Source organism: Bufo bufo, chromosome 1 (assembly GCF_905171765.1).
Source record: "Bufo bufo chromosome 1, aBufBuf1.1, whole genome shotgun sequence".
Lineage (NCBI taxonomy): Eukaryota > Metazoa > Chordata > Amphibia > Anura > Bufonidae > Bufo > Bufo bufo.
In genome coordinates this window covers 547891100-548179457 of record NC_053389.1, presented here as the reverse complement: position 1 = coordinate 548179457, position 288358 = coordinate 547891100, and the positions used below count along the sequence as shown (strand labels likewise).

At 45.6% G+C, this 288358-nt stretch overlaps 1 protein-coding gene across 1 annotated transcript; it reads left to right on the top strand.

The window, feature by feature from the left end:
* Nucleotides 1-82288: 82288 nt before the first annotated feature.
* ABCD2 (ATP binding cassette subfamily D member 2) lies at nucleotides 82289-220371 on the top strand. Its single transcript, XM_040412408.1, has 10 exons — nucleotides 82289-83298; nucleotides 130633-130813; nucleotides 135988-136109; nucleotides 138786-138942; nucleotides 144873-144967; nucleotides 152868-153013; nucleotides 192062-192207; nucleotides 196351-196435; nucleotides 214213-214338; nucleotides 219758-220371. The coding sequence occupies exons 1-10, from the start codon at nucleotides 82402-82404 to the stop codon at nucleotides 219966-219968; spliced, it is 2166 nt and encodes a 721-aa protein (XP_040268342.1). The 5' UTR covers nucleotides 82289-82401; the 3' UTR covers nucleotides 219969-220371.
* Nucleotides 220372-288358: the final 67987 nt, after the last annotated feature.

The window sequence follows — 288358 nt, the reverse complement described above, 5'->3', positions numbered from 1 at the left end:
TCAGAACAGTATCATTTCAATGGTAGGTTTATTGTAACAGTGGCAGATAGCACATCAAAAGGAAAATCGAAAAAATAACTTTAAATAAAAGATAGCAACTGATTTGCATTTCATTGAGTGAAATAAGTATTTGAACCCTCTAACAAAAAAAGACTTAATACTTGGTGGAAAAACCCTTGTTTGCAAGCACAGAGGTCAAACGTTTCTTGTAATTGATGACCAAGTTTGCGCACATTTTAGGAGGAATGTTGGTCCACTCCTCTTTGCAGATCATCTCTAAATCCCTAAGGTTTCGAGGCTGTCTCTGTGCAACTCTGAGCTTGAGCTCCCTCCATAGGTTTTCGATTGGATTAAGGTCCGGAGACTGACTAGGCCACTCCATGACCTTAATGTGCTTCTTCTTGAGCCACTCCTTTGTTGCCTTTGCTGTATGTTTTGGGTCATTGTCGTGCTGGAACACCCATCCACGACCCATTTTCAGTTTCCTGGCAGAGGGAAGGAGGTTGTCGCTCAGGATTTCACGATACATGGCTCCGTCCATTTTCCCGTTTATGCGAATAAGTTGTCCTGTGCCCTTAGCAGAAAAACACCCCCAAAGCAAAATGTTTCCACCCCCATGCTTGACGGTGGGGACGGTGTTTTGGGGGTCATAGGCAGCATTTTTCTTCCTCCAAACACAGCGAGTTGAGTTAATGCCAAAGAGCTCTATTTTGGTCTCATCAGACCACAGCACCTTCTCCCAGTCACTCTCTGAATCATTCAGGTGTTCATTGGCAAACTTCAGACGGGCCTGCACATGTGCCTTCCTGAGCAGGGGGACCTTGCGAGCCCTGCAGGATTTTAATCCATTGCGGTGTAATGTGTTTCCAATGGTTTTCTTGGTGACTGTGGTCCCTGCTAATTTGAGGTCATTAACTAACTCCTCCCGTGTAGTTCTAGGATGCTTTTTCACCTTTCTCAGAACCATTGACACCCCACGAGGTGAGATCTTGCGTGGAGCCCCAGAGCGATGTCGATTGATGGTCATTTTGTGCTCCTTCCATTTTCGAACAATCGCACCAACAGTTGTCACCTTCTCTCCCAGCTTCTTGCTAATGGTTTTGTAGCCCATTCCAGCCTTGTGCAGGTCTACAATTTTGTCTCTGACATCCTTGGACAGCTCTTTGGTCTTTCCCATGTTGGAGAGTTTGGAGTCTGCTTGATTGATTGATTCTGTGGACAGGTGTCTTTTATACAGGTGACTAGTTAAGACAGGTGTCCTTAATGAGGGTGACTAATTGAGTAGAAGTGTCTAACCACTCTGTGGGAGCCAGAACTCTTAATGGTTGGTAGGGGTTCAAATACTTATTTCACTCAATGAAATGCAAATCAGTTGCTATCTTTTATTTAAAGTTATTTTTTCGATTTTCCTTTTGATGTGCTATCTGCCACTGTTACAATAAACCTACCATTGAAATGATACTGTTCTGAGACTTTTCATTTCTTTGTCATTGGACAAACTTACAAAATCAGTGAGGGGTCAAATAATTATTTCCCCCACTGTAAGTGAATGGAGCTTGCGTGAAAAACTGAAGGCATCCGGATGCAATGCGTTTTTCACTGATGGCTGCTAGGAGATGTAGATTGTTATTCTTTAGGTTTTTTTCACATGCAGGAAAAACGCATCAAAACTGATAGCATCCATACTGAAAAAACTGAAACACTGAATGCAATTGCAGACAAAACTGATTTAACTTGCGTGCAAAACCATCAGTTTTTCCCTGAGCAGATCCTGACACAATCCGTATTGCTCCTGTTCCATACAGCAGACACCTGCAGCTAATGTCCGTGATCGGCGGTAGGAACGCCTCCCCTGGTAGGAGATTAGGGAATACGTTCCATGTAAGTAATGAGCCTGAGCCTATACTAGGCTTCCAGGCTCATTACTTGTATATTACAATACAGGCCAGCAGGTGGCAGCACTGAATTGTAAAATATAGAGATTTCTGTATAGGATAATGGAGAAAATTACTTTACTCTATACAAATTGAAATCAGATGCATGTTGTGGTCCACTTGGAGACCAAAAAAAAGTTAAAGAAAAAAGTTTTAAAAAATTTAAAAAATAATTAGAAAAATTTAAATCACCCGTCCTTTCCCCAAAATTAAAATACTTAAACAATGAAAATAAAAAATCAAGATCATGGGCATTGCCGCATGCGAAAACACTTGTGCTGTTAAAATATTTAAAAAAACATCTGTGTATGGCGTAACAGGAAAAAAAAATGTCTGATTCGCCTTTTTTTTTATAAGTTTAACCAAAAAAATGTAATTAAAAGTATGTAAAAAGTCATATGCATCCCAAAATGCTATTCCAAAAAAACTAGCCCTCACACATTTCCGTAGATATAACTATAAAAATGTTATGGGGGGCAGAATATGGTGATGAAAAGGAAAAAAAATATTTTTTTTCAAAAGTTTTTAGATTTTTTTTTCAGTTTTAAAATGCAAGAAAAACTATACATACAGGTGAAACTCGAAAAATTTGAATATCGTGCAAAAGTCCATTTATTTCAGTAATGCAAACTAAAAGGAATTGCATTAATGAAGCTTAAAATTAAAATTTTGTAAAAAGGTTCAATATTCTAGGCTCAAAGTGTCACACTCTAGTCAGCTAATTAATCTATACCCCCTGAGCTAAGGGTACCTCAAAATTGCTGTAAGCCATAATCATCCAAATTATAACAAATAAAGGCTTGAAATATCTCGCTTTGCATGTACTGAGTCTATCTCATATATTAGTTTCACCTTTTAAGTTGCATTACTGAAATAAATAAACTTTGCACGATATTCTAATTTTTCGAGTTTCACCTGTATGTGGTATTGCCATAATTGCACTGACCTGGAGAATGAAGAGCATAACTCAGTTTTACCCCATAGTGAACGCTGTAAAAACAAGCTTCCCATTACATTCTGTGCAATATTAAATGGTACCAATAGAAAGTACAATCCGTTTGTATTATCTTTAATATAGCCAAGACGGATCCGTCTTGAACAACACTGAAAGTCAATGGAGGACGGATCCGTTTTCTATTGTGCCAGATTGTGTCAGTGAAAACGGTTTTGGTGTCCGTCTCCAAAGCAGGAATTGAGACTGAACTGATGCAAACTGATGCATTCTGAGCGGATCCTTTTGCATTCAGAATGCATTAGAATGCAAACTGATCAGTTTTTGACTGCTTGTGAGAGCCCTGAACGGATCTCACAAACGGAAAGCCAAAACACGAGTGTGAAAGTAGACTTATAGTTCAAATGCTAACGACCAACTCCATTATGGAAGCGGTCATCAGCAATCAAGAGCCACGGGGAGGGAAGTGTTGTGCAGTACTTACCCTCCCTGGTCTTCTTCCAGGCTCTGTACTGTGTCCTGACAGCATACAGCGTCATGACGTAGTGCACATAGGTGCGCACAATGACCCGGCGCTATGCGACGTCAGGCCACAGTGCAGCACGGCTAAGAAGAAGAGCAGGCAGCAGTGAGTGTGTGGCAGCGCCGTCCAGAGCAAGCAAGGTAAGTTTATTTTATTTATTTTTTTAAAGTATGATCTGAGGTCTGATGAGTTTCCGATCTGAGGCTGATGAGGTGTCTTCTGGGGCTGATCTGAGGCTGATGGGGTCTGATTTGAGGCTGATGGGGGTCTTATCTGAGGCTGATGGGGGACTGATCTAAGACTGATTGAGGTTAGGCTACTTTCACACTTGCGGCAGAGAGATCCGGCAAGCAGTTCCGTCGCCGGAACTGCCTGCCGGATCAGGCAAAATGTATGCTAACTGATGGCATTAGTAAGACTGATCAGGATCCTGATCAGTCTTAAAAATGCCTGATCAGTCGAAAAAATGCATTGAAATGCCGGATCCGTCTTTCCGGTGTCATCCGGCAAAAACGGATCCGGCATTTATTTTTTCACCTTTTTTTCAGTCTTCGCATGCGCATACCGGAAGGACAGATCCGGCATTCCGGTATTCTGAATGCCGGATCCGGCACTAATACATTCCTATGGGAAAAAATGCCTGATCCGGCATTCAGGCAAGTCTTCAGTTTTTTTAGCCGGAGATAAAACCGTAGCATGCTACGGTTTTCTCTTTTGCCTGATCAGTCAAAACGACTGAACTGAAGACATCCTGATGCAAACTGAACGGATTACTCTCCATTCAGAATGCATGGGGATATGCCTGATCAGTTCTTTTCCGGTATAGAGCCCCTGTGACGGAACTCTATGCCGGAAAAGAACAACGCAAGTGTGAAAGTAGCCTTAGGGTGTCTGATCTGAGGCTGATACAGCTTGGGGGTCTCATTTTGAGGTCTCATCTAAGGTCTGATGAAAAATATTTTTTTTCATATTTTTCCTCATCCAAATCCTAGGTGTGTCTTATAGTCCGAAAAATGCGGTACTTCTAAAAACTTTTCAGGGGGCTTTGAATGGTCTCTTCAGAGATTTAACGTGGAAATGTAATAGACCTATATATATATAGGTATATATACAGTACAGACCAAAAGTTTGGACACACCTTCTCATTCAAAGAGTTTTCTTTATTTTCATGACTATGAAAATTGTAGATTCCCACTGAAGGCATCAAAACTATGAATTAACACATGTGGAATTATATACATAACAAACAAGTGTGAAACAACTGAAAATATGTCATATTCTAGGTTCTTCAAAGTAGCCACCTTTTGCTTTGATTACTGCTTTGCACACTCTTGGCATTCTCTTGATGAGCTTCAAGAGGTAGTCCCCTGAAATGGTTTTCACTTCACAGGTGTGCCCTGTCAGGTTTAATAAGTAGGATTTCTTGCCTTATAAATGGGGTTGGGACCATCAGTTGCGTTGAGGAGAAGTCAGGTGGATACACAGCTGATAGTCCTACTGAATAGACTGTTAGAATTTGTATTATGGCAAGAAAAAAGCAGCTAAGTAAAGAAAAAGGAGTGGCCATCATTACTTTAAGAAATGAAGGTCAGTCAGTCAGCCGAAAAATTGGGAAAACTTTGAAAGTAAGGGCTATTTGACCATGAAGGAGAGTGATGGGGTGCTGCGCCAGATGACCTGGCCTCCACAGTCACCGGACCTGAACCCAATCGAGATGGTTTGGGGTGAGCTGGACCGAAGAGTGAAGGCAAAAGGGCCAACAAGTTATAAGCATCTCTGGGAACTCCTTCAAGACTTTTGGAAGACCATTTCAGGTGACTACCTCTTGAAGCTCATCAAGAGAATGCCAAGAGTGTGCAAAGCAGTAATCAAAGCAAAAGGTGGCTACTTTGAAGAACCTAGAATATGACATATTTTCAGTTGTTTCACACGTTTGTTATGTATATAATTCCACATGTGTTAATTCATAGTTTTGATGCCTTCATAGTCATGAAAATAAAGAAAACTCTTTGAATGAGAAGGTGTGTCCAAACTTTTGGTCTGTACTGTATATATATATAGACTGAACAAAAATATAAACGCAACACTTTCGGTTTTGCTCCCATTTTGCATAAGCTGAACTCAAAGATCTAAAACATTTTCTACATACACAAAAGACCCATTACTCTCAAATATTGTTCACAAATATGTCTAAATCTGTTAGTAAGCACTTCTCATTTGCCGAGATAATCCATCCCACCTCACAGGTGTGGCATATCAAGGTGCTGATTAGACAGCATGAATATTGCACAGGTGTGCCTTAGACTGCCCACAATAAAAGTCTACTCTGAAATGTGCACAGTTTTATTGGGGCGGGCAGAAAACCAGTCAGTATCTGGTATGGCCACCATTTGCCTCCCGCAGTGCAACATCTCCGTCGCATAGAGTAGATCAGGTTGTTGATTGTGGCCTGTGGAATGTTGGTCCATTCCTCTTCAATATACTGTGCAAAGTTGCAGAATATTGGCAGGAACTGGAACACGCTGTCGTATACGCCGAACCAGAGTATCCCAAACATGCTCAATGGGTGACATGTCCGGTGAGTATGCTGGCCATGCAAGAATTGGGATGTTTTCAGCTTCCAGGAATTGTGTACAGATCCTTGCAATATGGGGCCGTGCATTATCATGCTGCAACATGAGGTGAATGTTATGGATGAATGGCACAACAATGGGCCTCAGGATCTCATTACGGTATCTCTGTGCATTCAAAATGCCATCAATAAAATGCACCTGTGCTCGTTGTCCATAAAACATACGCCTGCCCAAGGGTGTACATAGAAATCACTGGGCCCCATAGCAAGAATCTAAATTGGGCCCCCATTTCCCTTTTATAGCCCCTCCCACTACCCATTCCAGGCCTCTCTCTTTGTTCCATGAACTATGTTTGCTGCTGCGTTTTATAATTTATGCCATCAGGGCCGGATTGGGATTACAAAACAGGCCTGGCACACAAAAGAGGTATAATAGATGCAGTGTGTACAGATGTATAGTGTATACAGCAGTGTACTGATATGTGAGGAACGTGGTATAATATATGCAGTGTGTACAGGTATATAGTATATACAGCAGTGTATTGATATGTGAGTTACTAGGTATAATAGATGCAGTGTGTACAGATATATTGTATATATAGCAGTGTACTGATATGCAGGGGCGTACCTAGAGCATTTGGCACCCGGGGCGAACCCTTTGTTTGGCCCCCCCCCCCCTTTTCTTCAAGCCAAACCCGAACAGAAGGGAGGGAGGGCCCCCTTCCAGGCCCCACCTCCAGTCACGCCCATGTCCCGCCTCCAACCATGTCCCGTCTCCACCCCTGGTCGCTGTCGCACCGCGATCGTTATGCCCCTGATCCCACGCCTGCGCCGTCCCTTTAGTATTCGGCGCAGGCGCGGGATTTACGGGACGAAGAGGAGAACTCGGACGTCAATCAACTGCACATGGGCGTGCCACTGCCAAAGGGTGAATAGACGGAGCCTCTAGGTGCTGCATTATGTCAGGCTGATTGGGTTAAAATGGCCGACTTGACATGTTAAAAGGAGGGTGATGCTTGATATCATTGTTCTTCCATTGTTAACCATGGTGACCTGCAAAGAAACGCGTGCAGCCATCATTGCGCTGCATAAAAATGGCTTCACAGGCAAGAATATTGTGGCTACTAAGATTGCACCTCAATCAACAATTTATAGGATCATCAAGAACTTCAAGGAAAGAGGTTCAATTCTTGTTAAGAAGGCTTCAGGGCGTCCAAGAAAGTCCAGCAAGCGCCAGGATCGTCTCCTAAAGAGGATTCAGCTGCGGGATCGGAGTGCCACCAGTGCAGAGCTTGCTCAGGAATGGCAGCAGTCAGGTGTGAGCGCATCTGCACGCACAGTGAGGCGAAGACTTTTGGAAGATGGCCTGGTGTCAAGAAGGCCAGCAAAGAAGCCACTTCTCTCCAAAAAAAAAAATCAGGGACAGATTGATCTTCTGCAGAAAGTATGGTGAATGGACTGCTGAGGACTGGGGCAAAGTCATATTCTCCGATGAAGCCTCTTTCCGATTGTTTGGGGCATCTGGAAAAAGGCTTGTCCGGAGAAGAAAAGGTGAGCACTACCATCAGTCCTGTGTCATGCCAACAGTAAAGCATCCTGAGACCATTCATGTGTGGGGTTGCTTCTCATCCAAGGGAGTGGGCTCACTCACAATTTTGCCTAAAAACACAGCCATGAATAAAGAATGGTACCAAAACACCCTCCAACAGCAACTTCTTCCAAAAATCCAACAACGGTTTGGTGAAGAACAATGCATTTTCCAGCACGATGGAGCCCCGTGCCATAAGGCAAAAGTGATAACTAAGTAGCTCGGGGACCAAAACTTTGACATTTGGGGTCCATGGCCTGGAAACTCCCCAGATCTTAATCCCATTGAGAACTTGTGGTCAATCCTCAAGAGGCTGGTGGACAAACAAAAACCCACTAATTCTGACAAACTCCAAAAAGTGATTATGAAAGAATGGGTTGCTATCAGTCAGGAATTGGCCCAGAAGTTGATTGAGAGCATGCCCAGTCGAATTGCAGAGGTCCTGAAAAAGAAGGGCCAACACTGCAAATACTGACTCTTTGCATAAATGTCATGTAATTGTCGATAAAAGCCTTCGAAACGTATGAAGTGCGTGTAATTATATTTCACTACATCACAGAAACAACTGAAACAAAGATCTAAAAGCAGTTTAGCAGCAAATTTTGTGAAAACTAATATTTGTGTCATTCTCAAGACTTTTGGCCACGACTGTAGATGTGAGGCATACAAGGTATAATACTGTAGATGCATTGTTTATAGAAATATGTGGTCAGTTATGCAATGCATTATGGTCACTGTGTGGGAGGTACATGAGGTTGTGGTCACTGTACCTGTCTGAAGTATTATACATGAGCAATCAGTAAAAACAGGGCATTGGGGAAGGGGGGGGGTAAATGATGAGAAGTGGAGGACCTCCTCTTACCACTCCATTCCAGTCTGTATGGATCAATGCAGAGCTGATTGTGAACTTCTAATACTTGCTGTTAGGGGTTGAATCGTTCTCTGCTGGCCCTGCCTGTTTTCATTCAATATCTGGCGCCTGCGCCGCGGCCGTACCTATCTTCAATCTGCGCAGGCGCACTGAGAGGCGGCCGCTCGCTCCTCAATGCGCCTGCGCCGGGTGTAGATGTGACGTCATTGGCGCAGGCGCATTGAGGATGGAGCGGCCGAGTGAGTGGCCGCCTCTCAGTGCGCCTGCGCAGATTGAAGATAGGTACGGCCGCGGCGCAGGCGCCAGATATTGAATGAAAACAGGCAGGGCCAGCAGAGAACGATTCCGTTCCCTGGCCCTGTCAATCACAATGCGGAGGGGGCGTCATTAGGGTCGGAGGATGCGGCTGCTACCAGCAAGTAGCCGCCCTACTTGCTGGTAGCAAGGTAATTTACATATTATAAAAATAGCGTTTTATCAAATTCTACTGAACGAAAATTATTATTTTACTTATGTATGCAGAGCTCGCAGTATAGGGATTATTATTAAACAAAAAAAAAAAACGGTTTAGTGGGCTGACAGAAGCCCTTTAATAAAGGTTTTGGTATTTATTCTGTATGTTATTAGTTTTTTGTGTAGGTTGTAATTGATAGTGGTCCCTCCAGTTATAATCATATAGGCATCCGAGTTTATTATTTGGTGTTATATCAGCACCTTGATATGCCACACCTGTGAGGTGGGATGGATTACCTCGGCAAAGGAGAAGTGCTCACTAACACAGATTTATGAACAATATTTGAGAGTAATGGGTCTTTTGTGTATGTAGAAAATGTTTCAGATCTTTGAGTTCAGCTCATGCAAAATGGGAGCAAAACCGAAAATGGTTATATTTTTGTTCAGTGTATATACAGTCAGGTCCATAAATATTGGGACATTGACACAATTCTAACATTTTTGGCTCTATACACCACCACAATGAATTTGAAATGAAACTAACAAGATGTGCATTAACTGCAGACTGTCAGCTTTAATTTGAGGGTATTTACATTCAAATCAGGTGAACGGTGTAGGAATTACAACAGTTTGCATATGTGCCTCCCACGTGTTAAGGGACCAAAAGTAATGGGAGAGAATAATAATCATAACTCAAACTTTCACTTTTTAATACTTGGTTGCAAATCCTTTGCAGTCAATTACAGCCTGAAGTCTGGAACTCATAGACATCACCAGACACTGTGTTTCATACCTGGTGATGCTCTGCCAGGCCTCTACTGCAACTGTCTTCAGTTCCTGCTTCTTCTTGGGGCATTTTCCCTTCAGTTTTGTCTTCAGCAATTGAAATGCATGCTCAATCATATTCAGGTCAGGTGATTGACTTGGCCATTGCATAACATTCCACTTCTTTCCCTTAAAAAACTCTTTTGTTGCTTTTGCAGTATGCTTTGGGTCATTGTCCATCTGCACTGTGAAGCGCCGTCCAATGAGTTCTGAAGCATTTGGTTGAATATGAGCAGATAATATTGCCGGAAACACTTCAGAATTCATCCTGCTGCTTTTGTCAGCAGTCACATCATTAATAAATACAAGAGAACCAGTTCCATTGCCAGCCATACATTCCCACGCCATGACACTACCACCACTATGCTTCACTGATGAGGTGGTATGCTTAGGATCATGAGCAGTTCCTTTCCTTCTCCATACACTTCTCTTCCCATCACTCTGGTACAAGTTGATATTAGTCTCATCTGTCCATAGGATGTTGTTCCAGAACTATGAAGGCTTGTTTAGATGTCGTTTGGCAAACTCTAATCTGGCCTTCCTGTTTTTGAGGCTCACCAATGGTTTACATCTTGTGGTGAACCCTCTGTATTCACTCTGGTGAAGTCTTCTCTTGATTGTTGACTTCGACACACATACACCTACCTCCTGGAGAGTGTTCTTGATCTGGCCAACTGTTGTGAAGGGTGTTTTCTTCACCAGGGAAAGAATTCTTCAGTCATCTACCACAATTGTTTTCCATGGTCTTCCGGGTCTTTTGGTGTTGCTGAGCTCACCGGTGCGTTCCTTCTTTTTAAGAATGTTCCAAACAGTTGTGGTGTATAGAGACAAAAATGTTAGAATTGTGTCGATGTCCCAATATTTATGGACCTGATTGTATACAGTACAGACCAAAAGTTTGGACACACCTCATTCAAAGAGTTTTCTTTATTTTCATGACTATGAAAATTGTAGATTCACACCGAAGGCATCAAAACTATGAATTAACACATGTGGAATTATATACATAACAAACAAGTGTGAAACAACTGAAAATATGTCATATTCTAGGTTCTTCAAAGTAGCCACCATTTGCTTTGATTACTGCTTTGCACACTCTTGGCATTCTCTTGATGAGCTTCAAGAGGTAGTCCCCTGAAATGGTTTTCACTTCACAGGTGTGCCCTGTCAGGTTTAATAAGTGGGATTTCTTGCCTTATAAATGGGGTTGGGACCATCAGTTGCGTTGAGGAGAAGTCAGGTGGATACACAGCTGATAGTCCTACTGAATAGACTGTTATAATTTGTATTATGGCAAGAAAAAAGCAGCTAAGTAAAGACAAACGAGTGGCCATCATTACTTTAAGAAATGAAGGTCAGTCAGTCAGCCGAAAAATTGGGAAAACTTTGAAAGTAAGGGCTATTTGACCATGAAGGAGAGTGATGGGGTGCTGCGCCAGATGACCTGGCCTCCACAGTCACCGGACCTGAACCCAATCGAGATGGTTTGGGGTGAGCTGGACCGCAGAGTGAAGGCAAAAGGGCCAACAAGTGCTAAGCATCTCTGGGAACTCCTTCAAGACTGTTGGAAGACCATTTCAGGGGACTACCTCTTGAAGCTCATCAAGAGAATGCCAAGAGTGTGCAAAGCAGTAATCAAAGCAAAAGGTGGCTACTTTGAAGAACCTAGAATATGACATATTTTCAGTTGTTTCACACTTGTTTGTTATGTATATAATTCCACATGTGTTAATTCATAGTTTTGATGCCTTCATAGTCATGAAAATAAAGAAAACTCTTTGAATGAGAAGGTGTGTCCAAACTTTTGGTCTGTACTGTGTGTATATATATATATATATATATATATATATACACACACACACATTCGGAAAGTCTTCAGACCTCTTCACTTTTTCACATTTTAAGTTGCAAAAAAATAATCAAGTTTTTTCCCATCATTCTGCACTCTAACCGGATAATCGCAAAGTGAAAGTAAAAACTAAAATGCTGCATTGATGTAAGTATTCAGACCCTTTCCTTAGTACTTACAGTAGTTGAAGTACATTTGGCAGCGATTACAACCTCCAATCTTTTTGGGTATGATGCCACAAGGTTTGCACACTTGGATTTGAGGATTTTCTGCCATTCTTTTCTGCAGATCAAGCTATGTCAGGTTGGATGGGGACCATTGGTGGACAGCCATTTTTTGATCTTTCCAGAGATTTTCAATTGATTTCTGACTGGGCCACTCAAGGACATTCACAGACTTGTCCCTAAGCCACTCCTATGATTTTTTGGCTATGTGCTTAAGGTAATTGTCTTGTTGAAAGGTAAACCTTTGGCCCAGTCTGAGGTCCAGAGCACTCTGTATCAGCTTTTCATTTACTTTGCTCAATTCAGCTTTCCTTCAACCCTGACCAATGTCTTTGTCCCAGCCGCTGAAGAACACCCCTACAGCATGATGCTGCCACCACCATGCATCACTGTATGAATTGTATTGGGTAGGTGAGGAGCAGTGCCTGGATTTCTCCAGACATGAAAAATATTTCTTTTTTACTTCTAAGCCTTTTAATTTCCTGAACGGAAGCACGGAACGGAACACCACAGAAGCACTCCGTAGTGCCTCTGTGGGGTTCCGTTCCGTGCGCACCACATCTCTAGATTTACGGACCCATTCAAGTGAATGGGTCTGCATCCGTGATGCAGAATGCACACAGCCAGTGCCCCGTGTATTGCAGCCCGCAGCACGGGCACGGAGCCCTTAAGTTCATGTGAAAGAGGCCTTACAAAATGATGCACACATAAAGTAGACATATGGGGAATGTAAAGTAATAACTATTGTAATGGATCGTCTCTTTTCAGGGGGTCACACTCACAGATATCTTCGCAGACACGATTATAATGTCCAAACTCTTGCTTTATTTCAGACACTTTAGCAAAGCACAGGTTAAGAAGTCGCAGCTTCAACTTATCACGTGTGACATCCACACAAAATAACAAATGCTTGCCTGGCTAGACTCTAACTAAACACAAGTGTATCCCTGACTCACCTAGAGAGCCCTGTTCACACATGGAACACAAATGCGGCTTTTCTCAGCTATTCAGTCCAGCAACCTCCAGGCTGTGACACTTCAATACCTTTTGGGGGATTGTGGCCCAGTAGTCCTCCCGACTCTGGCCTCGTGATCTTTGTTTCACAGGCGTCACCGCATCCCCCAAAGTTCAGGCTATCGCCTAGCCTCGTGGCCCCTCAGCCCAACCGGCTGATACCACTAACACAGAGCCTCACCAGGAAGGACTCTGCTTCACAAGACACTCCAGAGTGAGACACACCCAAGATCCAGTAGCAGGATTAAATAGGATCCCTGGACATAAGCATGCCTCAAGTCCCGGACTGGAACCTGGGGAAACAACACCTCAATGTTCACATTGCCACACTATTTTATGAAGTATCACTATCTGTCTTAAAAGCAGAGAAATTCTAATTTTGAAAATATATTTTTTTTTAACATTTTCTGCAAATGTTGGGTTTTTTATGCATAAAGGTAAAACGTATCAACTCAAATTCACCACTAACATGAAGTACAATTTGTCACGAGAAAACAATCTCAGAATGGCTTGGATAAGAAAAATCATTCCAACGTTATTACCACATAAACTGACATGTCAGATTTGAAAAATGAGGCTTTTGGTCCAAACTGGCTATCGCTTGAACGGGTGAAAGCTGAACAAGGCAGAAGATGCGCAGCTCTGTGAGGGGGACTAGCAGGGCCAGTCTCAGCCACGGAGAAAGCAGCAGCAGTACAGAATGGAACATGATGGGCAGACAGAAAGCGGCAGTGGCATCACTGAGCCAATGATAACTAACCACTGTCAGATTTATTCATTGGCATCAGCTGGAGGTGTGTGAAAATACTCACAGATCCTGATTCATTTTCACAAATGTGATTTTCTCTACTTGTGGAGGGCAATTTTGTCCACTTCGGTGTGATGATACCACCTGCTGCGCTAAATAGCCTCTCTGATAGTATACTGAGTCTGGACAAGACAGTACATCGATGGCAAACTGGGCCAGTTCTGCCCAGTGCTCCAATCTGCTGACCTGGGCGCCATGCTCAGCGATGATTCTTCTGTCCACCGCTGCAGTCCTGGACTCCGTCGCCTGTACGTGCTGTGGTGCTGAGGATTCCGCTCCATGGGTTCTATTCAGCCCTGGCCACAGCATGCTTGTTGCTGGTGTCTGGTTTTACTTCGCTGACCAACCCTGGCTCTCCTGCAGGTATTTAAGTGGCTCAGCCCTCTTCCTGGATGCCTCAGAGTCGAGGTCAGTGGCGTAACTACCGGGGAAGCAGCTGCTGCAGGGCCCGGGCTGCCAAGGGGGCCCGGCGCCCCGGAAGCGTGTGTGACAGTTTATTTTCAAGTTAGCTAAATATCAATTCTTAATGTTCAGGGCCCCTTCACAGCAGCGGCGGCTGACCAGGATTCCTCGCTAATGTGATCTAATCTTACTGTCTCCTAAAGTCTCCTGATGTGTCTGGGATTCGAACCCACAACCTCCAATGTATCAGTGTATCAGAGGCAAAGCATTTACCCACACAAACATAAAGGCTGTAAGGCAACTGATTGAAAAAATATGAGACTTCTACTGTTATAGCTGGCTAAGTGTACATCTATACACATGACAGCTACCCCAACACACCCAGCACTGCTATATCTCTATATGACAGCTGTCCCAGCACACTCAGCTCTGCTATATCTCTATATATGAGCAGCTGTCATGTGTATAGATGTACACTTTGCCAGCTATAACAGTAGAAGTCTCATATTGTTTCAGTCAGCAGCAAGGCAGCTCTTATGGTCTTGTGGTTAACTGCTTTGCCTCTGATACAGAAGGTTGTGGGTTCGAATTCCAGCATAAACTTTTCTGAAATACAAGCACTGACTCCATATATGGACATACAGGGCGGGACACAGGAAGGGGCTGCATCGCATCGCTGACATGGAGGTAAGTAGAAGTGTTTATTATTATTTTTTAATACCCGACTGTTACTGCCATGGAGGGAGCGGGAGGCACTTGATACTGGCACATGGGGGGAGGGGGGTTGTCACCTGATACTGGCACCTGATACTGGGTAAGGGGGAGGGGGGGGGTTGGCACCTGATACTGGCACATGAGGGGGGGGGGAGAGGCACCTGATACTGGCACATGGGGGGGAGAGGGGTTGGCACCTGATACTGGCACCTGGGGGGAGGGGGGTTGGCACCTGATACTGGCACATGGGGGGGAGAGAGGCAGCTGATACTGGCACATGGGGGGGGAGAGGCACTTGATACTGCCACTTTTTTTGTGGGGGGGGGAGATGGCACTATGATACTGGGACATGGGGGGGAGGAGAGAGGCACTTGATACTGACACCTGGGGGGGGGGGGGGGTTGGCACCTGATACTGGCACATGGGGGGGAGAGAGGCACCTGATACTGGCACCTGGGGGGGAGGGGGGTTGGCACCTGATACTGGCACATGGGGGGGGAGAGGGGTTGGCACCTAATACTAGCACATGGGGGAGGGAGAGAGGCACTTGATACTGGCACTTTTTCTGTGGGGGGGAGATGGCACTATGATACTGGGACATGGGGGGAGGAGAGAGGCACTTGATACTGGCATGTGGGGGGGGGGGTTGGCACTTGATACTGGCGCATGGGTGGGTTTGGCACTATGATACTGCCACATGGGGGGGAGAGAGGCACTTGATACTGGCACTTTTTTGGGGGGGAGATGGCACTATGATACTGGGACATGGGGGGAAGAGAGAGGCACTTGATACTGGCACATGTGGGGGTTTGGCACTATGATACTGGCACATGGGGGTGGGAAGGAGAGAGGCACTTGATACTGGCACATTGGGGGGGAGATGGCACTATGATACTGGGACATAGGGGGGGAGGAGAGAGGCACTTGATACTGGCATGTGGGGGGGGTTGGCACTTGATACTGGCACATGGGTGGGTTTGGCAGTATGATACTGGCACATGGGGGGGGAGAGGCACTTGATACTGCCAGTTTTTTTTGGGGGGGAGATGGCACTATGATACTGGGACATGGGGGGAGAGAGAGGCACTTGATACTAGCACATGGGGGGGTTTGGCACTATGATACTGGCACATGGGGGGTGGGAAGGAGAGAGGCACTTGATACTGGCACATTGGGGGGGGAGATGGCACTATGATACTGGGACATGTGGGGGGGGAGGAGAGAGGCACTTGATACTGGCACATGATGGGGGGGCATCTATGGGGACACTTACTGGCACATTATTGGGGGCATTATGGGGGACACTAGGCCGGCAGCCTATCAGAGGCCGGACACTGAGGGGCATCTACTGGGGCACTATATATGGGGCATTTTATACTGGTACATTATGGGGGGCACTAGCAGGGAGGTGGAAGAGGAGCACTATGGGGGAATTTACTGGGGGCACTATATAGGGGTATTTTATACTGGGACATTATGGGGCACTATGGGGACATTAGCTCAACTAGGGGCATTACAAGGGGGTATTTTTGCACTGTCACATTATAAGAAGAATTATTACTACTGGGGGGGGGGCATTATAGTGGGCTTTATTACTCCCCTATGGTATGACCCCCTAGTAGCAGCACCAGCCTCTCCCTGCTCTGCTATCCCTCTGCCCCTTCTCCAAATCCTTATTATGAAATCTTTCTCATTAGGATAAAGCACAACATCAGCTCCGCCGAGCCCCCGGCCAAAGTGTTGAAGTGGTGTCCGAGATCCCCAAGGGTCAAGTAACTGTAAGCTTTCGTATGAAATATGTTTATGTTATACAAATATAGCATCCACTGTGCCACACAATATAAAGTATACCGCTACACTGTGCCAAAGGAGTGGGGTTTACACAGGAGGAGGGAGGTGCGAAGCGCGCTGGCAGGGCCCTTACAAATATTTGCTGTGGGGCCCAGTCACTTCTAGTTACGCCCCTGGTCGAGGTCCTAGCCTATTGCTAAAGAGCTTGATAACCACTTGTGTTCCTGACCTGTACTTAGTTCCTGGACTCTGGCTTTTCGTCTGATCCCTGCCTGCTTGCTTTGTCTCTCCCGTTCCCGACCCGGATTGTCTGAACTTGCTCCTGTGCCGCCTGCCCTGACCCTTTGCTCATCCTGACTACATCTCTGCCTCATCCTCTGGTTCCTGTCTTGTTGCTCCTGGTTGTGACCCTGCCTGGCTTACTACGTCTATACTGTTGGTACCTTCGCAGGTACCTCCTGGTCTGCCTGGACCAGCTTTCACTGTCTGGTTTACGCCCCAGAGTAGCCCCTGGCAACTACCGACGGTCAAGCCTATCCTCACCATCTGAGACTCTAGTGAAATCCGGGTAGTTGCTTAGTCACGCCCCTCTGGAGTATTGCTAGTCAGTGGCATAGTGAGTTTACATCCACTGATCCGTCACGGCAATAGATGATACCTCTATAATTCCAGCAAATCGTTCTTTTTATTGGGGTGCAAGTGCTGTGTGATACAGCCATTAACAGGTTGTATTACTAGGAAACATTTCTATGTCTTATTAGCCCTTGTGCGGTGCAGCTATATGTTCTAAAGCCTTTTTTGGGGTGTATTAGTGCAAAAAAAGGGCTTATTAGCTGTTGTGCGGTGAAGTGAGAAAATTGCAGCCTTTTTTGGCATGTATTAGTGGAAAACAAAAAGTATTATTTGCCGTTCAGCGGTACAGTTATATGTTCTAAAGCCTTGTTTAGGTTGTATTAGTGGGAAAAATGGCTTATTATCCGTTCAGCGGTGCAGTTATATGTTCTAAAGCCTTTTTTGGGGTATATTAGTGCAAAGAAAAGGGCCTATTAGCCGTTGTGTGGTGAAGTGAGAAAATGACAGCCTTTTGTGGCGTGTATTAGTGGAAAAAAATAAGGGCTTATTTGCCGTTCAGCGGTGCAGTTATATGTTCTAAAGTCTTTTTTGGCGTGTATTAGTGGGAAAAGAAGGGGCTTATTAGCTGTTGTGTGGTGAAGTGAGAAAATTACAGCCTTTTTTGGGGTGTATTAATTTTCTTTTTATTTATTTATTTGATCTAACAGTATGTCAGACAAAGAAGTGACAGGCCCTGCACAGGGGAGGAGCATAGGCCTAAATGTTTCTGGAGCAGGCACAAGTCGCAGAAGAGTAAGGGGGCGTGGCAGCAGGGGTCACTTCGAGAGGCCTGAGCTCCCAGTGTCATCTAGCGGTCGTGTCTTGACCAGCAACCCAGCAGTTGTTGAATGGTTGACTCGGTCATCCACTTCATCCCAAGTGACATCAGACACCCCCAGCCAAGAGTCGTTGGGTTCGTCAGAAACAACCCTTAGTTAGCATGGCCTGGGAGCAGGCCCTGTGCCCTCCCCTGTCCCAAACCTGCCTCTGTCCTTTTCTGTTCCCTTAGCCAGAGAAGTATTATATGCTGTGGGCTCAGCTCTACTTTACAGAAAGGACGAGCTACTAGAGGACAGTCAGCAGCTACTGCCCAGCCAAGATCTGGAGGAAACATCCACCGCTTCCTCTGGTAGGTGGGCAAGTAGTAATGAGGAGAGTGGTGTGGGAGCTGCTGTTGAGAGAGTGGTCAGGCTCCTGGCTCAGAGAACATTGAGGAGGACATTAGTGATGAGCAGACAGTACTCGATGATGATATAGCCGATCGCAATTGGAAGGGGCTTCATCATCATCATGAGAAGAGGGTGGCAGCTTGCGCATGAGGCAGCGGCAGAGTCAGAAAGGCGGTAGCATGGCTAGGAGTCAGCAGGGTGGCAGCAGTGGGAGGTCGAGAGCCAAACATGCCAGGGGTAGACCACCCACTTCGCAGGAGCCTACCTGCCCGGCAAGTGATAGTGCAGGGGTTCACGGAGGTAGCAGTCAGTCAGTGCAGAGTGTTAGGGGTAAAATCACCTACTCAGAGGTGAACATGGCCATTTACCGAATCTGTGGGCAGAAGGTGAAGCGTGGCTAGGGTGCCAATGTTAGCACCACGGCCCTGCGTCAACATATGCAGCGTCACCATAAAGTGGCCTGGGAGAACCGTGGCTCCAATGTGGTGGTCCAGCCTGCTGCAGCAACCGCTGCATCACCCAGTGGCATGCACCCGATTTCAGGCAGTCAAGGCTCCACCACCTCCGCCAAAGGGAGCTGTCTGTCCTTCCCATCATCTACCAGTCCTGATGTTCCTGCTCCTCATCCTCCTACTCCTCGTCAGTCATTCCGTCAGCAATTGATCACCGAAGAGATTGCCAAGAGACAGTATGCGTGCACTCATCCAACGGCCCAGAAGCTGAACGTGCTCCTGGCCAAGTTGCACATGCTGCAGTCTTTTCCTTTCCAAGTGGTGGACTTTTCAGAGAAGTGGCACCTTTCAGAGAACTGATGGCTTGTGCCGAGCCAAGGTGGAAAGTCCCAAAAAGGCAGTACCAGCCCTGCAAAAATATGTAGAACAGAAGGTGGGCCAGTCCTTGAGCCTGTCGGTGTCTACCAAAGTGCACAGCAGTACCGACGTGTGGAGCTGTAATTACGGTCAAGGACAATATATGTCTAGAGTTGACACCTGGATGTTCGGGTTCGGCAGGTTCGGCCGAACTTGAAAAAAAAATTCGGGTTCGGGACCCGAGTTTCACCCCAAACCCCATTGAAGTCAATGGGGACCCGAACTTTTGAGCACTAAAATGGCTGTAAAAATGTCATGGAAAGAGCTAGAGGGCTGCAAAAGGCAGCAAAATGTGCTTAAGAGCATGGCAAATGCTCTGCAAACAACTTTGGATAGGGAAATGAATTAAAAAAACATAAAAGACCTTAAAAAAATAAAAATTAGGAATGATGTAGGAGGAAGAGGTTGAGGAGGCGGTGAATGGGTGGATGTGGCCGTGTAGGCTCACGTGGCGGTCTAGGTGGAAGCGGCGGCGAAGGAGGAATAGGTAGCCAACACAGATGTGTGTTATTTTGCATTTTTACATAAGGGTATCCCCCAAAATATTGGGACATATAAAAAAAAAAAGGAATAAGTGCACTTGAGTACAAGGATGGATGGTTGAGGCTGTTAGAACTGTCTATTCTGCACAAGGTACAGACAAGTCCTGAGGGATCCAAGCCTGGTTCATTTTAATGAACGTGAGCTTGTCCACGTTGGCTGTGGACAGGCGGCTGCGTCTGTCTGTTATGACGCCTCCTGCCGTGCTAAATACACGTTCAGAGAGTATACTGGCTGCAGGGCAGGCCAGCACCTCCAAGGCATACAGGGCAAGCTCTGGCCATGTGGACAATTTGGAGACCCAGAAGTTGAATGGGGCAGAACCATCAGTCAGTACGTGTAGGCATGTGCACAGGTACTGTTCCACCATGTTGTTCAAATGCTGCCTCCTGCTAACACGCTCCATATCAGCAGTTGGGGCCGGTTGTTGCGGCGAGGTGACAAAGCTTTTCCACATGTCGGCCATGCTAACCCTGCCTTTTGAGGTGCTGGCGCTGACACAGCTGCGTTGGTGACCTCTTCCTCCTCCCCTGCCTTCGCTTTGTGCTTCCAATTGTCCCCCGGCGTCAGTCAGGAATGCTCTCAGAAGCGCGTCTACCAGCGTACGCCTGTAGTCGTGCATCTTCCGATCACGCTCCAGTGAGGGAATTAAGGACGGCACATTGTCTTTGTAACGGGGATCCAGCAGGGTGGCCACCCAGTAGTCAGCACACGTTAAAATGTGGGCAACTCTGCTGTCGTTGCGCAGGCACTGCAGCATGTAGTTGCTCATGTGTGCCAGGCTGCCCAGAGGTAAGGACAAGCTGTCCTCTGTGGGAGGCGTATCGTCTGCGTCCTCCGTATCCCCCCAGCCACACACCAGTGATGGGCCCGAGCTGCGTTGGATGCCACCCCGCTGTAAACATGCTTCATCCCCATCCTCCTCCTCCTCCTCCAGTAGTGGGCCCTGGCTGGCCAAATTTGTACCTGGCCTCTGCTGTTGCAAAAATCCTCTTTCTGAGCCACTTCTAAAAGACTGGCCTGAAAGTGTTAGAGATTACCCCTCTTCCTTCTCCTCGTACTGGGCCACATCCTCTTCCATCATCACCCTAAGTGTTTTCTCAAGGAGACATAGAAGTGGTATTGTAACGCTGATAACGGCGTCATCTCCACTGGCCATGTTGGTGGAGTACTCGAAACAGCGCCACACAGGTCTCGCATGGAGGCCCAGTCATTGGTGGTGAAGTGGTGCTGTTCCGCAGTGCGACTCACCCGTGCGTGCTGCAGCTGAAACTCCACTATGGCCTGCTGCTGCTCGCACAGTCTCTCCAGCATGTGCAAGGTGGAGTTCCACCTCGTGGGCACGGCGCATATGAGGCGGTGAGCGGGAAGGCCGAAGTTACGCTGTAGAGCAGACAGCCGAGCGGTGGCAGGATGAGAACGCCCGAAGCGCGCACAGACGGCCCGCACTTTACGCAGCAGCTCTGACATGTCGGGGTAGTTGTGAATGAATTTCTGCACCACCAAATTCAGCACATGCGCCAAGCAAGGGATGTGCGTCAAACCGGCTAGTCCCAGAGCTGCAACGAGATTTCGCCCATTATCGCACACCACCAGGCCGGGCTTGAGGCTCACTGGCAGCAACCACTCGTCGGTCTGTTGTTCTATACCCCGCCACAACTCCTGAGCGGTGTGGGGCCTGTCCCCCAAACACATCAGTTTCAGAACGGCCTGCTGATGTTTACCCCTGGCTGTGCTGAAGTTGGTGGTGAAGGTCTGTCGCTGACCGGATGAGGAGGTGGTAGAAGAGGAGGAGGAAGCCGAGTAGGAAGAGAAGGCAACAGGAGGCAAAGAATGATGCCCTGCGATCTTTGGCGGCGGAAGGACGTGCGCCAAACAGCTCTCCGCCTGGGGCCCAGCCGCCACTACATTTACCCAGTGTGCAGTTAGGGAGATATAGCGTCCCTGGCCGTGCTTACTGGTCCACGTATCTGTGGCAGTGCACACTTGATTTTATCTGTTTATCTGTTTCCCCTTGCTTGCAGCTTGGCCAGTGAGACTCCTGTTCCTCCGTATCCAGAAGGAACAGGATGTCTTACTCTGACTCCTAGCGCAGGGACCGATCGGAGGGTAAGTTAGGGCTCCGAGGTTCCTGCGCATGGGCCCTCCTACCTTCAAGGTCGGCCCATGCAGGTAGCAGTTAGGGTCAGGTTAGGGACGCTGTAGGAGGTGACCTGCTCCCTAATCCTGTTTGTCCTGGTCAAGCAGCGACCATCATCTTTCGGCACACGGCTGAGGGTTTCCCCCATCCTCAGCCGTGACAGTATGACCAGAAAGGCTCCTCACCTGGTCCATCCCTCGAAAGAGGGTAAAGCATGCATCGCCATATGCTTATGGGGTGCATGCGCGTTCTTCGGAGGGAGAGCGTTATGGGGGTTTCGCCGCTGACGGCGCGGTGAGTGGCTTTTTCCTCGCCACTTCCTCACCGTGTTCGTTTGGCGTCCCCTGATATTTTTATTGCACCGTTTGTGTTTGTTTGGTATGCGGGTGCATACCTTCGAAAGAGGGTGCTGCATGCAGTGCCATCCCCTTGTGGCCTGCATGCGCGTTCTCCGGAGGGAGAGCGTTCCGGGGGGATCTCCGTTAACGGCACGGTTGGTGGCTTATTCCCCGCCACCTTACCTTCCGTGTCCGTGTTGGGGATCCCTCGTCCCTCTCCATGTTCTCATCTCTGGTCGTTTGCTGGCAGCACTCCGTAAGTGGTCCGGCTGCGTGCTGGTTAGGAGTGTCTGCTGGCAGCGACTGGAGAGGGGACGTGTGTGGAGAGTCCCCTCGTCCATCTCTCAGTGGTTCTCTTCCCTGTGTCGCTGGTGCGGGCTGCAGGCCTCGTCGGACTGGCTGTGTTGTGTGCTGGGAGAGGATGCAGCTGACAGCGACTTTTTGGGAACCGTGTCTGAGAGTGGACGTCCCCTTCTCCCATCCCCTTGTGTGAGTCCCTCACGTGTTTTTTTTTTTTGGTGGGGGGGGGCTTTGAGGGGTGGGAGTGTCACGGCCACGGTTTTGGGCCGTGACTCCTTGGGAGCCGCATACTGTTGCCCGCGGTTTTGGGTTGTAGTTTCAACCGCAGCTTGAGGCATAAGGTTGTTAGCTTCAGGTGCGGTTGCCGCGGACAACAGCTATGTGTGCGGTTCCCTCGGAGTTGTGTGCACGTTTGTAAGCACTTTTGTATGTCTGTGTGCACTTTGTTTATGTTTGGTGTGCACTGACATTTTCCCTGCACTGTGGCCGTCCGTGGCAACGTTTGGTGGTATTATGTACATCCTCTTCCATCATCACCCTAAGTGTTTTCTCAAGGAGACATAGAAGTGGTATTGTAACGCTGATAACGGCGTCATCTCCACTGGCCATGTTGGTGGAGTACTCGAAACAGCGCCACACAGGTCTCGCATGGAGGCCCAGTCATTGGTGGTGAAGTGGTGCTGTTCCGCAGTGCGACTCACCCGTGCGTGCTGCAGCTGAAACTCCACTATGGCCTGCTGCTGCTCGCACAGTCTCTCCAGCATGTGCAAGGTGGAGTTCCACCTCGTGGGCACGGCGCATATGAGGCGGTGAGCGGGAAGGCCGAAGTTACGCTGTAGAGCAGACAGCCGAGCGGTGGCAGGATGAGAACGCCCGAAGCGCGCACAGACGGCCCGCACTTTACGCAGCAGCTCTGACATGTCGGGGTAGTTGTGAATGAATTTCTGCACCACCAAATTCAGCACATGCGCCAAGCAAGGGATGTGCGTCAAACCGGCTAGTCCCAGAGCTGCAACGAGATTTCGCCCATTATCGCACACCACCAGGCCGGGCTTGAGGCTCACTGGCAGCAACCACTCGTCGGTCTGTTGTTCTATACCCCGCCACAACTCCTGAGCGGTGTGGGGCCTGTCCCCCAAACACATCAGTTTCAGAACGGCCTGCTGATGTTTACCCCTGGCTGTGCTGAAGTTGGTGGTGAAGGTCTGTCGCTGACCGGATGAGGAGGTGGTAGAAGAGGAGGAGGAAGCCGAGTAGGAAGAGAAGGCAACAGGAGGCAAAGAATGATGCCCTGCGATCTTTGGCGGCGGAAGGACGTGCGCCAAACAGCTCTCCGCCTGGGGCCCAGCCGCCACTACATTTACCCAGTGTGCAGTTAGGGAGATATAGCGTCCCTGGCCGTGCTTACTGGTCCACGTATCTGTGGCAGTGCACACTTGATTTTATCTGTTTATCTGTTTCCCCTTGCTTGCAGCTTGGCCAGTGAGACTCCTGTTCCTCCGTATCCAGAAGGAACAGGATGTCTTACTCTGACTCCTAGCGCAGGGACCGATCGGAGGGTAAGTTAGGGCTCCGAGGTTCCTGCGCATGGGCCCTCCTACCTTCAAGGTCGGCCCATGCAGGTAGCAGTTAGGGTCAGGTTAGGGACGCTGTAGGAGGTGACCTGCTCCCTAATCCTGTTTGTCCTGGTCAAGCAGCGACCATCATCTTTCGGCACACGGCTGAGGGTTTCCCCCATCCTCAGCCGTGACAGTATGACCAGAAAGGCTCCTCACCTGGTCCATCCCTCGAAAGAGGGTAAAGCATGCATCGCCATATGCTTATGGGGTGCATGCGCGTTCTTCGGAGGGAGAGCGTTATGGGGGTTTCGCCGCTGACGGCGCGGTGAGTGGCTTTTTCCTCGCCACTTCCTCACCGTGTTCGTTTGGCGTCCCCTGATATTTTTATTGCACCGTTTGTGTTTGTTTGGTATGCGGGTGCATACCTTCGAAAGAGGGTGCTGCATGCAGTGCCATCCCCTTGTGGCCTGCATGCGCGTTCTCCGGAGGGAGAGCGTTCCGGGGGGATCTCCGTTAACGGCACGGTTGGTGGCTTATTCCCCGCCACCTTACCTTCCGTGTCCGTGTTGGGGATCCCTCGTCCCTCTCCATGTTCTCATCTCTGGTCGTTTGCTGGCAGCACTCCGTAAGTGGTCCGGCTGCGTGCTGGTTAGGAGTGTCTGCTGGCAGCGACTGGAGAGGGGACGTGTGTGGAGAGTCCCCTCGTCCATCTCTCAGTGGTTCTCTTCCCTGTGTCGCTGGTGCGGGCTGCAGGCCTCGTCGGACTGGCTGTGTTGTGTGCTGGGAGAGGATGCAGCTGACAGCGACTTTTTGGGAACCGTGTCTGAGAGTGGACGTCCCCTTCTCCCATCCCCTTGTGTGAGTCCCTCACGTGTTTTTTTTTTTTGGTGGGGGGGGGCTTTGAGGGGTGGGAGTGTCACGGCCACGGTTTTGGGCCGTGACTCCTTGGGAGCCGCATACTGTTGCCCGCGGTTTTGGGTTGTAGTTTCAACCGCAGCTTGAGGCATAAGGTTGTTAGCTTCAGGTGCGGTTGCCGCGGACAACAGCTATGTGTGCGGTTCCCTCGGAGTTGTGTGCACGTTTGTAAGCACTTTTGTATGTCTGTGTGCACTTTGTTTATGTTTGGTGTGCACTGACATTTTCCCTGCACTGTGGCCGTCCGTGGCAACGTTTGGTGGTATTATGTACATGTGGTGGCAGTGTCCCGGCCTTCGGGCTGACTCCCAGGACACGCTTGCCACCCATGTCGTTGCCTGCGGCAACAGCCACAGTGTGTTTGTTGTTTGGACACTTCCCCTTTGAGTTATGTTTTCCCTTCTGTGGTTTTGGAAGGGTTAACTCCCTTTCAGTGTGTGTGAGTCACGGGGTGTGTCTAATTGTTGGGTGTGGCCTCTTGGCCCTATAAAGCCTCAGTTGTAGGCAGTAGCCAGAGAGGATGTTTCAGCCATGCTGGCTGTAGACATCCTCCTGGTTACTTAACAACTGCCAGTGGGGGCCAACCTTCTGGTCATAAGCAAATATATATGTCCTTTGGTGTCTGGAAGATGTGTTTGGTTTTATGTTTCTTTATTGCACCTGTGGTCCTGGGTTCCCGTGTGTTGGGTGTTTGTGTGCTGAGTCCTGCTGTCTGTGGGCAGTACATCCACATGGGTTCCAGGCTTGGTTGTCTGTGGTAGGTCTCTGCTATGTTTGTGGCAAGTACCTGCCATTGCCATAGGTTGCATCTGTTTCCCCTTGCTTGCAGCTTGGCCAGTGAGACTCCTGTTCCTCCGTATCCAGAAGGAACAGGATGTCTTACTCTGACTCCTAGCGCAGGGACCGATCGGAGGGTAAGTTAGGGCTCCGAGGTTCCTGCGCATGGGCCCTCCTACCTTCAAGGTCGGCCCATGCAGGTAGGAGTTAGGGTCAGGTTAGGGACGCTGTAGGAGGTGACCTGCTCACTAATCCTGTTTGTCCTGGTCAAGCAGCGACCATCATCTTTCGGCACACGGCTGAGGGTTTCCCCCATCCTCAGCCGTGACACCTTATTAGCGTTCACAAAGCAAAGTAAAAAGTGGTTAAGTCTGTTAAAAAGAATTAACCGCCAATAAAAACCCTGATGTAGGGTATTGCACTAAAAAAAAAAAATTCAACTCTATATGACAGCGGAATTGGTGGCCTAATTTTCACAGTAATTTATGCACGTCTAATCCCAGATGTGCAGTATATCAGAGAGTTTTTTCACCCCAGTAAGCACAAAGCCGTATTTCTGGCCTAAATGTGACGCTCACTTATGCACGTCTAATCCCAGATGTGCAGTATATCAGAGGGTTTTTTCACCCCAGTAAGCACAAAGCCGTATTTCTGGCCAAAATGTGACAGTCACTTATGCACGTCTAATCCCAGATGTGTAGTATATTAGAGGGTTTTTTCACCCCAGTAAGCACAAAGCCGTATTTCTGGCCTAAATGTGACACTCACTTATGCACGTCTAATCCTAGATGTGCACTATATGAAACAGATTTTTTTTTCCACCCCAGTAAGCAAAAAGCTGTATTTCTGGCCTAAATGTGACACTCACTTATGCACGTCTAATCCTAGATGTGCACTATATGAAACAGATGTTTATTTTTTCACCCCAGTATGAGAAAGCCATATTTGTGGCCTAAATTTCACAGTCACTTATGCACGTCTAATCCCAGATGTGCAGTATATTAGAGGGTTTTTCACCCCAGTAACCAAAAAGCCGTATTTCTGGCCTAAATGTGACACTCACTTATGCACGTCTAATCCCAGATGTGCAGTATATCAGAGGGTTTTTTCACCCCAGTAAGCAAAAAGCCGTATTTCTGGCCTAAATGTGACAGTCACTTATGCACGTCTAATCCTAGATGTGCACTATATGAAACAGATGTTTTTTTTTTTACCCCAGTATGCCCCAGTATGAGAGAGCCATATTTGTGGCCTAAATTTCACAGTCACTTATGCACGTCTAATCCCAGATGTGCAGTATATCAGAGGGTTTTTTCACCCTAGTAAGCAAAAAGCCGTATTTCTGGCATAAATGTGACACTCACTTATGCACGTCTAATCCTAAATGTGCACTATATGAAACAGATGTTTTTTTTTCACCCCAGTATGAGAAAGCCGTATTTTTGGCCTAAATTTCACAGTCACTTATGCATGTCTAATCCCAGATGTGCAGTATATCAGAGGGTTTTTTCACCCTAGTAAGCAAAAAGCCGTATTTCTGGCATAAATGTGACACTCACTTATGCACGTCTCATCCCAGATGTGCAGTATATCAGAGGGTTTTTATAACTCTAGTAATCAAAAAGCCGTATTTCTGGCCTAAATGTGACAGTCACTTATGCACATCTAATCCCAGATGTGCATTATATCAGAGGGTTTTTTCACCCCAGTAAGCAAAAAGCTGTATTTCTGGCCTAAATGTGACACTCACTTAATGCACGTCTAATCCTAGATGTGCAAAAACCCTCTGATATGCACGTCTAATCCCAGATGTGCACTATATGAAACAGATGTCTTTTTTTCACCCCACTAAACAAAAAGCTGTATTTCTGGCCTAAATGTGACAATCACTTATGCACGTCTAATCCCAGATGTGCACTATATGAAACAGATGTATTTTTTTCACCCCAGTAAGCTGTGTTTCTGGACTTGCAGATAGCCTGTGCTGGTGCACTATCGTTGCATAAAATGGCTGCCGATTATGTATTGATATTGACTAACTGAAGGAAAAAAGTTTGTTTTCAGTAGTAGTTGGCTCAGGGCAGGCTTAAAAAAATTGTGCACTGCACCCACAAAACACATTTGCTGTAGATCGCTGAGTAAAGAAGCAGTTCTGAATCTTCATAAGATTTCTCCCTCACAGCAGCTGCAGCCTCTCCCTTCACTAATCCGAGCAGAGTGACGGGCGGTGCTACGTGACTCCAGCTTAAATAGAGGCTGGGTCACATGCTGCAGTTGGCCAATCACAGCCATGCCAATAGTAGGCATGGCTGTGATGGCCTTTTGGGGCAAGTAGTATGACGATTGTTGATTGGCTGCTTTGCAGCCTTTCAAAAAGCGCCATAAAAATCGCCGAACACCGAACCCAAACTTTTACGTAAATGTTCGGGTCTGGGTGCCGAAAACCCTAAAGTTCAGTACGAACCCGAACTTTACAGTTCGGGTTCGCTCAACTCTATATATGTCCTTTACGGCCCACTGGGTAAATATGGTTCCTGCCTAGCCAAACCAGCAACTTGGCCAGGTGACGCCACTTCCGCCTCCACATTCTCACGCCGTTGGTCCTGTGACAATGTACGCCTCTGCCTCCTCATCCACCACTGTGTCCTCAGCCTCCACTACAGGGACAATTCACAGTGCTCTTCCAGCACACCACATGTGCATGGCACGGCGGTGTCACGCTGTTCTACACCTCGTTTGCTTGGGCAAACTGAGTCACACAGTGGAGGAACTCCTCCATGTCCTTCATCAAGAAATCGAATTCTGTCTTTCTCCGCGACAACTCAAAATTGGAACCATGGTGACCGACAACGGGAAGAACAAGGTGTCTGTACTGCATCAAGGAGAGCTGAGCCATGCGCCCCTGCATGGCGCATGTGTTTTATCTGGTTGTTAAGTGGTTCCTGAAGTCTTCCACCCATCTGCAAGACATCCTAAAAATGGCCAGGAAACTTTGCATGCACTTCAGCCACTCGTACACTGCCAAGCACACCCTCCTTGAGCTGCAGCGGCAGAACGGCGTCCCCCAACATATATGATTTGATATGCGATGTTTCCACCCATTGCTATTCCACCCTCCCTATGTTGAACCGACTATATGAACAGAGAAAGGCCATAAACAATTTCTTGATGATCCAAGCGGACAGGAGTGTAACTTCGATGTCAGCCAGTGGCAGCTTATGAGTGACACCTGCCGTTTGCTCAGGCCCCTTGAGGATGCCACGTTTTTTGTCAGTCGTCAGGACTACGGGATAAACAACGTCATTTTACTGCTTTATCCTGGAACAGATTCTGATGAATCTGGCTGGTCAGGGGACTGGAGAAGTGGCACCTACATTTCACGGCCACATGAGCCCTGTTGGGGCTGAACTGGAGCAGGAGGAGGATGACATTGGAGCACAAGCAATGTGTAGCAAAATAGGTGGCTTTTCTACACAGGTGACAGGAGAGGAGGAGCAGGAGTAGCCGGAGGAGCAAGAGGGAGACGAGGCAGATGACCCAGGCACACTGTGGCAGTATGCAGTGGAGATGGAGGCAGGGAGTCCCTCCGAGTCACTTGTGCAAATGGCCCGATGCATGCTCAACTGCTTGGGTAGTGACAGCCGAATTGTCATCATTCAGCAGAGGGATGACTTCTGGTTCTCCACCTTGTTGGACCCTCGCTACTGGTCCAAAATGGGGGCCTTTTTTACACCCACTGAAAGGGAGGACAAACTGAACTACATTGTCTATCTGTGACATTGTCCATCCTCTCGCAGGTCTGACCGGGGGGGCCCTCTGCACTCTCGTTCCACTGCCATGGCTGCTGGTGTGGGGGGGTGGGAGCAGTACCAGCTCCATCAGCAGCAGCTTGATTCTAAAGTGGATGATGAGCAGCTTTTTTAACCTGCCTAGTGAAGAAACTACTCACCAGCAGCAACAGCTAGACCTGGAGAACCTGAACCAGCAGGTGGTGGCATACTTGGACAGCACTCTGCCAACCCACATAGAAGATCCGCTGAACTACTGGGCAGCAAAACTGGATTTGTGGCCGCAACTGGCCGAGTTTGCACTGGAAAAGCCGTCCTGCCTGGCCAGTAGTGTGGCATCAGAGCGGGTGTTTAGTGCGACGAGGGCCATAGTTACCCCAAGGAGAACTCGCCTGTTCACCCAAAATGTGGAGAGACTGACCTTTGTCAAGATGAATCAGGTGTGGATCAGCTAGGATTTCCACCCACCAATGCCTGATACATCTTATTAGATCATCCATGCTGCCTCACCCAAACCTTCACAAAAGAGACTAGTTTCTTCTGGCTACCTGCCTCGGCTACTATTCTGATGCTGCCACCCGCCTGATGCCACACATCTGATGCCAAGTGCTCCTTCTTACACCCACCATTGTCAGCGGGTACTGTTATTGCCACCCATCTCCCCACTCTGTGACTGGGTCACTTTGTAGTCTCCTGATGCTGCTGCCACCTCACCACTCAGGTCTCCTCATGCTGCTGCTGCCAGCTCCACACTCTGTCATTGTGCCACTGTGTGGCCTCCTCATGCTGCTGCCACCTCCACACTATGACACCTTGCCACTCTGTGGCCTCCTCATGCTGCTGCTGCCACTTCCACACTATGTCACCTTGCCACTCTGTGGTCTCCTCATGCTGCTGCTAACTCAACACTACTGTATGTCACTGGGCCACTCTGTGGCCTCCTCATGCTGCTGCTAACTCAAAACCATGTCACTGGGCCACTCTGTAGCCTCCACATGCTGCTACTGCTGCCACCTTCACACTATGTCACCTTGCCAGTCTGTGGCCTCCTCATGCTGCTGCTAACTCAACACTATGTCACTGGGCCACTCTGTGGCTTCCTCATGCTGCTGCCACCTCAACACTATGTACTTTTGCCACTCTGTGGTCTCCTCATGCTGCTACTACTGCAACACTATGTCATTGGGCCAAGCTGGGCCAAGGACTTCTCAAGCTGTTCTCCCACCCTCCCCACTCCATGACTGGGCCACTATTCTGCCTTTTTGGCCTGGTTGACATCATCATCATTTATTTGACCCTTCTTCTGATCTGTCAGAAGGAAGGAAAAATGAGACGCACAACGGATCCTGTCTGTGTAGCAGCTGTAAGGCCTGTATGGTCTCATCAGAATTGGCTTATGATTTGGTAGCCAAAAGCAGGAGTGAGTAGAAAACACAGAAGACATGCAAATATTCCATTCACGTGTCATCTCTGTTTTGGATCCACTCCAGTAATTTTTTTGGCTTTAGCAATACTGATGGATTACTGAGCAAATGTTGACCGAGTGAAGGCGGATGCTCAACAGACAGGATCCATTTTTGGGGGGTTTATTGTTCTGATGGATCAGAGGAAGGGCAAAATAATCAGTGACATCAACACAAACTTACTGCTGACACCCTCTTCACCTAGTCAGAGGGGTTCTACTTGTATAAGCGTTTAATAGAACAGGTTCTATAGACATGTATGTGGAATCAGCTGGTGTAAAAGGAGCGCACTCTTTCACGCTACAGTAGGATCTTGGGCCTCTGCACGGTTCTTTATACCTGGCGCTAACATCGACCTGTAAGGCTGAGTTCACACTTGAGTTATTTGGTCAGTTTTGGCCCCATAACTGCCCAAGTAAGTGAAGTGTGCAGTGATTCTAAGAGCAACGCCTGTCATGTGCGTGTCATACTGACCCACAGTATTGTTTTACTACCACAGCAGACTCCCTATGTGTGTTACTGCAAGGCACAGTGTTCTACACCACTATACAGGCTCTCTGCAGACAGGAAATAGTTGTTTTTTAACGCGATTCTCCGCAAATAAATTCGGATCGAATCTTTTTGGAAAATTTGGTGAACCGGTCAAATCGAATTTTTGAGAAATTCGCTCATCTCTAATTGTGAGCCCCATTGGTGACAGTTTGATGCTAATGTTGGAATACAGCATTTGCTCCAGTACAATATTAGAGGGAAGACATTGTTGATTCTGCTGTTGTCCGTACTCACAAATCTGGTTACCTCTTCGAGGGGCTTGAGTATGCGGCATGCATCCCTGATGAGCTGCCACTGCCTGAGCACAAAATAACACATGCTATAGTAATCTAGTGCATTATGTAATCTAACACCAACTGTGCTTTGCTGCTCGTACAGACAGTCCTGCATATGATATGTGGAATTCCAGAAAGTTGGAATGTTGCAGATTATGGAGTCTAAAGGCAGCCTGTTCTGTCACTGCAAGTCTAGGAAGGCTTCTTAGACACATAAGAAAGGCTGAAATGCTCTGACACTCTCCTGGACATGGCACTTTCTGCGAGACACAATACATTTTCAAAAAGCGCAAACTAATTACGTGCACTATGCAGGGAGCATATGTTATATCTCCCAATTGCAGAGCAGCCACAATGTTCTTGCTATTGTAGCTGACCACACTGTCCAGTTGTTTTTGGTGGGTAGATATCCAGCAGGAAATTTAATGCTTGATGCACAGTACTAACTGATTGGCTCTGTGGCTCCTCTGGTCCACTGCTAACTAGTTGTAAGACAACAAGGCAACGCTTCAGTTTATGCATGGTAGCAACATTCTTCTCTGTTTCTTTTGAGGATGGATGTCCATTGAGGAGGACGTGAAGGTGTTGAATAAGCACTTGTCATGGGATCCAGACAGGCACAACCGCGGAGCTGTTAATAGCACCTGTCCTCCTTGCTGTGGTGCAGCGACACCACAGCTGAGCAAAATTGAGGCTGAGTGCATGCTTTTATTTGCCTAAAGGCAGTATAACCCACTAAGTGATATGGCAGCAACTGCACCGCCAGCAATTTGGCTAGGTGGGAGTTCAGTTCACATAAAAGCAAATTACTGGGTGCGTACTGTTGTTTTCTTCCCACACATTCCATTATGGATGACTGATAATGGCATGGATAAGGAAGAGGAGCAGGAGAAGCAGTAGCCAATGATGCTGACAACAAAGACATTGTACTGCTTGTGGATATGCCTGTACCCATGTACCATGCCAGGATTAGCTGAGTGGAGAGGGTCCTGCTTCTGCAGGCTCCTCTAAGCTAAGAGAACTGCATGTCAGCACTTAGCTTAGTGGAGCAGGCAAGTCATGAGTCAGACTACAAGTCATGAGTAAGACTGAGTAACAGTAGAAACGCGTTGACGGATTATGGCAAAGCGGTATTCCCTGGAATGTTTTTAACATGTATCCTCAATAAAGCTGGAAATACATTTTAACCCTTCAGTGCTGGATAAACTGTTTACCCTATTACTGTCCGCATTACGGACAATAGGGCCGGAATGCACACGGACGGTATCCACGAATTTGCAGACTGAAAAAACGGAAAAGCCAGTTATTTTTATGGAATTCAACACTTCCATTGCCTTCTCTTGTGTTGTATTAGCTTTCTCAGCAATTGGCGCAACGGACTATTAGGAATACTGTATATAGATACATTGTAGCACAAAACATAGCATATTGGGTCCTGCAGCACTTTATTATGTTGCAGATGTAAGTAACGTACACACATTGGTGCTGATACAATCTGCCCTAGAGTGTAAAAGAATATGCTATGTATGAGCGGCAGCAAAAGTTTGCAGAAATGAAAACACTTACATGGTTTCAGAATCATCCAAACATATTTTGGATGGGACAGTTATAGGTGACATCGGTAGCTGTGCAATCCTTCCCACATCTGAAAATGTTTTCTTTCTTTTACACATATCAGCATGCTGAGGGGGGTTGCCTATTAAGAAACATGTTTTGGCTTAAACCTGGTTTTATTGTAATATTGCATTAAAGGGTTTCTACCACCAGAAATACTGTTATGTAGCTGACTGACATTAGCGATGCGCTAATGTCAGCACTACATAACAGTATGTTTTTTACATTTCTCTCTGCAGCCGTTCTGATAAAATAAGCACTTTTATAATATGCTAATGAGCCTCTAGGTGCTATGTGGGCGTAGAATCAGCACCTAGAGGCTCCGTCTACTCACCCTTTATCCCGCCCAGGTCCCCTGTTCTGCCCGCCCAGCTCCTCTTGATTGATGCCACTGTTCCCTGCATCGTTGGTGAAATCCCGCGCCTGCACCTTTCACTTCTGTCTTCGGTGCAGGCGCAGTGAGTGAAGGCCGCTCTCCTGATACCGGCTTCCTCACTGTGACGTAGTCGGCGCAGGCGCAGTGAGGAATCCGGCACCAGGAGCGCATCATTCACTCACTGCGCCTGCGCCGAAGACAGAAGTGAACGGCGCATGCGCGGGATTTCATCAGCGATGCTGCGAACCGTGACATCAATCAAGAGGAGCGGGGTGGGCAGAACAGGGGACCTGGGCAGGATAAAGGGTGAGTAGACGGAGCCTCTAGGTGCTGATTTTACGCCCACATAGCACCGAGAGGCTCATTAGCATATAATAAAAGTATGTATTTTATCAGAACGGCTGCAGGGAGAAATGTCAGAAACATACTGTTTTGTAGTGCTGACATTAGCGCATCGCTGACAGCTCAGTGGTGTGCGTCGTACTCATTTTATGAATGGGCAGCAGCAGCGCAGGGAGTACGGGCAGGAGCGCACATTTCGGGTCCTGCCCCTGCTCCCCAGACAATTACTAACTCTTGGCATAGTACATGGGTACCCTGTACCCATGTACTATGCCAGGATTAGCTGAGCGGAGCGGGCTCCTGCCTGTACCTGCTCCCCTAAACTAAGAGAACTGTTATGCAGCTTAGTGGAGCAGGCACAGGCAGGAGCCCGCTCCGCTCAGCTAATCCTGGCATAGTACAGGGGTACAGGAGTTAGTAATTGTCCGGGGAGCAGGGGCAGGAGCAGCAATGTGCGCTCCTGCCCGTACTCCCTGCGCTGCTGCTGCCCATTCATAAAATGAGTACTCCGTACTCCGTACACCGCTGAGCTGAGTTTTAAGCCCACACTAAATGGTGCGTTTTAGGGATGTAAAAGTACAGTAAAATAGAAAATTTATAAATAAAGTATATTAGAAAAAATTTATTTAGGGGATTAGGGACAACATATTAAAAATTATTATAAAAGTTACTCTTTAATTAAATTGTTGATTTGCTGCCTAAATGCAAAATGAAGCAATCATCTAAAGATGTCCATACACCTTTAATGGAATGCTTGTTCAGCTGTCACTCCTCCTGCTTCCGCTAAGTTTGGCAGAGCATGTATTTTAAACAGCTAGAGAGGAAAGAGCCACCTCTCCTAAAAGAACAAAAGGATCGGGTTTTGAAATTTAACTTGCCCAATTTTCTTTGCCCCAACATCATATGGCAGGCTTGGCTAACATGAATTGAATGTTAATGGGGGGTAATTGGGGCTTTAAATAGTCTTCCTTGAAAAATTGTTAAGAGGGTCTGTTCACATAGCTGATTGTCCTGCTGCTTCTGACATACTGTAGAGCAGGCATCCTCAAACTGCGGCCCTCCAGCTGTTGCAAAACTACAACTCCCAGCATGCCCGAACAGCCTACAGGTATCAGCCTACAGCAGGGCATTGTGGGAGTTGTAGTTTTACAACAGCTGGAGGGCCGCAGTTTGAGGATGCCTGCTGTAGAGGCTCTCTATCTCCCTCCCTTCTCTCTGTGTAACGAGTAGCATCAGGGAGGCAGAGGGGTTTTAACCGACACAGCAAAGTGTAGAGGGGGGGAGCTTCCAACTTTTCCAGGACAGCAAATCACAATTGTTTTAGGACGGAAAGCCATCTGACAGGGGGAGTAAATCAAATAGACTGTGTATCAGTGTTTAGAGAGGAGGACACCCATGGAAGATTCTGCAGGGGGAAGAGGTGGAAGTCACACACTCCTCATGGGCTGTAGAATGGTAAATTAGTACAGGAATGAAGCTGTGCTGATACATGAGAGCTAGTGAAGGCAGCAACATCATAGATGTACAGAATGCACATTCACCTGGAGGGACAAAACCACATGAGAAAAGTCTGAAACCAATAGGTTCCAAACTACATAAGAGGGGGCTCTGAATATGAATGAAGATTGCAGCCTAAAACTTAGTGCAACTTTTAAAATAAGGTATCTAACAAAAAAGAGTTAACGAGATAATTACAAGTCATTCTGGGAGATGCAGTGCTTGACTGCCTTAGGGCTCGCGTACACGACCGTATGTATTTTGCGGTCCACAAAAAACGGATCCGCAAAAAATACAGGTGACGTCCGTGTGCATTCCGTATTTTGCGGAACAGAACAGCTGGCCCCTAATTGAACAGTCCTATCCTTGTCCGTAATGCAGACAATAATATGACATGTTCTATTTTTTGGCGGAATGGAAATACGGACATATGGAAACGGAATGCACATGGAGTAACTTCCGTTTTTTTTGCGGACCCATTGAAATGAATGGTTCGGTATATGGTCCACAAAAAAAACGGAACGGACACTGAAAGAAAGAAAATACGTTCGTGTGCATGAGCCCTAATGGTGTTTTTACAGAGGTCAAGGAGTAGCCAATTATGGGGAAGGAAGTGTTCCTTCCCAACAGTAGGCTGCTCGTTCAGTGGGATACTGGCATTCAGAAGAAATAAAAATATCTGTTCTTCACTGTATGAATATAGTCCATAGGTTTCATTTTGCAGTGAGGAACTGTGCAAGCAAGGATTAACTGGATACCAAACGGCAGATGGTAAAACTGTATATGGAAGTATAGAGTTGAACCATCTGCTTTAGTCTACTGAAAAGCCAGTTTTTTTTTTATGGAATTCAACGCTTCCATTGCCTTCTTTTGTGTTGCATTCGCTTTCTCAGCAATTGGCGCAACGCACTATTAGGAATACTGTACATGGATACATTGTGGCACAAAACATATTGTCACAGTTGAGCATTTTGAGTTTTGCAACACGTTAATATGCTGCAGATGTAAGTAAAGTACGAGCAGTGATCACCTCCATAGTACGAGGACGAGGGATTGCTATTGCAATCACTTGTCCTCATACAGAATCATTGGGGGTCATTTATTAAGACCGGCATTTTAGACCGCAATCTATGCCAGAAATACGGCTATTATAGATGTATCTCTGTTAATAAATAACCCCCATTGTTTCTGGGCTGCAGATTACTGTTCAGACCACAATATCTGCTGTTCAGAAACAATAATTTGGGTGCCTGCACGAACGACAGTTTTACCCGATGAAAGAGTGTTTAGTTCGTTCATAGGGTGGTTGGATGCACCATAGATGGGCAGATTGTCAGGAACAGGCATTCACAGGAACTTTTGTCCCCGAGAATCTGCCCAACATTTGGTCTGTGTAAATCCGCCATTATGTAAGCTACTCCCGACCCACAGAAAGGGATGAAAGTCGTCCAGATAAGCAGAGTACAAAGGTGTTTCAAATGTGTGGAATAACCCCTTTAAATATAAGATAACCACTAACATAATCATTTTTTCCATGTCTGAAAGGTGGCATTTGTACACATAAAGACATGTGCTGTTTTTGTTTACAGATCTGGAAATTCACGTCAACTTACTTCCTTCTTTCTTTTTGGATATTTGATTTATAACATGTAGGTTAAGTAGATCTAAGCTAAGTGATGCTTTTCCTGGATGCGATGACTCCAACAGCTTTAATTGGGATTTCATTTTCTTCTTTTGAAAGAATTCCTGGAAAAATAAAATGCTCATAATGCTTATTTTCTTGAATACATTTTGAAAGGGGTCATCTCATTATATTGTCTCAACCCCTTTTTGAGATGAAGCCGGCCTGGAAGTCAGCTGTTATATACAAGGACAATTCCAACCAGCCTTGCATAGCCCCACCATCAACCCCTGCTTGGTAAATGTGGTATACCCTGGGGGCCATTCACATAAACGTCTTCCCATGTAATACAGTGACAAACTAGGACTACCAGAGTGGACTGACTCAGATAGGGGGTCTCGAGTGCATGGACCACCTCTATGACATCTATAAGCAGCACTCTACCATAAATCTATCCAGGTACAAGGCTCATTAACCAGTTCAAGACCATATTCCAATGTTCATGACCAGCCACATTTAATATTTTTTTAGTGCATGTGAATTTGAAAGCAATAATTATGTTTTCATTTGGTCATTTAAATCATTTTTGCATCTTTTTCTGATGCGCAGGGCTCTAATTTTAAATCATTTTTATTAAAGTTTTTTTTATAGCTGAAAAATGAAAAGGAAAAAGGTGTCTGATTTTTACATTTTTTTTCTCTTAGTAGCAACAAGTGGAAATTTAAAATGGTGTCCCTTTCCATCACTTTTTTTTATACAGATGATATACCTTTTGCGGCTGCCAGGGATGAGGCTGGAGACTGCACTGGAGCTTGTAGTACCTTCCTTTTTTTTTGTCTTTATTTTTTGTATTTTGTATTTTTTTTATTTTATACATTATATCCTTCATATGGATATAAGTGCAAGATAATGCACCTGGGGCGTAAAAACCTAAGGGCAGAATATAGAATATTTGACACAGTCCTGACCTCAGTATCTGAGGAAAGGGATTTAGGAGTAATTATTTCAGAAGACTTAAAGGTGGGAAGACAATGTAATAGAGCAGCACGAAATGCCAGCAGAATGCTTGGATGTATAGGGAGAGGTATAAGCAGTAGAAAGAGTGAAGTGCTTATGCCGCTGTACAGAACACTGGTAAGACCTCACTTGGAGTATTGTGCGCAGTACTGGAGGCCATATCTCCAGAAGGATATAGATACTCTAGAGAGAGTTCAGAGAAGAGCTACTAAACTAGTACATGGATTGCAGGATAAAACTTACCAGGAAAGGTTAAAGGACCTTAATATGTATAGCTTGGAAGAAAGAAGAGACAGAGGGGATATGATAGAAACTTTTAAATACATAAAGGGAATCAACTCGGTAAAGGAAGAGAGCATATTTAAAAGAAGAAAAACTACCACAAGAGGACACAGTTTTAAATTAGAGGGGCAAAGGTTTAAAAGTAATATAAGGAAGTATTACTTTACTGAGAGAGTAGTGGATGCATGGAATAGCCTTCCTGCAGAAGTGGTAGCTGCAAATACAGTGAAGGGGTTTAAGCATATATGGGATAGGCACAAGGCCATCCTTCATATAAGATAGGGCCAGGGGCTATCCATAGTATTCAGTATATTGGGCAGACTAGATGGGCCAAATGGTTCTTATCTGCCGACACATTCTATGTTTCTATGGTCATACAAGATATATAATGCCCTTTGCGAAGCATAATAGCATTACATTATTGTTTTTATCTTTGATTGGGCTGATCTATTACCCCAGGTTCATGCACTGTAGAGCTGGCCTGGGTGTGCTACCCAACACAAAGTGATCACATGATTTCTGGAATAGGAGCAGTAAGCATCTTAGGCGCTTCCTAAACTATACACACAGCGCTCTCTAAGCACCGTTTATGCATCGATCAGGAAAGCAAGGCCAGTGATAAACCATCTCTGCCTTCTCTATGGGGAGTACAGCTGTCACTGACAACCATGCAGCTGCAGATGTCACAATGTAGGGGAAGGGGAGGAACACCAGAATGACAACAGAAGGAAAAATGACCAGGAACTAGGCCTCAAGGCTAGGGAAAGGGAAACTGTTACCACCTAGGAAACCCTAAATAAACCTAGCCCTGACTCCTGTCATTATGAATAGACCCTGAAGGTGGGAATATTCATACACCATAAAACTAGGCCCTAGTAACCCTGAATATCCCTAGGAGTAGTGACAGAGTCTGAGACTACTGGTTCTTTCCCAGATGAACAAACCAGCGTCTCCCTGAGGCCTAGTAAACAACGAGCAAATGGGAACAACAAAATACAAAGAAAAGTAAACTTATCTTCAATAGAAAATGGATGAGCAGGAACTCAGATGAGGACCACACACCAGCTCTTCCAACTCCAGCCAGAGAATTAAACCGCATGGTATGAAGTGTGAGTCCAGACTAAATAGAGAAGCAGTAATGACCACAAGCTACACCTGAGACACGAGGTGTGGTCATTACCAACAACAACACTGCAAGAAGTGAAAACCGAGAGGCTGTCAGATGACCTCACGTGCAGCCAGTCTCTCAGATCTAATCTAATCTATGTCAAGAGAGGGATCGTGACAGCAGACTTGGCAAGGAAGTTCATTGCATTGCACAACTACATGCCAACCTGTGGTCTGTCAGACCACTCGTGTTTAAAAGACAGAGGGGGTCATTTAAAAACAGATATATACCTTATTGCAGCAGAATCTTCAAATTCTTCCCCGCTCATCCCAGATCCAAAATTGTGGGCGTGGTGTGGGGCGGAGAAGGGAACGGGCTGATAGGAAGCTGTCTTACATTTAGAACCGGTGGTGGATACGCTGAAGTTATGTAGAGGCAGGGGTTTTTTAAGACCGGCCTCTAAACCACAATGACTCTATGAGGATGGTAGTGGCTATCACTCATCCCCACACACCGGAGGTGATAGCAGCATGTAAATGAAGCTCTTTACCATCACTGATGAGCAAACAATTTTTGGGAAATACACCTTTACTAGTCACCACATTTTAATGCTAGCGTCCCATCAAATGGCACAATTCCCTGTGCCACCTCTGCTAAATGTGCAATTGTATCAATCACTTTTATACTTACTCTCTGCTTCTGTCTTTCTTGTTTGAAAATCATTCTGCTCCTATGGAAAAAGAAATAAACTTTTTTCCAACTCAAAATGTACTGTAAAATATCAAGAAATTAAGCATCCACAGGTCTGGACCATAATTACAGGTGTAACAAACAGTTTATAGTTGTGTGCAGCTTTATAAAATCTACTGTAAATGTTTCATACGTTAATGTGTGTGTTTAAAAGTGGGTTACAATAGTAAGGCTACTTTCACACCACTAGTGTTTTTGTTGGATCCGGCAAGGATCAGCAAAACGCTTCCGTTACTGATAATACAACCATCTGCATCCGTTATGAACGGATCTGGTTGTATTATCTTTAACATAGCCAAAATGGATACGTCATGAACTCCATTGAAAGTCAATTGGGGACGGATCCGTTTTGCTCCGCATCCCATGACGGAAAGAAAACGGCAGCTCGCTGCGGTTTGCTCTCCGGTATGGGAACGCAATCAAAGGGAACAGAATGCATTTTGGAGCATTCGGTTCTGTTCAGTTGCGTTTTGTCCTCATTGACAATGAATGGGGACAAAACTGAAGTGTTTTTTTCCGGTATTGAGACCCTATAATGGATCTCAATACCGGAAAATAGAACCGCTAGTGTGAAAGTAGCCTAACCACAAGCAAAAATATTTATTTTGTATACAGATCTATTCAAACTATATTTCAGGGCAGCCTGGACCTCACTTTCTGATAATTTGATATAAAAGACAGTAAACTCTTTTATTTAAAGTGTAGTTCATTCTTTTTTCTTTGTAATATGTAGGAGCAGTGATACTGACCATTTGTGAAATATAAATAAATAAATATAAATCAATATATATATAATATCTATCTATCTATGTGAAGTGAAAAGTAGATGAGCAGCACACAATTTTTCAATAGGTGCAATTCCTTGAAGAGGGCCACGGACTTGGTCCTAATTGGATATGTGTAGAAAAAGAATCAAAGGCAGCACACAAATCTCCGTAAAAAGCAAAAGGGTATTTTATTCACCCATATGTGGATAGCAACGTTTCAGCTCTCTCTATGGAGCCTTTGTCAAGCCATAGTGCTTATAAAGCATGCAAATTTACAACAATCTAGTTACATAATTATAATCCAATTAATACATAGATATAGAAAAATTCAAGTGAATCTCAATTATACATAGTGAAAATATATACAATGTAGTCAGACACTACAATTTATACAGAACAGTGTCACAAGTGATAGTTAAAATCAACCGTACAAATAGTTATGGTGCATACATGTGGTTAATTAGTCATCACTTACAGGTGCCCATACTTGTGTTGATTAAAGAAATGTATAAAACATAATCATTTACTTGTGGATATCCCATGTACATCAGAAGATCGCAGGACTCACGCGGCGTCCGGAACTCGGCACTGCGCATGCGCGGGATGAGTTTCATCCCGCGAGGTTATCTAAGTGAGCAGAGACCAGCGGCCCACAACCAAAATGGCCGCACGGCAACACAAGCGGACTGGGCATGCTCATTCCCCAAAGTGGGCGGGTATCGGGCAGCAGGCACGACAATCATGTGAACAATCACCTGACACTCACACTTGGCAACGGACCTGTCATAATTTGTTTACTCAGTTACACAACCAATCGGAGGCAGCAAAGTACAGAGGGTCCGGTACACATAGATGTCCCCGTGAGGTGACTCCATGTCCCAGCTACCTCATAGGGAGAACCAAGCACTTGTGATCACTCAATACATGTAGTCACCGTCCCCCCTGTATGTATTATAGGGAAACTCGCTGCCACAGACCGCATGCGTCATTCCGCCCTATAAGATGCACCTAGGTTTCAAACGAGGAAAATAAGAAAAAAAATATTTTTCATCAGACCTCAGATCCGATCCCCAAGCAGACCCCCAATGTTAATTAGACCTCAGAACATTACCCCAATGTTAATTAGACCCCCAATCAGACATCAGATCAGACCCTTAATGTTAATAAGAAAAAAAATAAACCAACTTACCGTTCCTGCTCTGGACGCTGACGCTGCCCCTAACATCTAATGCTCTTCCTGTTGTGACCCGATGCCGCACAGCGCGAGGTCACAGTGCGCCAATGTCCTCACACTGCGCAGTCACAGCACAGCGAGCTGTCCTCCTGTACTGATGAGCGCCGCCATAATATGAGAAATTATTTGTATTCGCCTCATAAGACGCAGTTACATTTCCCCCCCACTTTTGGGGGAAAAAGTGTGTCTTAAGCCTCATGCACACGACCGTTGTTCTGGTCCGCATGCGAGCTGCAGTTTTTGCGGCTTGAGTGCGGACCAATTCACTTCACTTCACTTCCGTAGCCCTGCAAAAAAAATATAACATGTCCTATTCTTGTCCGTTTTGTAGGCATTTCTACAATGGGCCGCCTGTTCCGTTCCACAAATTGTGGAAGGCACACGGGCAGCTTCCGTGTTTTGCGGATCCGCAATTTGCGGAACGCAAAAAACGGAACGGTCGTGTGCATGAGGCCTTATAGGGTGAAAGTTGCAAATTATGGGGCCCTCCAAATTTGTGTCATAATTTGAGTTTTCATTTCTCCCACATTGTTTCAAAAGTGTCAAGAAAAGTGGGCGTGGCTTAGCAGGGGCACATGGCATCCCATGTCCCGAAAGGTATACTATCAATTACGCTAGAAACTGTTGTAAAGGACAGTTGTACGCTACATGAGCTTAAAGAGAACCTGTCTCCACAAAATGCAGTGTAATCTGCAGACAGCATGTTATAGAGCAGGAGAAGCGGAGCTGAGTGACATAGAGTGATATAGGGTTGTGGGAAACTATTCAGTATAATTTATCCACGATGGCCATCTTATTGGTGATTAATAGCAGTCTCTGTAAATCTGTGTAAGTGTGTATACATAGGTAGCTGTCAGTCACTCATAGTTGTACAAGAGGTTTAAAGGGGTTATGCCATGATTGATAGAAACATGATAATCATATAGTACGAGACAATACCTTTCTAACAAAGCTAGAACTAGCCCTGTACCTTACATGGATTTGGAGATCTCCACATTCATTGCTCCAACTGTTCTGCTAGATTTTTTTCAAGCTGGCAGCTTAGGGGGCGTGCACTTTCTCAGTGGGTGTGTCATTGTGCTGCAGCTCTTTCCTGTAACTGCCACAACTTCTAACAAAAGATATGGCTGGTGACCAGGGCTTTTTTTCTCAGAGAAAAGGTGGTGGAACTCACCCCCCTCCCCTGGCCACGCCCCTACCCACCCCTAGGACCTCCCCCTAAAACTGCCCCTTTAGAGAACAGGGATGCAAGTAAAATTTGAGGGGACTATAAAAGTCCAACCCAGCAAAGAAAACCCCCAGATGGGGATGGCACTGTTATTGGGGGATCTTGGGATGGCACTGTTAATGGGGGATCTGGGGATGGCATCCGCAGATCCCCCATCCTATAACAGTGCCATCCACAGACCCCCCCCATCCTATAACAGTGCAATCCACAGACCCCCCACCCCATAACAGTGCCATCCACAGACCCCCCATCATATAACAGTGCAATCCACAGACCCCTCACCCCATAACAGTGCCATCTACAGACCCCCCCACCCCATAACAGTGCCATCCACAGACCCCCCCATCCTATAACAATGCAATCCACAGACCCCCCACCCCATAACAGTGCCATCCACAGACCCCCCCACCCCATAACAGTGCCATTCACATACCCACCCTTAACAGTGCCATCCACAGACCCCCCCCCCTTAACAGTGCTATCCACAGACCCCCCCACCCCATAACAGTGCTATCCACAGACCCCCCCACCCCATAACAGTGCCATCCACAGACCCCCCCACCCCATAACAGTGCCATCCACAGACACCCACCCACCCCATAACAGTGCCATCCACAGACCCCCACCCCATAACAGTGCCATCCACAGACCCCCCCTTAACAGTGCCATCCACAGACCCCCCATCCTATAACAGTGCAATCCACAGACCCCCACCCCATAACAGTGCCATCCACAGACCCCTCCCCACCCCTTAACAGTGCCATCCACAGACCCCCCCACCCCATAACAGTGCCATCCACAGACACCCCCACCCCATAACAGTGCCATCCACAGACCCCCCCTTAACAGTGCCATCCACAGCCCCACACCCCATAACAGTGCCATCCACAGACCCCCCCCACCCCATAACAGTGCCATCCACAGACCCCCCACCCCATAACAGTGCCATCCACAGACCCCCCCCCCCCACCCCATAACAGTGCCATCCACAGACCCACCCTTAACAGTGCCATCCACAGACCCCCCCCTTAACAGTGCTATCCACAGACCCCCCCCACCCCATAACAGTGCCATCCACAGACCCCCCCACCCCATAACAGTGCCATCCACAGACACCCACCCCATAACAGTGCCATCCACAGACCCCCACCCCATAACAGTGCCATCCACAGACCCCCCCCTTAACAGTGCCATCCTCAGACCCCCCCATCCTATAACAGTGCAATCCACAGACCCCCCACCCCATAACAGTGCCATCCACAGACCCCCCCCCACCCCATAACAGTGCCATTCACAGACCCCCCCACCCCTTAACAGTGCCATCCACAGATCCCCTCACCCCATAACAGTGCCATCCACAGACACCCCCCACCCCATAACAGTGCCATCCACAGACCCCCCATTAACAGTGCCATCCACAGCCCCCCACCCCATAACAGTGCCATCCACAGACCCCCCCCCCCCCCCTTAACAGTGCCATCCACAGACCCCCCCACCCCATAACAGTGCCATCCACAGACCCCCCCCACCCCATAACAGTGCCATCCACAGACACCCCCCCACCCCATAACAGTGCCATCCACAGACACCCCCCACCCCATAACAGTGCCATCCACAGACCCCCCCCCCCTTAACAGTGCCATCCACAGCCCCCCCACCCCATAACAGTGCCATCCACAGACACACCCCCACCCCATAACAGTGCCATCCACAGACCCCCCCCCCTTAACAGTGCCATCCACAGACCCCCCATCCTATAACAGTGCCATCCACAGACCCCCACCCCATAACAGTGCCATCCACAGACCCCTCCCCACCCCTTAACAGTGCCATCCACAGACCCCCCCACCCCATAACAGTGCCATCCACAGACACCCCCACCCCATAACAGTGCCATCCACAGCCCCACACCCCATAACAGTGCCATCCACAGACCCCCCCCCACCCCATAACAGTGCCATCCACAGACCCCCCACCCCATAACAGTGCCATCCACAGACCCCCCCCACCCCATAACAGTGCCATCCACAGACCCACCCTTAACAGTGCCATCCACAGACCCCCCCCCCCTTAACAGTGCTATCCACAGACCCCCCCACCCCATAACAGTGCCATCCACAGACCCCCCCACCCCATAACAGTGCCATCCACAGACACCCACCCCATAACAGTGCCATCCACAGACCCCCACCCCATAACAGTGCCATCCACAGACCCCCCCCTTAACAGTGCCATCCACAGACCCCCCCATCCTATAACAGTGCAATCCACAGACCCCCCACCCCATAACAGTGCCATCCACAGACCCCCCCCCACCCCATAACAGTGCCATTCACAGACCCCCCCCACCCCTTAACAGTGCCATCCACAGATCCCCTCACCCCATAACAGTGCCATCCACAGACACCCCCCACCCCATAACAGTGCCATCCACAGACCCCCCCTTAACAGTGCCATCCACAGCCCCCCACCCCATAACAGTGCCATCCACAGACCCCCCCCCCACCCCTTAACAGTGCCATCCACAGACCCCCCCACCCCATAACAGTGCCATCCACAGACCCCCCCCACCCCATAACAGTGCCATCCACAGACACCCCCCCACCCCATAACAGTGCCATCCACAGACACCCCCCACCCCATAACAGTGCCATCCACAGACCCCCCCCCCTTAACAGTGCCATCCACAGCCCCCCCACCCCATAACAGTGCCATCCACAGACACACCCCCACCCCATAACAGTGCCATCCACAGACCCCCCCACCCCATAACAGTGCCATCCACAGACCCCCCCTTAACAGTGCCATCCACAGACCCCCCCCATAACACTGCCATCCACAGACACCCCCCCACCCCATAACAGTGCCATCCACAGACCCCCCCCTTAACAGTGCCATCCACAGCCCCCCACCCTATAACAGTGCCATCCACAGCCCCCCACCCCATAACAGTGCCATCCACAGACCCCCCCTTAACAGTGCCATCCACAGACCCTCCCCCATAACACTGCCATCCACAGACTTCCCCCCATTGCCGCTCCAGTACAGTTATAAAATGTGTAAAATGAATAATGATTCTATTCATGAGGCCCCCTCTGTAGTAGAACATTCAATATATCCATCCTACTCACAGGGCTGTTATCGTAATCCAGGCCGGCCGGGCAGACGAGCGGCAGCGTCACTGACTGACGTCACGTGCCTGCGCCGCCTGCTTCATTCGTCTGCCCGGCCGGCCTGGATTACGATAACAGCCCTGTGAGTAGGATGGATATATTGAATGTTCTACTACAGAGGGGGCCTCATGAATAGAATCATTATTCATTTTACACATTCTATAACTGTACTGGAGCTGGGGTCCGGAGCACAGTTAACGCACCGGCCCCCAGCTCCTCCTCCCAGTCCCTCCCCGCTGATACATCGCAGCCTGCGATGCTGGAGCATGGCAGGCTGCGATGTCAAAAGGTGGCGGAACGCCGTTCCGGTGCGTTCCGCCAGAAAAAAAGCCCTGCTGGTGACACTTGAAGATTTAAACTTATGAGGGCACCATAATGTATGGGAGCATTAAGGGGCATCATATCTGCGAGGGGCGCCTATGGGAGCATCTTACTGTGTGGGAGGCACACTAAAGGGTGCATCATACTGTATGAGAGCATTTAAAGGGGTTGTCTTATCTTAAACATTGGTGGCATATCACTATCGCAGTCCCATAAAGGTGAATGGAGCACGGTGGCTGCTCTTCTGCAGTGTACACTCCATTCATTTCTATAGAACTTCCAAAAATACCTGAGCGCACTCGCTCAACTATTTTTGGAATTCTCACAGAAATGAATGGAGCGCACGCTGCGCATACGCAAAACGCTCACCTTCGGGGGCCCGTTCTAGAGATAGGTGCAGGTCATAGAGGTGGGACCCGCATCTATTTGACTCTGATGGCATTTCCTAGTGATATGCCATGAAAGTCAAGTCTAAGATGATACAACCTCTTTAAGGGGCATCATACTCTGCGGAGGGCACCTTTAGGGAGCATCAGACTGTGTAGAAGCACTTAAGGGGGCATCATGTTCTGTGAAGTCACTAGGGGGGCTTCACTTGGGGCACTATGGCACTAAGAGAGCTTCTTTACTGTGCAGGGGTACCCTAAGTGTGAACAGGGACTTTACTAAGAGGGGGCAGTAAGGGGCATCATTACCATGAGGACACTCATCATTACTGGAAGCATATGGACAGGGACTGGGTGAGTTAGGGTGGGCTCACATCACATTTTTGCTATCTGTTTAACGCATGCAAAAAACATATATACGTTAACGGATGCCTCAGACGTTTACCATAGAGTTCCATTGTAAACAAAAAAAACATATACATTAACGTATACGCTTTTTTTATCAGACTCTGCAGGATACAAATGTGTTGCTTTTTTTTTCTTCAATGTCTATGTTAAACTGATTGCAAAAATGTGATGTGAACACAGCCTTACAGACTGCAGGAGTTGTCATGCTATTGTGTGCAGCCAGCCCAAGGAGCACATGAAAAAACACATTTACTAAGGGACTTGCGACTATTTTAGTTGAAAAATAGTTGACAGTCCTTTTTTTAACCAGCCCTACAACCATATTTGGTTGCACGGGCAGTTTTACGCTGTGTTCGCCAGTGGGGCGGGATGGGGGCGTGACAGGGACGTGTCAGGACTCTAGTCCCAGCGAATTTACTAACATATACGCCTGGAAACAAGTGAAAATGTTAGCAAAAAAACTATGCAAGCCCCGGGCACAAGGACTGCCATAGATGCACCTAATTTATGATTTGGCGCGCCGCTCGTCTTAAATTAGACGAGTCTTAGATAAGCACAAGGGCGAAACTAATACGGACCCTGTTGTGTTCAGTAAGGTGACAGTGAGCTTCTAAAATATGATGTAACCCCACTTAGTACTTACTGTGGTACACATATATTTTTCTTTTATAAACTGTACTAGCAGAAGGACCCGGCTTCGCACAGGTATATTTCATCTATTTCATTTAACCCTTTAAGGACCCATGACGTAGCTGTACGTCATGGGTCCAATCCCTAAACATGGCACCCGCTCGCACATGCGCCTTAGCCACGGGGTTTCTGCTATTTTAAATAGCAGAAACCCGCAGCACATGTATGCGATCAGCTATAAGGCTGATCGCATACATCTTAACCTTAAGATTCCATGGTCAAATGTGACCACGGCATCTGCGCAGACCGGAACCGGAAGTCGCGCGCTTCCGGTCCAGTAACAGCGTTCCCCAGTAGAGATCGGGGAACCTGTTACCTTGCGCTAATTGACCGAAGCCTCAAGCAGTCAATTAGATGTATATATCAATACAGGCCACTAGGTGGCAGCCTTGTATTGATATAGTGCAAATGAAGTCTTCAATGATGGCTATTTAGCCATCACAGAATACTATGAGCAATCGAATGATTGCTAGTTATTGTCACCCAAGGTGACTTAAAAAAAGGGGGGAAAAAGGGGGGAAAAAAAGGAAAAAAAAGTTTTTACAAATATAAAAAAATAAAAAAAATAAAAAAGTTCAAATCACCCCCTTTCCTTAAAATAAAAATACTTAACCAATAAAAAAAATAAACATCATGGGCATCGCCGTGTCCGAAAATGTCCATACTATTAAAATATAACAATATTAATGGCATATGGCAAATGGCGTGCCATTTTTTGTCACTTCAACTACCCATTTTTTTAAATAAAAAGTGATCAAAAAGTCGCACACACTTAAAATTAGTATCCCTAAAAAGAACAGATCGTCCCGCAAAAAATGAGCCCTCAGACAGCCCCGTACACATAGATGCAAAAAAGTTATAAATTCCTCAAAGGTTTTCATTTTTTTAATTAAAAAGCAAGAACAATTATACAAGTGTGGTATCGTTGGAACGGTACTGACCTGGAGAATGAACATAACAGGTCAATTTTACTGCATAGCGTACAGTGTAAAAAATAAATAAAAAAAAACCTTTATGAGAATTGCATTTTCCAATTCTACCCCATTTGGATTTTTTTTCCTGCTTCCTACTATATGGTATGCAACTGTAAATGGTGCCATTAGAAAGTACAACTCGTCCCGCAAAAAATAAGCCCTAAGGCTATGTGAATGAAAAAAAAAAAAGTAAAGACTATGGGAAGGCGGAGAAGTTAAAAAACGAAAACGCAAAAATGGAAAATCCCAGGGTCCTTAAGGGGTTAATGTTTGTGTGTGTCATTAAAATATATCTACAGTATCCCCAATAACAGTGACCTCTACCGCACCCCGCCCCTTTAACAGTGAACTCCACAGTCCGCCACCCCTTAACACTGACCCCCCCACAGTGCCCCGCCACTTTAAAATGGGACCTCCACATCAGCCCATCCTCTTAACTTTGACCTTTACAGCAGCCCGCCCCCTTTAACAGTGAGTTTTACAGCACCCCACTCCCTTGACAGCGATCTCCTCAGGGCCCCCCCCCCCTTAACAGTGACCTCCACAGTACCTCGCTGCCTTAACAGTGACCTTGCAGTACCCTGCTGCCTTAACAGTGACCTCCACTGCAGTTGCCCCTTTAATAGTGGCCCCTGCCCCCCTAACAGTGACCTCCACAGTGTCCGCCCCTTTAACAGTGACCTCCAAAGCGGCCTGCCCCCTTAACAGTAACATCCCTAGTAAACACCACTTTAACAGTGACCTCCACAGTTCCCGCCCTTTAACAGTGACTTCCACAGCGCCCTGCCCCTTTAATGCTAGGGTCACACAACGACATGTGTCGCGCAACATTTTGTCTCAACAATTTTTATAATGATAGTCCATGGTGTCGCACTGCGACATTTCACATGCTGCGACTGCGACATGACAGTTGCAAAATATCCATCCAAGAAGGATTTCTCTGCGACTGTCGCGTCGCAGTCGCTGCATGTCACATGTCGCAGTGCAACACCATAGACTATCATTATAAAAATTGTCGCGTGACATTGGTGCGACATATGTTGTCGTGTAGCCCTAGCCTAAAGCTAACCTACACCAGTGAAGAAAAATGGCTGGGTTGTTATGGAAACCTGGAGTAAAACTGTGTGTATGTGGAGACTAAGGGCCTGCGAGCTTCTATTGGCTGATAAGGGACATGTGACCGTGTGTATGGCAGTTGGGATATGAAGAGAAAGACTTGCAGGCTTCTATTAGCTAATGCAGGTCATTTTTTGGGAATATCTCAGGAACGGTACGTCCTAGAGAGCCGAGAAAGATTTCTTTCCAGATAGCATGGGATGTGTATACCAAGTTTTGCTGAAATCGATGGTTGCGTTTTTGAGTGATCGCGGAACATACATAGATATATACATACATACACACATATATACGTCCTTCTTCATATATATACAGATTAACATGAAATTAATCTGTGGGAATTCTATATGACTTAATGACTAGAGTCTGAGGTGTGGGCTCCGCTCCCCACAAAATGTCCACCGGCATTCAGTTTACTTCAGAGCCGCCATGTATTACACCAGAAACTCCCATAAACGGCTGTGTGTTACTTTGGCAGTAAAACGCGTGACATTAACACCTACCTTTTACGCTGTAAGTACCTACCGTGAGCCGCCCACCCAGTTCATTGTGTCAGAGGAATTCCCCCGAATTGAGAAGGGTAGATGCTATTTCCTAGCCAGCTAAAGGACCTCTGATGATGTCATGGCCATGTGACCCGACTCCTGTGTGGGCGGGGCCAGTCTGGAGACTTATGAGTGGTAGTGATGGGCATTTTTGACTCTTTTTAGTGACACTGATCACTTTTATTACTCTGAGAAATTTAGCAGTATTTTTTTATTGGCATGCTGTATATTGGGCCATATAACAAATACAAAAGAAATAACAATGTGAAAAGAGAAGCAGTAAAGGGATATTCCCATCTCAGACATTAGGGGCACATCTCTAGGCTATGCCTCTAAAGTCTGATAGTTTTGGGATCCCCCTCTGGGTCCCACAACTATCCTTTGAACGGAGCCTGCAAAGTCCCTGAGTCCACTCGGCTATTTTTGGCACTCCCATTGAAATGAATGGGAAGCGCATCGTGCAAGCACAGCCATTGCTCCATTCACTTCTATGGGGCTGACGGAAATCACTGAGCCAGCGCTCCACTCTTAGGATAACTGCGGATCCCAGAGGTGAGACATGCACCTATCAGTGGGAGTGATATGCCCCCAATGTCTGAGGTGATACAACCCCTTTAATCATGAGACTAGTAGGGCTGGACCACAGATGCCTTCCCCAAAACCGCACTTTTCCTTCTCATTTATTCTCTGCAGACTGAGACTGTGCCTGCCCTCTGCCCTGTCTGTGTTTTCGGCTCAGTCTCACTTGGGAGCCAGCTCCCATCATTCAGGTAAAAAAGCCAGCTCTTTGTACGGAATCAGTCGCGGACGACCCATCACTAATGAGAGGTTTGCTGGTGGGCACAAGCGAAGACTACAGAAATGGCGCCTCTGCTGAGTGAGGACAGCTCTCCACGTCTTGTGAGCCGAGCAAGCGGCTCCCCAGCCAAGGATATAGCAATCTCCTTACAAGCTGCCTCTTGTCCTCCTGCAGTTTAAAAGGGGAACTCTGGCTTTAAAGAGGACCTTTCATCTGAATCAAGTAAGTAAACTGAATATACATACATGGAGAGCGGCGCCCAGGGATCCCCCTGCACTTACTGTTATCCCCGGGCGCCGCTCCGTTCTCCGGTTATAGGCACTGGTAAAGTCACAGTTAGGCTCCACCCATTTGAGCCTGCCGGCGTCTCTTTCTCCTATGTTGTAGCGCTGGCCAATCGCAGCGCTCAGCTCATAGCATGGCTAAGAGCTGAGCGCTGCGATTGGCCAGCGCTACAGCATAGGAGAAGGAGACCGCGGCAGGCTCCAATGGGTGGAGCCTAACTGTGACTTTACCGGAGCCTATAACCGGAGAACGGAGCGGCGCCCGGGGATAACAGTAAGTGCAGGGGGATCCCTGGGCGCCGCTCTCCATGTATGTATATTCAGTTTACTTACTTGATTCAGATGAAAGGTCCTCTTTAACATATGTATACATGAGCAAAGTATAAAGCTTGTGCTTGACCCTTCCACCTCTGATGACAATGAAGTATAAATAAGATGTCCACATCTGTTACGCAATTTTGCAAAATGGGTGCGGACCCATTCATTTCAATGGGGCCTCAAAAGATGCGGACAGCATACCGTGTACTGTCCCCATCCCATAAAAGATAGAGCATGTCCTATTATCAGCAGTTGTGGACAAGAATAGGCTTTTTTTTATATTAGTGGTGGTCGTGTGCGGCACGCAACCTGCAGAACGCACATGAGCCGGTATCCATGTTTTCCGGATCCGCAATTTGCGGACCACAAATCACTACATCGTGTGAATGTAGTCTAAAGATTAAATTAAAGACCGAATCCATGATTGTGAGGGTCAGTCACAAGGCTGCACTCTACTACATTCGCATTGCGTTTCAAAATGTGCACTGAATGTAAGCTTGTACAATTGTACATCACACACGAGCCATCACCGTAGGCTTCCATGTTAAAAAAAAAAACTGTCCCTCTGTTCTACTTTACTATGAAATAAAGACTAATAAAAATTAAGGGGGTCATTTATTAAGAACAGCGTTTTAGACACTGTTTTTAATACCCCTTTAGCTGGCGGTGGATGCATCAAATTTATGTAGAGGTACCGGCCTCTACATAACTTCAGTGTATCCACCGCCTGTCTAAATCTATCACAGCTTCCTTGCTGACATAGAGTTAGACCATTTTCTATGCCTAAAACAGGCGTAGAAAATGACGAATGAGACGGTCTGCGGCCCGCCGCTTTCCCACCCACACCACACACCCTTTTTTAGACCGGTGTTCTATAAAATTTCCCTACCCAAAAAGTCGCAGATTGCGGCACAAATAACCAAAAAGTGGCGTATATCATTTTGTAAGTGACCCCCAAAGACAATGCTTTTCATTACTATGCCAGCACATACCCCTTAAAAGTTAGCATACATCGAATTGATGGGACCCTATAAACAGACTGCCAATGGACAGAAGCATTAAAGGGAACCTGTCACCTAAAAAATGCCTCCCAAACCGCCAGCATTACCTTAAAGCAGCCAGCAGTATGTTCCTAAAGATCCTTTTCTTTAGAGGTGGGACGAATCCAATTTTTTTCGAATCCGAATCCGAAAAGGTTCTCGAATATATCGAATCTTTCAAATCTCGAATCCTACGAATCCTGTACATAATTGTGTGAACGCACTGTGTAAGAAACAAAGTCAGACCGCGTCAGTTTGTCTGAACCTCCACCTCCCAGTCACGGTCGCACGCTATATGACCGCGATGACCCCTGCTATGACCCCTGCTCCTATAACTACAGAACATACAGGGTAATACAGCCCCATACCTCTTACATCCAGTGACGTCTCCTTTGATGTAGATGTTCTCTTTCCTCATCTTCTCCTTTCAGACCTTCAGACCATACACCATTTTTCGGCCATTTTTCGTCTCTGCAGTTTGGCAAAAAAAAATCTTAGTTTACTACTTTTCCATCATCCTCCCATCTTCTGGACAAATCATCCTAACACCCCCACCCTGTTCCACTGTGCCCCCTAATACTATACTGCAGAAACAGATAATACCCCTGATAATACTAGTACCACACAGAGCCCCCCATATAAAATACCCCTTCTTTGTGGCCTCAGTAGATGCCCCCATAGTGCCCCCAAATAATGTGCCAATAAGAAGTGGCCCCACAGTGCCACCCAATAATGTGCCAGTAAGTGTCCCCATAGATGCCCCCCTAATCATGTGCCAGTATCAAGTGCGGAGTGCCTCTCTCCTCCCCCCCATGTGCCGGTATCATAGTGCCATCTCCCCCAATAATGTGGCAGTATCATAGTGCCACCTCCCCCCATAATGTGCCAGTATCATAGTGCCATCTCCCCCCATAATGTGAGAGTATCATAGTGCCATCTCCCCCCATAATGTGCTAGTATCATAGTGCCATCTCCCCCATAATGTGCCAGTATTATAGTGCCATCTCCCCCCATAATGTGAGAGTATCATAGTGCCATCTCCCCCCATAATGTGCCAGTATCATAGTGCCATCTCCCCTCATAATGTGCCAGTATCATAGTGCCTCCCCCCCCCCCCAATGTGCCAGTATCATAGTGCCTCTCACCTCTCCCCCTGGCATCCACAGACCCCCCATCCTATAACCGTGCCATCCACAGACCCCCCATCCTATAACAGTGCATCCACAGACCCCCCCCCCCACCCCATAACAGTGCCATCCACAGACCCCCCCACCCCATAACAGTGCCATCCACAGACCCCCCCACCCCATAACAGTGCCATCCACAGACCCCCCCACCCAATAACAGTGCCATCCACAGACCCCCCCACCCCATAACAGTGCCATCCACAGACCCCCCACCCCATAACAGTGCCATCCACAGACCCCCCCACCCCATAACAGTGCCATCTACAGACCCCCCCACCCCATAACAGTGCCATCCACAGACCCCCCCCACCCCATAACAGTGCCATCCACAGACCCCCCCACCCCATAACAGTGCCATCCACAGACCCCCCCCACTCCATAACAGTACCATCCACAGACCTCCCCCCCACCCCTTAACAGTGTAATCCACAGACCCCCCCCCCATTGCCGCACCTGTACAGTTATAAAATGTGTAATTTAATTAAAAATGAATGATTCATGCTGCCCCCTCTGTAGTATAACATTCAATATATCCTACTCACAGGGCTACTGTTATATCATAATGCAGGCCGGCCGGGCAGACGAGCGGCAGAGTGACTGACTGATGTCACGTGTCTGCGCCGCCTGCTTTATGAATGAAGCAGGCGGCACAGGCAGGTGACGTCAGTCAGTCACTCTGCCGCTCGTCTGCCCGGCCGGCCTGCATTACGATATCAGTAGCCCTGTAAGTAGGATGTATTGAATGTACTACAGACAGAGGGGGCAGCATGAAATATTATTAATAGAATTACACATTTTATAACTGTACTGGAGCGGAGGGGCCGGAGCACAGTGAACACACCGGCCCCCAGCTCCTCCTCCCAGTCCCTCCCACCGGGATTCGTCGAATTCGTTTCAGGTAAATTAGGTCGGGATTTGAGTCCACGAATCCCACGAATCCAGCAAGATTCAAGGGATTCATGGATTCGACGAATCCCCCGTCCCATCTCTACTTTTCTTCCTCTGGCCAGATGCACCAAAATCTTGAAAAACTAACTTTAATCCCCTGCACGCGCTATGTAACAGCAGAGTTTGAAGTCAAGGGGGCAGAGGCCTCCTCGCTTCAAGTCAAGCTAAGCCCGCCCCTTACCCGTCCTCCCTTCACTGTGATTGACATCCTGCTGTGAGGCTGGGATCGTGGAAGTCTCGCGCATGCGCAGTGCGCTCCCTGTCACTGTGCGATCCCGGCTTTTCCATCGTGCGCGCGCGCCTGTCGCATGTGCAGAGCGAGAAAAGCGGCCGGCTGAGTCTGGGAGCCGCTGCCCCCTTGACTTCAAACTCTGCTGTTATATAGCTGGTGCAGGGGATTAAAGTATGTTTTTCAAGATTTTGGTGCATCTGGCCGGAGGAAGAAAAGGATCTTTAGGAACATACTGCTGGCTACTTTAAGGTAATGCTGGTGGTTTGGGAGGCGTTTTTCAGGTGACAGGTTCCCTTTCATATATGCCGAACATAAAACAACAACACTAATTCATCTCATTTATCAAAACAGTGTAACAGAAAAACTGGCCCATAGCAGCCAATGAGAGGCCAGTACACAATTCTTAAAGGGGTTTTCTGAGATTTTTAAACTGATGATTTGGGATGAGGAAAGCGAGCTCCAGATGCAAGATCCGAAGTCGCTTCTCTCCAAAATTAGTTTTAATGCTGTATGGTGATCTGTCTCCGCAAAGTTTTATTAAATAAAAAAATTCAGAGTAAAAAAAAAAACATATTTTTTCCATTGAAAAAAGTTTTTCAATTTCAACAATTGCAAAATATAAACTCCTTTCCACATACTTGGTATCGCAGTGTTCATAACGTCCTGCACTTCATAATTATTATGTAATTTAACCCGTACAAAATAAAAAGCTATCAAAAAGTGCTATGTACCCCAGAATAATACCAATGAAAAGTGCAAGTTGTCACTCATAAAATCAAGCCCTCACATAGCTCCGTAGAAAGAAAATTAAAAAAAGTTATGGCCAATGTAAAAACTTTTTAAATTTTTTTATTGTTAAAACAAGGGTTTTATTTGTGCAAAAGTAGTAAAACGTTAAAAAGTATGTATTTATTATAGCTGTAATCGAGTTATTATTTTATTTATGCTGAAAAATGAGCCTCACAAAATTGATAATGTAAAAACTGAGTGGCAGTATTGCTGTTTTCTGATAGAGTTAATAAAGATTAATCAGTAAGTTATGTGTACCCCAAAATGGTGCCATTAAAAACTATAAATTGTCCCTTAAATAAAAGCCCCCATACAGCTAGACGGAAAGATTAAAAAGTTATAGCTCTTGGAAGATGACACAAAAAATAAATAAATAAATATGCTTGGTTATTAAGGCCCACTACAAGGGGAAAGGGTTAAACTGCTGCAAGAATGCAACGCGCCGGACTGCAGGGGCGATATGTGAGTGTAACGGTGTGTCGAATGGGTGTAGTAGTTATACTAACTTTTGCCGTAGCTCCCTGGTCCGGCCTGCAGTGGAGCGGAAGACAACACTAAATCCTCCGGGGCACTCTCTGTTGCAGGGAACACTAGCCAGATAGAAGTGGAGGTGCCCTTGATGGTAGTGGGTATGCTTAGGGTGCTTTGGTGGCTGGGCCCCTGTTTGGATCCTCTGTAAGTTCTATTCTGCAATTCAGCAATATTCAGTGATTCAGTAATTCAGCAACCCAAAGCCGGTCTCCCTCATGGCAGGCAAACTCTCTGCTCCATTCTTTGAAAAGGTTGCACAAGATACAGCAATTATTCTCTTAATCCCCGGAAGGGTCCCTGGAAGGTGTATTACAGTAAAGGATCAATAAGTCCTAGTCTTGGACTACAAAAGTTGCAGTAGTATGGTCCCCTGGGCTAGGCCCAGGAGAACAGAGCCAAGTCTGGCTCCTCTCCTAACTTCTCACTAACTTCCTGTGGCTGACCTATATAAATGGTGTTACAGAGACCTCTAGTGTTGTATGTATGTAATGCATTCACAAGCCTGAAATAAGAATTTATCAGCTGTGACAAAGGAAATGCATAAAATGGCATGAAATGACATATAGTAATTTAGAGTGTTCCCATCCAACTGGAGTGGGACACTACAACAAAATTAAAGCTTTGCTGTGATAGGTTGCTATAATTTTGTAAAGGGGTTGTACAGGTAGTATATATTGATGACCTATCCTCAGGATAGGTAATCAATATCTGATCTGCAGGGGTCCGACATACAGCACCCACGCTGATCAGCTGTTTGAAGAGGAAGCAGCGCTCGTATGAGCACTGCTTCCTCTTCAAGATTACACTGCTGTCATCTCACTTGCAGCGCAGTGTAATTACAAGTGTTTGTCCCATTCAAGTGAATGGAACAAATTACACTACACCACCGAAACTTCCTATACAACGTGCAGTGTAATCTTGAAGAGGAAGTAGCGCTTGTATAAGCGTCGCCTCCTCTTTAAACAGCTGATAGGCGAAGGTGCTGTAACGGTCCCTTCCACACACACACAGGGGAAAGGATAGTGACCACTGCGCTCCACCCTCACCCCTGGCCCTGCCTACTTTCCTCACGAGTCCTGATGACAGGGGACAACTGGACGACAGTCCCTTACTTAGGATATGTGCAGGGAAGACAGACAAGACAAAATACGGAACGTGAACAGACCAGGTCAGAACCAAGAGAGCTACGCAGTACAAAGGGTTAGGCAAAGAATGGTCAGGAGAAGCCGGGGTCAAATACCAGGAGAGTAGAGAAGTACCAGAGGAGTCCCCAAAGAGTAGTCAGGTGGGAGCCGAGGTCACAATACCAGGAGGGATGCGCAGTACAGGAGGAGCAGGCAAAGGATCGTCAGGGAACAGGATCAGGTGAGTATTCAGTAGTCCAACAAATAGCCAGGAACCTAGAATTAACAGGCAACCTGTGGCCAGCAGGCTGCCTGTATTTATAGTGGGGTCTGATGGTCATGTGACGTGGCCAGCGTCACATGACCGACAGATAGACAATTCGAGCACCTAGTGATCAGCTCGGCGCTCAAGGCAGACCTAAGAGTAGGGAGCCTCCCAGCTAGCAAAGCCGCCCTGGGAACGAGGCCAAAGACAGATCCTCGCTCCCGAAGCTAAGCAGCAGGTCTGCAGCTGATGGGAGACCAAGTGCGCCTTTGGCGCCCCGTGACAGTACCCCCCCTTTTACGAGGGGCCATCGTACCCAAGACTTCAGGCGATGGCTTTTCAGGGTGTTCTATATGACATTTTCAAACAAGTCTAGGAGCATGAACCTCCCTGGCGGGTACCCAAGATCTCTCTTCGGGTCCATACCCCTTCCAGTGAATCAGGTACTGTAAGGAATTACGCACTCTCCTGACATCCACTATCTTAGACACCACATACTCGATAGCATCACTAACAAGAACCGGCGGAGGCGAGGCTTTCAACGGTACAACAGGTTCAAAATACTTTTTAAGTAGAGATTTATGAAATACATTATGAATGTGAAACGACTCAGGCAGCTCGAACCTGAAAGTTCATCCCCCTTGAACGTCTCCTATCGGCCTTGAGTTTTTGAGAACTTTGAGCCTTTTCTAGGTTCGATTGAACCCAGGCCCAAACTGTGCACAGTTCGGAGGAGAGTTTATCCGCTTCAGGGTTAGAGGAGGAGACGGACGACCCAGAATGAAAACGGGGATGAAAACCATGGTTACAAAAGAAAGGGGAGACCCCAGCAGAAGAATTGGCATGGTTATTCAAAGCAAATTCAGCCAACGGAAGGAATTTGACCCATAATTGCTGGTCATCAGCAACATACAACCTCAAGAATTGTTCCACAGACTGATTAAGGCGTTCAGTCTGCCCATTACTCTCAGGATGGTAGGTGGAAGAAAAAGACAATGAAATTTTACATCTTTGACAGAAGGCCCTCCAGAATTTGGACACAAACTACACACCCCTGTCAGAAACAATATTTTCCGGGATGCCATGTAAACAAACAATCTCTCTCACAAAAATAGACGCCAGGGTTTTTGCATTCGGAAGTTTAGACAGGGGAATTAAATGAACTATCTTGCTAAACCTATCGACCACTACCCAAACCACAGTCTTACCCTCCGCCAGCGGTAGGTCAGTTATAAAGTCCATCGAGATATGGGACCAGGGTCTACTGGGAATGGGTAGGGGTCGTAGGTTACCAGCAGGGCGAGTCCTAGGTGTCTTAGACCTGGCACAAACCTCACAGGCTGACACGTAGGACTTGACATCCCTGGTCAGAGTGGGCCACCAATAAGATCTAGAAACCAGATCCTTAGTGCCCTCAAAACCCGGATGTCCACAAAAGGCAGAATCGTGACACTCCCCCAACAGCTGAAGACGAAATTGTATGGGAACAAACAACTTATCTGTTGGGGTGGATGCCGGTGCCAGATGTTGTTCAGCCTTAATGCGAGCCGAGATATCCTGGGATAGAGCCGCTAAGAAGATGTTTGCTGGTAGGATGGATTCAGGCGGTGCCTCAGTGGGTTAAAAAGCATGGAAGCTCCGAGATAATGCGTCTGCCTTCACATTTTTACTTCCCGGCCTGAACGTAATGGAGAAATCAAAACGGGTAAAAAACAGAGCCCATTGGGCTTGCCGGGGATTCAACCTCTTAGCAGACTCGAGAAACATTAGGTTTTTATGGTCAGTGACAACAGTTACCCGATGCCTTGCCCCCTCCAAAAAATGCCTCCACTCCTCAAATGCCCATTTAATAGCCAGCAGCTCCCTATTCCCTATGTCGTAGTTTCTCTCCGTGGGAGAGAATTTCCTGGAGAAGAAGGCACACGGTCTCAGGTTAGTGAGGCTAGCAGGACCTTGTGAAAGGACTGCTCCTGCGACGTCCTCGGACGCATCCACCTCCACAATAAAGGGTCTGTCCTGATCAGACTGGATCAGAATGGGAGTGCTACTAAATGCCTTTTTTAATGTTTCAAATGAAGAAATGGCCTTGGTAGACCAATTCTCCAAATCTGCCCCTTTCTTAGTAAGGTCGGTCAATGGCTTAGCAATTACAGAAAAATTCATGATAAATTTACGATAGTAATTAGCGAAACCCAAAAACCGTTGTAAGGCCTTTAAGGATGAAGGCCTTACCCATTCCTTAATTGCTAAAACCTTACCAGGATCCATCTTAAAGGCGTGAGGAGTCAGAACATGCCCTAGAAACAGTATCTCCTGTACACCAAAGACACATTTCTCTTGCTTAGCGGATAGCTGGTTCTCCCTCAACACCTCTAATACTTGTTTGACATGAGACACATGAGATTCGAAATCAGGAGAGAATATCAAAATGTCGTCAAGATAGACAATAATAAATTTACCTAAGAACTCCCTAAGAATATCGTTCATTAAGTTTTGGAACACAGCTGGGGCATTGCTGAGTCCAAAAGGCATCACCTGATATTCAAAGTGTCCTATCAGAGTATTGAACGCTGTCTTCCATTCGTCTCCCTCCTTGATTTGGATTAGATTGTATGCCCCTTCAGGTCAATCTTGGAAAACCAGGTTGCCCCCAGAACCTGGTTAAATAAATCCGGAATCAATGGGAGAGAGTATCTCATTTGGACAGTGATTTTATTTAATCTCCGGTAATCAATACAAGGCCTAAGACCACCATCCTTCTTCTTAACAAAGAAAAACCCTGCTCCCATATGAGAGACTGAAGGTCTAATATGCCCTTTAGCAAGGCTCTCCTTAATATATTCTTCCATAGCCTTGTGTTCGGGCTTAGAAAGATTATAAATTCACCCTTTAGGAAATTTGGCACCCTCTATTAGCTCTATGGCGCAATCATAAGGTCTATGGGGGGGTAGAACCTCTGGAGTAGGGGATGAGAATACATCAGAATATTCCTTAATAACTGAGGGTAATGTATTAGACCTTACTGAAACCCCAGCCTGGACCACGGACAAGCATGAGTCACACTTAGGTCCCCATTTCACCAACTCTCCTTTGGACCAATCTATTGTGGGGTTATGTAAACGGATAAGAACAATTATATATACCACTTTCACTAGTGTATGTACGTGGTATGCAATTACACCCAAATATAGCAGAAAAATATTGTAAACTGGGATTCAATAAAACGTAACCTTTACTAGGTCATTTAAAATAATATGTCACACTGGGTGAGAGACGACATAGACAACACTTACAACATTAAATTCCTCCACTGCATCAGTTCATATATTTTCAAGGAAAAAATGAATAAAGGGTGGATCTCACCTCGTCTGGGCGGGGTCCACCTGTGGAGGGCAGTCCTGGCGATGGCATAGCCTTAGACCTGTGTGACCAGGTGCTGGTGTGATGCTTGGCACGGTATTAACCCCTACAAGGCCCTATTATGGCTTTCCTACCTGTCTATGGGAAAGGGGCTCAGTTATAGCCTGCCTACCACAATGGAGCACCCGCCCCGACAGGGGAGACCCCACACCGAGCCTTTCCTGCAGTATGGGTCTCAAGTTCTATCAAGCCCTAACTACAATGGCTCACCCAAATCACTGTTATTTGTGGTGAGACATGGACTGACAAGAGACACTTCCCCTGCATCAGTGAGGACAAGAGCTACTCATCATTTTGTCCACGGATACGAGGCTAAAATCACCTTGATCTCCATTGCCCTGGAATATACATGTGAAGTCCCTTGATGATGTCCGGATGTGACAGAAACATGGCATGTAGGGCGTTGTAGTTAGGGCTTGATAGAACTTGAGACCCATACTGAGGGAAAGGCTCGGTGTGGGGTCGCCCCTGTCGGGGCGGGTGCTCCATTGTGGTAGGCAGGCTATAGCTGAGCCCCTTTCCCCTAGACAGGTAGGAAAGCCATAATAGGGCCTTGTAGGGGTTAATACCGTGCCAAGCATCACACCAGCACCTGGTCACACAGGTCTAAGGCTATACCATCGCCAGGACCGCCCTCCACAGGTGGACCCCGCCCAGACGAGGTGAGATCCACCCTTTATTCATTTTTTCCTTGAAAATATATGAACTGATGCAGTGGAGGAATTTAATGTTGTAAGTGTTGTCTATGTCGTCTCTCACCCAGTGTGACATATTATTTTAAATGACCTAGTAAAGGTTACGTATTATTGAATCCCAGTTTACAATATTTTTCTGTTATGTAAACGGAGCCAAGGCAACCCTAGTACCACCTCAACCGGTAGGTTCTCCAGGACTAAAAGAGAACATCTCTCGGAGTGGCACACACCCACGGTTAGAGAAATTTCAGCGGTACTTGACCTCACCGTACCACCAATCAGGGGAGTAGCATCAATAGCCATGACATGGATAGGTGTAGGTAAAGCAAACATTGGAATACCCAATTTACTAGCATATTCAAAGTCAATAAAGCTGGCCGCTGAACCGGAATCAATAAAGGCCTTACCCGGCCACTTATTAACCCCTAGAGAAATTGTTGTGTGTACCAAAAGCTTACATTTTGAAAAATCAGGGTGTACCTGGTCTTTGGGTAGTCTTGCCTTAGGAGACTTGTCAGAGAGGACCCTCTTAGGACACTTGTTGATCCAATAGCCAGGATCTCTACAGTAGAAGCACTCTTTGTGTCTGCGACAAAGATTACCCCGGGTCATGCCAACCTGCATGGGTTCCTCGGTGGAGACCTCAGTGTTGTCCCTGGAAAAGGCCTCTGGCTGGACCACCATCTGAGAACAAAACTGTCGTTCTTGTCGTCTCTCTCTAACTCGTCGGTCAAGTCGGACAACTAGGGTCATCATCTCCTCTAAGGTCTCTGGAATTTGATAACTGACTAATAGATCTTTTAAATTATCAGACAGACCTGACCTAAACTGACTCTTCAGGGCTGGTTCATTCCATCCTGAGGGGACACACCACCGTCTGAATTGGGTGCAATACTCCTCCGCAGGGAGATGGCCCTGAACCAGTGCCCTAAGAGCCGTCTCGGCTACCAGGGCCCTGTCTGGTTCGTCATAGAGGGTACCCAGGGCCTGAAAAAAAAACTCCACAGAAGTTAGACAACTGGCCCCAGGAGGTAACGAGAATGCCCAGTCCTGGGGATCACCTTGTAGTAGAGAAATGATAATACCCACGTGTTGGCTCTCGGGACCGGAGGACACAGGGCGCAAGCGGAAGTAGAGTTTGCAACTCTCCTTAACGGAGAGAAACCTCTTCCGGTCTCCAGAAAAGGGTTCTGGGAGCTTGATCTGGGGCTCAAAATGTGGACTGGAGGGCTAAAGAGTGGAAGAACCTTGCCCTAACTCAAAAGAACGGAGTTTCTCTCCTAGCTCCTGCACCATCTGTGTCAGGTTAGAGACATGGTCAGTCAGGGTCACAAGAGGATTCATGATACAGTGGTTATTGGGCCTGTTAATCTGTAACGGTCATGTACACTACACACAGGGGAAAGAATAGTGACCACTGCGCTCCACCCTCACCCCTGGCCCTGCCTACTTGCCTCACGAGTCCTGTTTACAGGGGACAACTGGACGACAGTCCCTTACTTAGGATATGTGCAGGGAAGACAGACAAGACAAAATACGGAACGTGAACGGACCGGGTCAGAACCAAGAGAGCTACGCAGTACAAAGGGTTAAGCAAAAAATAGTCAGGAGAAGCCGGGGTCAAATACCAGGAGAGTAGAGAAGTACCAGAGGAGTCCGCAAAGAGTAGTCAGGTGGGAGCCGAGGTCACAATACCAGGAGGGATGCGCAGTAAAGGAGGAGCAGGCAAAGGATCGTCAGGGAACAGGATCAAGTGAGTATTCAGTAGTCCAACAAATAGCCAGGAACCTAGAATTAACAGGCAACCTGTGGCCAGCAGGCTGCCTGTATTTATAGTGGGGTCTGAGGGTCATGTGACGTGGCCAGCATCACGTGACCGACAGACAGATAAGTCGAGCACCGAGTGATCAGCTTGGCGCTCAAGGCAGACCTAGGAGCAGGGAGCCTCCTAGCTAGCAAAGCCGCCCTGGGAACGAGGCCAAAGACAGATCCTCGCTCCCAAAGCTAAGCAGCAGGTCTGCAGCTGATGGGAGACCAAGTGCGCCTTTGGCGCCCCGTGACAGGTGCCAGGTGTCAGACCCCCACAGATCAGATATCTATGACCTATCCTGAGGATAGGCTATCAGTATTACTGGTTGCACAACCCCTTTGATAAATGAGGCCTTTGAGTTCCATGCATTGTTCCTGTAAAGCTTTGGGAAAGGATCTTCGTGGCCACATGCTCTCACGGCAGACATGGCACACCATTTTACAGGAAAATCATGCTGCCATTCATTGGATGCTGTGGGTAAGCATAGATTTGCTACATGTGGCCAGCTACAGTGTGAGGTGGTACCCCAAGGGTATGGCTACATGGTGACACCGGTCGCGGGCAGGATCGCTGAGTAGTGGTGATCCCATAGAAATGAATGGGATCGCCTCACCCATCGCAAGAAATCCAGCAGGGCAAGTGCATTTTAGGTGTGCAAAGCAGAACTATATAGTACGTCACAATATATTACAGTCAGTATTGTTTTATTCACACCATAGATATATAGAATCAGAGGGAGAATGCTGTATTTTTTTTATACGCAAATTATGCATTAATAAAAAAAATTGCTGCGTGCATGCTTGTGTTGAATGGCCTTAAATGCTTGTGTACCTGAACCCTAACAGCATGCTAGGCTAGTCTCATCCTATAAACCAGCAGTACCCAGCATTACCAGCATTTAAAAAGTTACTAAACCTTTATAACAAATTTTAATATGATGTCCCTAATGCCCCAATAAAACTTTTTCTAAAATACTTGGAGGCTTGGGCAGGTAAGTGGCAGATGAGGTTTAAATGTAAAGTTATGCACATGGGAAGGAATAATGCAAGTCACCCGTACATACTAAATGGTAAAACACTCAGTAACACTGACATGGAAAAGGATCTAGGAATTTTAATAAACAGCAAACTAAGCTTCAAAAACCAGTGTCAGGCAGCTGCTGCCAAGGCCAATAAAATAATGGGTTGCATCAAAAGGGGCATAGATGCCCGTGATAAGAACATAGTCTTACCACTTTACAAATCATTAGTCAGACCACACATGGAGTACTGTGTACAGTTCTGGGCTCCTGTGAACAAGGCAGACATAGCAGAGCTAGAGAGGGTCCAGAGGAGGGCAACTAAAGTAATAACTGGAATGGGGCAACTACAGTACCCTGAAAGATTATCAAAATTAGGGTTATTCACTTTAGAAAAAAGACGATTGAGGGGAGATCTAATTATTATGTATAAATATATCAGGGGGTCAATACAGAGATCTATCCCATCATCTATTTATCCCCAGGACACAAACATAGAAAAGGATTCTTTACGGTAAGAGCAGTGAGACTACGGAACTCTCTGCCTGAGGAGGTGGTGATGGTGAGTACAATAAAGGAATTCAAGAGGGGCCTGGATGTATTTCTGGAGGGTAATAATATTACAGGCTACAGCTACTAGAGAGGGGTCGTTGATCCAGGGAGTTATTCTGATTGCATGATTGGAGTCGGGAAGGAATTTTTTATTCCCCTAAAGTGGGGAAAATTGTCTTCTACCTCACAGTTTTTTTTTTTGCCTTCCTCTGGATCAACTTGCAGGATGACAGGCCGAACTGGATGGACAAATGTCTTTTTTCGGCCTTATGTACTATGTTACTATGTTACTTTATTTATTAATTTTGTATTTTTATTATACTTTTACTTCTCTAAAGTGCACCATTCACTGTGCGCTTAAAACTCAGTTCTCTGTACACTGCTGACGGAATACGGAGTGTAAAATGTTTGAATGGGCAGCTGCAGCGCTGTGAGTACGGGCAGGAGCGCATATTGCTGCTCCTGCCCATGCCCCCCGGAGGTTCACTAACTCTACCCTGTACCCATGTGCTATGCCAGGATTAGCTGAGCGGAGCGGACTCCTGCTTCTGCCTGCTTCACTAAGCTAAGAGAACTGCATGTCAGCTCTTAGCTTAGCAAAGCAGGCAGAAGAAGGAGCCCGCTCCACTCAGCTAATCCTGGCATAGCACATGGGTACAAGGTACCCATGTACTATGCCAAGTGTTAGTAATTCTCCGGAGAGCATGGGCAGGAGCAGCAGTATGCACTCCTGCCCGTACTCACAGCGCTCCTGCGGCCCATTAATAAATTTCACACTCTGTACTCTGTACACCGCTGAGCGGTGTACGGAGAACTGAGTTTTAAGCACACACTTTAGGTAGGAAAAACACAAAACAAATTTACAAAATGAATAAATAAAGTATATTAGAAAAAGTTTTATTTAGGGACAACATATTAAAACGTGTTGTAAAGGTTTAGTAATCCTTTAAACTAAGACCAGCTGTCATAACTGATGTACAAAGGGCCTCACTCATTAAAGGTCCTGGAGAGTGACAGGGGGAACTTTACCTTGTGGGTAATATTTCACATCCATTTTGCTTGTGTTGGAGTACTTTACACCAAAGTTATCAAATGTCACACATTGATAAATCTGATGTATCTTTAAACCTAAAAACGTTTGGCTACTTCAGTTCTTTACAGCACCCCCTTACTGGAGTGGGGTTTGTTTGTGTCTTTAAATAAATCTGGAGTAAAGCTTATTAACATAGCTAACCACATCCAAAAGTCCCAAAATTTTGTGCAAAGTAAACCCTCAAAAAGTTGCAAAAGACCTATTTTGTAACTTTTTAAAGTCAGAATTCTGGAGGGCTGGTCGTGATACATTCCCCCCATAATGTCTAATACACCATTAATAGACCAAAGTTTTGCCAGTTTTTCTCACTTTTATCCCTCATACCCTTTCAGCCAACATTTTTCCTATATTCATAGATGAGGATCAACACTCATTTTCTGCTTATATGCCACTTTCTGCCTCTGGAAGAAATGCACCTAATTTATTAAGAGACATCTACCCATACGTGCATCTCACTCCGTCACACAGGTTATCAAGACTTCATCGGGCTGTTCTTGGAACTGCCTGCTCCCGGTGACCGCATGTGTTTCAGAGCGGCTCGCGGCGCAGGCACAGGTAAGGACTTAACTCTGCATCGCCGGACTTGGGAGTAAAGATGGCAGATCGCATGTGTTCGTCGGCGAACACTGCGAACTGGCCATCACTGTATATGAGCACTGGCTGGGCAGGGAATTATAAGGACATGATCAAAAAATTGGAGAGTCTCTGAAATAAAATGGTCAACATAATAATAGCGTAAGAGGATAGCTATATAGCAATTGCATCAACCAAGGAAAGCAGGCCGCCTAAATAGTGATGTGAAGATGGATAGGATGTATTTTCAAAGCAAAACAATGATGCCGCCCGTGTGCCTTCCCCATTTTGCGGAACGGAATTGATGGCCCTTTATAGAAATGCCTATTCTTGTCCGCAAAACGGACAAGAATAGGACATGGTCAATAATTATTGCAAGGCCACGGAATGGAGCAATGGCTGCAGACAGCACACGGAGTGCTATCCGCATCTTTTGCGGCTCCATTGCAGTGAATAGGTCTGCACCCGAGCCGCAAAAAATGCAGCTCGGATGCGGAACCAAACCACGGTCGTGTGAATGAGCCCTTATTGTCTGCATTACAGATGCCAGATGAATGGCTGTCCATGTGATACAAGGAAGGTTTGGGTCCACCAGAACACGAGCTGCTGATACAGAGTTGCTCTTCATTCATGCTCAACTTCTGAGTCATGCGACCCCATTCAGTTTGCTGGTTGCTGTACTACACAGCGGTCTACAGCCAAGATTGCCCTGTAGCCCCAGTATAAATGTTTTTAAATTCATGTGATGAGTGTGTCTATTCAATGAAATTTAGCATACCAAAACATGGTTATTTAAAGGGAGCCTGTCACCTGCAAAACGCATATTAAACCGACCACAGTACCTTACAGTATCCCCCAGTGTGTTGTTAATCATATTTTTCTTTGCTCTTTGCGTTTCTTCATACTTGTTAAAAACATTGTTTTAATGTCGGTTGGCGCTGTCTCCGAGTCAGGCTTGAAGTCAAGGGGGCAGCGGCCTCTTTGCTTCAAGTAAAGCTAAGCCCGCCCCTTACCCCTCCTTTACAATTAGATGGATATGCTGCCGGGATCGCGCTCTTCTAGCGCATGCGCGGTACGCTGCCTATTACAGCGTGACGGCCGGGCGCGCGTGCAATCAAACTGTCCGGAGCATCTGCAGTCAGCAAAATGTAGGCGGGTGAGTGAGGATCACGCTGTAACAGGCAGCGTACCGCACATGCGCTAGAAGAGCGCAATCCTGGCAGCATGTCCATCTAATTGTAGAGGAGGGGTAAGGGGCGAGCTTAGCTTTACTTGAAGCAAGGAGGCCGCTGCCCCACACTGGGGGATACTGTAAGGTACTGTGGTCGGTTTAATATGCGTTTTGCAGGTGACAGGTTCCCTTTAAGAAAATTTGGAAAATTAACAGTTATCTACATTTGAATTTCTCTACTTTTAAGACAGATATTGATATCTCACAAAATAGATATTTACATTCCCCATATGTCTACTTTATGTTGACATCATTTTATAAATGTCATTTTTTATTTTTTTAGTACGTTAGAAGGCTTAGAATTTTCAAATCAATTTTAAAAATTTTCAATTTCCAAAACCAACTTTTTTTTAAAAACAAATCAGTTCTGAAGTGACTTTGAAGGCCTTGCCTAATAAAAAACCACCCATACATGATACCATTTTAGAAACTACATCCTTCAAATTATTCCAAACTAATTTTAGAAAATGTGTTAATCCTCAGAGACACTTGGCTGTGAAAATGAAAATTTATTTTTTTTCCAATAAAATTTAGCCTTAGCCCCACAACTTATATTTTCACAAAGTATAACAAGAGAAAAAGCACTCCAAAATTGGTTACCCATTTACTCCTGAATACAACACCCAATATGTGGTCATAAACTGCTGTATGGTTACACCATAGAGCTCAGAGGGGAAGGAGTGCCATTTGGCATTTGGAAGGCAGATTTTTCTGGAATGCTTTTTGGATGCCATGTCAAATTTGCAGAGCCCCAGTACAGTGTAAAATCCCCTTCAGGGAACTCACCTAGGAATATGATTGGCTTGATCCCAAAGACGATTCATGGAATATTTTAAAATTGGGACATGAAATTAAAAATTATATTGTATATTAATTAAATGTAATGTTAGCCTCAAATGTTTCATTTTCACAAGTGGTAATAGAAGAAAAAGCAGCCCTCAGAAAAGATGTGGCAGCTAATTCTATTTTACATGTGTCCTCCTGCCATCCCAGACATGTTGTTCCATATGCAGAATTGATTAGAATGCATTGGAACCATCCAGATGATGTGATTTTCCAAAACAGTTAGTAGAAAAGACAGCTATATCGAGATCTTGGCTGAGAACAGTAGACTCCTATAGATATGGTCACCGGAAATGTAATGTTTGTCCTCATGTCAACGAATTGACCATTTTGAGTCATATGGAACACGTTGAGTCTTTGAGATGAAATCTTAGTTGTAGTTGTAATATGACACATTTATTTGGCCAACTGAAAAATTTACAAATTACAGTAACCACTGTGTTCAAAAAGCGTAGGTAAGATATGAGGTCTTTTGCTACAGGGTGTATTGTATACAGTGATTTGATTTTATCGAGACGCCTCAGTACTGGATTTCACCACATTGTGCATTTGCTTGCCCTGCTTCGGGATGTCCTCGCACAAGCTTGTGTACGTGTGAAGAAGGGGTAAGTTGACACTACTTTTGAACCTTCCCAAATTTTGTTACATATTTTTTCCCCCCCGAGTATGACAATACCCCCTATGTGGTCATAAACTGCTGTTTGCACACACTACATTTGAGACTTAGTTTGGGGATTTAAACAGCACTGGCCGACAACGGCAGAGGCTCTGAGGTGAAATAAAAAAAGAAATCCTCCAAGAAGTGACCCTATTTTATAAACCACACCCCTCAGAGAAATTACCAAGGGGTGTAGTGAGCACTTTGACCCAAAGGTGTTTTGCACAAATGAATGCACAACTGATGGTACAAAGTGAAAATTGCAAGCTATCCACTGATAGGCCATTTCAGTGCCCAATACAGTATGTTGTGCCCAGGTATGCCAGTGTAAACAGCAAGCCCTCTTATTATTATGCTGTGCTTCCTGGTTTTAGAAACACCCTACATGTCGCCCTGTTCTTTTGGCTGATCGTATGAGAGGGCTCAGGAGTAAATGAGCACTATGTGCATTTTAAAGCCCAAATGTGATGATTTACACTGCTTGTGCTGACAACTGTAGAGCCTCTGGGGTGAAATAGTAAATGGAACTCCTGAGAAAAGACCTTATCTTGGAAAATCAGATCTCTGTAAACCGCTGATAGCTCAGCAGTGTACGGAGTACGGACTGTGAAATGTATGAATGGGGCTGCAGCAGCGCATGGAGTACGGGTGCAGCACGCCAGACCTGCAGGGTACAGCGACAGTGAGGTCACGGTATGGGCAATCGAGGGTTACTCACTTTTCTGAGGAGAACCCTGGGCAGGCATGCAATAGTGAAAGGAGAGGCAGACACTAGTTCCTCTGGGGCACACTCTGTAGATAGGGACCAGGCCTGATGTTGGGTGAGGTGCCCTGGATGTTGTAGGTGTTTTGAGTGCCTTAGGTAAGGTCCCTTTAAGGATCGTGACGCCAGTGCCTGTAACGGTGGCACACCGATTTGTAGGAGGATTAATAGAGTACGCAGTTGGTAAACCAAACGTTGCTTTACTTCAGGAAACAGTCCAACTTTATACACACAGTTGCAGTAGATGATAATGCAGTCCTTTACAATACTAAATGCACAGCAGGTTTACTTCACAGCAGGTTTCAATCTTGCAAGATGCTTGGAGGGCAAACAGTTAATGCTTTGCAGTGCTATGCTGCTCTATCCCCACAGCTATTCTAGCTGGCTGGATCCCAAGGCCCGGATGCCTAAGTGCTTGCTTGAATCCTTGGTATAAAAATCCTTCCTCCAGTATTGGCACTTGCTTAAGGTTACAATACCTTCTTTTCCTAGCTGTCTTCACTGCTGGATTTGAAAGGTGGCTGCAGGTTTCTCCCAGGAGGTGCTGTCCTACTACTGGGGTATCTCATCTGTGTTGGCTGAATGACTGGTCTCCAGGCAGGCTGTACTCTCCTTAGATCCTAGCGCAACTAGAAACCAGGACTATCTAGCTGCATGTCAGGAGGAGGCTCTCAGCATATCTCGGACTGGTGCCTTCTCACTTCTGTCTCCACAGACTCCTGACTATGACCTACCTCCTCCCTGTCTGGGCCTGAACATTTATACTAGGGGTTCCCTATCTCCCTCTAGTGTCTAGGATGCCTAACTTCACCCTAATAGGCCTGCTATGCATGACACAGGGGAAACATTGCATGTAGAAATACATAGAAAAATACATTAAAGTACACAGTTAAATGTAAGATTACTGTCCCTTGTGAGCAGGAGTAACACGTCACCCAATTGACCCTTGTGTAGTGCCCACACCTACCTAGTGGGACACTACATACGCCCATGCTACAACGTTGCCCGTCCTCGGCGCAACATGAAGGGGCCCTGCCCAGCTGGATACTGCACCTGAAAGACAAAAATAATGCAAAGCAGGAAAATACATCTACATTTGCAAAACACATTATATGTACACATCAGGCAGTTCTGCTGGCTTAGGAACAAGTTCGGTGAAAAGGGGTGTCGTTCTCTTCTCTCAGGATAATGTAAGGGAACAGGGGCGCTGACCTGGCGCAGCGTATCAATAATACCAGGATAGTCCATAATAATATTTTAAGTGCAAATTGTCCATAATAGAACAGTAGAAAAATGCAAAACAATTAAAAGTTCTTGGAGGCTCAAAGAACAAACATGAGTCCGTACCCAGGTTACTTTCTTAATTATTCATTGAAAGTATCCCAATCCAGCAAGGTACAAGATCTCAGAGGCTCACATGTAGTGGAGCCCATCTCTGGGCACATTTCTTTAACCACCTCCGGACCGCTGTACGCACAGACGCGTCCTGGAGGTGGTTGATTCATTCCTCCTGGACGCGCCGGCGCGTCCTCTCGCGAGACGCGAGATTTCCTGTGAACGCGCGCACACAGGCGCGCGCGCTCACAGGAACGGAAGGTAAGAGAGTTGATCTCCAGCCTGCCAGCGGCGATCGTTCGCTGGCAGGCTGGAGATGTGTTTTTTTTAACCCCTAACAGGTATATTAGACGCTGTTTTGATAACAGCGTCTAATATACCTGCTACCTGGTCCTCTGGTGGTCCCATTTGTTTGGATCGACCACCAGAGGACACAGGTAGCTCAGTAAAGTCCCACCAAGCACCACTACACTACACTACACCCCCCCCCGTCACTTATTAACCCCTTATTAGCCCCTGATCACCCCTAATCACCCCTGATCACCCCATATAGACTCCCTGATCACCCCCCTGTCATTGATTACCCCCCTGTCATTGATCAACCCCCTGTAAAGCTCCATTCAGATGTCCGCATGATTTTTACGGATCCACTGATAGATGGATCGGATCCGCAAAACGCATCCGGACGTCTGAATGAAGCCTTACAGGGGCATGATCAATGACTGTGGTTATCACCCCATATAGACTCCCTGATCACCCCCCTGTCATTGATCACCCCCCTGTCATTGATTACCCCCCTGTAAAGCTCCATTCAGACGTCCGCATGATTTTTACGGATCCACTGATAGATGGATCGGATCCGCAAAACGCATCCGGACGTCTGAATGAAGCCTTACAGGGGCATGATCAATGACTGCGGTGATCACCCCATATAGACTCCCTGATCACCCCCCTGTAAAGCTCCATTCAGATGTCCGCATGATTTTTACGGATCCACTGATAGATGGATCGGATCCGCAAAACGCATCCGGACGTCTGAATGAAGCCTTACAGGGGCATGATCAATGACTGTGGTTATCACCCCATATAGACTCCCTGATCACCCCCCTGTCATTGATCACCCCCCTGTCATTGATTACCCCCCTGTAAAGCTCCATTCAGACGTCCGCATGATTTTTACGGATCCACTGATAGATGGATCGGATCCGCAAAACGCATCCGGACGTCTGAATGAAGCCTTACAGGGGCATGATCAATGACTGTGGTGATCACCCCATATAGACTCCCTGATCACCCCCCTGTCATTGATTACCCCCCTGTCATTGATCACCCCCCTGTAAAGCTCCATTCAGACGTCCGCATGATTTTTACGGATCCACTGATAGATGGATCGGATCCGCAAAACGCATCCGGACGTCTGAATGAAGCCTTACAGGGGCATGATCAATGACTGTGGTTATCACCCCATATAGACTCCCTGATCACCCCCCTGTCATTGATTACCCCCCTGTAAAGCTCCATTCAGACGTCCGCATGATTTTTACGGATCCACTGATAGATGGATCGGATCCGCAAAACGCATCCGGACGTCTGAATGAAGCCTTACAGGGGCATGATCAATGACTGTGGTGATCACCCCATATAGACTCCCTGATCACCCCCCTGTCATTGATTACCCCCCTGTCATTGATCACCCCCCTGTAAAGCTCCATTCAGACGTCCGCATGATTTTTACAGATCCACTGATGGATGGATCGGATCCGCAAAACGCATCCGGACGTCTGAATGAAGCCTTACACGGGCGTGATAAATGACTGTGGTTATCACCCCATATAGACTCCCTGATCACCCCCCTGTCATTGATCACCACCCCTGTCATTGATCACCCCCCCTGTCATTGATCACCCCCCCTGTCATTGATCACCCCCCCTGTCATTGATCACCCCCCCTGTCATTGATCACCCCCCTGTTATTGATCAACCCCCTGTCATTGATCAACCCCCCTGTCATTGATCACCCCCCTGTCATTGATCACCCCCCTGTAAGGCTCCATTCAGACATTTTTTTGGCCCAAGTTAGCGGAATTATTATTTTTTTTTCTTACAAAGTCTCATATTCCACTAACTTGTGACAAAAAATAAAATCTCACATGAACTCACCATACCCCTCACGGAATCCAAATGCGTAAAAATTTTTAGACATTTATATTCCAGACTTCTTCTCACGCTTTAGGGCCCCTAGAATGCCAGGGCAGTATAAATACCCCACATGTGACCCCATTTCGGAAAGAAGACACCCCCAGGTATTCCGTGAGGGGCATATTGAGTCCATGAAAGATTGAAATTTTTGTCCCAAGTTAGCGGAACGGGAGACTTTGTGAGAAAAAAATAAAAAATATCAATTTCCGCTAACTTGTGCCAAAAAAAAAAAATTTCTATGAACTCGCCATGCCCCTCATTGAATACCTTGGGGTGTCTTCTTTCCAAAATGGGGTCACATGTGGGGTATTTATACTGCCCTGGCATTCTAGGGGCCCCAAAGCGTGAGAAGAAGTCTGGTATCCAAATGTCTAAAAATGCCCTCCTAAAAGGAATTTGGGCCCCTTTGCGCATCTAGGCTGCAAAAAAGTGTCACACATCTGGTATCGCCGTACTCAGGAGAAGTTGGGGAATGTGTTTTGGGGTGTCTTTTTACATATACCCATGCTGGGTGAGATAAATATCTTGGTCAAATGCCAACTTTGTATAAAAAAATGGGAAAAGTTGTCTTTTGCCAAGATATTTCTCTCACCCAGCATGGGTATATGTAAAATGACACCCCAAAACACATTCCCCAACTTCTCCCGAGTACGGAGATACCAGATGTGTGACACTTTTTTGCAGCCTAGGTGGGCAAAGGGGCCCATATTCCAAAGAGCACCTTTCGGATTTCACTGGTCATTTACCTACTTACCACACATTAGGGCCCCTGGAAAATGCCAGGGCAGTATAACTACCCCACAAGTGACCCCATTTTGGAAAGAAGACACCCCAAGGTATTCCGTGAGGGGCATGGCGAGTTCCTAGAATTTTTTATTTTTTGTCACAAGTTAGTGGAAAATGATGATTTTTTTTTTTTTTTTTTTTTCATACAAAGTCTCATATTCCACTAACTTGTGACAAAAAATAAAAACTTCCATGAACTCACTATGCCCATCAGCGAATACCTTGGGGTCTATTCTTTCCAAAATGGGGTCACTTGTGGGGTAGGTATAATGCCCTGGTATTTTTGGGGCCCAAATGTGTGGTAAGGAGTTTGAAATCAAATTCTGTAAAAAATGACCAGTGAAATCCGAAAGGTGCTCTTTGGAATATGGGCCCCTTTGCCCACCTAGGCTGCAAAAAAGTGTCACACATCTGGTATCTCCGTACTCAGGAGAAGGTGGGGAATGTGTTTTGGGGTGTCATTTTACATATACCCATGCTGGGTGAGATAAATATCTTGGTCAAATGCCAACTTTGTATAAAAAAATGGGAAAAGTTGTCTTTTGCCAAGATATTTCTCTCACCCAGCATGGGTATATGTAAAAAGACACCCCAAAACACATTCCCCAACTTCTCCTGAGTACGGAGATACCACATGTGTGGCACTTTTTTGCAGCCTAGGTGGGCAAAGGGGCCCATATTCCAAAGAGCACCTTTTGGATTTCACTGGTCATTTACCTACTTACCACACATTAGGGCCCCTAGAATGCCAGGGCAGTATAACTACCCCACAAGTGACCCCATTTTGGAAAGAAGAGACCCCAAGGTATTTCGTGATGGGCATAGTGAGTTCATGGAAGTTTTTATTTTTTGTCACAAGTTAGTGGAATATGAGACTTTGTAAGAAAAAAAAAAAAAAAAAAAAAATCATCATTTTCCGCTAACTTGTGACAAAAAATAAAAAGTTCTATGAACTCACTATGCCCATCAGCGAATACCTTAGGGTGTGTACTTTCCGAAATGGGGTCATTTGTGGGGTGTTTGTACTGTCTGGGCATTGTAGAACCTCAGGAAACATGACAGGTGTTCAGAAAGTCAGAGCTGCTTCAAAAAGCGGAAATTCACATTTTTGTACCATAGTTTGTAAACGCTATAACTTTTACCCAAACCATTTTTTTTTTTACCCAAACATTTTTTTTTTTATCAAAGACATGTAGAACAATAAATTTAGAGCAAAATTTATATATGGATGTCATTTTTTTTGCAAAATTTTACAACTGAAAGTGAAAAATGTCATTTTTTTGCAAAAAAAATCGTTAAATTTCGATTAATAACAAAAAAAGTAAAAATGTCAGCAGCAATGAAATACCACCAAATGAAAGCTCTATTAGTGAGAAGAAAAGGAGGTAAAATTCATTTGGGTGGTAAGTTGCATGACCGAGCAATAAATGGTGAAAGTAGTGTAGGTCAGAAGTGTAAAAAGTGGCCTGGTCTTTCAGGGTGTTTAAGCACTGGGGGCTGAGGTGGTTAAAATAGCAAAAATCTCAGAGGCTCATTTGCATTAGTGTCTATCCCTGGGCGCATATCCTTGGAAGTTAAGTTGCATAATAACAATGACAGCACATAAAAGTAGTCCACATTATTTAAAATGGCATATAAAAATAAGTGCTGCAATATCCCTTAATCAACCTGAAAAGGGGGTTAAAAAGGGTTAACGGTGCAAACAAAAATGAGCACAACTTGGCTTTTTAGTTCTGGAAGCAAAAGCAGGCAGGAGGTCCTGTAAACAAATATGGCCTTGGTGCGTTTGGTATTTCAGTGGACGACCACTACCACTGAGCCGTGGGTAACTGGCAGCAGCAACAAAGGACCAAAACAAAGGACTCCTGTCCTGGAAGGGTTAAATCCTCAGCAATAAGGTCCCTTGGCAAAAGTAAACAAATCAATGGCCTAGCAGGCCAATTCACATGGGCGTATCAGATCCACTGGACATCACAGTGGTGCTCCCTGACTCTGCTTGCAGATGGGGCCTGTAGTGAGTGTCAACAGGCGGATGTGCCCACAACACAGTATTGGGGGCAACTGTAGCATGAAAGGACCCCTAATAGGTATTGGCCCCATAGGCCTAGGGGAGATCACGGTTGCTGACCGCACCGGTGCAGGCATGACAATTGTGGGCTGCTGCACTGGCCTGGGTACCGCTGCTGCAAGCGGTCCGGTGGGTTCCGGGACAACTGGCTCTGCACAGCGGGATACAGTGTAAGAGGGCCTCCTTGGGGGCCTCAACGCAGCTGCAGGTATTAAGGGTGGCCGAACGGCAGGGACAGGTACCCTTACCTCAGACCCAGCGATGTCCAAGTATTGGAGTCGACTTTCCTCCTTCTTAGGCGGAGTCTGGATTCTGGCGGTGGCAAGCCGGCGCAGTCCACGCAGCTGTTCCTCCAGGCGGCCGATTTGGTCATCCAGACTCTTGGTTTCGGGATCGCTGTCTTCCGGAGCTTCCACTGGTACAGGTAGGGGAATCGCATCCTGCGCAGCCGCTGCAGGTTCAGGTGACGCATCTGGTCTTTTCCCTTTGTGAATGTTGTCCAGGGTCGCATGAAATCGCTCCAGGTTTTCCAACTCCTTTATGGTTTTCTCCCGGCGAGGCAGCTCAGGGGACGGATATGGGCTCACCCACTTCTCCACTACTGTTGGTTGCCAAAATACGTTCGGGCCAATGAAAGAGCCCCGCTCTTGAAAGGCATGATGGGCCGGTTCTGGAGAGCGCGCTGGTTCACGCTCGCAGCCAGTGTATTCCTCATCAGTTTCCCAGTCCCCCGGTTCTTTTCTGGGACGGGTCACAGCAGTGGCATATGGGCCTCGCAGGCCCTCAGCAGGGGTGAACTCCACTTCCTCTCCCTTCCGGAGGTTATGCATGTACTCCGAGAGGTAACTCGGCTTGACGGACCTCCGATTCACGTACAAGTCTCTGCCGGTGGTATAATCTTGGATAAAACCGTAGCCACGGTCCTTGTCAAATGCCACAACCAACCCCATTCTCCTTTCCAGGCGGGGTTGGGTGTCAGTGTGGCGCTCATGAACGGTCTTTGCCAGTTCCTCATAGTAGATTTTGGTCTTGGTAGTTTTCTTTATGGCGGCCTCCCGTATCTCTGCCATCAGCGCCGACCATTTAAACGAGGGCTGGAAGAAGTCTCTCCAGGAGCCATAATAGTTCTCCGGTTGCGTCCTCGGTGGCGGGCAGGTGGGTCTCTCCGGTCCCGGAGAGTAGGCCGGTGGAGCGTCCTCTTGCTCTACACCAGTACAGACCATTTTTAATCCAGTGGGTGCCGACATACTATTAGAGCAGTCCTCACTTTTCAACATGCTCGATCCTTCTCTGGAGAGCGACAGGGCGGCACCAATAATTGTAGTCAGATCCTCCCATTGCTCTGGGAGGCCGCCCCCCAGGTACTCCAGTATGGGGGAGGCGGAGTCCATCATTGCAGACATGCAAATGTCCAGACAGGGCGGTGGCGCAGACATATAGCCTTTCCCGCACATTTCAGCAGAAGGCGCCAACTTTTCCCGCCAAACAAAGTATGAAGATGATGCAGCAGTAAATCCAAGCAAGCTAAGCGGCCATCTTTGAGCAAAATCGCTGTCGATTCACTGACAGCAAGCGGTGGCTTTACAAGCAGCAACAGTCCATACAATATTATCTTCACACCGCAAATTATTACAGTTCTTTGGCCCAGCAATTTTTAATAAAGCAATTAGGGCTTGGTCACTTTAAGGCAAATAACGGCACACAGTTTTTGTATCCGCAATGGCGCAGGAATGATCGTAATCCTGTTCGTGACGCCAATTTATGCAGCACGCTAGACCTGCAGGGTACAGCGACAGTGACCCTATTTTATAAACCACACCCCTCAGAGAAATTACCAAGGGGTGTAGTGAGCACTTTGACCCAAAGGTGTTTTGCACAAATGAATGCACAACTGATGGTACAAAGTGAAAATTGCAAGCTATCCACTGATAGGCCATTTCAGTGCCCAATACAGTATGTTGTGCCCAGGTATGCCAGTGTAAACAGCAAGCCTTCTTATTATTATGCTGTGCTTCCTGGTTTTAGAAACACCCTACATGTCGCCCTGTTCTTTTGGCTGATCGTATGAGAGGGCTCAGGAGTAAATGAGCACTATGTGCATTTTAAAGTCCAAATGGGATGATTTACACTGCTTGTGCTGACAACTGTAGAGCCTCTGGGGTGAAATAGTAAATGGAACTCCTGAGAAAAGACCTTATCTTGGAAAATCAGATCTCTGTAAACCGCTGATAGCTCAGCAGTGTACGGAGTACGGACTGTGAAATGTATGAATGGGGCTGCAGCAGCGCATGGAGTACGGGTGCAGCACGCCAGACCTGCAGGGTACAGAGACAGTGAGGTCACGGTATGGGCAATCGAGGGTTACTCACTTTTCTGAGGAGAACCCTGGGCAGGCATGCAACAGTGAAAGGAGAGGCAGACACTAATTCCTCTGGGGCACACTCTGTAGATAGGGACCAGGCCTGATGTTGGGTGAGGTGCCCTGGATGTTGTAGGTGTTTTGAGTGCCTTAGGTAAGGTCCCTTTAAGGATCGTGACGCCAGTGCCTGTAACGGTGGCACACCGATTTGTAGGAGGATTAATAGAGTACGCAGTTGGTAAACCAAATGTTGCTTTACTTCAGGAAACAGTCCAACTTTATACACACAGTTGCAGTAGATGATAATGCAGTCCTTTACAATACTAAATGCACAGCAGGTTTACTTCACAGCAGGTTTCAATCTTGCAAGATACTTGAAGGGCAAACAGTTAATGCTTTGCAGTGCAATGCTGCTCTATCCCCACAGCTATTCTAGCTGGCTGGATCCCAAGGCCCGGATGCCTAAGTGCTGGCTTAAATCCTTGGTATAAAAATCCTTCCTCCAGTATTGGCACTTGCTTTAAGGTTACAATACCTTCTTTTCCTAGCTGTCTTCACTGCTGGATTTGAAAGGTGGTTGCAGGTTTCTCCCAGGAGGTGCTGTCCTAGCACTGGGGTATCTCATCTGTGTTAGTTGGATTACTGGTCTCCAGGCAGGCTGTACTCATCCTAGCCTCCTAGTGCAGCTAGAAACCAGGACTATCTAGCTGCATGTCAGGAGGAGGCCCTCAGCATATCTCGGGCTGGTGCCTTCTCACTTCTGTCTCCACAGACTCCTGACTATGACCTAACTCCTCCCTGTCTGGGCCTGAACATTTATACTAGGGGCTCCCTATCTCCCTCTAGTGTCTAGGATGCCTAACTTCACCCTAATAGGCCTGCTATGCATGACACAGGGGAAACATTGCATGTAGAAATACATAGAAAAATACATTAAAGTGCACAGTTAAATGTAAGATTACTGTCCCTTGTGAGCAGGAGTAACACGTCACCCAATTGACCCTTGTGTAGTGCCCACGCCTACCTAGTGGGACACTACACGGGCAGGAGCGCATATTGCTGCTCCTGCCCGTGCTCCCCGGAGGATTACTAACTCCTGGAGTTAGTAAACCTCCACGGGGCACGGGCAGGAACAGCAATATGCGCTCCTGCCCGTACTCACTGCTGCTGCAGCCCTAGTCATAAATTTCACACTCCATACTCCGTACACTGCTGAGCTGTCAGCGGTGTACAGAGAACTGAGTTTTAAGTGCACAGTGAATGGTGCGCTTTAGGGAGGGAAAAGACTAAGAAAAATACAAAATTGATAAATAAAGTATATTAGAAAAAGTTTTTTTTAGGGCATTAGGGACATCATATTAAAAGTTAATGCAAAGCTTTAGTTACTCTTTAAAATAGGGGCTTGTGTTTTAATTGATACAGATGGTGGCAGTTGAAGGATGGAACTGAGCATGTGTGACCAAGATGGACAGAGAAATAAGGAAAAGAACACACAGCAGGTGGCGCTCTACATTTTAGTGAATAACTCAGTGCCTACCACATTTTTAATTACATGCAAAAACAAAAGTATTACAGAACCTGGTGCTGGTTTGAAAAATGTTGAATATTTTTTGTAGAACAACCCCTTTAATGGGTGGTCTGTGGCTGGCAGTTTTAAGGGGCATGTGGCTGGTACTAGGGGTAAAGTATGTGGCTCACACTATTATGGGGCCATGTGTATTGATATGAAGCACTGTATCTGGATCTTTTTTGGGTGATTTTAATGAGGGCAGTGTCAGACTGGGGTTCTTTGGGCCCAATTCTTATCCAATTATACAATGTCTTCTAGGTTTTGGCTCCTGGACCTTTGGGTGGTATCAGGGCCTGGGCCTCTGGTGGTACTAAGTGCCTGTATATAACACGGCCAGTCTGACAGCAGCAGGCTCAGCTATGGGGAGGGGGAGGCACTCAGCAGCAGGCTGCACCGTCAGGCTCCCCACACTGCAGCATCTGCCTTCAGCCAGAGCGGATCGCCTTCTGGACGAGGCTTTAGCCCTCTGCAGCCAATCAGACACCGGCGGGGGCGGGGCCAGCCAGCTGATTAGCGCCGGAGGTATGTGGACGGATGCTGGAGCTGTCATTATTCTGCATCTGCCCGCATGATGCGGCTGCCGTGTAGACCGGAGGCATAGGGACAATCTCTGGAAACCATCGTGTTATCCAAGTGCAGGGAAGACATGTCACATATGCTGCAAGCCACGGAGCGGATGAAATGGGGGAGCAAGGAGATCGCCTTTAAGAGGGCCGCCTTCCTGCTGGCTGCTGCCTACGGACTGAAGACCCTGTGCCCCATCATCAGCAGGCAGCTCCGGCGGAAAGAGCGCAGCCCCTGCAAGCACGGCAGCCAGGACGGCCCCCTCCCCTCCCCGGGGGTCAATGCGGAGTTCTACCGGCAGCTGCTGGAGCTCAGGAAGGTGCTGTTCCCCAGGCTGCTGAGCAAGGAGCTGGGGCTGCTGTCCGTGCACTCGCTGGCTCTTATCTCCAGGACCTTCCTGTCCGTCTATGTGGCCGGGCTGGACGGGAAGATAGTGAAGAGCATCGTGGAGAAGAAGCCCAGGAGCTTCCTGCTGCAGCTGATCAAATGGCTCCTGATCGCCATCCCGGCCACCTTCGTCAACAGTGCGATCCGCTACCTGGAGTGTAAGCTGGCGCTGGCGCTGCGCACCCGGCTGGTGGACCATGCCTACCAGACCTACTTCACCGATCAGACCTACTACAAGATCATCAACATGGACAGCAGGCTGGCCAACCCCGACCAGTCCCTCACTGAGGACATCATGATGTTCTCCCAGTCTATTGCACACCTGTATTCCAACCTGACCAAACCCATCCTGGACGTGGTGCTGACCTCCTACACCCTCATCCAGACTGCCAGGTCCAGAGGAGCCGATCCCCTGGGGCCCACACTGCTGGCCGGCCTGGTGGTGTATGCCACTGCCAAAGTGCTGAAAGCATGCTCCCCCAAATTTGGCAAACTGGTGGCAGAAGAGGCCCACAGGAAGGGTTACCTGCGCTATGTGCACTCCAGGATTATAGCCAATGTAGAGGAGATCGCCTTCTACAGAGGCCATAAGGTAAGCCTGGCATGATGGTCAATGAGTGAAACCCGAGAGGCCCTGGGAAGAAGATGCTGCTATTGTCATGCTGATCTGCCCTGCCCCCACCCCCATTATGCGCTTCAGTTTCCTGGCGAAATTTAAAACTGTCTAGGAAACAGTACATGGCATCCCAGTAGATCAGCCAGGGCCTTGAGAGGTGTAAAACCCATATAGCCACGCTGTAGTAGCTCGCAGATTGACCATATGCATTGTGATGTGTCTAACAGTTCTATATGATGATTTATAGCATTGTAGTTGTCACCGCAACCTCATCGTTTACACTTAGGCCTCTTACACACGTCCTTGGTCTCCACAGACAGCATACATACCCATTGACTTTAAAGGGGTTATCCAATCCCTGAAATGCCCCCCCCCCCCCCCCCCCCCCCCCCCCCCCCATATGCCCGGGCCCCTCACACACAATGTACTTACCTTGCTCCCTGGCACCTGTGTCTCTTCTGAAGCCCACAGAGCCGCCGCTGCATCAACCCGTCGCACGGATGAAAACATCTGGCGTCTGGGGAGGGGGGTTGGGGCAGCCACTATCAGGCAGTGATGGGGACAAGCCTCCCTAGCATCTCGGGTGACGCTAAGGAGGCTCGTTCCCGTTGCGGCCTGCTATTGGCAACGGGGAGATGCAGCGGTGGCTGTGCGGGCTTCAGAAGTGACGTGGGTGCCAGGGAGCGAGGTAAGTACATTGTGTGTGAGGGACATCCCAGAGGTTTTCACACATCATTGGTTTTACAAAGACCATCGATCAGTGGTGACACCATGGAAGTACGCCTTATTTCGAGAATGCACATTATAGTCTATGGGTTTGTGAAATCCACAGACACAACATGGATTCTTCCCAGACATCTTCATGGATGAACCAGTCTTGTCACGGATGTCATCAAGGACAAGTGAAAGAGGCCTTAAAGAAAAATTCTCTTCTGTTAACTTTTACTTTTGGGTTACAATCCTGTTCACACTACTTTAGATGCATGTCAGCAGGTTCTTCTGATTTCCACAGGATTTGGCAATACTGTATGTGTATGATGGACACCACTGCTGTTTTCCAAAATTACCTTTCAGTGGAAAGAAGGCTTGATTCAATCAGTTGTGTTATCCAGAGATAAGCAGCGTCAGAAGTGTAAAGCAGCTCTGTATAAATTGGCAGAAGATATATTGCCACACAAATATACAGACTGACCATTTGAACCTGTCACCATGAAAAAGGAGTGTAATCTGCAGGCAGCAGGTTATAGAGCAGGAGAAGCTGAGCAGATTGACATATAGTTTTGTGGAAAAATAATATCATTTATACATTTAAAGGGCTTGTCCCCCTTTAAATGTAGCATAATACCCGCCTCCAAAAAAGGCTAGGGCAACATTATACACCGCCCATTTGTGCAGGTGAAGACATCGGGCTTACTGCTAAGCTCGCAATTAAGCAAGGCAAAGGGGAGCATCGGAGCAAGGAAATGCGCTGATGCTCCTCTCATACATAGTAAGGAAATACAGAATAGGTGATATCTGGGTTCAGCCCTAAACCCAGACAACCCCTTTGAGTCTCTGACTTTAGTTGTACACAGGGGAGGTTTTATCAGTGATTAATAGCATTCTCTGTGTAAGTGTGTATACATAGATAGTTGTCAATCACTGACACATTCTCTGTGTAAGTGTCGTGACACAGTGAGAGGTTTGGTCTGGGAAAACAGGTATTTTCCTCCCAGGATGTGCTGCTGGGCTGATTTACAGCCAGGTGAGGTCAAATATCGGACCGGATTTTAAATGCCGGTCCGGGTTTTGGCAGCACCGGGCTGTCCTTAAATAGGCAGCTGGGCTCGGAAGCCATGTCTCTGTGTTGCGATCTGGGAGCCTTGTGTCTGGAGGAAGGCTTGCTACCTGTTTGGCATGAAAACCTGTTTGTGAATAAAACACTGAACTGTTTGATCCAAACAACTTGTTGTTGCTGCTATACTGCTCCTGCTAATCCTCTCTACCAGAGTGAGTCCCCACAGTGTGTATACATAGATAGCTGTCAGTTGCTGATAGTTGTACATGGGGGTGATGTTATCAGTGATTGATAGAATTCTCTGTGTAAGTGTGTATACAGAGATAGCTGTCAGTCACTGATAGTTGTACACAGGAGACGTGTTATCAGTGATTGATAGTATTCTCTGTGTAAAGGTGTATACCTAGATAGCTATCAGTCACTGACAGCTGTGCATGAGTGAGATGTTATCAGTGATTGATAGCATTCTGTGTGTAAGTGTGCACATATAGATAGCTGTCAGTCACTGATAGCTGTACACAGGGGAGGGCTTACCAGTTATTGATAGCATTCTCTGTGTAAGTGTATATACACAGATAGCTGTCAGTCACTGATAGTTGTATACAGGGGAGGTGTTATCAGTGATTGATAGCATTCTCTGTGTAGGGCCTCATGCACACAACCGTACCGTTTTTTGCGGTTCGCAAACCGCGGATCCGCAAAAAACGGAAGCCGCCCGTGTGCCTTCCGCCATTTGCGGAACGGAACGGTCGGCCCATTGTAGACATGCCTATTCTTGTCCGCAAAACGGACAAGAATAAGACATGCTATATTTTTTTTTGCGGGGCCACGGAACGGTGTCCGCATCTTTTGTGGCCCCATTGAAGTGAATGGGTCCGCACCCGAGCTGCAACAACTGCGGCTCGGATGCAGAGCCGAAAAAACGGTTGTGTGCATGAGGCCTAAGTATGTATACAGAGATAGCTGTCAGTCACTGATAATTGTACATGGGGGTGGTGTTACCAGTGATTGATAGCTGTGTATACATAGATAGCTGCCAGTCACTGATAGTTTTACACGGGAAGGTGTTATCAGTAATTGATAGCATTCTCTGTGTAAGTGTGTATACATACATAGTTGTCAGTCGCTGATAGTTGTACACGGGCAGATGTTATCAGTATTTGATAGAATTCTCTGTCTAAGTTTTATATGCATAGATAGCTGTCAGTCACTGATAGCTGTACACGGGGAGGTGTTATCAGTAATTGATTAAATTCTCTGTGTAATTGTATATACATAGATAGTTGTCAGTCACTGATAGCTGTACACGGGGGAGGTGTTATCAGTGATTGATAACATTCTCTGTGTAAGTGTTTATACAGAGATAGTGTCACGGTCATATTATTGTTTGACCGTTACGTGGTTGCCGTGCAGACTGGTTGCCGGTGGCAGCATGTTGTTGTCGGTTTGCACGTGCATTTCCCCTTTAAGGTGTGTCTGCCTGCGGTTTGGTGAGCGAGGGTTTATTCCTCTAGCTATTGGGGATTTAGGTGTTTCTGTTACGGAACCATGAACCAGACGTACAACAAGAGATAAATGAAAATAAGAAGGCTTTATTGAAAATAAAGCTGTAAAGCAAAAGTCCAAACGGATGGTGAAACCGAGCAGAGTCTTTGCGAAGCCAGAGGTCAGGAACCAGAAGGGTAGTCAGACGAAGCCAGGATCAGGAACCAGCAGGGTAGTCAGACGAAGCCAGGATCAGGAACCAGCAGGGTAGTCAGACGAAGCCAGGATCAGGAACCAGCAGGGTAGTCAGACGAAGCCAGGATCAGGAACCAGAAGCAGCAGCAGTCTTAGAAGCATGTGAACACAAGAGGACCAAGCAAGGAACTAAAGCCACAGACCTCCTATATATATGAGCTAGGCATCCAGCTCCTCCCAGGGGAAGGAGGAGCCGCAGGGTGGAAGGCTACAAGAAACCCAGGACCCAAGATGGCCGCCAGCACATGTCAAACGAAGGAGAGCAGCAAGCAGGTAAGACCATGACAGTACCTCCCCCTCAAGGGCCCCTCCTCCGCGGAGCACAAAACGGTTTCTGAGGGAAGCGTGCGTGGAAGGCTCGGAGCAAGGCAGGAGCATGGACATCTGCGGAGGGAACCCAGGAACGCTCCTCTGGACCATAACCACGCCAATGGACCAAAAACTGCAACCGACCGCGGACCAGGCGTGAGTCCAGGATATTGCTCACCTCATATTCCTCACGATTGCCCACTTGGACCGGACGAGGCCGAGGAACCGAGGAAGTGAAACGATTACACACCAGTGGCTTCAACAGGGAGACATGAAACACGTTGGAGATCCGCATGCCAGGAGGAAGCGCAAGGGCATAGGCTACCGGGTTTACCCTGCGAAGCACTCGGAAGGGACCAACAAAGCGAGGCGCCAGCTTGGGAGTGGGCACTCGAAGGTTGAGGTTGCGGGTGGACAACCATACACGGTCTCCGACCTGGTAGGAAGGAGCAGGCGCTCGTCTGTGATCAGCCTGGAATCTCTGGCGCTGCGCAGAGACCTCAAGGGACTTCTGGATCTGTACCCAAGAAGCACGTAGGACGGAAAGGTGATCCTCCACAGCCGGAATATCCTGGCGAGAGAATACCTCCGGTAACACGGCAGGTTGGAACCCATAATTGGCCATGAAGGGAGACGTCCCAGAGGAAGAGTTCACCGCCGTGTTCCTGGCAAACTCAGCCCAAGGCAGGAGGTCAACCCAATTGTCTTGGTGATCGGAGACATAGCAACGAAGGAATTGCTCCAAGGCCTGATTGGATCGTTCTGCGGCCCCATTGGACTGAGGGTGGTAGGCCGAGGAGAAGGAGAGATGAATCCCCAACTGGGAGCAAAAGGCGCGCCAGAACCTGGACACAAACTGACTCCCCCGATCCGACACAATCTCCTTAGGCAAACCGTGCAACCGGAAGACCTCCCTGGCAAAAATCGTGGCCAACTCTTGTGCAGAGGGTAACTTCTTGAGAGGAACACAGTGGCACATTTTGGAAAACCGATCCACAATCATGAGAATGACCGTATGGCCTCGGGATGCAGGGAGGTCCACAATGAAATCCATCCCCAGGTGTGACCATGGGCGCTCCCCGGTGGCTATGGGTTGCAGAAGGCCCAACGGAAGGTGCCGAGGGGACTTACTCTGGGCACAAACGGAGCATGCCGCTACATATGCGGCGATGTCGGAACGTAGGGAAGGCCACCAGAACAGACGTGAAACAGCCCAGGACAGCTGATTCTTTCCAGGATGCCCCGCGGTCTTGGAGTTATGGTAGGTTCGCAACAACCGAGTGCGCAACTCCTCAGGCACAAAACATCTGCCGTTGGGTCTCCCAGAGGGAGCACCAGATTGAGCCGCCAAAATCTGCTCACCCAGGGGAGAGGTCAGGCTGGTGCGAATGGCGGCCAGGATCTGATTCGGAGGTATGACCGAAGTCGGAATCGACTCCTCCCTGGACAGCTCGGAGTACTGCCGTGATAAGGCATCCGCCCTGATGTTCTTGGAACCGGGTAGGTAGGAGACCACGTAATTAAAACGTGACAAGAACAGAGCCCATCTGGCCTGACGTGGTGTCAATCTCTTGGCCTCAGAAAGGTAGGTCAGATTCTTGTGGTCCGTCAGGATGAGAACCGGAACCACCGAACCCTCGAGCAAGTGCCTCCATTCTTTAAGGGCCTGCACGATGGCCAATAACTCCCTGTCACCAATCTGATAGTTGCACTCCGCGGAAGACAGTTTCCGGGAGTAAAACCCACAAGGAAGCAGAGGACCCTCTGGTGTTCTACGCTGAGACAGAAGGGCGCCTACTCCCGTCTCAGACGCGTCCACCTCGAGGACAAAGGGCAACCCAGGGTTGGGATGCGACAGAATCGGAGCCGACACAAAGGCGGACTTTAGGGCCTCAAAAGCTCGGATGGCCTCGAGCGGCCAGACCTGGGAATTACTGCCCTTCCTGGTCAGATCCGTGAGAGGCTTGGCCAGCATGGAAAAGTCCCTGATGAACTTCCGATAATAATTGGCGAAGCCCAAAAAGCGCTGCAGGGAACGAAGACCACTGGGCTGGGGCCACTGTAAGACAGCCGAAACCTTCTCAGGATCCATGGAGAACCCCTCAGCGGAAATGATGTAACCTAAGAAGGTTACCTGGGATCGGTGAAATTCGCATTTCTCAAGCTTCCCGAACAGCTTGTTCTCTCGTAACCGTTGCAACACTCGTCTGACATCCAGAATGTGGGCCTCCATGGATTCAGAATATACCAAGATGTCATCCAAATAGACTACCACACACTGCTGCAACAGGTCACGGAAAACATCGTTGATGAATTCCTGAAAGACTGCGGGCGCATTGCACAACCCAAAGGGCATAACCAAGGATTCGTAATGACCGGTCCTGGTGTTAAACGCGGTCTTCCACTCATCGCCCGCCTTGATCCTTACCAGGTTATATGCCGCCCTCAGGTCGAGTTTGGTAAAGACCGTGCCCCTTTAAGGCGATCGAACAGCTCGGAAATCAAGGGTATCGGGTAAGCGTTCTTGATCGTGATGCGATTGAGACCCCTGTAATCGATGCAAGGCCTCAACTCACCGCCCTTCTTTTTCACAAAGAAAAATCCAGCCCCTGCCGGGGACGAAGATTTGCGAATGTGTCCGCGTGAAAGCGCCTCCCTCACGTACTCCTCCATGGCCTCATTCTCCGCTACCGACAGTGGATAGACTTTGCCACGAGGAGGAACGGCACCAGATTGTAACTCTATGGCACAATCGTATGGGCGGTGCGGAGGTAGGGCAACCGCGCGCACCTTATCGAATACATCCCGGTACTCCTCGTATTCAGGAGGCAACAGAGAGTCCGAGGAAGTACACAGCAACTTGACAGACCCATGGATGCAACTAGCCCCACACTGCGGTGACCACGAGAGGATCTCGACCGATCTCCAATCGAAAGTCGGATTATGCTTCTGGAGCCAGGGGTACCCCAAGACCACCGAGTAGTGTGGAGACGAAATAACCTGGAGGCAGACCGACTCTCTGTGAACGGCACCAATGGCTATCCCCACTGGAAGGGTCTCATGAGTCACGTGTGGCGGCAGAAGGGGTCTGCCGTCTATCGCCTCAAGAGCCAGTGGGGAACCTCGAGCCTGCAGAGGAATGGAATTGGCGGCAGCAAACACACTATCAATGAACAAACCACCAGCACCAGAGTCCACCAACGCCTGGGTCGTCACCGAGCCCCCGACCCAGGAGAGGACAACAGTGATCAGTGGTTTGTCAACACGGGAAACCGGGGACGAGGAGACTCCACCCAAGATCTGCCCCCGACAGGATCTCAGGGTACGAGCGTTTCCCGGACGGTTCGGACATGCCAACCGAAAATGCCCACCGAGACCACAGTACATGCATCGGCCCTCGCGTCTCCGGAGTGCCCTCTCCCCCTCTGACAGGCGAGCAAACCCCAGCTGCATGGGTTCACCCCCAGACAAGTCATCCCCAGGAGGCGTGGGAGGAGAGGGAGGCACGGGTGGGACAGCAAACGTAGGCACCAATCTGTTAGAAGACCTCCGCAGGTTCTCCTTAAAGGAAGGTCTCTCCCTGAGTCTGGTGTCAATCAAAATCAGGAAAGAAATAAGAGACTCGAGCTCAACTGGTAGGTCCTTAGCTGCAACCTCATCCTTCAAGGCATCCGAGAGACCATGAGAGAAAGCAGCGACCAGAGCCTCATTATTCCAGCCCACCTCTGCTGCCAGGGTACGAAACTCAATGGCGTATTCAGCTACGGATCGTGAACCCTGTCTGATGGACATAAGGAGCTTCGCAGCAGAGGCAGCACGAGCCGGCACATCGAATACCTTCCGAAGAGAAGCAACAAAACCGGAAAACTCGGCAACCACCGGATTGTTGTTCTCCCATAAAGGGCTGGCCCAGGCCAAGGCCTTGTCCGAGAGCAGCGAGATCAAGAAGCCCACCTTTGATCTCTCAGTAGGAAAGGCATGTGGCAGCAACTCGAAATAAATGCCCACCTGGTTAAGGAAACCTCGGCACTGAGTTGGCTCTCCCCCAAAGCGCTGTGGAAGAGGGGCAGAACCGGTCATACCCCGAAACACCGCAGGCGCAACAACAGGTGTCGGGGTAGACTCTGGCGCAACAACCGGAGCGGCAGTAGGAGCGAGCCCAGGAGCGACAACCGACCCATCGGCAACGGGAGCGAAATGAGCCGTGCGTTCAAGCAGGGTTTGCAACGCCACAGCGAACCGACCCAACAGGTGATCCTGCTGATCAAGTCTGGCAACCAGCGTGGGTAGCGAGGATGGTCCTGTACCGTCAGAATTCATGGCTTGGTCCTAGTGTTACGGAACCATGAACCAGACGTACAACAAGAGATAAATGAAAATAAGAAGGCTTTATTGAAAATAAAGCTGTAAAGCAAAAGTCCAAACGGATGGTGAAACCGAGCAGAGTCTTTGCGAAGCCAGAGGTCAGGAACCAGAAGGGTAGTCAGACGAAGCCAGGATCAGGAACCAGCAGGGTAGTCAGACGAAGCCAGGATCAGGAACCAGCAGGGTAGTCAGACGAAGCCAGGATCAGGAACCAGCAGGGTAGTCAGACGAAGCCAGGATCAGGAACCAGAAGCAGCAGCAGTCTTAGAAGCATGTGAACACAAGAGGACCAAGCAAGGAACTGAAGCCACAGACCTCCTATATATATGAGCTAGGCATCCAGCTCCTCCCAGGGGAAGGAGGAGCCGCAGGGTGGAAGGCTACAAGAAACCCAGGACCCAAGATGGCCGCCATCACATGTCAAACGAAGGAGAGCAGCAAGCAGGTAAGACCATGACAGTTTCCTGGGTGTGGTCACTAGCTTGACTTTATCTGTGGCTTCCTGGCTGGGGGTACTCCAGCCATGTTTGGTGTTGGAGCTCTGCTCCTTTCCTGGGTGAACTTGTCCAGTCCTTGAGGGCCACCTTGTTGGACATAAATTGTCTTCCTTTTGTATGCTCCTTATAACTTCCTCACTTGTTGTATGTTAGTCTTGATTGTTGTTACATGTATGGGCTGTTGTTGGTGTTTGTCCCTGCATGTATTTAATACGTTTTCCCTGTGTGTTGTGTCCTCCGGAAGGGGGTTGGTTTCCTGGAGGGGTGAACCACAAGCCTGTATGCAGCGCTGCCTGGGGCTGCCATGCACCTTGCGGTATGGGGGTCCTGGCGGAGTCTGGTGTGCTGGATACCTGTGTGAGTTGCTGGTTTGGTGTCCTGTTTGGTGTTAGGACTTCTGTACGTATGCATCGGTTCCAGTCGTGGAGACTTCGGCAGGTAAGTGTGTTGTCTTGTGTTCTTACCTGCCGATTCTCTTGCTGTGTATGGTCTCTCCTTTTCCCTGCTTCTTGGACTTTTGAGATTCCTGTTCTTCCGTGTCCTGGAAGATCAGGGCGCCTCTCCTTAGCGAGGGATTCTCAGGGCGACTCAGGGCCTCAGGTATCCAGGGTATGAGCCGTCCTACCAACCAGGTCCTCTCATACAGTGAGGAGTTAGGGAGAGGATTAGGGACGCTATAGGAGGTGACCTGCTTCCCTTTTCCTGGCTTCTTGGCCTAGCAGCTATCCCATATTCCTTGTACATTGTACTGTGGGGGGTTTCCCCCACTCCCCACCATGACAGATAGTTGTCAGTCACTGATAGTAGTACACAGCGAGGTGTTATCAGTGATTGATAGCATTCTCTGTGTAAGGCCTATTGCACACGACCGTATGGCTTTTTCAGTGTTTTGCGATCCGTTTTTCACGGATCCGTTGTTCCGTTTTTTTGTTTCCGTTGTGTTTCCGTTTCTGTTCCGTTTTTCCGTTCCGTTTTTCCGTATGGCATATACAGTATACAGTAATTACATAGATAAAATTGGGCTGGGCATAACATTTTCAATAGATGGTTCAGCAAAAAACGGAACGGAAACGGAAGACATACGGATGCATTTCCGTATGTGTTCCGTTTTTTTTGCGGACCCATTGACTTGAATGGAGCCACGGACTGTGATTTGCGGGCAATATTAGGACATGTTCTATGTTGAAACGGAACGGAAAAACGGAAATACGGAAACGGAATGCATACGGAGTACATTCCGTTTTTTTTTGCGGAACCATTGAAATGAATGGTTCCGTATACGGACCGTATACGGAACGCAAAAAACGGCCAGTAAACGGGAAAAAAAAAACGTCCGTGTGCAATAGGCCTAAGTGTGTATAAATAGTTAGCTGTCAGTCACTGATAGCTGCACACAGGGGAGGTGATATCAGTGATTGATTGCATTCCATTTATAGGTGTGTATACTAGGGCTGCTGTAAACGATTATTTTAGAAATCGAGTTTTCTATTGATTATTTTTTACGATTAATCGAGTATTCTAATAAGAAATTTTTTATTAGTAGACTGTTTTTCTTTATAAAAACTCATAAGACCCCTTGCCATCAGTCCCCAACACCCTTGGTTCCCCCTGTGCGATTAGTCCAAGTGCATCAGTTCCCCCTAGGGCCATCGGCTCTGTTCCCCCCAGTGCTATCAGCTCCACCATTCCCCAGTACCATAAGCTTCCACCCTGTGCCATCAGCTCCGTTCCCCCAGTGCCTTCAGCTAAACTTCAGCGCTCCCCACTCAGTGCCATCAGCTCTCCCCCACCCCAGTGTATTCAGCTCTCCCCACCCAGTGCCATCAGCTCCACTCCCCCTTGTGCCATCGTCTCTCCCCTCTTGTGCCATCAGCTCTCCCCCCTTGTGCCATCATCTCTCCCCCTTGTTTCATAGTCTCTACCACTGGCACTATTGATGAGGGCACTGTGTCTGGCACTATTGATGCGGGCACTGTGGCTGGCACTATTGATGAGGTTACTGTGGGGGCACTGTTCCTGGTGGCCTTTTGACTGGAACTATTCATGGTGATACTCTGGTTGGAGCCATTCATGGGAGCACTCTGGTTGGCACTATACAGAAGGGTGCTCTATCTGCCATCATATATGGTGACACAAATTGGCACTAGTCATAGAAGCACTCTGACACCCTTTTCTTTTATTGTGGGCACCCTGGCTGGCACTATTTATGGGCACCTTTACTTCCTTTCTTGTATTATCATGGGATCTCGAGGACACACCCACTGCAAGCTGGAGCTGCAGCTACCACACAGAGCTTCTGTCCCAGCACACAGAGCTGTACCTGTCCATGCAGCTTGCCCTCCTCCTGACCCCCCCCCCCCCCCCTCCTTCGCTGTCACCAACTCACCTTTCCAGCAGGGGCGCCGCCGACACTCCATCGTTCCGTGCTGCTCTGGGCCTGAGAGCGTCAGTTCACGGCGTGTGTACGTCATGAAGTCAGTGCGGGACCATGGACGTGCTGTGGAGTATTGCGGGCCAGCGGGAGACCACGGAGCGGGAGTAATAGCAAGCTCTTCACTCCCGCTCCATGGTCATGTGACACAAACGAATCCGCTGTGCCCCATTACTGTCTCCTGCTCCATATGCTAATTACAATTTGAGCAATGGGGAGGAGATATCACCTTCTCTAGTGGGCGTTCCTTCTCCCTGGCTATAGCGCTGTCCAATCGCAGCGCAGGGAGAAGGAAAGCCAACTAGAGAAGCAGCAGCGCAGCCCAGTATCAAAAAAATGGAAATCCCGGTATCGTATCGATACCGGGACAAAAGTATTGATTGGGGATCGAAATTTCGATACCCGCAACAACCCTAGTTCACAGCACAGCAGACGGAGGAGGAGGAAGACCGAGTGTGGGTGGTGAGGAGCTGCGGCGTCCAGGAGCGGTAAGGTTTTTTTTATTTGAAGTTTTCTGTGACATGGGAAATGGGGGCACATATGGGGGCTGATGACGGACACATATAGTGGCTGATGACAGACACATACGGTGGTTGATGACAGGCACATATGGGGGCTGATGACAGGCACATATGGGGGCTGATGATAGGCACAAATGGGGGCTGATGACAGGCAATGAGGGCTGATGACAGGAAATAGTGTCTGATATGAGTCATATGGGGGCTGATGATAGGCATATGGGGGCTGATGAGAGGCATGGGGCTCTTATCTGAAGTCTGATTGTGGTCTTATCTGAGGTCTTAACATTGGGGATCTGATAGGGGCTGTGAGCTGAGGTCTGATTAACATTGGGGTTCTGACTGCTGGTCTGACCTGAGATCTAATGAAAAATATATTTTTCTTATTATTCTCCTCTAAAACCTAGGTGCGTCTTATGGGCCGGTGCGTCTTATGTGACGGAAAATACGGTAGATAGCTGTTATTGATAGATGTACACGGGGGACGTGTTATCAGTGATTGATAACATTCTCTGTGTAAGTGTGTATACATAGATAGCTGTCAGTTACTGATAGCTGTACACGGTAGAGGTGTTATCAGTGATTGATAGCGTTCTCTGTGTAATTGTGTATACGTAGATAGCTGTCAGTCACTGATATTTGTACATGAGGGAGCGGTTATCAGTGATTGATTGCATTCCCTTTATAGGTGTGTATACATAGATAGCTGTCAGTCACTGATAGCTGTACTCTGGGGATGTGTTATAAGTGATTGATAGCATTCTCTGAGTAAGTGTGTATATATAGTCAGCTGTCAGTCACTGATAGCTGTACACAGGGAGGTGTTCTCAGTGATGGATAGCATTTCCTTTATAGGTTTTTTTATACATAGTGTTCTGTCCCCACATGAAGGCGAATGAAGGTGTAACTGATAATGGCTTTGTGACTGGCCTACCTTCGTATCCAAGCAGTGGAGCAGACCGGACCGGCAGATGCTCAGGTTAGATGGATCCAGACGTAGACATGAGGATGCAATCAAACGTGGGTTTATTTGATCCAGAGCAGTGACATACAGTGATGCAATACAGGAATGCAGTAGATGCTGTGATGTGGATGTCTTTTCTGAGGCTAACTGCTGAGGCTAACTGCTGAGGCTAACTGCTGAGGCTAACTGCTGAGGCAACTGCTGAGGCAACAACTGATGCCTTCACAAGCCAAGGTGTGTGTCTCCAGTCACAAAGGAAGCAGCACTGAAAAAGGCTACAGGAAGTGACTAGGCCCAAGGCTGCTAAAACCACGCCCAGAGATAAAACTTTATTTAACAAGAACGAAGGCGTGCAGCATAAAAATTCCGGCCAGCCGATGGCAGCAGAGAACAATAGACTTAAACAACATAGGTAAAACAAGAAATAATACAGTGCAGAAATTCAATATGAAAGGAACAGCACACATAGATAGCTGTCAGCCACTGATAGCTGTACACGGGAAGTGTTATGAATGATTGATAGCATTCTCTGTGTAAGTGTGTATACATAGATAGCTGTCAGTCACTGATCGCTGTACACGGGGAGGTGTTATCAGTGATTGATAGCATTTCCTTTATAGGTTTTTTATACAAAGAGATCTGTCAGCCACTGATAGCTGTACACAGGGGAGGTGATATCAGTGATTGATAGTATTCCCTGTGTTTGTGTGTATACATACATAGCTGTCAGTCACTGATAGTTGTATACAGGGGAGGTGTTATCAGTGATTGATGGTATTCTCTGTGTAAGTGTGTATACATACATATCTGTCAGTCGCTTATAGTTGTACACAGGGAGGTGTTATCAGTGATTGATAGCATTCCGTTTATAGGTGTGTATACATAGATAGCTGTGAGTCACTGACACGAACACTGTACACATACATACACACACTGTATACAAACATAGCATACATACATGTACACTGTATACATACATATTTGTCAGTCACTGTACACGGGGGACGTGTTATCAGTGATTGATAGTATTCTTTGTGGTGGAGGTGATATCAGTGATTGATAGTATTCTCTGTGTAAGTTGTACACAGGGAGGTGTTATCAGTGATTGATAGCATTCCCTTTATAGATGTGTATACATAGATAGCTGTGAGTCACTGACACGTACACTGTACACATACATATACACACTGTATACATACATAGCTTACATGTATACATACATGTACACTGTATACATACATATTTGTCAGTCACTGTACACGGGGGACGTGTTATCAGTGATTGATAGTATTCTCTGTGTAATTGTGTATACATAGATAGCTGTCAGTCATTCATAGTTGTACACAGGGGAGGTGTTATCAGTAATTGATAGAATTCTATTTGTAAGTGTATATACATAGATAGCTGTCAGTCACTGATAGCTGTACACAGGGGAGATGATATCAGTGATTGATAGCATTCTCTGTGTAATTGTGTATACATAGATAGCTGTCAGTCATTCATAGTTGTACACAGGGGAGGTGTTATCAGTAATTGATAGAATTCTATTTGTAAGTGTATATACATAGATAGTTGTCAGTCACTAATAGCTGTACACAGGGGAGGTGATATCAGTGATTGATAGTATTCTCTGTGTAAGTTTGTATACTTACATAGCTGTCAGTCGCTGATAGTTGTACACAGGAAGGTGTTATCAGTGATTGATAGCATTCTCTGTGTAAGTGTGTATACTGAGATAGCTGTCAGTCACTGATAGTTGTACACAGGGGAAGTGATATCAGTGATTGATAGCATTCTTGAGTAAGTGTGTATACATAGATAGCTGTCAGTCACTGATAGATGTACACAGGGGAGGTGTTATCAGTGATTGATAGCATTCCCTGTGTAAGTGTGTATACGTAGATAGCTGTCAGTCATCGATAGCTGTAAACAGGGGAGGTGTTATCAGTGATTGATAGCATTCCCTGTGTAAGTGTGTATACATACATAGCTGTCAGTCACTGATAGTTGTACGCAGGGGAGGTGTTATCTGTGATTGATAGTATTCTCTTTGTAAGTGTGTATACATACATAGCTGTCAGTCACTGATAGTTGTACACAGGGGAGGTGTTATCAGTGATTGATAGCATTTTCTTTATAGGTGTGTAATATACATAGATAGCTGTCAGTCACTGATAGCTGTACATGGGGAGGTGTTATCAGTGATTGATAGCATTCTCTGTGTAAGTGTGTATACATAGATTGCTGTCAGTCACTGATTGCTGTACACAGGGGAGGTGATATCAGGGATTGATAGCATTCCCTGTGTAAGTGTTGTAAGGCATTACCTACCTTCAGGGAGATCACACTCCCAGACTTCACGTCAGACAACTTTTAGCTTTACTTTCCAAAATGGTGCTTTATTTTCAGTCACTTCCGCTCACTACAGGGTATCCCAGTTATAAGGCACTGGATCAGTTGCGGTTCCCCCATACACTAACAAAAAATAAACACCTGCCTGGCTGGGCTCTAACTAATACATATAATGGTTTCCCTGTCTCACCTATAATCACAGCTTTATGCACAGGGTCTCAGGCTCCAAGTTTTAGTCGGTCTGCTCACCAACCCACAGTCCACACCGGGAAGAGATCAGGATTCACCTAGCCTCGTGGCCCCTCAGCCCTCCTTGGCTGATACCACCCAGAGCCCCTTCAGGTCTCTGCTTCACAATCACTCTCTTCCTCTCCCTCCCCAGACTGACACTCTCGGTGAAAGGAAAACATGCCCTTGAATGAAGGGGTGGATTGGGAGGTCCCACTGCCAAACCTACCATCCCAATTCAATAAAATCCAGCCCTGAATAAATAAAGAAAATAGCTTCATCAACTAGGTTTGCTGAATCCAGCGCCATCTTCCTGGACTTTACTTATCTCACCTAGGTGAGATATACACCCCTTCCAGGGCTTCACCGTACACATCACTATTCACATTGCCACAGTGTGTATACATACATAGCTGTCAGTCACTGATAGTTGTACACAGGGGAGGTGTTATCAGTGATTGTATTCTCTGTGTAAGTGTGTATACATACATTGCTGTCAGTGACTGATAGCTGTACATGGGGAGGTGTTATTAGTGATTGATAGCATTCTCTGTGTAAGTGTGTATACAGAGATAGCTGTCAGTCACTGATAGCTGTACATGGTGGAATTGTTATCAGTGATTAATAGCATTCTCTGCGTAAGTGTGTACATAGATAACTGTCAGTCACTGATAGTTGTATACAGGGGAGGTGTTTTCAGTGATTGATAGCGTTCTCTGTGTAAATGTGTATACATACATAGCTGTGAGTCACTGATAGCTGTACATGGGGGAGGTGTTATCAGTGATTGATGTTTCGGTTTTGCTAAGGAGAATGCTTTTTTTAGCAGAGATAAAAGTCCTGCATAAAAGACTTCTCTCATAGTAGAGGCCCCGAACAGATGCTCTAACGCACATGTGAACATGCCCTTTTTCAATATCAGATGTTAGTCTAATGCACTTTGTGCTAGGGTATTTTGCTGTACATAATGTAACATTAATATGGAAATATTTTTCAGTTCAAAGATCCTTAGTCAGTTTCTCCCATAATTTAAGAAACTCCAGTGGAGCAGTTCTTCTTTGTCATGATGCATGGCATAGACTCTCAGACCCCTAATGAATAATTGTTTGGCCCTGTTGCTAAGCAACGTAAGGCTAGACCATGCAACGAAAAATCCTGATCTCTGCAATCCTGTGGAGATAGTTGAATGTCATTCACTTAAGATGCTTGCAGCACTAGTGTAGCTGCTCCTCACGATACTTTATAAAAAATGTCTCTTTAAATGGCTTGTTCATCTTTGGGGGGCCTTTTCTGCCCTCCCCCCCCCCCGTCCCCACACACACACACGTGGCTGGACCTGCGGAGGGAAGCATACTTACCTGCTCTGTGCCTCTGGGTTCTGGCTCCTTTGGTGGCCTGACGCCACTGCCTCACTCGGGTCTCTAGATGTCATACATCTTGTTTGACCGAGGTCACATGGCTGCAGTGATGTGTCCCCCATGTGTCACTCCACCACTGCGGCCAATCATTGGCTGCAGCAGCCTCATGACCTGCGTCAAACAAGTTATTGGCACTCAGAGAGAGGTAGTGGTGGCGGGAGACCAAATGATGAATCCCAGCAGTGGGGATCAGGAAAGTATTCCTCCACATTGGGGATCTGGCAGAAAGGACCTCCGAAGATGAACAACCCCTTTAAACCCTGTAGTTGTAGGTATTGTTTCTGAAGACCAAGTATTTTTCAGTGAAATGACTGATTATGGAGGCGAATGTTTGTCAGTCTCAGTCTTTTCAACTTTACAGGGGTATTCTGGTGACCTAACCTATTTTTAAAAAATCCAGCTATATGCTGACTGTACTGACTGTACCTAACCTGATGTATTTGACCTTCCAATGAATCCTCTGTACCTTTTTGTTCACCTCGTTATCTCTCACTGCCATCTTATTCCATTCTAGACTGTGATGGCCATGTCCCACGTGACCAGAAACAAGGTCCTAAAACTACAACTCTCACAGTCCTTTGCTGCACTGCTGTGTTTGTGCGTATTGACAAGTGCCTCTTTTCCTTCATTGGCTGCTAGGAGAGTTGTGTGACACACACATCGCAGTACCAAATTTTTCGCTTTATAAGACGCACCTGATGATAAGATGCACCTCAGGTTTAAGAGGAGGAAAATAAGAAAAAAATACTTTTCATCAGGCCTGATATCAGATCCTCAGATCAGACCCCCATAAATATCAGGACATCAGATCAGACCCCCATAAATATTAGGACATCAGATCAGGCCCCCATATCAGGACATCACATCTGATCCCCTTATCAGGACATCACATCAGACCTTATATCAGCCAACATAGTGAGACCCTATCAGACCTTATAGCAGCCCACATAGTGAGACCCCCATCAGACCTCAGATCAGCCCACATTGTCAGACCCCCATCAGACCTTATGTCAGCCCACATAGTGAGATCCCCATCAGACCTTATATCAGCCCACATAGTGAGACCCCCATCGGACCTCAGATCAGCCCACATTGTCAGACCCCCATCAGAACTTATAGCAGCCCACATAGTGAGACCCCCATCAGACCTCAGATCAGCCCACATTGTCAGACCCCCATCAGACCTTATATCAGCCCACATAGTGAGACCCCCATCGGACCTCAGATCAGCCCACATTGTCAGACCCCCATCAGACCTTATAGCAGCCCACATAGTTAGACCCCCATCAGACCTCAGATCAACTTTTTAATCCCTTCTACCCCGGAGGTTTTTTAATTTTTACATTTAGTTTTGTGCTCCCTGCCTTCCCAGAGCCATAACTTTTTATTTTTCCATTCACATAGGGGTTGTTTTTTTGTGAGACAAGTTGTACTTTCCAAGGCCACCATTTAATTTTGCATATGATGTAGTGGGAAGCAGGAAAAAAAATTCCAAATGGGGGGGAATTGGAAAAAAAAAGCTATTCCGCCATAGTATTAAGTTTTTTTTATTTGCGATGTTCTATATGCGATAAAACTGACCAGTTACTTTTATTCTCCACGTCAGTATGAATCCAGCGATTGAATAATAAAAATCTTGAGAAAGGGGGCGTGGCCAACTGCCGACATGAGCGCACGCACTTGAGCTCTGCTCCGTACCCCGATCTAAATCCTTCAGCATCCTGACACCCTGGCTACACAGAAAGACGAGTGGCAAGTGCAGAGGAGGAAGAGGAAACCTGGGAAGACAGACATGGGCCCCAGTAAGGCACAATCTGCGGCTGAAAAGCTTAAAGAGTATGTTCGGCAGGAGGCCCAAAATGGCGCCGGCGGCTCTGCTACGCCACGGGCGGCGGTGACAAGAGGCCAAGCAGCGCTGCAGACAGAGGCGGAAGGAGCGGAAGAACCGGAGGTAACGCTCAAAGATGTTTCTCATCAGCTCCTCACTGCAATCTCCACCTGCCAGACGTCCCTTACCTGTAAAATCGAGGAGGTGAAGGTGGATTTGGGCCTACTCAGACAGGATGTGCAGCAGCTCAGAGAGCGTGTACGTCACACGGAGGACAGGGTCTCTGCCCTGGAGGACTTCACAAGGCCCCTGACAGGCAGAATACAGGCTGTGGAGAGGTCTGTGGGCCTATGGCAGCAAAAATGCGACGACCTTGAGAACAGGGCCAGGCGCAACAACGTCAGGATCCTGGGGTTACCTGAGAGAGCGGAGGGCTCGGACCCAGCTACTTTCCTGGAACTCTGGTTCAAGGCACAGTTCCCTGATGCGCCATTTTCTGGTGCCTATGCAGTTGAGCGAGCCCACCGGGTCCCCGCCAGACCTCCCCCTCCTGGAGCTCCCCCAAGGCCCTTGCTGGCGAGGCTGCTTAATTGGAAGGACAGAGATCTAATCCTGGGACAAGCGAGAAACAAGAGAGAAATCAAACATGATGGAGTGAATATATCACTGTTTCCTGACTTCTCAGCTGAGCTCCAAAAAAAGAGGGCCACTTTCATCTTTATTAAGCGGCGTCTTCGTGATATGAATCTGCAGTATTCCATGGCTTACCCAGCGCGCCTTAGAGTGGTAGATGGAGAGAAGACGGTCTTCTTTGTGGATCCTAAGGAGGCGGAGGAATGGGTCTCCAAAAGGCCAAGTCGTCCTGAACCGCGCTGAGGACCATACATCTAGGACAGCTGCAGGCCCCCTGAGCGGTAATTTAGGGCTTCCACAGGCATCTAAGACTTTGACTCCCTAGCGTGGTTTATGGAGTGGCTCTGAGATGCTTATAATTGCGGAAATGTTATCTGAGATCCGCTCCTATACATATGTCGATATTACTGTGGTTGCCCCCTCCATTTTGTTTTTTCTCCCTGTCCTTGATACCTGATCCCCCCCCCTCCACCTCCCCTTCCCCCCTCTTCATGCTCCCCTTTTCCTCCTAGTCTTTTGACTTTACAAATTGCTATGATCAGTGGTGTCTCATTGATATGGGGTTGGGCGGATACCTGCATAGGTTTGTCACCTTAATGTACTATGCAGGTCCCCGTGACAACAGCCACGATACGTGATGACAGAGATGTCGTCGACTATGGAGTTATCCACTCATTTGTTATCATGTTATTATGTTATAGAAGGTTCATACTGTTAAAGGCATGGTATGTAAAGCATGGTGGGATATCAAGGCGAATATGCATGAGAAGGTCCGATGTCTGCAGACAAGGTTTAAATGTTGGAGGATGGCTTAAGTGCAAGGAGAGTGAATCATTAAGTCGAGATGGCTGATTTTAAGGTTATGTCATGGAATGTGAGGGGTCTGGGTAGTCCGAGAAAAAGGATCTCTGTATTCTCTCATATCAGACAGTATGGCCCTCACATTCTGGGCCTGCAAGAAACCCATTTGATTCCAGAGACAGGGAACAGGATTAAGAAACCCTGGGTTCAATGGTCAATAAATGCGTATGGGTCTACACACTCTAGAGGGGTTGCCCTGCTTGTCCACAGGAACATCAGGTGGGAGGTCCAACATTTGGTTGTGGATCCTGAAGGTCAATATATTTTGGTATATGCTTTTATCAACTGCGCTCCATATGTGGTAGTAAATATCTACAACCCCCCCCCAGCTACTATAACTATACTTCAGGTGGTGATGGGATTTATGGCACAATATCCCAATGCCAAATTTCTTTGCATGGGAGACTTCAACCTAGTGATGCATGAGGATTTGGACAGGTTTCGTCCAGAAGGGAGAGTGGGTAGTCACACTCAGAGTGACACTAATATAGCTAGAGTTGCGTCTGAACTTGGGTGGCTAGATATGTGGAGGCTACGTTACCCCCTACGGAGGGAATATTCCTGCTTCACCCCGGCCAGGGGCGCCCTGTCCAGAATAGATTATATATTTGGAAATGCGGCTGTGTATACGGATCTTGGCAACATTGAATATGGATCACAGGGCCCCTCGGATCATGCTCCGGTCATGGCCCAGTTTGCTCTGTATAGTGGCGTCAAGCAGAGTGTCAAGATGCGCGTGCACCCTTTCTGGTTGTCTCTGATGTCCTCTCATGACAGAGTCCATGATCAACTCCAGGTATTCCTTGCAATGCAGGATGAGATGACGGATGGACTGCTTCTCTGGGAGACGTTAAAGGCCTATCTGAGGGGGTGTCTTAAGTCATCCATATCATATATTAAAAGGGAATCTGCGCGCAAGGAATTAGAGCTGCACTCCAGCTGTAAGGTAGCTGAGAACTCCTTCAGGTCAGACCCCTCTGAAGTGAATAGGCAGGAATGGATGTTAAAAGGCAGGTTGTACATGACGCACCTCAGGGAAAAGAGTGAACGCAAGCTGTTCTTTCTAAAGCAACAGAACTTTGAGCTGGGCAGCCAGGCAGGTAAACTATTGGCCCACGTTGTGCGCAACAATAATATGTCTCCCCCGGTCATTAGAATAAAGGACACAGCTGGGGTGGTAGTCGAATCAGTGGGTGACATACTGAATAGATTCAAAGGTTTTTATCAGGATCTATACAGATCGGCGGCTCAATACTCTGATCAAGAATTGGAAGCTTATCTGGGGCAGGTCACACATCCGCAGCTTGGCGAGGAGGATAGAATTTTGCTGGAGGCTGATATTACGCTAGAGGAAATTCAGATGGCAATGGCGGAGCTGCCTACTGGCAAAGCACCTGGCCCAGACGGGATCCCAGTAGAAGTTTACAAAAAATATGCAGAAGAGCTAGGACCCGAGCTTCTTAAAATTTATCAGGCGGCACAGCAGAGGGGTAGACTCCCGGATTCGATGTACGACGCCACCATAGTGGTTATTTTGAAGCCAGACAAGGATCCTTTGGAATGCGGGTCATATAGGCCGATATCACTCCTAAACCTTGATTATAAAATACTCACGAGATTGCTTGCCTCCAGGCTAAATAAGGTCATTGCCACAGTCATACACAAAGACCAGTCTGGGTTCATACCAGGACGATCGACGTCTGACAACATCAGAAGGGCGCAGGTCATGGCACAGGTGGGAGTGGCAGGGGATAAGCATTGGGCCTTGGCATCTCTGGATACTGCCAAGGCCTTTGACTCTGTGGAATGGGTGTACCTACTGGAAGTACTACGCTGTTTTGGCTTTGGCCCTAAATTTATTGAGTGGGTGGAGATTTTGTATCGCCTCCCCAAGGCTAATGTACTTGTAAATGGATCAATATCTGACTCCTTTACTCTTCACAGAGGAACCAGGCAAGGCTGCCCTCTGTCACCACTCTTGTTTGCCATTGCCATAGAGCACCTTGCTTTAAGGATTCGACAAGATCAGATCTTCAAGGGAATATCCATGGGCGAGAGAATGGACAAAGTTGGATTATATGCGGATGATCTCCTTCTCTTTATGGACGAACCTGAGACAACACTCCCTAGAGCAATTGACATAATTAGCAAGTTCGGAGAGTTCTCGGGTTTACACATAAATTGGACGAAATCAGCACTTATGCCTCTGTGGATACACACGTGGCCACCTCAGTATTGCAATCTGCCAGTAGTAGATTTCTTCAAATATTTAGGGGTTGTTATCACTAGGGACCCCCAGTTAGCGTACTCCCTGAATATTGCACCCCTGGAGTCCATGTTCATGGATAAATTCAGGACATGGAGGACCTTGCCACTCTCTATTATGGGAAGATTAAATCTGGTCAAGATGACTCTCTTGCCGAAAGGGTTGTATTTGCTGGCGCATGCGTCTACCCCGATATCGCAGGGATTCTTTGCTCGCATTCATTCGTTAGTGACTAAATTTGTGTGGGGGGAATCCAGGCGAAAGCTGTCCCTTCAGGTCCTACAGAGGCCCAAGCTAGAAGGCGGCGCTTCTTTACCTGATTTTTTCCTTTATTATCTAGCTGGACAGCTGAAACTTCTGACCCCCTGGGTCCAGGCAACTGATCTACCTAACGCAGAATACTACCTTAGGGAATATCTAGGATTATCCTCTCTATGGCCTGTGTTGGAGGGGCCGAGGTTTATTTCCATGCGCCTGCTCCCTATTCATAGAATGGCCCATCAGGTATGGAATGCTGCGAAAATGAGGTCGTTTAAAGACATCCCAGATGACATCCCGTTATGGGATAATCCCATGTTTGCTCACTTAAAAGATTTAGAGGGTGCTAGATGGTGGCAGGCGCAGGGAATCCGCAAACTGAACGACTTATATGCTGAGAGTAATCTACGCTCCTCCTCTCAGCTGCAGGAGAGGTTTGAACTACCTCGCTCATTCTTCTTTAGATACCTGCAGCTGAGACATGCGCTAACGGCACAGTTCGCAGCAGGTGGCCGGAAAATTTCTAATTACCCTCTGATAGGAGTTCTCAGATCACAGGGTCCGAAGGGTATTATCTCTGCACTCTATACACATTTGCTTAATAATCGCACGCTGATGAATCCCCTTGCTGTTGAGGAGAAATGGAGAAATTCCATCCCTTCCCTATCAGCTGACGATTGGAATGAAGCGCTGCTGTCTCCAGGGAGGGTCTCCCCGTCAGTAACTAATAGGCTGATTCAGTTGTTTATCCTGCATAGGAGTTACCTTACACCTGTTCGCCTGCAGAAAATGGGGAGACTGACACACAATAGGTGTCATAGGTGCCATCAGGAGGGAGCGGATTTCTGGCATCTCATGTGGGACTGCTCATATTTGAAGAGCTTTTGGGCAGCAGTGATAGGAGTGCTGTCTGCTATAGTTCCAAATGCGGTGCCGCTGTGCCCAAAGAGCTGTATACTTGGTATCCTGGATGAGGAGGATTGGGGCCATCATCACAGAATCTTCTTGAGCGAAACCTTATTCTTTGCCAGAAAAGCTGTTGCCCTGAGATGGATGGATGATAGAGTGCCTACGGTGGGTCAATGGAAGTTGCTGGTTAATCAGGCTGTTAGTATGGAAAAGGTTATCTTTATCCATAGGAAGTGCCCGCAAAAGTTTGATAAAGTGTGGGGCGATTGGTGTGCATCACCTCTGACTGTGCATAATGCTTGTATGTACTCTGTAACCGATGTATAATGCCATGCTAACATGCATATTGAGGCTAGATCTCCTCCATAGTTCTCCCTCCAGAAGTCATTTGATTATGTAAAAATTTTTATGCTGTATCGGATTTAAATGCAGAACTGTTAAGCACTGCAGTGTTTGCACTGTATCTCCTGCGTGAGATATTCCCTAAATGTATTAATCCTTGTCTACTCTAAAAATGTAACATGCCTTTCTTGTTAAATTTCAATAAAACGAGTTTAAAAAAAAAAAATCTTGAGAAAAATCTGTTTTATTTTTTTGTCGCCATATTCTGCCCCCTATAACTTTGTAGTTACCGTACGTGTATGGAGCTGTGTGAGGGCTAATTTTTTTGTGGGGTGATCTGTACTTTTCATTGATGCCATTGTGGGATGTGTACGACTTTTTGATCACTTTTTATTTAAGGTTTTGTGGGAAATGAAGCGAATTGGCCATTTTGACTTTTTTTTCCCATTTCACTGTTTGCCGTGTGGGGAAAATATTTTTATACTTTTATAGTATGGGTGATTTTGCATGTAGCAATGCCCATGATGTGTATTATTTAAAAAAATTTATTTTTAAAAAGTTCATTTATTTATTTTTTACACTTTTTTATGGTTCCCACAGGAAACTATAACAGGCAATTATTAGATTGCTGTTCTCATGGACTGTAAAGAAATTTACTAGTGCTACAGGCAGGGGCTCCATAGGAAACACTATGCAGCAGCCTCCTCTCATTCTCAATGACAGGGGCTGCTGCAGACACACTTCGGCTCCTCCGATCGCCGCCAGAGGTAGCCGGAGCGTACCTGGAAGAGCGCGCATCTGGAGTGTTAAATGTCCTCGACTGGCGATAATGCGTGAGCCGTGGGTGTCTGCTGTATGAAACAGTGGGCTCCATCTTTAAAGACCCGGCCAGCGACATACTAGTATGGCACTGGTCGGTAAGGGCTTGAAGAGAATCGGTCACCAGGATGGTGGACCATTATCTACAGTAATACCTGAGTAGTATTGCACATACAGTTGCAAGAAAAAGTATGTGAGCCCTTTGGAATGATATGGATTTCTGCACAAATTGGCCATAAAATGTGATCTGATCTTCATCTAAGTCACAATAGACAATCACAGTCTGCTTAAACTTATAACACACAAAGAATTAAATGTTACCATGTTTTTATTGCACACACCATGTAAACGTTCACAGTGCAAGTGGAAAAAGTATGTGAACCCCTAGACTAATGACATCTCCAAGAGCTAATTGGAGTGAGGTGTCAGCCAACTAGAGTCCAATCAACGAGATGAGATTGGAGGTGTTGGTTACAGCTGCCCTGCCCTATAAAAAACACACACCAGTTCTGGGTTTGCTTTATACAAGAAGCATTGCCTGATGTGAATGATGCCTCGCACAAAAGAGCTCTAAGAAGGCCTACAATTAAGAATTGTTGACTTCCATAAAGCTGGAAAGGGTTATAAAAGTATCTCCAAAAGCCTAGCTGTTCATCAGTCCACGGTAAGACAAATTGTCTATAAATGGAGAAAGTTCAGCACTGCTGCTACTCTCCCTAGAGAGTGGCCGTCCTGTAAAGATGACTGCAAGAGCACAGCGCAGACTGCTCAATGAGGTGAAGAAGAATCGTAGAGTGTCAGCTAAAGACTTACAAAAGTCTCTGGCATATGCTAACATCCCTGTTAGCGAATCTACGATACGTAAAATACTAAACAATAATGGATTTCATGGGAGGATACCACAGAGGAAGCCACTGCTGTCCAAAAAAACATTGCTGCATGTTTACAGTTTGCACAAGAGCACCTGGATGTTCCACAGCAGTACTGGCAAAATATTCTGTGGACAGATGAAACCAAAGTTGAGTTGTTTGGAAGAAACACACAACACTATGTGTGGAGAAAAAGAGGCACAGCACACCAACATCAAAACCTCATCCCAACTGTGAAGTATGGTGGTGGGGGCCTCATGGTTTGGGCCTGCTTTGCTGGGTCAGGGCCTGGATGGATTGCTATCATCAAAGGATAAATTAATTCCCAAGTTTATCAAGACATTTTGCAGGAGAACTTAAGGCCATCTGTCCACCAGCTGAAGCTCAACAGAAGATTGGTGTTGCAACAGGACAACGACCCAAAGCATAGAAGTAAATAAACAACAGAATGGCTTAAAAAGAAGAAAATACACCTTCTGGAGTGGCCCAGTCAGAGTCCTGACCTCAACCCGATTGAGATGCTGTGGCATGACCTCAAGAAAGCGATTCACACCAGACATCCCAAGAATATTGCTGAACTGAAACAGTTCTGTAAAGAGGAATGGTCAAGAATTACTCCTGACCGTTGTGCACGTCTGATCTGCAACTACAGGAAATGTTTGGTTGAAGTTATTGCTGCCAAAGGAGGTTCAACCAGTTATTAAATCCAAGGGATCACATACTTTTTTCACCTGCACTGTGAATGTTTACATGGTGTGTTCAATAAAAACATGGTAACATTAAATTGTTTGTGTGTTATTAGTTTAAGCAGACTGTGATTGTCTATTGTTGTGACTTAGATGAAGATCAGATCACATTTTATGACCAATTTGTGCAGAAATCCATATCATTCCAAAGGGTTCACATACTTTTTATTGCAACTGTATACAGTCCAGATCACTATTTTTCTTATTTTCCTACTGCTCCCTGTTACCCGCTGTCAGCGCTCAAAACTGCACTGAAATACATTGTCAGGACTGCTATGCATGTGCACAGGAGTCCTCTCCTTTATGGTAGCATGACACAGACGTCCGGACTGTGTATTTCAGCACAGTTTTGAGCGCTGACAGTAGGAAAATAAAAAAAAAGACATCTGGGCCATGCAGATAACAGTCCAGAATCATGGTAACACATTCCTTTTAAGCAGAGGACTTTATTGTATTGATAAAAACTAAAACATTAGTTTGAGTAACCGGAATACCCCTTTAATGTAGTACTAAACAGATTATACAATTGTCATTTAGACCTAGTAAATGACGTGTATGTGTTAATAACAGCGACCTTGGTTTATTTATCTCTCCTTTATATAAATTTACAGTGTGTGAAATATAGCAAGCTGTGGGGAATTGCTATTTCCATAAGCCTTCTCCAGAAGATCAATAATTAATGCCCAGTAATGTGATAACAGAATGATAGTGTAAGATACTATAGTAGAAAGTATTTAAATCCATCAGATGCAGCATGTGTTTATACTGGTATCACATTCATCTGAGCACAATTTATTTATACAGAAAAATAAATCCTAAGAGAATAAGTGTAGTGCTACTTCAGAGATATTTCTGCAGCACACTTGTCACGGAACCATGAACCAGACGTACAACAAGGGATAAGTGAAAATAAGAAGGCTTTATTGAAAATAAAGCTGTAAAGCAAAAGTCCAAACGGATGGCGAAACCGAAGCAGAGTCTTGCGAAGCCAGAGGTCAGGAACCAGAAGGGTAGTCGGACGAAACCAGGATCAGGAACCAGAAGCAGCAGCAGTCTAGAAGCATGTGAACACAGGAGGACCAAGCAAGGAACTGAAGCCACAGACCTCCTATATATATGAGCTGGGCATCCAGCTCCTCCCAGTGGGAAGGAGGAGCCGCAGGGTGGGAGGCTACAAGAAACCCAGAAACCAAGATGGCCGCCAGCACATGTCAAACGAAGGAGAACAGCAAGAAGGTAAGACCATGACAGTACCTCCCCCTCAAGGGCCCCTCCTCCGCGGAGTAAAGAACGGTTTCTGAGGGAAGCGTGCGTGGAAGGCACGGAGGAAGGCAGGAGCATGGACATCTGCGGAGGGAACCCAGGAACGCTCCTCTGGACCATAACCACGCCAATGGACCAAAAACTGCACCCGACCGCGGACCAGGCGTGAGTCCAGGATATTGCTCACCTCATACTCCTCACGATTACCCACTAGGACCGGACGAGGCCGAGGAACCGAGGAAGTGAAACGATTACACACCAGTGGCTTCAACAGGGAGACATGAAACACGTTGGAGATCCGCATGCCAGGAGGAAGCGCAAGGGCATAGGCTACCGGGTTTACCCTGCAAAGCACTCGGAAGGGACCAACAAAGCGAGGCGCCAGCTTGGGAGTGGGCACTCGAAGGTTGAGGTTGCGGGTGGACAACCATACACGGTCTCCGACCTGGTAGGAAGGAGCAGGCGCTCGTCTGCGATCAGCCTGGAGTCTCTGGCGCTGCGCAGAGACCTCAAGGGACTTCTGGATCTGTACCCAAGAAGCACGTAGGACGGAAAGGTGATCCTCCACAGCCGGAATATCCTGGGGAGAGAATACCTCCGGTAACACGGCAGGTTGGAACCCATAATTGGCCATGAAGGGAGACGTCCCAGAGGAAGAGTTCACCGCCGTGTTCCTGGCAAACTCAGCCCAAGGCAGGAGGTCAACCCAATTGTCTTGGTGATCGGAGACATAGCAACGAAGGAATTGCTCCAAGGCCTGATTGGATCGTTCTGCGGCCCCATTGGACTGAGGGTGGTAGGCCGAGGAGAAGGAGAGATGAATCCCCAACTGGGAGCAAAAGGCGCGCCAGAACCTGGACACAAACTGACTCCCCCGATCCGACACAATCTCCTTGGGCAAACCGTGCAACTGGAAGACCTCCCTGGCAAAAATCGTGGCCAACTCTTGTGCAGAGGGTAACTTCTTGAGAGGAACACAGTGGCACATTTTGGAAAACCGATCCACAATCATGAGAATGACCGTATGGCCTCGGGGTGCAGGGAGGTCCACAATGAAATCCATCCCCAGGTGTGACCATGGGCGCTCCCCGGTGGCTATGGGTTGCAGAAGGCCCAACGGAAGGTGCCGAGGGGACTTACTCTGGGCACAAACGGAGCATGCCGCTACATATGCGGCGATGTCGGAACGTAGGGAAGGCCACCAGAACAGACGTGAAACAGCCCAGGACAGCTGATTCTTTCCAGGATGCCCCGCGGTCTTGGAGTTATGGTAGGTTCGCAACAACCGAGTGCGCAACTCCTCAGGCACAAAACATCTGCCGTTGGGTCTCCCAGAGGGAGCACCAGATTGAGCCGCCAAAATCTGCTCACCCAGGGGAGAGGTCAGGCTGGTGCGAATGGCGGCCAAGATCTGATTCGGAGGTATGACCGAAGTCGGAATCGACTCCTCCCTGGACAGCTCGGAGTACTGCCGTGATAAGGCATCCGCCCTGATGTTCTTGGAACCGGGTAGGTAGGAGACCACGTAATTAAAACGTGACAAGAACAGAGCCCATCTGGCCTGACGTGGTGTCAATCTCTTGGCCTCAGAAAGGTAGGTCAGATTCTTGTGGTCCGTCAGGATGAGGACCGGAACCACCGAACCCTCGAGCAAGTGCCTCCATTCTTTAAGGGCCTGCACGATGGCCAATAACTCCCTGTCACCAATCTGATAGTTGCACTCCGCGGAAGACAGTTTCCGGGAGTAAAACCCACAAGGAAGCAGAGGACCCTCTGGTGTTCTACGCTGAGACAGAAGGGCGCCTACTCCCGTCTCAGACGCATCCACCTCGAGGACAAAGGGCAACCCAGGGTTGGGATGCGACAGAATCGGAGCCGACACAAAGGCGGACTTTAGAGCCTCAAAAGCTCGGATGGCCTCGAGCGGCCAGACCTGGGAATTACTGCCCTTCCTGGTCAGATCCGTGAGAGGCTTGGCTAGCATGGAAAAGTCCCTGATGAACTTCCGATAATAATTGGCGAAGCCCAAAAAGCGCTGCAGGGAACGAAGACCACTGGGCTGGGGCCACTGTAAGACAGCCGAAACCTTCTCAGGATCCATGGAGAACCCCTCAGCGGAAATGATGTAACCTAAGAAGGTTACCTGGGATCGGTGAAATTCGCATTTCTCAAGCTTACCGAACAGCTTGTTCTCTCGTAACCGTTGCAACACTCGTCTGACATCCAGAATGTGGGCCTCCATGGATTCAGAATATACCAAGATGTCATCCAAATAGACCACCACACACTGCTGCAACAGGTCACGGAAAACATCGTTGATGAATTCCTGAAAGACTGCGGGCGCATTGCACAACCCAAAGGGCATAGCCAAGGATTCATAATGACCGGTCCTGGTGTTAAACGCGGTCTTCCACTCATCGCCCGCCTTGATCCTTACCAGGTTATATGCCGCCCTCAGGTCGAGTTTGGTAAAGACCGTGGCCCCTTTAAGGCGATCGAACAGCTCGGAAATCAAGGGTATCGGGTAAGCGTTCTTGATCGTGATGCGATTGAGACCCCTGTAATCGATGCAAGGCCTCAACTCACCGCCCTTCTTTTTCACAAAGAAAAATCCAGCCCCTGCCGGGGACGAGGATTTGCGAATGTGTCCGCGTGAAAGCGCCTCCCTCACGTACTCCTCCATGGCCTCATTCTCCGCTACCGACAGTGGATAGACTTTGCCACGAGGAGGAACGGCACCAGATTGTAACTCTATGGCACAATCGTATGGGCGGTGCGGAGGTAGGGCAACCGCGCGCACCTTATCGAATACATCCCGGTACTCCTCGTATTCAGGAGGCAACAGAGAGTCCGAGGAAGTACACAGCAACTTGACAGACCCATGGATGCAACTAGCCCCACACTGCGGTGACCACGAGAGGATCTCGGCCGATCTCCAATCGAAATTCGGATTATGCTTCCGGAGCCAGGGGTACCCCAAGACCACCGAGTAGTGTGGAGACGAAATAACCTGGAGGCAGACCGACTCTCTGTGAACGGCACCAATGGCTATACCCACTGGAAGGGTCTCATGAGTCACGTGTGGCGGCAGAAGGGGTCTGCCGTCTATCGCCTCAAGAGCCAGTGGGGAACCTCGAGCCTGCAGAGGAATGGAATTGGCGGCAGCGAACACATTATCAATGAACAAACCACCAGCACCAGAATCCACCAACGCCTGGGTCGTCACCGAGCCCCCGACCCAGGAGAGGACAACAGTGATCAGTGGTTTGTCAACACGGGAAACCGGGGACGAGGAGACTCCACCCAAGATCTGCCCCCGACAGGATCTCAGGTGCGAGCGTTTCCCGGACGGTTCGGACATGCCAACCGAAAATGCCCACCGAGACCACAGTACATGCATCGGCCCTCGCGTCTCCGGAGTACCCTCTCCCCCTCGGACAGGCGAGCAAACCCCAGCTGCATGGGTTCACCCCCAGACAAGTCATCCCCAGGAGGCGTGGGAGGAGAGGGAGGCACGGGTGGGACAGCAAACGTAGGCGCCAATCTGTTAGAAAACCTCTGCAGGCTCTCCTTAAAGGAAGGTCTCTCCCTGAGTCTGGTGTCAATCAAAATCAGGAAAGAAATAAGAGACTCGAGCTCCACTGGTAGGTCCTTAGCTGCAACCTCATCCTTCAAGGCATCCGAGAGACCATGAGAGAAAGCAGCGACCAGAGCCTCATTATTCCAGCCCACCTCTGCTGCCAGGGTACGAAACTCAATGGCGTATTCAGCTACGGATCGTGAACCCTGTCTGATGGACATAAGGAGCTTCGCAGCAGAGGCAGCACGAGCCGGCACATCGAATACCTTCCGAAGAGAAGCAACAAAACCGGAAAACTCGGCAACCACCGGATTGTTGTTCTCCCATAAAGGGCTGGCCCAGGCCAAGGCCTTGTCCGAGAGCAGCGAGATCAAGAAGCCCACCTTTGATCTCTCAGTGGGAAAGGCATGTGGCAGCAACTCGAAATAAATGCCCACCTGGTTAAGGAAACCTCGGCACTGAGTTGGCTCTCCCCCAAAGCGCTGTGGAAGAGGGGCAGAACCGGTCATACCCCGAAACACCGCAGGTGCAACAACAGGTGTCGGGGTAGACTCTGGCGCAACAACCGGAGCGGCAGTAGGAGCGGGCCCAGGAGCGACAACCGACCCATCGGCAACGGGAGCGAAATGAGCCGTGCGTTCAAGCAGGGTTTGCAACGCCACAGCGAACCGACCCAACAGGTGATCCTGCTGATCAAGTCTGGCAACCAGCGTGGGTAGCGAGGATGGCCCTGTACCGTCAGAATTCATGGCTTGGTCCTAATGTCACGGAACCATGAACCAGACGTACAACAAGGGATAAGTGAAAATAAGAAGGCTTTATTGAAAATAAAGCTGTAAAGCAAAAGTCCAAACGGATGGCGAAACCGAAGCAGAGTCTTGCGAAGCCAGAGGTCAGGAACCAGAAGGGTAGTCGGACGAAACCAGGATCAGGAACCAGAAGCAGCAGCAGTCTAGAAGCATGTGAACACAGGAGGACCAAGCAAGGAACTGAAGCCACAGACCTCCTATATATATGAGCTGGGCATCCAGCTCCTCCCAGTGGGAAGGAGGAGCCGCAGGGTGGGAGGCTACAAGAAACCCAGAAACCAAGATGGCCGCCAGCACATGTCAAACGAAGGAGAACAGCAAGAAGGTAAGACCATGACAACACTACTGGGTGCGACATCAACCAGGGGGTCCCTTTAAGATGTTATAGATGTGGATTAAAAGTTTATTGTGACCCAGTTGCATTTCAGCCATGAGGGACTAGGTCCCCCTAAGTAGATAGTAGTGGTGGAATCCAGTGTAGGAATGCCAGAGGGGTGTAAGGGTTGCCTATAGTGTCCCTTAGGTGTGGCTTTATCACTTGTCACGGTGCTCCTACCTGGATATCCTAGAACCCCAGGCGTAGTCGTCCGCAGCGGTGCAATTGAAATGGATATGTGATAAGGATGAGGATGAAATAACTCCATACTGGTATTGGAGTAGTTAACAGCTTTATTTGGCATCAACTTCCATCAGGGAACAATCTTCCAACTTTATCTTGGTTACCAGCAAGCTTTGGCATGAGGTTCTGGCAGGAAAACACTCTCAGCTCTGCTACATAAGAACTCTTTCAGCTCTGCTATGTTGGCTGGATTCAATAGGAACTTTTTCTAGACTGCTTTCAGCTGTAACTTCTCTTTTTGTCTGACTCTATCTTTCACTTTTGCTGTAGCTTGTCCAGGGAACCTTTCCTCCTGGCTTCTGAGGCTTTTAGTTTGGGCCTTTGGACCCAGCAGAGCAGAAAGTGCTCTGCTGGCTGACACACAGCCTTCCCCTTACAGGGAGTAAGCAAGACTGACCTGAAACTAAATCAACTTCTCCCTCTCTAGAAAGGGGGATAGAATGGAAGAAGGGTTCCATTCTATCTTACACAGCTCTGCAAGAAATGCCGCCATCTGCTGGTGAACCAGGCACATCACATGTTAAACCATTACAGAATCATAAATACATTTACACATTGTGCAGGACCTAGGGATAAATACACAAGATGATACAGGGTACACCATTAAGGATAGTAGAGGGGTAAAAAGAGTCGTAATGCCCCCTTGCAGGGGGCGTTACATATCTAGATAGCAGGCAGTGGATGGCCAGACTGGGACTACAAGGCAGCCCTGGCACACGAACCTCACCAGCCGACATACAGTACTGTGAAAAAATAGCAACATGTAATCCATGTTGAGGCGAATTTGCTTTACCTGGTTACTTCCCGCACCATTTCTTTAAAGGGGGTGCATTATTCATATTATGTATAGACCTTCTACATTGTAATATAGTTTATTTACCATTGTGGTCAGTATCTCTAGATTGGATCTCTGGTCACATGACTCTGTCCTTCAAAGTTATGTCCACTGCTTTCCTCTTCTGACTTCTGGTCAGGAGAATTTAGGAGCACATCACCACAATACTGATTTGCATAGGTAGTCAGCAGAAGGGGGCATCTTGTGCAGAGGATGTAGAGTCATATAACCAGAGTTCAAATCTAGAGATACCAACCACAACGGTAAGTAAACTATATTACAAAGTCAAAGTGCTATACATGTTAAAATTAAAGAGGTTTTACACCATTTTGATATTCATGACTTATCCTCCAGATGGGTAACCAACATCAGATTTCGTGGGTGTCGGACACCAGGTGCCCCCATAATCTGCTGTTCTTGGCAGCTGCTGGTGTACTGAGCCAAAAGCAGAAGACTCTGCCCACTGTGTAACTGGCTGTGTCGGGTTAGGCTACTTTCACACCTGCGTTTAGGTGCGGATCCGTCTGGTATCTGCACAGACGGATCCGCACCTATAATGCAAACGCTGGTATCCGTTCAGAACGGATCCGTCTGCATAACTCAGTCAAAAAAAGTCTAAGTCTAAGCCAAACGGTTCCGTCCTGACTTACATTGAAAGTCAATAGAGGACGGATCCGTTTTCAATTGCACCATATTGTGTCAGTGAAAATGGATCCGTCCCCATTGACTTACATTGTAAGTCAGGACGGATCCGTTTGGCTCCACATCGCCAGGCGGACACCAAAACGCTGCAAGCAGTGTTTTGGTGTCCGCCTCCAGAGCGGAATGGAGGCGGAACGGAGCCAAACTGATGCATTCTGAGCGGATCCTTTTCCATTCAGAATGCATTGGGGCTAAACTGATCCGTTTTGGGCCGCTTGTGAGAACCTTGAAACGGATCTCACAGGCAGACCCAGAAACGTTGATATGTCATAACGACGTATCAAAGGTTTTGATCAGTGGGGTCTGAGTGCTGACATAGCGCTCTCCTTACTGCAGGAGACAGGCACAATAGAAAGTCTATGGGCCAGATTTAGGCTACTTTCACACTTGCGTTAGGAGCGGATCCGTCTGGTATCTACACAGACGGATCCGCTCCTATAATGCAAACGCTTAGATCCGTTCAGAACGGATCCGTTTGCATGATAATGTTCATGATAATGCAAACGGATCCGTTTTGACTTTACATTGAAAGTCAATGGGGAACGGATCCGTTTGAAAATTGAGCCATACTGTGTCATCTTCAAACGGATCCGTCCCCATTGACTTACATTGTAAGTCTGGACGGATCCGTTTGCCTCCGCACGGCCAGGAGGACACCCGAACGCTGCAAGCTGCGTTCAGGTGTCCGCCTGCTGAGCGGAGTGGAGGACAAACGGAGCCAGACTGATGCATTCTGAGCGGATCCGCATCCACTCAGAATGCATTAGGGCTGGACGGATCCGTTCGGGGCCGCTTGTGAGAGCCTTTAAACGGATCTCACAAGCGGAGCCCCGAACGCTAGTGTGAAAGTAGCCTTATCATGACTCTGACAGCTCACTCCACTTTCACATATGGCTAAAGTCAGTTTTAGCAAAGTCAGATTTATGATCGGCCCTTTAAGACTGTAATAAATGTGGTTTGACAGTAGCAGTTTATCCGTCAGTAAGCAGCTTTACAAAAGTCGCACATCTTTACGAAAAAGTCGCACGTCACATGTTCTATTAAAAACTCTCATAAAATAAGCATGTGACTTTTTAAATAGTCGCAATAGTAAATCTGTCTAGAGATTCATTTACATAAGAAAACACGCCCACTTTCAGAAAACTGGCGAGCATAGAGCAGAGCAGAAAAAAGTCACAAATTTTTGCATTCACTCCATTATTCTGACTTGAGCTAATGGTAATTCTGGCCCAATGACTCTATATTGATTGTGTCTCCTGCAACGAGGAGTGGCAGATCTCTATGTCAGCACTTCTCTCTCCTCACTTTAGTGATTGGTGGTGGTCTCGGCACTCAGACCCCCACAGATCGCTGGCATGGCTTGTATGTAGTACATCGATCTAATATTGATGACCTGTGCGGAGGAAAAAAACAAGGTGGGGGGAAGTGTTTGGTCCTTGCTTTATCTCTCTGCTCTATTCAACATGCTTGTGTGGCTGAATATGCATCAGTAGGTACTGAACTGATCAAGCAGAGAGGGTCGCCCTCTGGTTAGAAATGGTGCTAAAATTATTTCCAGCTAAAGGTCCTAGCAGATATATTTTTGGTAATGAGCGGCAGTGACGATTTAACTAGTCAACTGCTTCAACAATCTCAGACTTTCACTGTTTGCTCGTTATTACGATTGTTGTTAACTACAGGCAGATTTTTCCAATCCATGAAAAACAAACAGTTTATCACTTGTCATTCGATTGCTGCTTGCAATTACACGACAATCATTTTTTAATAATTCAGGGAAGTCTGTTCTACTGCTGGTCCCTGAATTTCCCTTCTGTCTTAATGCAGAAATACACTAGAGCTGACTTTTTCTATGATCCATGAGAAAATTGTGCTAACTGCTGCAAACTATCTTTATAGAGTTATTTTGCTTTAGATGACCATACAATTATGTACTATATATTCTTATTTCTAGGGTATGTTAACAAGTCCTGGATTTGATAAAGATAAAAAAAAAAAAAAGGCTAACGTAGTTGACGTGTCAGTATCTTTGTAAGTAAAAGAAATACACAGGTGAAACTCGAAAATTAGAATATTGTGCAAAAGTCCATTTATTTCAGTAATGCAAATTAAAAGGAATTGCATTAATGCAGCTTAAAATTAGAATTTGGTGAAAAGGTTCAATATTCTAGGCTCAAAGTGTCACACTCTAGTCAGCTAATTAATCCATACCCCCTGAGCAAAGGGTACCTCAAAATTGAGACTTTGGGGTTTCATAAGCTGTAAGCCATAATCATCCAAATTATAACAAATAAAGGCTTGAAATATCTCGCTTTGCATGTAATGAGTCTATCTTATATGTTAGTTTCACCTTTTAAGTTGCATTAGGCCTCATGTACACGACGCATCCGCGTCCGTTCCGTCATTTTTCACAGTTTAGCGGAGGTCCCATTCATTTCTATGGATCTGTGAAAAAAAACTTTGCTGTGCAGGCTGATCTGAATGCTTGTTATATTTTTAATTTTGTGAGTATAAAAAATGATTTTTTTTAAATCGCACCCCTAAGTGCTTCACTATCCTCCACGTTTCTTTGGTTTATGAGGAAACAGGGATTTATGAGAAGATTAAGGAATACCAGATAAGGTGTTTGCTGAAGCCTATGGAGATGTGGGGACACAAGTGGTGATAAATACGCACACTGTGAATGGAATCTTGTGAGTATATTTCTTCCTTGCGGTTGTAAAACACAGTGTAATGACCGGCGTCATGCACAAGGAGGGAAAAGGGAAAGCCCTGCCCAAGGGAGAGGGAAAGGTGGTGACCCCTGACTCACCTTACGGCTGGCACCTGACTGCCCTGACGTCCCTAGACGGGTTCCTCACCCGTGCGGCGATCACGTGCCTAAACCCTGGCTTTCCCTAGAATGAGCCCTAGATAGTGAACGGGCCGGTGGGATCGCTAGTCCGCACCACTGACACTAAGAAGGAAACACCAGGGAGAGGACAGACAATACAGACAAACACATACACCCAGGTGGGCGACCACAGCAGACCACAAAGGTCCAACAGGGATCCGGAGGGTAACGTTCTGGACCAACTACCAGAGAACGCAGCAACACAGCTCCAGAGGGTCAGAATAGATGTCCAGGCAGGAAGCTCTATATCTGGCAACCAGAGAAGTGGGAGAGGGGAATATAAGGAGGTTGGGAGTGCTGGACAAGAAACAGCTGAGGAGGAGGAGCTACGGATCCCTGAGTGAGCCAAAAAGGGTTGCAAAGCAAACCCAGAAAGCTACCATAAGGAAACAGCCCTATCTTACATAGAACGTGCAGCCAACCGCTGCGACTTCCTGACCCCGGGTATAACGGATTCAGGCGTGGGTCTTGACACCCTCGTGACACACAGTGGCAGTACTTCACCATATGGAGTTTCTATTTGCACTCTGCAGGCACTTGTAGATCTGAGGAGGATTTTGTTACATCCTGTGAACCTGGTGAAAACCTAGTTCTCTTCCCCTTTAATCCGAGGAGAGAGGAAAAGAAAAGAAAAGGAATATTCTTTCGGCAGCGCAGTCTCTTTTTTGTTTGAAAAAAAACTGATAGTCCTCCGTTTTTTCTCCGCGTCCATGATCCGTGATTCCAGTCCGTCAAAAAAATATAACCTGTCCTTTTCTTGTCAGTGGAAAACGGAGGACAGACCCATTCAAGTCAATGGGTTTGTCAAAAAAAACGGATGCACAACTGGTATGTCATCCGTGTCCGCGTCCGTGTCCGTTTTTTTTCTACAAGACCTTGGTGCAATAAAATTACACTTTTCATTAAGCTTCCTTTTTTTTTTCCCCTGTCAGACTTAGGCTCCATTCACATGTCCGCAAATGGGTCCGCATCCACTCCGCAATTTTGCGGAACGGGTGCGGACCCATTCATTTTCTATGGGGAGGGAATTGATGCGGACAGCACACAGTGTGCTGTCCGCATCCGCATTTGTAGGGCGCGGCCCCGATCTTCGGGTCCGCAGTTCCGCAAAAGATAGAACATGTCCTATTCTTGTCCGCAGCTTGCGGACAAGAATAGGCATTTCTATAGGGGTCCGCAACACACGACGGACGTGTGAATGGAGCCCAAAAAAAAGGAAGACACAAGGAAACACAACTGAAGCAAAATCGGACATGGACAACTGAAGCCAAATCACTGACAGTGAAAAAACACTGTCGTGTGCATGAGGCCTTACTGAAATAAATGAACTTTGCATGATATTCAAATTTTTTGAGTTTCACCTGTAATTTTAAAAAATTTCTAGAAGCAGCTTTCCAACACCTACCGTAATTAAAATATACTTAAAGGGGTTCTCCGGTCATTTCCTTTAACCTCTTTAGGACATAGGGCGTACAGGCACGCCCTGATGTCCTGGTACTTAAGGACACAGGGCGTACCTGTACACCCTGTGTATTTCCAATCACCGGCGGGCGGTGATCGGAACAAGGTGCCTGCTCAAATCATTGAGCAGGCACCTTGGCTAAATGCGAGTGGGGGTCCTGTGACCTGCGGTTTGCAACTTTTCATGTTGCGGGCGGCGGCGGTGCCATCGGGTCCTCATGGGGAATGCATTGTAAAGGATTAGACCCCCAAAAGTTGAAGTAAAAATAAAAAGTTAAAGTAAAAATAAACAAAAACGTCATTGTAACGGGGCGCCAAAGGCGCACTCGGTCTCCCATCAGCCGCAGACCTGCTGCTTAGCTTCGGGAGCGAGGATCTGTGTTCGGCCTCGTTCCCAGGGCGGCTTTGCTAGCTGGGAGGCTCCCTGCCCCTAGGTCTGCCTTGAGCGCCGAGCTGATCACTCGGTGTTCGACTTGTCTGTCTGTCGGTCATGTGACGCTGGCCACGTGACATGACCCTTAGTCCCCACTATAAATACAGGCAACCTGCTGGCTACAGGTTGCCTGTGATACTGGTCCATTGGTGCTTCCTTGTTCCTTGGTTCTAGTCTACGGCTGCTTGTTCTGATTGACCTCAGCTCATGCTTTGTACGTATTTGCTCTCCTGGATTGACCTCGGCTCTGACTGTTGACCTTACATTTGCCCGCTCCATTTGTACTCCCGCTTCTCCTGGTTCTGACACTTGGCTTGTTGACCTTCCGTATCTTTCCTCTGTGCACTTACGTAAGTAAGGGACCGTCGCCCAGTTACGCCCCGTCGCCTAGGGCGGGTAGTGTAAGTAGGCAGGGGCAGGGGTTGAGGGTGGAGTCAGAGTGCACCCCCTTTCCTTCCTCTCTGATCCCTGACAGAATCACAGGCCTAAAGTTTTTTTTACTATGGATCCCTTACAGAGCCTAACTGACCACGTGCAGAATCTGGCCCATATAGTTCAGGAATTGGGGGAGAGATTACAGGCACAAGAGATTGCTCATGATCTTCCTGTGCCTCCCGTCGCTGCCCTGCCTGTATGGAACCCCACGTTAAGCTTCCTGACCGTAGAAGCTTTTTGGCGTTTAAGGAAAGCTGTAAGCTTTATTTTCGCTTACGTCCCTATTACTCTGGATCTGAGGGTGGGGATCATTATTTCCTTATTACAGGGGGATCCCCAGGACTGGGCATTCTCCTTGCCTTCCGATTTGCAATGCCTCAGATCCGTTGACGCATTTTTTCAGGTGCTAGGTTTGTTATATGACGAATCTGACCGTGCCATGGTAGCAGAGACCCAGCTGAAATCCCTCAGACAGGGTGACCGTCCGGTTGAGGAGTACTGTACCTTATTCCGTAGATGGTGCGTTCCCTCCAGGTGGAGCGAACCGGCCCTCATGAGTCAATTTAAGTCTGGTTTGTCTGACACCCTCAAGGATATGCTAGTGTGTTATCCACCCCCCGAAACCTTAGAACAAACCATGACATTAGCCATTAGGCTAGACCGACGGGTTAGGGAACGACAGCAAGAACACCTTCTTGTTCCACAGATGGTTCTCAAGATGGGGATGGGTCCAGTGATAGCAATATCCGAAGGCTTCTCTGATGAACCCATGCAGCTGGGCATGACCAGGAAGGAGCAGCTTCGTCGTTGAGTGTGCTTCTACTGTGGCGGTTCCGATCACTGGGTCCGACAGTGCCCTAAGATCCCTTCTTCCAGAGGTCCACCCAAACCAGAGGGCTCAACAGACAAGGTACTCCCTGGGGTGGTAAGAAAAAAGCTGCTGGTTCCTATTACTGTGTCTCTGGGGGGAATCAGGGGTTTCGTGACGCCTTTATTGATTCCGGGTCAGCATCAAATTTTATTGACCGTAAATTCGCTATCCAAATAGGAATTCCGATTTTAGCCCTTCCTCATCCAGTAAACATTGTAGCCATTGATTCCACTCCCCTGGCGGGTGGTAGGGTCAAATTTTGTACCCCGGAGATCTCTTTCGGTAGGGGTGTGCCATACTGAAATATGCTTATTCCTAATTCTTGAGAATCTACCTGTAAATGTAGTATTAGGTATGCCCTGGCTCCAATTACATAATCCGGTTATTAATTGGGCTACTGGTGAGATAGAAAGATGGGGTTCTCAGTGTAAGTCATGTTTATCGGTCGTTTTAGCAGGGGTTCATACTGTATCCCAAACCCATATATTAGAGATTATGCTGATGTGTTTTCATCATCCGAGCTGAAAGAATTACCACCCCATAGACTGTATGATTGTGCTATTGAATTAGTATCCGGGTCCCGATATCTCAAAGGAAGATTTTATAATCTATATGGTCCCGAACGAAATTCAATGAGGGAATATATTAAAGAGAGTTTGAACAAGGGTCACATTAGGCCCTCGGTATCTCCAATGGGTGCGGGGTTCTTTTTTGTTAAGAAAAAGGACGGAGGACTCAGACCCTGTATTGATTACCGTGAATTAAATAAAATCACTGTTAAATATCAATATTCCCTCTCTTTAGTTCCCGACCTGTTCAATTAGGTTTTAGGAGCTGCCTGGTTTTCCAAATTCGACTTGAGGGGAGCTTACAATTTAATCCGAATTAAGGAGGGGGATGAATGGAAGACGGCATTTAGTACTCCTGAGGGACATTTTGAATACCTAGTTATGCCTTTCGGGCTTAGTAATGCCCCAGCCGTCTTCCAAAATTTCATGAACGACATTTTCAGGGAATTCATTGGGAAGTTTTTAATCGTCTATCTTGATGATATTCAGATTATTTTTTTCTCCCACCTGGGACTCGCATGTGAGACATATAAGACTAGTACTAGACATTTTAAGAGTTAACCAATTATCAGTTAAACTTGAGAAATGCATTTTTGGAGTACAGGAGATTCTGTATCTTTGGTATGTCCTCACTCCTGATTCTTTCAAAATGGATGCTGGGAAGGTACGGGCAATCCAGGAGTGGGTGAGGCCATCATCCCTTAAAGCCTTACAGCGCTTTTTGGGTTTTTCCAATTATTATCGTAAGTTTATTAAAAAAATTTCCATTATCGCCAAATCGTTAACAGATCTTACCAAGAAAGGGGCGGATCTAGTCAATTGGTCTGAGGAAGCCATTGAAGCCTTCGTGAATCTTAAAAGAAGTTTTAGTAGTGCCCCAGTCTTAATTCAACCAAATCTGGAGGAACCTTTTATGGTGGAGGTGGATGCCTCTGAGGATGGAGTAGGGGCAGTATTGTCCCAAGGACCCACTAACTTCTCTAACCTCAGACCCTGTGCCTTTTTCTCCCGAATTTTTTTTCCTACAGAAAGGAATTATGATATTGGGAACTGTGAGTTGCTAGCTATTAAGTGGGCATTTGAGCAATGGAGACATTTTTTGGAGGGGGCAAAACATAGAATTACCCTTCTTACTGATCATAAGAATTTGTTATTTCTTGAGTCTGCTAAGTGTCTAAACCCTCATCAAGCCAGATGGGCATTATTCTTTACTCTATTTAATTTTTCCATTACTTATAGGCCAGGAAGTAAGAACATAAAGGCCGATGCCTTGTCAAGAAGTTTTTCTGCTTTTCAGTCTTCCGATACCCCTCCGGAACCCATCCTTCCAGCCAATATCATCATGGCATCATTATCCTCTAATTTGGCCTCTGATATTGAATCAGCTCAACATCTAGCGCCTGCACATACACCTTCAGATAAGTTATTCGTTCCCGCGCATTTTCGGCTCCAGTTGTTGGGTGAGTGTCATGATTCAGTTTTATTTGGTCACCCTGGCATGGAAGGCACTCGTGAGTTGGCTTCCAGATCATAATGGTGGCCTACTTTGTTAAGAGACGTCAATGCATATGTATCTGCTTGTGAAGTGTGCACAAGATCCAAAACTCCTAGGACACATCCTGCCGGAGAGTTACAACCACTACCCATTCCCAGTAAGCTCTGGTCGCATATTTCTATGGATTTTATTACTGACCTGCCGTCTTCTGAGGGTAAGTCAGTGGTTTGGGTAGTGGTTGACAGATTTAGTAAGATGGCACATTTCGTTCCTCTGAGTAAACTTCCTAGTGCTAAGAGTCTAGCTACTGATTTTATTGATCACATTGTATGGCTTCACGGGATCCCGGAAAATATTGTTTCTGACAGAGGCGTTCAATTTGTTTCTGAATTCTGGAGAGCTTTCTGTCAGAGAATTGGGATTTCGTTGGCCTTTTCGTCTGCTTTTCACCCCGAGACTAATGGTCAGATGGAACGACTAAATCAGACTCTTGAGCAATTTTTAAGATCCTACATCTCTGAAAATCAACATGTGTGGGTAAAATATCTTTCGCTGGCGGAATTTGCTATAAATAACCGTGTGAATTCTTCTACTGGGGTTTCCCCTTTCTTTTGTAACCTTGGAATCCATCCTCGATTTAACTCTAGCTCGTTGATACCTTCATCTAATCCTGAAGCTGATAGAGTAATTTCTGAACTGTGCACAGTTTGGGCACTGGTCCAAGTGAACCTGCAAAAAGCCCAAGAACAACAAAAACGAATGGCTAATAGGAAGCGTTCTAAGGGGGGAAATTTTGAACTTGGTGACAGGGTCTGGTTGTCTACTCGGAATCTACAGCTGAAAGTGTCTTCTAGGAAACTGGCGCCACGGTTTGTTGGGCCGTATGAGATTATTGGCGTTATTAATCCTGTATCTTTTATATTGAGATTGCCGGACTCATTTCGTGTTCATAATGTTTTCCATAAATCATTGCTTAAGAAATATATTCCACCCATTGTTCCCCCTCGCAGTCAGCTCCTCCTCCCATACAAATTGACGATAAAGAGGAGTTTGTAGTCTCCAGAATTGTGGATGTTAGAAAGGTCCGAAACTCCTGGTAGTACCTTGTCCACTGGAAGGGCTATGGACCCGAGGAGAGGTCTTGGGTCCCAGCTACTCAGATCCACGCCCCAAGGCTCATCAAGAAGTTTCATGATCAGCATCCTGGGAGATTTGTCTGCCTTGAGCGCCGAGCTGATCACTCAGTGTTCGACTTGTCTGTCTGTCGGTCATGTGACGCTGGCCACGTCACATGACCCTCACTCCCCACTATAAATACAGGCAACCTGCTGGCTACAGGTTGCCTGTGATACTGGTCCATTGGTGCTTCCTTGTTCCTTGGTTCTAATCTGCGGCTGCTTGTTCTGATTGACCTCCTGACCTTGTGACCTCGGCTCGTTCTTTGACCTCGACTTCGTCTCATCCTTTGTACGTATTTGCTCTCCTGGATTGACCTCGGCTCTGACTGTTGACTTTACATTTGCCCGCTCTATTTGTACTCCCGCTTCTCCTGGTTCTGACCCTTGGCTGGTTGACCTTCCGTATCTTTCCTCTGTGCACTTACGTAAGTAAGGAACCGTCGCCCAGTTACGCCCCGTCGCCTAGGGCGGGTAGTGTAAGTAGGCAGCGACAGGGGTTGATGGTGGAGTCAGAGTGCACCCCCTTTTCTTCCTCTCTGATCCCTGATATTGGTATTGCCGCGTGCATATCAACCGACTCTATAAACATATTACATGACCTAACCCCTCAGATGAACACCATAAAAAATAAAAAACAGTGCTAAATAAACCATTTTTTTGTCACCTTACATCACAAAAAGTACAACAGCAAGCGATCAAAAAGGCGTACGCTCACCAAAATAGTACCAATCTAACCGTAACCTCATCCTGAAAAAAATGAGCCCCTACCTGAGACAATCGCCAAAAAAATAAAAAAAAACTATGGCTCAGAATATGGAGACACTAAGGCTACTTTCACACCTGCGTTTGGTGCGGATCCGTCTGGTATCTGCACAGACGGATCCGCACCTATAATGCAAACGCTTGGATCCGTTCAGAACGGATCCGTTTGCATTATCATGAACAAAAAAAAAAATTTTTATTTTTTTTGTTCATGATAATGCAAACGGATCCGTTCAGACTTTACATTGAAAGTCAATGGGGGACGGATCCGTTTGAAAATTGAGCCATACTGTGTCAACTTCAAACGGATCCGTCCCCATTGACTTACATTGTAAGTCTGGACGGATCCGTTCGCCTCCGCACGGCCAGGCGGACACCCGAACGCTGCAAGCAGCGTTCAGGTGTCCGTCTGCTGAGCGGAGCGGAGGACAAACGCTGCCAGACTGATGCATTCTGAGCGGATCCGCCTCCCTTCAGAATGCATTAGGACTGGACGGATCCGTTCGGGGCCGCTTGTGAGAGCCTTCAAACGGAACTCACAAGCGGAGCCCCGAACGCTAGTGTGAAAGTAGCCTAAAACATAATTTTCTTTGTTTTAAAAAAGCTGTTATTGTGTAAAATACATAAATAAAAAAAGTATACATATTAGTTATTGCCGCGTCCGTAATAAGTTGCTCTATAAAAATATCACATGACCTAACCCCTCAGGTGAACACCGTAAAAAAATAAAACGGTGTAAAAGCCATTTTTTGGTCATCTTACATCACAGAAAGTGTAATAGCAAGCGATCAAAAATTCATATGCACCCCAAAATAGTGCCAATCTAACCGTCATCTCATCCTGCAAAAAATGAGACCCTACCCTAGATAATCGCCCAAAAACTGAAAAAAACTATAGCTCTCAGACTATGGAGACATGATTTTTTTTTTCAGAAAAGAATAGAACATTCTCCAGCATCCATCATTGTTGATCGTATTTATTGTAGATCGGTATAAAAGTACATACTTCAATCTTCACCACCCTCCACCACAGGTTAACATGTTTCAAACGCGGAAGTTCTTAATCAGTTTGAAACATGTTAACCTGTGGTGGAGGGTGGTGAAGATTGAAGTATGTACTTTTATACCGATCTACAATAAAGACGATCAACATTGATGGATGCTGGAGAATGTTTTATTCTTTTCTGATTATACAAGGGATGGGTCCGGTCCTCTCCGTGCACCGAACGCTTATGGTGAGCTGGATATTTTTCTTGAATTACTGATGATTTTTTTTGTTTCAAAAATGAAATCACTGTATAAAGCTTGCATAAATAAAAAAATTGTATACATATTAGGTATCACCGCGTCCGTGACAACCTGCTCTATAAAAATACCACATGAGCTAACCTGTCAGATGAATGTTGTAAATAACAAAAAAAAAACGCTGCCAAAACAGCTATTTCTTGTTACCTTGCCTCACAAAAAGTGCAATATAGAGCAACCAAAAATCATATGTACCCTAAACTAGTACCAACAAAACTTCCACCCTATCCCGTAGTTTCTAAAATGGGGTCACTTTTTTGGAGTTTCTACTCTAGGGGTGCATCAGGGGGGCTTCAAATGGGACATGGTGTTAAAAAAACAGTCCAGCAAAATCTGCCTTCCAAAAACCGTATGGCATTCCTTTCCTCCTGTGCCCTGCCATGTGCCCGTACAGCAGTTTACGACCACATATGGGGTGTTTCTGTAAACTACAGAATCAGGGCCATATATATTTAGTTTTGTTTGGCTGTTAACCCTTGCTTTGTAACTGGAAAAAAAGTGAAATTTTGAAATTGTATCTCTACTTTCCATTAATTCTTGTGGAACACCTAAAGGGTTAATGACGTTTGTAAAATCAGTTTTGAATACCTTGAGGGGTGTAGTTTCTAGAATGGGTCATTTTTGGGTGGTTTCTATTATGTAAGCCTCACAAAGTGACTTCAGACCTGAACTGGTCCTTAAAAATCAAATGTCATTCCCAAAATGATCCTAACATGAAGTAGACATATGGGAAGTGTAAAGTAATAACTATTTTTAATAACTATTTTTGTAGGTATTAATATGTATTATAGAAGTAGAGAAATTGAAACTTGGAAACTTGCTAATTTTTCAAACTTTTTGTCAAATTTGGTATTTTTTTTATAAATAAAAATGTTTTTTTTTTTACTCCATTTTACCAGTGTCATGAAGTACAATATGTGACGAAAAAACAATCTCAGAATGGCCTGGATAAGTCAAAGCGTTTTAAAGTTATCACCACAAAAAGTGACACTGGTCAAATTTGCAGAAAATGGCCTGGTCCTGAAGGTGAAAATGAGCCCGGTCCTTAAGGAGTTAATTAGTCCATGGTTCCAACCTGCGGATGAAACATGTTATACATACTACTCACTCTTACTCGCTTCCCCGATGCAGCCGTCTCAGCCGCACTCGAGCATGCTGTGGGCTCTTCTGCCTGGATCCTGACAGGATGTGGCCGCTTCTTTTCCCGTTCAGCTGCATTGAAGTCAAGTCAGGACCTGGGCGGAAAAGTCTGCAGCAATAACAGCAGAGACAGCTTCATCGGGGGAGCTAGAGAGGGTTAGTATCTCCCCTCCTCCGGTTAGTTCTATAGACTATTTAGAGGAAATGATTGGAGAACCTCTTTAGAGTCACTGTACTCATAGCTACACATCAAAGGTTTTGATTGGTGTGGGAGCAAGTGATGAGACTCCCACTGATCAGTAGAACAAGGGGAGAGCAGAGCTCACACAAAGAGCTCTCCCCTCGGATGAGACGGAGTAGTGATGGGTTCATAGGCTTTCTATTGAGCTCTTCTCCTGGAGTGAGGGGAGAGAGTGATCTACATGAGCAGTTCTTTCTTCGTATTCTTGTAATTGGTGAGCATCTGGACCCCCACTGATCAGAGATTTTCATATCGCCGGGTGTGGGTCCTGTCTGCTGTGGCTCTTTTGCTGCAACTGTCACAGCTTTTAATTGTAGATAGGACTGGGGGCAGTTGAACAGTGGAACTGTGCATGTGCGACCACCTAAGCAAGGTAGACAGAGAAATAAGGAAAGAACAAACAGCAGGTGCTGTTATACAGATAGATTTTATTGATCATCTCAGTTTCTACTATACTAAAATTTTAATCGCATGCAATTATAAAGGTATGCAGATCTAGGAATTGTAGAATATTGTTCGTGGGACAACCCCTTTAATGTTGCATTTGTGTTAAATTATCTGAGTCTTTTGTTGAGAATGTCTTTTCTTTTTAGGTAGAAATGACAAAGCTTCAGAAGAGTTATGTGGCATTAGCAGATCAAATGAATCTTATTCTATCGAAACGTCTGTGGTATATTATGATAGAGCAATTTCTGATGAAGTATGTATGGAGCGCAAGCGGACTTGTCATGGTGGCTGTGCCCATTATCACTGCTACAGGCTTTGCAGATGGAGGTGAGAAGAACTTTAGTTATTTCAAAACTGATGCTGAGATTTTAAAGCTAAAACCTTTTTTCTGTTTAGGTATATTGACGTGTTCTTGTATTTCTCACCTTTCTTTTAACTTGTTGAGTAATTTAAAGGGGTATTATAATCTCATAAAGTCATGGCATATCAGAAAGATATGGCATTACTTTTTGATTGGTAGAGCTACGACCTCTGGGACCCTTACCAATCTTGAGAATGAAGATGCTGCAGTTCTTACTCATCATTGCAGCCAGGGTGGATTTGATTTAAATCAAAAAATGATTTAAATCACGATTTAAATCACAATTTAAATCACTAGTCAGTAAGGCTTGATTTAAATCATAGTTTTCTACATAAAGACTAATTCTTGCTGGTATAACTTATAATATGCAAGTAGATGAAGATTTAAACAACTTTTCATATTAGTTTGATTAGGTTGATTCTGCATTCAAAGGTTTGTAGAAGTTAGGATTAAGGTATTTTTCTCAACTCTGTTCATGTTATAACATTTTTGCTGTGAAGAAGAGGCATGTGATCTCTGCTGAGTCAAATTCAGTTTTGAGAACTGCAAAAGTAAACCAAGCATCTGTGATAATTTCTTGTAGGCAGAGAAACTGCCCAATAATCTTACAAAAACCTCTGGAAGAGCATGACATTGTGAATGGATTAATGGAATTTATTTACCAAAAAAATTACACATATAGAAACATAGAATGTGTCGGCAGATAAGAACCATTTGGCCCATCTAGTCTGCCCAATATACTGAATACTATGAATAGCCCCTGGCCCTATCTTATATAAAGGATGGCCTTATGCCTATCCCATGCATGCTTAAACTCCTTCACTGTATTTGCAGCTACCACTTCTGCAGGAAGGCTATTCCATGCATCCACTACTCTCTCAGTAAAGTAATACTTCCTGATATTACTTTTAAACCTTTGCCCCTCTAATTTAAAACTATGTCCTCTTGTAGCAGTTTTTCTTCTTTTTAAATATTCTCTCCTCTTTTACCTTGTTGATTCCCATTATGTATTTAGCAGTTTCTCTCATCTCCCCTCTGTCTCGTCTTTCTTCCAAGCTATACATGTTAAGGTCCTTTAATCTTTCCTGGTAAGTTTTGTCCTGTAATCCATGTACTAGTTTAGTAGCTCTTCTCTTAACTCTCTCCAAAGTATCAATATCCTTCTGGAGATATGGTCTCCAGTACTGCGCACAATACTCCAAATGAGGTCTCACTAGTGCTCTGTAGAGCGGCATGAGCACCTCCCTCTTTCTACTGGTAATGCCTCTCCCTATACACCCAAGCATTCTGCTAGCATTTCCTGCTGCTCTATGACATTGTCTGCCTACCTTTAAGTCTTCTGAAATAATGACCCCTAAATCCCTTTCCTCAGATACTGAGGTTAGGACTGTATTACTGATTTTATATTCTGCTCTTGGGTTTTTACGTCCCAGGTGCATTATCTTGCACTTATCAACATTAAATTTTAGTTGCCAGATTTTTGACCATTCCTCTAGTTTTCCTAAATCCTTTTCCATTTGGTGTATCCCTCCAGGAACATCAACCCTGTTACAAATCTTTGTGTCATCAGAAAAAAGACACCCCTTACCATCGAGGCCTTCTGCAATATATATTAAACAATATGGGTCCCAGAACAGATCCCTGAGTTACCCCACTGGTAACAAGACCATGGTCTGAATATACTCCATTGACTACAACCCTCTGTTGTCTGTCCCTCAGCCACTGCCTAATCCATTCAACAATATGGGAGTCTACGTACAGCCTTATTCTACATAATTAAAAAACTAATCTTTATTTCATGATGGAATAACCTTTGGATGGTAATATATTTTCCCCAAAAAGCATTTTATATTAAAAAAAAAAATCAGATTTAAATCAAAAAAATCCGATTTTTTTTAATTAATTTTTTTTAAAAATCATTGATTTTTATCCACCCTGATTGCAGCTCCGTCAGTCTATCCCTGCACAGCAGTGCCCTGGTCCCCCACTTTACAAGGGTGCTACAGCAAAGCTTTATTCGGGTCTTTGGGATAAATGACTGACAGTAGGAAAGGGCAGGTGGTGAAATAATGGAGGCTTGAAGGGTGAACTGATGACCATCAGACCGAGCAGGCAACACAACTAAGAACTATGCCAGACGATGAAAATAACGTCTTATTGCTAAAATTCGAGGATCTTGAACCAAAATAGCTAAGCTTTGAAGACAAAAGACACAGGTGCTGCACTTGAGGTTTTAAAGAGGACCTGCATCTCTCCTGACATGCACGTTTTAGTAAATTACCATATGTTTCGCTTTATAAGACGCACCTTTCCCCCAAAAAAAGTGTGGGGGGGAAATGGAAGTGCATCTTATAAAGCGAATGGTGCACTTTTTACATGGCTGACACTGATGCATTGCCAGCCGCTATGCTGCACAGCGTGGCCTGCGATGTATCAGTTACAGTTAAGCTCTATCACGCGGGGTGGGAGGAGGGGCTGGAGGCCTGCAACTGCTGTTGCACTCGTGGCAGGGCCCAGTGCAGTCACTGTACTCCATTACACCGGGCCCCGCTCACAGCAGTCTTTACATGTAAAGTCTATTCATGTAATCCTCAAGGAGTGGCTCTGCTTTGTTAAACTACGATAATTGTCTGTAGTAGTACTCACTATCAAAGCAGCAGTCAGGCCGGCAGCGTAACGTCACTCACTTGGTCATGTTCCTCCCACTTCATTAATGAAGCTGGCAGAGCAGGATCGTGACGCTGCCGAGTGAGTGATGTGACGCTGCCGGCCTGACTGCTGCTTTGATAGTGAGTAGTACTACAAACGATTACGGTAGTTTAGCAAAGCAGAGCCACTGCTTAAGGATTAAATAAATAGACTTAACATGTGAAGACTGCTGTGAGCGGGGCCTGGTGTAATGGGGTCACTATTCACACAGGGACATGAGGAGACACATAAATAACTTAATACTGTGACACATAGGGCCATGAGGGGACCAGCATAAGATTCTATATGTGTGTCATCCACAAATCCCCCCCATAACAGTGTCATCCACAAATCCCCCATAGCAGTATATCATCTACAGATCCCCCATAGCAGTATATCATCTACAGATCCCCCATAACAGCGTCATCCACAGATCACCCCATATCAGTGTGTGATCCACAGATTCCCCATAACAGTGTCATCCACAGATCCCCTCATATCAGTGTTTGATCCACAGATCCCCCATAACAATGTGCCAGCCACAGATCCCTCATAACAATGCATCAGCCACAGATCCTCCATAACAGTGTCATCCACAGATCCCCCCCCCCATAATAGTGTCATCCACACTCCACCATTAGTTCAAAACCCACCAAAAGCACAGCTTTTGGTTCAAAATATTTTTTTCTTATTTTCCTCCTCAAAAACCTTATCAGGTGCGTCTTATAAAGCGAAAAATGCAGTATATATATTATTATATAGTATATTCATGAAATTATTCTGGAGCATCTTTACTTAGAACTCTGTTTAGCGCAGTTTCTCTGTTATTCCTTCTACAAAGTGATATATAAATTGACTACTGGGTGTTATCAGTGCGGCCAGAGTACGTAGGGACACATCCCTTTGGCAAGGTTTATGGTAGTGTCCAGTTGTCAATTTATTCATAAATGTTCTGGAGGAATAACAGAGTAACAGCATATGCTCTAAAATTGATATTTCATGGAAAACACAAGTAATTACTGGGACAGACATTTCAGGAAAGCTGACAGGTCCTTTTTAAGAGCACTATGAAGCATTGGTGATAATGATGGTTTTGTATACCCTTGTTGACTAAACTCAACTTTTCTTAATTTGTCTTGGCTTTAATATTATATAATATTACAATAGCCAATTGTTGCTTAGGTTGATATCACTAATAAGTACTCAAGTGTAAAAGTGGTTTAGCTTATAAAGCTGTAGCGCTTGATTTCTCTGGGGCTGCTTCGGGAAATGTGGTGACACATGGTTGTCTGGAATAAGCAAGGTCTCCTTGGTTACTATTGCTGACAGTGGGGGCTCTGTGGCTACCAATTAGGGAACTGTTGCAGGTAGGGGATTCACTGTGGCTGGGAATAGGAGCTTGGAGGTTTCCACTGTATGAGGGCTCTTTTCTAGCATGTGGGGTTCTGTTGCTGATACTGTTTGAGGGCACCATGGCTTGCACAGTATGGTGGCTTTATGATTGACATTGGCTAGCATGTTATGAAGGAACTATGGGTGACTATGTTATGGATCATTGTGGTTTGCACTAATGATAACACTATGGCTGGAGGTAGAAGATAATTCCAGCACTCCAGAGTAGAGCATCCGTCTATGCTTGTTTGATGTTTCGGTTCGGAAGGATCTTCATTGCTGCTTAATGTGTGTAAGAAAGGCAGAATGGCACTAAGGGAAAGTGTATATCTGCATTTAAATATTCCTATTGCATTTCTAGTTTGGAGTGCTGGAAATACCTTCTACATATTTTGGGGGTAGGAACACCATTCTAAGCACCCACCAATTAGAGTGCCAGAAGCTTTCTATTGACTATGGCTGGAGGTGTTAGGGGCAAAAACTGGAACTCATGGTCGGACTGGCCCACCAGAATACTAGAGGATCCTCCAGTGGACCTAGGCTCTGACACCATAGTGGGCCCCAAAGCCAGTCAGCTGCCATTAGGGTCTTATTCTTAGATTCAAAACCTAGTAGACTTTATTGATACAGGGGTTGGGCTATGAGAAAAGTTTCCTCTGGTGGGCCCAAGGAGCCCCAGTCACACACTGCTGACCCCGAGGACACCGCAGCTAACACCTTTCTAGAGGTCCAGTTAGGAATGTTATGGAGGTACTCATTGTGGCAGCAAGTTCACAGAAATATTTTTACGTGTTACTATTAACCTCACCCCTTGTCAATGTTCTGAATATCCATGAAAAACAGACGTAGCCACAGCATCCACTACATCTGTTTTTATTGGACTGATACAATGGGAGTAAGAACCATCCTACATATTGCAGGTGGGCATCCAGATATTCTCAGTGGTCTGTGCTCTCCTCACTGTTTACCTGTTGAATGTCCTGTATATCAGCTGTTCTGAAGCAAAACCTTTCAAAACAAATGGATAGCGACATATTTCTAGTGTTAATTTTTCTTTTAGATTTAGAAGATGGGCAGAAACCTACAATGGTTAGTGAACGAACTGAAGCCTTCACCACAGCCAGAAACTTACTAGCATCTGGAGCTGATGCCATTGAAAGAATTATGTCTTCATATAAAGAGGTACCGTGCCTTTAATATTACCCTCTGTTTATACATGTATATTAAGTCACCTATGCTTAGAATAATAGCCCTCCTTCGCAGGGGCGGACACACACAGCAGAGGGCCCCCGTGCTAAGAATGTGCTTGGGCCCCCCCAAGCCAAATTCTCAAACTAACCTATTCCTTCCTAACATTACATACAGCAATAACAAACATACAGGGTAAGGCAACTTTCACACCTGCAGCACTACGCTCCGGCCACCTGATCCGGCAGAGAATGCAAGGAATCAGCTGGACACAATCCACAGGATGCAGCGTTTTGTGTCTCGCTGATTCTCTGCTTTTTTGCCAGATTGTGGCTGAATCTCTGCCGGACATTCCATCAGTGGGCATTTCATCAGCATCCAACAGTGCTGGAGCTGGTGAATTCCGTCAGGCTGTTCTCTGCTGGAACAGCCTGCCAGAATCACTAACACAGATGTGAAAGTAGCCTAATACAGACCAGACCGCCATGATTTCTTTCAGACATCTCTTCTCTCTTCTGCAAAGTTTGACAGACAGACATCTTAGTTTTCTACTTTTCCATCATCCTCCTACCTTCTTGAAAACCCCATCCTGCCACCCCCAATACTGTGCCCCCCAATACTATACTGCAGAAAAAGTCCCCCTGCAAATACTAGTTACACACAGATAGTACCACCTTCAGTAATTATTGCCACACAGTGTCCTAAAAAATAACTGCGACCAGAAAATAGTGTCTAATAGACACTAATAGTGTAACCATTATGTTCCTGAAAAATAACTGTGCTAAGCTGATACTGTGCCAGGATGCCCCCAACAGTAACAGTGCTCCCCAAAGTCCCACCAATAGTAATAATTCTCTTCCAGAGTGCACGTAGTAGTTATAGTGCCCCCAACAGTAATAATGTACCCACTGTGCCCCAGAAATAATAATGCTCCCATAGTGCTCATACTAGTATTCATGTTCCTCATAGTCCCTCAATTGTTATAAGGCCCACCATAATGGCTATAGGCACTAGGCCTGCAGCCTATCAGAGGACCGGGGAGGGGAGACGTCTGTCCCCTGCCCTGCCGCAGCACAGCCATCTGTATTGCCTTCTTAAGGAATGGAAGCGCTCATCTCCCCCTGCTGCTGGTAAAAAGAGGCCCCCTCCCACACTGGGCCCCTGTGTAGCCGAACCGGCTGCACAGGCAGTATGTGCGCCCCTGCTCCTTCGGTTCCTAAAGCTAGGGCTAATCTTCTACTTCTTCTGCACGTTGGAATGAGACTCGAAACATGATGCAGCAACTGTGTATGGTGGCATCAGGGTTTACCTCCTGTAGATGTTAACTCAAACTACATCTGCTACGTCTTTCTTTATAGCTGTAAGCATGCACTTTCTTTGAACCTGTAGAAGACACACCAACTGTAGACCTTTCTAGAAGTTCTGGCTACTTTTTACAGCTTACCAAGCACAGCGCCGTACATTGTATAGCGGCTGTGCTTGGTATTGCAGCTCAGTCCCATTCACTTGAATGGGACTGAGCTGCGCATAGACCATGTGACCAATGAATGTGATGCCAGAGGCCTAAGAAGATGCTACACCGCTCACTGGAGTGCGGCGGTCTCTTCAAACAGCTGACTGGCAAGGATGCTGGGAGTCAGACCTCCACCGATCTGAGCTATCCTGAGGATAGGCCATCAATATGAAAATCTTGGACAACCTGTTTAATCTATGTGAGACAACCAGACAAATCTTCAAGCCTCTCCAGCAAAGCTTCTATGGAGGAGAGACTTTGAGGTATTACATCCTTGCTTTAGCAACAATAGCCCCTGAACTTCAGCCTGAAAACAAGAAGACTCGAGGTGTCCTTTCAGTAAAGACATGAGATAAACATTATCTCCAAAACGTAGACATTATATGGTCATCTTCTTTTGTGCTGGTCACTGGTTAAGGGCTCATACACATGAACGTGTTTGCCCTGTGCCTGTATTAACCTGAATGGGTCTGCAGTCCACAAGGTACGGAGCGCTGTTGCTCGGATGCCCACGGAAGCACTATGAAGCGTCTGGATTCCATAGGATTTCGGTCCATGTCTCTGCACCACAAAAAAATTTAACATGTACTATTTTTTTTCAAGTGAACGGGTCCTCATCTGCAAACGATGTGCATACAGACGGTGCCCGTGCATTGTGGACTGCCATTTTGCGGTCCACAGCACAGGCATGGGGCACACACTTTCTTTTACATGGACTGAGGATTGGGGAAATTATTGGGGTTGAGTATTGATATGAATGCTTGCTGTCGATAATTCCCTCATGTAAATGGTGCCGCTGATCATCCTGACAAATGACCAAATGCTTGCTCATCACTGATCGATACAAGGAATGAATCTGTAAGGGAACGAATTTCTGATGATTTCTTTGCATCAGTTTTACAAGAGCAAATGATGGTCCCATTGATGCACCTCTCTTATGGACAAGAGTCCCACCCTAATCACAGGTCTACTGACCTGAATCCACAGCATCATATGGATCTATGATTCTGTGAGTTCAGGTTAGTAGACCCGAGTCAGGCCAGCACACTTGTCCCTAATGAGGGGACACAAATGCGCCTATGTGATACTGGCTTTTATCTGTAACATATTTTGTAGCATCTATAGGGAATTAAACCAGTATGTGTTTTATTTTGTAGGTCACAGAACTAGCAGGTTATACTGCCAGGGTGTATAATATGTTTTCTGTCTTTAACGAAGTAAAGAGAGGAATTTATAAAAAGTCTTCAATTCAAGAAAATCAGAACCAAATAAAAAAGATTGGGCTTCACATAGACGGACCTTTGGAAATTAAAGGTATTTGTTCTTTTTAATTTGCTTCCATGGTATACAGGATTTTCCAAGAAACGCTTTTAAGCTATGTTCACATAAATTACGCTTTTGAACCGAAATGATCTTAGTGCCAGCTACCGATTTCACAGTTTACATAGCAGTGAATGAAATCCATAGTGAAAATCTGCAGTATTTGCACAGCATGGTCGAGTGATTAAACCTGTGGTCTAAATGAGACTTGTAGCCATAATATAGGTACAAAAATGCTCCAGCATTACAGTTGTGTGAAACTGACTTAATGCTATCAACTCGATGTACAATAAAAGTGTAATCGGTGGAAGTCAACCAGATGTGACCCCACTGCTCCTGAGAATGGGTTGCCTGGTCTAACTTACTGTGGTAACTCATTCACCTGTTTCAGTATCTCCCATACACTTTAAAAAGAATCTGTCACCACAAAATGCAGTACAATCTGCAGACAGCATAGAGCAGAAGAAGCTATGCAGATTAATAGTTTTATGGGAAAAGATGCTCTGCTTATTCTGAACTTTATACCTCCCCTGTGTACAACTATCAGTGACTGACAGCTATCTATGTATACACACTTACACAGAGAATGCTATCAATCACTGATAACACCTCCCCTGTGTACAACTATCAGTGACTGACAGCTATCTATGTATACACACTTACACAGAGAATGCTATCAATCACTGATAACACCTCCCCGTGTACAGCTATCAGTGACTGACAGCTATCTATGTATACACACTTACACAGAGTATGCTATCAATCACTGATAACACCTCCTCGTGCATAGCTATCAGTGACTGACAGCTATGTATACACACTTACACAGAGAATGCTATTAATCACTGATAACACCTCCCCCATGTACAGCTATCAGTGACTGACAGCTATCTATGTATACACACTTACACAGAGTATGCTATCAATCACTGATAACACCTCCTCGTGCACAGCTATCAGTGACTGACAGCTATCTATGTATACACACACTTACACAGAGTATGCTATCAATCACTGATAACACCTCCTCGTGCACAGCTATCAGCGACTGACAGCTATGTATACACACTTACACAGAGAATGCTATTAATCACTGATAACACCTCCCCCATGTACAGCTATCAGTGACTGACAGCTATCTATGTATACACACTTACACAGAGTATGCTATTAATCACTGATAACACCTCCCCAATGTACAGCTATCAGTGACTGACAGCTATCTATGTATACACACTTTCACAGAGAATGCCATCAATCACTGATAACACCTCCCGTGTACAGCTATCAGTGACTGACAGCTATCTATGTATACACACTTCATTTACAGTATGAGAGGAACAGCTGATTATCCGGAAGGAAGCATTCCTTCCCGACAGTCGGCTGCTCGTTAAGTGGAGGTGATCACCTCCACAGTATGAGGACAGGGGATCGCTGCTGCTATCACACGTCTCCATAGAGCTGCATTGTTTCTGGGAACTAAGATTGAGGTGTCCGCAACTCCGATCATTTCACCAAATGATTGAGCATTTCATTTGTGTATACACACTTACAGAGAATGCTATAAGTCACTGATAACATCTCCCCCATGTAGTCTAGGTTATACCATAAAATTTAGGAGTTTTCAGCAGTTGCAGCTGCGACTGGGATCACAAGCCTCCTCACCACGCTAAGGATGAATATATTTAATTCATCTTCTTTCTGACCTGTTGTCAGGTAGCCAAAGTATCTTAAATCTGAGATGCTGGAGTGGGGAAGGCAGGGGAAGATGTTTTTTGATGAACAGGATGCCAGTCATTCTCCACTTTGAGAAAAAAGATAATTGATGACCTATCCTCAGGATAGGTCATCAATATCAGATCGGCAGGGGTCCGACACCTGGGACCTCCGCCAATCAGCTGTTACAAGAGGCTGGCGCAGCGGCCTCTTTCTAGGCCATGTGATTTCACTGTACATCGGTCACATCGCCTAGTTGCAGCTCAGCAAGTGGCATGCCTAGGGGGGACAGGGGAGGGACGGTCCGCCCCCGGGTGCCAGCTCTCAGGGGGGTGCCAGAAGCAATGAGCGCTTCCATCAATACAGATGGAAGCGCTCATTGCTTTTCCCTTTATAAGATGCAGTGCATCTTATAAAAGGAATACTAGTAGTGAGCGCTTCCATAATGGATGCACTCACTAGTCTGCAGGAGGAGGGGGAGAGAAGCGCTGTACAGTACTTACCCCTCCTCCTGCTTGCCCTTCTCAGGGCCAGCGCTGCTGTGTCCTGGCTGCCTGCAGCATCAGGACGTATAGAGCGTACTCTGACCTGACGCTGCAGGCCCTGAGAAGAGAAGACAGCCAGGACAAGGAGAGTGGCGGCAGGAGAGGTAAGTATTATTTTACAGTCTGATATGGAGGTCTAATGGGGGTCTGGAGAGGTCTAATGGGGGTCTGGAGAGGTCTAATGGGGGTCTGGAGAGGTCTGACTGGGGGGGGTCTGGAGAGGTCTGACTGGGGGAGTCTGGAGAGGTCTGACTGGGGGGGGTCTGGAGGTCTGACTGGGGGGGGTCTGGAGGTCTGACTGGGGGGGTCTGGAGGTCTGACTGGGGGGGTCTGGAGGTCTGACTGGGGGGGGTCTGGAGGTCTGACTGGGGGGGTCTGGAGGTCTGACTGGGGGGTCTGGAGGTGATATGGGGGTCAGGAGGTCTAATGGTGGTCTGGAGGTCTGATATGGGAGTCTGGTCTGAGGTCTGATATGTGGGTCTGAAGGTCTGATATGGGGGGTCTGGAGGTCTAATGGGGGGTCTTATATGGGGGTCTTATCTGAGGTCTGATATTGGGTCGGGGTCTGACATGGAGGTCTAATGGGGGTCTGATTTGAGGTTTAAAACTGAGGACTTATATGGGGTCTGACATAGAGGTCTAAAGGGGGTTTGGTCTCAGATGGGGGATCTCATTTAGGTTTTTATATGGGGGTCTGATCTGAAAGGAAGATGGGATTTTTTTATACTAGCGCACAAAATAAAGGGTTGTTTTTGTACTGATGCACTATCTGTGTGGTACCAGTATTTTCAGGGGGACTGTGTCACGGCCTATGGTGTGTGTTGTGACACTTTCCTTCACTTGCGGTTGCCCGTGGCAACGTGTGGTGTTGTGTGTATGTGGTGGCAGTGTCTCGGCCTTCTGGCTGTTTCCCAGGACATGGTCGCCTCGCATGCCGTTGCCGGTGGTAACAGGTGGAGTGTGATGTTTGTGTGTACACTTTCCCTTTAAGTGGCTTTCTTCCCTTGCCTGGTGTTGGAAGGGTTAATTCCATTCCTAGTGAGTGAACACTGGGTGTGTCTGTGTGTAGGTGTGGCTACTTGGGCTACCTGGGATGCCAGTAGCTGAGGGGTACTCCAGCCATGGTGTTTGCTGGAGTCATTCTCCTGGTCTCATATACTATCTGCCCAGTGAGGGCCACCCTTGTGGTCATAAATAATGTTTAGACATAGATGTTCTTATCTTATTATATGTCTAGTGGTGTCTCTATGTTTATTGCAGCTTATGGTTTCTGGGTTCATGTGTGCTTTGTGTGTGTGCTGTGTCCTTTTGTGTTTGGTGTGGACATTAGCACTTGTGCACGGGTTCCAGGCTGTGTGTCTGTGGCAGGTAGGTGTTGTACTAGTTTCACTACCTGCCATTGCCATTTGCTGTATATGTTCCCCATTCTTGGCCAGTGAGACTCCTGTTCATCTGTGCCTAGGAGGAACAGGTCGTCTTATCCTGCTCCTAGTTCCAGGGCTATTTATTATTGATACCGCACAGCTGAGGGTTTCCCCCACCCTCAGCCGTGACAGACTGTTTCTGCAGGAAAGTATTGGGGAGCACAGTGGACACGGTATTGGGGGTGGCAGGATGGGGTGTTGAGAAGGTGGGAGGATGATGGAAAAGTTAGAAAATAAGATTTGTTAAACTCTGCAGAGACGAGGTGTGGCTGAAAGAAGTCACCATGGTGGTCTGGTCTAACAGGAGAAGAAGAGGAAACAGAATATCTACATCAGAGAGGACACGCCACTGGATGTAAGAGGTATGTGGCGCTGTATTACCCTGTATGTTCTGTAGCGCTGTATGTAATGTTTTCCAAGAATGTCTTTAAAGGGGTTGTCTGCTTTTATTTTTGTATGAGTGCTGCCTTCTCTTCTCTGTTTACCTGCTCACCACTGCAAATGCTACGGCGAGCAGGTGAACAGAACAGAGAAAGCAGCTCTCATATGAGCGCTGCCCTCTCTTCAAACAGCTGGAGGCACAGAGGGCATTACTACTATGGAGGGGGCACAGAGCCAGAGAGCATTGCTACAATCAAGGGGGCACAGTGGGCATTATTACTGTGAAGGGGGCACAATGGGGATTTCTACTATGGAGGGGGCACAGAGGGCATTACTAGCACAGTGGGTATTACTACTATTATGGGGGCACAATGGGCATTATTACTATAAATGGGACACACTGGGGATTATTACTGTGAAGGGGGCACAATGGGGATTATTACTGTAAAGGGGGCACAAAGAGGGCATTACAACTGTGAAAGGAGCACAGAGCGGGCATAACTACTGTGAGGGGGTACAACTTTTTTTGGGGGGTGCCAGAGAAAGGACCTGCCCCGGATGCCAAATACCCAAGCCACACCACTGAGCTCAGCCCCTTTGAAGTGAATAAGGCTGGGCTGCAATACCAATACAGCTGCTGTACTATGTACAGTGCTGTGCCTGGTGAGTTGCTGGGAGCCTGCAGTGTGGCAGCTCCCTGAAACAGCTGATTGGCGGGGGTGTCAAGACTTGGACCTCCGCCAGTGTGAAAATGATGACCTATCCTGAGGATAGGTCATCATTATCCACTGCTGGATAACCCCTTTAATGTTTTAATGACATAAGTAACAGTCGGTCAACATATAGTCAAGGAAGGCAAACTGGAGAAAATGCAGACAGTCGGCTGAAAGGTTTACTGTGTTCTCATAGCACACGTCTGTATGGAAGAGACTGCTGAGGTGTACTGTATATTATACTTTACTCCTGTCCCTATTTACAGTGGACCTACAACCCAAGTAGATTAAAGGTGGATGTTTATGCAGTAGGTGACACGGGAGAACAAGTGCATGCCTAGAGAAAAAAAACTAAAAAGCACAAAGCGGTGTGAAAGGCCCTTCCTTTTGTTGAACACCTTAGTTGCTGCAGTCACTATTTGGGAAATGGATGACTCCAATCAGAGCAGATGTATCACTGGCTGCTAGAGATAGTGCTAAAAAGGTACGGGGGGGTGGAGGGCCAGCAGCTAGCAGGCATGAGGAGACGTTGCACGGGGACCCAAGCTGAGCTTTTGCATTGGGATTCACGAGTCCAATTAAAACAATGTGCTGTGCCATTAACAAGTAATGATTTTCATCTTTGTATTATATTAATCATTGTTGTTTTCAAAGTCAACTATGACCTAATTGACATGTTTGGAAATTTTCTTGGTAACTAAATTTTTTTGTAACTAAGGCATAATGTGTGATGAAAATAGTGACCTTAAACCACTAAACTATGGCCTACAATTCTTAAAATAATATGTTCATATTGCCAATGATGCCCGTCTGGGCTGATTCTTTACTAGGTCAGGGATAAAATCTACTGCAATACAACATTTTAAAGGCCAAGTGCCCTAATAAACAGAGTTCCCCGTTGTATTATTTCAATAGATAGTTTTTTTTTTAAACAATTTTTTCATCTTGATATTTGCTAAACATTGGTGAAATACCGTATGTTTTGAGCTCTTACATAGTAGCTGTCAATGCTACCAGCAGATGACACAACCAAATTTCCACCCTCTTGAGGAGATCAGAATATGGAACGTACTATAGAGATAGACTGTAGGTAAAAATTAACGCAGAAATGTTCTAATATTTTGCACTGCATTATTTTGTAACAGGTAAAGTTATCGATGTAGATCATGGCATCATCTGTGAGAATGTCCCAATCATTACCCCAAATGGAGATATAGTGGTTTCTAAGCTAAATATAAAAGTAAGTAAAACTATGCATCTAAATTATTATGGTATGTATTGATGATCGATGCCATGCATGTAAAGTGTACCTAGAAATCTGTCCTCTGACATGTTACAGAGACATTGTCATCACCAGATCCTTCCTTCCTCACTAATACTATCGTCTGACCTATCTCTGCGACATGTCTGCACTGTGCTGTTCCTCTTTTATTCCTCCTGACTATTTATATAAACTGACAACAAACTTTGAATAAACTTTGAACTATTCCCCTTGTTCAAAGAGGTGTGTGCCCGCAGAGTCAGCAATGATTGGCCAGTGTGAGAGTGTCTAGGAACACAACTCCAACTGTCAAAACCCAGTTCTCAATGTATGGATATACACTACTCACAAAAAGTTAGGGATATTTGGCTTTCGGGAGAAATTTATGGTAAATGTGAAAAGTTAATGTTACAGGGATATTATATCATGAAAGTAGGGCATTTAAATAGAAGCATGTAATAGTGATTTCCTCATCTCAAACAATTTATTGAAACAAAAGCCAACAATAGCAGTGGGTATACCCCACAAAAAATCTCTCAATAAGGGCTCATTCAGATGGCCGTATGCTGTCCGCAAAAATACCGAATGCTATCAGTTTTTTGGAGAATCCGCCAAAAAAACGGATAGCATTCAGTATTTTTGCGGACCCATAGACTTCAATGGGGCCATGTCCTGATTTTCACGGACAAGTATAGGACATATTTCATTTCTTTTGCGGAACCGTGGAATAGAAAAGGGCCCCATGGAACTGAATGGGTCAGCATCTAATCCGCAAAAAAAGGATCCGCATTTTTGCGGATAGCATACGGCCGTCTGAATGAGCCCTAACTTGTCATGTGGCCTTGAGCATCAATTACAACTTGACAACGACGTCTCATGCTGTTCACAAGTCGACTTTTTTCTGCTGAGGCATGGCATCCCAGTCTTCTTGAAGGGCAGCCCTCAGGTCATTGAGGTTCTGGGGTACAGAGTTACAAGCCTCCACACGGCCACTCAGCTGATCCCATAGGTGTTCAATGGGATTCAGGTCTGGAGAAAGTGCAGGCCACTCCATTTGAGGTAGCCCTGTCTCCAGCAGCCGTTCCCTAATGATGTGACCTCGACGAGCTGGCGCATTGTCGTCCATGAAGATGAAATTAGGCCTGTGTTGTTCATGCAGTGGCACAAATTAAGTAGTATGGGCTTGTCACTGTACCATTCACAAAGTGTAGGGCAGTTCTGTATTGACTAGACACACCTGGCCACACTGTAACACAATCACCACCAAAGGCTCGTCTGGTGACAACAGTGGCTGATGCATAGCACTTTCCTTGACTTCTTCAATATTGTTGGTGCCCATTATTTCTGCTCAGTGTGAGTTGACTTTCATCTGTGAACAGTACTGAGGACCACTGGTCCCTTGTCCAGTGTAGATTCCCCCTGGCCCATGCAAGACGATGATGCCTGTGCCTGCTGGTGTGGTCTGGTACCCTTGCAGGTCATCTAGCACACAGGACATGCTGATGTAAGTCTGACGAGACACTTGGATGCCTCTCACCTCCCTTAAATGTGCCTGGGGTTGTGTGGCATTAATCATCCGGTTCTATAGGGCATTGTTCACAATGAAGCGGTCATCAGTGTGGGATGTGGCCAAAGGACGTCCACTTCCATGCTTTTCTGTGACTCTTCCAGTCTCTCTGTATCTCTGTTGCAACCTGCTGATGACACTCTGTGACAGTCTAAGCTCAGTGGCCACTTCCGTCTGAGAACATCCTGCTTAAAGCCTTGTAATGGCGAGGTACTATTGATCAATTGTTAGGTGTCGTCTTGGTCTCATGATGTCAAAATGTGATCAGCATGATGAGGAGGACTGTTTAAATACCAATTCTAATTGAACCAGGAAATTTATTGGGCTATGCATGGATCAAACATCTATTGTGAATTTTTCTGTTAAGCTCCTTGTTCTAGAACAGCAAGCTCTGCAAAAAGTACTGAAACATTGAACACTTAGACATGTGCATTCAAGAGTTCAGAGAAGGTCACATTAAGTTCACCTGTAAAGGATAGAGTGCATTTTAGGTTCAACCTGAAATTTCACCTACAAGCTGAATATCCCAAACTTTTTGTGAGTAGTGTATTTCTAGAAGGAATAACAGACGAACAGCAGCAGCATCTCGGTTTTTATTTTTTTTAATATATATATATATATATATATATATATATATATATATATTTTTTTTAATAAAGAATACAATTATTTACTAAAATAGACCTCAGGCAAGCCGACAGATCCCTAGACCTCAGGCAAGCACACAGGTTCATTCTAGAAATTCATTATTACTCATTTAAAAGGGGTTGTGTCACTTCAGCAAATAGCATTTATCAGGTAGAGAAAGTTAATACAAGGCACTTACTAATGTATTGTTATTATCCATATTGCTTCCTAAAAATAACGCACCAAGAAGGAGTTGTTGGAATTGAGAAAAACTTTCTATGTGTTTCTATGATATGTAAAGTGATTACAATATTAGATTGAAAGGATACATCTGTTTCGGAAAACAGTACAATTGAGAGGAGGCTCTAGTGCCCTGTTAGGCCGCCTCTAGCCTGGATACAAGATGAGATACAGTTGGGCATGGAAGCATACAGGTTCCATATGGTATTCTGCGCTACATTTGCCAACAAATATTGCAACTGGAGCTATAGATCCTGCAAACTCGTATATTGCCAAGGCTGGCATTTCAGCTGGTCCCATAAATACTTGACTGGTGATTAAATCTGACTACCGGGGCCAAGGAAGTGTTGTAATCTGGACATTCCTGGGAAACCATTTCTGTGTGGGTGAGCATTATCCTACTGAAAAATGCCAGTTGCAATCTCTGCCATGAGAGGCAACATATGTGGCTGCAGGATGTCCTGCACATATCGCCAAGCTGTTAGTGTCCCTCGTATCACCACTAGGTAGCTTGGGCCATTGGGCTGTATAAATGGCATGAAACAGGCGGACTGAATTTGACCTCCCCGCTCTACCCTGGACAAAGCCTACCTGCTCAGCCCCCACCAATGACGGATAGTGGAAGTCTATTGGCTATTCATTTGGCTATTAATTTTGCCCAGAATGTCAGGTCCTGGTTCAACAGGGATATCTGCCTGTAACTGCCGCACTCCGAGGGGTCCTTTCATTCTTTAGGTATTAAGGTCACAGAGGCTTCCTGGGCCTGCTCTAGGCAAGGAGACCCCCTTTAATAGTGCATTACAGACCTGTGACAAGTGTGGTAAGAGTATAGCCTGAAAGTAATAATGGAGGGGAAAACCGTCCAGCCCTGGACTTTTCCTGGGGGAGAAGCTAGAAATTATGCTTATAAGTTCCCCTTCAGTGACTCGCCGGATGAGGTCCTCCACCACTGAGGCAGAAATTACAGGCCGCTTTAAAAAAGTGTAAGAACCGCTGTGTAGCTTCGATGGTATCAACCACATGTGGATCTTCAGCCGTAACCTGCAAATTATATACTGTCCTAGCAATGTCGTCAGTGGAGAAAACTACTCTGCCCGTCTTGATAGAGTAAATAATAAGAATTAGCCCTAGCCTTCTTTCAGAGAGAGGACATGAATATACCTCCCTTATCTCCATGGGCATACAGGTATATGAGGTGTTTAAAATACAGATAGTTCTTAGCCGATTTGGCATTAAGTTAAGCCTTGAGTTTTGACCATAGGTTGATCAATTCCTCCTGAAAAAACATAGCTTTTGCTGTCTTCTGCAATCTTTCAAAATAGAGGCAATCTGCTGCAGGAGACCGTCCAGCTCTTTCTGCCTCTCCTTCTTTAACTTGGACCCCAAAGCTATAAAAATGCCCCTAATATGCATCACATACAACTGACGCACAAACATCAACAGAAGCATAAATTGCAAAATACTCCCCTAGATGTTTAGCCATATCTTGATGGATATTGTCTCTATCTAATAAGGATTCATTTAATCTCCACGACCACTCTTGCCTCGATATCTGCCCCATAGATAGGGTAAGGGAGCAGGGGGCATGATGCGAAATGGTGATATTCCCTATAGTAGCTGCTTGGGCCTGAAGCAACTCTGCCCTGGAGTCTAGTAGGTGGTCAAGTCTCTGAAAGGAAGGATGTGTAGAGGACCGAGATGTATAATCCCTCGTCTGGAGGTGCAACTGCCTCCAAGCCAAGTTCTTTCAGTTTCGCATGGAGTTTACCTAGCACTCTCTGCGAAGCTTGGGATTGCTGTGAAGAGAAGACCATGTTTTTCATTTATGACCACTGCAAATGAAGGCAATGGTGGCTGGCTGTCAATGGACTTGTAATGGACGCCATGGCACCAAACTTCCTTCTGCTAAGCACCTGGAAATGGCCTGGACAGAGACAGGGATTAAGTAATGAAGGTGCCACCTGTGTCTGTGGACAATGACACTGTAGGAGCTGCTTGTTTCCATCCAATGATGTGCACCCTCTCAGTCTGTCAACTGGGCAAAATGCCTTTGAATGCATCATAGAGCCATGTTAAGCAGTCAGTGATCTCTCACCAAGAGGTACAATGCTCAAAAGTAACCTCTGAGAGCCTTTTTATAGGCACTGGAGGATGCACATTTATGGCCTCTTGTGGCAAGACCCAGGGTCTAATGAGACCACACCTGTAATTATTTACATATGCATGCAGTTTTGCAGCAATCCGAAATTTCTATCTAGGTGCATTATTTTTTTTATCAATGAGTGTATAAGCCAGTTAAAGGGAGTCTGTCATCAGGTTTCTTGAGTGAGAAATCAAAGTTCTCACCCCCTTCCCCTGTCACCCCCACTGCAGGTGTCCAGGAGGCGGTCCCTTCATGTGAATATCCTGGGCTGTTTGCACTGAATGCTCCCCAGCACCTCCTCACTGCACTGAGTGACAGTTCCAGTATCCGAAGGTAGAACCTGGGGAGCATTCAGTGCAGAGAGCCCAGGGCACTGAACACAGCTGGATTACTTCCTGAGCACTTGTGATCTTGGTGCTAGTAATATCTACACAGAGGAAAACTGAACTGGATTGAGTGATCTAACAGAGTAAATTAATATTTATATGTGGGACGTCCCTTTTTTATTCACTGGTTTATCCAGTGGTGTCTTGGATGAGACACAGTTGTAAATGTTATAGAACTAGAGAGATGATTGTCCAAGAAGTCTCTGACTAGGAGCTGCTTTGTGTGTTGTTGAAAGTTCTCAATTCTTATAATGTATGAGCTTTGGTCATTCCAAGCTATCTAATGTCAGAAGTTACAAGCTGATGAGGAGGAGTTGGGACAAAGTGTGCTAGTTAATGCAGTGTTTGAATGTTGGCATGAAGTTCTTATTGCGAAATTGTTAGCTCAGTACCAGATGTAACAAAACTTTTCACTCAACTCAAATGGCTTGGTGGTCATGAAGATGTTTTTAGAAAAATATGGATGAGCCTTTTTCTTTGTTATTAGTGATTTACAGACAACTCTCCCAAGGATATCATTTTTGGCAAGTTTTTTTTTACGTAGGTGGCTCCAGAGACAAGGGACAAAATGTCATACACCATGGCCAATCACATACTGTATGTGATTAAATGAGTCAGTTATGGAAGATAACTCTTAATTGCTAACATCTTACTTCAGTGGAGAGCACCCAGGCAAGTTCATGAAACACGTCTGGAACATTTTAGTTCAAAAATCAGTGGGTGTAATAATGAGTAACCTCATGCAATTAGACACAATTACAGTGCTTTCCTTATAATTTACATTCAGATAGCTGTTTATAATCAGTGTGCTAATTACTATTTAATTTGCAATGCTACCCAAATATTACATAGTGTGTTTGTGATAGAAAATTGCAAGATTTTACAAAGTTAAAAAGGTTAAAAATATTTACCTGGTTCTCAGTTATGCAGACATAAATCTTTTCTTGTGCTAATATAAGTACTAAAAAAACTGAGTCTTCATATAAGAATAATTTTAATTTTAAATGGGTTGTCCGATGTTTAATTTTAAAGACCTATCCGCAGGATAGGTCATCGATATCAGATCGGTGTGAGTCCAACATCTGGCACCTCCGCTGATCAGCTGTTTGAGGAGGCCACAGTACTCCGGTGAGTGATGTGGCCTCCTCGCCGCTTACCACCTACAACGCCATCCATTGGATAATGACTGTGCTTGGTATTGCAGCTCAGCCCCATTCATTTGAAAGGGACTGAGAAGTGCCTTGGCCATGCGACACAGGGCTAGGAAGAGGCTGCAGCGCTCACCAGAGCACCGCATCCTCTTTAAACATCTGATCAGTGGGGTTGCCGTTGTTGGACTCCCACCAGGGCCATCAATATGAAAATCTCAGACAGCCAATTTACGGGTCAAGAAACTGGAGCCCCTACCTATTTCCAAAATGTAGGGCTTATAGCTGTCTTCTGCATCCCCAATGGACTAGGATTGTTTCAGGTATCAAAATTTCGATACCCAATCAATACTTTTGTACCGATTTCGATGCCGGGATTACAATTTTTTTCAAAACTGGGCTGCGCTGCTGAGCAGTCTAGTGTCACAGAACTTGAAGCGCGCTGCTGTCAGCGCGCTCCAAGTTCCCTCAGCAGCACAGGGAAGAAGGAAGCAGTCTCTCCCTCCCCCCTGTGCCGCTGCTGCCAATAAGGAGAGACAGGAGGAGGAGGGGCAGACGCACTGTGCCACCAATGAAAGTTAACTTCTAATACAAATACAGGAATCGGCAGGATCACATGGCCGGCACCCTGCCTCTATGACAGGGCGCTCCGATCAGCCGCAGTTAAACCCTCAGGTGCCGCACCTGAGGGGTTAACTGCCGCTGATCGCAGCTCCCTGTCAGAGGCAGGGTCCCGGATATGTGATTATGCCGGGCACCGCCTCCTGTATTAAAGGTTAACTATCATTGGTGGTGCAGTGCGCCCTCCCCCCCCTCCTCCCTATTATTAAAAACATTGGTGGCGCAGTGCGCCTCCCCCTCCCCAGTATTAAAAACATTGGTGGCACAGTGCCCCCCCCCCCCCCCAGATCATTGGTGGCAGTGGCCACAGGGTCCCCTCCCTTCCTCCTCATTGGTGGAAGTGGCAGCTTGTGATCGGAGCCCCAGCTGTGTAATCCTGGGGCTCCGATCGGTTACCATGGCAGCCAGAACGCTACCGAAGCCCTGGCTGCTATGGTAATCTCCCTGCTGCTGTGTGTACTACGCACAGGGCAGCAGGGAGAGTGTGAAGTCCTATTCACCCCAATAGAGCTCTATCAGGGTGAATAGGACAAGGAATGAAAAGATCCCAGGTTCTAGCCCCTAAGGGTTGAAATAGTTAATAAATAAACAGTAAAAAAAAATTTAAAAAAAGGTAAAAATACACAAAAATATTAAGTATAAATCACCCCCTTTCTCAATTTTACATATAAAATATATAAACAATAAATAAACATATCACATATCGCCACGTCCGAAAAGTCCAAACTATTAAAATATTTAAAAAAATCAATGCGGTAAACGCCAGAACAGAAAAAATAAAAACTGCGCGATTCGCTTTTTGTTAGTCACCTTGTCCCCTCCAAAAATAGGATTGGACTGTTCGATTATGAGCCGGACATTCCATAAAATGCGGAATGCATGCAGCTTTTTTGGTGTTTTTTTTTTTTTTTTTTTTTTTTTTTGTGTGGTATCGAGTATCGCAATACTTTTTTATGGTATCGAAACCGAATCAAAATTTGGTATCGAAACAACCCTTTTCCCATTAGACTAACCTCAAGTATATGAAACTTGTCATGTGTACTGCTTTATTGTTACCATGCAAATTTATCTTATGCTCATTTATTACCACTATTAATTACTGCATTATGGTTGTTAGACAGCTAAGGACTTGACTTTTTTCATTTAGGTAAAGGAAGGAATGCATCTCCTCATCACTGGCCCCAATGGTTGTGGTAAAAGTTCTCTGTTCAGAATCCTAGGAGGTTTGTGGCCAGTTTACGAAGGCGTTCTATACAAACCTCCACCAGAAAATATGTTTTATATCCCCCAAAGGTATGTCCTATTTTGACTATAATATTTTTGATTAACAATTTTTGTTTAGTAGTGATCAAGAAAGAGGCAGTGCATTACTGAAAAGTAATAACCATATTGTCAATCCCCTGTAGCCCAGACAATCCTGATAAGGTGCGTTGCACATAAACCTTTCAGCCTCCCCACTTCTGTAAGCAAACTTAAAATCGTGATAATTCAGGACTCTTGAATATTGTAATAAAAATGTAACCTTTTCCCCTCAGTGACTATACAGCAGCCAAAATAGCTCTGTAGCGTATATGAATTTGTTAAAGTGGTTGTCAGACCCCCAAACCAAATGTAATTCCCACCCTTTACTGATTATGTGCACCGTAGAGCCATTCACTGGCCTCAGTGGGGACATGTCTGAAAGCGGCAAGTCGTACTAAATCTCACTTTTGGCTTGGAGATACATTACTACTGAGGCCATTAAATAGGTACAGCAGTATACATGACCAGAGACAGGAAATCACACTGAGCCAGGAACCTGAAGCAGCAGGGATGGGATCCTCCGTGCTGGAACGGAGCTGCTTTCAAGACGCAAGTCGCCGAAAATCCTATATCATATAGTACATGATTATCTTTAACAGAGTTACAACCAGCCCTGTACCTCACATAGATCCAGAGATCTCTCAATTCATTGCTCCAGTTGCTCCACTAGATTTATTTCAAGCTGGCAGCTCAGGGGGCGTGCACTTTCGCTGGGGGCTTGTCCTTTCTGCTGCAGTTGAAGAATGAAGTGAGCTGGAGGGAGAAATTAGAAAAACAGCAAGTGGTGCAATACAGATACATTTTATTGAATAGCACACTATCTATACAAAATTTTAAAGTACTGTATATGCAATTACAAACGTATTCAGATACAGCTGCTGGTTTCAAAAAGTTGAATATTGTTTGTGGGCCATCCCCTTTAATGTTTCATCCTAAATTAAACAGAATGCAGTATGCATGGCCAAGAAAAAGAGGTAAATCTCCCCTAATATGCATAAAGCTAACATAGGTACCTATTCGAAAAAGGTTGCACACAATAAGATTATTATTCCATTATTTACTACATCATTATTCAGTAAAACATTAAAAAGTGCAGAATTGCATTTTAACCTATTGCAAGTGGTATGTTTCCGAAAATGTACGTTCAGCTACATCCATGGGATGGCATGGGCACAGACACTGTCCTTCTGCCATCCACAGCGAGAGATGGCAATAATACAAAGCAGCACTTCCGCTGAAATGGTCAATATTTGAGATAACTTTCATCTCAGCCATTTAACACCTATGATGTCTTGGTTGATAGCAACCCATACATCTAAGGGATTTGACAGGGTTACTGACACCCCATATATGTACATACAGTTGCAAGAAAAAGTATGTGAACCCTTAATGATATGGATTTCTGCACAAATTGGTCATAACATGTGATCTGATGTTCATCTAAGTCACAACAATAGACAATCACAGTCTGCTTAAACTAATAACACACAAAGAACTAAATGTTACCATGTTTTTATTGAACACACCATGTAAACATTCACAGTGCAGGTGGAAAAAGTATGTGAACCCCTAGACTAATGACATCTCCAAGAGCTAATTGGATTGAGGTGTCAGCCAACTGGAGTCCAATCAATGAGATGAGATTGGAGGTGTTGGTTACAGCTGCCCTGCCCTATAAAAAACACACACCTGTTCTGGGTTTGCTTTTCACAAGAAGCATTGCCTGATGTGAATGATGCCTCGCACAAAAGAGCTCTCAGAAGACCTACAATTAAGAATTGTTGACTTGCATAAAGCTGGAAAGGGTTATAAAAGTATCTCCAAAAGCCTTGCTGTTCATCAGTCCACGGTAAGACAAATTGTCTATAAATGGAGAAAGTTCAGCACTGCTGCTACTCTCCCTAGGAGTGGCCGTCCTGTAAAGATCACTGCAAGAGCACAGCGCAGACTACTCAATGAGGTGAAGAAGGATCCTAGAGTGTCAGCTAAAGATTTACAAAAGTCTCTTGCATATGCTAACATCCCTGTTAGCGAATCTACGATACGTAAAACAATAAACAAGAATGGATTTCCTGGGAGGATACCACAGAGGAAGCCACTGCTGTCCAAAAAAAACATTGCTGCACGTTTACCGTTTGCACAAGAGCACCTGGATGTTCCACAGCAGTACTGGCAAAATATTCTGTGGACAGATGAAACCAAAGTTGAGTTGTTTGGAAGAAACACACAACACTATGTGTGGAGAAAAAGAGGCACAGCACACCAACATCAAAACCTCATCCCAACATTGAAGTATGGTGGTTGGGGCATCATGGTTTGGGGCTGCTTTGCTGTGTCAGGGCCTGGACAGTTTGCTATCATCGAAAGGAAAATGAATTCCCAAGTTTATCAAGACATTTTGCAGGATAACTTAAGGCCATCTGTCCACCAGCTGAAGCTCAAAAGAAGATGGGTGTTGCAACAGGACAACAACCCAAAGCATAGAAGTAAATCAACAACAGAATGGCTTAAACAGAAGAAAATACGCCTTCTGGAGTGGCCCAGTCAGAGTCCTGACCTCAACCCGATTGAGATGCTGTGGCATGACCTCAAGAAAGCGATTCACACCAGACATCCCAAGAATATTGCTGAACTGAAGCCATTCAGAAGTAAAGAGTAATGGTCAAGAATTACTCCCGACCGTTGTGCACGTCTGATCTGCAACTACAGGAAACGTTTGGTTGCAGTTATTGCTGCCAAAGGAGGTTCAACCAGTTATTAAATCCAAGGGTTCACATACTTTTTCCACCTGCAATGTGAATGTTAACATGGTTTGTTCAATAAAAACATGGTAACATTTAATTCTTTGTGTGTTATTAGTTTAAGCAGACTGTGATTGTCTATTGTTGTGACTTAGATGAAGATCAGATCACATTTTATGACCAATTTGTGCAGAAATCCATATAATTCCAAAGGGTTCACATACTTTTTCTTGCAACTGTATATGTATTACAGTGTATTATATTCTAGTGATCAAGCTTCCTAGTGTTCAAGTACCTTAAGAAATGTATAAAAAAAGGAAATGTTTAAAAATGTGTAAATACAAAACAAACAAAAAAAACACACAACTTATTTTGCCTCATTATTATGTAAAAAAAAAGTACATATAATTGGCATTGCCATATCTGTAATGACCCAAACTATTAAAATAGCTTGGCCCAAACAGGCCTAGTCCTTAAAGAGGCTCTGTCACCCGGTCTGTCACCCAGGTCTGATGACACAGACAAAAACCATACCTTTATTCTTATGTAGTAGGTCCGGTATGGAACTTTAAAAAATATGCAAATGAGGAATTCGAGCACTCAGAGGCGGGCTTATGCCTTCCAAGCACTACTTCGGAGATGCCCCCGTACCTTGCTAATTCCGGCCTTCTGCACCTAATCACGCCCCCATGTTTTTTGATTGACAGCGCTAGACCCACCGGTCTGATATCCCGCGCCTAGGCACTCGCTTCCATGATGGCGCATGCCGACTGGACATACACACAAGGTAGGAAGGAAAAGACCCAGTGCGCACACGCCGGCATGGAAGCGAGTGCGCAGGCTCAGGATATCGGCACTAGACGAGCAGGTCTAGCGCTGACAATCAAAGGACATGGGGGCATGATTAGGTGCAGAAAACCGGCATTAGCAAAGAACGGGGACGTTGCAGAAGCAGTGCTCGGAAGGCATAAGCCCGCCTCCGAGAGCTCAAATTCCTCATTTGCATATTTCTAAAAGTTGATTTTTTGGTTACACCAGACCTACTACATGAGAAATAAAGGTATGGTTTTTGTCTGTGTCATCAGCTCTACTAAGCTATATGCCTGGTAGGGTAGGCTTGAACCGGGTGACAGAGCCTCTTTACCAGGGTTGTCCAGGAATATTTTTTTTAATTCCGCCCTCTTGACTGTTCTGCTCTACTCTGTGGCTGCCATCAACTTCTGCAAGGGCAAGGTCACGTGCACCGCTGGCCAAGTCTGCATATACCCCTCCCCCCCCCCCCAGTTTGTGCAACGTACAGTATATAAACACTGTTTTGCAAATCCCTTTAATTATTCAATATTAAGTGGAATCATAAAAACAATGTATCCTGGAGAACCCCTTTAACTTTTGTTCCTGTAAATAGCAAATAGAGTATTTTTCGCCCTATAAGACGATCCTGCCCATAAGACGCACCTAGGTTTTTGAGGAGGAAAATAAGAAAAAATATATTTTGAACCAAAAGGTGTGCTTTTGGTGGGTTTTGAACTAATGGTGGTCTGTGGATGACACTATTATGGGGGATCTGTTGAGGACACTGTTATGGGGGATCTGTGGGTGACACTGGTATGGGGGATCTGTGGGTGACACTGGTATGGGGGATCTGTGGGTGACACTGTTATGGGGGATCTGTGGGTGACACTGTTATGGGGGATCTGTGGGTGACACTGTTATGGGGGATCTGTGGGTGACACTGTTATGGGGGATCTGTGGGTGACACTGTTATGGGGGATCTGTGGGTGACACTGTTATGGGGGATCTGTGGGTGACACTGTTATGGGGGATCTGTGGGTGACACTGTTATGGGGGATCTGTGGGTGACACTGTTATGGGGGATCTGTGGGTGACACTGTTATGGGGGATCTGTGGGTGACACTGTTATGGGGGATCTGTGGGTGACACTGTTATGGGGGATCTGTGGGTGACACTGTTATGGGGGATCTGTGGGTGACACTGTTATGGGGGATCTGTGGGTGACACTGTTATGGGGGATCTGTGGGTGACACATATATAGCATCCTATGCTATGTGTCATCCACAGATCCCCTCCTTAACAGTGTCCCTGTAGTGTGAATGACCCCCAATACAAGGGGTGGGGGTCGCATCTGGTTTTATAATGACAGCGGGGCCCGTGCAGTGACTGTATTCTACTACACGGGCCCCGCTCACTGTATATAATCGTATCTGTAATTGTAGGCATTGTTAATGTATACAAATTCTGGGTAATCAGCGCCTGTATTACGGTACTTACAAGCGGTCGGTAGCAGAGAGGAGGGAGGAGGCAGGCCGGGAGGACGGGCGCTGGCAGCGTGAGTCACTATGTCATGTGCCCACGCCGCCTGCTTCATTCATAAAGTGGGCGGCGCAGGCGCGTGACGTAGTGACTCACGCTGCCAGCGCCCGTCCTCCCGGCCTGCCTCCTCCCTCCTCTCTGCTACAGAGCGCTTGTAAGTACCGTAATACAGGCGCTGATTACCCAGAATTTGTATACATTAACAATGCCTACAATTACAGATACGATTATATACAGTGAGCGGGGCCCGTATAGTAGAAAACAGTCACTGCACGGGCCCCGCTGTCATTATAAAACCAGATGCCGGCCTCCAGCCCCTCCTCCCTCTCAGCTGATACACCCGCCGTGCGGCATCGCGGCTCGGCCTATCATTGAAAATGCAGCATTCGCCCCATAACACGCACTGCTATTTTCCCCCCACTTTTGGGCGGGGGGGGGGGGGAAATTGCGTCTTATAGGGTGAAAAATATGGTACCTAAACATTACCAGATTTTTTTCATGTTTCAGCGCCTTCTTTGGCCATAGATTTGACTTGGTGAGAAAAGCTACATTAACAGACGGGACCAATTCAGTTTGATCAGGCTTACTAAGATACAATGTAATCCTTCTTACTGATGCTTAGATCGACATAGGCTTCTTTCATTTCCTCATTTGGATCAATGTGTGTTGAGATATAAATCTTTTTTCCCCTAGCAATAAGACTTAGAATTAGTCCATCTGTTACTCTTTTTAGCAAGCTACTAATACATGTATTTGGAATATTACATTCTTTTATACTATACCACAGATGTGCATTTCATTGTAATAGTATGGTTGTGACTATTGTGACACAGTGAAAGGTTTGGTCTGGAAAAATAGGCATTTTCCTCCCAGCATGTGCTGCTGGGCTGATTTACAGCCAGGTGAGGTCAAATACCGGACCGGATTTTAAGTGCCGATCCCGGTTTTGGCAGCACCTGGCTCAGAAGCCAGGTCTCTGTGTTGGGATCTGGGAGCCTTGTGTCTGGATGAAGGCTTGCTACCTGTTTGGCGTGAAAACAGGTTGGTGCTGCTATGGTCAAGGACTCTTTGCGGCAGAATTGCCGCATGGTGTGAATTACCACCAGCACCACAAGGTGACTTTATTCTTTATTATAACTGCTTGTTTTGTCACTTGTCTAAAGTGTGAATAAAACAATGAAGAGTTTGATCCAAAGAACTTGTTGTTGCCTCTATACAGTGTCCGCTAATCCTGTCTACCAGAGCGAAACCCCACAATTGGTGGAAGATGTGGGTAAGAGCAGTGAGGCTGGCGTGAACGCCAATATTTTTTGTTTCTGCATTTTTTAGGCACGGTTGTATGTCGTAAATTAAACTAGCTGTATTACAGCCAGTGCCCCACGGCAAAATGGAGGCAGCGAGAGACAAACCTGCAGCAACATGAGGCTAATAAGCAGCAGCAGGAGACTAACCAGTTGCTGCTACAACACGTGATGGCTTTGCAGACAGCAGGAGTAACCCCGAGCGTCCATGATGCCCGGAAAGCAGTCCGTGCCGCGATTCGTAAGATGACCCCCGCAGACGACATCGAAACCTACCTGGCGATGTACGAGAAAGTGGCCATCAGGGAAAAGCTACCCCGTGACCAGTGAGCTGAGGTCGTCGCTCCGTTCCTGGCATCCGATTCCCAGCGGGTGTATTTCAACTTGCCGGACGATCAAGCGGCCAACTACCAGAAAGTCAAGGGTTAGATTCTGGCAAGACTGGGGGTTAATGTGTTGGTCCGGGCCCAGTGGGTGCATCAGTGGGGGTTCAACCCGGCTGAGCCTGCAAGACCCCAGTATTATAACTTACTTCAACTCTTGAAAAAATGACTACAGCCTGACGTGCTGAATCCCACTGCTATGCTTGAACGTCTGTTAACCGATATGTTCTGGAGGGCTTTGCCATACACTCTCCAGCACTGGATCAGCCAGGTGTCTCCTGGCAATGCCCTTGAGATGGTGGACCTGGTGGAACGCTATGAAGCTACCAGGAATCTAAAGGAGGGTTCTGTCGGAAGGGGGGTCTGCAAACCCTGGAAATATCCCCCCCGGGATGTACCCATGGCAGACCTGGCTCTGATAGTCTGCTGGCGGTGTCAGGAGCCTGGCCATGTAAGGGCTGACTGTCCTCATCGGGTTGAGCCCATGGACACTAACTATGGCTACCGTCAGTCGCTATATGCCAGGAGGCTGTGTGCAACAGGTACCCCAGAGTCTCTAGATCACTTGTGCCAGGTGGAAGTGGGAGACACTCCGACAGAGGCTCTACTGGACTCAGGGTGTCTGGTGCGTTCCACTGAGTATACTGGCCGTAAAGTTGGAGTGATGTGCATTCGCAGAGACTTAAAAGACTACCCCACCACGCTGGTGTCTCTAACTACGGTGGCCGGTAGATGGACCCACGAGGTGGCTGTCGCCACAAATCTACATTATGAACTCATAATAGGGAGAGACTTCCCGGCACTGTGGCCTGCTAGGAGAGTGACTGATACCCATGAGACAGGGGTAACCCTAGCAGAGTGGCACGGCTCAGGGGGGAGACCAGAATTCTGGGAACCTGAGACCGAAGGGCCAGCGTTAGGGGTGACCGCCACTTCGGTGGAAGAGGGGGAGACAACCCCGCTAAGTGTGATGGTGGGAGGACTTGCCGCCGGGTCCTGAATTGGCAGACCTCAATGTCTCCGGGGTTAATTTTGGTACCGCCCAACGTCGGGACCCAACACTATCCCGCACCTGGGAAAATGTGTTAATAGTAGCTGGTGAACCACAACAACCTGGGGCAGAGTCAGTCTTTCCCCGTTTTGTTGTTCATCAGGATATGTTGTATCGGGTACGGGGTGAGCCTATTGAACAGTTGGTGGTCCCCAAGGCTTATCGCAAGCTTGTGTTAGATCTAGCCCACCAACACTTTCTCGGGGGTCACCTGGGGCTGCAAAAAACTCAGGATCGTATTCTACAGCGGTTTTACTGGCCTAGCATATTCAAAGAAGTGGAAGAGTTTTGTAAGTCTTGCCCGCCAGATAACTAGCCCCCAGCCACATTTCCGTAGTCCCCTAGTACCTCTCCCGATTATCGAAGGACTGTTTGACCGAATAGCTATGGACCTCATAGGCCCAGTACCGAAGTCCGCCAGAGGGCATCAACACATTTTAGTCATTCTAGACTACGCCACTCGGTACCACTGCGACATACCTCGGCCAAACTCATAGCTAAGGAGTTAATGGAGATGTTTTCCCGAGTAGGACTACCTAAAGAGGTACTGACCGACCAAGGGAGCCCTTTTATGTCCAAGATGATGAGGGAACTCTGTAAGTTGCTGCACATAAAACAGCTACAGACGTCCGTTTACCATCTGCAAATGGACGGTCTGGTAGACAGGTTTAACCAAACATTAAATAATATGTTGAAAAGAGTGGTGGCTAAAAATGGTAAGGACTGAAACCTCCTTCTGCCCTATCTCATGTTCGCAGTGCGAGAGGTACCCCAGGCCTCTACTGGGTTCTCGCCCTTCAAACTGCTATATGGCAGACACCCTCACGGTCTCTTGGACGTGGCCAAAGAGGCGTGGGAACAACAACCCACTCCACATAAAAGTGTCATTGAGCACATTGCCCAGATGCAAGATCGTATAGAGACAGTGTTGCCTCTTGTTAGGGAGCATATGAAGGCAGCTCAACGAGCCCAGAGTCGGGTCTATAATCGGTAGGCTTGGGTCCGGATCTTTAACCCTAGTGATCGGGTTTTGGTTCTGGTGCCGACCTGGCTAGGTGGCAGGGGCCCTACGAGGTACTCGATAAAATTGGAGATGTAAACTACAAGGTACACCAGGGCAGTGAAAGCTAGAGAAGTTTTACCATGTAAATTTACTCAAACCGTGGAAAGATAGGGAAACCTGTACAGAAGACAGCCTGCGGCCAGGTTTTCTAGGAGTAGAGGTACCGGCCCCTCTGTCTGATGCAAGAGAGGCGCCTGCCACAGTAAAAATTGCTGACAGCCTCTCCTCTAAACAGACTCAGGAGGCTAGGGAGTTCGTTAGTCGGAACACGGATGTGTTCTCGGACCCCTCTGGACGCACTTCCATAATCCAGCATGACATTGTCACTGAGCCTCAGGCAAAAGTCTAATTAAAACCGTACCGGGTACCTGAGGCTCGGCGATAAGCCATATCGGAGGAGGTGCAGCTAATGTTGCAGCTAGACGTCATTGAGGAGTCAAAAAGTGAGTGGGCCAGTCCTATAGTATTGATACCCAAGCCAGACGGGACGTTGTGGTTTTGTAACGACTTTCAAAAACTTAACGAGGTTTCCAAATTCGATGCGTATCCCATGCCCCGGGTGGATGAGCTCATCGAGAGGTTAGGACAAGCCTGGTATTTTTCTGTTTTGGACCTCACGAAATGGTACTGGCAGGTTCCCTTAATGGAGATTGCCAAAGAGAAAACTGCCTTCATCACGCCTGAGGGGCTGTATCAATATAAGGTCTTACCCTTTGGTCTGCATGGGCCCCTGACACTTTTCAGCGACTAATGTAATGGACATTATGCTTCGTCCACATCGTCGGTACGCTACGGCTTACCTGGACGATATTGTCATCCACAGTACCGACTGGGAAATTCACCTATCCAAAGTGCATGCTGTAGTGGACTCCCTTCGGAAAGCTATCCTAACCGCTAACCCAATAAAATGTGCGATGGGGTTAGAAGAGACTAAGTACCTGGGGTTAGTCATTGGGCGCGGAGTCATCAAACCCCTAGTGAACAAATTAGAGGCGATATGGAATTGGCCCCAACCTGTCACCACTAGGCAAATAAAGTAATTCCTGGGAATGGTGGGCTATTACATGAGGTTTGTTCCCCACTTTGCTACTCTAGCCGCACCCTTGACAGGACTCTTGAAGGGACACAAGTCAATGATGGTTCGCTGGGATGGTCGGGCAGAAGAGGCTTTCTCCGCTTTGAAGTCGGCCCTGTGCGGGTCCCCAGTTTTGGTGATGCCCGACTTCAAAAGGGAGTTTATAGTACAGACCGATGCCTCCAAAGTAGGCCTCGGTGCTGTAATGTCTCAGGAAGTCAACGGGGAGAAGCATTCCATTGTCTTTCTCAGCCGTAAGCTCACCCCAGCCGAAACCCGGTATAGTATACTGGAGAGAGAGTGCCTGGCTATCAAGTGGGCACTAGAATCTCTCCGTTATTTATTGGGGAGAAAATTCCGCCTGGTGACTGACCATTTCCCTCTCAAGTGGATGAGCCAGGCCAAGGACAGAAATGCCTGGGTCACCCGATGGTTTCTCTCCCTAAAAAACGTTACGTTTTTGGTGGAACACAGGGCAGGCCGGTTACAGGGAAACACGGATGCCCTGTCCCAGGTACACTGTCTGGCGTGTGTTTACCCCCTCAGGGTTGAACAAAGGGGAAGGGGGGTATGTGACACAGTGAGAGGTTTTATCTGGGAAATCAGGTATTTTCCTCCCAGCTTGTGCTGCTGGGCTGATTTACAGCCAGGTGAGGTCAAATACCGGACCGGATTTTAAGTGCCGGTCCGGGTTTTGGCAGCACCTGGAAATAGACAGCTGGGCTCAGAAGCCAGGTCTCTGTGTTGGGATCTGGGAGCCTTGTGTCTGGATGAAGGCTTGCTACCTGTTTGGTGTTAAAACAGGTTGGTGCTGCTATGGTCAAGGACTCTTTGAGGCAGAATTGCCGCATGGTGTGAATTACCACCAACACCGCAAGCTGACTTTTTGCTTGATTAGGACTGCTTGTTTTGTCACTTGCCTAAAGTGTGAATAAAACACTGAACTGTTACATCCAAAGAACTTGTTGTTGCCTCTATACTGCGTCCGCTAATCCTGTCTACCAGAGCGAAACCCCACTATATATATATATATATATATATATATATATATACACACTCACCTAAAAAATTATTAGGAACACCTGCTCTATTTCTCATTAATGCAACTATCTAGACAACCAATCACATGGCAGTTGCTTCAATGCATTTAGGGGTGTGGTCCTGGTCAAGACAATCTCCTGAACTCCAAACTGAATGTCAGAATGGGAAAGAAAGGTGATTTAAGCAATTTTGAGCGTGGCATGGTTGTTGGTGCCAGACGGGCCAGTCTGAGTATTTCACAATCTGCTCAGCTACTGGGATTTTCACGCACAACCATTTCTAGGGTTTACAAAGAATGGTGTGAAAAGGGAAAAACATCCAGTATGCGGCAGTCCTGTGGGCAAAAATGCCTTGTGGATGCTAGAGGTCAGAGGAGAATGGGCCGACTGATTCAAGCTGATAGAAGAGCAACGTTGACTGAAATAACCACTCGTTACAACCGAGGTATGCAGCAAAGCATTTGTGAAGCCAGAACACGCACAACCTTGAGGCGGATGGGCTACAACAGCAGAAGACCCCACCGGGTACCACTCATCTCCACTACAAATAGGAAAAAGAGGCTACAATTTGCACGAGCTCACCAAAATTGGACTGTTGAAGACTGGAAAAATGTTGCCTGGTCTGATGAGTCTCGATTTCTGTTGAGACATTCAAATGGTAGAGTCTGAATTTGGCGTAAACAGAATGAGACATGTATCCATCCTCTGATGGCTACTTCCAGCAGGATAATGCACCAGCAGGATAATGCATCATTTCAAATTGGTTTCTTGAACATGACAATGAGTTCACTGTACTAAAATGGCCCCCACAGTCACCAGATCTCAACCCAATAGAGCATCTTTGGGATGTGGTGGAACGGGAGCTTCGTGCCCTGGATGTGCATCCCTCAAATCTCCATCAACTGCAAGATGCTATCCTATCAATATGGGCCAACATTTCGAAAGAATGCTATCAGCACCTTGTTGAATCAATGCCACGTAGAATTAAGGCAGTTCTGAAGGCAAAAGGGGGTCCAACACCGTATTAGCATGGTGTTCCTAATAATTCTTTAGGTGAGTGTATATTGTAAGGGGTTGCTGTCACACCTGTGCCAGGTCTTAGAATGTCTGAAAGATTATCTGATCTGATCTGAAGATTAGTGATCTGACAGCCTCTTTTGGTTTCACTTTGTCTAGGTGTTGCTGGTATGTCCACACCTCCTGTTCATGTGACCTTTACCTATCCCTATTTAGTCTGACTTTACCCATCACTCCTTGCTCTGGATAGCTTCATTTGGTTTTGGAAGAGCTGGAGTGTGGTTCTTGTTGAAGTCCTGTTCATCCATCAACCTTAGAAGTTAAGTGTTCCATTACCTTTAGGGCATCCAAGGATCACCAGGGTTTTCTAGGTTACTGTGTATGGGCATCTCTACCATGGAGAGGTACCCATATGGATAGGAGTTATGGCCAGGAGCAGGGTTTTATAGTTGGTGACCCTTTTCCTTCCCTAGCGGTGAGTCCTAGTGTCTTTCCCCTTCCTTCTTGTTGTCTTTTGGTGTTCTCCCCTACTACATCCGTGACAGTTGCCCAGCCATCGTTGTATGATTGATTGGTGTGAGTCTGACTCCATGGATCCTCAAAGACCAGCAGAATAAAGGGACCACAGCTATGCTGGAGTTCTGTGGCTCTTACATGGTCAATCTAGACTCAACACAGTGCCAGTTTAGCCCTTCCAAGTGAGCTTTTATGATATGTGTGTGTATCTTCATACAAAAACTAAAAGGTTCATTTAAACTGAAAAACTATGTCAGCGATGTCACCAGTTCATATAAACCCATGTAAACTTAAAAATTTGGCAAGATTGGTTTGTATATGGCTTTCACACCTATTAGCAGTCTTTGGCTATGTTCACATCATAATTCTATGTTTGGCATGCACCCTTCCGTTCTAATCTCCAAATGTATCCAAATTGCTCAGCTTTAGAGATGAACGAATCTATTCTAAATGAATCGGATTTATTATAAATTTCACAAAAATTTGTCTACCAAACAAATCCGAAGTTTTGCTGATTTGTTTCAAGTGAATTGCGCAAAAATGGAGCCAGTACCATTTTACTGCGAAAATTGGCAGGGAAAACAGTAGGGGGATGAAGATGAAGGATCACATGACACTGGGGGTGGGTTGCCTTGATTGGCTCAGAGGCTGACAGACAGCCTCATCAGGCAATGAGACAGTAGGATTCTGGCAAAATGCCATTCTGTGCACAGCTTGAGACCTGAAAGCATGTGTGTTGGCTTTGTCTTCCAAAAAGCAATTTCTAACACAAGCTAGCAGTCTAGGCATCAAGGGAGAGTACAGTGATATAATAAAGTACACTTAGATCACTCAGAGTTGTGTGGTTTATAGTTCCATACAACTGCTGGCACATTCTGCATAACTTCATTTTTATGTAAAAAGTAATGTGTTATATTACTTCAAGATACCGTGCAGTTACAGCTAATGCATTTTACTGCCTTAACTGCATTAGTATACCCAGACACTTAGCATATACACAGATATAATACAAACATGTATATTCAAAAATGAATCTTTATTGAAATCGATAAAACAAATAAATAGATGCATAAATTGTTAAAGACAGACACAACCACATGGAGAGTACACACAATACGTCGGGACATCAAGTTATAGCATTTCAAGTAGTGAAAAAGGTGGGATGGAAAAGCAAGTATAAATAAATACAAAATCAAACCATGTGGCTCCCCCAACTAGATAAAAAACCATGATTCACAACATATACACAATACAGACCCGCTAGTTGCACCTCCTAGAGACCCTGACACGTGTTTCGCGTCAGCTTCCTCAGGGGGAGTAGAGGCATAAGTGCTCATGCACACAAACTATTTTCTTTCCCCGTCTGTTCCATTTTTTTTGCGGACGGTATGCGAAACCATTCATTTCAATGGGTCCGCAAAAAAAACGGGGAAATTACTCCATGTGCATTCCGTTTCCGTTCCGCAAAAAAATAGAACATGTCCTATTATTATCCGCATTATGAACAAGGATAGTACTGTTCTATTAGGGGCCAGCTGTTCCGTTCCGCAAAATACGGAATGCACACGGGCAGCATCCATATTTTTTGCGGATCCGTTTTTTGCGGACCCCAAAATACATACGGTCGTGTGCATGAACCCATAGGTAGAGAGGCCCATATATATTTACCCAGTACTACCAATTAGTCACACATGATGAAAATCATATAAGCCAAGCCCCACTTCACATCATACATCCATTCACACAGGGCGTATCCTCCTGCAAGCACGTCTAGCAGACTACGATCATGTGATCAAAGCGTCATGTGACACAAGATAAAAAAAGAAGAATAGTAAAAAACTGCGCTTAATACTAGCATGAAATAATGAAGGATACCCTCAGCACAAGCGCCCATTAAGACAAAATATGGCTATAACAAAAACACATAATACAGTCCTGATCAAAAATCATATTTTACATTGTTGGATCTTAACAAAAAATGTTTTGTCTCACTCCCATTTCTTCTTGTTGCATGTTGAAGCTCTACTTGGAACCTTGTTAAGATCCAGCCATGCTAAATATGATTTTTTGCCATTTTTCAAGTGGTCTTAAAGTTTTGATCAGGACTGTACTATTACTGAACAGACACCTAGACCGGCCGGTATAAGCAAAAGGCATGCAACACCTCCCCATCGATCACATGATCCGGTGGGGGTGTGGCGCAGGCACGGAATCGAGCAATTGCCAGATCCACCATCTTAGATAAGCGCAAAACGTCCTTAGAGAAAAACCCACCCAGTAATCACCACCAAAGTGTCCGGAATTCATGACAGTGGTGACAGTGCAGGAAAGAGTGAGCAAGTAGAAATAAACAGCAGGAAAAAGGAGTGAAAACAAGAGTGTAAAAAAGATTTGCCAGATGGTGAAAACTTAAAAAAAAGTGTAAACAGGAGGCAGTGGGAAGAAAAGTGCAAACGGACAAATAAGAATGTGAATTAAATATAACACAAGATGTACATGTGTAAAAGGTGCAAAAAATGTAAAATAATTTTTTTATAATAATTATTGTGTGGAAGAAAAAAACATTTTTGTTGAGAGAGTAGGAAATGTGAAGATTCTGATGTGTGTGGTGAAAAAGAAACAGTACGGAAGAAAAAAAGGAAAAATGGTAAAGGAAGTGAGGAGTAGAAAAGGTGTGTGTTAGGGTACTTTCACACTAGCGTTTTTCTTTTCCGGTATTGAGTTCCGTCCTAGGGGCTCAATACCGGAAAAAACGAATCAGTTTTATCCTAATGCATTCTGAATGGAGAGCATTCCATTCAGGATGCATCAGTTCAGTCCCTCTTACGTTTTTTTGCTGGAGAAAATACCGCAGCATGCTGCAGTTTTCTCTCCGGCCAAAAATCCTGAACACTTGCTGTCATTAATTTTCATTGAAATGCATTAATGTCGGATCCGGCCCCAAGTGTTCCCGAAAAACGGATCCGGTTTTGCGGTCTGCGCATGCACAGACCTTTAAAAAAAGGGGAAAAATAAATAAATACCGGATCCGTTTTTCCAGATGACAACCGGAAAGACTGATCCGATAGTGCAATGCAATTGTGAGACAGATCCACATCTGTCTCACAAATGCATCCATTTGCGTACGGATTGTTGGAAGTGTGAAAGTAACCTTAGAGATGAGCGATTCGCCGAATTTTTCAAAATGATTTGCTTCAATCCAAATTTATTTGCGTCGAATTACGTTAAAAGATAGCTACTGTATTTCCAGGCTGCAGAGAGCCTTTATAGTGGTGTAGAACACTGTGCCTTGCAGTAACATGCATAGGGAGTCTGCTGTGGTTGTGAAATAATGCTGAGACAGTATGACATGCAGATGACAGGGGTCACTCTTAGAATCACTGCACACTTCAATTATTTGGACAGTTACGGGGCCAAAACTGACCAAATAACTCAAGTGTGAACTCAGCCTTACAGATCGACGTTAGTGTCAAGAAGAAGCGCACTCCTTTTACACCGTCGTCAGCTGATTCCACATAGATGTCTACAGAACCAAAACGCTATATTAAAGGCTTATACAAGTAGAGCCCCCCGATAGAGTGCAGATGGTGTCAGCAGTAAGTTTGTGTTGACGTCACTGATTATTTTGCCCTTCCTCTGATCCGTCAGAACAATAACCCACAAAAAACTGATCCTGTCTGTGGAGCATACGCCTTAACTCGGTCAGCATTTGCTCAATAATCCATCAGTATTGCTAATGCCAAAAAAACAGGAGTGGATCTAAAACAGAGAATGGAATATTTGCATGTCTTCTGTGTTTTGTACCCACTCCTGCTTTTCACTACCAAATCATAAGCCAATTCTGATGGGACCATACAGGCCTTACAGCTGATACACAGACAGGATCTGTTGTGCGTCTCATTTTTCCATCCTTCTGACAGATCAGAAGAAAGGTCAAATAAATGATGATGTAAACCAAAATAGTTGACCAGTCATGAAGTGGGAAGGGTGGGAAAAGCATGAGAAGTCCACAGAGTGGCACAATGACAGAGTCTTGAGGTGTAAGCAGTATGAGGAGACCACTGATTGGCACAATGCCCGAGCCTGGAGGTGGCGACAGCAGCAGCATCAGGAGGATACCACAAAGTGGCAAGGTGACATAGTGTGGAGATGGCAGCATCAGGATACCACAGGGTGACAAGGTGACATAGTGTGGAGATGGCAGCAGCATCAGGATACCACAGGGTGACAAGGTGACATAGTGTGGAGATGGCAGCAGCATCAGGATACCACAGAGTGGCAAGGTGACATAGTGTGGAAATGGCAGCAGCAGCATCAGGAGACCACAGAGTGTGAAGGGGACATAGTGTGGAGGTGGCAGCATCAGGAGACCACAAAGTGACCCGGTGACAGAGTGGCACGGTAGGTGGCATTACCAGTATCCGCTAACGAAGGTGGGTGAAAGAAGGAGAACTTGGCATTAGATGTGTGGCATCAGGCGGGTGGCAGCATCAGAGTAGTAGCTAAGGCAGGTAGCCAGAAGAAACCAGTCTCTTTTATCAAGGTTTGGGTGAGGTGGCATGGATGATCTAATCAGATGCATCAGGCATTGGTGGGTGGAAATCCTGGCTGATCCACGCCTGATTCATCTTGACAAAGGTCAGTCTCTCCACATTTTGGGTGGACAGGCGAGTTCTCCTTCGGTTAACTATGGCCCCTGCCGCACTGAACACCCGCTCCGATGCCACACTACTGGCCGGGCAGGACAGCTTTTCCAGGGAAAACTCGGCCAGTTGCGGCCACAAATCCAGTTTGGCTGCCCAGTAGTCCATCAGATCTTCAATGACGGCTGGCAGGGTGCTGTCCAATTATGCCACCACCTGCTGGTTCAGGTCCTGCTCCAGGTTTACCTGCTGCTGCTGGTGAGTAGTTTCTTCACTATGCGGGTGAAGAAAGCTACTCATCAGCGACTGTAGACTCAGGCTGCTGCTGATGGAGCTGGTACTGCTCCTGCCACCCCACCCCTCTCAGCAGCCATGGCAGTGGAACGTGAGCGCAGAGGGCCTCCCCCCGGTCAGACCTGCAAGAGGATGGACGATGGCGGAGATAGGCAGCGGCCAACTGACTACATAGGATGTCTCTATTGTAGTTCAGTTTGTCCTCCCTTCTCAGTGGGTATAAAAAAGGCCCCCACTTTGGACCGGTAGCGAGAGTCCAACAAGGTGGAGAGCCAGAAGCCATCCCTCTGCCGAATGGTGACAATTCGTCTGTCACTACGCAAGCAAGTGAGCATGCATCGTGCCATTTGTGCAAGTGACTCGGATGGACTCCCTGCCTCCATCTGCACTGCATACTGCCACGGTGTGTCTGGGTCCTCTGTCTCGTCTTCCTCATCGCCCTGTTGCTGCTCCTTCTCCTCCTCTCCTGTCACCTGAATAGAAAAACCACCCATTTCGCTATACATTGCCTGTGCTCCAATGTCCCCCCCTCCTCCTTTCCCAGTTTAGCCCCCACAGGGCTCATGTGGCCGTGAGATCTAGGCGCCACGTCTCCAGTCCCCTGACCAGCCATTGTTACCACCATCTGTTCCAGGCCATGAAGCAGTGGAATGACGTTGTTCATCCCTTAGTCCTGGCGACCTACAAATAATGTGGCGTCCTCAAAGGGTCTAAACAAACGGCAGGTGTCACGCATGAGCTGCCACTGGCTGACATCAAAGTTTCACAGGGGAGTACTCCTATCCGTTTGCATCATCAAGAAATCATTGATGGCCTTTCTCTGTTCGTATAGTCGGTCCAACATATGGAGGGTGGAATTCCAATGGGTGGAAACGTCGCATATCATCTTATGTTAGGGGATGCCGTTCTGCCATTGCAGCTCAAGGAGGGTGTGCTTTGCGGTGTACGAGTGGCTGAAGTGCATGCAAAGTTTCCTGCCCATTTTTAGGATGTCTTGCAGATGGGTGGAAGACTTCAGGAACAGCTTGACAACTAGATTGAACACGTGTGCCATGCAGGGCACATGGCTCAGCCTTCCTTGATGCAGCACCGACACCATGTTCTTCCCGTTGTCGGTCACCATGATTCCGATTTTCAGTTGTCGTGGAGAAAGCCAGGATTCGATTTCTTGATGAATCACACGGAGCAGTTCCTTCCCTGTGCAGAACAGCATGACACTGCCATGCCCTACACATGTGGTATGCTGGAGGGGCACTGTGACTTGTCCCTGCAGTGGAGGCTAAGGACAAGGTGGAGTATGAGGAGGCAGAAGCGGACATTGTCGCTGGACCAACGGCGTGAGAACGTGGAGGCGAGGCGGCAACACCTGGCCAAGTTGCTGGTCTGGCTGTGCAGAAGCCACATTCACCCAGTGGGCCGTAAAGGACAAGTATTGTCCCTGACCATAGTTACAGCTCCACACGTCGGTGCTGCCGTACACTTTGGCATACACCGACAGACTCAAGGACTGGCCCACCTTCTGTTCTACATGTTTGTGCAGGGCTGGTACTGCCTTTTTGGCAAAGGAAGGATGGCTCGGCACAAGCCATCAGTTCTCTGAAAGGTGCAAAGTCCACCACTTGGAAAGGGAGGAACTGCAGCACCAGCAACTTGGACAGGAGCACATTCAGCTTCTGCGCCGTTGGATGCATGCATGCATACTGTTGTCTCTTGGCAATCGCTTCGGTGATCGATTGCTCATGGAATGACTGACTAGGAGTAGGAGGAGCAGGAGCATTAGGTACAGCAGACGATGGGAACAACAGACAGCTCCGTTTAGCTGAGGTGGGGGAGCCTTGACTGCCTGAAATTGGGTGCGGCATGCCACTGCATGATGCAGCGGTTGATGCGACAGACTGGACCACCACATCGGAGCCACAGTTCTCCCAGGCCACTTTATGGTGACGCTGCATATGTTGATGCAGGACCATGGTGCCAACATTGGCACCCTGGCCACGCTTCACCTTCTGCCCACATATTCTACATATGGCCGTGTTGACCTTCTCCGACAGCTTCACAAAAAACTGCCACACCGCCGAGTACCTGATTTTACCCCCAACACTACGCACTGGATGACTGCTACCACCTCTGCTTCTGTGAACCACTCCTTTCTGGGCAGGTAGGCTGCTGCAAAGCGGGTGGTCTACCACATGCCTGTTTGGCTCCCGACCTCCCACTGCTGCCACCCTGCTGACTCCCAGCCACGCCAACGACTTGCTGGCTCAGCCGCTGCCTCACAGGCAAGCTGCCACCCTCTTCTCCTGATGATGACGAAGGCCCTTCTTCACCCGGCTCCCAAGTGCGATCGGCTTCATCATCATCGAGTACTGACTGCACGTCACTGATGTCCTCTTCAATGGTCTCTGGGTCAGGAGCCTGACCGGTCGCAACACCAGCTCCAACGCCACTCTCCTCATCATTACTTGCCCACCTAGTGGAGGAAGCTGCTGATGTCTCCTCCAGATCTTGGCTGGGCAGTAGCTGCTGACTGTCCTCTAGTAACTTGTCCTCACTGTATAGTGGAGCTGAGCCCACAGCGTACATAATTTCTCTGGCTGAGGGAACAGAAAAGGACAGAGGCATTTTGAGGACAGATGAGGGCACAGGGCCTGCTCCTGGGCCATGCCAACTAAGGGTTGTGTCTGACGAACCCACCTACTGTTGGCTGGGGGTGTCTGATGTCACTTAGGATGAAGTGGATGACCGAGTTAACCAATCAAGAACCGCAGGGTTGCTGGTCAAGACTAGATCGCTAGATGACACCGGGAGCTCAAGCCTCTCACTGCGACTCCTGCTGCTACGCCCCCTTACTCTGCTGCAACCTGTGCCTGCGCCAGAAACATTTAGGCCTCTGCCACTCCCCTGTGCAGGACCTGGCACTTCTCTATATGACATACTGTTAGCTGAACTAAATAAATAAAAATGAAATTTAAACACCCCTAAAAGCGACAATGATATTTTTCTTTTTGTACTGAAATAGGCCACTAAACTTTTATCACATAAAACTGCAGAAGTGAACTGCATATATATATATATATATATATATATATATATATATATATATATATATATATTTTTTTTTTTGTAATGAAATATGCCACTAAACTCTTTCACCACATATAGCTGCAGAAGTGAACTGCATATACTGTGGGATGCGAAAGTTTGGACAACCTTGTTAATCGTCATGATTTTCCTGTATAAGTCGTTGGTTGTTACGATAAAAAATGCCAGTTAAATATATCATATAGGAGACACACAGAGTGATATTTGAGAAGTGAAATGAAGTTTATTGGATTTACAGAAAGTGTGCTATAATTGTTTAAACAAAATTAGGCAGGTGCATAAATTTGGGCACCACAAAAAAGAAATGAAATCAATATTTAGTAGATCCTCCTTTTGCAGAAATTACAGCCTCTAAACGCTTCCTGTAGGTTCCATTGAGAGTCTGGATTCTGGTTGAAGGTATTTTGGACCATTCCTCTTTACAAAACATCTTTAGTTCATTCAGGTTTGATGGCTTCCGAGCATGGACAGCTCTCTTTAAGGTCTGAGGACTGAGATGGCCATTCCAGAACGTTGTACTTGTTCCTCTGCATAAATGCCTTAGTGGATTTTGAGCAGTGTTTAGGGTCGTTGTCTTGTTGAAAGATCCAGCCCCGGCGCAGCTTCAGCTTTGTCACTGATTCCTGGACATTGGTCTCCAGAATCTGCTGATACTGAGTGGAATCTATGCGTCCCTCAACTTTGACAAGATTCCCAGTCCCTGCACTGGCCACACAGCCCCACAGCATGATGGAACCACCACCATATTTTACTGTAGGTAGCAGGTGTTTGTCTTGGAATGCTGTGTTCTTTTTCCTCCATGCATAACGCCCCTTGTTATGGCTATGGTTATGGTTGTAATAACTACATTTTAGTTTCATCAGTCCACAGCACCTTATTCCAAAATGATGCTGGCTTGTCCAAATATGCTTTAGCCCACCTCAAGCGGCACTTTTTGTGCTGTGGGCGGAGAAAAGGCTTCCTCTGCATCACTCTCGCATACAGCATCTCCTTGTGTAAAGTGCGCCGAATGGTTGAACGATGCACAGTGACTCCATCTTTGGTGCTGGTCTGTGGGTTGACCCTGACTGTTCTCACCATTCGTCGCTTCTGTCTATCCGAGATTTTTCTTGGTCTGCCACTTAGAGCCTTAACTTGAACTGAGCCTGTGGTCTTCCATTTCCTCAATATGTTCCTAACTGTGGAAACAGACAGCTGAAATCTCTGAGACAGCTTTCTGTATCCTTCCCCTAAACCATGATGGTGAACAATCTTTGTCTTCAGGTCATTTGAGATTTGTTTTGAGACCCCCATGTTGCTACTCTTCAGAGAAAATTAAAAGAGGAGGGAAACTTACAATTGACCCCCTTAAATACTCTTTCTCATAATTGGATTCACCTGTGTGTGTAGGTCAGGGGTCACTGAGCTTACCAAGCCAATTTGAGTTCCAATAATTAGTTCTAAAGGTTTTGAAAATAACAGTGCCCAAATTTATGCACCTGCCTAATTTTGTTTAAACAATTATAGCACACTTTCTGTAAATCCAATAAACTTCATTTCACTTCTCAAATATCACTGTGTGTGTCTCCTATATGATATATTTAACTGACATTTTGTTATCGTAACAACCAACGATTTATACAGGAAAATCATGACGATTAACAAGGTTGCCCAAACTTTCGCATCCCACAGCCCCTAAAGGCTTTTCAGCATAGCACTTGCACCCCAAGAACAAATTGCTGGAATGACAGAGCTGTATAATGGCTATTTGGATCCCCAAATAATCTTTCCCTGCACTTGCAAATCGCCTTTTTTTTACAATGAGGTTTTTCCTATCACTGTGCCTAGCGCCTTCTTTTTTTTTTTTTGAATCAGATCTTTTTTATTGAGCGTTTACCATGTAAATACATTGTTGTACAGATCTTACAAAAAAAGGGATATACAGACATAACTTTTATAATGCTGACATCAATCAGGCTACCAAACAATCAGCAATACTCTAATTTTCACCCTTCCCCCCACCCTTCCCCTCCCGCCCCCCTGTAGCACAGAAGTATAAAAATACAATATTAGACATTGTTATTCAGACGTCGAAACGACAGCCAGGGTTCCCATAATTTCTCAAACTTTGATGGGCATCTACGCTTCTGGTATACCACCCGTTTATAACTTAACATCGTGTCTACTGCACCTAAGAATTCACCTAAGGTGGGCGGCACTGTCTGTATCCAATGCAAGGCAATTAATTTCCTAGCTACATATAGCACTCTGCCTATCGCTATTTTATGTACCTGACTAGTGGACAGTTCAGAGACATAACCCAGCACACACACTCTAGGGTCCAGCGGTATCCGTACTTCGTATACGTCATGTATAGTCTGAGTTATCATTTTCCAGTATCTCCCTAGCTTCTCGCACTTCCACAGCATATGCATCAAGTCCGCAGACTCTACAGAGCACCTTGGACAGTCAGCCGTAGGTCTATGTCCCTAGCGCCTTCTGACTAGTGATGAGCGGCAGGGGCTATATTTGAATTCGCGATATATCACAAATATTTTGTAGAATATTTGTCATATATTCACGAATTAGAGATTATTTTATTGAATTCGATAAATCGGCAATGTAAAAATTGCATAATGCGATTTCGTAATGCGAAATACAGGCGTGGGTCACTTTGGCTACAGTTTTCAAGCTGGTATAAGTTTCTTGAGACTGAAGAAAATGGTTGGCACGGCAGAACATTAGAATAGCTTTATATGCACATAGAGTCAAGTGCTCCAATATATTCGCGATTGCGCTAATCGGCAGTGATTAGAATATTTTTTCGCACTACGTGCAACTTCACATTTTAGCGGGTCTGACTACAGATTTAGCAGGTCTGACTAAGTATTGTTATGAACTTGACATTGCTGCCTTCTCGTTGACCCACAAGCAAGAAGCAGAGAGGAATCGTGTTCAAATGGAAAAAAAATTACGAATATTCAGCACTATATTCTAAATATTCACAAATTCTCAAAGTGGCGATATTCGCGATAAAAATTAGCTATTAGCCTGCACTAAGATGCTGTGAAATGATTCCTCCCTAGCCTTTCCCTGCACCTTTAAATCATTTTTTCAGTTTTTTTTTCACAATGAGGTTTTTCCTATTGCTGTCCCTAGCGACTTCTCACGTCTGTCCCTGCACTCATAACACTGGAAAATGTCTGAATCCAAGATGGCTGAGGCTATTTATAGGGCTGTGACATCACAGGGCTGGCTAGCTGCTGATTGACTGCATGCATGGCTTTATGGGTCATCCCGCCTTTCCAGAGTTCCTTGCCCCATGTCCTCACACATGTAGCCGCCATTTTAGGAGAAACGCGATTCAATACCGCGAAGTGCGAGGAAATTAACATAGTAACATAGTACATAAGGCCGAAAAAAGACATTTGTCCATCCAGTTCGGCCGGTTATCCTGCAAGTTGATCCAGAGGAAGGCAAAAAAAAAAACTGTGAGGTAGAAGCCAATTTTCCCCACTTTAGGGGAATAAAAAATTCCTTCCCGACTCCAATCAGGCAATCAGAATAACTCCCTGGATCAACGACCCCTCTCTAGTAGCTATAGCCTGACTCCAGACACAGTCCTGGGGATAAATAGATGATGGGATAGATCTCTGTACTGACCCCTGATTTATTTATACATATTAATTAGATCTCCCCTCAGTCGTCTTTTTTCTAAAGTGAATAACCCTAATTTTGATAATCTTTCAGGGTTCTGTAGTTGCCCCATTCCAGTTATTACTTTAGTTGCCCTCCTCTGGACCCTCTCCAGCTCTGCTATGTCTGCCTTGTTCACAGGAGCCCAGAACTGTACACAGTACTCCATGTGTGGTCTGACTAGCGATTTGTAAAGTGGGAGGACTATGTTCTTATCACGGGCATCTATGCCCCTTCTGATGCAACCCATTATCTTATTGGCCTTGGCAGCAGCTGCCTGACACTGGTTTTTGCAGCTTAGTTTGCTGTTCACATTAGTTGCGAATCAAATTTTTCCTGAAATTTGGATCAAATTCCACTTCGTTAGCTTCGATTCGCTCATCTCTAGTGTGTCATGTTTGAACATGGAGGGGGAAAAAATGTATCAAGTCAAACAAAAGAGAAAAAAACTTAAAATTGCAAAAAGTGAAATAAAACTTATTTCAGAAGAGCACCTTGGATTCGGAATTTCGAACGATACAGGAACAAAAGGCTCTGGAGGATCTGATGGACCTGGTGGATGAACAATGTGATCCCATGACCAGTAAGTTCCCCAAAAGTTTGTTACCTCTGTCTTCTAATTTTCCAGCCTTCTGCCTTTATCCCAATATGGATTTATTTGTACAAATGGTATCTAGGGAATTTGAGAAAATACCTACAACCATTTGTCATGACAACTGTACCCCTGACATGAGACGAGCAATTAGGGAATTGAACCTCCTGGAGGATATCGTCATCAAACCGGTGGATAAAGGGGGAAATGTGTTTTTTTGGCCAAAAACACTTTATGAGAAGGAGGCCTTTCGGCAATTACGTGACCCGAATACATATCGACAACTGACATTCAACCCTATGTCTAAATTTAGGTCGGACTTGTCCCTGATTTTAGATCAGAGTTTTACTAATGGTCTGATTACACGCCGTCAGTATGATGGCCTCCTTCCTGAACATCCCACTGTTGTCTCCTTTTATTTTATTACCAAAGATCCACAAACAAGCTCATCACCTACCAGGCCGTCCGATAGTGTCTGGGACTAATGGATTATGTCAACTGGTTTGCAGGTATATTAGATTTTTTTTCTACGTCCTCTGGAGGAAATCTTACCCTCTTATATAAAAGACACATTTTAAAGAAAATGAATGGGATCCATCTTGATGCCAATGCGGTTCTCGTAACTTGTGATGTGAAGTCTTTATACACTTCAATTCGGGATTCTGACGGGATGGCAGCTTGTCGCCACTTCCTGTTGACCTCTGACTTAGATTCAGATCTTTGTGAGTTCCTGTTGACTGTTCTGGATTTTGCCTTATAGCATAATTTTTTTTACTTTTGAAGATCGCTTTTTCCTACAGTTCCAGGGCGTGGCGATGGGGGCGAATCGTAGAGGACATGCTTTTCATCTGGCAGGCCTCGTTGGTGGAACTCCATACCTTTTATAGAGGGTCTGAATCATAATGATATGAATATCAAACCTACCTATAAGGCAGGCACACGGAAGATTGAATTTCTTGATGTCGAGTTCCGGGTGGCAGATGATGGGACCGTGGTTTCTGATCTCTTTAGAAAGGAAACATCTGTCAATGCGCTGTTACATGCTAGTTCTTTACATCCGAAATCTCTAATTAAAAGTATCCCTGTAAGACAATTCTTACATGCCAGAAGAATCTGCTCCAATTTGGAGCTTTTTGAAAATCAGGCGGTGGATTTACAACGGAGAATTCTAACACGTGGATACAACAAACAAAATATCAGGGCTGGATATACTCGAGCTAAGTATTCCAACAGAGAAACTCTTGTTTTCACAGACCAGAAAAACTTCTGAATTGGACATCTCGCGTTTCATTTCTACCTATACTCCTCTGCATTTTGAAATGTGGAAAGCGTTTAGTAAGTACTGGGACCTTCTAATGGCTGATCCTGTCCATGCACGGTCTTTACCTGTTACTCCATCAATCACTTTTAGACGATCCCAAAACCTTAAGGACAAACTTGTTAAAAGTCACTATTCTACCTCATCTAGTGTGAACACCTTCAGTCCTTCTAGATCACCTTGCCGATGTAAACCTTGCAATCGCTGTGTTGCATGTAAGAATGTTGACAGAGCAACCCACTTTAGGAGTTCGGATGAGTCAAGAGAATTTGCAATCACTCATACGATAACCTGTTCTACATCTGGCATAATTTATTATGCCCATTGTTCCTGTAATCTGATTTATGTGGGACTTACATCACGAGAGTTCAAACGCCACATCCGTGAACATGTTTTGGAAATAGAGGCAGCGAAGGATACAGTGGACATTTCCACATTGAAAACTATTCCCAAACACTTTCATCAATACCATAAGGCCCCTTGCAGACGAGTTTGAGGGGATTAGGTCCGGATGTGTTGCGGATGCGTTCAGTCAAAAATGCGCAATTTCGCAAGCAAGTTCATTCAGTTTTGCCTGCAATTGCGTTCAGTTGCTCAATTTTTATCGCACGGGTCAAATGCGCATTGATGCGTTTTTCACGCGCGTGATAGAAAACTGTTTATAAACAACATCTCTAAGCAACCATCCGTGAAAAACGGGCCATCGTTGCGTGAAAAATGCAGAATATAGAATATGCGATTTTCACACAACGCACAAGTGATGCGTGAAAACCAACGTTCATGTACACAGACCCATTCAAATGAATGGGTCCGGATTCATTGTGGACACAATGCGTTTGCATTACGCATTTCACTCGCGTAGAATACTCGCTCGTGTAAAAGGGGCCCTAACTGTAGGAGTTCATCTCCTAAGATTTATTGGTATTGATTGGATTCTCATTTTACAATGAGGGGGTAATTGGAAAAAACTGCTATCACAGAGGGAGTCCAAGTGGATTTATACTCTGAATACGGTGACACCTGCTGGCTTGAATGAAAATTTGTCTTTTGCATCTTATCTTTGAGGATTTTTTTTTTTTCTTGTTTCCTTTTCTGTATATTTACTTATTTTTCCCATTTTCTTTTACGTTTCTTTCTCCTTCTTTTGCATTTTCCTGTACTAATCCGCCTATGATCTCCTTTGGGCGATCGCCACTCTATTTTATTGGACTTTTTTTAAATTAATTAATTTTTTATTTTTACTGTTTATATGTTCAATTTTGTTATAGAATTACCCAGTCTTAACATCTAGAGCATTTTTCACACTCCTGTTGTGGTTGAGCCTACACCTGTACGGTCTTCAGCTGTGGATCTATCAGCATGGAAGAAAGAAAAAAAATCTTTGATCTCTATCTAGACCTTTTTACTCCTTGCACTGTATTGTATGCCGTATTTTTCGCTTTATAAGACGCACCTAGGTTTTTGTGGAGGAAATTAAGAAAAAAAAAATTTGGAACCGAATAGTGTGCTTTTGGTGGGTTTTGAACTAATGGGAGGTCTGTGGTTTGCGCACTGTTATGGGGGATCTGTGGAGGACACTGTTATGGGGATCTGTGGAGGACAGTGTTATAGGGGGATTTGTGGAGGACACTTATTGGGGGATCTGTGGATGACTCTTTTATGGGGAGATCTGACCCCATTACATTGGGCCCCAGTAATAGCAGCCCATCCGTCACATATAAAGTGTATGCAGCAGCCCCTAGCAGTGCTGCTTTTCTAAACTAGCAGTAATGGCTTATCTGCAGTACTCACTATGCATATAATATGTCATATTAAAATAGGATACCATGATGAAATAGAGATTGACTGGGGATGGTAAATCTATAATAATAAGAAATATATAGGCCCTTAGTTCGAGGTGTAGGATCAGGTTTGTGCGATCGTAAACCTCAGATCCGACACTACACTTTAGCCCTGAGAGGTTCCCATGGAGATGGGCAAGCCGGCCAGAGGAGAGTGTGGTCTAGGTGTATGTAGGCGGCTTGGAGAGGCTGGAGCGAGCCCTGGGAGGATCATAATTGCAGATGTCCTGGGGCTAGGACCAGACACAGGGCACAGCAGCCGGGGGCAGAGACAGAACCAAGCCGCCGTCCAGGCATCGCAAGCGGCACAGACCTGCAGACAAGCAGGAGAGGTGGGCGGGTAGGGTGGAGAGCGCGGCACACCCCTGTTCACATCATGCCGCCACGCTCGCCTATTATGTCTATTCGCTTTTTTAAGACGCACAGCCACTTTCCCCCCACTTTTGAGGGGGAAAAAGTACGTCTTATAAAGAGAAAAATAAGGTAAGTTCTTTAAGGTTTTAGCCTTGGCCTTCCGTGGCAGCTTTTTTCTTGATCTCTGACAAGTGCCCGTTTGATTTCTAATTTTATTACAGATCTGGCGGGTGGTACCTCCTTTTTGTCACTATTTTAGTGTGTTTTCTTTATTTATGTTTTTTTATATGGATTATTTCTGTAATAAATGTATATATGTTTCTTAATCTTATCTGTCCCAATTTACATTTTTTTTTTCATTCATTTTTTCTACTTTTTCTCACACTCACACCCACACCCACACTCCCTTCACAGTCGGTTTTCATACAACCATTTTGGCATTTTTTTTATTTCACTTTTTGCAATTTCAGATTTTTTTCTCTTTTGTTCGACTTGATGCATTTTTTTCCTCCATGTTCACACATGACACACACCTTTTCTACTCCTCACTTCCTTTATCATTTTTCCGTACTCTGTTTCTTTTTCACCACACACTTCACATTTTTCACATTTCCTACTCTCTTAACAAAACTTTTTTTCTTCCACACAATAATTAATAAAAAAAAAATTCATTCATCAAAATTATTTTAAAATTTTTTGCACCTTTTACACATGCACACCTTGTGTTAAATTTTTTTTTATTTAATAAGAATTTTTTATTTTCTTCAGTAGTAGTTACAAAACATTTAAAACAGAGCAGAAAAAAAAGAAAAAGAAAAAAAATAGAACAAGCAAAGTAGAGCCTATACACATATAAAAAGGATGTTACTATCTTTTTTTAACATTGTCACAAACAGCAACAATAAGCCCAGCTCTATAAACTCAAACCTACTAGCGTTAATCCCAAATTTCCCCCCTCCTGCCCTTAGCTGCTGTCGCTGATCGCCTGAACCCCATACCCCCCCATACCCATCCACATACTCCACCCAACAAACCGAGATAGTCACTACTGCAAAACAGAGGAATATCGAGAACCCTGTCTTCTCCGCCTCTCAACATGCTCATAAAGCTTAATTTGGGACATAATCCGTTTCCATTCCTCAAATGCGGGAGACATGGGGGAGCCCCATCTCTTCACTATCAGAGCCTTTGCAATCAGGCAGCCCTTCAACCAGCTTACTTGATGTACGGGAGGTTTAGGGTTTTTTGCTATATAGGAACCCAAAATCACGGAGATCATATCCGGTATACAAGATTGGGGGAAATCCCCCTGAAGTGCTGCGAATACCTGCTCCCAAAACCGCTTTATCACACTACATTCCCATAAAAGATGGATATATCCAGCTTTGGGACTACGGCACTTTTGACAAAAAAAATCACGACCTCTGTTATTAGCAAACTTGGCCTGCATTTGCGGTGTATAGTATACAATACCGGAAAAGAAAAACACTAGTGTGAAAGTACCCTAACACACACCTTTTCTACTCCTTACTTCCTTTACCATTTTTCCTATTTTTCTTCCGTACTGTTTCTTTTTCACCACACACATCAGATTCTTCACATTTCCTACTCTCTCAACAAAAATGTTTTTTTCTTCCACACAATAATTATTATAAAAAAATTATTTTACATTTTTTGCACCTTTTACACATGTACATCTTGTGTTATATTTAATTCACATTCTTATTTGTCCATTTGCACTTTTCATTTTTCTTCCCTTTGCCTCCTGTTAACACTTCTTGGTTTTTACCCTCTGGCAAATCATACACTTTTTTTCACTCCTTTTTCCTGCTGTTTATTTCTGCTTGATCACTCTTTTCTGCACTGTCACTGCTGTCATGAATCCCGGACACTTTGGTGGTGATTACTGGGTGGGTTTTTCTCTAAGGGTGTTTTGCCCTTATCTAAGATGGTGGATCTGGCAATTGCTCGATTCCATGCCTGCGCCACACCCCCACCGGATCATGTGATCGATGGGGAGGTGTTGCATGCCTTTTGCTTATACCGGCCGGTCTAGGTGTGTGTTCAGTAATAGTATTATGTGTTTCTGTTGTAGCCATATTTTGTCTTAATGGGCGCTTGTGCTGAGGGTATCCTTCATTATTTCATGCTAGTTTTAAACGCAGTTTTTTTACTATTCTTCTTTTTTATCTTTTTTATCTCACATGACACTTTGATCACATGATTGCAATCTGCTAGACTTGCTTGCAGGAGGATACACCCTGTGTGAATGGATGTATGATGTGAAGTGGGGCTTGGCTTATATGATTTTCATAATGTGTGACTAATTGGTAGTACTGGGAATATATATAGGGGCCTCTCTGCCTTAAGCCTCTACTCCCCCTGAGGAAGCTGACGCGAAACACATGTCGGGGTCTCTAGGAGGTGCCACTACCCGGGTCTGTATTGTGTATATGTTGTGAATCATGGTTTTTTATCTAGGTGGGGGAGCCACATGGTTTGATTTTGCATGTATGTATACTTGTTTTTCCATCCCACCTTTTCCATTACTTGCAATGCTATAACTTGATGTCCTGACGTATTGTGTGCGCTCTCCATTTGGTTGTGTCTGTCTTTGCCAATTTATGCATCTATTTATTTGTTTTATCGATTTCAATAAAGATACATTTTAGAATTTACATTTTTGTATTATATCCGTGTATATGTTGAGTGTCTGGGTTTGTCCCATCTAGGAGCTATTCATTTTTGACACTTGCATTCTATTTGTGTTGTGCAGCCGCATTCCGATTTCGTGTTTTATTGCTCATTGGTAGCTATGTTAGTTAATGCACTGTATCACTTCAAGATACCATGGGAGTACAGAAAACACATTTTACTGCAAGAAATGCATTAGTATACCTGTTTTTTTAAAACATTGTATTACTTCAATGTACTGCGCAGTTAAAGCAAACACATTTTACTGCAATAACTGTATTATTACCATTGTAAATTGTCAATACCAGTGTGCAGTGTGTTTGTAGAACAGGAGCGATGTTTAATTGTGTCTTTTGTAATAGAAATATTAATAGTAGAAATCCGCTCTCATCAGACTTTGTGTAAGGACAGGCAAATCTCTCAACCGCAGTGAGACAAAGGTGTTTTCATGTTCAGTTCTGCTGAGCAACTGCCCTGTTCCCGCCCAGTCTGTACACTTTTATTGTTTACTCACAAAAGGTGTAACAATAGAAAAGGGGCTGGCCCATCACCCGACAATTTACTTCATGTAACAAGGATGCAGGAAGTGATGACATACGGGAAGTGACATAGGAAGACAAGACACCATCATTTAGAATAACATAGCCAGCTAACAAACACATGTATCCTGTAACTACTGGAGTTAACTTTATCCAGCCTTGCTCAGTGATCAATGCCAGATAAAGTTACTATGATCCTCATGCATGTTTATTTACAGGACAACGTCATTATCTCCAGCGGCTGATCAGGCGCACTAGAGACAACAAAAACGCACGTTCCTTTCATATATTGTTCTCTTAACAAATGCATCCACGCCAAGCCAATAAATCCACATCTTGCGCGGGGGCCTTATCCGGCGTCCATACATCAGCCAACAAAACACTGCTCTGCTGAACACATCAGTCTCCCCCGGCCCACAGCCCAGTGCTTAGCACATGGACCATTCGCCGACGGAGACCTCTGCGCCAGGCAGCTGTGACAGGACATACACAAGAAGATATCCACTCCAATGGTTTACCCTGACACTGAGAGACATGATGACAATACAAAATATATTAGAAACACATCCTAATAAAATTTCCACAACACTGTATATGTCAATTACAGAAAAAACAGTTGCAATTTTGGTACCATTTAATAATGTTTGCCAAAACCTGACTTTACATTTATATAGGCCACATAATAAAATGTCTGGTAAACGAAAGAGTGGAAAAAGAAAGACCCATGCCTTGTCAACCAAGAGTTAGAAAGTGGGTAGTAATACAAATAGCTGTAGCAGCACCAGCCAGTAGGAGTAGTAGTAAACCAGTTCTCTTTCACTTCCAACAGGCATCACATTATTTGAGGACAAAGAGGATGAGATTGTGGACTGGATGGCTCACTCCTCTTCTCAGTCACAGCAGGATGATGGTGAGGTCTCCTCTGAGTCTGAAATGGTTCTCTGGAGCCAGTGGTCACAGCATTCTTTCTTCTGTTCCTCCTTGCTGCCCCAGAAATGCCTTTCACTTGCATCATCTCTGTCTTCATTGCCCCCTCCTAGTAGGGTACCTTTTTTTCCTAAAACAAGGCAAAAAAAAAACATGGTCTATGGAAGATATTCAAGAGGATCTCCCTGTTGATGAATTGTGTGAGAACAGTCAGCGTTTTGTTTGCCATGAGAAGGGGATTCAGGTGGAGGTGGGGCAACTCTTGCATAGCTGTGTTGGTGGTAGTAGTAGAGGCACTTATAGCCACAGTGGTGGAAGAAGGGGAAGTGGCAGCGACAGTTGCTCTCTGGGCAAATACAGAGCAGGGACGACATATCACAGTCTGATAAAAGTGTTGGGGAGCCATCTCCATCTTTAGCCATCGATAACAGCAGGGCCGTCTTTAATATTGATTGGACCCTGGGCAAGAATTTCCTTGGGCCCCCTGAAATGCTAAGGTCCATCCGTCTTCATGAGTGACTATCGCAGGGAAGGCAGGTTAGTTAGTGTACCCGAGCATTCGATTTTAAGACGCCTGTGGCCACCGGGGGAGCACGGGAGGCAGAAGCACAGCTCCCGCACAGCCCGTCTCCCCTTTTCAAATAGAAGACGGGTGGCCCTTAGCAACGCTCATTTCAGAGAGCGCTGCTAAGGGCCATTTCAGCCACAGTTTTCTACTAAAATTAAACATTTTGGCTAAATAAACTATATTCTAAAAATGTTACTTTTCACTTGCCCTACACTTTAGCAAAAAAAATAATTAAATGGCAGTTACACTTTAAGCTCTTCCAAGCGACGGTTGTCCTGCGAATCGGTGATAAACGCCCGTCATACGGTTGCTAATCACTGCAGTATTATTTATTTAGGGACTGTAAGCACATGCAGTCTCAGGAGTGGGTCCACACCACACCCCTGCCTTGCAGCCTCACAGGAGTACAGGACCAGTATCTGTACACGTATGTATGGCATAATTAATGGAATGACACATCACACATGACATGACATGAGTGACACAGGTCTTTACCAGGCTGCCTGGTAAAGACCTGTGTCACTCATGTCATGTCATGTGTGATGTGTCATTCCATTAATTATGCCATACATACGTGTACAGATACTGGTCCAGGCAGCAGGCTGCAGGCCAGCAGACACATTATTATTGCCACATCATGTGTCACAGACTCACATGCCACTCTGACTGTACTGTACAGCCATTCAGACAGTTCCACTTCCTTTAGAAAAGCGAGCCTACAGTGCACACCAGCGACAAGTGACTTACTTACAGATAGTCTAGAGGTGACCGTGACTCAGGTGAGTAACCGAACCGTTACTGAGTGTCTAGTGATAGTGGTGGTGATGGACTGGGTGTCTCCTCTGTGACGCGGCCGCCTTTGCAAGTTGAGGAACTTGAGGGCCGAGGCAGGCGGCAAGGGGAGAGTGAGTGGCACAGAGGCAGGCAGCGTACGTACCGTAGGGACGCAAGGGCAGGCCCGCGTCGGAGGTCGGGAGGAGGAGCTAGCATGGCACTGGCCGGCAGACTCGGCAGTAAGTAATTGTAATTGACAGACAAGTACTTCACTAATGCGAGCAGCGAGCCACACGCCGCTCGCTCGCATAGAAAACAAGTGAATGTGGGAGTCAGGAAACTGAGCTGCCTTGGGCCCCCAGAAGCAACTGGGCCCGGGGCAGCTGCCCCTTTTGCCCTGCGGCAAAGACGGCCCTGGATAACAAAAATAGTGGTCAGGAAACAACTCTACATGCCCAGCAATTCAATGCTGTGCAAGCTTAACACCACCTGGCTACATTTCTGGCAGTGCAGTCGCTGCCATACTACATTCTGCTACCTTTAGGGAACTAATGGCATGCGCTAGCCTTGGAAGATACATAGCCACCATTATTTATGCAAAAAAGCCATCCCTGCTTTGTACTGGCAGGTGCCAGAGAACATGGGCCACTCTTTGCAGTTGTCTCTGTCCGGCAAGATGCACCCCACTGTGTACACCTAGAGCAGCTGTTATGGGCAGGGACAGTACATATTTTTCACGGCTCACTGGGCCAATGTTTTTAATTGCAATGGAAATGCAGCACCAAGGATAGGTTCTATTGATACCTCCATGTTTGTTTCAGTTTAGTTTCCACATCAGGCACTTAGTTTCATCTTCCACGTCCTTCTTAATGGACATCTCCCAGCCCCAACAGAGTAGGGCAGAGCATTGCTTCCACTCTCCTACCTTGCTATCATATGTGTAAAGTGAAGTGTTGCCATTCTGTGATATAGCTGATGAGCCTAGGTGAGAGTAGCCACACAGCTGATCAGTAGCTAAGGTGCATCAAGCAGCAAACATGCTGCTGGCTGTATTCCTGCTAACTCCAAATGGGCAAGGCGGACAGCGACAATGGCAGGAACATTGTGGCTGTGCTGCATTTCGTGGAAATAACACATGCTCCCTGCATGGCGCATGTAAATATAAATTTAGTGGTGGAAAGCTTTTTAAAAAAGTACAGTGGCTTGCAGAGGGAGCTAGTCATGGCCAAGAGACTGTCCTCCCATTTCAGTCATTCTTATGTGGCAAGGAACACCCTCCTGGACTGCCGCTGCACCGATTAATCTGCAATGTTCCAACTCACTGGAATTCCACCTGACATATGCTGGAGCATCTGTATAAGCAGTGTAAAATAGTGGATGATTTCATCATGCATCAGACCATCTCAGCAGGGAGCATGTGTTGTTTTGAGGTCAGACAGTTTGAGACAGGTGTTGCGTACCCAGGCCCTTCAAAAAGGCCACCAGATTTGTCAGTAGGGACAACTGTGGCATAAACTATATCATCCCTCTGATATTTATCTTAGAGCAGATGCCCACACTGATGCATAAACAACTTATGCATCTTGTTGGGCATCCTGTAGCTGTTGGGGACCCACATGGAGAAAGTCCCACTGAGGAGGAGCTACCACTGGAGGAGGAGTCAGTGGTGCACAAAGCTGATGATGATGATGATGAGACAACCCGGGGAGCCTAAAAGAACTGGGTCCTCCAAAAGCTGAAGAACATGGCAAACTGTATGCTTGTTTGCTTACGTACTGACAGATGTATCATTAGCATCATGCAGTCTGTTAATAACTGGATAGCCATGCTTTTAGACCCTCTATATCAAAGTAAAATGGGGTGATGTTTTCCAGTTGCAGAAAAGGAAGCTAAAGTATTGTATTACCAGAATACACTGTGTACACAGCTTACCGCAGCTTTCTGCACCCCTCGTGTCTGACTAGGAGACCCCTCCCCACCAAGTCACCTCCGTCCTACCATTTCCACTACCACAAAGAGCAGAAACAGCAGCTGCCGCTTCAGTGTCATTATCATGATGAACTATTTTTTTCACCTGCTGCTCCAGGTTGACATAAATCAGTCTAGGTTCAGTCCTACCTAGACTGTGGCCTTCGGGGCAGTCAGATTAGAACAGTGGCCAGAACTGGCCCAGTTTGCTCTTTCTTTCTATGCACTGTCTTGTCCAGCCTACAGTGTCATCTCAGAGAAAGTTTTCAGTGTAGCAGGAGGCATCCTCACACCCAAACAGACAAAGTTGTCCTTTGCCAGTGTACAAAACATCAATTTTGTCAAAATTAATCAGGCATGGATCCTTGAGAATTTTCACACACCTCTGATTGATGCCAATGAACAGATCAGCCATTGCTGACGGTGGCTATTTATTGCCAGCTCCATCATACCATTGTCTGCCTGCATACCATCAGATTCCATACCTTATGGCTGCTGCTGTTACCACCACCGCCACACCTAATGCTCCCTCCTGATGATCCCCCAACTGCCACTTCCATTACCCCTACTGTTACGACCATTACCTCTACACAGCCACCGCTACTAATATTCTACTACCCGAACATAGCCGCACACACATCTACTTTGTTGTCTGTTCCAAGCTGTTATCCTACTGCTGTAGCTAATATTGCGGCCACATGCCACTATTGTCCTACCCTTTCCACATCCACACTGTACTGCTGCTGCTCCCAAGTAAGGCCTCATGCACATGGCCGTGTTCTGTGGCCGAGAGCGGTCTGTGGTAACACGGCCTGGATTCCTATTGAGAGCAGGAGCGCACGGCGTCATTGGTTGCTATGACGCCGTGCGCTTCATGCCGCCGCTGCACTACAGTAATACACTATACGAGTGTATTACTGTAGTGCAGCGGCGGCATGAAGCGCACGGCGTTATAGAAACCAATGACGCCGTGCTCTCAACAGGAATCCAGGCCGTGTTACCACGGACTGCTCTCGGCCGCGGAACACGGCCGTGTGCATGAGGCCTAAAAGGGAGAATTTTTCCATTCTCGTTCAGAAGACACTGTTTCTTCTGACAGTTAAGGCTACTTTCACACTTGCGGCAGAGAGATCCGGCAAGCAGCTCCGTCGCCGGAACTGCCTGCCGGATCAGGCAAAACGTATACCAACTGATGGCATTAGTAAAACTGATCAGGATCCTGATCAGTCTTAAAAATGCCTGATCAGTCGAAAAAATGCTTAGAAATGCCGGATCCGTCTTTCCGGTGTCATCCGGCAAAAACGGACCTGGCATTTATTTTTTTCACCTTTTTTTTCAGTTTGCGCATGCGCAGACCGGAAGGACGGATCCGCTATTCCAGTATTCTGAATGCCGGATCCGGCACTAATACATTCCTATGGGAAAAAATGCCGGATCCGGCATTCAGGCAAGTCTTAAGTTTTTTTCGCCGGAGATAAAACCGTAGCATGCTGCGGTTTTCTCTTTTGCCTGATCAGTCAAAACGACTGAACTGAAGACATCCTGGTGCATCCTGAACGGATTACTCTCGATTTACGGCTTTTTTACACTTGGGTTGTCCGGATCCGGCGTGTACTCCACTTGCCGGAATTACACTCCGGATCCGGAAAAACGCAAGTGTACTGAAAGCATTGGAAGACGGAGCCGTCTTCAAAATGCTTTCAGTGTTACTATGGCACCCAGGACGCTATTAAAGTCCTGGTTGCCATAGTAGGAGCGGGGAGCGGTATACTTACAGTCCGTGCGGCTCCCGGGGCGCTCCAGAATGACGTCAGAGCGCCCCATGCGCATGGATGACGTGTCCAATGCGATCACATGATCCATGCGCGTGGGGCGCCCTGACGTCACTCTGGAGCGCCCGGGGAGCCGCACGGACGGTAAGTATACTGCTCCCCCGCTCCCCACTACACTTTACCATGGCTGCCGGGACTTTAGCGTCCCGGCAGCCATGGTAACCATTCAGAAAAAGCTAAATGTCGGCTCCGGCAATGCGCCGAAACGACGTTTAGCTTAAGGCCGGATCCGGATCAATGCCTTTCAATGGGCATTAATTCCGGATCCGGCATTGCGGCAAGTGTTCCGGATTTTTGGCCGGAGCAAAAAGCGCAGCATGCTGCAGTATTTTCTCCGGCCAAAAAACGTTCCGTTCCGGAACTGAAGACATCCTGATGCATCCTGAACGGATTTCACTCCATTCAGAGTGCATGGGGATAATCCTGATCAGGATTCTTCCGGCATAGAGCCCCGACGACGGAACTCTATGCCGGAAGAAAAGAACGCAGGTGTGAAAGAGCCCTTAGAATGCATGGGGATAAAACTAATCAGTTCTTTTCCGGTATAGAGCCCCTGTGACGGAACTCTATGCCGGAAAAGAAAAACGCAAGTGTGAAAGTACCCTAACACTTGTGCATGTATAAATATTGGCAGGCATTATGCCTTTGTTAAGGCGTAAGTTTTGCCACTTGTTCACAACAAACCACAGGTTTTTTTTCCCAATAACACCATGTATGTTTAAAAACCATCTGCCCAAATTAAAACAGGCACAAATGAAGATAAATGTGGGGGGCCGCTGGCCCTGCCCACTCCTTGTCCTCAACATGCTCCCTTTTGAAAGCAGTGAGGGTGGCGCAATAACGCCACTTGCAACAAAATTTGTCGCAAGTGTAGTTTAAAAACTCGCAAGTTGCTATGTAACTTTTTTTACGCCAGAAAAGAAGCACAGGAAGATGATACATCTCCTCCATAAAGTCTAACCATGTATTCACAAGTGGCAGATTTGTAGCAAAAATTGAATTAATCTCCCATGGGGTTTGTAAACACCTATGTATATGTTCCAGAAACAACTCAATGTTAAATCCTTTTTATTCTCCTTCGCACTTGTTTCAAGTTTAAGCTGTCTAAAAAGGCCTAAACTTTTCTATTACTGAAAATGATGAATTTGTGCATTACTGCTTGGATTATTTTGATATAATAATTATTTTTATTATTAATTAAGATGGCCCAGAAAAAACACAGGGAAATCAGTGAAAACTAACTTTTGTATCTGCTCTAGTGTTCAGTCCATCAAGTATATGGGTAAAATACCTGAAAAGATGATTGCAGTGTAATATTTTGTGTTAATGTCTGGCAATAACCATTGATGTGTGATAGCTAGATACATATATCATTACATGCATAACAAAATATTTTTTAGGCCATATATGTCAATTGGAACATTGAGGGATCAAGTGATCTATCCTGACTCTGTGGATGACATGCATGAAAAAGGATATGAAGATGAAGATCTTGAGCGTATTCTTGATATTGTACATCTGAATCATATTGTACAAAGGGAAGGAGGTACATGCTTTTTGTCACTTGGTTTCAGAATACCTATTATAGCTGTACAATAGCCATAAGACTCACTTAGTCTTTGGATTGTATTTTCCAATAGTGTGTCAGCATTGTCTACAAAATAATAGTAGCCAGCAACATGTGGGCATTCACACAACTGTATTTTCGGTCTGTGTTCGATTTGCATTATTTGTGGATTGCACGCGTACCCATTAATTTTTATAGGGCTGCAAAAAATACAGATAGGATACAGATGTTATCCGTGTGCTAACCGCATCTGTGCGGCCGATCCGCACATTATAGAACATGTCCTATTCTCTTCCGTTTTATGGGCAAGAGTAGGTATTTTTTCAATCGGGCCTGTGAAAGGTGCGGGATGCACACAGACTGCATCTGTATTTTGTGGATCTGCGATTCGCGGACCACAAAACAGATACGGTTGTGTGAATATACCCTTAGTTTGAATTTTCACTATTTTCTGTGGACAATACAATACACATCACAAACATGAAATGGTTGTATATTTTACTTATTTTGTAGCAGGGATTAGTCGTTTTACACCCATAAACTAATTCTGACTTCCTGTAGTGAGCACAGGCGTAAAATACTTTGACTAGCTTTACTAATGGAAAGCAGCACTCACAGCATTGTGTGGAAAAAACTCATGGAATTATCCCACCTTAGTACAGTATCACAAAAAATATATTAAAAGGATTTTCCAGAATTTTAATATTGATGACCTATCTTCGGGATATGTCATCAGTATCAGATCGATGGGGGTCCGACATTTGGCACCTCGCCGATCAGCTGATTGAAGAGAAGGTCTCGCTCCATATGAGCGCTGCCTTCCCTTCATTGTTCATTGTTTATCCCATTGAACTGGACAGCGTGTAATTATTCCTGCTCACCGCTATGATGTCGATGGAAAGCAGACAAACAATAAAGGGAAGGCAGCGCTCACATGGAGCAAGACCTTCTCTTAAATCAGCTGATCGGCGGGGTGCTAAATGTCAGACCCCCATCGATCGGAGCGTGGCCTTCTCTTTCAACCAGCTGATTGGCGGGGGGGCCTAGTGTCGGACCCCATAGATCCTGAGCATAGGTCATCAATATTAAAATCCCAGAAACCCCTTTAATAGCACAACATAAAACACATATTGATGCAAGACCTGAGCTTTTAGACATAAAACACTAGCATCCAAGGTATTTGTCTAGCAAACAACAGACCCTAACATTATAGAGCATTCACATCACTAGCTTTAGAGTTTCTTTGTGCATAAGGGATTGCACAACTCATATATTTTTTGCATCATTTGTCCAATGCATACTCAGAAAAAAGTATGGGGCGAAAAGGCCTATGTTTTTGGAGATATATATGCATGTCCCTTTTTTTTTGCATTAATGTGAGTAGAATACAGATTGAAGCATTGATGTAACCCTTTCCACACATTAAAAAATACAGGGGAACATTGACTAAACCTATACGCAACCAACTGCAGATTTTTGTGCAGTTGTCATTTTTGAGATTTTCCACTGCTCACACAGCTTTTTAAAAAAGTGGGCATGCCTTAGCAGAATAGGTTCCTCAGCCCTCAGCTCAACATATACATACAACATATGTACCAGTTTGTGCCAAAAAACTACCGTAAGTTAAATGTAACGGGAATGTATACCAGCCCTTAGCTGCCATTTCAGTTTCTGTCACACAAACAGAAAAATATGTGACTAATGTATTAAAAGGCACGCATATCGTAGTTCAATGGACTTTTTTCCATGCCTGTTGTATAAAATGTCAGTCTTTACTAAATGTGCCGCAAAAACGTAAAAAATGCTAGAATATTTTGAATGAACATAAAATGTTTGTGGAGACCAGAGAGACAACTACATGCTATTTCTCAAAGGACAAAACTGTTAAAATCCAAGACAGAAAGGCTTTATTGATAATCTTCACCCAATATATATAATCTCTGTTCACTCTATTGACGTCCCATGAATAAATATGAATCCAGTTTACAATTATATTGATAGCAAGTTTTCACTGGGATTTATTTACAAACCGGATTCCAAAAAAGTTGGGACACTAAACAAATTGTGAATAAAAACTGAATGCAATGATGTGGAGATGGCAAATGTCAATATTTTATTTGTAATAGAACGTAGATGACAGATCAAACGTTTAATCCGAGTAAATGTATCATTTTAAAGGAAAAATACGTTGATTCCAATTTTCACGGTGTCAACAAATCCCCAAAAAGTTGGGACAAGTAGCAATAAGAGGCTGGAAAAAGTAAATTTGAGCATAACGAAGAGCTGGAAGACCAATTAACACTAATTAGGTCAATTGGCAACATGATTGGGTATAAAAAGAGCTTCTCAGAGTGGCAGTGTCTCTCAGAAGCCAAGATGGGTAGAGGATCACCAATTCCCACAATGTTGCGCAGAAAGATAGTGGAGCAATATCAGAAAGGTGTTACCCAGCGAAAAATTGCAAAGACTTTGCATCTATCATCATCAACTGTGCATAACATCATCCGAAGATTCAGAGAATCTGGAACAATCTCTGTGCGTAAGGGTCAAGGCCGTAAAACCATACTGGATGCCCGTGATCTCCGGGCCCTTAAACGACACTGCACCACAAACAGGAATGCTACTGTAAAGGAAATCACAGAATGGGCTCAGGAATACTTCCAGAAACCATTGTCAGTGAACACAATCCACCGTGCCATCCGCCGTTGCCAGCTGAAACTCTACAGTGCAAAGAAGAAGCCATTTCTAAGCAAGATCCACAAGCTCAGGAGTTTTCACTGGGCCAGGGATCATTTAAAATGGAGTGTGGCAAAATGGAAGACTGTTCTGTGGTCAGACGAGTCACGATTCGAAGTTCTTTTTGGAAATCTGGGACGCCATGTCATCCGGACCAAAGAGGACAAGGACAACCCAAGTTGTTATCAACGCTCAGTTCAGAAGCCTGCATCTCTGATGGCATGGGGTTGCATGAGTGCGTGTGGCATGGGCAGCTTGCATGTCTGGAAAGGCACCATCAATGCAGAAAAATATATTCAGGTTCAAGAACAACATATGCTCCCATCCAGACGTCATCTCTTTCAGACCCTGCATTTTTCAACAAGATAATGCCAGACCACATTCTGCATCAATCACAACATCATGGCTGCTGTAGGAGAAGGATCCGGGTACTGAAATAGCCAGTCTGCAGTCCAGATCTTTCACCTATAGAGAACATTTGGCGCATCATAAAGAGGAAGGTGCAACAAAGAAGGCCCAAGACGATTGAACAGTTAGAGGCCTGTATTAGACAAGAATGGGAGAGCATTCCTATTTCTAAACTTGAGAAACTGGTCTCCTCGGTCCCCAGACGTCTGTTGAGTGTTGGAAGAAGAAGGGGAGATGCCACACAGTGGTGAAAATGGCCTTGTCCCAACTTTTTGGGGATTGGTTGACACCATGAAATTCTGATTCAACATATTTTTCCCTTAAAATGGTACATTTTCTCAGTTTAAACTTTTGTTCCGTGATTTATGTTGTATTCTGAATAAAATATTAGAAGTTGACACCTCCACATCATTGCATTCAGTTTTTATTCACGATTTGTATAGTGTCCCAACTTTTTTGGAATCTGGTTTGTATAAAAATGCTCCTGTGTCTATTTACTGTACATACTTGTTAGAGTGCTGCTGCGATTAATCCCCTCTCAGAACATCCACCTGATGTGTTCATTGCTGGTGAGAAGAAACTGCTTCTGTGGGCTGAATCTTATTGGCTGGCCTCACTCAACTGCCAATGAACATAAGGATCTGAGCAGTGGGACTGGGCTACTGAGCATGTATGACCATTGCCACTGGACACATTAGGTGGGCATTCTGAGATGAAATGATAAGAACAGCAGGGGGCGGCAAAACAAGTACATAACAGCAATATTAAGACAGGAGCTTTTAAAAAAATTATTCCAATTAAAAAATGAATATGTTTTGAGAGGTGTAACATAGTAAATTAATATTCGCTTGTGGGATATTCCCGTTAATCTACAGTTTACATTTACTTAAAGCCTAAATAAACAGTAATAAAAGTGATGTAAGCAACAGTATTATTTTGCTATAGCTGAATGCTTAGAATATTTATGCCTATATACAGGATGGGATGCTGTCTCAGACTGGAAAGATGTTTTATCAGGAGGCGAGAAGCAAAGGATGGGTATGGCACGAATGTTCTATCACAGGTAAGATTATTATGTTGCTTTTAGCAAATTAAATACAAGTAATACAAATTTTGTTTGTTTTCATCTATGATAAATGGATATTGGATCTATGAATTTTTCTGTACTCAGCAGCTGAGAAGGAAAGAGGCTTTACAAGAAATCATAATTCACAATCATATTCATTATAAAAGTGAATAAGTGGATGAAATAATGCACAAGATGTAATTCTTTAACCCTTTGGCTACCTGAGTTTTTTTTTATTTTTTGCGTTTTCATTTTCCTTCCCTATTTTCTGTGAGCCATAACTTTTTTATATTTTCAGTCACATAGCTGTATGAGGGCTTATTTTTTGCGGGACAAGTTGTACCTTCTAGTGTCACCATTAATTATGGCATAAAATGTAGTCGGAATTGAAAAAAAAACGCAATCCCTCCACCGTCTTACGTTTTTTTTTACCATTGCGTTTTGTTTACGGCAAAACAGACCCATGCCCTTTATTCTCAGTACGATAACAACGCAAGTTCATACACCGGATACCTAGAATCCTCTCTCACCCTATAGAATCCTGGAACTAATGTCAGGACTGAGTCTACCTGTTCCTTCAAAGGGAAGGACGAACAGGAGTCTCCCTCAGGCCTAATGCGGGGGAAACCCATATGCCCCAAAAAACGGCGACTTACCAGTGGACTCCTGTCTACGATTGTTTATGGCAAACTCTGACAAAGACAAAAACGAGGACCATTTCTCCTGGTTCTCAGAGACAAAACATCTTAAGTAAGTTACCAGACTCTGATTAGTGCGCTCCGTCTGTCCATTCGTCTGGGGATGAAAAGCAGAAGAAAAAGACAGTTGTACCCAGAGCCAAGTACAGAACGCCTTCCAGAATCCCACGATCCGAGACCATGTCAGAGGGAATGGCATGAAGTTTCACAATGTTGTCAACAAACACTATTTTAGCATTAAGTAGGCCAGGCAATGCTATAAAGTGCACCATTTTACTAAAACGATCAACTACCACCAGAATAACTGTCTTTCCAGACAAATTAGGCAGATCAGTAATAAAATCCATAAACAAGTGAGTTCATGGTCTGGACAGTATAAGCAACGGAAGTAGAGATCCAGAAGATCGAGTATGTGTCACCTTAGCGCGGTGCATAGATACTACAGGCTATATAGGTTAAATATCCACGGCACTCCAAAAAGTTTTTTTGCAAGAATAATTTCATTTAATTCTTAATAAACAGAATGCTGTTAATATACATCCAGTGCAAGTTCATTTACATATAGTAAGTATTTTATGCCATATCAGATAGAAAAATCCCGAACATTTCGGTCTGTACGACCTTCTTCAGCGGGGTCTGAAGGCAGAGAGAATAGGCGTGCGCTGGATGCCTATTCTCTCTGCCTTCAGACCCCGCTGAAGAAGGTTGTACAGACCAAAACGTTCGGGATTTTTCTATCTGATATGGCATAAAATACTTACTATATGTAAATGAACTTGCACTGGATGTATATTAACAGCATTCTGTTTATTAAGAATTAAATGAAATTATTCTTGCAAAAAAACTTTTTGGAGTGCCGTGGATATTTAACCTATATTGTCTAAACCACTCTCACAGGCACCCACACTGGACCCAAGGTGTGCAGAGTACATAATTATTCATTTAGATACTACAGGCTGACACATAGTCCTCAACACACTTACTCAACCCCGGCCACCAGAATCTACGAGAAATGTGGTCGGCAGCTGATCTACTCCCAGGGTGTCCCGTAAGAACCGTACAGTGATGTTCCTCAAACACTTTATGATGCAATTCTGATGGAACAAAGTTTGCCAGAGGGGCAAGACTCCGGTGCATCTCCCTGAGCCTCTAACACCTTCACCCCTAGGTCAGGGTATAGAGCGGATATCACCACCCCTTCCGACAGTATCGGACTCGTATTTTCAAAATCACCACCTCCAGGAAAACTAGATGACAAGGCATCTGCCTTGAAGTTCTTAACCCGAGGGCGATAAGTGACAATGAAATTGAATCTGGTGAAAAAAAAAGACCACCTGGCCTGCCTCGGGTTCCGTCGTTTAGCCAACTCCAGGTAAGCCAGATATTTGTGATCTGTGAACACCGTGATTGGATGAATCGCCCCTTCCAACCAATGACGCCACTCCTCAAAAGCTAACTTAATGGCCAGCAACTCTCTGTTACCCACATCGTAATTTCTCTCTGTGGCAGACATTTTTTTTTTTTTTAAATGCACATGGGTGCCATTTACCAGGTGAAGGGCCCTTTAATAAAACTGCTCCTACCCCCACCTCGGACGCGTCAACTTCCACAATGAAAGGTTGTGATACATCCGGCTGCACCAATATAGGGGCAGAAGATAAACACTCCTTAACCACAGAAAAGGCTCGCAACACTGAATCAGACCACACTGAGACATCCGTCCCTCTCTTAGTCATGTCAGTTAAGGGTTTCACCACTGTCGAATAGTTCTGAATACATTTTCGGTAATAGTTTGTGAACCCCAAAAACCACATAAGAGCCTTCAGATTTTCGGGTCGATCCCAGTCCAATACAGCATGGACTTTCTCTGGATCCATTTAAAAACCTGAAGATGACAGCAGGTAGCCCAAGAATTGCACCTCATGTACAGCAAAAACACGCTTCTCTAATTTTGCATACAATTTATTATCTCTTAGGATCTGTAACACCTGTCTAATGTGTTCCTGATGAGTATAAATTAGTATAAAATGCTGGAAAACCGCAGGAGCATTGGTCAACCCAAAGGGCATGACCAGTTTCTCAAAGTGACCCTCTGGGGTATTAAAAGACATCTTCCATTCATCCCCTTCCTTGATCCTAACCAGATTATATGCCCCCCTTAAATCCAACTTGGAGAACACCTTGGCATTAACAATCTGGTTAAACAAATCAGAAATCAAAGGAAGGGGGTAAGGATCATGGACAGTAATCCGATTGAGCTCACGGAAATCCAGACATGGCCTAAGAGTTCTGTCCTTTTTTTTTTAACAAAGAAAAACCGTGCTGCCACTGGAGATTTGGAATGTCTTATGTGTCCTTTAGCCAAACTCTCTGGTAATATACTCTCTCATGGCTGTTCTTTCCGTTCAGAAAGGTTATACAACCTAGATTTGGGCAACTTAGCTCTGGGAATAAGGTTGATAGGACAGTCATATTCCCGATGCGGAGGTAAATCCTGGCATCCACTTTCAGAAAATAAATCTGCAAAATCAGATCTAAAAGAGGGCAATGTTTTAGTGGTTAAAGCAGAAAAAGATGTATTCAGACAATTGTCAATGCAATAATCACCTCAGTCCTGAATCTGTCTAGCTTGCCAATCAATGTTTGGATTGTGCTTGCTTAACCACAGTAAACCCAGAACCAACGGAGCAGGGAGACCCTACAACACAAAACACGAGATGAATTCCTGAAGAAAGTCATCCATTCTTAATCTGATATCATGCACCATCTGAGATAAACAAACATTTCTGAGTTAGAGGTGCAGAATCAATAGCAAAAATGGAAATGTTTTTCTCTAATGCACTTGGAGACAGACGAACTGAGCATCAATCAGGTTCACCCCTGTCCCACTGTCGATAAACACCTCAATCCCCACAGTCTTGGACTCTAGCGCCACCTCAGCAGTCAGGAGAAATCGGGTACTACCAGGCAAAGACAAATGCACATTTTCTGACTCTCCTCCCACCCGTCCAAGAGTCAGATGGGAATTAAACGTCCTCTTTTTTTTTTTCTTTTTGAGGCTGAATGCATGGACGTACATAGATAAAATGTCCTTTCTGTCCACAGAAAAAACACACTCCCTTCCTACGACCACATTTTCTGACTCTCCTCCCACCCCTCCAAGAGTCAGATGGGAATTAAACGTCCATTTTTTTTTCTTATTGAGGCTGAATGCATGGACGTACATAGATAAAATGTCCTTTCTGTCCGCAGAAAAAACACACTCCCTTCCTACGACCAGAATGCTTAAAAGTGGATCCGGGAGTAGCTCCCCCTAACAGCATGGGTTCATCCCCAGACATAAACTTCACCCAAGGTGTCAGAGGAAGACGATACGTTATGTTATAGTACGTCCTGAGAGTGGGGGCCCCTAGATCTCTTTCTCAGGCATCTATCAATGTATACTGCAAGAGACATAGCGGCTTCCAGAGACTCAGGATTCTCATGAAAGGCCAAAGCGTCCTTCAGCCTCTCTGATAATCCCTGACAAAACTGACTACTGAGAGCCAGATCATTCCACTCAGTATTTGTAGCCCACCTCCTAAACTCAAAGCAACAGGTTCAGCAGAATGCTCTCCCTGACGAAGGCCACATAGCTTGGTCTCGGCCAGGTAGGTCCGATCCGGGTCATCATAGATGAGACCCAGAGCTTTGAAAAATTCATCCACAGACCAGAGAGACTGCTATCTGGTCAGCAGAAAAAAAGACCATGACTGAGCGTCCACCTTAAGCAACGAAATAACCACACCAACTCTCTGATTCTCATCCCCAGATGAGTGTGGACATAGCCTAAAATACAATTTGCACGCCTCCCTAAACAGAATTACTTGCCCCAGAGAATCTGTTCATGAGGGCTACTTTAGGCTCAAGACAGGCCTGGTAACCACCACCACTAGGACCAGCAGCCTGTGGTCTCTGGGGACGGTCATGCGGAGGTCAGCTACCTCCAAAGACAGCCCCTGCAGCTGTCCGGCTAGTGCAGCAATAGGATCCATGGCTGGACTGAAACAAGCAAAAATGACGGTTTTTGGCAGTTTATAATGTCATGCTCGTGTGTGGGAGGAAAACACCACACCGAGCATAGGAGGGAAAGGGGATACCGGAATAAGGCCTAGAAACTAGGGAAGGAAGATGGACACCTCCTAGAGAAAACCCTCACTCCAGTCCTGACAGACTACCAGTATGAACAGGCCTCAAAGGTAGGCAAGTTCATACACCAGATACCTAGAATCCTATCTTACCCTATAGAACCCTGGAACTAATGTCAGGACTGAGTCTACCTGTTCCTTCAAAGGGAAGGACGAACAGGAGTCTCCCTCAGGCCTAATGACAAATAACAGGGAAAGGCAACACACATACATACACTCACCTAAAGAATTATTAGGAACACCATACTAATACGGTGTTGGACCCCCTTTTGCCTTCATAACTTCCTTAATTCTACGTGGCATTGATTCAACAAGGTGCTGATAGCATTCTTTAGAAATGTTGGCCCATATTGATAGGATAGCATCTTGCAGTTGATGGAGATTTGAGGGATGCACATCCAGGGCACGAAGCTCCCGTTCCACCACATCCCAAAGATGCTCTATTTGGTTGAGATCTGGTGACTGTGGGGGCCATTTTAGTACAGTGAACTCATTGTCATGTTCAAGAAACCAATTTGAAATGATTCGAGCTTTGTGACATGGTGCATTATCCTGCTGGAAGTAGCCATCAGAGGATGGATACATGTTCTCATTCTGTTTACGCCAAATTCGGACTCTACGATTTGAATGATGTCTTAACAGAAATCGAGACTCATCAGACCAGGCAACATTTTTCCAGTCTTCAACAGTCCAATTTTGATGAGCTCGTGCAAATTGTAGCCTCTTTTTCCTATTTGTAGTGGAGATGAGTAGTACCCGGTGGGGTTTTCTGCTGTTGTAGCCCATCCACCTCAAGGTTGTGCATGTTGTGGCTTCACAAATGCTTTGCTGCATACCTCTGTTGTAACGAGTGGTTATTTCAGTCAACGCTGCTCTTCTATCAGCTTGAATCAGTGGGCCCATTCTCCTCTGACCTCTAGCATCCACAAGGCATTTTTGCCCACAGGACTGCCGCATACTGGATGTTTTTCCCTTTTCACACCATTCTTTGTAAACCCTAGAAATGGTTGTGCGTGAAAATCCCAGTAACTGAGCAGATTGTGAAATACTCAGACCGGCCCGTCTGGCACCAACAACCATGCCACGCTCAAAATTGCTTAAATCACCTTTCTTTCCCATTCTGACATTCAGTTTGGAGTTCAGGAGATTGTCTTGACCAGGACCACACCCCTAAATGCATTGAAGCAACTGCCATGTGATTGGTTGACTAGATAATTGCATTAATGAGAAATAAAACAGGTGTTCCTAATAATTCTTTAGGTGAGTGTATAATAACAAAATACAAAAGGGAAAGGAAACACTTATCTTCAATGAAGCTTTGGTAGCACCAAGAACTCAGCCGAGAACAAAACACAAGCTAACCACAAGTCCAACAGAAGCTATAAACCGCATAGCATAGTGGGAGAAACAACAATAAATAAAGAAAATTAAATGACCACAATATCCACACCTGGGGAAAGGTGTGGCAAGCACCAGAAACAACACAGACGTCATTTGATCAAAAAGGAAAACATGTCAGATCAAACCACGTGTTGCCAGTCTCACAGATCTCCTGCCCCCTGTCGCGGGAACGTCCGTATGTCTCGGTACGTCCGTTACAGTTACAAAGGGTTAAATGTTTTTCTAACTGTGTGACTGGTACTTTCACTTTCACTTTGTGCCGGTCATTTAATAAATCTTATCTCCAAGAGATCATAGACACTTATTTAAGCCACATTCTGCTACTAAAGCATCTCAGCTCTGTACAGAAAAAAGGGCTCCATATTTTTAATAAAGACCAATTGAAAAAATTATTTTTAGCTCAAATTGAATACAATGCAATAATAAAAAATTGCCCCAAAGGTGTACATAGCCTTTAATAATAATACAGTAAAAAAACTAATCCAAGTATTGCTACATGCAATAAAGTGATCATTACTTGTATTTTGTAGTTAATTGCAGAGCTTAAAGTTAAAGTGGTTTTCCAGAACCCAAAGTACCAGTCACAGTTTGGACACACCTTTTCATTCCATTTATTTTGTACATTATCATTTTGATGTCTTCAACATGAATCTACAAAGGAACACATCCAGAATTAAGTAGTAAGCATAAGTGTTAAACCAGAATATCTTTTTTTTTATTTTAGATTCTTCAAAGTTGCCCACTTTTTCTTTGAAAGCTTTGCACTCTCTTGGCATTCTCTCAATCAGCTTTATGAGGTAGTCACCTATAATGGTTTTCCAATAGTCTTGAAGGAGTACTCAGAGGTGCTGATGTTGATGCTGGCTGCTTTTCCATCATTCTGTGGCCACACTCATCCCAAACTGTTCAGGTTGGGTGATTGTGGAGGCCATGTTATCTGACTCAGCACTCCATCACTCTCCCTCTTGGTCAAATAGCCCTTACAGTACATGGTCTGGAGGTGTGTTTGGGATCATTGTAATGTAAAAAAAACAAACGATAGTCCCACTAAGCGCAAGCTGGCATGTCACTGCAGAATGCTGTGGTACGCATATTGGTTAAGTATGTCTTGAATTTTAAATACAGAACCAACAGTGTCACTTACAAAACATCCCCACACCATCACACTGCTCCTCAATGCTTCATGGTGGAAACCACACATGCAGAAACCATCACCTTTTCTGCATCTAACAAAGACTTGGCAGTTGGAATAAAAAAAAATCTCTAATTTTGACAAAATTCTGACAAAAGTACAGATTTTCACTGGTCTGATGTGTATCCCTTGTGTTTCTTGGCCCAAGCAGTTCTCCTCTTGTTATTGTTCCTCAGTAGTTACTTCTCTGCAGCAATTCAGCCATAAAGGCCTGATTCTCACAGTCACCTCTGAACATTTGATGTTGAGATGTGTCTGGTACATGATCTCTGTAAAGAATTTATGTAAGCTCTAATTTGAAGTGCTGTTAATTTGCATTTTTTGAGTCTGGTAACTCTAATAAACTTATCTTCTTCAGCAGAGTTAACTCTTGGTGTTCCTTTCCTGGAGTCTTCATAAGAGCTATTTTCATCATATCAGTTGATGGTTTTCATGACTTCAATTGATGACACCTTCAAAGTTCTGGATATTTTCTATATTGACTGACCTTCATGTCTTGTAATGATGGAATCTCATTTCTCTTTACTTAGTTGAGTGGTTCTTTCCATAATATGGATAAGAACAGTAGTAGAATACGGCTAACACTGTATTGAAAACCCTTCCAGGCAGAGGCGTTGCTAGGTTTAAACATTCGGGGCCTGGGCCCCTGATGTTTTGTCCCATGCCCCGAACGTACTGCCTGCCAGATAGATCCAACTGTATTGCCATCCTCAGGACGGCAATACAATTGAATCTAATGCCTTGCAAGAGCTGAAGGTCCTGTGATGACATCACAGTCCATGTGATCAGTTCTAAATGCAGTAGCTGAAAAGGACCTGCGATGAAGAAGCTATGGTGAGGTCTGCTACATGAGGAGAGGTAAGTGAAGGGGTAGATTACTCAGTGTGAGAGGCAGAGCAATGTTGGGAGTTGTAGTTTTTTAACAGGGACTGTATGTTAGGGCTGAAGTTATTTACGTGGGACAGTGGGGTGGAGTGATGTTATTTACATGGGACTGAATATTGAGGGGTGATGTTATTTACATGGGACTGTATTTTAAAGGTGGCTGGGGAGGGGGCGATGTAATTACGTGGGACTGTATTTTGGAGGGGGCTGTAGATAGAGAGGGATGTTATTTACATGGGACTGTATATTGGAGGGGGCTGGAGAGATGGTGTAATGGTATTTACATGGGACTCTATGGCGGAGGAGGGAAATAATATTATTTACATTGGACTGTATGGTGGAGGGGCTGAGGAATTATAATTTCTGAGGACAGTAAACGGAGGATCATAATTGCAGGGGGCATTATAAATCCTGGGGGAGCTTCAAGGCGAGCATTATAACAGTATGGGGCAATATAAATACTTGGGGCACTATGTGGGCATTATAACAGTAGGGGGCGATATAAATACTGGGGCACTTCAGGGTGAGCATTATAACAGTAGGGGGTATTATAAATACTGGGGGCACTGTGGGGACATTTTAAATCCAGGGGACATTAAGCGTTCTTATTACTACTGGGGGCTCTATAGGAGGGACTTATAGATCCACATTATTTCTATTAAGAGCATTATGGGGGGCCTTATTACTACTGAGGGGTCTCTACAGAGCTTTATTACCACTGGGATAACAATAGGGGGGCCTTATTTCTACTAGGGGCTCTGTAAGGACATTATTAATACCGGAGGGCTCTTCTAGTAATGGAGGCACTCTTGGGGAGCACTATCACTGTTGGGGGCAGTATTACTAATGAGGGCATTCTAGAAGGGAATTACTATTGGTGGGACTATGAGTAGTGCTATTACTATGGGGGGCATTCATTTTTCTTCAGGATAGTATTTGGGGGTAGAGAAAAGTGAGGAAGCTAAGGTGTCTGTGTTTCACACTCTGCAGAGACGAGGCGCGGCTGAGAGAAGTTGTCCGGACCAAATGGAGAAGATGATGACAGAGAATATCTACAGTACAGACCAAAAGTTTGGACACACCTTCTCATTCAAAGAGTTGTCTTTATTTTCATGACTATGAAGGCATCAAAACTATGAATTAACACATGTGGAATTATATACATAACAAACAAGTGTGAAACAACTGAAAATATGTCATATTCTATGTTCTTCAAAGTAGCCACCTTTTGCTTTGATTACTGCTTTGCACACTCTTGGCATTTTCTTGATGAGCTTCAAGAGGTAGTCCCCTGAAATGCCACATGCCGTATGCTAATGAGTTAATTGGAGTCCAGCGTGATGTCACTGAGTCCAGCGTTTATTTAATTAACAGCTATAGCCACTCCCCTGCCCACCTGCTGCTGATTCATATGGAAAATAACTGTCACTCAGCAGCAGGTAGGCGGGGAGAGTCAGGAGACCATGAATATCCAGGACTCATCATTATCAGCTGGATCTTTTCAATACAAGATGTTGGCAGATTGACTGGGTCAATTAAAGAAAGTGACCCAGCATTTTGCTAAGAGAATCAGTCACTTATTTATGTTGCCCTTAGTTCGGACACCATAAAACTGGTGACAGGTTCCCTTTAATTCCTTATGTCTTCCTTAATAGTTTTCATGTCTTCGAAATGAATCTACAATGTAGAGAAAAAAAAGAAAACAAAACAAAACTATGGAATGAAAAGGTGTGTCCAGACTTTTGACTAGTATTGTAAATATTGATGTCCTATCCTTAGAATGGGTCATCAATATCATCTCTTGGCATCTGTGCAGATTAGGCTACTTTCATACTCGCGTTTTGTGCGGATCCGTCTTGTATCTGCACAGACGGATCCGCACCAATAATGCAAACGCTTGTATCCGTTAATAACGGATCCGTTTGCATTATTAATTTTAAAAAAAGTCTAAGTCAAAACGGATCCGTCTTGACTTACATTGAAAGTCAATGGGGGACAGATCCGTTTTCAATTGCACCATATTGTGTCAGTGAAAAACTGATCCGTCCCTATTGATTTACATTGGATCCGTTTGGCTCCGCATTGTCAGGCGGACACCAAAACGCTGCAAGCTGTGTTTTAGTGACCATCTAAAAAGCGAAACGGAAGCCAAATGCAGCCAAATTGATGCATTCTGAACTGATCCTTTTCCATTCAGAATGCATTAGGGCTTATCTGATCCGTTTTGGGCCGCTTGTGAGAGCCCTGAAACGGATCTCACAAGCGGACCCAAAACGCCAGTGTGAAAGTAGCCTTAGCTGTTTTCATGAACTGGGGCACCGTAATTACCGTAGGTATTGGAACTACACAGCTTTGTACACTGTGTAGTGGCCATTCTTGGTTACTGCAGTGCTGCTCCCATTTAAGGTCTAACGATCACCAATCGATGCCATGGGAAGATGTTCAGTGCTCATTTTCCTTTCATTTTCACTTTTTAATTATCCGAAAGGGGGTTGGGTGATTGGATGATAGTTCTTGCAAGTGTTTGGACAACAGCTGCAGAACCACAGTCTGTATCAATATAGATAAAAGGGGTGCTGAACAGCAAATCTGCCAATTCCTTGGGCCTCTAATAAACGACATATGAGTAACTGAAAAATGCAGTATTCCAAGTACCAAAAGCATATCTTTATCCACTCATTGAGGTAGAAAAGACGCACAGTTGTGAGCACAGTGAACGCACATCTTTTGAAACTTGGATTGCTGTAGTTTTCTCCTCTCAGTTGACACCAGCTTCATGGCTTTCAATCATTAAAGAGCCTTAATGGGCTTCATGAGGTTTCTGTTGGAATATTTTTAATGGCATGAATAGCATTGCAGACTGCTGTATTCTTTCCATTAAAAATTCTGATAGAGAACAGAAAGCTGAAGTGTCTACTCTGCCTGAAGCCTTGGCTGTGTGCCTAGATAATGAGCAGTGTTTGTAAAATCCTAATAATCACCAAAAATCTCAAATGACTGCCAGTCAAGATGGTATTTATATTAATGTTTTTAATTGTTAATTGAAGCGTTCTTCCCAACTTAGAAAGTGATAGAATGCTGAAAGGATATACCACCACTTTGTGATTTTAGGGGGAAGACCTCTGGAACCTCCATGTTCCTTAGGCCTCCTGCACACGACCGTTGTGTGCACCCGTGGCCGTTGTGCCGTTTTCCGCTTTTTTTCGCGGACCCATTGACTTTCAATGGGTCCGTAGAAAAATCGGAAAATGCACCGTTTTGCAGCCGCATCCGTGATCCGTGTTTCCTGGCCGTGAAAAAAATAAGACCTGTCCTATTTTTTTCACGGCCAACGGTTCACGGACCCATTCAAGTCAATGGGTCCGTGAAAGAACACGGATGCACAAAAGATTGGCATCCGTGTCCGTGATCCGTGGCCGTAGGTTAGTTTTTATACAGACGGATCCGAAGATCCGTCTGTATAAAAGCTTTTTCAAAGCAGAGTTTTCACTTCGTGAAAACTCAGAACCGACAGTATATTCTAACACAGAAGCGTTCCCATGGTGATGGGGACGCTTCTAGTTAGAATACACTACAGACTTTGTACAAGACTGCCCCCTGCTGCCTGGCAGCACCCGATCTCTTACAGGGGGCCGTGATCAGCACAATTAACCCCTTCAGGTGCGGCACCTGAAGGGGTTAATTGTGCTGATCACGGCCCCCTGTAAGAGATCAGGGCTGCCAGGCAGCAGGGGGCAGACCCTCCCCCCCCTCCCCAGTTTAAATATAATTGGTGGCCAGTGCGGCCCCCCCCCCCCTCCCTCTATTGTAATTATTCGTTGGTGGCACAGTGTGCGCCCCCCCCCTCCCTCCCTCTATTGTAATAATTCGTTGGTGGCACAGTGTGCGCCCCCCATCGGCCCCCCCTCCCTCTATAGCATTAACAACATTGGTGGCCAGTGTGCGGCCTCCCATCTCCCCCCCCCCCCATCATTGGTGGCAGCGGAGTTCCGATCGGAGTCCCAGTTTAATCGCTGGGGCTCCGATCGGTAACCATGGCAACCAGGACGCTGGTTGCCATGGTTACTTAGCAATAGTACAATAGTAGAAGATTCATACTTACCGGCTGCTGCGATGTTCGTGTCCAGCCGGGAGCTCCACCTACTGGTAAGTGTCATTGCTAAATGAACTGTCACTTACCAGTAGGAGGAGCTCCCGGCCGGAAGCAGACATCGCAGCTCCCAGGTAAGTATGAATCTTTTACTATTGTACTATTGCTAGTAACCCGCTGCCACCAATGATCGGGGGGGGGGGGGGGGTAGATGGGAGGCCGCACACTGGCCACCAATGTTGTTAATGCTATAGAGGGAGGGGGGGCCAATGGGGGGCGCACACTGTGCCACCAACGATTACAATAGAGGGAGGAAGGGGGGGGGCGCACACTGTGCCACCAACGAATTATTACAATAGAGGAGGGAGGGGGGGGGCTGGGGGGCGCACACTGTGCCACCAAGGAATTATTACAATAGAGGGAGGAGGGTGGGGGCGGGGGGGGCCGCACTGGCCACCAATGATATTCAAACTGGGGAGGGGGGGGGTTCTGCCCCCTGCTGCCTGGCAGCCCTGATCTCTTACAGGGGGATATGATAGCACAATCAACCCCTTCAGGTGCGGCACCTGAAGGGTTAATTGTGCTGATCACAGCCCCCTGTAAGAGATCGGATGCTGCTAGGCAGCAGGGGGCAGTCATGTACACAGTTTGTAGTATATTCTAACTAGAAGCGTCCCCATCACCATGGTAACGCCTCTGTGTTAGAATATACTGTCGGAAATGAGGTTTCACGATCTAACTCATATCCGACAGTATATTCTAACATAGAGGCGTTCCCATGGTGATGGGGACGCTTCAAGTTAAAATATACCATCGGATTGGAGAAAACTCCGATCCGATGGTATAAAAGGGACTCCAGACTTTACATTGAAAGTCAATGGGGACGGATCCGTTTGAAATGGCACCATATTGTGTCAACGTCAAACGGATCCGTCCCCATTGACTTGCATTGTAATTCAGGACGGATCCGTTTGGCTCCGCACGGCCAGGCGGACACCAAAACGACTTTTTTTTCATGTCCGTGGATCCTCCAAAAATCAAGGAAGACCCACGGACGAAAAAACGGTCACGGATCACGGAAAAACGGGTCGGACCCGTTTTTGCGGACCGCAAAAAAATACGTTCGTGTGCAGGAGGCCTAAGGGTCTGTTCACATCACTGTTGTGGTGATGACAGATGTGTAGCACAACAGACACCAATGTCAGTCAATGGATCCACTAATTTATAATGGGGTCTGTAATTGCTAGTTGTCTGCCAAACGGGTTGGAATCTGCGATGAAGGCTTCAAATTGAGCCTCCAATGCAGATGTGAACACAGCCTTAGGCCTCCTGCACACGAACGTATTTTTTTGCGGTCCGCAAAAACAGGTCCCGTTTTCCCGTGATCCGTGACCGTTTTTTCGTCCGTGGGTCTTCCTTGATTTTTGGAGGATCCACGGAGCCAAACGGATCCGTCCTGAATTACAATGCAAGTCAATGGGGACGGATCCGTTTGACGTTGACACAATATGGTGCCATTTCAAACGGATCCGTCCCCATTGACTTTCAATGTAAAGTCTGGAGTCCCTTTTATACCATCTGATCGGAGTTTTCTCCAATCCGATGGTATATTTTAACTTGAAGCGTCCCCATCACCATGGGAACGCCTCTATGTTAGAATATACTGTCGGATATGAGTTAGATCGTGAAACCTCATTTCCGACAGTATATTCTAACACAGAGGCGTTCCCATGGTGATGGGGACGCTTCTAGTTAGAATATACTACAAACTGTGTACATGACTGCCCCCTGCTGCCTAGCAGCATCCGATCTCTTACAGGGGGCTGTGATCAGCACAATTAACCCTTCAGATGCCGCACCTGAAGGGGTTAATTGTGCTATCATATCCCCCTGTAAGAGATCAGGGCTGCCAGGCAGCAGGGGGCAGACCCCCCCCCCCCCCCCCTCCCCAGTTTGAATATCATTGGTGGCCAGTGCGGCCCCCCCCCCCCTTCCTCCCTCTATTGTAATAATTCCTTGGTGGCACAGTGTGCGCCCCCCCCCCCCCTTCCTCCCTCTATTGTAATAAATCGTTGGTGGCACAGTGTGCGCCCCCCCCCCTTCCTCCCTCTATTGTAATCGTTGGTGGCACAGTGTGCGCCCCCCCCCCTTCCTCCCTCTATTGTAATCGTTGGTGGCACAGTGTGCGCCCCCCATTGGCCCCCCCTCCCTCTATAGCATTAACAACATTGGTGGCCAGTGTGCGGCCTCCCATCTACCCCCCCCCCCCGATCATTGGTGGCAGCGGGTTACTAGCAATAGTACAATAGTAGAAGATTCATACTTACCTGGGAGCTGCGATGTCTGCTTCCGGCCGGGAGCTCCTCCTACTGGTAAGTGACAGTTCATTTAGCAATGACACTTACCAGTAGGTGGAGCTCCCGGCCGGACACGAACATCGCAGCAGCCGGTAAGTATGAATCTTCTACTATTGTACTATTGCTATTACTCCGCTGCCACCAATGATGGGGGGGGGGGAGATGGGAGGCCGCACACTGGCCACCAATGTTGTTAATGCTATAGAGGGAGGGGGGGCCGATGGGGGGCGCACACTGTGCCACCAACGAATTATTACAATAGAGGGAGGGAGGGGGGGGGGGCGCACACTGTGCCACCAACGAATTATTACAATAGAGGGAGGGAGGGGGGGGGGCGCACACTGTGCCACCAACGAATTATTACAATAGAGGGAGGAAGGGGGGGGGGGCGCACTGGCCACCAACCTATTATTACAATAGAGGGGGGGGGCCGCACTGGCCACCAATGATATTCAAACTGGGGAGGGGGGGGGGGAGGGTCTGCCCCCTGCTGCCTGGCAGCCCTGATCTCTTACAGGGGGCCTGATCAGCACAATTAACCCCTTCAGGTGCCGCACCTGAAGGGGTTAATTGTGCTGATCACGGCCCCCTGTAAGAGATCGGGTGCTGCCAGGCAGCAGGGGGCAGTCTTGTACACAGTTTGTAGTGTATTCTAACTAGAAGCGTCCCCATCACCATGGGAACGCTTCTGTGTTAGAATATACTGTCGGTTCTGAGTTTTCACGAAGTGAAAACTCAGCTTTGAAAAAGCTTTTATACAGACGGATCTTCGGATCCGTCTGTATAAAAACTAACCTACGACCTACGGCCAACGGTTGACGGACCCATTGACTTGAATGGGTCCGTCAACCGTTGGCCGTGAAAAAAATAGGACAGGTCATATTTTTTTCACGGCCATGAAACACGGATCACGGATGCGGCTGCAAAACGGTGCATTTTCCGTTTTTTCCACGGATCCATTGAAAGTCAATGGGTCCGCGAAAAAAAACGGAAAACGGCACAACGGCCACGGGTGCACACAACGGTCGTGTGCAGGAGGCCTTATAGACATGTTTGTATATGTTTGTAATTCTAGTGCTGACTCATTAGGCCACATTTAACAAAAGAGGCATCATTTTATTCAGTGTGTAAGTTAAAGGTAGTCTGTCAGCAGTTCTGTCAAACTGCTGACAGACTTAGGTAGGAGCAGGCAGTAGTAAGTAATACATACCTCTGTACCTGTTTTAGTCAATGGAGTGTTGCAAAAATAGGTTTCGAATGTTGCAGGCCCCACTCCTGCGAGTTCACCAGAAATGCTCCAGGGATGGGACCGCAGGCTTCAGCCAATAAGGCAGAGTGTATGAGCAGCTTCATTGTCCCTCCTCTCTGCTGTTAGTGAAGGCTGTGGCAGACTTTTGGTTGGACAACAGGTCTAATGGTGCTCAAAGTCTGAATATTCATTGGTAATTACAGATAACTATTATTATGTTCTCAGGTATTCAGGAAGGTGAGGTATGGACAGTTGTGTAGCAGTGCTCTCAGAAGAGCTGGTGGTCATCAGAAATTTCTTTGCTATGCTTGATGTTTCGGTGGGATTGGCCAACCATCTAATGTCTATGGAGGCCTCTTGACTCTCCCTGAACATACTTTTGTTCTTAGGGTAGATAAGATGCCACCATAGATATCTGGCAGCAAGGCAGAAACTTGGCCCCTTCTCAATGCTACAGCTATCTAATTTGTTTGGCCAACCTAAAGCAGGCCATACACATGAGAAGAAAGTCATCCAAAATCTGGCCACCTATCAACTAGCCGGATCATTTGCAGTAGAATTTCCTCTGCTTACAATGTGATCAGCCACATTGAAAAATTTTGGCCACTGTCGGACGAAACTGCATGAGTATTCACCTGATCATTTGCCATTGTGCTCAAGGACTGACTCCCTGGTCGGCCAGATTAATCTGGCATGTTTCTGGTGGAGTCGTTCATACAAACAATCCCATGGTCAATAATTTTATCATGTAGGGGTAGCTGAAGGCTGACCTAACATATAAGGTAGTGGTTGGTTGAAAGCTTTTTCAACTGACAGCTAATGCCAAAACACAGGGCAACCATACATTTTTGTAATCATAAGGAAAGGGGGATAAGCTACTGCTAGACACCTCTAAAAGGCTGGGGAAACAAAGGATCTGGAATGTTGAACAGTGGCATGTATGCAAATTGTAGTTATGTGCAGTTTGATATTACATTAACTACTGGGTCCCCTATAATTGGGACTCCCACCAGTGCCTAGAACAAAAAGTCCAGAATGTTCTGTAAAGTGCAGCTTTCCAAACCAACGCCACTTCAGACACATTGCTATGTTGGAATTACATTCCAGTGGTTACCACCTATAAAACCTCTTTAAAGGAAACCTGGGGTCATGAAAATGCTAATTAATCTACAGTCAGCATGTTATAGAGCAGAAGGATCTGAGCAGATTGATGTATAGTTTTATAGAAAAAGATTCAGTAAAACTTGTATTTCAGTCATTTAAATTCCTGCTCATTCTGGGCTGTGAAGTCCAGGAGGCGGTCCTATCAGTGATTGACAGCTCTCTCTGTATACACAAGCATAGGGGGAAGGCTGTCAGTCACTGATAGGACCGACTCCTAAGACCAGAATGAGCAGGAATTTAAATGCATGAAAGGCAAGTTTTACTGAATTTTTTCCCCATAAAACTAGACGAGTATATCAGTCTGCTCAGCTCCTCCTGGTATATAACATGCTGCCTTCAGCTCAGACACCATGTTCAATGTGGCAGATTACCTTTAAAGGGATGTCACAGATATTTAAATATATTAGAAATATCAGATAGCTAAGAGAAATGTTTCATTTTTCTGTTTCCAATTTTCATATATTATAAAATTATGTCTTTTATGTACTAATTGTAATATTTACTTGAATGCAAATAAACGTTTCTACATGTTTTTTATTTTTTCACAATAGACCACAATATGCATTGCTAGATGAGTGCACTAGTGCTGTGAGCATAGATGTAGAAGGGAAGATATTTCAAGCTGCAAAGGATGCTGGCATATGCCTCCTCTCCATAACTCACCGTCCATCTCTTTGGTAAGTAGTGAACGGCTCGCTAATGACCCATGCTCCTTCTGCTGCACAACTGAGAACACCATGTACATACTCCAAAAAAGAAACATATAGAGCAGGGATGGCCAACCTGAGGCTCTCCAGATGTTGCAAAACTACAACTCCCAGCATGCCCAGACTGCCAACAGCAGGGCATGGTGGGAATTGTAGTTTTACAACAGCTGGAGAGCCACAGGTTGGCCATGCCTGATATAGAACATTCCAGTAAATAAAAGTCTCTGAGACGTTCTCTTCTGTCGCATTCTATTCACTTGTTTCTCAATATATATAGCCCTTACTACCTTTACCTAATTTACTAGGGTCCAGAAAGGCAAGTATTACCAGTTAGGCTACTTTCACACTAGCGTTTCTCTTTTCCGGTATTGAGATCTATCATAGGATCTCAATACCGGAGGAAAACACTTCCGTTTTGTCCCCATTCATTGTCAATGTGGACAAAATGTAACTGAACAGAATGGAATGCTCCAAAATGCATTCCGTTCCGTTTGGCTGCGTTCCCATACCGGAGAGCAAAGTGATGCAAGCTGCGGTTTTCTTTCCGTCATGGGATGCGGAGCAAAACGGAACCGGCATGACCCACAATGCAAGTCAATGGGGACGGATCCGTTTTCTCTGACACCATAGAAAACGGATCCGTTCCCCATTGACTTTCAATGGTGTTCATGACAGATCAGTCATTTCTATGTTAAAGATAATACAACCAGATCAGTTCATAACGGCTGCAGACTGTTGTATTATCTGTTGGAAGCGTTTTTGCTGATCCCTACTAAATCGAGCAAAAACGCAAGTGGGAAAGTAGCCTTACTTACCGACATGGGATCAGTGGATACAGCATTGCATAACTAGATAGATCTGCCATTAAAGGGGTTGTCTGAGTTATTTTTTGTTTTTTTGTATGTTTCTAACTAATCAAATGTAACAGCTTTACCATGCACTTACTGCATCTGTAGTTGCTCCTTTCTCAGATCTCACTGAGGGTCACATGACCTGTGATGTCAGCTTCTCTCCCTGTTCTGATGTTTCGTGCACAAGCCTGAGAGAGCAGATATGTGTCTGTACACGAGAAGTAACTGTGCTGGCCACGCCCCCCTTCTCTGCCATCTGCCCTGTGTCTCCCTCCCACTGGATACTTCAGGAAAGATTAACCCCTTCAGGAGCACAGACTCAGGGCTGAAAGCTTTACTGAGTAGCTGCAGGCAGTGAGGAGACAAATACTGGGCACAGAAGCTGACAAAGGAGTTCTGCAGAGCATTGCACAGGTAGGGGGAAGATCCTGTGTGTATCAGCAGTGTCATTGTACAGCTGGGACTTGAAGTCCTACACATACAACATACTGCTGAGTCTCCCAGCAGTCAGACATGTCACTCAGGGCAGCCTTTACTTATTCACTCCCTTAGCAGAGCAGGGGGAGGGGCAGAGATTGTTGTTATTGCAGGTAAACAAAGGGCCAGAAGAGAACCAGGGAAATGAGGAAATAGATTTTTTTTTTTTTTACCTAAAACTTGCTTAGCTCAGTTATATATTGCTGCTCATTAGATTTACAGTGCTATATATTTTTTTTTCATAACTCGGACAACCCCTTTAAGGAGTCATTGGCTGAAGCAGCACGTGTGACACCTGTCAAACCGGAAGTTTATGTGCAGGGCCCGGAGAGCGTCAAAGCTAGCGAAGGACCAAAGGAGTGGAGCTTGGGTGCAACAAAGGCAACAGTGATGCCCTTTGTGCGCCAAAGGCCTAAATTTGCATATAAAGAAAAACTCATATCTTAGGAACTGAGCCTCGGATCAACAAAAAGAAAACCAGCGTTTTACTCAGGTGAACCACAGCTCTGTGCCTGTGCAAACAGTTTGATAGGAAGGTCCCGCATTTTCACCACTTAAATGCTGTGGTCATATTTGACCACAGCATTTGAGGGGTTAAATGTCTGTGATCAGCGTTATCGCCAATCGCGGACATTAGTCCGTTTGTCTGTTGTATGAAATAGCAGAAACCAGGCAGCTATGGTGACGCCTGTGCTCACGAGCGGGCTCCACATTTAACCCTTTTTATTACCGGAGGTTTTTCATTTTTGCATTTTCATTTTTCTTGCCTATCTTCCTTGAGCCCAGTGGCGTAACTACCAGGGAAGCAGGTAAAGCAGTTGCTTCGGGGCCTGGGCTGACAAGGGGCCCGGCAGCTAGTCAGTCAAGTTTCATCGTTTTTATTTATATGCAAATTACCTTCCTAACGTGCCCAAGGGGCTGTCCCTCCGTCCGTTTGTGCCCAGCTGCGCCCATTATCGCCAAGCCCAGCGCTGCGCCGCTGTTAATTATTCACTGCTGTCCTCGTCTTTTTTTTTTCTAAGTGCGCCGTAGTCTCGCGCATGAGCTGATGTTACTTACGTCCGGTCCCGCGCAGTGTCCTGGCAGCAGCCTCAAGTAGTGTAATCAGGCATGCGCCAGCTTTCTCCGCTTTCAATTTGCTGTGGGGCCCAGTCACTTCTAGCTGCGCCCCTGCTTGAGCCATAACTTTTTTATCTTTCTGTTCACATACCTGTGTGAGGATTTATTTTTTGCGGGACGAGTTGTACTTTCTAATGCCACCATTAATTATGGCATACAATGTAGTGGGAAGCGGTAAAAAAATTCCAAATGGGGTGGAATTGGGAAAAAACGCAATTACTCTACCGTTTTAGGGGTTTTGTTTCCACGGCGTTTCATTTGCTGCAAAACTGACCCATACCCTTCATTCTCTAGGTCAGTACGATCACAACGATACCCCATATGTATAGGTTTTGTATGTCAACATAGTAACATAGTACATAAGGCCGAAAAAAGACATCTGTCCATCCAGTTCGGCCTGTCCAGTTGATCCAGAGGAAGGCAAAAAAAAAAAAAAAACTGTGAGGTAGAAGCCAAAATTCCTTCCCAACTCCAATCAGGCAATCAGAATAACTCCCTGGATCAACGACCCCTCTCTAGTAGCTATAGTCTGTAATATTATTACACTCCAGAAATACATCCAGGCCCCTCTTGAATTCCTTTATTGTACTCACCATTTTACCAGTGTAAAAATAAATTTAAACTTTGAAAAAACTTTTTGTCTACTGAGCTGTAAAGGGGCTCATTTTTTGCAGGAGAATCTGTAGTTTTTATTGATACCATTTTGGAGTAAGAGCAATGAAAAAATGGCAAATCAGACATTTTGACCCTTTTTTCTATTACGCCATTCGCCATATTTGAATTTGTTTTTATATTTTAAGATTACGGGCGTTTTCGGTCACGGTGATACCTATGATGTTTAGATTTATTGTTATTTAGGTATTTATTTTTTTATTATACGGAAAGGGGGGTGATTTAAACTTATAATTTTTTATATATTTAAAAAAATAAAAATAAATTTGTAATGATTTTGAAGCTCATATTTGAGCCTATAAATTATTATTTTTTTTTTCATTTTGTACAGAGATTTTTAAAATTACTTTATTATTGTGAATTGCTCATTTCTTATGTTGGCCTGCCATCTGGTGGCCAAAATAAGAATTGCAGCATGAATACTATCAGCCTCGTCAGCGAGGCTGATAGCATTCAAAACAACTACCGATAGCCCCATTGGCTGCAGGGGGTGTCGGTAGGAAGCGCATTTAGATGCCGTGATCTCACTTGATCACTTCATCTAAAGCCTTTAATTACCACGATCTACATTATTGCCAGTCACGGTAATTAGTCGCAGGTCTCTCACATGCGAGCGGGCACCATGTTTGCACATCACTCCAGCGCCGTACATGTACGGCGCTGTTAGCGAAAGGGTTAAAGTGATATATATGTACGGCGGTCATCTAAGGGTTAAAGGGAATTTGTCACCACATACCTCCGTAGTAATCCAAGTGCAGTACATTGGTGCTTCGGGAATTGGTGCACATGCATTACAGCCCTGATGCTTGCCAGGTTGGACATATAGCCATTCAGAATCTGTGGTCAAATGTGACCACAGCATCTAGGAGAGCTGAAATCAGGAGCCGCATGCTTCCTGGTCCGGGCAGCTTTTCCCTGGCTGAGATTGGAGTAGGCGGCCTGTACTAGTAATGGGCCTAAGGACTTGTTCACACGACCGTGTGAAGCCCGTGCTGTGGACCGCAAATTGCACAGCACTTTCACTTGAATGTGTCCGCGATCCGTCCGTTCCGCAAAAAGATACAGCAAGTTCTATCTTTTTGCGGTGCAGAGGCACGGAACGGAACCCCAGAAAGCATTCCGCAGTGCTTCTGTAGTGTTCCGTTCCGAACCGTTCATCATCTCCGGATTTGCGGACCCATTGAAGTGAATGGGTCCGCATCCGTGATGCGGAATGCACACGAAACGATGCCCATGTATTGCAGATCACGTTCGTGTGAATGAGCCCTAAATCTGTACTAATAGGCTTACAGACTGATTAGGTATATTCCAGTACAGGCCTGTAGGTGGCAGCACTGCATTGGAATATATTGAATTCAGTATTCTATAATGCATAGATATGCATTCTAGAATAGAAGATGTAATCATCTAGGTTGACCTAAAAAAATAAAAAAAGTTAAAAAATATATATATATAAAATTGAAATCACCTCCCTTTCCCTAGAATAAAAAATGAATATATAAACAATAAAAAAACTAAATATCATGGGCATTGCTGCGTCTAAAAAAGCCCATACTATCAAAATATTTAAAAAGTATTCAATATGCAAATGGCGTGACGCCAAAAATCTAAATTGCCAATTCACAATTTTTTGTCACTTCACCTCCCAAAAAAATGTAATAAAAAGGGATCAAAAAGTCATACACATGCCAAAATTGTATCAATAACTATAAATGACAGATCGTCCTGCAGAAAATGTGCTCTCACACAGCTCTGTAAACATAACTATAAAAAAGTTATAGGGGTCAGAATATGGTGATGAAAACAAAACAAAAATCAGTTATTATTTTTTCCAGTATTAAAACACAAGAAAACTATATAAATTGGTATCGCTGTAATCGTACTGACCTGGTGAATAGAGGTAACAGGTTATTTTTACCACATAGGGAACACGTAAAAACAAAAACCCATAAAATTGTGATGCAATTGCGTTTCTTTTCCCAATTCCACCGCATTTGGAATTTTTTTCCAGCTTCCACTAAGTTGTTTGCAATAGTAAATAGTGCCATTTAAAAAGTACAACTTGTCCTGCAAAAAAACAAGGCTATGTGAATGGAAAAATAAAAAAATTATGGCTCCATGAAGGAAGGGAGTGAAAAACGAAAATGGAAAATCGCCAGGGGCTGAAGGAGTTAGGAAAAATGTAAAACTCTTAATCCAGCTATGGTTATGGCCAATAGAATTGTTATTGTATTGTATTCTCAAACCATACTTTTATTATACCTGCACAGGAAATACCACACTCATCTGTTGCAGTTTGATGGAGAAGGCGGATGGCGGTTTGAACAACTGGATACCGCCACACGGTTATCACTGAGTGAAGAGAAACAAAGACTTGAGTCTCAGCTTGCTGGAATACCTAAAATGCAGCAGAGGTTGAATGAACTGTGTAAAATCCTTGGAGAAGACTCTGTTCTTAAAACTGTTTGTAAAGAGCAGTAGCTATTTTCAGGTGTCGGTGTCCACGCTCTGTAGATTTTGTACAAGAGTTTACACAGATTCAAGATTCTAATGTATTTTGTAATGAATGTACTCTGTGCATGGGATGAAGTACCGGAATCTGGATTGAAAGGATGAATGAATAAATGAACAAAAGTAAATATCTGACAAGAACATTAATATACGGTACTTACAAAAACATGTGACGTGTATCAGATATACAGAATCTCTACCATTTGGGCCCTTTTCAATATTTAAAATGGTCAAATGCAATAGGCAGCCTTTTCTCATGACAATTAGGTCATGTGTAGCTAATGTAGGGTGAGTGGGCCTTCCACTTGCATTCTGTTTCATGGCACTCTTGTAAGGGCCTCATGCACAAGTGTCCGTTCTACATTTTTGCACATCGCACACAGGCTCATTAATTTCTGTGGTATGGGTGGAAAAAAACTGGACAGTACACAAATGTCATCTGTGTGCTGTCCACTTTCCGTGTGCTCCGTAGTATCCAAATTAGAGAAACATGTCTTATTTTTGTCCAAGAATAGTCATTTCTAGTAACTGGGCGAGAAAATTGCTAGGGGAAATTGCACAGGGACAGATATCCGTATTTTATCAGATTCATGGTTTGTGGTCCGCAATACAGACATGGCTGGGTGCAGGAGGCCTAATTCTGCATTCTCGGCCCGTCGCACAGCGAAGTAAATAGACCACTGGCTGCGTAGTTTCCCTTCCGGATGCAACCATTCGCAGCTAATTCCAGCAGGGAAAGCTCCCATGATTATCTTCTGGAAAGGGGTAGTGAGAGGAGTTAAATAATGATTATATCTTTATATGCTGTGTAATGTGAGTATTGTGTTAAAACAACATTGACAGTATTATTCTGCTGGCCATGCAGCTTGGGTTGACCCTGTGATCTGGATATATTTGGTCACATGCTACACAATGGCTTGTCAATCTTAGTATATTTTATATTGTTATTTTCTCTGTACCTATATTATATGTGTAATAATAACTTGTAGGTTGTCCTTTATGGCCTGGCTGTGCTTGTTATATGCAGAACAGCTGTAAAAGGGGTTGTCCACCCTTGGAGACCTTTCGGCCAGTCCTCCCATGTTACGCAATAACTCTGGTCCCGCTCATCAACATCCAGTTTAACAGGGGTCATGTGTACTACTGCAGCCCACTACTGGGCACAGCAATGATATGTCCCCAAAGCATAACATCACTGGGTCAAATAACGCATGGGGGACATGTCACCGCTGCTGCCAGTGATTGGCTGCAGCAGCCATGTGATCCCCATCAAACAGTAAGTTTATCAGCGGAGACCAGAACTCAGCAGTGGCGGAGGAACAATGGCACTGGCACGGAGCATGTAAGTATACTTCCCTCCACAGACCCGGCCAGGGGCGGATAGGCTATAGACCTTACAGGAAAATTTCCCGGTGGGCCGATGCCCAGGGGGCTTCTCTCCCTCTGGCTGGGTACATAATGAGTGGTAATTAACGCTATGCGAATCAGGTACTCATGTACCCGGCCAGCGACCGCACATGCCCTCCTGAATTCAACTGCTGTGGCCTGCATCTCGCCTCCTAAGCCCCTGCTCTATATCTTAATCAGAGACAACTGGAGAAAGAGGACCAAAAATTGCATCTACTGATGACTAACGCAGAGAAACCAATTTTTGGACAATATATTGTCCTGCACCATGGTATATAGTGCTGCTGGGAGGGCCCTACAACATGGGGCCACTTTTCGTTTTTTTCTAGGGCCATTCTAAGTTCTCAGCCCACCCCTGGGCCCAGCAATATGGAGGTTCTGGCCGAAAAGCCCCCAAAGGTGGACATTCCCTTTAACCTGGCCATATACATTAGATTAATGTCAGCCAAACCCACTGATTTCAGCAGTACCAACTGAACATTAAATATGTATGGGAGCCTCTCAAATGCAGTTTCAGAGAAGAAAACTTGCCTTGGGGTGATAAACCACTGCCAATTTGGGTCTGGCAGAGGCTTTACCCATTTATAAATGTGCAGTAGGATATATGTAAAGGTTAACTTATACATAAATTTGTTTCAAGAGAAAGATTGTTCACAAATAATACACCTCACTTTAAAGGGGTTGCACCATACTACTACTTCATCAGTTCCTCTAGTTCCCTTTCCTCCTTGATATTGTTTTTTACAATTTTACTTCATTTGCGGTTTTCTCTTATCCCTCATGCTTCAATCCCACCTCTTGATTTGTCATGTGACTGTTGTCCAATCATGTCCTAGAGTAGTGAGATGTGACCTGACATCAGTAGATCATGTGACACTGACCACACCCCTTGTTCTTACCAATGACAATTCCTACGTCCTACATTACAAGGCTCCAATGCAGGACGTAACCTTCCGCAGATGAATAACAAAACAGATTTGCCACAAGGTGCAATGGTAGGCTAATTAGTTTAGAAGATGGCATCTTTGATGTTTGATAATAGTGATATAAAATATCTGTTGGGCAGAATACATTTATATTAGTGGCACAACCCTTTAAAGAAACACTGCAGTCAAAACTAATACACTGTGTTGCCAGAGGGGGCAGCATATGACAGAGATTCAAACAAAATCAAAGAGATTACTCATGTCTCCTCTGGCCTTGCTCTAGTCAGTACACACTGGCCCACATTTACTAATCCTATAGCATTATGGCATAAGCCTGGCTCAGGCAGGATGATAAATGTGGTGCAGGAATAGATACTTTTCTCTAACGCTATACCAATCATTAGTTAGCTTACTTTGAGATGAGGGCCTGGCTTCACAATGTAAGAGATCGTTGCTGAACTTGTAAGAAGTATATATTAGTAAGTTACATATATTGCCTTTTCCAACACTTTTGTCAACATTAACATACAACAGTTAACCCATTCATAGCATCCGCCATACATGTACGGCAGATGTCAGTCTTTAAATATAGCGCCCAATCATTTAACAATGCAAAGGCCCAGGGCTACTGTCGATTGCAGACATTTAACCACTCAGCAGTGAAAATGCTCCCGTGCCAGGAACAGCCTTCCCTGGCTTAGATCGGCTCTTACATTTAGGGTTGAGTGGATCAAAATACGAAGCTGAACTCGACTTTGTTAATAAGGCACGAAGCCTAGTTCAGCGTAGTATTTTGATACAGTAATTTATGCCAATAAACAAACTGACATATGATAGAAGTGAGACTAAGTAAGTCTTGCGATATTTTCAGAAACTTCGGAAAGACCTCCGCGGAGGACATTCAAGACGTAGCTAGTGTTGAGCGAACTTGTGTTTTAAGTTCTGCGTCCAAAGTTCGGGTTCGGGTTATCGAAGAATCCCATTATGGATTCCGCTACCACAGACCATAACGGAATTTGGAATCCAAAGCGGGATACTTCGATAACCCGAACCCGAACTTTGGACACAGAACTTAAAACACAAGTTCGCTCAACACTAGACATAACCCATATTATTAACAAAGTTTTTAAACAAATAGGATTGCTTTATCCGAACCCGATTCATTAGACCTCAGATGAGACCCCCATGCCTCATATCAGTCCTCCATTCCTCATATCATCCACCAGCGATATGTGATCAGCCCCCAGCCATATATGATCAGCCCTCAGCCATATGTGATCAGCCCCCAGGCATAATTCAGCAGCCCCCAGCCATATGTAATCAGCCCCCAGCCATATAATCAGCCCCCAGCCATAATTCAGCATCCCCCAGCCATAATTCAGCATCCCCCAGCCATAATTCAGCATCCCCCAGCCTCAGATCACAAAATAAATAAACCACTTACCTCTCCTGCTCCTGGACGCTGACGCTCCTCACCGCCCGCGATCTTCTTCCTCCTGCTTTCGGCTGTGCCGTGAACCAGCTCGCACAGCGTGAGGTCACAGAGCGCCCTCACGCTGTACGCAGCCACTGCACAGCCGACAGCCGAGGACCAGGAAACGGTGAGTACGGAGCCTTCACCGGTCCTCCGGTACTAATGAGCGCTTCCATAATGGAAGCACTCATTAGTATTCACCCCATAAGACGCAGGGACATTTTTCCCCCCCTCTTTAGGGTGAAAAAAGAGTGTTCTTATGGGGCGAAAAATATGGTATATATATAATATATTCAAATTATCCCCTTTCCCCAAAATAAAAATAAACAATTACAAAAATAAACATCATTGACATCATGACATCCAAAAATGCTTGTACTATTAAAATATAAAAATATTTGTCCCAAACGGCATAAAAGAAAAAAAATTCTAAATGGCCAATTCACCATTTTTTTGGTCACTTTACCTCTCCCAAACATTGAGTAAAAAGTGATAAAAAAGTCATACACACCCCAAAATGGTATCACTGAAAATAACAGATTGCCCCGCAAAAAATTGCCATCACACAACTCCATAGACACAAATATAAAAAAAATTATGGGAGTTAGAATATGATAGTAAAAAGAAAATAAAGAATTTTACCAAAATTTTCTTTTTTTTTTTTTTTCTGTATTACAACACAAGAAAAATCACTGGAGCCTGCTGGATCCCCCTTCACTATCATGTGATCAGTCCAATTCCAGCAGGTTTCCTAAATGAATGCCATGTTTCTGACCGAAAAATACATGCAACAGTATTTTCCTGGTAAAAAGACGATCCAGCAGGCACTAGCGTTGTCCGGCTGTGCCAGATACACTAATTGCGGTAGTCTGCTCCTCTACTGGAACAGACTAACAAAATACAGTAATGCAAAGAGTAGCAGTGGTAAAATGGCAGATGTCATCAATGTGTGTATGGGTCATATTTTGAAACTGAAATTAATTTTTGTCTTACACATGTCTACACATGCTAATGAAATCTAATTAATACCAAATTCACACAGCAGTATACTGGTCACAAATTTTGGCATCAGTATTTGTAAACCAAAACTGGTAACAGATCTCAATACTGGAGAATAATTTTGCCTGTGTATGATCTATCCCTGGTTCTGGCTTACAAAAAGTGAAGCCAAATACTGACCAAAAAGTGTCTTAAAGGGCTTCTGTCACCCCACTAAAGTGATTTTTTTTTTTTTGGGCTAGTTAAATTAGTTATATTGCGATATATGAAAATATAATGGTGTTACTTACTTTGATCCAGCAGTTTCTTCCAAAAACAAAGTTTTATAATATGTAAATTCGGTCTCTACCAGCAAGTAGGGCGGCTACTTGCTGGTAGCTGCTGCAGAAAACCGCCCCCTCGTCGTGTTGATTGACAGGGCCAGCCGGGATCTCCTCCTCCGGCCAGCCCTGCATTTCAAAAATCGCGCGCCTGTGTTCATTCGGCGCAGGCGCTCTGAGATGAGGAGGCTCGTCTCCTCAGAACTCCCTCAGTGCGCCTGCGCCGATGACATCACCTAAATAGAAGACGTCATCGGCGCAGGCGCACTGAGGGAGTGCTGAGGAGACGAGCCTCCTCATCTCAGAGCGCCTGCGCCGAATGAACACAGGCGCGCAATTTTTGAAATGCCGACAGGGCTGGCCGGAGGAGGAGATCCCGGCTGGCCCTGTCAATCAACACGACGAGGGGGCGGATTTCTGCAGCAGCTACCAGCAAGTAGCCGCCCTACTTGCTGGTAGAGACCGAATTTACATATGATAAAACTTCGTTTTTGGAAGAAACTGTTGGATCAAAGTAAGTAACACCATTATATTTTCATATATCGCAATATAACAAATTTAACTAGCCCAAAAAAAAATATTCACTTTAGTGGGGTGACAGAAGCCCTTTAAGGGCACATTTAAAAAAAACTGGCATATTGTTGCACAGTTATATTTTTTTAATGCACTATTTTCACCCAACCTGTCGAGAAATACAGGGCATGGTACAGAACACTGGCAGATTACACCCCTCCACTGCATTCAGTACTCAACAAGTGCAGATGGTGGAAGGTTTAGAACAGATTTACAGGTTTATTTCTTTTGTGTATTATTTATTGCACCTTACTATTATTATTATTATTGGAAAATCCAGCTCAAGGTAGATTCCCACGACTATATTTTCAGTCCGCGTCCAATCCGCATTTTTTTGTGGATTGCATGTGGACCTATTTATTTCTATAGAGCTGTAAGAAATGCAGACAGCACACAGATGTCGTCCAGCAGACAAGAATAGGCATTTGTTCAAAGGGGCCCCCAAAAAGTGCAGGATGCACATAGACCGCATCTGGATCCATTTTCTGGATCTGTTATTTGCGGACCGCAAAATGGATACGGTTGTGTAAATGACCCATGAATTACAGTTAAAACCAGTGTACCACTTCAGTAATATGGTGTCATCTATAGCTATTCCTTCGTCTTGGTTTTTACTGGATGGGGAAATAACATCTCTAACTTACGCTAAAGGTTTATGCTCAGAGACCTACTACCTACCGGTGCATACGTTTTATAATTAGTTCCAGGACAAGATCAGATCCATCTTGTAAGATTAGGAAAGCCTTTCCCTAAAGCCTGTTTCATATGCAGTCCTACCTTTCACACTAACTATACAGCTCCTGTATAACGCTGTAGTACGACTATATGCATGTCCTTATTTTCTACTGGTCAGGGCACAATACAGCCTAATTGCAGTACATTTTTCAATATAACCAGCTTTTTAACAGATCATAAAATAAGGCTGACATTCCAATTGTGCCAAAGTGCAAATCCATAGTTAAAATCTTAAAGGATTAATCCACAATTTTCTTTTAATTTATTTAATGGTCCCACCTTTATGTAACTAAGCGCTTTGACAGTGAAAATATTCCTACTTGGACAGCACTGAGCTCCCTGCACTCCCCGGTGTAATTAGGTCGCAGGTTACTATTCACAATGTACATAAGTTGTGCCTGCGCAGTCAGATAACCCCTTTAATTAAACCACAAACAGGTGTGAATATGTGACCAGGAACTATGGTGTAGAAATTCATTATGGTTTTTGTGCTTAAAAAAGTAAGCAATCGGGTTGGGTGTATTAACATACATCTTGGTAACATTGAATAAAATGCATGATTCACGTAAATAAAGTAGACACTGTTTGTAGGTTGGGGAATGAAAAAGATAATAAGGCTCTCATACTGGAAAGCTTCCACAATGGGCCTGCAAGATGATTGACACAATTACAGAAATAGGCAGCATGACATGGTCATAAATGTTTTACTGCCCTTCTGTAGCCCTAAAGTTGATTGGTATTTACTAACCATACAGAATGAACTACACAACACACACATACTGTATGTCTTGGGCTACTTTCACTTTTTTGCGGATCCGTTCAGATAATACAACCGTCTGCATCCGTTCAGAACGGATCCGTTTGTATTATCTTTAACATTGCCAAGACGGCTCTGTCTTGAACATCATTGAAAGTCAATGAGAGACGGATCCATTTTCTATTGTGCCAGATTGTGGCAGTGAAAACGGATCCGTCCTCATTCACTTACATTGTGTGTCAGGACGGATCCGTTTGGCTCAGTTTCATAAGACGGACACTAAAACACTGCAAGTAGCGGAATGGAGACTGAACTGATGCATTCTGAGCGGATCCTTTTCCATTCAGAATGCAAACTGATCCGTTTTGGACCGCTTGTGAGAGCCCTGAACGGATCAAACAAACCGAAAGCCAAAACGCCAGTGTGAAAGTAGACTAAATTTACTATAGTTCAATCATTTTAGACCTATTCAAGGAAGAAGACACTAACAGCAAAAGAATGCCATAGGACAACCTTTCATATGGAAATAAAGAATGCAAAAACCAAAAGCTATTGGAGAGCAGAATAAAATGGTAGCATGTGAAAAGCTGAATATGAACTGTAAATGCTGTAGAAATTATGTAACATGATTCGCAAATGTGATGGCAATAAAGGCATGACTAATTTAGACATTAAAATAACAAACATGTCAACATCAGTTGCCTCTAGGGCCACTGAACTGTATTAGCCTAATAAAAAAATATTATGGATGAAAAACAAATAAAATAAATATTTTATTACAGAAAAATCCAAAACACATTTTGTCCGCTTCCTTTTTATTAAAATACTGATGTTGGGGGGCGTGGCTTGGCTGCCGAACAGAATGGCCGCTTGAACTTAGAGCTCTGGCACCAAGCGCTTGAACAAGCAAGTTACCTCGACACCCTACATACCTCCACTCCAGACCCGGATTGCCAGCAAGATGCGCCGGGGGAAAAGACCTCTGCAGAATCAGGGAAAACTGGAGTTTTATTTTGACAAAGATGTGGATGGCGCGAACTCCGGTGCTTCTCCGCCATCTTCTCTGCTTACCTCAGCGCACCCACTCCCGCCGCATGCAGAAGCTGGCTCCCCTCGACAGGACAGCATTCTCTCCTGTACACCAGCTCTTCTCCACTGCCACAACGGACCTCGGCGACCTCCTCTCCCCCTGATGAGGTACGCAAGTCACCTGCTTCATCGCAATCTCCGTCCACCAGGAGTCCAGAGAAGCAGAGACCAAGGCTTCAGGAAGACACGGCACACGAGGTAGGCCCAGATTGTGAACCAGGCCAGTCAGGCCACCTGGCCAACGTTCTCCAGCATCTCCCCACATCTGATCAACCTGCCTCTGGGAACTGTGAGGATTCGCTCTGGTAGGCAGGGTAAGCAGACGCAGAACATAGGCAAAAGAAACAGTTTGTAAAAACAAAACTTCCGTGTTTATTCACACAGGAGAAAAAAAAACAAGGCAACATTGACAGTCTTAGTGTTCGTTCACACGAAGGAAAGTCCAAAGCACAAAAACAGTCACCTTGTTAGCAGGTTCTTTCAGCGTCCACAACAGGCTTTAGGGGGCCTGTTTCCCCGCATGCGGCTCTCAGCCCTCTAGTACGGCACCATGCCTCAGATCCCAAGACAGAGACTTTGATCTGAGCCCAGCTGCCTATTTAAAGGGCAGCCAGGTGCTGCCAAAACCCGGACCGGCACTTAAACTCCGGTCCGGTATTTGATCTCAGCTGGCTGGAAATCAGCCCAGCTGCCCATGTTGGCAGGAAAATACCTGCCTTCCTAAACAAAACCCCTTGCTATGTCACATCTTCCCCTCCTCCCTTTGTTTAACCATGAGGGGGGGGAACACACGCCAGACAGTGTACCCGGGACAGGGCATCCGCGTTTCCCTGTAACCGGCCTGCCCTGTGTTCTACTGTAAATTTAAAGTTTTGCAAGGACAAGAACCATCTGGTGACCAGAGCATTCCTCCCTTTGGCCTGGCTTATCCACTTGAGAGGGGAGTGGTCGGTTACCAAACTGAACTTTCTCCCTAACAGATAATAGCAGAGAGACTCGAGTGCCCACTTGATGGCCAGACACTCTCTTTCCACTATACTGTACCGGGTCTCGGCTGGAGTGAGCTTACGGCTGAGGAAGACAACGGGATGTTCCTCCCCGTTGCCTTCGAAGTAGGCCTCGGTGCGTTACTGTCTCAGGAAGTCATCGGTCTGTACTATAAACTCCTTTTTGAAGTCAGGCATCACCAAAACCGGAGACCCACACAGGGCCGACTTCAAAGCGGAGAAAGCCTCTTCCGCCTGGTCATTCCAGCGGACCATCACGGACTTCTGTCCCTTCAAGAGCCCTGTCAATGGAGCTGCTAAAGTGGCAAAATGGGGAACGAACCTCATATAATAGCCCGCCATTCCCAAGTACGACTTTACTTGCCTAGAGGTGACAGGTCGGGGCCAATTCCTTATTGCCTCTATTTTATTTACTTGGGGTTTGATGACTCCGCGCCCAATGACATACCCTAGGTAGTTGGTCTCCTCTAACCCTATCGCACATTTTTTTGGGTTAGCTGTTAGACCAGCCTTTCGAAGGGAGTCCACTACGGCCTGTACTTTGGGCAAGTGACTTTCCCAGTCGGTACTGTGAATGACAATATCATCCAGATAAGCCGAGGCGTATTGCCGATGTGGATGAAGCACAATGTCCATTAGACGTTGAAAAGTGGCAGGGGCACCATGCAGACCGAAGGGTAACACCTTATATTGGTACAGCCCCTCTGGTGTAATGAAGGCAGTTTTCTCCTTGGCAGCCTCTGTCAAGGGTACCTGCCAGTACCCTTTGGTGAGGTCCAAAACAGAAAAATACCGGGCTTGGCCTAACCTTTCAATAAGCTCAACCACCAGAGGCATGGGATATGCATCGAATTTAGATATCTTGTTCAGCTTACGAAAATCGTTACAAAACCGTAACGTACCGTCCGGCTTGGGTATTAAGACTATAGGACTGGCCCACTCACTTTTAGAATCCTCGATGACATCTAGCATCTCGATAGCTGTAGCATGAGCTGCACTTCCTCCGAGATGGTTTGTCGCCGAGCCTCGGGTACCCAGTATGACTTTAACCAGACTTTTGCCTGAGGCTCAGTGACAATGTAATGCTGGATTGCGGAAGTGCATCCAGGTAGGTCCGAGAACACATCCGACTAATTAACTCCCTGGTCTCCTGAGCCTGTTTATAGGAGAAGTTGTCGGCTATTTTTTCTGGCAACCACTTCCCTGGCCTCAGACAAAGGAGCCGTAACCTCTTCCCCTAGAAACCCCAGCCGCGGGCTGTCTTCAGTACAGGTCTCTCTATCTTTCCAAGGTCTAAGTAAATTAACATGGTAGACCTGTTCCGGCTTCCGCCACCCCGGCTGGTGTACCTTGTAATTTACCTCTCCAACTTTCTCGAGTACCTCGTAGGGCCCCTGCCATCTAGCTAGGAACTTACTGTCCACGGTCGGTATCAGAACCAAAACCCGATCACCCGCGTTAAAGTTCCGGACTCGAGCCTGCTGATTATAGATCCGACTCTGGGATCGCTGAACGGCCTCCATATGCTCCCTGACAAGAGGCAAAACCGTCTCTATCCGCTGTTGCATCTTGATTACATACTCCAAGACACTTTTATGCAAAGTTGGTTGTTGTTACCACGCCTCTTTGGCCACGTCCAACAGACCACGAGGATGTCTGCCATAAAGCAATTCGAAGGGCGAGAACCCAGTAGAGGCCTGGGGTACCTCTCGCACAGCAAACATGAGATAGGGCAGAAGAAGATCCCAATCCTTCCCATCTTTAGACACCACCTTTTTTAACATGGTTTTAGAGTTTTGTTAAACGTTTCCACCAGACCGTCCATTTGCTGATGGTACACGGACGTCCATAACTTTTTGATATGCAACAACTTACAGAGTTCTCTCATGACCTTGGACATAAAAGGGGTCCCCTGGTCAGTCAGAACCTCTTTAGGTAGCCCCACTCAGGAGAACAACTCCATTAGCTCCTTAGCTATAAGCTTCGCCGATGCATGTTGCAGTAGCACCGCCTTCGGATACCAAGTGGCGTTATCAAGGACGACCAAGATGTGTTGGTGTCCTCTAGCGGACTTCGGTACTGGGCCTTTGAGGTCCATAGTGATTCGATCAAACGGCATCTCGATGATCGGGTTCAAATCGCCAGGTCTGGGGTAGAGAGTTACGGGTTTTGACTATCCCCCTCCCAAAAGAACCCCCCTGTAGATTTCGGGAAGCCTCATAGTGCTCCACCAGGTCGAGCATCTCAAGAGCATTACCAGAACTCCAACAAGAATTTGATCTACCGCATACAGATTTTTACAAATACCTACAAATACGCCATCTATTACAATCCCAGAACCTGTGTGCAATAACGGCCGATAGGCAACTGTTTGAATTGTTGAATGGATTAGCCAGTGGCTGAGGGACAGGCAACAAAGGGTTGTAGTCAATGGAGTATATTCAGACCATGGTCTTGTTACCAGTGGGGTACCTCAGGGATCTGTTCTGGGACCCCTATTGTTTAATACCTTTATCAGCGAAATAGCAGAAGGCCTCGATGGTAAGGTGTGTGTTTTTGCTGATGACACAAAGATTTGTAACAGGGTTGATGTTCCTGGCGGGATACACCAAATGGAAAAGGATTTAGGAAAACTAGAGGAATGGTAAAATATCTGGCAACTAAAATTTAATGTTGCTAATTGCAAGATAATGCACCTGGGGCGTAAAAACGCAAGAGCAGAATATAAAATCAGTGATACAGTCCTAACCTCAGTATCTGAGGAAAGGGATTTAGGGGTCATTATTTCAGAAGACTTAAAGGTAGGCAGACAATGTCATAGAGCAGCAGGAAATGCTAGCAGAATGCTTGGGTGTATAGGGAGAGGCATTACCAGTAGAAAGAGGGAGGTGCTCATGCCGCTCTACAGAGCACTAGTGAGACCTCATTGGAGTATTGTGTGCAGTACTGGAGAACATATCTCCAGAAGGATATTGATACTTTGGAGAGAGTTCAGAGAAGAGCTACTAAACTAGTACATGGATTGCAGGAACTTAGCAGGAAATATTAAAGGACCTTAACATGTATAGCTTGAAAGAAAGACGAGACAGAGGGGATATGATAGAAACTTTTAAATACATAAATGGAATCAACAAGGTAAAAGAGGAGAGAATATTTAAAAGAAAAACTGCTACAAGAGGACATCGTTTTAAATTAGAGGGGCAAAGGTTTAAAAGTAATATCAGGAAGTATTACTTTACTGAGAGAGTAGTGGATGCATGGAATAGCCTTCCTGCAGAAGTGGTAGCTGCAAATACAGTGAAGGAGTTTAAGCATGCATGGGATAGGCATAAGGCCATCCTTCATATAAGATAGGGCCAAGGGCTATTCATAGTATTCAGTATATTGGGCAGACTAGATGGGCCAAATGGTTCTTATCTGCCGACCCACATTCTATGTTTCTATGTATTTAGGTTATTGGCAGGTCTAGCTATATACACATATAAGCTATACTAGCAACCTAGGACAGGTCTTAGCTGGCCAGCTACAATGCCAGCATTTCAAAATGCTGTCATTCCCTCTGGTGGAGATGGAGACTTTTAAAAACCTTATAGCGGTTGTGGCGAAACCAACCTCGCCACTGGGTTTCGGAGGGGCCTGGCTACCAGCCTCTTGCCTCAGGATTATGGCCCATACTAACTTTAAAGGAGCAGACAGACCGGCCGCACAGCTTAAATCTGTCTTTGCAATTGTATTTTGTTATGTGAGGGTACCCAGATAGCTAATTTTATTGTATTTGTGTATTCTGAGTGCCATTCACCTAATGATATGCACTCAGACTTGAGCTATCTGGGAATATGTTAAATGTCTGTGTTTGCTGTGGGGGTGTGACATTGTGTGTTTGGGTGGTGATTTCTGTCCTGTTGTCCCCCACATGTGTATTAGCGATTTCCCTTTGTCCTGAGAGATAATTGAATTACTCCTCGGGTGTCTCCAGGGCAGAGAGGAGGAAACCATGATGCATCGTGGGGATGTGTTGTGTCTGTCTATCCTGAGTTGCTACGTATCTGTCCTGTGTCACAGTCTTCCTCCTGGTCCCCTAGGGGCGTGTCCACCAGATGGGGACCTGCATAAATACGGGCGGGTAGCCCTCAATAAAGTGTTCCTGTTTTATCCTTCATCATGTTGAGGCTGGTGTTTGGGTAACTGATCAACACCTGGGGATTGCTATACGCTGGGAGATTTGCTATACTCCCCTGGCTTTACTACTAGCTCTTGTAAGAGCTGTTCCTGCTCTCTGGTTTTAGGAGAGGTTCACCCACTGGAGCCTGGAGCCTTGTCGTAGGTCCAGGGTGGGTAGGAGACGGTGAGACCTCAACCAAGCTTCGGCGGTTCGTGGGGTCTGCAGTGCGTACGGTGTCAAGTGGAGTGCTTAGAGTCCTCGGAAAGCACTAGGAGCATCTATCAACGGAGGTACCCGGTCGGGGTGCTAGGAGATCCGTTACATTTGGTGGCAAGCAGTGGGATGGCGTCCTAGTGTGAGGAGAAGCAGCTCGGAGACACAGTTTGTGGATTTACTAAATTGAGGGCAACGCTAGTATCCGTACAGCGCCCCTGGCTACAGCAGGATCGAATCGGCTAGTCTTCGGACAGCGTTCTATGACGAGGAGGAGGTGGCAGCCGCAGACTACAGGGATGCAGCCAGAAAGGAAGTCTGGTATGATGCCCTGGAAAATGCCCAGCGGCGGCGAGGTGAGAGTCTCCCCAGTTATGAGCAGCGGCTACAGAAGCGTGTGGCGATGCGGATGGGTCTCTTGGGAGAGCAGCCCCTGGATGACTGGGTAACAGAGCTCCAGAACTTGGTATGTAAGGAGCTTTGGCTAGAGGACGCTTACCAGGCCCTAAGGTGGCATGTCATTCAACATTCCCCCTGGATGGCTGAGCACGACAGACCCGAGGGTGAGGAGTTTGATGAACCGGGGTTACTATGGGATGCCTTAGAGGAGGACATTGATCTTGGCAGCACGAAGGAGTCTAGGTTTTGGGATATCTACGACTACCGGATGGGCATGCATGTTTATGCTGACAGAAGGGAGGTGAGCAAAGACATGACCCACCTGGTAACAAGGAAGTGGGAGCTGGAGCAGACCTACCAACACCTGCTCAGCTCCATTCATCCCCAACCTACTCGACAAGCAGAGCCAGATCTGCCCTCCTGCAACTGGGAAGACTTGCTGGAGATATCCCCTGCTTCCCTACCAACTCCCAAAGTAGGGAACTTCATCGACTGGTTCTGGGAAGACCTTCCGATGGCAGGTGGAGATGGGACCGAGGTCTCTCCACCGGCCCTACAGAGATGCTGGACGGCCGGTTCAGATCCCCCACCAACCCTGCAGGAATGCCAGGAGGAGGAGGTAAGCGATTCCTCCTCTCCACAGCCGATCTGCAACAAGGTCCTGGGGATAGGATTCCCTGACCACATCCCAGTGGAAGAGCTGGCATCTGGGCAGAGCGCAGTCAGCCTCTGCCCTCCCCTATCCTCTTCTCCAGAGCCGGACATCCCACAGGCTACCCCAGCGGAAGAGCTGGCATCTGGGCAGAGCGCAGTTGGCCTCTGCCCTCCCCTATCCTCTTATCCAGAGCCTGACTCCCCACAGGCTACCCCAGCAGAAGAGCTGGCATCTGGGCAGAGCGCAGTCAGCCTCTGCCCTCCCCTATCCTCTTCTCCAGAGCCGGACATCCCACAGGCTACCCCAGCGGAAGCGCTGGCATCTGGGCAGAGCGCAGTCGGCTTCTGCCCTCCCCTATCCTCTTCTCCAGAGGCTGAATTTCCACAGGCTACCCCAGCGGAAGAGCTGGCATCTGGGCAGAGCGCAGTCGGCCTCTGCCCTCCCCTATCCTCTTCTCCAGAGCCGGACTTCCCACAGGCTACCCCAGCGGAAGAGCTGGCATCGGGGCAGAGCGCAGTCGGCCTCTGCCCACCAAGTACCTACAGCTCCAAGCTAGAGAGCAACAAGGAAGCAAGGAGTAGCAGATGCCCCCTCAACAGCTGGGGACATACAGAACAGAGCCAGGCCCCAAAATTCAACAGGTCCAGTATTGGGTTGTGGGTGGACTGCCAGACTAACTCAGATACCGACCGGCATGAGGTCAGGTATCTGGTTAGTCTTCCCTGGGAGGGGGAGATATGTGGCGAAACCAACCTCGCCACTGGGTTTCGGAGGGGCCTGGCTACCAGCCTCCTGCCTCAGGATTATGGCCCATACTAACTTTAAAGGAGCAGACAGACCGGCCGCACAGCTTAAATCTGTCTTTGCAATTCACCTAATGATATGCACTCAGACTTGAGCTATCTGGGAATATGTTAAATGTCTGTGTTTGCTGTGGGGGAGTGACATTGTGTGTTTGGGTGGTGATTTCTGTCCTGTTGTCCCCCACATGTGTATTGGCGATTTCCCTTTGTCCTGAGAGATAATTGAATTACTCCTCGGGTGTCTCCAGGGCAGAGAGGAGGAAACCATGATGCATCGTGGGGATGTGTTGTGTCTGTGTATCCTGAGTTGCTACGTATCTGTCCTGTGTCACAGTCTTCCTTCTGGTCCCCTAGGGGCGTGTCCACCAGATGAGGACCTGCTTAAATATGGGCGGGTAGCCCTCAATAAAGTGTTCATGTTTTATCCTTCATCATGTTGAGGCTGGTGTTTGGGTAACTGATCAACACCAGGGGATTGCTATACGCTGGGAGATTTGCTATACTCCCCTGGCTTTACTACTAGCTCTTGTAAGAGCTGTTCCTGCTCTCTGGTTTTAGGAGAGGTTCACCCACTGGAGCCTGGAGCCTTGTCATAGGTCCAGGGTGGGTAGGAGACGGTGAGACCTCAACCAAGCTTCGGCGGTTCATGGGGTCTGCAGTGCGTACGGTGTCAAGTAGAGTGCTTGGAGTCCTCGGAAAGCACTAGGAGCATCTATCGACGGAGATACCCGGTCGGGGTGCTAGGAGATCCGTTACAGCGGTGTCTGTACCTCAGTATGTGGTTCCCAGCCACGACTACTTTTCCAGGCAGACCATCCCTGCCCTGCACAACCAAGTGGCGGACAAAATCATACCACCGGTATGTGGACCAGTAAGCACAGGCAAGGACGTTATATCTCCCTAAATGCACACTGGATAAATGTAGTGGCGGCTGGGACTAAGGCAGAAAGCGGTTTGCGCACCACCTCTGAGGATTGCTGGACGTTTCTCGTTGCCTCCTACTCCTTTAGCGCCTCCTCCTCCAGTCAGTGTAATACCTGCACCACTAACTTCAGCACAGCCAGGGGGAAACAACAACAGACCGATGAGTGGTTGGTGCCACTGAGCCTCAAGCCCGGCCTGTTGGTGTGCGATAACGGGTGAAATCTCATAGCAGCTCTGGGCCTAGCCGGTTTGACGCACATCCCTTGCCTGGCGCATGTGCTGAATTTGGTGTTGCAGAGGTTCCTGAAAAATTACCCAGATATGTCAGAGCTGCTGCAGAAAGTGCTGGCCGTCTGTGCTCGCTTTTGGCGTTCTCACCCTTCTGCTGCTCGCCTGGCTGCACTGCAGCATAACTTCGGCCTTCCCGCTCACTGCCTCATATGCGACGTACCCATAAGGTGGAACTCCACCTTGCACCTTGGGGTTTCAGCTGCAGCACACATGGGTGAGTCGCTTTGCGGAACAGTACCACTTCACCACCGAGTGGTCCTCCATGCGAGACATGTGTGCCGTGTTGCGCTGTTTCAAGTACACCACCAATATGTTCAGTGCCAATGACGCGGTCCTCAGCGTTACTATCCCACTTCTATGTCTCTTTGAAACAATGTTTCGGGCGATGATGGAAGAGTATGTGGCACAGGAGGAAGAGGGATCATTCCCACGGTTATCAGGCCACTTGTTCACAAGTGGCTCGGAAGGTGGGTTACTGCACCAACAGTGGCCAAATACACAACTGACCAGCCAGGGCACAGTTTTAGAGGATGAGGAGGATGATGAGGAGGAGGAAGAACCGTGTTCACAGCAGGGTGGCACCCAAAGCAGCTCATGGGCATCACTGGAGCGTGGCTGGGGGGATACAGAGCATTTCACCGCATACAAGCAATCCCTTCTCATATTCAAATCTTCACTCGCTGATGCAAAACAGGAATACTTCTCATCTCTCATATCTTCCCTGTCACACAGCCCTAAACAACTTTTTAGCACTTTTAACTCCCTTCTCCGTCCCCCAGCGCCCCCACCCTCTCCACTCTTCTCAGCTGAGGACTTTGCCAAATATTTCAAACAAAAATAGTCCACATCAGAGAAAGCTTTACTGCACAGTCCCCACAAACCCTCTACACAACTGCTCAGTCCTCTTCTCCCAAAACCCGCTTCTCCACCATTACAGAAGAAAAACTCTCCACTCTACTCTCCAAATCTCATCTGACCACCTGTGCACTTGACCCAATCCCATCCCACCTCATCCCTAACCTCACCACAGTGTTTATCCCAGCCCTAACTCATCTCTTCAACCTATCACTAAACTCTGGTGTCTTCCCCTCTGCTTTTAAACATGCTACCATTACACCCATCCTCAAAAAGCCTTCACTTGACCCATCTTCCTTGTCCAGTTATCGCCCTATATCACTTCTTCCGTATGCCTCAAAGCTACTTGAACAACATGTCCATTCAGAACTGTCCTCCCACCTCTCCTCCTGCTCCCTCTTTGACCGCCTACAATCTGGCTTCCGACCCCACCACTCGACCGAGACTGCCCTTACCAAAGTCACCAATGACCTACTGACAGCCAAAACCAAGAAACAATACTCTGTCCTCCTTCTCCTTGACCTGTCCTCTGCCTTCGACACTGTTGACCACTCCCTTCTGTTGCAAACTCTCTCATCTCTTGTCATCACTGACCTGGCCCTCTCCTTGATCACATCATACCTCACACACCGGATGTTTAGCGTCTCCCACTCCCGCACTACCTCCTCGTCTCATTCCCTCTCTGTTGGTGTCCCGCAAGGCTCTGTCCTAGGACCCCTGCTCTTCTCTATCTACACTTTTGGCCTGGGACAGCTCATAGAGTCCCATGGCTTTCAGTATCACTCCTACGCTGACGACACACAAATCTACCTCTCTGGTCCAGACATCACCACCTTACTATCAAGAATCCCACAATGTCTATCCTCTATATCATCCTTCTTCGCCTCTCGCTTTCCTAAACTTAACATGGATAAGACAGAATTCATAATCTTTCCCCCATCTTGTTCAACCCCCCCAACAGACCTATCTATCATGATCAATGGCTGCACACTCTCCCCAGTCAACAAAGCCCGCTGCCTTGGAGTGACCTTGGATTCTGCCCTTTCCTTCCAACCACACATCCAAGCCCTTTCCACCACCTCCCGCCTCCAACTCAAAAACATCTCCCACATCCGTGCTTTCCTTAACTTTGAATCTGCAAAAATGCTTGTACATGCCCTCATTATCTCCCGCCTAGACTACTGCAACATTCTCCTCTGTGACCTTCCATCTAGCACTCTCGCACCCCTCCAATCTATCCTCAACTCTGCTGCCCGACTAATCCACCTCTCATCCTTTTACTCCTCTGCCTCTCCCCTCTGCCACTCCCTTCACTGGCTCCCCATTGCCCAACGAATTCACTTCAAAGTACTAACAAATACATATAAGGCCGTCCATAACCTGTCCCCTCCCTATATCTCTGAGCTGCTTTCCCGATACATCCCCACACGCACTCTCCGATCCTCACAAGACCTCCTTCTCTCTTCTCCTCTTATTGCCTCTTCCCACAATCGACTCCAAGATTTCTCCCGTGCATCCCCCATACTCTGGAACTCGCTACCTCAACATATCAGACTCTCACCTACAGTGGAATCCTTCAAAAGAAACCTGAAAACCCACCTCTTCAGACAAGCCTACAACCCGTGACCCTGCTGCCTCTATACCGCCATGACCAACTTAACCCGCACCTACTGTGTCCTTCTCCCATACCATGTAGATTGTAAGCCCTCCCGGGCAGGGCCCTCTCTCCTTCTGTACTAGTCTGTAACTCGTCTTGTTCCTGCTTAGTGCACTTGTCTGTATTATGTATGTGCACACCTTATCATATGTACAGCGCTATGGAATGAATGGCGCTTTAATAATAAATAATAATAAATAATAATAATAATACAGAGGACACATACGATACACCTCCCACAGAGGATAGCTTGTCATTGCTTCTGGGCAGCCTGGCACACATGAGCGACTACATGCTGCAGTGCCTGTGCAATGACCGCTGTCCTTAATTCCATCACTCGAGTGTAATCGGAATATGCCTAAGTAGAAGCGCAATCTGGTAGATGCGCTCCCATCTGACAGTGGGGGCTCAATGGAAGCACAAGGTGAAGGCAGAGGAGGAGGAGGAAGAAGTGGCAAACGTAGCTGGGGTACCGCCAGCACCAGAAGGGAGGGTTAGTATGTCTGCATGCCACAACATCCAGCACCACCAGCTGATACGGACTGTCTTAGCAGGAGGCAACGTTTCAGCACATGCCTGCACGCACTGATTGAAGGGTCTGCCCCATTCAACTTCTGGGTCTCCAAATTGGGCACTTGGCCTGAGTTTGCCCTTTACGCCTTGGAGGTGCTGGCCTGCCCTGCGGCCAATGTATTGTCGGAACGGCAGGGGGGGTGATCACAGACAAGCGCAGCCGCCTGTCCACAGCCAACGTGGACAAGCTCACATTCATTAAAATGAACCAGGCATGGATCCCACAGGATTTGTCCGTACCTTGAGCTGAGAGGCTGACAAGTATACCAGCCGCACCTAGCCATTGTCCAGCGCAGTTTGTGCGTTCTCTTTTCCATTTCCCAATGTTTTAGGGCCTTCCCAAATTTATAAAAATTAAAAAAATAAAATAAATCGTGTTGGCTACCTCCTCCTCCACTTACACCTACACCACCACATCCACCGCCTACTCCACTTTGACCTCCGCCTCCTAGTTCAAGATTGTTATTTTTTATTTTTTTGTATTCTACTTTATTTTAAGTCATTTCCCTATCCACATTTCTTTGCAGAGCAATTGCACTGCTCTTACCTACATTTTGCTTCCTTTTGCAGCACTCTAGCCCTTACTACGAATATTTTACAGCCAAAACTTCAATAGGGTTTAAGTTTGGGCCAAGTTCGGGGCCTGAAGCCAAACTTTTACCTGCAGTTCGGCCAAACCCGGTGAACCCGAACATCCACGGGTCCGATCAAAATTATTTGCCCCCACTGCTCTAGATGATTGATTATGGGGCCCCCTGCAGTGACTTTAAGGCCCCTTTCACATGGGCGAGAATTCCATCCGGGTGCAATGCGTGAGGCGAACCCATTGCACCCGCACTGAATCTGGACCAATTCACTTCAATGGGGCTGTTCAGATGAGCGTTAATTTTTACGCATCACTGCGCCGAAAGAAGAAAGTTGGCAGCAGGAACGCGTCCTTCACTCACTGGGCCTGCGCCGAATACTAAACTGGACGGCGCAGGCATGGGATTTACAGAACGATGAGGAGAACTCGAAAGTCAATCAACTGGACCTGGGCGTGCCAAAGGGTGCGTAGACCGAACCTCTAGGTGCTGAAGCAACGCCCTAATAGCACCTAGAGGCTCATTAGCATATTATACAAGTCTTTATTTTAAGAGAACGGCGGCAGGCAGGGAGTTATAAGTCATACTGTTATGTACTGCTGACATTAGCACATCGCTAGTGTCAGCCAGCTACATAATGTTATTTCTCATGACAGAAACCTTTTAAAGTCAATTTACTGTATTATTTTCTCTTATAACATGGTTATAAGGGAAAATAATAGCATTCTTAATACAGAATGCTTACTACAATGTGGCTTGAGGGGTTAAAAAATAAATTAACTCACCTCATCCGCTCAGCCGGCATGTCTTCTTTCTTCTTCTTTCAGGACCTGCCTAAGGACCTTTGATGACGTAATCGCGCTCACCACGTGGTGAGCACAGTGACGACAGTGCAGGTCCTGCTGAATGACCTGCACTGTAAGAATTCTGTATTAAGAATGCTATTATGTTCCTTTATAACCATGTTATAAGGGAAAATAATAAAATCTACAGAACACCTAACCCAAACCCGAACTTCAGTGAAGAAGTCCGGGTTCGGGTCTGGGTACCACAATCAGTTTTTTCTCACACAAGTGCAAAACGCATTGCACTCGTGCGGAAAATTTGAGCAACGCAATCGCAGTCAAAACTGACTGAAATTGCGTACGCACTCGCATGATTTTCCCTGATCGCAGACCAAACACATCAGGACCTAATCCAGACACGCTCGTCTGCAAGGGGCCTAAGAAGGCAGGTCCATGGGGAAAGAGGATACTGGCTGTTCTGCCTCTGTGCCTAGAAGAAGGTAGTCTCCTCAATAATCTAGCCAGTTTTTATATGGACAAATTGGCGGGCTGAGATTCTGTAAGCTGCCTATTTGCCGTGCAAGGGGCCTATCCTTACTCGGGGGCCCACCTGTTGGCCACTCCAAGCCCGTTTATAATACATTGGGGTAGATTTATCAAAACTGATGTAACGTTGAACTGGCTTAGTTGCCCATAGCAGCCAATCAGAGTCCACTTTTTATTTTCTAAAAGAGCTCCGACAAATGAAAAGGATGAAACTGATTGGTTGTTATGGGCAACTAAGCCAGTTTTCCTTTACATCAGTTTTGATAAATCTCTTCCACTGTGTGAAGGGAAGCAGCAGGCACAGAGCTGTATGGGGAGATTTATCCATGTATTTGTCTGTTGTCTGGTGTTCAGAATGAGTGCCATATTTACAAAGCACTTTTTTCTGACACAAAAATCATGTAAAGTGGGTGATTTATTTTATTTTATTACAAAATAAAACAATTTAGGCTACTTTCACACTAGCGTTTTAATTTTCCGATATTGAGATCCGTCATAGGGACTCAATACCGGAAAAAAAATGCTTCAGTTTTGTCCCCATTCATTGTCAATGGGGACAAAACTAAACTGAACAGAACGGAATGCTCCAAAATGTATTCCGTTCCGTTTAGTTGCGTTCCCATACCGGAGAGCAAACCGTAACATGTTGTAGTTTGCTTTCTTTCCTGTGATGCGGAGCAAGACAAAGCGGAGTCAAACGGATCCGGCACACAATGTAAGTCAATGGGGACGGATCCGTTTTCTGTGACACAATCTGCCACAATAGAAAATGGATCCGTCCTCCATTTACTTTCAAGGAGTTCATGACAGATCCGTCTTGGCAATGTTAAAGGTAAGACAACGGTTGTATTATCATTAGCCGAAGTGTTTTTGCTGAACCCTGCTGGATCCAGTAAAACGGGAGTGTGAAAGTAGCCTTAGACAGAAATATCTTGTGGGAGGAAGCGGGGGCCCATACTAAGTTTTGCTATGGTACCCTGATATCTGTGTAGGCCCTGGAGATTTTTTATACAGTGTATAGATCCTACTTCTTGAAAGAAATATAATTTATGAGAACTTGAGTTACATCTATGCTAAGTACAGAGAGTTCATATCAATTACAGCTCAGTTGCCTGCTCAGTGCTATATATAACTCACCTTAAGCTGACTGCAGTGCTTCTAGCCAGCATCTTAAAGAAAACAGCCTTCACAGCCACGTGAAGTACAAGTATTATTTATTCATTACAGTAATGCACTTTTCCAGTTTTACAAGTAGCTTGGTTTTAGGCCCAAAAAATTGGTTAATTAGTTTAAGAACAATGTACAGTAAAAAAAACTAAACAAAAAAAACACCATTATACATGTAGAGGGAAGTCAGGTGGGCGTATATATATATATATATATATATATATATATGTATCTGCCCCTTCATTGATATGTGTATGTATATATATATATATATATAGATATATATATATATGGGCCCCTTCATATGGCCAATAGGGATATATACACTGTTAGAGATGGCGGTCGTTTTGCGGCGAACTTTGCTCGTTCGTTGTTCGCCGAACGGGCGAACATATGGCAATATTTGCGCCCGCCATATTCTTTTACATTGTGAAGAACTTTGACCCATGACACATCCATTAGGGGGTACAGAACAGCGAATTGAGACGTTTCAGCACATGGACATACCCCCTACCTTATAAATAAACCGGATCTGGCCGCCATTTTACATTCAGTGTTTTGTCAGTGTAGGGAAAGGTTGCTGAGTGGAGCAGGGACAGACTGTTAGGGACACCAAACACTAGCTAATAGGGCCACAAAAGTCCTTTTAAGGACTGGTATAGGTGTTCTATCGATAGGTGTGACATCCTGAGGGGTGTGATATACTTATAATATACTTTCCAACATAGAAAGTATATTATAGTGCAATTGTATTGTGCAGCAGTTGTGTGCGGTTTTGCTGCCTTACCGCATCTACACAGAGTGACAAACACTATTTGAAAAAAAATATAATATTGTAGGCTTAAGTAAGTCCAAAGTGAGGCAGTTTCTTTAGTGATAGGGACCCATCTGCGGAAGCCACCTTGATGCCTGGTAGATGGGCCCGACACGTATGTGCGCTAAGAGCTTCCATTATTCATTTATACTCATTTATAGTCGGTATTGTACCACTTTTATCTAGAATGACACCCATTTCTTAGCTCTATTGTTTGTATATATAATGGTGTGCAGCCATTTTGTTTTTTGTAATTATGTTTGCTTCATGGATATGCACCTGTGATTCTGAAGGTTTTAGTCTAAGTTTTCTTGAAACACTATTTGAAGAAATAATTTCTACTGGTGCGATTAACCAGTTGCCCCCCAAAAAAACTGATTGAAGCAGGGGTGTTATATACCAATAATATACTTTCTACAGTATATAGTGCATTTAGGTAGGGCAGCATTTGTTTACGGTTTTGCTGCGTTACCGCAGCTACACAGAGTGAAAAACACTATTTGAAGAAATTATTTCTACTGGTGTGATATACCAGTTGCCCCCCCCAAAAAACTGAATGTAGTAGGGGTGCTATATACCAATGATATACTTTCTATATAGTGCATTTAGGTAGTTAGATCACCATACGGTCTCAGATAAACGGTACACTCCCGATACTTAGATTAATCACAAAGAACGAGTGCAAAACACACCATAAATGAATCATAAAATGTAATATTTATTGATAGCAATAGTTAAAAATGATATTCACAATACAAGCTTGTGAATAAGCAGGGACAAAAACACAGTTGCACACCACCTTAATTATGGACTCTCAACTATAACAAGTTGCAACATTAAAAACGACCTCTCAAGATGGTAATAACACATCCCATAACAGGGTTCAGCGGTCAAGTTTATATAAAGTGCATATGCATTAGAAAATGTGCCAAAAAGTGACCAGTGCCTATCAAGAACAGCGAAACAACTTACAAGTTTAGTGCAGCATGAATGGCGACATACCAATGGAGAAAGAGATGAAGACAGGGTGGTGGCACTCCTCAGGAGGAGTTCGCTGTTCTTGATAGGCACTGGTCACTTTTTGGCACATTTTCTAATGCATATGCACTTTATATAAACTTTGACCGCTGAACCCTGTTATGGGATGTGTTATTAACATCTTGCACAAAAGAGGGCAAAGACCCCAAAGTGTGCAGGAGATATAGGCCTATCTCGCTTCTTAATGTAGATGTTAAGATATGGGCGAAACTACTGGCCTTAAGGTTGAAGACATATATGCCTAAATTAATACACCCTGAACAAGCGGGTTTTGTCCCAGGTAGGGAGGGAAACCACAACTCCTGCAGATTACTTACAATTATCCAAATGGTCCAGAGAACGAAACAGCCTTTGGTCTTGTTGGGGCTTGACGCGGAGAAGGCCTTCGATAGGGTCAGTTGGGAATTTATGCAGAAGGCATGATCGAAATTCGGTATCCCAGAAAACTTTAACTTTGGCACTCGGATCACTATAAAGGGACATGATCGCCTGGTTGGAGTCAATGGAATATTATCAGACCCGTTCCCATAAAAAATGGGACAAGGCAGGGGTGCCCTCTTTCCCCCACCTTATATGTGCTAGTGGTGGAAACCCTTCTTCAGACCATTAGATAACACACGAAAATACGAGGGGTTACAGCAAAAGATGGGAAAACCAGATATACAAATATTGCCTTTGCTTATGATCTTGGAGATACGGAGCAGCTGATAGGGAGGAGAAAAAGGATAAACAGGCAGAACTTACAGTGCACAGGAGGCAAAAAGCAGACTGCTAATGTACCTGGAACAAGGCATCCACCATGCACGGTCACATCTGGCGCTCCCAGGACGCTGGCACATGGCTCCGCAGTGTGGGCTTTTTTTAACGTGTCCGCTGCTGACAATAGTGTTGCCATCTGCAGCCTGTGCTGTCAACGCATAAGTCGCGGTAAGCCCCACACTCACCTACGGACGACCACCTTAAGAAGGCACCTGGCCTCCCATCACCGAGCCTAGTGGGAGAAACACTGTCAGAACCCACAAAGCCACACTCCCGGCGCAAATTTTTCAGTTTAGGACCCAATTTGGGGTATTTTTTTTAGTCTGAAGATGTCATATGGCCTAGGAAGAGACTGTGGTGCTCATGAAGCACCGCAGCCTCTTCATACAAAAAAAAATAAACTAAAATGGAGGGAGGGGCCCAAGTTTGGTAGACAGCCCCGGGCCTATCATGCGCTTAATCCGCCCCTGGCTCCTGGCCGTTAATTTCCAACAGCGCCATCCTGCAATATCCTCCAAATTTTGCCACAAATCCTGTGCATTTCATGAGTAGTGTCGGACTGGGATGACTAGGGCCCACCAGCAGATCTCCCAAGTGTCCCTCTTTTGGAGGGACAGTCCCTATTTTGGAACTAAGTCCCTCTTGTCCCTCTTTTCTCCTTAAATGTCCCACTTTTTGATCTGAGGTATAGATTTGCATTGTTACACGTACAATATTGATCAAGAAAGTGTTCCTCTGGTTCCTTATTTGATGCAATTTGGATTTTCGAAATTTCTATATTCAGATAATTTTTGCACTATTGTGCGCAAAGAAAACTATTAAAGCATATAAATATACAGGAAAATGGACTTTCATACAATAAACCATAAGTGTCCCTCTTTGACAGTCCAAAAATTTGGGAGGTATGCACCAGTAAAATTTATTTTAGGGGCCCACCATTTGGATACATTCAAATATTACCTGCTCACACAGCAGCAAGATGCTACCAGATGATTGAATATGGGGGTCCCTGCAGCAACTTTGAGAAGGTAGGTCCTGGTGAGAAGAGGACACTGGTAGCTTTCCTGTATACGTAGAAGTCATCTCAGCTCTGATCGTGTCTATAATAATAGCCATCAGTGGCTAGTGCTGCACCCGTTGGAGTCCCTGCTGCTTGCAGAAAGTGCTGCTGATTGGCTTGCCTAGCGCCCCGCAGAGAAACTTTAGTGTCCTGTGCCACAGGAGTCGGGATTTCATTCCTCGGCAAGCAACTTGCAAGTGACAGTGTAGAGGATGATGAGAGTGACTTCTGCGGAAACTATGACTTTAGGTGCTTTCAGTAATGTGTTTTGGGTATGAAGTGAACCCCTAATTTCCAGTGCTGAACCCCCAGAGTTCTACTCTCTCTTAGCTCTGCCGATGAACCAGAATCTTCACCCTCTCAGTCACCGCCATGCCCTGCTCTGTGCTCTCAGGTACAGTAAGTGTCTTTGTGTCAGCTTCATGCACTGATGTAGAGACACATTGTTTGTCGTGCTTTACACTGCAGCTTAGCTCTGTAAGGGCATTAATATATGATCAGTGACTGCAGCTTAGCTGCATTGCGTATAGGAGCTCCTGTCTCCATATAAACTTGGTCTGCTGTTCTGTATCTCCCTCATGGTTTACAATGCAGCACTGCCTGTTCAATTTTGCTGCTGTGTATAAGTGGAAGATCAGTACATGGAGAGATGATTAGGTTACAGTAAGTACAGAAGATTATAAACTACAGGGACCCAAGCGCTCAGAGAGAAGAGGACTGTCATGAAGTTGCTGCATGTAGATGGAGGGGATGGGCATTAATGAAGGGGGAAGGGCCTGAGGAGGTGCTTTCATCAGTCATTGATTCGTAAACTGTTGACTACTGCTCCTGAACGGTGCAGGACTCGCTGCAGGAGGAGAGGTTTTGGGGAAGTTGCTTGGGTTGTTTCCAAATTTTGCACCTAGTTACTCCCTTGGGTACAGTAAGGCCCCATAGGCTACTTTGGGGGCTGTAGAATGGCTGCGTACCACTTGTCATTTAAAAGTTAAAAGTAAGTGGTTGCCGAGAACGAACATCACAACCATTGCAGACTGGACCAGGAAAAGAGTCACGGCCACCTGAGAAGAGTCCTGGTTATTCAGAATCTCCTGCTCTCCTGCCCACCTGCTGATGACTGACAGTCTTCTACCTAGTCTTCTCCCTTTCTCTCTAGTAGAGAACTGCCAATCATCAGTAGATGGGCAAGAGTGCAGGAGATTATGAATAACCATGACTCTTCTCAGGTAGATTTGACTCTACAATAAATAAAAAAAATAATCAAAAACCAAATTAAACTAAAAATGTGAAGCAAAAAAAGGAATTGTAAAGGTAAAAATCAATGTATCCTCGAAAACGGAAAATCTGCATCCATTAAACAAACACTATCTATATATATATCTTACTTCATTAACATATTAGATGCTCGGGCCAGGGCCGGCTCCAGGTTCATGTGAGCACTTGGGCGATAAATCTCAGTGGGCCCCCTTGTGGCATTTGTCAAATGTCACCACGGCATCTGAGAGTGTTAAAAAACAGAAGCATGGGCTTCTTGCTCAGACGCGCCTTCCCCCAGCGGTGATCGGGGAAAGCACCCTGTTCTAAAAATGAGCCGCAGCCTGTACTAGGCTTCCAGGCTCATTGTTAGTATATCCCAGTTCAGGCCACTAGGAGGCAGCACTAAACTGTGATATAGTGATTTCTATAGAGAATAATAGAGCAATTTCCATTATTCTTTATAAATTGCAATCTGATGAAAAGTAATAAAAAAAGTAAAAAAAAAAAGTTTTGAAAATATTAAAAAAACTTAAATCGTAAAATCACCCCAATAGTATGGGTGTTTTCACCAAAAATGAACAAAAGAAAGAATAAAATTATGGGCATTGTCGCATGCAAAAACACCCATACTATTAACCCCTTAAAGGGAATCTGTCAGCTGCTTTTACCATTTTAAGCTGTCACCATTGCTATGTTCACTAAAGTACCTTATTTCCAGCAGTCTTCTTCTTACTTTATTTCGTTTTGTCCTTTTGATATAAAAGCCCTTTTTATGATATGCTAATGAGGCCTGCGCGATCATCAACCTCCTCAGGGCAACATCGCTCAGGTTACATCACTGGGCTCGGCGCATGCCCAGTGAGACTTTTAAGGCTGTTGCCCTCAGGAGCTTGATGATCGCGCAGGCCGCAGGCGGTACTGCGCCTGCACGAGTTTTCTGGCCGCCGACAGGAAGAAGGATGGGGCATTTCTAGAAGGTAGACGATGACATGGGGAGGGGGCGGAACCGTTTGCCGGGGCTGTGGGAGGTTATTTGAGGATCAGGAGGCGTTCTTGGGCACTGCAGGGGGGCGTCACTGGGCACCGGAGAGGGAAAAAACGCCCCTCTGGGCACCTTGGAGCATTATTAGCATATCATAAAAAGGGCTTTTATATCAAAAGGACAAAACGAAATAAAGTAAGAAGAAGACGGCTGGAAATAAGGTACTTTAGTGAACATAGCGATGGTGACAGCTTAAAATGGTAAAAGCAGCTGACAGATTCCCTTTAAGGACCCATGACGTACATGTACGTCATTTCTGTCCGGGACTTAAAGACCCGTGACGTACATGTACTTCATGGCGATCGGGGGTGCAGGAGCTGCGCCCGCCCTATCAGCGGCCGGGGTGTCCGGCAGTCACTGATAGCCGGACCTCTGCTGCATGCGCCGGTATCGGTGAAATCACCGATGCTTGCGCATTAACCCTTGATGTGCCGCGGGGACTGGAGCTGCTATCAGGTCCCTGTGCAGCTGTGACGGGGACCCGATAGCATTGAAGGCAGCGTGATGCTTTCCTTAGGCATAGGGGCTGCCTTCTGGGGGAGAGCCTGTGAGATCCAGCCCACTGGATCTCACAGGCAGGAAGCTGTATGTGTAATACACATTGTATTACACTTACAGTGAATGCATTCCAATACAGAAGTATTGGAATGCACTGTAAAGGGGGTTAAACCCCCAAAAGTTGAAGTCCCAAAGTGGGACAAATAATAAAGTGAAATAAAAGTTTAAAAAATAAAGTTTTCTCCCCAAAAAATTAAAGGTTTTAGGTAAAAAAACTAACGTCATTTTCCCCAAATAAAGTAATTTTTTTAAATAGGGAAAAAAAACTAAAGGAGACATTAGGTATCGCTGCGTCCGTATCGACCGGCTCTATAAACCTATCACATGACCTAACCCCTTAGATGAACAACGTAAAAAAACAAAAAAAAACTGTACTAAATAAACCATTTGTTTGTCACCTTACATCACTAAAAGTGCAACACCAAGCGATTTTAATAGTGCCAATCTAACAGTCACCTCATCCCGCAAAAAATGAGCCCCTACCTAAGACAATCGCCCAAAAAATAAAAAAATATATGGCTCTCAGACTAAAACATGATTTTTTTTGTTTCAAAAAATACTTTATGTTAAATGTAAAAAAAATTTAAAAGTAGACATATTAGGTATCGCCGCATCCGTAAGAACCTTCTCTATAAAAATACCACATGACCTAACCCCTCAGGTGAACACTGTAAAAAATAAAATAAAAACAGTGTCAAAAAAAGCAATTGTTGCACCTTACATCACAAAAAGTGTAATAGCAAGCGATCAAAAAGTCATATACACCCCAAAATAGTGCCAATCAAACCATCATCTCATCCCACAAAAAATTAGCCCCTACCTAAGACATATGCCCAAAAAAAATAAAACTATGGCTCTCAGACTATGGAGACACTAAAACATGACTTTTTTTGGTTTCAAAAATGATATTATTGTGCAAAACTTAAATAAATAAAAGAAAGTATGCATATTAGATATTGCCACGTCCGTAACGACCGGCTCTATAAAAATATCATATGATCTAACCCTTCAGGTGAACACCATCAAAAAAATAAAATAAAAACTGTGCTAAAAAAACTTATTTTTTTGTCACCTTGCATCACTATAAGTGCAACGCCAAGCGATCAAAAAGGCATATGCCCACCAAAATAGTGCCAATCTAACTGTCAACTCATCCTGCAAAAAATGAGCCCCTACCTAAGACAATCGCCCAAAAAATAAAAAATACTATGGCTCTCAGACTATGGAGACACTAAAACATCATTTTTTTTGTTTAAAAAAAGATATTAGGGGGCGGAGCTAGCAAATGGCAGAGTAAGACGTGCCTTGCATCGGCTCCTGAAAGACTCCAGCTTCCACCGCTAATACAGGACATCCCCGACCCCGCTGACTACATGAAAGGACGCAGGAGGAGACCCTCATCGACTCCTGCTCCGATCCACCACAAAACGGGAGCGATTTCCCGCTTCTTCACCTCCTCAAGCCAGGCAGATGCTCACCAGGAGGGAGACGATTCTCCCAAGATGGCGTTGAGACAGCGCAGAGCGGCATCCCCTGCGCGCCACAAGGAACCGGACCCACGAGCCCCAGCCTCACCGCAGCAGACAAGAGGTACACATACTGGCTCTCCGGCATCCTATGCTACAGCAGCTAGTTCTGGCTCGTCAGCAGCCTCGTCTCCCTCGTTTGCAGGGACGAACTACGCAGCACCTCAGGGCCATTCTCCCAGAAACCGCTGCTCCCAGGCCACGATATCCGGATCGGGAGCCTCCATGACCCCACTGGGTGACGATGAGGACTGGGACTGGAAGGTTCACCTCAAATCCCCCCCCACCAGGCATGAAATAGATGCCTTATTCACAAGGCTGGAAACCTCTCATAAATGGGACATTGAGGCCTTGCAGCATGATCTTAAACAAGTGGGTCAGAGGGTGGAACAGGCTGAAACAATGCAGGATCAAATGTTAGTGGTCCTAGACTCCCACCAACAAGCTATCCAAGCGCACTCTGTCCAGATTTAGGACATCCTCACTCATTTGGACGATATTGAAAATAGAAATAGGAGGAACAACCTGCGTATTAGAGGTCTCCCTGAGGATATCTTGCCACAAGATCTGGAAAAGTGGGCTATTTCCTTTTTCAATACACTGATGACCAGGGATCCGGGACAATCTCTTGAAATTGATCGCATTCATAGAGCCCTAGGTCCTAAATTGAGTGATCCTAATCGCCCCAGGGATGTTATCTGCCGTATACACTTTTATAAAGATAAAGAGGCTATTCTTAAAGTGGCCAGAAATGCTGGGAAGACCATGCATGCTGATAAAGAAGTCATCATACTGCAGGACCTGGCCAGGCGTACCCTACAGCTACGCAAAGCTCTGAAACCACTTTTGGCAGCACTTAAAGCCAAGGACATACCCTACAGATGGGGATATCCATTTTAATTGTCTGCTTCTAAAGATGGGAAATCGGCTGTATTCAGATCCCTGGATGACCTCAATAGCTTCCGTGCAGCCTTTGATCTTCCACGCCTGGAGCTACCTGATTGGCCAAGTCCCAGGCAACCCGACACTGTTCCGCAGAGAGAAAGATGGCAGACAACCTCACCTAAACAGAGGAGGGCCTCTAGGCGCGCACCTGATCCTGACGACTGACTGTCGGCGATATCCCTCCGTTTTTGCTTACACACCTGAGGGGATTTCACCCTCTTGTTCACTTTATTGTTTTGCACTGTTATAGCTATCTATGCATAGTGTTATCTCATGGGTGGATCCTTTGGATCTACACACGCACTTGTCCTGTTATATTTTGCAATGATATTTCTACTTTATTGTTAGTTGGAGTCCAGTAGGGAGACGGCTCAGTCCTTGTCTTCTCCCTACCCCACTTAGGGACCGCGGCACACACCGCCGCTAGCAACCTCGGTCGTCACTTAGTACCTTTTGAACTGACATTGTTGGTTCTCCCAATAGGTTTACATTTGTTCTATGTGCACTAATATGTGTTTGAATGTTTGTCTTTGTGTCTCCCCTTCCTTATGTCTCCCTTGCTGTACCTCTACTGCATTCCTACTGTCTCTGAAAGGATCTCAGGGATTATGCCTCTTTCTCACTACTGCCTCTCAAAATGGCACCTATATCGTTTTGCACTTTTAATGTCCGGGGTTTCAATAAACCCGAGAAGCGCAGTCAGATTCTGTATAGCCTCCATAAGAAGAGAATTATGATTGCTATGATTTAGGAAACTCACTTTAAGAGGGGTGCCGTGCCCAAATACACTAACCGTTATTACCGGACATGGTTCCATGGTCCTAATCCTGCCGGTAGGTCGGGGGGAGTGTCCAGAGGGTTTCACAAATCATTCGGTCATACGGTCCTATCATCAGAAATAGGTTTATGTTCATTAAGCTCTCGGTAGATCGCTCTGTTGTAACTGTCGCTAATGTTTATTACCCTAACCAGGGGCAGACTACTTTTGGATCCAAGATCTTGAAAAAACTGTCCAAATTTGCTGACGGCTCCCCGATCATCCTTGGAGGAGACTTCAACCTGGTGATGGACCCGATGCTGGACATCTCCTCTGGTAGGTCCTCAATCTCCCCGAGTTCTCTTCGCAGATTCAAATCTGATCTCATGGCACTTCGTCTAGTAGATCTGTGGCGTATTCTGCATCCAGGTGTCAGGGATTATAGCTTCCATTCCCCAATACATAATAGCTATGGTAGACATGATCACATTTACGTCTCTCAACAACTGCTAGACTCTGGGCTTAGGTGCTCAATTGACACTCGTCTATGGTCTGACCATGCGCCTGTGTTTGGCCTTATCTCTTCCCAGCCCTCCTGCCCACGTCCCTTCTCATGGAGATTGAACGACAACTTGCTCTCAGACATAACCTGCTTAGCAGACATCCGGAAAGCTATATCTGATTTTATTAGTGATCATCAAACGGATTTGACTGCCCCCCCCCTAGAAAATGGGAGGCCCTCAAATGCGTACTTCGGGGGGTGTTTATTTCCCACGGTACCAGACTAAAAAGGGAACACTCCCACAAATTGAAATCGCTCTTATCTGATCTCACCCTGAAGGAAAATCAAAACAAAACCTCCCCTTCTGATGTTCTAAAATCGGACATTTCCTTAATACAACAACAAATATTACAGATTCTAAATAAAAAATCCCTGTGCTTTAGAGACAAAATTAGGCACGGGTTCTTTGAATATGGCGATAAATGCGGCAGTTGGTTAGCCCGAGCCTTGCATCCCCGAACGACACTAACTCATGTTCCCTTAATTAACACACGGACAGGAGACTCCGTATATAACCCTGTAGACATCACTGCAGAGTTCAGGTCCTACTATGCCTCCTTGTATAACCTTCCAGTGCTAGATTTCCCGCAGGAATCTTCACATGGAGATGAAGCACGTAATTATCTGGCCCAATTTGGCCCCACCCCCATACCCGCCACAGATACGATCACTCTGGAAGATGATTTCACCCCTCCTGAGTTAGAAGCAGTGATCAAGAATCTGAAGAATGGGAAGTCCCCAGGCCCAGATGGGATGACCTCTCGATTTTATATAATCCTTCGGGAGGAACTTACCCCTTTGCTTGTTGAGACCTTTAACTCTATCTCACCAGATTGCCCATTTACACGTCAAGCTCTCCAGGCACATATTACGGTTATCCCTAAGCCAGGTAGGGACCCTGCAACTTGTTCCAATTACAGGCCTATCTCCTTGCTCAATGTGGATCTCAAGATGTATGCCAAGCTTTTGGCCCTGAGGCTTTACCCCCACATCCCAGGTTGTATCCACAAAGAGCAAGTTGGATTTGTCCCGGGACGTTAGGACTGATAGCGAGATCACAACAACTCAAAATACCGTTATGCCTTCTCGCTGTAGACGCAGAGAAGGCATTTGATAGGGTAAACTGGCGGTTCTTAGAGGAAACTCTACGTCATATCGGCCTAGGAAACAGAATGATCCATAGGATACTAGCTCTTTACTCCTCCCCTTCGGCTTGTGTTCGTGTTAATGGGCTTCTATCTGCCCCTTTTGATATCCGAAATGGTACACGTCAGGGGTGCCCCCTGTCACCTTTTCTATACACTCTAGTGATGGAATCTCTGGCGAATGCCCTCCGTGCAAACCCCTCTATTTCGGGTCTTAGACTTGGTACTACGGAACACAAACTATCTCTGTTCGCGGACGACCTGCTTATTTATTTAACCTCTCCCAGAATAGGCTTGCCTTCGATTCTCCGTGAATTTGACCTTTTTGGTCAACTTAGCAACTTTAAAGTTAACGTGCAGAAATCTGAGATATTGAATATTAACATACCCCAACGGGAAGTGGACTATCTTAAGGGATCTTTCTCCTTTAGATGGGCCTCTCACCACATTAAATATTTAGGAGTGTACATCCCAGCGAACCTGACTCACGTGTTTAAGCTTAATTACTTACCCCTGCTTAGATCCATTGAATCCAGTATACATAAATGGGCCCCACTTCAGATCTCCTGGTTTGGGCGGATCAATGCGGTAAAAATGGACATTTTACCGCACCTTCTTTATTTATTCCAGACGATCCCATGTAAAATTCCCTTAACTTATTTTGCCAGGCTCAGGAGAATGGTCTCAGTCTTTGTTTGGAAGGCGCCCAGGGCTAGACTTGGCTACAGTCTGATATCCCGCTCTAAATCCTCGGGAGGTACAGGATTGCTAAATTTCCTCTCGTATTATAGAGCGACAGTCATGAACTGTGTTCTCGACATGTGTCACAACCGCTCTGCTAAACTTTGGGTGGAAATTAAGCATGAAATGGCTCCACATTTAGCTACCGGAATTTTTTGGCTATCTCCCACCTCCTTAAATGCATTACCTGACTCGCAATCTTCGATGCTTCTCTATACTTTAGCTAGACTTTGGATTAAATTTGCTGTTAAACTCAATCTTATACAGTCACCTGGTCCTCTCACAGTACTCACGGGCCACTTAGATCTCCCCGTAGGTTTGAACCAACTTCCAGCCCTTGGATACCGAAGCAGACATCCAACTAAGATGATGGACATATATAAGCATACTGGCCTACTCCCTCTTGAAGACCTCTCCCATATCATACCATTGAGCCCTGGATGCTGGTTCCTTTATCTCCAGCTACAGAGCTTTATTAATTCCCTGATCCCTGGATTGCAGTCATGTCCCCCCTTAACTGAATTTGAAAAAATTTGTACGGCTAGCTCAGCTCCTGACCATGCTATATCTCTGCTATATGCCATGTTGAACTCTGGGGAGAGTGAGGACCCCTCCACGGGTCCCCACAGAGCTAAACCTAAATTTATGTTTGACTGAGAATCGGAACTGGGATCCACCTTCTCGGCTGACCAATGGTCTCGATCTCTTCTCTTTACTCATAAGTTAACTGTGTCCTGTAATTTACAGGAGCTTAACTACAAAATCCTTACCAGATGGTATAGGACCCCAGTTCGATTACACCAGTTTTATCCCCAGGTATCGGATATATGCTGGAGGTGTCTTGCAGCGAAGGGCACAATTACACACATCTGGTGGAATTGCCCAGGTGTAGCCCCCTTGTGGCGAGATGTTTTTATTTTATATAACCACCTATACAAAGCTACTGTTATACCTTCCCCCGCGATAGCTCTCCTATCCATGTTATCAGGGCGGATCTCTCAGATTAAGAAAGGGGCTCTACGCCTATTCATCTTAGCTATGAGACGGATAATCCCCCGCCAATGGAGGTCTACCGAGAGTCTTTTGAGAGTAACCTGGTCTGGCGCTTTGGATGCGCTGGTGCATATGGAGGAGCTGAGTGCCTCGGACACAGAGTCTGCTTCAGCTTTCTGGAGGGCGTGGGATCCATGGAACCAATTCCGCACTTCCACGTCTTTTCCTGGGTGGTTGACGACTGGTACCATTCCGGATAGCGGTTCCTAAAGTGATGTACACGGTAGGGCCAATCCATTTTTCTGTCCCTCTTCTCCCCTACCTCTTGGGATTTCTAGGAGGTGTCCCTTTTGTTCCCTAGGTTTGGGGCCTAGTCTGTTGTTGTTTAGTTGTGGTTCTCTTTGGATGTCTTTCCTTCCCCGTACTTCCCGTGACAACAGTTTTTTTGACACCATGTCCCATTTGAAGCCCCCCTGATGCACCCCTAGAGTAGAAGCTCCAAAAAGTGGACCCCATTTAAGAAACTAAGGGATAAGGTGGCAGTTTTGTTGGTACTATTTTAGGGTACATATCTTTTTTGGTTGCTCTATATTACACCTTTTCTGAGGCAAAGTAACAAAAAATTTAAATTCTGAAATTTCATCTCCATTTGCCATTAACTCTTGTGGAACACCTAAAGGGTTGACAAAGTTTGTAAAATCAGTTTTGAATACCTGAAGGGGTGTCTGTCGAGTCTCGTCTTGTCCGTTCTCATGTCATGTGATTGTTTGTCCAAAAATTGGGAAATGTATGCAATACTTACTTTTCTACTCAATTCTGGTAGTTCCCCTCGGCTTATTATTTGTCAGCCCTATTTACTATGGGTGTATCTGGATTGTACTACCTCTGAATCGCTTATGAAGCCAACAGTTGGCCATTTCTTTTCCTTTATATGTGTACTTGATATGCTTGTTGTATCATTCATTTATATGCTTCAATAAAATAATGATTGAACCGTAAAAAAAGATATCATTGCGTAAAACTTACATAAATAAAAAAAGGTATTAGGTATCGCCGCGTCCGTAAGAACCTGCTCTATAAAAATATCACATGACCTAACCCGTCAGATGAACACACAAAAAAATAAATAATAATACGGTGTCAATAAAGCCATTTTTTGTTACCTTACATCAAAAAAAGTGTAATAGTAAGCGATCAAAAAAATCATATGCACCCCAAAATAGTGCCAATGAAACCGTCATCTTATCCCGCATAAATGATACCCTATATAGACTCTTCTGATGCAACACCCTACAAATGGGGGGCTTGGTATTCCGGACCTATATACCTATCATAAAGCAGTAATTGCACTTAGATGCCTAGAATGGCTAAGACCTTACCCAAATCGGCTAGATCTAATTACAGAAGACAATATGTTAAACCTCCCGCTTCACTCTTTAGTCTTCTTGGACCAATCTCCAAAATACGCCAAAATACAAACATATAATACCATCACTAAATATACTTTTGACATGTGGAAAAACTCTAAATGGAAAGACCACTTATTAACCAATTATCTCGCCCTGATGCAAGTGCGAGATGTCCTCTGCCATTCCTCAACTCAGTTCTGGGAAACTATATCTGACAGAGCCAAAGCTGTTACTACACCGGTTTTGTCTTTATGTCCTGATAATGATGTCCCAATATTCGAGGAACTGAAAAAACACCCCAAAGTAGCTTGCCTTTCTAATTTCCAATTGGCTCACTTTATTCACTTTATGAAATCCCACCTCAAAAATCTCAATTTAACTTCAGAAAAATCTGTCTTTGAGAAACTAGCCTTGCAATTAAAAGAACCAAAAGGAAAGATATCCAAGCTATACAGTCTTCTATTGGCCCTAACGCGCCCGGAAAAAGTTTCCTTCATATCTAAATGGGAGAATGAACTAAAGATCCAGTTCTCAGCAAAAGAAGTACAGAGTGTACTAAAAGCGCCCCATAGGGTGTCCAGGTGTGTCAAACTACAAGAGAATAGTTATAAAGTGCTCTCTCAATGGTATTACACCCCACAAAGAATTAACCATATGTTTCCTGAAAGCAGCCCGTTCTGCTGGAGGTGTGAGTCGGAGTTAGGCACAGCCATGGTGGAGCTGCTCTAAAATTGCTTCCTACTGGCAAAAGATATGTAGAGTCATCTCTGATGTGTGTAAAATATGCTTTCCGATTGATGATTCTCTTCTCTATATGCTGACTTGATCAGTACTATTGTAATGCCCACATATTGCATATACTCAAATGTAACTAGCTCATATTGCATGTTTTCAAATGTATATGGTTTTGAATAAAAACAAATTGAACCATAAAATATGCTTTCCGGTTTCTTCAAAAATGTGCCTCTTTGGGGTGTTCGGGGATCTCAGATGTTCTAGAGACACACAAAAACTGGGTCAGATTTTATTTGCAGCATCCAGATTACTCATTGCAGTATACTGGAAAAAAGTAGAGACACTCCCACTAAAACATTGGATTTAAAGATGTGACCAATTGTATCGCCTTGAACAGATGGCTCACTGGGAGGCCCGAACACCACACAGATTTGAGGCAATTTGGAAACCTTGGAAAGATTTTAGGGGTTTTACGAAATGATAACCTTAAATATATTGCTTGTGAACTCGTATGATATTGTTCAATTAAATATCCGTATCCAAGTACTAGCATTTTGCACCAAAAATGGTGCCCTCACCCCCTCCCTTTCCTTCCCTCCGACCTTCCCTCCCCCTCCCCCTTTTTCTATGTTCCTTTAACTTTATAATTTTCTATAATTTGAATGTTATCAATCTGATTGTACGGTATTAACTGTATTTTTTTCATTGGCGCCCTGTTAGGGCATATCAATAATTGTATGATCCATTTGTTGTAAAAACAATAAAAACAATTTTAAAACAAACATAAATGATACCCTATATAAGACAGACGCACAAAAAAATAAAAATAAACTATGGCTTTCAGAATGTGGAGACACTAAAAAATATTTTTTTTCAAAAATGCTTTATTATTTAAAACCGAAACAAAAAAAACAAAAGTAGGTATTGTCGCATCCGTAATAACCTGCTCTATAAAAATAGCACATGATCTAACCTGTTCGATGAGCGTTGTAAATAACAAAAAAATTAAAGAGGTGCCAAAACAGCTATTTTTTGGCAAATTTTCCATTTTAATCCATTTTTTCCAGTAACAAAGCAAGGGTTAACAGTCAAACAAAAATTTATATTTATTGCTCTGATTCTGTAGTTTACAGAAACACCCCATATGTGGTCGTAAACTGCTGTATGACCACACGGCAAGGCGCAGAAGGAAAGGAACGCCATATGGTTTTTGGAAGGCAGATTTTGCTGTATTGGTTTTTTGACACCATGTCCCATTTGAAGCCCCCCTGATTGCACCTCTAGAGTAGGAACTCCAAAAAAGTGACCCAATTTAAGAAAATACACCCCTTCAGATATTCAAAACTGATTTTACAAACTTTGTCAACCCTTTAGGTGTTCCACAAGAGTTAATGGCAAATGGAGATGAAATTTCAGAATTTTAATTTTTTGTTACTTTGCCTCAGAAAAGGTGTAATATAGAGCAACCAAAAAAGATATGTACCCTAAAATAGTACCAACAAAACTGCCACCTTATGCCTTAGTTTCTTAAATGGGGTCAACTTTTTGGAGCTTCTACTCTAGGGGTGCATCAGGGGGGCTTCAAATGGGACATGGTGTCAAAAAAACTGTTGTCACGGGAAGTACGGGGAAGGAAAGACATCCAAAGAGAACCACAACTAAACAACAACAGACTAGGCCCCAAATCTAGGGAACAAAAGGGACACCTCCTAGCAATCCCCGATACTCTCCCTAAGCTGCTAACAACATGTGCAAATCTGAAAAGGTAGAAATGCACATCCACAGGAATCTAAGACTGCTGAAACACTGCACCAAACCCTCAGCTTAGGGAACAGGGAAAGAGGCAATCGGCTCCTTCCAAACTGAATGCCTAGTCAGAACAGACACACCAGGAAAAGGGAAAAGGACTTAGCTTGAGATGTAACTGGAACAGGAGAACCACCACACAAGCAGAGCACTCCACAGAAGAGCTATCAGCTGCAGGGAAACAAGTGAGAGGCGGAACATATAAAGAGCCACCTGACTGATAATAAGCAGCATCTGCGAAGGGGTGGAAACCTCTCAGCAACAATGAAAACAAGAGAGATCTGTCAGATAGACTCCTGAGTCTTCCATCTATCTGAACTTCTAAGATCTCTCCCAGGGCTGGCAGTGACACCAGTCCAGCAAAATCTGCCTTCCAAAAACCATGTGGCGTTCCTTTCCTTCTGCGCCCTCCCGTGTGGTCCTACAGCAGTTTACTACCCCATATGGGGTGTTTCTGTGAACTACAGAATCAGGGTAATAAATATTGAGTTTTGTTTGGCTGTTAACCCTTGCTTTGTTAGCGTAAAAAATTATTAAAATGGAAAATCTGCCAAAAAAGTAAAATTCTGAAATTTCATCTCCATTTGCCATGAATTCTTGTGGAACACCTAAAGGGTTAACAATGTTTGTAAAAATCAGTTTTGAATACCTTGAGGGGTGTAGTTTCTAAAATGGGGTCATTTTTGGGTGGTTTCTATTATGTAAGCCTCACAAAGTGACTTCAGACCTGAACTGGTCCTTAAAAAGTGGGTTTTGGAAATTTTAAGATTTTCTTCTAAACTTCTAAGCCTTCTAACGTCCCCAAAACAGAAAATGTCATTTACAAAATGATCCAAACATGAAGTAGACATATGGGGAATGTAAAGTAATAACTATTTTTGGATGTATTACTATCTATTATAAAAGTAGAGAAATTTAAATTTGTAAATTTGCTAATTTTTCAAAATTCGGGGTAAATTTGGTATTTTTTTTATTAAAAAAAATGAACATTTTTGACTCAATTTTACCACTGCCATAAAGTACAATATGTGACAAGAAAACATTCTCAGAATGGCCTGGATAAGTAAAAGCGTTTTAACGTTATTACCACATAAAGTGACACGTCTGATTTCCAAAAAATGGCCGGCTCCTTAAGGTGAAATATGGCAGGGTCCTTAAGGGGTTAAAATCTAAAAAAAAAAGTTAGCCCATGTGGTGAAGGATATCACAGAAAAAAATAAAAAAGGCTGATTTTCTGTTTTTTCATCACTTTATCTCCAAAGAAAATAAAAAAAAGGTGATCAAGTCATACACACCCCAAAATGGTATTGTAAAAAAAGACAGATTTACCTCAAATGAGCCCTCACACATCTCTGTAGACATAACTATAAAAAAGTTATGGGGGTCACCGTGGAGCAGGTGTTCTGTTAGGCCTCTTTCACACGGGCGTTGCAGGTGAGGGCCGGATGCGATGCTAGTGCGTTCAGGGAAAATCGTGCGAGTAGGCACACAATTTCAGTCAGTTTTGACTGCGATACCATTCCGTTGTTCATTTTTTTCCGCACGAGTGCAATGTGTTTTGCACGCGTGTGAGAAAAAACTGAATGTGGTACCCAGATCTGAACCCAGACTTCACTGAAGTTCGTGTTTGGTGTTCTGTAGATTTTATTATTTTCCATTTTAACATGGTTATAATGGAATATATTAGCATTAAAGATTGCAAAGTCCAATGTCAATTGAGGGCTAAAAAATAATAAAAACATTACTCACCTCATCCACTTGATCACCTCATCCACTTGTAGGTCCTTTGTTGTTCTTGAAGGACCTACAAAAGGACCTTCGCTGACGTCAGCGTAGGTCCTGCTGAATAAGGATAGATGCGTGAAAAACATTGTGATGCGTGAAAAACATCGCTCATGTGCACAGCCCCTTTGAAATGGGTCAGGATTCAGTGTGGGTGCAATGCGTTCACCTCACGCATTGCACCCGCGCGGAATACTCCCCCGTGTAAAAGGGGCCTTAGGGTTGCCACCTTTCCCAACAAAAAAATAATAGTTACACAAATTAAAAGGGTTGATATGTCTATTTAAGTTTTATTTAGCCTCTATTTTTTAAATGAATATGCTCGGATTCAAACTCACAGCCTTCTACATTAAAGTCAAGAACATTAACCACCAGGATATAGAGCTTCATGTTAACCTGCTGTACATATATTATGGCTAAAAACCTCAGTAGTAGTTTCCCACATATTATGCATTCATATATATCAGAAGTATGATTATATATATATATATATATTATTTTTTTTGTAATTACACATTTATTTTGTGACAATCCAAAGTGTAGAGAGAATAATGATAGCGCACTCACCAATTTGCAGCAAAAATCTTCTTTATTGTAAACTTGAGGTAGAAGTTACAGCGGGCTGGGGCGGACCTATGCGTGTAGATGCTGAGTGATCAGCTGGCGACGACCGTTTCGCGCACTTGCGCTTCCTCTGGCCTCTGACCTAGTCGCGCTACCCATGCGCTCATTTTAAGGCGTCCCTGTTGCCTTGGCAACCATAGACGCTTAAAACAGATACCTCGCTTATTTCCAAAAACGAGGTGAGGTAATAGACTTAACTTTCCCTGACACTGACTAAATCTGTTTCTATAATCGCGTATTCATTACTCTATTTTTGTAAACATACACTTCGATTGTTCCGATCATTAAGTCCCAGAGGACCCATCGCAGAGGTGCGGATAATCCACTCCGCCTATTTCTGCAAAAGGAGGCGGTCTCTATCTCCACCTAATACTGGAGCGGGGACATGTTCCAGGGCTGCGAATTTTAGGCACTTCGTGTTATAATCGTGCTTGTTGCGAATATGCTCGATTAGCCTAGGACACCCTTTTCCTAATTTAACAGAGTTAATATGCTCCATAAATCTCTCATACATAGGGCGGATGGTCTTCCCTATGTAGAAAGATCCACAGGAGCATAGTATCAGATATACCATGTATTTGGTCCTACATGTGGTGAATTGTTTTACCCTGTGTCTAATGCCTGCGAAAAAAAGGTATTTGCCCTGTAATGTATATTGACAAAAAGAACAGTGCCCACATTTATAACTCCCTATTGGTATGCGTTCAGTGATCCAGTTACCAGTTCTATTCTCCTCACTACCGTAACTTGTCTTTAATCGTGTGACACTTTTTGAAAGTGATGAGAGGTTTATTTTATGTTAAATCCTGGAGCCCCTCTTCATTTTTGAGGATGTCCCAGTTTTTAAGTATGACCTATTTAATGGTGTCTGCTAAGGGGCTGTATTTGAAGGCAAATGCGAACCTGTCTGTGGCATTTTTTCTCGGGCTGCTTTTTTTCTTAAGTAACTCATTCTGTGTGAATTGACCTGCTCTTTTTATTGCTGCATCTAGTTCAGTTTCCGGGTACCCCCTATGTAGGAGTCTCTCCTTTAATTCCTGGGCCTGCACTGTATACCCTGCTTCTGTGCTGTTGATAAGTTTTAAGCATATAACTTGTCCGTACAGGACTGCTTGTTTTAAGCTACGTGGATGATAACTATCATAGTGGAGTAATGAGTTTGTGGCAGATGGCTTACGGAAACCAGTGGTGACTATGGTGTCCTCGTCGATTGTTACTCGTACATCAAGGAAGTCTAATGTGGTGCCTCCGAAATTTACTGTAAATTTAATGTTCATCTCATTCTGAGTGTTTAAAAAATGGACAAATTATTCGCACAACTGTTTCGAGCCTTGCCATACAACAAAGACGTCATCCACGTAGCGTAAAAATTATTTTATATGTTGCAAGTATGGATTTGAGGTGGAACAAACATAACGGTCCTCAAAGACCGCCAAATATAAATTGGCGAAAGTGCAAGACACGGGTGTGCCCATGGCAGTACCATAGATCTGCCTGTACCTGCACCCCCCAAAAGTAAATACATTATTGCTGAGTACAAAATTGTGTGCTTCCTGGACAAAAGAGCAGTAGACATCGCTCTTGTCTGTTTTGCTCAACACCTTGATGACCGCCTGCACACCCTCCCCGTGAGGGATGCGGGTGTACAGGCTCTCTACATCAAGGGACACCAAATTAAAATCTTCCTGCCACTGGAAATGCCTCAGTGCTTCTAGGAAGGCATTGGTGTCACGCAAATATGTAGGGGCATAAGGCAAGACCGGTCTCAACAGCCAGTCCAGGTATTTAGATAACGACTCAGTCACTGACCCTATCCCCGCCACAATGGGGCGGCCTGGGGGTAGTGTCAGTGACTTGTGAATCTTTGGTACGAAGTACCAAGTAGTTTTTTTGGGGAATGGTGGTACAAGCCGATCCATGATACGGGCCGTAAAAAAATCAACCTCAATATAACATGTTAGCAACTCGCAGAGTTTTACTTGAATGGCAGGGGTAGGATCATTTTCAAGTTTGGAGTAGACAGAGGTATCTCCCAACTGTCTATAGGCTTCCTGTAGGTAGTATTCCTTGGTGAGGAGTACAATATTGCCCCCCTTGTCTGCTGATTTCACCACGACATCATCCCTATTGGCTAGCCATTTTATTGCAGACCACTCTTCTTTGGTGGTATTGTTTTCCACTTTTGGGTACACCAGGGCTTTTACCTCTCTTAATATTTGTTTGTGGAAGATGTCGATGCATATAGCTTTGAATAGATCTATTTCAAATGTTACTGGATTGAAATTTTCTACTAGGCTAAAGCTGAGCCCTTTGTTAAGGGCACTTATACAAGGGGATGTTAATTCAAGTGTGGTCAAGTTGATTACGAGATTGTCTTTAGACATAGTAGTAGAGGAGGATGTCATTGACGCCATGACACCTGTTTCCTGTTGCGTGATGATTTTCTTGCTGGTCTCCTTTCTCCTTTTCCTTCCCCTTCTTGTGCTGCGTCTAAAGGGGGTATATTATCTGCTGTATTTCGAGTTGTGGTAGTGTCATCAGACATACTGGAGTCACTGTCCGTTGTCCAGTAATCACTTTTGCTTTTCCTCTGTGGGCGTCTTCTTCTTTGCCCTCTTTTACTCCAGTCAAATATTTTCCCACTATCATAGTCGCATTTGTCTCGCAAAAATTACACATTTATTTTGTGCCAAACTTTTTTTTTCCAATTACTAAAAAATAAAAAAAAATTATACTTCTGCTGTATAGGAATACCTAATACATGAGAATCTACTATGAGGTTTTTCTAGCACAGTTTAGCATTGCGCTTCATAGCTCAGTGGTTAAGATTCTTGCCTCTAATGTAGAAGGTTGTGAGTTCAAATCCCAGCAGAAGCATTAGACTTAAATACACTGGGTGTCCCCAAGCATACTGATAATGCTTGGGGATACCCCCTTCATGTTCATAGCATTGACTCCATATATGGACATAGCCATATATGGAGTCAGACAGGGACTCATAAGCTGGGAACTAGAGTCCTGACTGTTAAGTAACACTGGGGGATTCCCCATACAGCAATCTTCATTAGCACTGGGGGATTCCCCATACAGTGATCTTCAGCATAGACCTGAGTGGGCCCCCTAGGAGCAGTGAGCCCTGGCACTTGTCTGGGTTAGGGTTGTCTGGGTGCTGATGCTGGCCCTTGTCTGACCATTAAGTGGTTAAAATAATATGGCCTTCATCCTGGCAGAGTATTGTGATGTCGCCACATTTGCATAGAATGTTCTAGAACTGGGCCTACAGCTGTGATGTCACTGGATGACATCACAATGATGAAGGTGTGACTCCATTGTCATTGTGGATGCACACAACTTCAGAAACAAGATTGGATGCCATCATGAGGATTCATAGGCGTCGGCGCTATGTTGATCGGCTGGTCAACTCTCTCTCATCCTGCATGTTGATTGGCTCATTCCTTCTGACCCGATTCAGGAAATTAAGTAAAAATGACCAAAAAATCAACCATAATGACACAGGCCAGGAGCTTCTTCAGGTCAGTTGTCTTAAGACGCAAAAACCGCGTCATCCGCCATGACACAGCTGAGAAGACACCAACCAATTTCACTGCTGAACCAAAAGTTGCACATACGACATGCATGTCCCTGGGAGAAAAACCTGAAAGTGGGGAACCCCCACAAAAAAGACCCCAGGACGCTGATGCTGTGGAGCTATTCCGTGTCCACAAAGCACCATCTGCTGAAAAAAAAAACAAAGAGCTGTAAGCGACGATGTAATTATGTCATCATCGAGTATGCCTTCCTGACCGCTGCTCTTCAGGATGGATAAGTGCTTTGGAGACTAGTTGTTCTGTGGTCTACGGGTATAGGCCATCTCCACTTGTAGTGTTCCCAGCTCCGGGCTTCCTACACCGGACTTTCTGACCGCTGCTCTTCAGGATGGATAAGTGCTTTGGAGACTAGTTGTTCTGTGGTCTACGGGTATAGGCCATCTCCACTTGTAGTGTTCCCAGCTCCGGGCTTCCTACACCGGACTTTCTTCAGTCAGAAGTATTCACTAAAGAAGTGAGTTTCCTGCTGCATCAACGGCAGATTCCAGGCTTGGTCTCTGCAATAACCACTGGACTTGACATTCACCAGACTTTCCACAGACAGATGTATTCACCAATGAAGTGAGTTTCCTGCTGCATCAAAAGGCAGATACCAGGCTTGGTCTCTGCAGAAGTCAACTCACTTGACATTCACCATTGATTCAAGAAAAAAATCTACCGTCCTTGTCACGTGCCATCGTTTTCTTCCACCGCCTAGGGGAAGAGCAGTCCTTCAGCCATGGTTTCCTAGAGGTTTCCTCCACTGGGGCTTTTTCCTCTCCTGAGTGCTGATGGCCCGACTCTTCATGAGTCAAAGGCCTATCATCAACAGGGCCACATTTAAGACCAGTGCCCTGACTTCTAATGAGAACATCTACTGTATATTTGATACCTTGCAGTTTAATAAAGAAGTCAGTGTATATATTAAGTAGTGGTGTGTCTGAGCCGCTTTATAAATCTTCATAATCAACTGGCTGGGGGTGCAGGGACCCTTGCTAATCAGATACTGATGCCATTTCTTGGTTTTACAGCTCAGGTTATTTTTTTATCCCCCTACCTACAGAATAGGGGATAACTATCTGATCGGTGGGAAGTGATGGATCCCCCATGATCATGAGAATGGGAATCCTGTGTACCCAAAGAAATGGAATAGTAGGTCAACAATGTTGCCTTGTGCTTCATTCAATGTCTATGGGACTTCTGGAAATAGCCGAGCATTTTACTTGGCTATCAACAGCAGTCCCATAGAGCTTGAACTGAGTAGCTATGTGCACGCTCAACCTGCCACTTCATTCATAAGGAGACACAGGATCCAGTTCTAGTGATCAGTGGTGGTCCCAAATATTCTTTGGATAGAGGAAAGCTTTGTATTGACAGAAACTATCTCTGGAAAATATACCCATTGAAGTCAATAGGTCCGCAAAAAATGTGGATGTAACATGGACCACATCCATATTTTTTGAGGATCCGTGATTTTCCGACCGCAAAACAGATATGGTTGTGTGCATGAGGCCTCCTAATTACACTTATTTCCTCGCTCCTGTCTTGAGTCCCTGTCCGGGCCTCAGGCTCTGCTTTCCAGCTCCCTGCTTCCTCTGTCCTGTCCTCAGGGCCCCCCTGTACTCAGCACATCATCAGTTGCTAGCGCTGCACCCGCTGGAGTCCCGACTAGAGCTCTATGTTGTCTCACTGCTGGCTGTTGGGCTGGCCAATCAGCATTAGCAGTGCTTGCAGAGCCTGCTGCTGATTGGCTTGCCTAGCGCACCGCAGAGAAACTTTAGTGTCCTGTGCCACAGGAGTCAGGATTTCATTCCTCGGCAAGCAACTTGCAAGTGACAGTAGAGGATGAGAGTGACTTCTGCGGAAACAATGACTTTAGGTGAATAGTGATTGTGCTGTCAGTAATATGTCATACCTCCCAACTTTGTAAACAAACAAAGAGGGACACATTGTGCGGTGTGCAAATTTTTTCAGCACTAGGCCACGCCTCTAACTCCGCCCAAAACATATCTATACACCTAATCCCACCCAGTCCCCTTAATGCCCTACATAGTAATTGTTCCCCCTTCATGCCACTGCACAGTATTTATGCCCAAATTGTGCCTCCTTTACAGAATTATGCCCACATTGTGCCCCCAGTAATATGCTCACATTGTGCTCCCAGTAATATGCTCACATTGTGCCCCCAGTAATATGCTCACATTGTGCCCCCAGTAATATGCTCACATTGTGCTCCCAGTAATATGCCCACATTGTGCTCCCAGTAATATGCCCACATTGTGCCACCCAGTAATATGCCCACATTGTGCTCCCAGTAATATGCCCACATTGTGCCACCCAGTAATATGCCCATATTCTGATGCAGAGTTCTACTGTCTCCGTTCTGTAGATGAACCGGAATCTTCACCGTCTCAGTCACCGACACAGTGTAATGCCGCCATGCCCTGCTCTGTGCACTCAGGTACAGCAGGTGTCTCTGTGTCAGTTTCATGCACTGATGTAGAGACAGATTGTTTGTCCTGCTTTACACTGCAGCATAGCTCTGTAAGGGCATTACTATAAGGCATTATTGCACAGTTCCAAAGAGAAGCCAGGACATTAAAGTATAGTACACTGAATATACCTACATGGAATTTCATCTGTAGCAGTCAGAGGGCTCAAACAAAGACAAGATGGGGTAAAAGATATGTCTGATCTTTAAAAAATGTATTGGGCTCTGGAAAACTGTTTAAAACAAAGAGAAAAAAAACACTTACCTTTTGAAAGCCACTCTGTTCCAATCCTAAGGCTCCTGTCCCCTCTACTGCTAGCTCCTGTAGTCACCCCTCCGTGGTCATGTTGACTGCTGCAGCCAATCACTGGAGTGACGTGTTCCAAAGTGACATGTGACTGCTCGTTAAAGGAGTGGAAAGTCTCAGTGCTGGAATGAAGTGGCCTTCAAAAGGTGAGTGTTTTTTTTTCTTTTCTTTATTTTAAACAGATTCTCAGTGCTTATGTTTTTTGGTGGGTCAGACAACCCATCTAACTGTGTAATAAATACTTTGTGAAGGGGGCAAATTGTGGTGACAAATTCCCTCTAACCAGAGGCGTACTGTACCTTGCATTCAGACAAGGCAGACCACTCAACTGCTACAAGACCTGCGGGGAATGCAGGGTCAGCCCTGAAATCCTGTTCCCAATGCATAGAGATCTTTACAGTTTCCATTGCTATCAATGGTAACTGTATACGTTTCTATGAACTGAGCTCCCCCTAGTGGTGGGTTAAACAGACAATTTTATAATACACTATATGAAGGAAGATGCAGATAGATCTGTAAAGGGGGGAGATTTATCAATGTTTTTATGCCAGTTGCATGGTGTAAACGTATAGAGAAATATGGGGGGACATTTCTCAGGACAGAATTCCCATACACCAGTCTTGATCCCCCTGTGCTGTAGTAAAAAGCCCCTTATTTATTAAAAGGTAGATACCTCTTAATAAATTAGGCGCATCTCTGACACTCTGTGTGCCTGAATCTCAAAGACTTGAGCTATCTTACGCCAGTTTCTAGCACAAGTTATAGTAAATCTGGCAGACTGTGGTAGGCTAAGCCCCAAACCTTTTTTTTACCAATTTAGAGAAGTGGTTAGGTGGTTAAAAAGTTGCAATTTATGGCGCAAATATTGTATGTGCCATTTGTGGTGTATAAATACCCCTCGTGGTGTTTAGTATGAGGACCATATTTATGAAGCACCTGTTCCACTTAGAGCATATTTTACATTTTTGGATCAGTACTGATATATGCTGTGATTAATATATAAGCAACCATTGGGAGGGAAAATAAAAAAAATTCAACAATGAGAATAATTTTCCACATTGATCAAATCTTTATCCCTCTGGTCACTTTAAACAAACAATCCAAACCTCTTGCTCCCATCTCCCTTTTTCTCCATTCCCTAATCTGACTCCTTTCCTTTTACCCCCTTGTACATTATTCATCAGAACTGATACCATACTAAACAGTAACCCCTACACTACCTTAGCCCTAATGGATATCTGTGCATAAACACATAGACTGGTAATCGGCTCATACAGCTTTCAGTATACAGGGAGTGCAGAATTATTAGGCAAGTTGTATTTTTGAGGATTAATTTTATTATTGAACAACAACCATGTTCTCAATGAACCCAAAAAACTCATTAATATCAAAGCTGAATATTTTTGGAAGTAGTTTTTAGTTTGTTTTTAGTTTTAGCTATTTTAGGGGGATATCTGTGTGTGCAGGTGACTATTACTGTGCATAATTATTAGGCAACTTAACAAAAAACAAATATATACCCATTTCAATTATTTATTTTTACCAGTGAAACCAATATAACATCTCAACATTCACAAATATACATTTCTGACATTCAAAAACAAAACAAAAACAAATCAGTGACCAATATAGCCACCTTTCTTTGCAAGGACACTCAAAAGCCTGCCATCCATGGATTCTGTCAGTGTTTTGATCTGTTCACCATCAACATTGCGTGCAACAGCAACCACAGCCTCCCAGACACTGTTCAGAGAGGTGTACTGTTTTCCCTCCTTGTAAATCTCACATTTGATGATGGACCACAGGTTCTCAATGGGGTTCAGATCAGGTGAACAAGGAGGCCATGTCATTAGATTTTCTTCTTTTATACCCTTTCTTGCCAGCCACGCTGTGGAGTACTTGGACGCGTGTGATGGAGCATTGTCCTGCATGAAAATCATGTTTTTCTTGAAGGATGCAGACTTCTTCCTGTACCACTGCTTGAAGAAGGTGTCTTCCAGAAACTGGCAGTAGGACTGGGAGTTGAGATTGACTCCATCCTCAACCCGAAAAGGCCCCACAAGCCCATCTTTGATGATACCAGCCCAAACCAGTACTCCACCTCCACCTTGCTGGCGTCTGAGTCGGACTGGAGCTCTCTGCCCTTTACCAATCCAGCCACGGGCCCATCCATCTGGCCCATCAAGACTCACTCTCATTTCATCAGTCCATAAAACCTTAGAAAAATCAGTCTTGAGATATTTCTTGGCCCAGTCTTGACGTTTCAGCTTCTGTGTCTTGTTCAGTGGTGGTCGTCTTTCAGCCTTTCTTACCTTGGCCATGCCTCTGAGTATTGCACACCTTGTGCTTTTGGGCACTCCAGTGATGTTGCAGCTCTGAAATATGGCCAAACTGGTGGCAAGTGGCATCTTGGCAGCTGCACGCTTGACTTTTCTCAGTTCATGGGCAGTTATTTTGCGCCTTGGCTTTTCCACATGCTTCTTGCGACCCTGTTGACTATTTTGAATGTTGACTATTTTGATTGTTCGATGATCACGCTTCAGAAGCTTTGCAATTTTAAGAGTGCATCCCTCTGCAAGATATCTCACTATTTTTGACTTTTCTGAGCCTGTCAAGTCCTTCTTTTGACCCATTTTGCCAAAGAAAAGGAAGTTGCCTAATAATTATGCACACCTAATATAGGGTGTTGATGTCATTAGACCACACCCCTTCTCATTACAGAGATGCACATCACCTAATATGCTTAATTGGTAGTAGGCTTTCGAGCCTATACAGCTTGGAGTAAGACAACATGCATAAAGAGGATGATGTGGTCAAAATACTCATTTGCCTAATAATTCTGCACGCAGTGTACAGTACTTCATTTTTTTTAAACTATTCTTCTACTCCTGTTAGATTGCAAGCTCTTGTGAGCAGGGCCCTCATGCCTCTTGAATAAATGGTTGCTTTGTTACTACCGTGTGTAGTTTCTGACTGCACATGTGTAACTTGTACATGTGTAACTCCCAGAGACACTGCTTTAACATCTAATTTCAGTAGAGGGCGCCAGATGCTTGGACAGGATGGTCAGGCAAGAAGATTCAGCCCCGAAAGTAAGGCCTCTTGCACATGAACGATTTTTTTTCCATTTACGTTCCATTTTTTGCGTTACGTATACGGTCTGTATACCGAACCATTCATTTAAATGGGTCCGCCAAAAAAACGGAATGTATTCCGTATGCATTCCGTTTCCATATTTCCGTTGTTCTGTTCAAAGATAGAACATGTCCTATTATTGTCCACATAACGGACAAGCATAGTACTGTTCTATTAGGGGACAGCTGTTTAGTTCCGCAAAACACAGAATACACACGGGCGTCATCCGTATTTTTTGCGGATCCATTTTTTGCGGACCGCAAAATACTGAAAAAGCCATACACTCGTGTGCAAGAGGCTTAAGTTGGCAGGGAATACTGCACCAGTGTGTGCATGTGTGTAGATCAGCCGTAGCCTGAGTACCAGAGAAGCCAGAGTGTAGAACTTGGGGCACCAGAAGATGCGTTACAATTTTGTGGTTTTGGTGCAAAGTATCAGTACCAGTATCAGAACCAGAGGAATACCAGAGCAGCTGGTGGCAAGCGAGCTTAAAGGAGCACAATAATATACATTCTACAGCACCAGAGAACACAGGCAAGTCCCATCGGAGGGACAGACATCCCCAGAAAAAGGTCACCACAATGCTGATATACAGTAGCATCTGGAATTACATCCTCTTGGGATAGTACATACCATAGTTTGACTACTCTAACTGTAAAGAATCCTTCCCTGTATCCATACCTACAGTCAGGTCCATAAATATTGGGACATCGACACAATTCTAACATTTTTGGCTCTATACACCACCACAATGGATTTAAAAAGGAAAAGAACAAGATGTGCTTTAACTGCAGACTGTCAGCTTTAATTTGAGGGTATTTACATCCAAATCAGGTGAACGGTGTAGGAATTACAACAGTTTGCATATGTTCTCCCACTTGTTAGGGAACCAAAAGTAATGGGACAATTGGCTTCACAGCTGTTCCATGGCCAGGTGTGTGTTATCCCCTCATTATCCCAATTACAATGAGCAGATAAAAGGTCCAGAGTTAATTTCAAGTGTGCTATTTGCATTTGGAATCTGTTGCTGTCAACTTTCAAGATGAGATCCAAAGAGCTGTCACTATCAGTGAAGCAATCCATTATTAGGCTGAAAAAACAAAACAAACCCATCAGAAAGATAGCAAAAACATTAGGCGTGGCTAAAACAACAGTTTGAAACATTCTTAAAAAGAAGGAACGCACCGATGAGCTCAGCAATAGCAAAAGACCTGGAAGACCACGGAAAACAACTATGGTGGATGACCGAAGAATTCTTTCCCTGGTGAAGAAAACACCCTTCACAACAGTTGGCCAGGTCAAGAACACTCCCCAGGAGGTAGGTGTATGTGTGTCAAAGTCAACAATCAAGAGAAGACTTCACTAGAGTGAATACAGAGGGTTCACCACAAGATGTAAACCATTGGTGAGCCTCAAAAACAGTTGGCCAGATCGAGAACACTCTTCAGGAGGTAGGTGTATGTGTGTCAAAGTCAACAATCAAGAGAAGACTTCACCAGAGTGAATACAGAGGGTTCACCACAAAATGTAAACCATTGGTGAGCCTCAAAAACAGGAAGGCCAGATTAGAGTTTGCCAAACGACATCTAAAAAAGCTTTCACAGTTCTGGAACAACATCCTATGGACAGATGAGACCAAGATCAACTTGTACCAGAGTGATGGAAAGTGAAGAGTATGGAGAAGGAAAGGAACTGCTCATGATCCTAAGCATACCACCTCATCAGTGAAGCATGGTGGTGGTAGTGTCATGCCGTGGGCATGTATGGCTGCCAATGGAACTGGATCTATTGTATTTATTGATGATGTGACTGCTGGCAAAAGCAGCAGGATGAATTCTGAAGTGTTTCGGGCAATATTATCTGCTCATATTCAGCCAAATGCTTCAGAACTCATTGGACGGCGCTTCACAGTGCAGATGGACAATGACCCAAAGCATACTGCAAAAGCAACCAAAGAGTTTTTTAAGGGAAAGAAGTGGAATGTTATGCAATGGCCTAGTCAATCACCTGACCTGAATCCGATTGAGCGTGCATTTCACTTGCTGAAGACAAAACTGAAGGGAAAATGCCCCAAGAACAATCAGGAACTGAAGACAGTTGCAGTAGAGGCCTGGCAGAGCATCACCAGGGATGAAACCCAGCATCTGGTGATGTCTATGCATTCCAGACTTCAGGCTGTAATTGACTGCAAAGGATTTGCAACCAAGTATTAAAAAGTAAAAGTTTGATTTATGATTATTATTCTGTCCCATTACTTTTGGTTCCTTAACAAGTGGGAGGCACATATGCGAACTGTTGTAATTCCTACACCGTTCATGTGATTTGGATGTAAATACTCTCAAATTAAAGCGGACAGTCTGCAGTTAAAGCACATCTTGTTTGTTTTATTTCAAATCCATTGTGGTGGTGTATAGAGCCCAAAATTTTACAATTGTGTCGATGTCCCAATATTTATGGACCTGACTGTACATTGACTTTCCTCCACATGTAATGAAAGTCCCTAGAGTGAATAAAACCTGTGCCAGTTCTTTGTATTGACCACACATGTATTTATGTATGTAAATATGATCACATTTTTCCAGAACAAACAATTTATGGACAGGACAGAAGATTGCGGGACTGCAGCAGACTGTCAATCCAGGTCCACATGTAATGAAAATCACTCTACACTTCAATCACAGGTAAAGCCTATACAAAGAGGTACCGTATCTCCCTGGAAAAGAGAACCATCTCATTAAGGCCTCTTGCACACGAACCAGGGGCGTAGCTATAGGGGGTGCAGAGGTAGCAGTCGCTACCGGGCCCAGGAGCCTGAGGGGGCCCAAAGATCCTTGAGCTGCATAAGAAGATACTGGTATTATAGAAAGTCCATGCTGGTCACGTTACACCTCTTGGTGGAAAGAAGGGGTTGGGTCAAGAATTTGGTACGGGGAGTACTGTTTCAATTTTTGCCTCAGGTAGCACGAAGGCTATGTGCTTCTCTGCTCCTGGCCACAAAGCACTGAGAGAAGGGGGGCCCAACTGAACTCTTGCACCAGGGCCCAGGAGCCTTTAGCTACGACCCTGACACGAACGTTGTGCATCCATTCCGTGCAATGCACGGGCAACGTCCCTGCGGCAGCCGGGAAGGATCGAGACCCATTCAACTTGAATGGGTCCGTGATACATCCGCACCGCAAAAAAATAGAACAAGTTCTATTTTTTGCGGTGCGGAGGCAAGGACATAAACACCATGTAAGCACTCCGTAGTGCTTCCGTGGGGTACCGATCCGTGCCTCCGTTCCGCATCTCCGTGATTGCGGACCCATTCAAGTGAATAGGTCCGCATCCATGATGCGGAGTGCACATGGTCCGGTGCCCATGTATTGCGGACCCGCTGTATGCGGGCTGCAATACGGCCACGGGCACACAACGTTCGTGTGCAAGAGGCCTAATGCAACTTTTTGGAAGTAGCTCTCAATGTGTCAAAGTCCATCTCAGGTCATGACAAGGGAAAATAGCTAAGGGCTCTTTCACACCTGCGTTATTGTCTTCCGGCATAGAGTTCCGTCGTCGGGGCTCTATGCCGGAAGAATCCTGATCAGGATTATCCTAATGCATTCTGAATGGAGAGTAATCCGTTCAGGATGCATCAGGATGTCTTCAGTTCCGGTACGGAACGTTTGTTGGCCGGAGAAAATACCGCAGCATGCTGCGCTTTTTGCTCCGGCCAAAAATCCGGAACACTTGCCGCAAGGCCGGATCCGGAATTAATGCCCATTGGAAGGCATTGATCCGGATCCGGCCTTAAGCTAAACGTCGTTTCGGCGCATTGCCGGAGCCGACATTTAGCTTTTTCAGAGTGGTTACCATGGCTGCCGGGACGCTAAAGTCCTGACAGCCATGGTAAGTGTAGTGGGGAGCGGGGGAGCAGTGTACTCACCGTCCGTGCGGCTCCCCGGGCGCTCCAGAGTGACGTCAGGGCGCCCCAAGCGCATGGATCACGTGATCCATGTGATCACGTCATCCATGCGCATGGGGCGCTCTGACGTCATTCTGGAGCGCCCCGGGAGCCGCACGGACTGTAAGTATACCGCTCCCCCGCTCCCCGCTCCTACTATGGCAACCAGGACTTTAATAGCGTCCTGGGTGCCATAGTAACACTGAAAGCATTTGGAAGACGGTTCCGTCTTCAAATGCTTTCAGTACACTTGCGTTTTTCCGGATCCGGCAGGCACCTCCGGCAACGGAAGTGCATGCCGGATCCCAACAACGCAAGTGTGAAAGAGGCCTAAGCCAAATAATCATCTGCAGACAGCTGTTTGGGGTGCTGTCCATCATCAATGTTTGTCTCTACTAGCTCGCAGCTGTGAACTAAGTGATTTTTCCTGTTGCAATTTTTCTCCATTAAAAGGTTTTTCTCATTCTTCCGAACCTCTTGCTCCTCTGTGTGAATAAAAAAAACAAAAAAAAAAAAACTATGATGTACTTACCATTGCACTGGAAACAGCTGTCTGTAGAAGGATATTTGGCTTGGTTATTTTCTGTTCTCATGTCCCAAGGCTGCCACTAAGTCTTCATACCATGAAGCACTGCCACTAAGTCTTCATACCATGAAGCACTGCCACTAAGTCTTCATACCATGAAGCAGTGCCAATAAGCCTCCATACACGAGAGCCAGCACCCTGTGAGGGGACACTAAGGGGGCAAAACTGTTCTAAGGGCCCATGCACCCGGCCGTGCAAGTATTGCGGCCCGCAAACAGCGGGTCCGCAATATGCGGGCACCGGCCGTGTGCACCCTGCATCATGGATGTGGACCCATTCACTTGAATGGGTCCGCAATCTGGAATGTCGGTGTGGAATGGAGGCACAGAAGCACTATGGAGTGCTACAGTGGGGTTTCTCTCAGTGCCTCCGCACTGCAAAAAAATAGGACATGTTCTAGTTTTTTGAGGTGCGGACGGATCATGGACCCATTCAAGTTGAATGAGTCTGGATCCGTCTGCGGAATCCACAAGGATGTTGCCTGTGCATTGGAAACCGTGTGCATGAGCCGTAAGGAGGACAGTAAAGGGACAGAACTTTTGGGAGGAAAGCACTAAGGGGTCATTCTTACTTTGAGGGGGGCACTTAGGGGGGCATAACTACTATGTGGGGGCATACCTAATGTGAGAGAGCACTAAGGGGGTATAACTACTGTGTGGGGATACTACTGTTTGGGGTTTTAAAGGGGCATTCTACTGTGTTGAGACACATAGGGGGAATTCTTAGACCTCTTTCACACGGGCGAGATTTCTGCGCAGGTGCAATGCGTGAGGTTAATGCATTGCACCCACACTGAATCCGGATCCATTAATTTCTATGGGGCTGTGCACATGAGCGGTGATTCTCACGCATCACTTGTGCGTTGCGTGAAAATCGCAGCATGCTACATTTTGTGCGTTTTTCACGCAACACAGGCCCCATAGAAGTGAATGGGGCTGCGTGAAAATCGCAAGCATCTGCAAGCAAGTGCGGATGCGGTGCGATTTTCACGCATGTTTGCTAGGTGACTATCGGGATGGGGACCCGATCATTATTATTTTCCATTATAACGTGGTTATAAGGGAAAATAATAGCATTCTTAATACAGAATGCATAGTACAATAGTGATGGAGGGGTTAAAAAAAATAAAAAATTTAACTCACCTCTTCCACTTGTTCGTGCAGCCCGGCTTCTCTTCTTTCTTCTTTGAGGAAAACGACCTGTGGTGACGTCACTGCACTCATCACATGATCCATCACCATGGTGATGGATCATGTGACAGACCATGTGATGAGCACAGTGACGACACCACAGGTCCTTTTCCTCAAAGAAGAAGAAAGAAGAGAAGCCGGGCTGCGCGAACAAGTGGATGAGGTGAGTTAAATTATTAATTTTTTTTTTAACCCCTCCATCACTATTTTACTTAGCATTCTGTATTAAGAATGCTATTATTTTCCCTTATAACCATGTTATAAGGGAAAATAATAAAATCTACACAACACCTAACCCAAACCTGAACTTCTGTGAAGAAGTCCGGGTTCGGGTAGCAAACATGCCGATTTTTCTCACACGCGTGCAAAACGCATTTAAATGTTTTGCACTCGCGCAGAAAAATCGCATCTTATCCAGCCCAAATCCGTGACGCCCGTGTGAAAGAGGCCTTACTGTAAAGAGGTTATGAGGGGAACTACTCTATTGAAGCGTGGATTCAGTGCAGAAAACTATTCTCAATCTGAGCAGAAACCACCTCACATTGTTTTCAATGGAAGGCTGCGCTGCAGGTCAAGTAGCTGAGGGATTTTGCACAGTGGTTTTCAAGACTGCACCAAGAAGGTACAGGTCTATTCTTGGTGCAGTTACTGCGTGGACCCCTTGCAAAGCCACAGCAGGACCCTGCTTGTGGTTTAGCTCCATTAAATGCTACATCATCCAGAGGCAGCACTCCAGTGAATGGTCATTTATTGTACCAGATGCAACATTTCCGCTCTGTGGGAGCTTTCCTCAAGCATAACATGAGTATGATAAACCACCAAGTATTATACAGGATTAGAGATAATTAAGTGTCCATGATTAAAATTCATACAGTGCATACAAGTTCATCGTTCATATTCCATTGCCGTACTCTCATATTTCATTTACAGCATGATTAGTGTGTAATTAATAATGTGAATTCCTAATAAGTAAATAATTACTGCTCAGGTGTTGAATAATTAGTTATCTATACAGAAGATCAACATACTTAATGCAGTCTCCCTTCGGTGTTGTGGCATCCATACTGCGCCTGTCTGGTATCCAAAAGTGAGTTGAATCCAGAGTGCAGCCCCAAACTCTCCACAGAGCGAAACACATAGCAAGTCCCACTGGCAGAGAGAGGGTATCGCACGCATGCGCGGTATGGTGAGATGTGGTCGTGGCCATCTTGGATTGGGGCATATCAGAAGATATTGAAATATATAAAATACTAGAGTGTACAGAGTGTAGAAATAATAATCACAAAATTTAGTATATGTAAGAAAAAAGCGGACCTACCAATCCAGGATATTTTGCGGATCAGATGTTAACCCATTCATTTAGATGGAGCCGCAAATAATGTGGACTGCACACTGTGTACTGTCCACATCCATATGTTCATTCCACGCCCCCGCAAAAAAAAGATATTTGGCAGACAAGAACAGGCATTGTTACAATGGGTCCCGCAAAAAGTATGGGATGCACAAGGACTACATCTGTATTTTGCAGATCCGCAATTTGCAGACCACAAAACGGATGGGGCACACCAAGACCAGGAATGAATTAAAAAAAGAGAAGTTATATCCATCCTATACTTTCTCTCCTTTTATGATCCACTGCTGATCTTGGCATCCAAAACTGCATTTAGAAGCCTGACCGTGTGGCCGTTCCCATACGATTGTGTGAAAGGACCCTTAGGCTACATGCACACGACCGTGGTGTGTTTTGCGGACCGCAAATCGTGGATCCGCAAAACACGGATGGTGTCCGTGCGCGTTCCGCAATTTGCGGAACAGCACGGATAGCCTTTAATATAACTGCATATTCTTGTTCGCAAAGCGCAATTTTGCGGGGAGCATCTTTTGCGGCCCCATTGAAGTGAATGGCTCTGCATCCGAGCCGCCAAAACTGCGGCTTGGATGCGGATCAAAACAATGGCCGTGCGCATGAGGCCTAAGCCTGCTTTCATACAGTCAGTGTTTGGTCAGTGATTTTAATCCAAAATCCTAGTGTTGGTCAAAAATATATAACAGGAGCAGATCTTTCCCTAATACCTTATGTCTGTGGAGGCTCCAATCCTGGTTTTGGATCACCATCACTGGAAATCACTGATCAAACACTGACTGTGGAAAGTCGCCTTAGTCTACATTCAATCAACAAAAAGCAAAAACAAAACAAAAAAAACAAAAAAACTGACATTAAAAACAGATAAATCTTTTTTTAAACCAAAACCCCTGCAAGTGCTCTTAGTATATATTATGCCCGACCACAGTATTGCCAACTAATTTGACATCATGACGCTGGAAGTGGATATTTTTAAATATAATTTTTAACAGCAAGGGGAGAGCGTGCACAGCCCTGAGCTCAACCCACACCTCTGTCCCAGCCTACTTGCACGGTCCGACCTAGGCGACGGTGTACAACTGGACGACATTCCCTAAACTGAGTAAGTGCTGGGCCTTATAGGGAACAATGAAACTGGAGAAAATAATAAACAAAGTGACAGGCAGGCACGGAGGGGTAAATACACAAACAATGCAAATATAAGCAGTGGTGAAAATACAGGACGAAAGATACATATAAAAAAAGAGTAAGCAAGGTCAAAACAAGCCGAGGTCAGTACCAGGAGGTCACATCAGTACAAAGGAATAACCAAATCTCCACAAACTCAAGCCAAGGTCCGAATGCCAGGAGGTCACGTCAATTCAGAGGAAACAATAGAAGCGGGTTCAAGAAAACAGAGCCGAGGTCAAGGTACAATGCAAACCAATATAGAGAACTTGGTAAATAAAAATACCTTATTCACAGGCAACCTGTGGCCAGCAGGCTGCCTGTTTAAATAGGCATGGCTGGTGAGTCACATGATGTGGCCGGCGTCACGTGACTCACAGCAGCCCAACTCAGCCGAGCACCGATCATCATTATCGGCGCTTGGCTCTCCTGCAGCTCGCCTGCTGTCATGGAGACGAGGACGCAGGCTATGTCCCTGTCCCTCTCCTTGCACAGGCTGCCGGCAGTGCTGCGAAAGAAGCGTGCCTCGCCGGGCCCTCGTTACAGTACCCCCTCTTCTACGAGGGGCCACCAGACCCAAAGTTATAGGGTTGGGTTTCTCCGAATGAGCCAGATGAAACCTTTTTACCAGTCTGGCAGCATGTAACTTACTCATCGACACCCAAGACCTCTCTTCTGGCCCGAAACCCTTCCAATGCACCAGATACTGGAAGGAATTCTGGACCTTTCTAACATCAATAATCCTTAAGACCTCGAATTCAATTTATCCGGCAACCTCCACTGGAGGCGGGGGTTCCCGTGAAGGAACGACAGGTGACACATACTTCTTTAGTAAAGACTTGTGAAATACATTGTGGATGCGAAAGGAGTCAGGTAGTTTTAGTTTAAAAGATACAGTGTTAATAACCTTAATATCGTAAGGACCAATAAATCGTGGAGCAAACTCATTAGATGGTACTTTAAGAAACAGATTTTTGGTAGATAGCCATACCTTGTCACCCACCACCAAATCCACCCAATGAGAGGGTCTTTTATCAGCCTTGATTTTCTGAACCTCCTGGGCTTTCTTCAGGTTCGACTGAACCTGGGCCCAGACTGTGCACAGTTCTCTAACCAATTTATCTGCTTCCGGAACTTGTGAAGAGGACGGCGACAGTGAATTAAATTGTGGATGGAAGCCAAGATTACAGAAAAAGGGCAACACTCCAGTGGATAAGTTCACCCGGTTATTAATAGCAAACTCAGCCAAGGGTAGATGCCGCACCCCCAAACTGTTGATTGCAATATAACATCTCAAAAACTGTTCCAACGACCATTCAACCATTCGGTTTGACCATTAGTTTAAGGGTGAAAAGCAGAAGAACAAGACAAAAGCAATATCACATTTATGACAAAAGGCTCTCCAAAACCTAGAAACAAACTGAACGCCTCTATCGGAGACAACATTTTCGGGAATCCCGTGCAGACGTACCACATGATCCACAAACAGGGAAGCCAGAGTCTTAGCATTAAGGAGCTTGGCCAATGGGACGAAATGCACCATCTTACTAAATCTATCGACCACTTCCCATACCACTGACTTACCCTCAGAGGGAGGCAAGTCAGTAATAAAATCCATGGAAATATGCGACCATGGTCTACTAAGAATGCGTAATGGTTGCAACTTACCAGCCGGGCGAGTTCTGGGAGTTTTGGCTCTAGCACACATCTCACATGAAGACACATACGAGTTGACATCCCTCGATAACGTGGGCCACCAGTAGGACCTGGAAATGAGTTCCTTGGTGGCATTAACACCGGGATGTCCAGACAATACTGAATTATCCCAAAAGCCGGAGGCGTAAATGACCTTGAACAAATTATCATTGGAGGACTGAACTGGAACTAGATGTTGTACAGCCTCAATTTCAGTGGTAAGATCGGAGGATATTGAGGCCACAATGATACCAGCTGGCAAAATCGGTTCTGGAGGTTGAAAGGCATGAAAACTTCGGGACAAGGCGTCAGCTTTTACATTTTTACTTCCTGGCCTGAAAGTAATAAAAAAATTTAAACGCGTAAAGAACAGCACCCATCTTGCTTTTCTAGAATTTTAACATTTAGCGGATTCCAAAAACAACAGATTTTTATGATCCGTAAGAACAGTTATGCAATGCAGAGCCCCCTCCAAAAAATTTCGCCACTCCTCAAAAGCCCATTTAATAGCGAGCAGCTCTCGATTCCCGATTTCGTAATTTCTCTCGGTAGGGGAGAACTTTCGAGAGAAAAACACACATGGCCTTAGGTTTGTAAGTTTAGATGACCCCTGAGAGAGAACTGCCCCTACTCCATCCTTCGATGCATCTACCTCGACAATAAAAGGTTTTTCTTGATCCGGCTGAATCAGGACCGGGGCGTCACTGAAACACCTCTTGAGGGTTTTGAAGGCTTCTATAGCCTCAGATGGCCAACTAACAAGATCCGCCCCCTTATTGGTTAGGTCGGTAAGAGGTTTAGTAATTACCGATTATTATTATTATTTTTTTTTATAATTTAGTAATAATTAGCAAACCCCAGGAAGCGTTGTAACGCTTTGGGGGAAGAAGGTCTCACCCACTCCTGAATGGTTTGCACTTTCCCCGGATCCATCTTGAAAAATTGAGGGGTAAGATTTCCTGTACCCCAAAAATAAATTTTTCTTTCTTAGCAAATAATTGTTTCTCCCTAAGGACTTCCAGCACTTGTCTGATATGGATGACATGGGATTCCCAACTAGGTGAGAAGATCAGGAGATCATCCAGGTACACAATCATAAATTTGCCAATAAACTGCCTGAAAAGGTCATTAACGAATTTCTATAATACCGCCGGAGCATTACAGAGACCAAACGGCATGACTAAATATTCGAAGTGACCCTCAGGAGTGTTAAAGGCTGTCTTCCACTCGTCTCCTTCCCTAATACGAATCAAGTTGTAAGCTCCACTTAAATCCAGCTTAGAAAACCAAGAAGCCCCAAGCACCTGATTGAACAAGTCAGGAATCAAAAGTAAGGAATATTGATTTTTAACAGTGATGTTGTTTAATTCCCTATAATTAATACAGGGTCTCAAACCTCCATCCTTTTTTTCCACAAAAAAGAACCCTGCCCCCATGGGTGACACCGAGGGTCTGATATGACCTTTGATCAAACTATCCTTGATATACTCCTTCATAGAAATCTGCTCCGGACCGGATAGATTATAAATACGGCCTTTAGGAAATGTAGACCCTGCAACGATATCAATAGCACAATCATAAGATCTGTGGGGAGGCAGACTTTTATTATCAGATGTGGAAAAAACATCAAGGAAATCATTAATGTACGGAGGGAGAGTTTTGGACTCAATCCTGATTGAGTCCAAAAAGAACAAATCTCTGCGTGACAAGCCCCCACAATCAAGGTAATCTCAGGACTACAAAACTTAACCGTCCCACCCACCAAAGGAGTAGAATCAATTGCAATAATGTGGATAGGACTAGGGAGAGCCAACATAGGTATTGCCATAGAGAGAATAAACTTATAATCAACCAAATTAGAGGCGGAACCAGAATCAATAAAGGCTTCTCCAGAACTCTTATTTGAGCCCAAAGAGATTGTCACTGGTACCAATAATTTTGTCCTTACCACCTCTGGAAGTACCTTATTCTTTAAGACATCCGGTTTAGGTGACCTTCCGGGAGCAGGAACCTTGGGGCATTGTCGTACCCAAAGGTCGGAATCGCCACAGTAGAAGCAAGTACCGCGCTGGCGACGTTGGTCTCTCCTAGTCATTCCAAGTTGCATGGGCTCCTCCAGAGGAGTTTCCACCTTGACTCCCATAGGAAAGGAGTTTGGTTTGGTCATATACTGTGGAAAGAGCAGATGCTCCCGCTGACGTCCCCTAATGCGTCTGTCCAGTCTCACAGCTAGAGTCATAGTTTGTTCTAAAGTGTCAGGATAGGGGTAGCTAACTAACATGTCCTTAAGATTTTCAGAGAGTCCTGACCTAAACTGGCATTTCAGAGCCGGCTCATTCCAGCCTGAGGGAACGCACCACTTCCAAAATTGAGTACAATACTCCTCTACTGGTCGGTTCCCCTAAATGAGGGATTTCAACTGGGATTCAGCCACGGGCGCCCTATCCGGTTCGTCATAAAGAACCCCTAGGGCCTGAAAAACTTATTCGACAGACATAAGACACAGGGAGTCAGTAGGCAGGGAAAATGCCCATTCCTGTGGGTCACCTTGTAATAGAGATATCACAATCCCAAACTTCTGCTAATCAGAACCAAAAGAATACAGCTTACAGCCCTCCTTAAATATAAGGAAGCATTTGCGGTCACCAGAAAACCGATCCGGCAACTTAACATGGGGTTCAACGTGCTGTGCAGATATAGTAGGTGCAGGTAGGGTCTGCACTGACTCCTGTTGCTGTAATCTTTCCCCCAATTCCTGTACTATTTGTGAGAGGTTATGGACCTGATCAGTGAGCACTCGTATCGGGTCCATAAGGGAGTAAGGCCTGAGCGTGCACAGCCCTGAGCTCAACCCACACCTCTGTCCCTGCCTACTTGCACGGTCCGCCCTAGGCGACGGTGTACAACTGGACGACATTCCCTAAACTGAGTACGTGCTGGGCCTTAAAGGGAACAATGAAACTGGAGAAAATAATAAACAAAGTGACAGGCAGGCACGGAGGGGTAAATACACAAACAATGCAAATACAGTCCTGATCAAAAGTTTAAAACCACTTGAGAAATGGCAAAAAATCATATTTAGCATGGCTGGATCTTAACAAGGTTTCAAGTAGAGCTTCAACATGCAACAAGAAGAAATAGGAGTGAGACAAAACATTTTTTGAGAATTCAATTTAATGAAAACAACGAATAAACTGAAACAGGCTGTTTTTCAGCTGATCAAAAGTTTAGGACCACATGCCTTTAAAAGGCCAAATCTGTGCAAAGATGTGGATTCATTGTCATTTTCTGTCAGGTAGTCATACGTTGTGATGGCAAAGGCAAAAAAACTCTCCCTTTTTGAACGTGGTCGGGTTGTTGAACTGCATAAGCAGAGTCTCTCACAGCGCGCCATCGCTGCTGAGGTGGGACGCAGTAAGACAGTCATTTGGAATTTCTTAAATGATCCTGAGGGTTATGGAACAAAAAAGTCAAGTGGAAGACCCAAAAAAAATTCATCAGCACTGAGCCGGAGGATCCAATTGGCTGTCCGTCAAGACACTGGACGATCCTCGACCCAAATGAAGGCCCTTACTGGTGCTGACTGCAGCCCCATAACCATCAGACGGCATCTGAGACTGAAGGGCTTCAAAAACAAAAAACGTCTTCAAAGACCTCGTCTCCTTGAACGCCACAGAAATGCTCGTTTGGACTTTGCAAGAGAGCACCAAACATGGGACATTCAAAGGTGGAAGAAAGTTTTATTCTCTGATGAGAAAAAATATAACCTTGATGGTCCTGATGGTTTCCAACGTTACTGGCATGACAAGCAGATCCCACCTGAGATGTTTTCTACGCGCCACAGTGGAGGGGGCGCCATAATGGTCTGGGGTACTTTTTCCTTCAGTGGAACAATGGAGCTTCAGGAAGTGCAGGGGCGTCAAGCGGCCGCTGGCTATGTCCAGATGTTACAGAGAGCATTCCTCATGACTGAGGGCACTCGTCTGTGTGGTAACGACTGGGTTTTTCAACAGGACAACGCTACAGTACACAATGCCCGCAGGACAAGGGACTTCTTCCAGGAGAATAACATCACTCTTTTGGCCCATCCTGCGTGTTCCCCTGATCTAAATTCAATTGAGAACCTTTGGCAATGGAAGGCAAGGGAAGTTTACAAAAATGGACAAGTTCCAGACAGTAGATGGCCTTCGTGCGGCTGTCTTCACCACTTGGAGAAATGTTCCCACTCACCTCATGGAAACGCTTGCATCAAGCATGCCGAAACGAATTTTGGAAGTGATAAACAATAACGGCGGAGCTACTCATTACTGAGTTCATGTTTGGAAGTTGGATTTCTGTTTTGGGGGGGTTTAGTTTTTTTTTGGAGGTGTGGTCCTCAACTTTTGATCAGCTGAAAAACAGCCTGTTTCAGTTTACTCGTTGTTTTCATTAAATTGAATGCTCAAAAAATGTTTTGTCTCACTCCCATTTCTTCTTGTTGCATGTTGAAGCTCTACTTTGAACCTTGTTAAGATCCAGCCATGCTAAATATGATTTTTTGCCATTTTTCAAGTGGTCTTAAACCTTTGATCAGGACTGTATATACAGGACGAAATATACATATAAAAGAGTAAGCAAGGTCAAAACAAGCCGAGGTCAGTACCAGGAGGTCACATCAGTACAAAGGAATAACCAAATCACCACAAACTCAAGCCGAGGTCCGAATGCCAGGAGGTCACGTCAATTCAGAGGAAACAGCAGAAGCGGGGTCAATGAAACAGAGCAAAGGTCAAGGTACAATGCAAACCAATACAGAGAACTTGGTAAATGAAAATATCTTATTCACAGGCAACCTGTGGCCAGCAGGCTGCCTGTTTAAATAGTCCTGGCTGGTGAGTCACATGACGTGGCCAGCGTCACGTGAATCACAGCAGCCCAACTCAGCCGAGCACCGATCGTCATTATCGGCGCTTGGCTCTCCTGCTGTCATGGAGACAAGGACGCAGGCTACGTCCCTGTCCCTCTCCTTGCGCAGGGTGCCGGCGGTGCTGTGAAGGAAGCGCGTGTCGCCGGCCCCTCGTTACACCGTTAGACTGGTACACGAACATTTAAACGGCCATTAAAGATAGGTGTCAAAAATGCCCTATTTTTTTACAGGTCTTTTCACTGGCCATTAAAATATCGGCCATGTGTACAGCCCCATAGACTGCATTGGTTCTGAAAATGACAGTTTTTTCACTGTCATGTGAGTGAGGCCTTATACAAACATCGTGAGGTTTGTTTCTGTTAGTATGACCATTCATGTGATTGTTCTCCCTACATACAGCTTACATTGCATGAGAAAAGCTGATGCCTGATTATACGAGGCTGAGAATAAAAGCTAATTTTTATGTTGACAAACGTGCAAATTATGGTTTGTGGTTTTACTGCTGGGTATAGTTCACAATGGGCAGTGATTGTGAATGACTATTCATATGAACGATCACCTTGTGTAAAAGGCTTTTAAGGGGAAGGCCATATGGCAGGGTTGTGGTGCACCCCTCGTGCACGTGGCTATGGGAGCCGTGGTGTTGGAACCGATAAAATTGACATCTATGATACAGCTTTGATGCAAAGATGTTCCTTGATATCTGGAACTGAATCCGCCCTGGTCTGCTTGATATGCAAATGAGGACCATCAAAGGGTTCTTGGGGCAGGACACTGATGAAAGGAAGATCTGCCAGGACTGTCGCATCCTGGGGAAAGCCCGACCCCCTGCTGGTATTTACTGCCCACACCTGTGTCAGCAAGGACATACATGCTGGGATATGGCAGGGGTATATGATATAACTTTCTTCCTGTGTAATTACCTGCAATAACCTAGCTTACAAATAGGAACAATGGTGACCTCTGGGACAAGACAAGTCTTCCTGAACTCTACAATGAAGAATGTGATTCGCTGAGACCTGCTGGAGAGGAGTGTTCTGAGTACAGAGAAAAGCCCATGGCATGTGTGACTGAGAGAGAGAATGGTGTAGCTAGCTCAAGGATGCTGACCCCCTCCAACCCCCTCTCCCATTCCCTTAATTATATTTAGAATGTAGGTATATCCCTATTTGTAAATAAATCCAATACTGACTTAAGATACAGTTGTTCTTCAGTAATTTAAGGCACCCGTAAAACAGAGCACATTCTACATTTGGCACCCCAGAAAGAGTGTGGAAATTCCTAAATCCACATAGAACCTATAAGACGGAATTGCTGAAAGAACAGACCAGACCTTTTGCACAGATTCCGTGGTGAAGTCAGCTGGATCTTGGACTTCGTAGAAGGATTGAAAGTGTGGTGAGTTATTCATTGGATATGCAAAAGTTCTAATTGTTTGTTGTCCTTGAGTGTATGTGGAGTTGTAATAGTGGATAAAGTATTGAATGCTGTATGTTAATGAACGTTAAAGCAGAGGAAAGTGTGGATTCCCTGTAGAGGAAC

Bases quoted from the DNA above. Each gene is read 5' to 3' on its own strand.
- ABCD2 (XM_040412408.1), top strand. From the start codon at position 82,402: ATGTCACATATGCTGCAAGCCACGGAGCGGATGAAATGGGGGAGCAAG. The intron at 138,943-144,872 runs GTATTTGTTCTT...ATTTTGTAACAG, and splicing joins CGGACCTTTGGAAATTAAAG to GTAAAGTTATCGATGTAGAT. The intron at 196,436-214,212 runs GTAAGATTATTA...TTTTCACAATAG, and splicing joins GCACGAATGTTCTATCACAG to ACCACAATATGCATTGCTAG.